General features: G+C 40.1%; 3 protein-coding genes and 1 long non-coding RNA gene across 17 annotated transcripts; 2 read left to right on the top strand and 2 right to left on the bottom strand.

Annotated features, from left to right (window-relative positions):
- Positions 1-32,947: 32,947 nt before the first annotated feature.
- Positions 32,948-37,517, bottom strand: ZFP36L2 (ZFP36 ring finger protein like 2). Its single transcript, XM_044429412.1, has 2 exons — positions 37,242-37,517; positions 32,948-36,458 (listed from the first exon to the last, which is right to left on the bottom strand). Exons 1-2 carry the CDS (start codon positions 37,290-37,292, stop codon positions 34,986-34,988), a joined length of 1,524 nt encoding a protein of 507 aa, XP_044285347.1. The 5' UTR covers positions 37,293-37,517; the 3' UTR covers positions 32,948-34,985.
- Positions 37,518-39,216: 1,699 nt separating this feature from the next.
- LOC123023058 lies at positions 39,217-62,836 on the top strand. Its single transcript, XR_006414622.1, has 3 exons — positions 39,217-39,343; positions 57,981-58,142; positions 62,581-62,836. It is a non-coding gene; the product is annotated as an uncharacterized LOC123023058 (long non-coding RNA).
- Positions 42,365-203,300, bottom strand: THADA (THADA armadillo repeat containing). 9 transcript variants are annotated; one of them, XM_044429404.1, is made up of 38 exons: positions 203,225-203,300; positions 199,831-199,930; positions 197,764-197,858; positions 196,580-196,710; positions 193,599-193,747; positions 193,178-193,210; positions 192,098-192,146; positions 190,492-190,682; positions 189,088-189,182; positions 187,504-187,724; positions 184,680-185,371; positions 183,086-183,237; positions 182,833-182,988; positions 182,532-182,654; positions 182,031-182,154; positions 180,938-181,110; positions 179,389-179,602; positions 178,626-178,761; positions 177,644-177,780; positions 174,242-174,388; positions 169,265-169,419; positions 167,082-167,191; positions 156,448-156,580; positions 149,452-149,565; positions 144,878-145,000; positions 142,032-142,123; positions 122,122-122,211; positions 117,902-118,033; positions 102,275-102,443; positions 84,387-84,502; positions 77,910-77,995; positions 66,181-66,596; positions 65,289-65,410; positions 63,799-63,871; positions 63,068-63,212; positions 61,618-61,749; positions 46,297-46,460; positions 42,365-43,550 (listed from the first exon to the last, which is right to left on the bottom strand). In XM_044429404.1, exons 2-38 carry the CDS (start codon positions 199,904-199,906, stop codon positions 43,233-43,235), a joined length of 5,784 nt encoding a protein of 1,927 aa, XP_044285339.1. In that variant the 5' UTR covers positions 199,907-199,930; positions 203,225-203,300; the 3' UTR covers positions 42,365-43,232. The 9 variants fall into 9 exon arrangements, with proteins under 9 accessions (XP_044285339.1, XP_044285338.1, XP_044285340.1 ...); XM_044429403.1 differs by having other exon boundaries at positions 199,831-199,927; positions 203,225-203,256; XM_044429405.1 differs by lacking the exon at positions 203,225-203,300 and adding an exon at positions 202,918-202,937.
- Positions 203,301-212,052: 8,752 nt separating this feature from the next.
- On the top strand, positions 212,053-286,520 carry PLEKHH2 (pleckstrin homology, MyTH4 and FERM domain containing H2). 6 transcript variants are annotated; one of them, XM_044429370.1, is made up of 30 exons: positions 212,053-212,178; positions 217,104-217,233; positions 235,199-235,261; positions 237,909-238,058; positions 238,743-238,826; positions 239,857-239,938; positions 241,829-242,011; positions 243,876-244,846; positions 247,569-247,644; positions 248,078-248,169; positions 250,036-250,180; positions 252,771-252,907; positions 256,556-256,666; positions 257,507-257,593; positions 260,514-260,672; positions 262,955-263,035; positions 263,780-263,959; positions 265,356-265,464; positions 268,152-268,264; positions 271,300-271,479; positions 274,176-274,273; positions 274,508-274,685; positions 276,224-276,379; positions 277,024-277,121; positions 278,704-278,845; positions 279,137-279,282; positions 280,776-280,905; positions 282,069-282,155; positions 283,867-284,004; positions 284,090-286,520. In XM_044429370.1, the coding sequence occupies exons 2-30, from the start codon at positions 217,111-217,113 to the stop codon at positions 284,273-284,275; spliced, it is 4,485 nt and encodes a 1,494-aa protein (XP_044285305.1). In that variant the 5' UTR covers positions 212,053-212,178; positions 217,104-217,110; the 3' UTR covers positions 284,276-286,520. The 6 variants fall into 6 exon arrangements, 5 of the variants coding, with proteins under 5 accessions (XP_044285305.1, XP_044285307.1, XP_044285304.1 ...); XM_044429372.1 differs by having other exon boundaries at positions 212,086-212,133; XM_044429369.1 differs by lacking the exon at positions 212,053-212,178 and adding an exon at positions 215,027-215,131.
- Positions 286,521-288,265: the final 1,745 nt, after the last annotated feature.

Here is a 288,265-nt window from a genome sequence, read left to right on the forward strand (position 1 = left end):
TCTTGCTGTAGCTGCCACGAGGTCCCTCCTTCCCACATCTTGCTGTAGCTGCCACAAGGTCTACCTACTTCTTGCAAATGCTTAAAGTGCATGTGGACAGAAGCAGTCTCTTCTGCCACCATTTAGATAGGGGGCAGGGGGCGGCTTTTCCCCACTCTGCCACGTTTCTGCTCCCTGCTATTTACAGGGGCTTCTTTGCTGCATGCAGCACTCTTAGCCCTCGAAAAGTGTGCCATCCTTGGATGATTTTAACCCTTCAAAGCAGCAATTTGGAAGAGGAAGAGCTAGTGAATCATAGGCTTCCCTTGTTGGGATCCCAGAACTAGGCTCTCTGGGGTGGCTTCACATGCCGGTTGCCCTAAACACATTTTGTAAATCTGTTACTGATACGACATTGACAAGATAACAGATGTTCCAGTTGGCTGGCCTGACTTGAAGCCCTGCATTGTGCAGGAGACTGGACTCAATCGTCTTCTTGGCCCCTTCCAACTCTACTATTCTATGATTCTATAAAATCTGTACACATAGCTGTTAGAGCCAGTGTGGTGTAGTGGTTAAGAGCATGGGACTGGGACTCAGACGATCTGGGTTCGAGTCCCCGCTCAGCCATGGAGCCAGCTCGGTGACTTTGGGCCAGTCCCAGACTCTCAGCCCAACCTACCTCACAGGGTTGTTGTTGTGGGGATGAGATGGAGGAGGAGAATGATGTAAGCTGCCTTGAGCCCTTTGTAGGAAAAAGGCAGGATATAAATAGATAGATAAATAAATAAATAAATAAATAATAAAACAACCTCTAAAGCCTCTCCAAGGAGATAACAGCAAGCAATGTAAGGAAGGGAAGACATTATCACATAAATGCAGGAGTGTAGTGAAACAGCCCATTAGTTTGTTGTTCTGTGCCGTCAAATCATCTCCTACTTATGGTGACCCTGTGAGTGAAAGCTTTCCAGAACATCCTATCCAGGACAGCCCTGCTCAGCTCTTGCAACCCCAGGGATGTGGCTTCCTTTATGGAGTCAAGGTCATCTTGTATTTGGACTTCCTTTTCTTAGCAGGTGTTTGACCATCCAGCCTTATTTGTCCGTGGTTGTTTTTTTACAGATGCAGTACAGAAGCCAAAGTGCAATTCCTCTCCCCACACCCGTGTTGTTGACCAGAGTTCTTTTTAACCAGCAAACAGACCCAACATTTTATGCTGCAAAGCCTCCAAGCAAACCTGCGCTGCTGTCAGAGTGGAACATAGTGTACAACCACCACGATGCAGGCCACTCCAGAGGGAGAAGCCACATGTGTATAACTCTGTTACTTTGACCTACTAAATCCCCTGTATTCACTGCGGCACTATGTCCTGCTTAAGAAATCTGGCCCTTCATGACTGAAGGTGTTATTGTAGGTGTCAACCACATGGACACGTTAATATTTATTAAAGGTATTTAAAATGCAAAATAACCCCAGGGGGTGCCCTTAGTATGCAAGTCAAGCTTCAAGTGTCTAGGTTTCATGGTCTGGGCACTGGGACGCTGAGGGACAGACAGTCCAAAAGACATCATCTTATATTATTATAGATGATGCAGAAATTGTGTGGTGTCCGCTCTAGAAACTGTTGCCCCAAGCCCTTCCTTCATGTTTACAGTCAAAAAGAGACATAGAGCTCTCTTTTGCTGATCGTTTACCCCAAGTCATAACATCTGCCATGTATGTTTACTCAGAAATAAGTTCCCTTGTGTTCAGTAGGACTCATGCTCAGGTAAGCATACCTCGGATGGCTGCCTGGCATGTACTGAAAGGTGCACGGGCCTCCAACCAGGGAATATGAAAGAATTTCAAGCAGGAAAGGAAAAAGGCAGCTTGAACCAATAGTGCTGGGTGTGTAATAAAAAGCAGAAGTCTTGAACACAAAAAAGTCAGCCTTAGAGAATATTACATCAGCTCGTCTTTCTTATTTTATTTAAAGCACATGCCATCACATACAGCTCTGCAGTTAATCACTGTTAGTGGAAAATATGACTATAGCTTCAGCAGAGGGCAAGTGCATTTAAACAAAACCTCTCCTTTTCCAGGGCAGCGGGACTTGGCTGCAGATGAGCTGGAAGTGGCAAGTTTATATGAGGATGAAACGCTTCAGTCTGCAAGAAAATCTCCTTGGCCCATATGGGGCACAGCACTTTTTCCATCTGGCTGCAACTGGGCGCTGCTTCAGTTGACAGGGTGAGGTCGGAATGGCACAGGTTTATGAAATGGGCTCCTGGGCAGCATGACGGCCTAGATGGATGATTTCGGCTGGGAAGGCCAAGCAGGGAAGGAGCAAGGTGCACTGCTGAGTTGCCAGGAGTGGCTTTCTCGGTGCTTCTGACTCTGAGCTGTCGCTGGTTCTTCAGCAGAAGGGATGGCCAGCAGGGCATCTGTACACTCGCGCTTGGGGCACCAGCTGCAGCCCTTCCGGAATCAGCCTGATTGCAACAGTCGTCAATGCCTTGGTCACATCGTGTAAAGAGTACTGCTCTGTACTCTACGTGAAGCTATCCCAGAAGAGCATCCAGAAGATTCGGTTGGGGCAAAATGTGACAATTAGCTGCTAATCAGTGGGTGGAATTGGGGCATATTGCAGCTGTCTTGTAAGACTTGCTACTTGCTTTCCAGGCACAAAGCAATGTGTTGGTTTTAACTTTGAAACCCATTCAGCTCTAGAGCCCCAGACAGCATAGGGCCTGGCCCCTTAAGGGACTGCCTGACTTGCTTTGGACTTGCCTAGCTCTTAAGATCTACCTTCTGCTACAGGAGGGGATCATGGCCTGCAGAGGACCATCTGTTGTGCATGGTGGAAGGGCTTTCTCCTGTTACCTATGGAGAAACACACTATGGAATACACCCTCCCTCTAGACTAACGACTGGTCCACATCTCTTAGGTTAAAAGATGATTTTTTTCCATTTAGCCTTTCAGGTGTGTGGTGTTAATATTTTTCCTGTTTTTAATATTTTTCCTGTTTTAATTTGAGATTTCATTGTTTGAAACCATTATAATCTGCCCTGATTGCTTTTTAGCAGGGAAGGTGGTATATAAATATTACCAATGAACCATATGAACAATAAACACTCCAAACTGTAGTGTAGTTGAGACAAATACTACTAAATGCACATTTGGCACCTTTAGTGTGTTGAGATCTGCATTAAACTGACCCAAAGAAGTGACACAAATTCTTTCCAAAAGTAATGAACAATGCAGGGAGGGAAGTCAGAGTTCAGAAACTGAAGAGGAGTTCTATCCACATCATAAAAGCTCTCTTCAGCAGCAACATCTGAGACACACAAAGCCTCAAGACATCAAGCTTTTTATTTTAAAAAATGAAAAAGAAATAGCAAAACACAACAATCTTCCATCCATTCATTGCATTCAGCACTAGACACTGCAAGCTTTGATAAGCACTAAGGGGTAATTATCTGAAATATAAAGGCTGTTGTTGTATATCTTCGCTTCTTCCCTCCAAACACAATCTGAGAAACAGCGGGAGAAAAAGACTGTGCAGAATTAGCCAAAGGTCTCTCCTCTCACACACAGATGAAACACGGTTATATTTTACATGGTGCTGGGAAGCATGGCAATCATTTGACCTACCAAACAGCGAGCACTGTTGATTCATGGCCTAATTGTCACTGAAGTTTGTGTCATGCCATGCAGAATCACTCATTTTTCAAGCTTTCCAAGGGATGGGCGGGGGGGGGGGGGGGGGTGTTTGGCTTCTCAGTAGCTCCACAGTCTGTGCAGAAAATGGGAAACTGTTCTGTTAGCTGCTTTTCATGACAATTCCTTGTAACCTTTTCTTGGAAAGGAATATATAATTGTATTCATAGGAACTGCAATAGATATCTAGCACTTTATCTACATTAGCAACAGCCCTGTTTCCACTTTAGTCTTCCAGCCCCAACAGCACCTTCCAGTTCATTACCTTCCACTTAGTTCTGGACCCATGGCCAGTGCCAAGGGGGGCGCCCCGGGGTCCCTCCTCCCCTTTGCAGTCTAACTGTTCTCCTGCCTCTCATTCTTGTCCAGACAATGGCAGTGGGGAGCAAGAGGAGGCGGAGATGCCACAGTCCACTTGCTTGCTGACTTTCGGCCTGCCGAAGCATAGCTGTGGTCACAGTGATGAGAAGAGTGTGAGGAGCGAGACGGGCTGGGGAGACTGGAGGAGGGGGCCCCCGCAGATATCTTGCTCCAGGACTTCCTACTCCTGGAACCAGCACTGCCTGGTTGGCTTATTAAAAGTGTCCATACCACTGTGCACAGATATCCATCACCTGGGCAGTGAGTTCAGTGGGAAAGTAGCAAGCTCACACACTGCTTTTTGCATGAACATAAAATGAAGCTCATATATTTAAACTAATAAACAAAAGAAAACACACTGAAGTGGAGGCGGCGGCTCTTGCTTGTGCAGGCCTCCCTCTCTCCCACAGGACTGTTGGGGGCAGGCAGCAAGTACGCTGCTTGGGACCTGCTCCCTGTGCTAAGCCTACCTGGAAACAATACCTCAAGTGAAAGAATCCAGATCTCACACACACGGCACGCCCCACAGTGAGTAACCCTAAAGTATTTATTGCACTAATCTTGTGCAATAGCTCAGAGCCTTTGCACAGTTGTGATGCACCCATGCAAGCAGATGGAGGACCTGCAGGTGTGTGATCAACTGAGCAGGAAGTGTCACAGGGAACCGGTCAGGGTGCAGGGCTGCTGTACAAACTGGGAATTTGCTCTGGAAACACTGTCTAGAAACCATGAAAATGCTCCAGATGCTCCAAGCTTGGACACAAACTTTCATTCAAACTAAAAAGAAGTTTTCCCCCTTTAGGAGACTGGAATGGGCTGCCAAGGGCTGCATTCCCTCAGAAGTCGTGGAGGCTTAAGAGTGTCACTTGGTGGGTGCAGAGCAAAGGCAGGCAGAGACTCTCCTTCGTTCTCCCTCCCTTCCCAGTAGGTTGCCAGCCCACGAAGGGATTGCCCTTGTCAGAGGTCTGAAATGATTGCTTGCAGAGGGCTTTTAAATTAGGCCCGGCCAGTGTGAGATCAGCCCAGGAGCCTGTACGCCACCCCTGCGGCATAATAATAGGACTCCTCTTGGAGGCCTTTTGCTACACGCCAGCTGAGCAGGCAGTCAAGATTGTTCTCCAAAAGGTTTGCTGAGGAAGTCTCCCAGCTATGGGAGAATTTCTTTTAGTCTTTTAACCGCAACCAGCGGGGCTGAAGATTGAAGTGCAAAAGCACAGATGCAACCATTGTAAATAGACATAAATCAGGCTATGGAAAGTTATATTTCTCACAATAGCTGTATACATTCAAAGCTATATATTTAATGTAATCATACACTCACATCATAAACACCCTAGCCAGGGTGGTCTGAAGCTAGGGAACTCAGCTCTTCCCTGTACTTTTTGGGTGGCCTTAAGCTCCGCCTGAACCAACATTTGATAGCAAGAACAGTGGTATTTTCTAGCCCAAAGCCTGCAAGCACCTTTACAGGTTCAAAAGGTAGGATAGCAATGCAGTGGTCAGCTGATCTCCACAATCCATTTGGGTGTAACTTCTGTACCCCACAGGAAAATAAATATGTTTCCCAATGACAGCTTTTAAAGCTTTTAAATTGAACCCTTAGAATGGCACCAGTGCTGCTACCAACTTTGATGACCCAGCCCTATGTTGCTTATGCAGAAATAAGCCCCACAATGTTTGATGGGGCTTATTCCCAGGAAAGGATGCGCAGGTCTCTAGTCCACATGACAAAGGTCACATTAGCTGTGGATACTTGCCCACAGTAATGCTTCCCTCTTATGGCTCACATCCTGTCCATGTAGAAAATTACTCTTTAATATTCCTTAACATTCTTTTTTTTCCATAAATAGACTAATTTTAATGAATTTCCAACTTATGTCAGGGAAGAGCAACCTCTAGACCACGGTCCAGCTCTGGCATGTACCCATTCCCCATCGAGCCCACTGATTGGTGATATCAGGGTATATAAAGGCATTTGTGCTGGCATGAAGACTGTTGTGCTGGGACTTACTACTGAGGAGACATGTACTGAACTGATCTGTGTTTTGCATGCTTGGTGTGGAAGAGGTTCCACACTGCTAAAATTCTGGCCTCGTACACTTTGCTTTCTGTGTCCAGTCCCATGGCAGCAGCCCCACAGCCAGTACTGGAATGTAGCCCCTGAGCCAAAAAAGGTGCTGTCATCCAGTCTGACACCCCTGTCTGCACCAATATCAGAATGCACATGTGCGCACGCATGCGCAATGGATTAGCTAGGGCTGGACGTCAGGGCTGGAAACCAGGCCCCATAGGCTGTAGCTGCAGCTATCGATCAGTATAGTCATTAAACTAATAAATGCTGTACAGATAATCACTGTAGTTGTCTGGTTAGGAATGAACAGGGTTGCTGTTCTAGAGGTTTCAATATGACTACAGGAAATCTGTTGACTTTATGTGAAGAAAGGGGGACATGGAATCCTGTACAAGATATGCAAACACTACAATAAAAGGACTGTTTCTAAGAGAAGGGAAGTGATTTTGCAATTGTTGTCATTCTCTGCCTTTGTTTCTGGAGTAGCTGCCTCAAGCCACATTTTCCCTACCATGCTTTCCTGGGTATACTGAGTTATACCACTGTCAGTGAAGCACTCGCTTAAACCATGTAGACTTGACACAGGAATATTATTTTTAATTACCCTGAGATTTAGTAAACAAATAACTGATTAGAAGTCAAGGAGTTAATGCAGAAACAACAGCTGCCTTTCAAAAAGGATTTACTAATATAGAAACTTGTAATCAACACAAGGTCGTCGCTAAAATTACCAGACTGCTAAATAGCTTCCTCTTGGGGACAGGCCCTTGTTAGCACAAGAGAATGCTTTAATTGTGTCAATGAAGACAGACATTTGGACAATCCAAACAGGAGGTGGGTTCTCCTAAGGGAGGGTGGATAACTGATCTCTTGTTATCCTCCACAACTACCCAGTTAGTAAGTACAAGATCTCTTTTCACATAATAGACATGATAATAGATTTTAGGCATGCTCATTCAGCACACCCAATGTGCTTCAATTTGTTCAAAAAATTCTCACACATGCTTCCCAATTCAGTTTGGCAGAGCAAAGCAGAGAAATGCCTGGGAAGCCCTTGAAATATGATTGCTGAGTCCCTGCCCGGCATAACAGGTCAGCATGCCTGGGCACCTGTCAAGGACCTCAAACTGGTGGGGAGCCACTGCCAAAGACATTGGGGAGAAGACTATCCCAAACCTACTCCTTCTCCCTGTGGAGCTGCTAGGCAACTGTTCCTGCCTGGAAATCTCCAGTTGCCTATAAAATAATGCAAGCGCCACAAAGATCATTTCCCATTGAGAGAAAAGCCTAGTGAATGATCAGGTTCCAGAAATCACCAAGGAGGAAATAGACTATAATAGCTTATTTCCACCCTCCATGCATGCTATTGGGTGCCTGTGGGATTAACATAATTATTCTTGGCATCACAGCTTGTAATATTGTGTGAACGCAACCAAAGTGGCTTGTTGCTATGCATAACAAGCCGCCCAGAGCCCATAGGCTGTTGCAGGGCTCTCCACACTAGTTTATACACTAGAAAGCTAGAAAGCAGTTTATACACTAAAGCTAGAAAGCTCCAAATGCTATAACCTTCCTTCATAGGAGAATTTCTCTTTCTCCTTGAGTATTTTAGTTTCCCCTTTGTCTACCTTTTCCAGTCTATAATATTCTTTCTGAGCTGCATAGACCGCATTTCAAGATGGTCACACCATGGATTTGGAAATAGATGTTATGATATTGATCATCAGGGCTGGGTCTTCATGAGGTGGAGTGAATCCCTTACCTCAGATGGCTATTGGGGAATAGTGGGTCACATACTCCTGCTACCGGAAGGGCTCCCCAACTCTGCCACTGTCTGCTGGGCTGACATTTCAGAGAATCTGTCTGCCTACTCCCTGCTAGGATGGCCACAGCATGAAAGCAGTCAATGCATCTCTGCCGAGCCTAAAGCCTTGATCTGAGACTCCTCAGAACAAAACATCAAGCAGGTGGGTCACATTGTTACCTCAGGATATTCCAGCTATGGGTGGTGAGCAGAACTATATCTCATTCTCAGGTACTGCTGTAACAGACTTGCAAAAGCTTTTATCCCCCATTTTGCAAGGAACCCAAGACAATTTACATGTTCCCTGCCTCTCCATTTTACCCTCACAGAAACCCTGTGAGGTAGGTTAGGCTGAGTGTTAGAGAGCACCATGGTGGAATGAGGACTAGAATCGGAATATAAATGTAATTTATAGATTGAGAGGAGGAGGAGAGTTATGTGGGCTGCACTGAGTACCTGGAAAAGAAAGGGGGGTGATATAAATATAAATAAATATCAAATACAAATCCACCCAAAGAAACAAATCCTTGTGTCTCATAAGAACATAATGAAAGCCATGCTGGGTCAGACCAAAAGTCCATCTGGTCCCAATATGTATGGTGGCAAACCAGCTGCCCACAGGATCCCTCTTTGGAAATGCATCTGCCTGTAATAAAATAATGGATTTGTAGTGCGCTTATGTAACTGGGATTGGAAGTAGGTGATGAAAATACCTGAGAGCTAACCTCCTCTCTTTTCAGCTGTGACACTGACGGTTAGCTAACAAGCGATAGTGATCCAATAGTGTAAATGACCAGGGAAGGTTTGAAATCAGTTTTATGGTTAGAGACATCGAGTGCCACTCTTTAGCAGAATAAAGGTTGTCCAGCTGTTTTGGGCATTGTAGGTCTTTTATTCTCTCTACACTTGCATGTAATTGTGCCCAAAAAGATTATTCAGGACATGTTTACCTGGGACACTGTAATTTACCATTCTCTTTCCAGGGGGTGGAATCCAGAGGAAATGCAAGGGGGCAGAGTGGCGGCTATGTTTTTCCGTGAGGGTCCTATGGGATGAACAGATGGCCATGGGCCCTTCACTCATCAGGCAAAGTCTCAGCCTGATCTTAACTGCCCTCGGCAGGTTGAACAAACGGGTGATTCTTTTCTATCCCTCCCCCTGTCCAGAATTTCATATCCTCGAAACTCACACACATCTGGAGAAATGGAATTCACCAGTAAACAAGGTCCTGGGAAGCATAGATTGCCACAGCTTTGCAAGGACACCGCTCTGAATGGGTTCTTTGACTTTCAACGTGTTTGGCAACTTAGTTCTAGGAGCACACGCTGATTTATGATAACCTGATTTTAATAGGTAGAATGTCTCTTCCATCGAGCAACCTGAGTGTCCTCTTTATGCTGATTCCAATAAAATGAGGGAGGCAAAATATATGAGTTATACTAACTTTAGGTATAAAACTGGGTTCGTAGGGAGTTCTTGAAATAATTTAAAACATAGCCCCAATTAATGTGCTTGGGAGCAAGCAAAGAGCTCTTATGTGCCTTTGTGCAGTTTATAATTCCCATCTTTGTAAAAAAAAAAAAAAAAAAGGGGGGTGGCTAACCAAAAAAAAAAGTCAGTGTGGTGCAGTACTTTAAAGCTGGGAATTTTGGGGGTTGCAGGCCAACACATCTCAAAGGGAACCAGACTGAGGAAGTTAGAGTCATGGGGTTGAATATATCCCAAGGACAACCAGGTTTGAATCCCTGGTCAGCCATGAAACTCATTGGGCAATCCTGAGGCCAGTTTTCATAAACTAACTTACAGCTGATGTGAGGATAAAGTGGAGGGGAACACAGATGCTTACCTGAACTCCTCAAACAGAGAGGAAGATAAATAGTTGGGGTGCTTATGCTAATTTACCACATGTTCTGAAGTCTCTCTGCATGTGTCTCTCTAAAGGATCCTGTCTCCTAAAGACATTCCTATTTGTAAACAAAGATGTACGGACAGGGGAGAGGTAGACATTTGATTTCAGGAAAACCTCTGACACAAAGATTAAAAGGGGAGGTAGCTGGAGGTAAAGCACCCATAGAAAACAAGCTATCCAGGGGGATCCACACAACAGAGAACACCAGGGGCCCTGCACCTTTCTTTTGCGTGGCTATGGAAAGCATGTGGTGGGAAAGATGGCCTTCCAGAAATGTGGGGCTCCAGCCCTAGCGAGCTACTCTATGATACCGCCTATGTCAAGAGTTCTGATATGTACGGGTGTTGTTAAGGCAGTTCCATCAAAATTTGTTTTGTAGATTGTCAGGTATCTTTCATTCCATCATAGAGTCATTAATTGAAATTTATTTATTTGATATATGGCTTACCTTTGTCTTTTTTAAAGAATTCAGAACAGCTTACACCATTCTCTTCCTGCATTCAACCTTATCCCCACAACAACCCTTTGAGGTAGGTTGGGCTGAGGGTCTGGTTCAATGGCTGAGTGGGGACTAGAACTCAAATGGCTTGAGTCACCGACCTGCGGTCTTAACCCCTCTGCCACTCTGGCTCTCACTGTTGCTCAAGCTCACTGGAGTTTAGGGGAGTGGGTACCAGAACAGCACTCTTCTTGCACTGATTTGCATTAAGCTGATATGCTAATGCACGTTGATGTACATTTGTGAATTGCCACAACTCCACATACCCCCAAAGTTCAAGCCATGTCCACATGTCCATGTAGCTTGGAAGAAGCTGCTCCACTGCAGAATTCAAAGGATGGATTCACAGAATTCTGATTGCATTTGGATCCATCACAGATTTCTCCAACAACCCTACTTTGACACCCCCACACACATCAAACTACTTGCATGAAGCCCAAGAGATTTCCTCCAAGGGACTGTAACCATCAAGAAGTAAAATGCTCCACACCATTGACCTAAAGAGAGAGGCTTGAAAATGTGCAGGAGATAGCAGGAGAGACCAAATCCAGTGATCTCGCTGATGCAGGATTGCCCCAACTTCCAAGAGCAGACTTTTAAGCTAAACTAAAATTAGAGGTACACATCATTCTTACACCCCCATGTAAATGCTAGTGAATGCAGCTGGACTTTTTCTGAGTACACAAGTATAGGATTACACTACAAATATACAAGATTCAGAATGTTAAATTTGTTGCTACATTGTTGTAATATTTTAATGGAAAGGTGAAATGTAGTTTTACCGCCCATAGCAAGATGACTATGAACCTGAGACATTCCCTGCTGACAGACCAAAGACTTACATGTCTAGTATCCTTTTTCCCACCGTGGCCAACAAGATACATTTTGGACCACAGAAGTTTCTAGCACTTTCCTGCCCATCTTCTCAACAATGGGCGTTCAGAGCGGCATTGCCTCAGATTCTGTGTGTAGTCTAAGCCATGATGTTTCTCTTATACTACCTTTAAGCAGTGCTGAATGGGAAATCTAGTAGTTTTAGGTCTCTTTTTTCTGTCTAAATCTGTAATTTTTTTCCCAAAACTCTCTCTCGCCTGCCTCAGAGTTTCTGAAAGACGCTACTAATATCAAGAACCTTGAAAGCACAGGGCAGGCAAACACTGTTCTGCTGTTTCTTCGATGCTTCTCTCCTAGTCTGCAAAATACCAGCTGTTTACCAGTCCTAATCCTCTTCTTGGCACTAATGTAGGTATTGGACCCGGTGGACCCTGCCAGATCATGGGGTGGCTTTGGGATGTGCAGAAACATCCACCTGGGACTTCACTTGAGACCACCAAACATGCCTTGCTGCTTCTCAGATGTGACCTGAAAACAACTTAAGTATGTGAGCCAAATGAAGGAAGAAGTTCACTTTCATCACTTTTCATGAAAAAGAAGCATTACTAACTAAATTTGCTTAAGCTTGTTTATTTATTATATTTATAGCCTGCATTTTTCCTGTAAGGAACCGAAGGCAGTGTATGTATTTTCCTCCTCTCTGTCGTATCTACAGAACCAGTCCCCCAGTGCGCTTCTTGGCCAAGTATAATGAAATTGTCTGCCATCTTCACCAGCCAAATGCAAGAGGTACAGACAATCCCGTAGAGACAACAATGCCACATCTGCCTGCCATGTAGCTGTGAAAGAGGAAGAACCTTTTGGGGAGCAGGCAAAAGAGGTGGGAGCCCCAATTAAGCACTACTGTGATTGATTGCATGAGCATTCAAACCCGGATGTCTAAACAGCAAAATCTTAAAGAGCTAAACAAATGAATTTGTCCATTTCAGTTTATGTCACATCTTTTAACCTCAATTTTTGGGTCACAAATATGGACAGCTTAGTGAATTTTGGTAGCTTGATATCCAAGCTGAGCTGAAAAGATTTCACCCATCCCTGATCTGCCCCACAAAATGCAGCCCCCTAAGGAACAACCCTGAACGTACACAGTGAAACTGCAGTCTGCATCCTTCTCACCCAACAATTCTATTCATGCGCACACTGTTCATCGTGTCTTGCAGTTCTGTGGACAGAACATTTACCTTGGATATAAGAAATGTCTGCTTTAAACAGATGTTTTCCACTTACGAAGGCCCTAAAGGGAATCATCTGTAGGTTTGAACAATCGGTGAGCTGAGCTTTATGATTGCTCATGTTTCCCGGTGGTTGTCTCCAGCTCCTGCAGTCCATTGCTTTAAGACCACTGAAGTGGTGCAGCTTAGCTGACTTCTTCAGACAAAACCAGGAAAAGTTCAAGAGACTAATAAGGTTATTATTATTCATACATTCAATATACTATTATCAGGGTGGTTTACCAAAGTTAGAATGCAGACTCAAAATGCTATCAGACAAATCCTAAACATGTTAAATACTAAACAGTGGCAATACAAACCCATGATGAAAACTTATGAAAATTTTTGCTCTGTTCAAGAGTAAAAGCCAAGGTGCAGGGGGCTATTTGCATCATACCACAAAGAGATTAAACTACAGTGGTACCTTGGCTCACAAACTTAATCTGTTCCAGGACTCTGGTCATGACCCAAATTGGTTGTGAGCCAAGTTAAATTTCCCCATAAGATTCAATGTAAATAAGGATAATTCATTCTGTAACCATTTTTTAAATCAGAAAAATGTAAAGCAAAGTGACAAAGAACAACAAAGATCGTGGCCATCCACCCGCTCAACCCGAGCACAAGCGCAGCCATCTCCCTGCCCCCCCAGCACAACTGCGATCGCACCTGTCATCCCTGCATGCATCCGTCATCGCTGCAGGCGCCCATCATCCCTGCACATGCCCGTCATCCTGGCACGCTGGAGGGGGGGAGACGGACGTGATTGTGCTGGGGGCGGGGGAGATGGCCGAGATCACGGTTGTGCTCCTGCAGGAAAGATGGGTGTGATCTTGTCCCTCTCCCGCCCCCCCCCAGCATGATCGTGGCCATCTCTCCACTCGGGGGGGGGGGGAGATGGCCGTGATTGTGGCCACCCCCCAATGCGGAGTCTGCAACCTAAGTCAAAATTGTTATGAAATTTTTGTTTGCGACCTGATGTGGTTATGAACTGCGGCGTTTGTGAGCCGAGGTACCACTGTATATGCCTGGCAAGTCTCCTTGGTGATAATCAACAAATAGGGTGCCACGAAAGAGAAGGCCCTCTCAGTCCTGATTCTGGCTGCTTTGATTGAGATGGTGGAATCACTTGCAGGAGGGCCTGTGAAGATGAGCTCAGAACATGGGCGGGTTAATGCGCAAGCTGGCCTTCCTTGCTGTGCAGGGCAGTCACAAGCACATCCATGCCACCCAGGGGAACATGTCCTCTTTGTCTGTTACTCTTTAAAAATAACAACTAGCCAGTATAAACTGTCTTGATCCCAGTTACTCACAGGAGACTTACACTGCACTGTTGCAGACTCAGGGAGTTTGCGAGATTGGTAGGTGGCTACAGAACCAGGAAGAATGATTAATTCTAAGTACTTGCAGGACCAGGATGAAGTGTCACTGAGTAAGCTAAGGAGTAGCAGGACCCAGCAAAATACAGCTAGGCAACATGGCTAAGTACCTGCAGGATAAGGAGAACTTTCTACATCAGGGACTAAATTGGCAGTTAATGGTTGTACTGTCAGAATGATCACTTAGTGAGTTTGTTGGGAAAATGGCTACATCTTTTTGTGTCTGCTGCTTTGTGTATCAGTCTCTTTGTCTTTGCTGGAAAGACTCTCCTAGTAATTCTTGGAACTTGGAAAGGCAAGTTCATTTTCCTCTTCTGAAAGATAGCAGATTCCTTTCTTCATTTTCTGCTTTCCAGCCTTTATTTCCTTTGCTCACTTGATTGTTTTTCTTTCCCTGCCCCTGGTCTGGATCCAGGAAGGCAAGGGGGCAAATGCCCCCACAGAAGGCATTTTTGCTTTCTGTTTATAACTGCTATGGGTATAAATTGCCCCCACACCTCTAGTTAGTTCCTTCCCCTTTGTGACTCAGACTTTTATCTTTTGTTTCTGCTCTCCTCTTGCCTTTCTCTCAGAGCCCTAAAGCCATTTAAAGAGCCCTTGTCCAGATTCCCTTGCATTTTGTTCAAACAGCAGCAACATTTGTAGGCCATGGAGAAGCTGCAGGCCTGTGTGACAACTCCAACTGCTTTTCACAAGGAAACACCAACACTTCTCTGTGTGCTCAGCAATGGACCAAAATCCAGCGCAGGGTTGTAAGAACAGGGAACTTGGCCCAGAGGGCTCTGCTACACACCATGCTAAATTTAATGTTCAGGTAACCTCTTTTACAGAGGACAGTCTTCTATCTGAAGGGCTGCCAGAGGACTATCTGTTGTTTGAAGGTGGCCTCTATATGAAGGGCTGTCCAGTTTCCTTAAGAACAGAACTTGGCCGCCCGGCAGACGCACAGGTCACCTGCTCAGAGCCTTCCATACTATCCTGAGATATGCTGCACTTCTGTTTCAATAGTGAGATATGCTGCACTTCTGTTTAAATAGCAGTATTTCTAAATGTGTGTGCATGCAAATAAGCATATACAAAGGTAATGCAAAACTGGCCTCTTTTGTCCTTTCCTTGGAGACAGCTCTCCAGTTTTTTGGTAACTCATAAGTGGCCATAGCCCTAGCACTGATGTGTAGCTATCAAGTAATAGTGAAGTTCAGCATGTAATTCCATTTTTTTCCTGTTTCTGTTGTTGGGCTGTCTGTCTGGCAATAGTAGACCTGCCTACTATAGTGTGGAGTCTTACCATATGTTCCTACAGACTGCAGAGAAGAAGCCAGTGATGGCTGAAGCCTGCACAAAGCAGATGTGTCAAGTTTTCCTATCACCATATAGGAAAACTTAGCTTTAGTTCTACACTGTATTTCATTTACTGCTCAGGAGCACCACATTCCACCTGAGTAGTTAAAGCACTCAAAAGACTGGCTCCAAGCTCATCAAGAAGGAAAGAATGAGAGAAAATGTCTGGATTTTACTTTTTCAGCTTTTCTTTAAAACTGGTACCAACAAACTTGTTCCTGCAATGTGAAAGTTGCTGTAGGCATTAACGAATTCAGCACCAATATCCTGTCAGAACTGTTTATGCTGTTCCCATAAAACCGCATGACGTGGAAAAACAATGATAAGCCTTTCATCACCTAAGACTTTTACAAGAAAATGTTTAAGTTTTTTAATAAAAGAAATTATAGTCCAAATCATATTTCCTCAGCCTCGTAAGTAAAGTTGTAAATCCTGGGCAGCTGATAACAATTTGGAAGAAACAGAAATATTTCATAGATAATGTTGGCATTGAAAAGGGGGCTTTATTTTTCTTAAGAAAAGCCTTTTTTTCTTTTTCAGGACACTGGAGGGCACCGTCAATGTTATCATCCATAACTCCAGAGGACATCCAGTGGTGTGGGGGCTGAGATTGCCTCCACACTCTTCCCGATTTCCAAAACACTTAGCCTGCTCATTTCAGCAGGCTGAATGTATTTCTCCCTCCCGAACAGGATTCCCAGGGAAATGGGGTATTCACTCCTCCTACCCCTGAAATACCCACCCCCAGGCCCCTCCTTGGGGTGCGGCCAGCATGAAGAGAACTGCACCAGCCGTGAGGGCCGGGGTGGGGCTCCTTCTGAGGCTGGTGTCCCAAGTTTGGAATTGAGACTCTGGCCTATCCTATGCACACAGAGATACCCCCAACAAGGTCTGGAGGCCATAAGATTGCACCCTTAAACTGTTTTTTTTTATTAGCATTTTTTTCTCTTTCTCCAAGGAGGTCAGGCCCGGTTTACTTTATCCTTCCAACAGTTGTGTAGATGTGCACAACAGCCTTTATGGCTCAGCAGGAGCATTTCCCCCCGCATTTGTATCCCATCCTTCATCCATGAAGGCATACACCTCCCTCATTTTATCACACAACAATGCAGAAAGCTAGGCTAGTCTTGAGAGAAAGATTGACCTAGCCTCACTCGCTGAGTGAGCTTTATCGCTGAGTGCGGATCCCATCCCAGGCCTCAGTTTTGATTTGAACCACTCACACCACACCGCTATTTTAAATAAAGTATTTGCAGCCCATTCTGGCTGCTTGTTTCCAAATTAGTGAGTGAAATTCTATCACACACCTGCTCTGCCTTATTCACCCACCTAGCTTTTGCTCTCCTGCATTTTATTTATTTATTTATTTTCCAATTTATATCCTGCCTTTTTCCTGCCAAGGGCTTAAGGCAGCTTACATCATTCTCCTCCTCCATCTTATCCCCACAGCAACAACCCTTTGAGGTAGGTTGGGCTGAGATCCTGTGACTGGCCCCAAGTCACCCAGTTGGCTCCATGGCTGAGCGGGGACTCGAACCCAGATCGTCTGAGTCCCAGTCCCACCCTCTTAACCACTACTCCACACTGGCTCTCTAGAACAAGAGCAAACAGTCCTTCATATGCCTAATTTTCACCCCAGAATATCCATGTCCTCTGTGTGAGTGTGTGTGTGTGTGTGTGTGTGCACACACACACATTTGCCCATCTCTCTGCTTCTATATATAAAAGAACTTCAGAAAACCCTCCTGATTCCCCATATCTCCAAGTTACTTCCATTGCAATGGTGGTTTTGCTCTATCTATGAGTAGGAATCTTTCACAAGGTCACTCGAAGAAATGTATTTTTGTTCACCAGGGTAATTTATATACAAATGAGCCACTGACGTTGGGAGAGGAGCAGCTGCCGAGCAGCAGGCAGGGTTGTTGGTATTGGAACAGGGGCAGAGAGCTGGCAGTCCCCATTCGCATCTGTTAGCTTCAGAAAGAATCACAGCTACATCAAAAGGCATGTCCTGGTTATTTTTCATGGTGTCTGCATTGATCTAACACAGTCTGAGTTCCCAGACCACTTTCAGGGAGGTGGGAGGGAAAGGAGGTGTTGGTACAGGGGAAGTGTGAAATAAGATGGCCGCTAACCTAGTTTAGCTTGGAATAAGGCCACTATCAAAACTGTTTTCCCCTCTTTCCCTTAGAAAATTCTACCCCTTGCAGTTGCACCAAAGTAAAAGTCAGGCTAGAATTCTGTTCGATAGCGCCTGTATTTCCTCGCATACTGCTGTTTCAGTAATTTATTTTTGTTTAAAACTAGCTTTGCAAGCTTGTAAGCTTTATGTCAGACTTTAAAAAATATTTCTGGATTCAACCCTCTCTCCCATAACAACTGCATACTCAAAGTGGCTAACAAAAGCAAGGCAACATAATATTATGTTAAACAATGTGTAATGTATTGTATATACCAATAAATTATGCCCCATTTCTAGCAATCAAGATAATTTTAAAAACTGTTTAACATGATAAGGGAATAATCCTTTGGCCTGCTGGAACCATTGGGGAGGTCATGGGATTACTCAAGAGTTCCAAATCAGAGATCCTATAAGCTGAGCCAGCGCTCCCCTCCCCTCCAGCCAGCACAGAAGGAATATACCAGGTGCCCCTCCCTGAGGCTTTCACTGGCCCTCGGAGGGGGAAAGGGGGCTTGCAGGCAGGCAAGTACAGAGAAGGGAAGCGTCTGAGGCTGAAGATTTTCCTGGATTCCTCTTATCACCCTGACCTCTTTCACACCTCGTTGCCATCACTTTACCTAAACCGTGAAAAACAGCTGCCCAGCTAAAATATGTGGAATGCGGTGTGGTGGAGCGAGGGCGGCACTACCACCTCTTCCTCTGGGCATCGGACTACACCCTCTGCCAACAAACAAGCAGTGGCAGTTCTGAGTACCGCAATGAGAAATAGGAGAACATTTTTTTAAATAAATCCAAAGTGGAATCAGTGAAAAGCTTTTCCAAAAAGCTGTGTTTTTAGTAGCCCCTGAAAACGGTAGGGCAGCTGGTCCTGACAGTCCTCAAGAAGCAATGCATTCAATAGGATAAATGCACGCCATCCCTGGTATTCACTCACCCTGCTTTGCTGGGCTAGGCGTTTTGGTGACCGGAACATGCAGGAAGGACCCACCAGTGTCAGTATCATCATTGCTTTGCATTTATATCCCACATTTTCTTCATGCCAAGAACCCAAGATGGTTTACATAAGTTTCCTCTACTCCATTTTAGCTTCACAACAAGAACCCTAGGAGGTATGTTTGGCTGAGAGTAGGTGACCGGTCCAAAGTCACCCAATGACCTGAGTAAGGACTAGAATCCGTATCTCCTGGATCCCCGGTCCAACACTCTAACCATCCTTCCACACTGGCTGTCACAAATGAAAGAAGAGTTAAAATCATGACAAGCCACCAAAATCTGGGATAAACTCTCATATAAAAATGTTTTAATAAATAAATAAATAAATATTCTGGTGCAGTTCAACACCTACAGCACCTCTTAGGGTGTCTGGTAAGTTGGCATCACGCCTGAACACCTGAATAGACTTCTCTCACCTTCTTGTTCTCCCAATCCAAAAATTAAGCTTTGAAAATAAGAAACTAACTAGCTCAAAATGGTTATGTGTTTGGAGATGTCAGTTTAGGTTTGCTAGGATGTGGGTCCAGCCACAAAGAAATTTTTCAATTGCTGGATACCTCTGACATCAGTATTCCAGTACTGGACAATATAAACATCTGGTCCTACTAAGGGCAGTTGTTCACTCCTGGTAACCCTCCCTTAAACCAGCTGGAAAAGAAGCCAGAGTGCTCTTGCTCAGACCTTCCTCTCACTAGCGATTGATTTCGACATATTCTCTGAAACTCAACTCTATCAAGTGAGCAACATGTAGCAAAGTTAGATTGACATTTTCATTTGATCTGGAATTCTTTCTTTGTTTAAAAACAAAACAGTGAATATCACCAAAATGAGAGAGTTGTACTAATTCCTGGTAATGCGCTCGCGCGCGCGCTCTCTCTCTCTCTCTCTCTCTCTCTCTCTCTCTCTCATTCTCTCTCTCTCTCTCTCTCACACACACACACACACACACACACACACGCGTGTGTGTGTGTGTGTGTGTGTGTGTGTGTGTGTGTGTGTGTGTGAATGATAGGGAAACCCCTTTTCCAGTCTTTCATTTTAGCAATGTGTCTCATGGCCAAGCCCATGTGTTTGTGTGTGTAATTCTTACCTTCCCATGTTTTTCCCTTCTTCCCAGCAAATAAATTACATTTAAAATTGACATTTTAGATTTTCTCCTTTTCCCTGAGCATATGGGTGGGACTATTTTGTCACAGGCATACAACTATAAAAAAGAAAAGAAGAGTCACACTATTTCCCACCGCCCACTAAAAGAATAGCAACTCGATAATGGATTACAACAGATCACCATTCAGAACATAAGAAAAGCCTTTATTTGGTTGTTTGGTTGGTTGGTTAATGTCCCACCTTTCTGCCAAAGAGTAGCACTCAAGATAGATAAGAATAGAAACTGAATTAAAACTAAATCTTAATCAAAGTAGAGCATAAACACACACAACAAAAAATAAACTATACAAGCTAATTTATTTAAAACAACAACCATACTGATTATATAAAGACATAGATCAAAGATCAGAAAGGTCTTTTTAAAAATGATTTTAAAAGTTTTCATTACAGCTTTTTAACAAACCCTTTCCAATTACCACCATGAGACACATTATTAAAATGAAAGAGGCTGGAAAAGGGGTTTCGCCATCATTAAAAAAGATATATATATGAGAGCATTACCAGGATTTAGTACAACAACACTCTCATGATATTCACCGTTTTGTTTTTAAATAGCTGGGCAAGTACTTTAGCGTTACTTATAAGATCAATAAAAAGTTAAAAATAAACAGGTGATAAAAATGGCATCCACTGCAAAGGGTAAAGTGAATGTCTGTGAAGCTGTGATAGGTTCTGCTACTTGATACGTCACTGCAGACATCAAAACATGCCTGAAGAGTACTGGTAATAACACTAATATGAACAGATCACAGTGGAATATACACACAGAAAGTGCCCAGTAACATAGAAAGTCAATTGCAATTCTATACTTCTACTTACAGAACAGAAACAATTATTAATATGTGCCTGGCAGCACCTTTAACCTCTTAGACATTAGTAAAAAATTGGGATAAGGAAGTCAGTCCATCAGCCCATCAGCTTGAATCCCATGCCATCCCAGTTTCTAGGAAACGTTATGATGATAGGTAACCCTGTTTTCCTCATATCAATTGAAGACAAATTGGAAGTATTTGGAGTGAAGCTGATCACTTGTATTTCTTTTCCTCTGCTCTTCTCCTCTGCTGTAGTTAATCAAAATCAATGCCTATTATTTGAGTGACTCAAATGGAATAAAGAAAGAGGCACTATCCCCACTCTCTCATCTATTCTGTTGCAAATGGTGCCTCCAAAGAATTCAAAAGCAGCAAGCAGAATCTGTGAGCAAATCATGCTGTTGGCTGGTTTGAAAGGCCAAAAGAAAGTGCATATGCCAACATTTGCTAAAAGCAAAGCTTCCCATTGGACAAGGGGACAGTGACTGGAAGAGGAGGTTGGCAAAACTTTCTTCTCCTAAAATGTGTGTATTTTTTGGGTTTACAGTAAATGTTCAAAAGTTGGTGAATGTAATCACTGACATGTGAAAGCTGATAATCCCAGACACATTTTTCCTATTCAAAAATAGACATGTGTATTCCAAAAGGCTGGATCCAGCAATATCAGTGAGTAATGATAATTACAAAAAGGTAACCATCACAGCATTCCTTGGTGTGATCTTTCTGACATTCACAAACTTCATCTGGGGATGTCAGAACTCATACAAGCATGTCATTATTCACCTCAATTGAGCATTTGGTAATTACCTGCCTCATTGACAGAACTTTAAAGAAGGTCCAGATGATGAGATCTTTCTTTCAGAGCCTAAGGTGATCTATAAGGTATTGGGATCTTAGTGCACGTTCAGGTATATGTAGAAGAAGGTAGTTCTGCATGAACCAGTGCCAAACCTTGGACACCTTTAAAATGGTACACTGGATTTTTTGTTATTTATTTACATAAACATATAAATATTTATTTACATAAATAACAAAAAAATCTTTTTTAAAGAATTGTGTCTGAAAAACAGACAAGCACCCAGACATGCTCACTGGATAGCAAAAAGGTCAGACCAATAGGAAAAGGCATTAATTAAGAGCATCCCATGATGGTTTCCAATAGCACCCAACTTTGCTTAAGGCTTAACAAAAGCTGGCTCAGCCTAGAAACTGAGATATCCCTAAAGACATCCTGTTGGTTATTTTGCTGCTTGCTTGCTTGCTTGCTTGCTTGCTTGCTTGCTTGCTTGCTTGCAAGAATATTTCTTTGGAAACAAGCAGAACTTTCAGAAGATTCTACTGCATGAGCTCAGGCGTAAGGAATGCCAGTATTAGCCAGCAAAAACTCTTTTCACTGAGGGGAGTTCCCTGAGGGTAGCGTGATAATGCCATATTGAATGGTATTTTAATGCAGCTGGACACACATTGAGACTTGCTTCTTGCTACAAAGTGCCACAAATTAAATTTGAAATCTGTCTCATCCTCAGCATAAGGGGAAAACACATTAAAAATAAGAGTATATTGCAAAACCAAGCTATACACTTGCTGAGTCACGCAGTAGGAATGACATTTTCTCTCCATTTTGCAGCAAAAATCCAGATTCCTTAGTAAGAATACATTATGTAACATAAACATAGGCAACCCCAGCCCTCTCCTGTCCCACACCCCCACCAGTTTTAACTTTTGTGTCATGACTTTTTATACTGCATGCCTGCGGACACAGACTGCCTTCATTTACTGGTTATATGTAAGCTGTCCTGTGAGCTTTTTTGGCTGAGGAGCAGAATAAAAATATTTGTATGATGCAGTCCTATGCATGTGAGGACAGAAACATTTCCTACAATTCCCAGCATCCCCGAGGTTTCTGGGAAGTTATATGCCTTTTTGTTATTTTAATCTACACAGGATTGTGTCTTATGGCTAATAGAGGAGGATAAAAGTCCAGTAAATAAATAAACAAATAAACAATACAATAAAATCATTTTACTCAGCTTTTTATTTGTTTATTATGTCTATATATTGCCCAACTGTTCTTGGGGCAGTTTAGAGTGACCACCCCACAACTGTAAAGTACCAACCAAACTAATAAAACTTCAAAATGAAAATATAGAGAGCCAGTGTGGTGTAGTGGTTAAGAGCATGGGACTGGGACTCAGACGATCTGGGTTCTAGTCCCCGCTCAGCCATGAAGCCAACTGGGTGACTTTAGGCCAGTCGCAGACTCTCAGCCCAACCTACCTCACAGGGTTGTTGTTGTGGGGATAAGATGGAGGAGATGTAAGCTGCCTTGAGCCCTTGGTAGGAAAAAGGCAGGATATAAATCAATCAATCAATAAATAAAATATAGCAATTAATGTATTAAAATATTAAAGAGACAGGTTGCTGGAAGAGGAAGGTCTCGGCTGGTCATCTAAATGGATTCAGGCATATCTCCTGGGAAAGGCATTCTGCAAGCAGGCAGCTGTGACAAAGAAAGTAGGTACCCTGTTGCAATGTTTTCTGTGTCATCATTCAGAAAAGAGCCTTCAATGATTATTTTAGCAATCCAGACAGGAACATCTGGGAGAAGATGCTCCCTCAGGCAGATTTTTCCAAGAGCAGTACCAAGACCTTTGAAAGATTTCCTTTGGTTTGCAAAATTTGCAGTTATGTCCAAGAAGGACCTCATGCTCAGAAGAGCAGATTTTTGAGCTGAACCGAGCTGTGTTGAAGAGCATGGATTCATACGTCCATATGAATTCTTCCAGCCTCATCAGTGCCTCCTAAGATGAAGAGAAACAAACTTTTCTTTGCAGTCCACACATGCAAGGAACAGCACAGGAATTACTTATAAGTCCACCTAACAATTGGTGCACTACAAGTCTCCCCAGCTTGAACACTGTGGTTTTCAGCTTTCCTCCAACCCAGAGATTGCTCCAGGTAATCTCTGAGCTGCTCTATAGAAAGAAACAGCTGGTTTCCTGCCTTTCATTCTGGCTCGGTCACCAGCAAGGAGAAGGAAGAGCAGGAGATGCCATGGCTACTTGCTCAATGGTTCTCTCCTTGTCAAGAAAGCAAATGGCAGCAAAGGAGAGAAAGGCAACAAGGCGCAACAGCAGCTGGTGGCGATGCTGGTGAGAAGGGTGACAATGTTCCCTGAGAGCGAAGGGCTGTCAAGGGCATCTTGCCCAAGGAATCTCCAAACTTGAACCCAGCAACAGTCTGCTCCACCAACATCGTACAACCAGGTCTTTACTGGCAGGGATCCTGGGTGCAGGGATTGTTACAATTCAATCCACTTCTACTTCTGCTCCTTAGTTCATATATAAGCCTACCCACATCTGCCTCTATTTATGGTTGGAGCCTACTGAGTTCACAAAAAGAGTTTTCATTCTTGTGGGTTCCCCATGTGTGTTGCTTTGGTCAGGGAAGCCACATAGTGGTGTTCATCATGGCTCCACACTAGCTCTGAAATTTCTTGGCACTCTGACAAAACTTAAACATTTCCAGATATGGCTGATGCAAGATGCCCTTATTTGTGGCCAAGGATAAGCATTAGTACAAGTGAGTGAGTGAGTGAGTGTGTGTGTGCGCGCACGTGTGTAAAGATTAAATGAGACATATATTAAACTATGTTGATTTTGCCACCCGAGAGCAGCCTTCCAGATGTGCTGGACTATCGCGCCCACCATACTCCCATGCTGGGAAGGGCAGGCTGGGATTCCACACATCTGGAGGGGACCATGTGGAGGAAGGCTGCCCTAGAGAACTTATTAGAACCTTTCTCAGCCTGGTTTTCTGCCATGCCAGCTGAGAATGCTGATAGTTATAGCACATCAGATGGGGGAAGGAGGACTTGGTATCTGAAAATTAGCATGTTAGCATGTTATAGTAGTAACTAATGCATGACTTTCAGCAGCAGAGCACACATTGTATTAAAAAAGAACATGGCTGCATGGATGTGAGCGTGCGCGCGCACACAATTTAGCACATTGCAAAAGAAAAAAGAAAATGAAAATAAATGCAATTATTTATAACAGAGTCAAGCTCTCTGCAATCATGACTAGGGTAGATTAATACCAGGAACTGACTGGCAGAAAGGAAAATCAGCTAAAAGCAGGAAACTGGGAGAAGGCAGTAGCTTATGATTTATACTCCAATCAAGCCCTGAATTCTTCAGCCTATAAATATTTAAAAGTATTTGGGCCTAACACCACATTTGGGATTGAGTTCAGCTGCTAACTAATCCCAAGTAGTTACACTGGTCTGTACAAGGTCAAAGCACTGTGCAAATATTTACTAATCAATGAGGTGCTACAGTGCCATGGTCTGCTAAGAGCATGGAGTAAGAACAAAGGCAGCAACTTCTGAACAGAGAAACCGGGAAAGAGGATTCTGGTTCCCCAAGGCTCTGAAAGGAGAAGGCTTGGTGTCTTTGGCCATGCTCTAGAACCCTAATGGAGGAACTCTTCCCCCAAGTGGTGGAGTATATGGGAGGAGAGAGACTCGCCTCCCCAGCTTTCCTGAGGCAATGATCACACACAACAGCTAATTTAGAAAGAAGCATTTCTGGATAGGTCCCAGTCCGCTTCACCCTCTAGGGTAGATTCCACCCCAGTGAGGAAAGGCAGGGATGGGAAAGGGTTGGGAGATCCAATCTCTTTTACAGCCAGACTGATTTAAAAAGCACTTCATGGGTCCTCCTGTCCTCAGGGCCTTTGACAGGGCTACCTGAGACCCACAGACTCCTGCTGTCCCTAAGGCCTATGGGAGGTGCATGAGATATGCACACACTCCCCTGACCCCTAGGGTCCATGTCAGAAACAGGTGAGATCCCCAGAGCTCCTCCTGTCCTTTAGGTCCATGGGAAAGGTTCACTTCACTTCTATCACAGAAGCTGGCCAGTTGCATAAAAGTTTCAAGACAAAGAAAAGACATAGGACTTGCTCTCACAGAGACTGTTGCCATGCAATCTCTGCCTTTCCCGAAAGCAAAACATTCAATACCGACATGTCAAGGAGAAGTTTATGCTAGGACTTTTCATTTGACATCTAGTTTCTATATATAGGTTGCTAGCTTTCTTAATGGAAGAGCCCTCCATCAGTTATGTGAGCCTTCGCTTAAAGCCTGAAATGGTGCAGGCCCCATCCTGCTCTACTTCCTCAACTACTCTTTGCAAGAACTAGGCTGCAGTAGCCATATTAGTTAGTTAGAAGCAGGCCATGAAACTGACACAAGTGAGGCATCACCTTCTATTGAAGAAGCATTGGTTAATCTGAAAATCGGCACTGAATAACTGCACACTACGGAATTTTTCCAGTATATCCTGCCCACCACGGATTTCATCATGCCAACTCCATGAGGTAGGCTTCCCAGCCCAAAATCACCCAGTAAGCTTCAAGGTCGAATTGGGATTGAACATGGATCTCTTAGCTTCATATAAGGGACCACAAAGCAGCAAGTTGCTAGCTGAAATCTTCCTTGAGGACACCAAAAGCAAACCAATGCCAACCCAGCTCTCCAATCTCCAATATAATAAACCTTCATGCATTGTTATGGGGTTCTTGTAAACACTACTAATATAATAGATGTTGCACAAATCCTCCAAAAATTAGTGGCCCAGATATAGAGAGATCCAGCGATTATAAATAATGCCCACCACTGTCTCTGGGCAGGTTGCACTGCTGCTCACTGGTAGCACACATCCTCGACATGAAGAAGATCCCCTATCTCATCTAGCTGTGGTTTACTGAAATATGTCAGATCTACAGCTTTATAGCTTGCTTCAGTAAACCATAGCTAAAACTAACCACAGTTTTCTCCAAGTCAGGTATCACGTTAAGCAGCAGTTTGTTAAAATGGAAACATGCACTGTGACTAAAGGCGAAACATGCAAGCCCAAGGCTGGCCTAGGTTTAATTCACAGAAAGATACACCATTCTTGGAAGAATATTTTCTTCTTTATTATTAAATGTAGCCCTATCTGCTCTCTAATTCTGCTAGATTTCACCAAATCTGCTAGATCCAGGCACTAAAACAATAAAACCTTACATTCAAATGGAGCCAAGGTCTCTTTCTGAAAAACTGCAGCCAGTCAAGGTAGACAGTTGTGAGGCTAAGTATGTTCAGCTGCTGAATTAAGGTTACTGCAGCATAGAGATGTTATCATGTTTTGTGTTTATGGGGAAAAGTTGATGGTTTATGGGGAAAAGTATTCTGCCTTCATCACCTTCAGGGTAAAGCCGGCAGAATTCTAAGTTTCAAAATCAAATCTTTAATTCACAATTTGGAGGCAATAAGATCCAAGTTGCCATTTTAGAATGCACAACTGTTTACTATGGTGACCTGAAATTATATTAGAAGCCATCCTTACCTTGGAAAGCTATAACATTTCTAACTTCGGGTTGCTTTAGGCAAACAAGGTTTCAGCAGCTTTTGGGCCTAGTTCTGCAATTCAAAAATAGTTCACCAAGATCCAACACAGCTGCTGCATTCCAGGTTTTCAGCACTTAAGAGAGAACATACTAATACAACTTCAGCACAAAGTCTGGCCAATGTGTTAGATTAGCCAAAAACACAAAGCAAGAGACTTTCCATGAAGTGAGGTTTGGCTGCAGATGCACATAGTTGTGTTGGTTGTTTTCTTTTATAAAGTTTGGGAGGAGAAGAGCAGCACATCTGATTACAGTTCTGTTTCCTTTCCATGCTTACTTTAAAAGGGAAGATGCACGTGCTTTTCCAAACCTGCATCTTTCAAATGATCTTAATTTATGCAAAGAAATACAGCACAATGCAATAGTCACTCATTTGCTTTCTAGACTGGGGAAAACTTTCAGCAACAATGTTTTTAGACCTCATTGAAAAGGCACTGGAAACTTTGCATAAGCACTTTACTGTTTTATTTCATGTGGGAACAAACCCACTGGCTGAAAAGGATGCTACACAGGCACCATAGCCCCAGTGGACAATAGCTTGTTAAACACCAGGTCTCAAGGGCTGCCTGCTTAACTCTTTCCTGCTTCTTGGTAGACATCAGCCCTTCCAAAGGGATGTTTCACACTCAATGCATTACCAACAGAAGCCTGTCAAGGTAGGCCTCCAAGAAAGCTCTTAAGGCTCTGTTTTCTTTGGCTTTCTCAGGGATGGACTGTGTGTGTGTTGGGTGGGGTGGGGTGGGGTGGGGTGGGGTGGGGGGTGTTATGATAGCAGTTATGGGATTGCTGATGGCTTTGGCTAGAATAATTTTTAGGTTGTTGCATTTCTGGTGTAGTGTGTCTGTTCTATTGTAGCCACTGCCTTGGATTAAATTCTGCTGTTTATTGTTATATTACTTTTATTTCATGGTCTGCCTTGAAAATGCTTTGTTCCCCAAAAGGCAGTCCCAGGGTATTCCAAATTATGTAAATAAGGAAGCACTGTGGCTGCATATTTTCTGCTCTGATTGGTGGTAGCAGCAACATTCCGGAATGTGAAACCAAACCATTTCCCTGCAAATATTCAAAAATCTTTTAATTGGAAATGGCAGGGACTGAAAGAGCCATCTTGAGATCTTCTGTGTTAGTGGTCTTCAAAACCCTTTCCTACAGAGAACTTTTTCTATGTTGACTTGTTTATGGAGGAACCATCTATTTCTGCCATGGAAGCTTTTGCTATGGCTGAAATTTCAAGTGTTCCTTAGGAACATGTTCAGTGCATGCGGAACATCAGTCAGGCCTGGGCCTTACCATCTCTCTGTGAACTGATAGTATACCCTAAAGTAGGGATGGGCAAAGGCAGTCCAGATGTTCTGGACTTCCAACTCCCAGAAGCCTCTACTAACATTGCCAGTGATCTGACAGTTGAAGTCTAAAACATCTGGAAAACTCTTTTCTGCCCAGTTTTCCCTAATAGGATGAGATCTCAGTCTACCTGATCTACTTCATTTTTACTGGGACCCTACAGTCTACTAACTAGAGGTGGGGGCGGGGGGGGCAACATGCGTTGCTCACAATGTGTTGGCCTGTAACCCTCATCAGTCCTAACCAGAATACCAGTGGTGAACGATTATGGGAGTTGTAGCCCAAATCTACTGGAGGGCCACAAGTTGTCCATCCCAGAATTCATAGCCAAGATCGAGATGGGGAGGGATTTGAAGTATTTATGAAACAGTGGCTCGAGGAGCTAGCACAATTACTGCTTTCACTGGCACACATGGAATAACACACATAAAGAAAAACAAGTGCACATCTAAACAGGTATTTTAACATAAAGGTGGCCAGCAGAGATACATACAGGAACTCATAAAGGTACTCATACTAGTACTCATAATTTACAAGCAAGCTGAGAAATAGGGAGTTAGCACAAGACCAGCTGGGGAAGAGAGCTGTGTTCTTGCTGTGTGACTCATACATTTTTGTGAGTCAGTATCCTTACAAATCTATTACAAATGAACCTCATCTTCATGCTGCTTAATTCTAATGTAGTGCACCCCAGCTACTCTTGAAAGGTGTACATTTAGGAGACTCTTAGTGGTAGGCCGATTATCCTTTTGGAAGTGTGTCCACCGTTAATAGTCTTGTGACAAATCTTTGATTCCAAAATCCTCTGGAGCAGAATAGGAAAATGCTGGCTCCATGCACACAGCCTGTACCCTGTCCCTGAGTTTTAGCCTTGTATCTTACTGTCCCTGAGCAGCAAAATACACAGAAGTGGCACTGAAAGGAATCAGCAATTTAAAGTTGGCTGCTGCAGATGAGACCTGTTACTCTGAAACCACATAGTGTCATGGAATGGGGCCCTGACAGAATGAGCATGCTTTCCATTTTGAGATTAGCTGTTGCCCAATGGGCCTAAGGTCTGTATACCACATATGCACATAGCAAGTTGCATAATACTGGAGAATACTTGTCCACTGAGCCCATGGCTGCCTCTTTTAATAGGAGGGCCTGACAAGCAACAAAGCTGAGAACTTCAACACAGCTGTGTATTTTATACATATAGCTGTACTTCAGCTACATTCTATTTCATATTTTACTATTGCTTTTTTCTGGACACATTTTGAACATTGCCTTCCAGCAAAGTAACTGTTTAGGTCCAAGCAGCCGTCTATAATAATTTACTGATAATTTACTAACAGAACACTTCTTCTTGTGACTGGGAGAATGTGTCATGAATAGGGTTTTGTGCATGGGTAGAAGCTTGGAAACCCTATGAACATGGTCTTGAGTTCAGTGGAAGAAAGGGAAGATACCAAATCTATCAATAACCCAGGTTTTGTTCTCCAAACTGTGTTTTCAGTTTTACTTTTCCCCCACAGGACAGAACCCCTCATAGCTCAAAGCAGTAGTCAACTCTCAGCTTTTCAAATATTAGGGTCTACAACTCCACCATCCCTATTGGTTAAGCTACCTAGGGCTGCTAAGTGTTGTATCCCTCCAAATGTTTTAGCCTACAAGTTCAGCACTTCTGGCTTAAAGGATCTTCTGCATAAGCCCAAGATAGGATTTCTGTATCACTTCATGTCCCTGGCAGGCTTCCTGGGATGCCCATGGAAGTAGCATACCCAAAATTCTCTGTAACACTTCATGCATTTGATGGAATAGATTATGGCTCTTAAGTTTATACTGAATGTTATTAGCATGCTATAATGCCAAATTTTTGACACAAGGAGGTAGCACTGAGTGGTTGCACATGCATGCTTGCACTAGGATGGCCAGCATATGCATTCACTTTTGGGAAAGCAACACATTCCTTTTTCTCTGTAGCCTTAGCCATTTAACTAATGTTCCAGAGCTACAGCAGGAGTGTGCTAATGTCAGTAAATGTTTCACAGCAGTAATCAATGTGTTTCTTCACAAACATGTATTTTTGAAAAGCAATCATCATATTTAACATTAAGTCCAGGGTTAAAATATCTTTCAGTCCCCGCAGATTTGGATAGTTGTCATACAAGGGTAGGTTTTTCTTGCTACACATGGGAGAAAATGCAGGAGTTATGTTCCCAAGCCAGGGCTACATAATCTATATAGGGGATGAAATTATTCCTAAGAGTCTGTTCCCAAGCCAGAACATCTCCACTTTCTGCACAAAAACAGGCCACTGTTGTGTGGATTACTCTGATTCACTGTGCTTCACCATAGGGAAACATGAACCTACCCATAAAACAGCCTGTTTTATCTACTTCATTTGTTATTAGAAAGAAAGCAAAATACCAATCGCCTCAAGCAAATAAAATGCAATGTAAGAATAGCTAGTAATTGGCTTTAAAGTATCTTAGCAGCATAGGTTGCAGTTTGGCCACTATTTTTTACACCACAAATATAGCTGAACTCTAGACCAAATGGGTGTAATATGAAGCAGCTGCTTTTCAGGCTTCATATCCCAATCAGGAAACTGCACTATGACTCACACTCAAGGCCTGTTGCTGAACAGAGTGCAAGAAGGGAGCATACCGGAAGAAGGCAGTATTTCTGCTAGTTAAATTCTTAAGGCAAAAAAGTTTTTTGAAAGGCCTAACTTAGTACCTATCAATCAAGAGGGTCACTAGTTCAATCTCACACTTCTAGGCCTTCACTAGCATATGGTTAAGGAAGCCATTTCTACTCATTCTCCCAATGCTGGGTGGAAGATGTTGGGAGTTGTAATCCAACACATTTGGAAAGGAACAGGCTGGGGAAAGCTGATGTTCACCGAGTTTAACTCTGACCTACCTTACAGGGTTGTTGTAAGGCAAACCAACTGATGTTAAGCTCTTTTGTATTAAGAGTTCTCATGAGTCTTAACCAGCATAGACAACGATGAGGAACCACACAAAGGCCAAAACGCCCACTCCTGCATGAAAGTGCTATACAAATACCAGGCATCTGCATTGTTGCAATTGTACTCTAGCCTACAAGATGAAAGGGAATGAATACATTCACCAAAACTCAAATGACCAGGGCTGCCAGCTTGTAACTACATTTACTTTGGGCAATCTTCTGAAAAATCTGCCATTTCAGGTAGACAGCAAAGACTGAAGGGAGTTGTCAAGCAGCCCTCAATGCATGGCTGTGTTCCAACTCATTAGGCCACGGGTCATGCAGGCCTTTAAGAGATGTTTGGGTGGGATTCGCCTCACTGTAATCGGTACACTTTACAAACATCCATACTTTGCATGTTAACTCCAGTTGCAAACCAGAGTGCCACTTTCTCCAAGTTTTACTTGACAGCAAGTCTTCTTGCTTTCCTTCCTATCAGCAAGCTCTCCTACAATAAAGTATCTATTAGAATTATCTGCTAATTTACCATCATAGCATACTGATCTGTAGAAGGCACAGTGACAAACCACTTAAGTCTGAGTCTGAAATAATGGGAGCTCTTTTTTCTGCAGATGAGATATAATCGTGTTTGAGCTCTTGATATTAATCTCAATACTGTCAGTTTTGGAACTAATACAAGATAGCAGTACTGTATTACAGCTAGTGGTTATAGAAGTCACACTTGCAGCTTTATGGCCAACGATAACACTTGCAAAACAAATGCATTTTGAAAGTTTGCTAAAACACATTAATAGAACTGATAAGCGAACGAATAGCCTTCCACATACCTAGATTAGAAGGCAGAACAAAGCAAGTTCAAAAACATTTTTCAGGTATAGCAAAAAAGTTGCACAACTACTAATGAAACCCATTTGTATTGAATCACTGAATAAAAATGGGTCTTTAGCAGGTTCAATTTAACTCTTATTTACATAGAGCTCCTTGTGTACAGAAAATCAGGGTTAAGTCCCACTTAGTCCCACTGAAATGAACATTACTTAAAAGACCAAGCCTATGCATGTTTAGACAGATGGAAGTCCTTTAATTCCCAGTCTTTCCCAAGTAGCCATACTTGCTGGGGAATGCTGGGAGCCAGACTTCTACCTAAGCATTCATGGGATTGCATCCTTGGCTACTGTTTAACTTAAATTCCATTTGCTTCAATAGGCCCTTTCCAAGTACAACCCATGTTGGATTTCACCCCAGGTGTTACCATACAACCTTACAGGATTATCTTCTATTTGCAGGCAAACTTTAGAATAGTAAAGCTTTTAAATCAGGCATGTGCTCTGCCTCAAGGCACAATCCTACACACACTTACCCAAGTCCTGCTGAAACCAAGGGCACTTACTTCCCAGCAGTGGAATACAAGATTGCAGTGTTAATCCCCTTAACACTATTAAGTTTACATTCACAGTTACAAGAAAAACATGTAGAAGGGGGTGCCTATTTTTGTTTCAGCATTCTTTCTTTACCATTTCCTCTTAGTTGGCAAGCATGATACACCCTTTGGATTCCCCAGGAAAAACAGTATGTGAATACACGTAAGTACATATTGACTTGCTGTGTATTAACAAGTTGGTCATATCTTAACAGCTGTAAAGATCTCCAAGAAACTACTTCTCTTTTCTAAATCTCTTCTCCCCCACCCACAAGGTCGATGTATGCAGGACTGTGTGTAGTTTTTGCAATAGTACCTTGGAACCTTCTGGAACACAGTTTATTGGTTTTGGCAGCCTCCCAGCTATTTCTGCAGGAATGGAGCAATTCTGCAGTTCAAAACCAGGTTAATCTGTAGCTAGACACCACACTGATAGGGGAAAACTAATAAAGAAGTACCACCTTGCAGACATGGCTTTAATAGTTTGGGATTTTTTTCCTCAAAAGTTTTATTGGGAGAACTACAAAACATTTACAGTACAAAGTTTACAGTCTCACACTCCAAATTTGTAGTGAACTGACTCTCCAAAATATATTACAACTCAAGTTGACTTATCTTCTAGTTACATTCAAAACATACTTCTGTTAAAGTAGTCCAAAGAGTACATAGTGCTGAACCTGTACCTATGTACATAAAAAGGTACTGCTCATTCATCCACCCTCCAGGAAAGTTTTGGATTAACTCCTGACTTTCTAAATAAGAAAAAGAAGTTACATGTTTTGGAACTTCCAAAGAAGATATGCTCATGTTCGCAAAAGATTCGGATCCAAAAGTGGGCCTCTTTATAAAAATGAGTGGTACAATTTCTTGTAGTTAAAAACCCAGCCCTACATTCAAATTCTCAAGCATTAAGAAAAATACTTATTTGGTTGAGGAAGATTTAAGGCAAGCATGGACCCTTATGAAGGCACTGTGAGACATAATACTGGGACCCCACCCCCCACCCTCATTATTGCTACATACTTTGAAACTATCACAGTGTGATTGGTGAAGTTAGGCAACATGAATACTTTTTGGTTAATTTTAAAAGTCTGAATTAGGTTTGCCACTTTAAATTCTGATTGCAAAGTAGGTTTAAGCTTGGACGGGTTACAACCATTGTACATTCTAAAAACCCATTGAAATTTCTCAAACTACTTCCACAGCATTGAGTCAGATTTCTATAAAAAAGCCAATGCAATCTTTCAATTTACGTAAACAAGGAAAGAAATTAATGAAATAAATATTACATACAATCTCTTAAATTAAGAATTTTACTCATTTACAATAAAATAACCAAGTGAAGTTACAAAAAGGCATATATTACTGTGAAAAGAACACACTCCACATTTTGCCGATTAATAATGGCAATCATAATTTAAACATAATAAAAGAATATATATCTATTGCTTTTCATCATACCCGATAAATACAGTATGAACAAATTACCAATGTATACTTTTCACAAGATAATAAATAAGTTAAATAGTTTCATATTGAGTTGTGCAGTGACTTGCGCAATCAACTCAGCTAAAAAATTAAAAAATCAGCAGTTATTCGCCAACAATTACGAACTAAACTCAGTTGAATGCTTCCACATAAAGCAACAAAAATTGTTCTAAGCCAAACATCCACTAAGTGGTGGCAATGGAACCAATATTAAACTTTGGAATGGAAGTTTTAGCATGTTATAATATATATAGATATATAAAAAAAACTAGAGTGTTATCAAGGCATATTCTTGGCAGGATGTTGGATTTTTCTTTTAAAAGCTTATACATTTAGTATATTTACTTTAAATTTGATTGAAAGGCAAAAACCCACACTCCTTATTTTTCTTGTACACAGCTCTGGAGGGGCCTGGAATGCAGAGTTCATGGGCCTCCAGATTGATTCTTGATTCCTGGGGGAGAAGGATTGGGTAGATTTGTTTGCTAATGCTCGCTTTACCCTGTCTCCTCCCCTCCCCACACTTGAAGATGGAATGGCTGCTGCTGGTGCTTGTTTAACCTAGTCTCAAAACCAAGGGGAGGGGAGGAAAAAACGGGGAAAAGAGGAAACCCTCTCGTTGCAAGTCTCTTAGATATGAAAGGAAATAAGATTGTTCTGTTGACGCCATCATTTGCCCCTCTGCAAACTGATTTCTTTTGTTCATCCCTTGATAAAAGAGAAAAGTTTTTTTGCTCTCTCCTCTGCATTTGCTCAGCAATCAAAGGACTCGACTCTCCAAAAGAAGCATACACTGAAAAAGATGGGAAGGGCGGGGCAGGCAAAAAGGCCAAAAAGCAGGGGAGGGGGTGATGTGCGAGCTTGGCTAGTTTTTCGGAGGCGGCTACAGTCTCTGCTCCTGGTTAAGGTGGGGAAAGAAAGCTCAGGGAAGAAACGGGGACGCTCAAAATAACGGGGTCCCCAAAGACAGCTGGGGGAAGGCAGCTCCTCCCCGCCCCGCCCCGCGGCTTTCACCTCCTGCCTTCCTAGTCGTCGGAGATCGAGAGGCGGCTGAAAATAGGCAGGCGCCGGCCGGAATCCAGGCTGGGGGACTCTGATCCGCTGAGGCTGCCGGAGCTCAGGGAACCGCTCAAGTAACTCTCCCGGTCGGAGAGCGAATCCGGAGGGCTCGGGGGCGCGTCGAAGACGGGCGACTCGGAGAGGCGGCGCAGGGGCTGGAAGCTGAAAGGCGGCGAGGCGGGCGGGCCGGGCGGCGGGCAGCAGGTCCCTCCTCCCGGGCCGCCTTGCTGCTGGTGACAGCGGTAGAAGGTGGCCGCGCTGGGGAAGCAGCCCTGCTGCGGCGGCGGGTGAATGGCGAGCGGCGCGATGAGGCTGCCCAGCTCCTGGCCCGCCGAGAAAGCGAAGGCGTTGTTGGCGCAGGACGGCGAGGCCACCAGGTCGTCGCTGTACGAGCCCGCCGAGGCGGGGGGCTGCGGCGGAGGGGTGCGCGACCCGCCGGGGCTCTCCAGCAGCAGGGCGGCCGCCGCCGCCGCCGCGGCCGCCGCCTCCAGGCCGCCCGAAGCGGCTACTGCCCCGCCGTGATGGTGGTGGTGGTGGTGGGCGGAGAAGCCGGAAAAGCTCAGGCTATGGTGAAGCTTGGGCCTGTCCCCTCCGGCTCGCGGGGGAGCGACTCCAAAGCCGCCCCCGCCGCCGCCCCCCAGCGGGTGCTCCCGGGCGGAGGGGGCGAAGGCGCGGAGGTCCCCGGTGCTGCCCGCGTGAGGAGGGTGCAGCGGGTGGTGGTGGTGGCCGCCGCTGTGGGGCTGAGGGTTGGGCTGGTGCGGCGGCGGCGGCTGAGGCGGCGGGGGGTTGGCGCTGCCGTTGGAGGGCGCTGGGCGGCGCTCGTCCGCGTTGTGGATGAAATGGCAGCGGGGCCCGTAAGGGCAGAAACCGATGGTGTGGAAAGTGCGGCACAGCTCTGTCTTGTACTTGGGGTGGCGCGTCAGGCTGCGCAGCTCGTGGAAACCGTGGGCGAACTGGCACTTCTCGCCGTACTTGCAGGCGCCGCTCTCCTCGAACGGCCGGCACAGCTCCGTCTTGTAGCGCGTCGAGTTGATGGGCGCCCCTCCGCCGCCGCCTCCGTTCGCGCCGCCGCCGCCGCCGCCCTTCCCCGCCGAAGGCACAACCACCACTTGCTGCTGCTGGAGCTGCTGCATGAGGTGTTGGCTTCGCTCGCCATTCTCGCTGAAGGAGCGGTCTCGGAACTTGTTCTCCTTGTTCAACAAGGCGGTGGTGGGGCTGCTGCTCCCTCCTCCTCCGGTGCCAGGCTCCTTGAGGTTGCCGAAAGAAGAGGGCGAGGGCGAAGAGCCACTCGGGAACTTGGCGTTGCCGTTCGCTAGAGTCTGCAGGTTGCTGGTTGAGTGTCTCCGCAGAAAGCCCGGCGCAAAGTTAGAGCTGGGAGAGGTGCCCACCGGGCTCCCCACTGCCTTCTTGTCCAGCATACTACTCAGGGATTTCTCCGTCTGCGAGGCCAGAAGGGTTAAGAAAGGAGTGAGGGGAAGCAAAGAGGAGAGGAGAAAAATTGATGCACCGTGGAAGGAAAAGCAGCTCGCAACTCCTCAGCACGCCCTGCGATTGCACGAACCACAAGGGCCTCTCCCTGCTAGCTGCATTCGCTGAGCCATGTGTCTGGTTGTCAAGACTCCCTCCTGGTCCAAGCAGCTATCTGCAATTTAAAACTTTTCGAGGGGTGGTCTGAAACCCCTCCCACTCAAGTCAGTGGGGCCTCTGCACTTAAAGAGTTCCAACTCCGTACAGCTGGAGCTTGCATTTTAGTTTAAAACACACCCACCACACAAGCACGCTGAAATAAAGGGGGGAGGGAAGGCAGCTGCTTAGGATCACTCCACATGCTGCAACCGAATTAAAATTCGTTGCAGCATACTCTTCTGTGCTGTTACCAGAAACACTTTCCGCCCCATTACAAAGCAAGAGTGCAAATTACACATCCCGCGTGAAGTTCAGTACTAGACTTCAAAAGTAGACAGCAGCAGGTTCACTGGGAAAAGTTACTCAGAGTTTTTGCTTCTCTCACAACTTGTTGCACAACACAAATCTACAACTGTGCGAGGTTACTGTTACTACAAAGTGTAGTCCCACCGAGTCCAGCCCGATTTACTCCTAAGTAAATCTGCACAGCATTTTGCAACACTAATTGTTTGGTGGGGGTGTCTTTTTGTTAACTAGTTTTGCTTCAAAACTTTTCACAACTACTCCAAATACCTAGCAGAATGCCTTTCACTTACCTTACAGAAGAAGTCTATGTCGTAGAAGGCAGATAAGAGTGTTGTAGACATTTCTAGATCCTGTAATGGTCGGAAATGCAGGAAGGACCGAAAGATCCCACTTTCCTCGGAAGCTTTGGATGAGCCACGACTGGATAGGAAAGGGCTGATTGCTTGAGATCTGAAATAGTCAATTTCCCAGCAGAGGTGGGAGAGCGGGTACCCAGCCAAAGCGGCGGCCGCAGTAATCTAGACCGCTGGAACTTCGTGGCGGGCGTACACGCCCCATATATAAACGCAGGATAGGCACGGGGAGGGACCGAGTACTGACCCGACCGGGGTCTCCCAGCAACACCACCCAGCGGTTTCCCCACCCACCTCGCCTCGTTCCGCCCCTTTCTGTCTACGGTCCCTCATTGGACGCCGCCAATTTTCTTTCGCTGGCTCGGATCACCGAGAGGCGCGGCCACTTGCAGAGTTGATCTAGAACAGAGAAGCGGGGATCTCTGGAACGGTTGTGGTAACGAAGGGAAGTATTAAGGCTGTGCGGAGCAGCGGCTCTCGCTCTCTCCCCCCCGCCTTTCCCCAGCCCCGTCCTTGCTGGTACTAGGCACACGCTAGAGGCTTGTTGATTCACATAGAGAAGGCACTGTTCCCTCTCTGCATGCGTTGTCCGTATATGCAGTCTGGGTATAAGGTTACTTTTCTCTGTAGAATATAGTCTAGGGCAGACATCCTATAGATTTTGGCATTTTGCACAATGCATTGCATAATACAATAGCCTCGTTATAAGGGCGGCCCAGTTTCCACGAGGCTTGCAGTAACGCCACGTGCTTGGGAAACTCCCATGAGGTTAACCACTGGTAAACGAGGCTTGCTCAAGAATGCAGCGCCGTTGCAGCACCTGCTAGTGCGCGGGAGCGCGCACAGACGCACGAGAGAGAAAATAATTACACGGCACCTTCCTGCACTTAGGGCTGCGATCTTGTGCACACACAAATGACACGTGAATCATGCTGGAATCTGCATCATCCGAGTAGGCTCGCAAAGTCTCGGTGTGCATAGTGCTTGGAACACTTAGGCAAATGAGGAAAGTTTAAGTCTTTAATTAGTTGTGTATATTGGTTAATTCCTGTCTAAAATGTCCTAAAGGTGTTTTTCGGCTGCACCATGCACTGTAAGGGAGGCAGGCGGTATAACGGCATACGACTGCACCCGCGACAAGATTGATGCGCACAGAGACCCCCTCCTGATCGGTCCCCCCGCTCCACACGGCTGCATTTCTTTCCATCTGTGCAGTCTGCACTATAGACGATCAAGCAACCGCTTTGCACTAAAGCCCGCCTTGCTCCTTGCTCGTCTCGGAAGTTTCCAAGTAAACACTGGCTGGCATAAGGCTTTCCTGCCAGTTTCACACCCCCGCTGAGTCGTTTGGGAAGCTCGCTATGAAACAGATGAGGCATCAAAGGGCCTGCGAGTGAAATGGGACGCCCCTGCAACCCCTCCTCTTCCTCCCTCCCTCCCTCCCTCCAAGGAACCTTGTGCCACGCAACAGGTTTGGGAAACAAAAGGCATACGAGCGGGTTGCGCTTCCCGTGCAAGTGGACGGGGTGTACCGATTTGGTGAAATCGGGGAGTGTTAACTCCCCAGCCACTGGGTTCATCTTCGCTCGAGAGAAGGGGTTTTCCCCCGTCGCCAGCCCGTGCGACCGCCCCGCGACTGAATACACAGACTTGGCAGCCGCCCTGGGTCTTGTGATACGATTGGCTCAGCCAGCTCCTCGTCCTTTGACCCGCCCCCCCCCCGCTCGGCCCGCCAAGGCGCACCGCTGTGCCTAGCAAGTGAAAGGAAGGGTCCGGCTGACGCGGCGCAGCTGCGGGCCCGCGCACAGGCACTCGCCTGCCTTGTCAGCCCCACCCCTCCTGGATCTTGGCCGCCCGCCAAAGGAGAGGGGAAAAGGCGTTCTGCTGCTAGTCATACGGCCGCTGCTCCACTCCACAAATTCGCTACACCGTCTATTAAGTTCTCCACAGATTAATGAATTCAAGCCGGTGGCTTGGAATTTGCATCCAGGGAACTCTGCGGACCGATCCGCGCGTGTGAGGGAGGGGGTGCTTGCGGAGTAAGTACTGCTGAATTTCAGGGAGACGTGCAGTGCAATCCTAATTATTCGTATCCAAGTCCCAGTGCGCTCTTTAAGGAGGAAGTTAAGGCTTTTCTTCCTCCGTGGACTACGAGCTACCATCGCAACTTCTATAATTTTGAGCTCTTCATCACCGAAGACTAACAACTTCGCCCCATTTTTTAAAATTAACCGGGCAAAGGCTTTTTACTCCCCCCTCGTATCAGTGTGCAAAGCGAAACGCTCAAAAGTTCTCCAACTTCATTCTCTTTGCACAAGCTCGGTTCTACGCCCTTTCACTAATGAATCCGACTGAGATCAATGCAGTGCAGTCCAGAGGAAGGCCGGACAGGACTGGGCAGGGTAGGGGGCTCGCTCCCGTTCAGCGCTTGGCCTGAACAGGAGCGCGCCCGAGAGGCTGGATACTTGCGTTTGCTAACCGTAGCAAAATCGCGAGATTAAGTGGGGAAGGGAGATGCCGGCCCGCTCTTACTTTCTCCCTCGGCTGCTGCTTCCTTTCAAGCTCGTGCTTTTGGAGGAGGCCTAGAGGCGAAACTCTCCCAACCTAGGGGCGCCTCGGTGGCGAAGCTGCCCCGTCTTCAAGGCACTTAGGCCAGGTTTTTCGCATCTAAGCGGCTCCAGCCACGTCCATTTGGTGCCTATCTCCCTCTTCCTTCCCTTGTGCGTGCGTGCAGGGGGAAGGGGCAACTAGGTCGCTTCTCGCAGTTTCAGGCGTGGCTCGTCTTCTCGGCCAGAAGCTCTCCCGCCGAAAGCTCCTTGCTCTTGCGGGTGGGAAGGGAGGCGCATTTCGAGCAACTCCCGCGGCTGAAATGCCCTCGCCGCCGTCTGCAAAACAAAGTGAGAGGTCGCTCTGCGGAGGCGGCCAAAGGTTGGGAGAGCTGGGCCGCGCTAACCAAGAAAGGGGGAGTTTAAACAAAAGTCCTGCCTACGCCTGTGAGGGACGGAACAAACACGCCGCCGCAGTGGTGCGAGCTCCCCAAGCGGTTGTCGGCACAGAGCAATCGCTGAACCCCCGCGCTCACCTTTTGAGCTAATCTACTTGGCACCGCTTTGAGGCTGCGGCTGCAGCTGCATTGCTAACCCAGAGGTGGACGTGACAAGCTGACACCCAGGCCAGAAATAGTTCCTGAAGGAGGCGACACCCCCTAGTGCCTGCATCCTGTAAAAGGAACTGAGGCTTCCTTCAGAGAGCTGGGGAACGGGAATCTTGGGCTTAGCCTTTATTTCCAAGCTTAAAAGACAAAAGGCGTCATCCCTCGCCGCCCCCCCACCCCCGGCAATGGACTTTACTGATGTACTGTTATCAAATGCTGAATGACGTCCCAGCATCATCACTTCGCTTTCTGTAATAAGCACAGCAAAGCTCAAAACGTTCTTTCTTCCCTGTTGAACTGCATAAAGCCATACATATCTGCCCCTTGCAGTAAGTCCCGTTGGGTTTATTGGCATTTCCATTCAGGTAAATGTATACTGGACTGCAGTTATAAGGAGGCAGTCCTAATGCAGGCTTTAGAAAAGCTGTTTTCAGTTGGATAGTTGAGCTGATTTGGAGTAGAGGCAGGGCAAGGAAAAGAATTACTTTGCCTTAAGCAGTGGTTTCACGTACACGTGGGGGGGGGCAGTCAAGCAAAGAGCAATCTGACTTCAACAGTTGGACAACCAATATTTAAAGATAACTGACTAATTAAACCCTCTACAGAGAGCTATTCAGTAGTAGACTTTTGTTCTTTTACAGCTGCTCTTAAAGGTTTAAAGGTTTCTGATTGAAAAGTTATACAGTAACTCATGGTGTGACGAAATGCATACAAGTTTATGTACAATTGTTTGCTATTCATAAACTAAAGGGATGTTATACCAGTTAAAGCTATAACACAGTGATAAGGCTGTTCCTTTGTTTCTTAAGTTATTTTGTTTACTAATTAACCATATTTCTTGAGGTCTTTAATGCTACTTAAGCTGAAAACCAATGTGCTGTTTCTCATTTGTTTACAACACCAAGTGCAGGAAAGGTTTGCCAATTATATGAAAGTTTAAAGTTCACAGAATAATATATAAATTAGCCAGGGATATTAAATGACACAAATAAAATGTTAAATGTCATTATATGATTTTTGAATTGACAATTCGCAGCAATATCCTTTGTTAATTATACTTCCATAATTCAGTTTAAGTGAACATATTACAATTATTTTCCTAAATTTTTATATTAATACATAACCAAGTAAGGCATTATCATTTGGTAAAAAACTGAAAATAGACCTATTTTCCTTCAGCATTGACCACCATTTTTACAGTGTATGTGATTAAAACAACACTTTAAAAAGGAAAAAAAATAGGAATGCAACTACTGCGTTAGACAAATTTACTGAAGTTGCATTACTCATGAAAAATTTGTGCAAACTATTTAGTTACCTTGTGCATAAGGGAACTTTGGTTGATGAAATGGTTTTGCAATAAAATGTGTAGTATGGTGCCACCTACTGGTTTATTAGAATACCAAAATAGCATTTCAGGAAGTTGTCACATAGAACCAATAATACAAAAGCAAAACACCGAAACAGCCTTGGGTGTTGGGTCACCTTTGTGATACATGAAACTGACTCACAGTCATAACACAGTATTTCACAACTGGAACTGGTATCTTGATATTCATCAGTATATGCTATATAAATAATGAGTTAGTTCCAGATTAAGTCATATATGGAGTAGAGATACAAAACTCAGTGGGACTAACTTAGGTTCTTTGACTTGTAATGAGCCTATGCTAAATATGACTGACAAACCTGAATTCAGTGCTTTATCTCTTCTTTAAGAAAGCTGTCTTTCATGCCATACTTCATGAGTAGCAGGTGAAAAAGTTCCCTAATCTCCTGTAGCATTGCTAACAAATATAAACATTTTAGAAACAGAGAGAATGAGTCAGAAGGGATCTCCCAGGCCATCTAGTCTGACCCCCTGGCTCCACTCATAACATGGTATTTTATTTTCAGTTAGGCAATATAACTTGGTGCAACACATTTAATGTAAAAATAATAGCAAAGTACATTATGTACAAAGAGGTTACAGTCAACCATACTTTATATCAAAAGAACATTTGTAAGATGTAAACCTTACTGATGAATGTTTAAAATGGGAACTTATTGTGCTGGTCAAACCCCTATAGTATTCAGCTGTTTCAGTTCTGACAAGTAATAGTAGCCTTACTTGCTGAATTATGCTGAAAGTTAGTAACATACTTAAGAGCTGAAAAAGTAAAAAGGATAGCATTCCAAAATTGAATTGCTTCAGCTATAAAGGTAATCAAGTGGTTACATGTGGCTTACAAGAAGGGAAGAATCCTTCCAAGAAACCCAGCCCATCCAGTCAACCATGATTAAAAATAGAATTAAGTTAAGAATCTCACTGGCAAGGCTAAGTGTCACCATTGCTTATTGTAGAGATCTTTTAAAACACATGACACACAATTAGGTACATTTGCTCATACACAGATCCTGGTACATAATTAAGAAAGTAGTCAAGGACTGCACCATCAAAGAACAGGAAGAACAACTGATACTGTAACATCAGCAATTAGAAGAGCAGGTTGCTGAATACCTAGTGCATTGAAAGAAACAATTAGATAGTTTTATTTCCTATATCAGCTGCAACAAAATCTTGCTTTTATAAATGAGACTGAAAATGAGTGCATTCAGAGAAGCTGTCTTCCATGGTGTACTTCATGAAGATTCAATTAATTCAAGTATGAGGTAACAATTGCTGCTATAGTTCCTTGCATGTGTATGATGTGCAAAGTAAATGGACCAGTTTTGATGTTCACAATGTAGTTAAGCAACAAGCAGCAGTGAGCAAATGATTCCTAGCTGTGTTTTCAAGTATCCTTTCCAACTCCAAGCAAGCTTAATATTTTTAAGCAAATGGATATTCTTTCATTTTGAATAGCTAACTTTGTGAATTCTATTGACTGGGAAAATTCTGGAGTTGGAGGCATTTCCTTAAGAAGCTGCTTCACAAATTTGGCTTGATCAGATGCTAAGCTTGACAACCGATGAAGATTCTTTTGATCGCATGGACAGACATGGGTCACCGGTATAAGCTGCAGGAGGTGTTTACTGAGCTGATGCACCATGGTTAGTTCCTCAGCCCAAAAATTCACTTGTCCTTTGTCAAAGAGATAGTCGCTTCCCACCTCAAGAAAAAAACAAAGCAGAGATAAATGTACTGACAGCACTGTGGGAGATTGTTCAGACGACACATTAGAAACACCCCTGCTGCAAAAACCCCTTCAGTTAGCGGCACAACTGTATGTGCAACTTCCAGTGTATTCACTATTCCTTGGTGAGTCTATTTCAGACTGTACCCTAAAAAATCAATAATTTCTGCACATACTGTTATTACACTGGATGTATCTAAGTGATAAGACATGTTTTTGTAGAAAATGGCGTGTGCATAAATTAATATGAACTTTTACCATGCTTTGTATGTGCTTCTGGTAGTAAAGAAATTACAGGTGGAAAAATTGTGTCAAACACCCCTAAGTGAAAGATGATTGAAAGTCATGATACAGACACATTTATTCTGACAAAATGCAGCAGCTTGTGAAGCATGCATAGGGGAATACCCAGGGCATAAGTCTGGAAAGACAAATAGTACTAGTGGAACTTCATCCAGTCTCCCCTGTGCAAGCACTTGCACAAATGTTTAAGTTGGACTGTCACACACACGTTTTTACCTTGTTTCTATTAGTGCAACATTGTTTGCGTGAGTGGAATGACATAGTTAGTTACTACCCATAACCATGAAAAATGGATGCTTTTTCTTTTTGTCTGAGTCTGTTCATTTGTTTAAGGAAAAAAGTGAAGAAACCCAAGGTTGGGTTCTCCTATGTCTCTGCCAGGTTTCACAAACTAAATGAAACACCACATCATGAAATATTAAAAGAAAATAGTTGTGATTGTTTGCAAAAACAAGGGTAAAAGAGAGTAAAACAGCATTCTTTATCCATCCACCATTAAATATTTTTTCCTAGAATATGGGAATTAGTTATTTTAATGAAATATAGGTATTATATATGAGCATACGAGGACCAAATAACTGAAAATTGCTTTGTAATGTTTTAGAATATAAATTTCATGAGCCATATTTATTCTAGTATGTTCATTCTTTTGTTAAAATACAAACTCTGAATAGCTTAGATAACACCTTATGCATAAATTCCCTTCTGACATTTAAGACAATTTATTGCTGATAATGGATTATGTATGTGAAATGCTTTATAAAGACAAGCTGCAACCATACTGCAATGCCTGTAAGCCCATGAGCTTGGAAGCTTGCAAATCATCCTATACAGGTTGAAGAAGCAGTTAAGAGAATTGCACCCTCTTGCCTGGTATATTTCTCAAGACAAGCTTTTTATGCCCATCTACATGGAACATTTGAAGGGGAAGAATGGAAGTTGGAGAGGCATCAGGATAGGTCATGCCCTAACTTCCCCAGTTTTCTCCCCTTGCACCAAAATGTCACCTTTTCTCCATGTCCAAGGGTTCTCTCTTGACCTTAGAGAGCAACTGCCATGTTTTCCTCTGTGCCAGCAGGGGTAGGGGGAGTTAAGACAGACCTCTGATTCCTACAACGAATTATTACATATTCACCCCAGAGTAACAGTACATGACTGATAAATGTTGTGAGATTTATTAATATGAAACTTATTAGGCCCTGTTCAGATTTAACAATCTTGGGGCAATAAACTGTGGTATGTCTTGTATGCTTTTGGTAATAAATTGTGTTCCTCCATTTTCATTCCTTGCCCTGAGGTTCTATCCAGGCTGGTTAAACTCCAAGTTTCCATGATATCTGGACCAGAAAACTATGGCTGAGCAAGTCAGGATAGAAATGCCAGTCAAAACAGAAACACCACAATCCAGGGCAGAGTCCAAAAGTAACTACCCACATGCAGCCAGCTTCACTGAATTAGTGCTTCTGGGGGCAACCTGAAATGAACAGTTGCTAGAATGGGACAGGCTGGAGCAACTTCAAAGGTTGTTGATTCAGATACTGATTCAAAAGTGAAAGAAGAGACAAGGTGGGAATTCACAGTAGAAATGTCAAGGCTGTTGCCCCCAGAGATAAATTAGGTGGGATTAAATATCATTAATCCAATTAGGATGGATAAGATGGACCAATGGAATGACGATGCACATTCCCACTTATTGGCCTATAGGGAGCAGCTTGAAGATGTGGCCACCTCTTTTTGGTTTAAAAAAAGAGATATCCACTTTGAAATCAACTTTGTATCAAGCCGCATTTTCCTACTGGCAGGTATCCTAATTTTGCCTGTGTTTTTTGCTACTTACTTCACTACTTTTCTTTCTTAGCACGGAGTCAGCCTAGCTGTCAGCTTTAACATTAAAATAAAGTCTCGAGCTAGAAAGCCTTTTGTCTTGGTCTGCTTGGAAGGAGGCAGAACAGGCTTGCTCAGAAGGGCTCCAGTGACCTGCCCTTTTCCAGAAAAAGGCACCTCCTCTCAATGAAATGCGCTTGCACAAGCAGTGCAATGGGATCAGCACAGCTGGCTGTACACGGATGAGCAATACTGGATCCTGCTCCAGATATGTAAGGGGAGGAAGGAGGGGATACAGGCATGCAGCTTGTTCTCAGGCCAATAAGCCATAATTGCCTTCTGGACATCCAAGACTGCACATTATTTGCATTCACAAATGAATGATACAGTGATTCAAGTCATACTACATCCATGTTAAAAATCTGGTGATTCATTTTTAAGTAATAGATTTTAATGTAAACATTTGCTTTAAAGCCATTCCATATTCTAAAAGAATGGCTTGCTATACTTTGTAGGAAATCCTGTAAAAAGTCCACTGAGTGCACTGGGAACAGAACAATCTAACTATAAGACAAACACTGGTTAGTTGAGTTACCAAGGTTGAAGGCTCTCTATCTTGTAAATGTTCCATTTCTAACAGCCACTCTACTATGATTGAGATCCCAGCACCAGTCTGCTTCCACAGCTGCAGTAGTTCACACAGTATGGAAAATGTTAAATCCAAAGCCATTGCTGCATTTACTACATGGAAGTCAAGCTCTGTGGAAAGAAAATAACAACATCATTGTATTTATACCCCACCTTTCTTCCTCCTGCAAAGAACTCAAGGCCCTTCAATAAGGTTCTCTCCAATTTATCCTTTCAACAACAACCCTGTGAGGTAGGTTAGGCTGAGAGGCAGTGACTGTCTCAAAGCCACCCAGTGGGCATAATGGTTGAGTGAGGACTGGAATGCAGATCACCCAAGGCCCAATACAGCACTTTAACCACCACACTACATTGGCTCTCATAAAGCTGAATCAAGAAATATATGCCTACATACATGTATTCTGCAATGAAAAAGGCCTTGTTGTAACTACTAAATTATATAAATTAAATATCTATCAATATATTTAGATTTTATATTACTCTACTTCCAAAATGATCATTTTACATTTCTTTAAGGCCTTACTGACAATAGGTTGCTAACATGTTTTGGCCTTTTTTGTGGTAGCCAAGATATCCTAATTTTCAAAGATATCCTAACTTTCAACATTTTATTTACTTGTCAGAGATAGACTTGTACCTTCCTCTCAAAGAGTCTAGCCTCTTGGAGACCAAACCTTGAGAAATGTTAGGGTTGACTGCAGTATTTCTCATGACACTGGGATGGTTCCTTCACGGGTACTCTTCAGAACATACAGATTTAAAATCAGGAAATCATAAAATTTCTGTACATTCTCTAAATTGTACATGTATTCAAACATTCCACCTTGTATATACATGTGGGGTCAGTAAAAAGAGGGTGAGGGGATGCCCTTTGTTTCATTCCATTTGTTGGGCCAGACTGGGAGTTGCGGGGGGTGGGGGGACGCACACATAATATCCAATCCAGTTAAAGGAAAAGAAAAAGTGGGGTAAGAGATGTAAAAAATAACCAAACAAAAACAAAAAACGAGCTCTTCAACAAATGAGTTGATGTATTCAAATGAGTACATTATTTCAAGGCTGATCTCTCACCCTTAAGATTCATACGGTTGTATTTGTAACAACAGTTTGCAAATTATACTTCTCAGAGTTTGTTTATTATGGGACAACGCTTTAATGATATTATCAGGGTGGTGTATAAATTACAATTTGAGACCTGCAGCTGTAAAGCCATAATTAACTATTTTAAAAAAAATTTCTAAACTGTTTTACATTGTTATAAAAGTGCAAGCACTGGGCTTTTAGATCTTAGATGTTATGAAAATCTTACTTTATTTCTTATCAAACTGTCCACAGATGTAAACATCAACTAAGGGCTTTTTTTTTTTAAAGCAAAGTGCATTGTCTGACAGAGTAATAATGTGAAGCTCAAATTTTTCTACTTGGTTTTGAAAGTATAACAATGACCATTATAGAACCTATTTTGTTAATCTGAGCTTTCATAGCTGTTTTTGGACAATGCCCTGGTCCATGATCCATGACCAATGCCCACTGTGCTCCTGTAGTCCTATATAGATGCTTGTGCAGAATTGCTGAGAGACATCTCCCACACTACATTCTATTGCGTCTTACTGTTTTTGGAACTTTTATTGGGACTGCATGCATAAACGATTGCAGAAAATCCACTGTCAACTGTTGTGACTTATAGACAGGCCCTACTGTTGGGTTGGCACTGGGCTCAGAAGGGCTCATTTCTTTTCTCAAATGGGCTCTAGCTGCTGCCTTCCCCCCTTCTTGAACTTCCTTGCTACTTCTGCTAGCAAAGGAAGCCTGTGACTGAGCCTACAACAGTACCACTTAACAAGTTTTTAAAAAAATCATACATTTTGAATAGCAGCTATCTAAAGAAGATTCTGCCCTTGGGGAAGCACATGGCCATGAGGGTACCAAGTGCACCCATGCCCTCACTGGCCACATGCCTCTCGAAAGTGATGTCTGATTGGTTCAGATCAGTGCTACTCAAAATGTTAAAGGGAAAAAAACCCCTATTGAAACCATGTTCTGCAGTGCCTGCAGGCTTGACTGATTGGAGAAAGAGGAGTAAAGAAATTACCATCACCCCCACTCCAACCAGGCCCCTCCTGTCAGGTTAAAAAAAACAGAGTGAGGGTTGGCTGGCAGGCTGGAGGCCATGCGGAGGGGTGGGAACAGTACCTCCAGCAGGAACACTAAGCTGAGAGCCCAATGGGGGCAGGTGCTAGCCCTGCTTACAGCACGACCATTTTCCACTGGCTGCTGCAGGGATCTATTGCAAAAGTGGTACTAAACTGTCATGGTTTTGCTTTGATTGAATTATGATCTTATTCTCTTTTTTATCTTTGACTTAAGGTTCACCTCAACATTAGTTATGATCTTTTGACTGCTTTTTATTTATGGTGTTTATAGCGATAACATTTCTAGTAATGGTATTTCCAAAAGTGATCTCTTGTATTAGGTATTTCTGTGTTGCTAAGTTTTTCCAAACAATTTTGGCCACAAGCAATTAAATGTTTGACTAATAATACTCATTCATCAGTTCTTTATGTGAAAACATTTGTTTTCCATTGGAGGCTTACGATTATACAGTAAGAATGCAAACCATGAAGTTATACAGGGAGAGGGGAGAGAGTGTCAGCTGCTCCCGACTGACCAGCAACCCAGGGCTGCATGTGCACATGATGATATCCCAAGAATGACACATGCAGCTCTTTCATATCCACTTCCCTCCTCCCTTCATCTGGGTGGGTAACACCAACCAGGAAAGGGCAGCTTATTGTAGTTTTACACAAGCTAGTGATTGTAACCCCCAGCAAGCATAGCCAATGCTCAGAAATGCTGGGAAAGCTAGCCAAAAACATCTGCAGGGCACCAGGCTGGCAAAGCCTGCTGTATTGGGATGTCCAAAACCAAATTTATGATTTCCTGCTCTTGAACAAACCAAGATCTCTTAACCAGAAACAAACTAAGGGTAGTTGTTGGCTTATAAATAACAGGAACCTGGGATTGCTTTAGACATCACAATAGTCTATTGCTTTCTGGCTAGTCTTTTCTGCTTATGTGAATAAGTTGCATGTGTCAGAACATCATTCATGTGCAGTAAGCGAGGTTACAGTAAATTCTAAAGCATCATCATGTGATGGCCTGTAAAGGAGAAATTATACTGGATCATTAAATGCCTTGGTGATCAGATTCTAGAATTATAGAACATAAATTCTAATGTGCAAAAATGCCTGTCAGATGCTGATCTTGTTTAATCAAGCTATTTAATTTGTTGAATAAAAGGCAACTTTTGTTTCTTCAACCAGCAATTACAAGAAAAGTTTAAGGATGGATACCACACACTTCAATTAAAAACAATGAAAGATTACTTTAAAAAAAGAAGAAGGTATTTTAAGCTTCAGGAAGAACATTTTTATCAAAGGTAGGAACTGCAGTGTTTTGAGTCATTTTTGTTAATCCATTTAATGTAGAACAGGACCTCCCACATGCGCATTTGTACACCAGAAGACTTTTGATCATGCCAGATGTAAATATTTTTCTCTTGGTAGGCTATTATGTGCCTTTAAAAATATACAACCCTTTTGTTTTTAATTTTTTCCCCTCAAGGAGAATTGTAAGAACATACCAACAGGCTATTATCAATTTACCAAGGAGCCAAATATAAACCCTAAAAAAACCAGAATATATAACTCACAATTTTAAGAACGGGATTTAGTTAATGTGAACAAAGAAATTCTACAGTTCTGTTTGCTAATGTCAGTTTATATGAAGAACTGTCAGATTATAATTAATCTCAGCACAAAGAAGAGTGGTCATGGCAGAACAGTAACTACTGAATGAAACTAGACAGAAATATTGAGCCCAGCTAAGTCAATCTTTAAAAAAAATCTATGATAGGTTTGAAAGCAACAGCATTATGTGAAAGAAATCTTTTCCCTTAATCTTGGGTTCCCTGTCAGAAGGGAGTTCCAGTTGCGCATGCATATGCACATGCGCTCTCTCTCTGTGCACAGCCCGTGTGTGCTGGGAGCAGGTGAGGCGTTTCCTCATCAACAGCCACAATATTCTAACAGGCTGTCAGCGAGCTGCACTGTGGCTCAGAATCCGTTCTGTGCACCAAATAGCTTTGCCAGTTAGGTAGTTATATGGGATGCAATTTAAAAAAAAAAAGCTGAGCACTTTGCAGTCCCATCAGTTTTAAAGCGTGGAACTGACTGGACTTGTCCCTACAGCATTCTAAGTGTTGGGCAACTGCAGGGCTGCTAAGGAGTATCTACGTGGCCACAGCATGGTTTCGATCATAGCTATAAGGATGAAAATCACTCCACTGAGGATCTGTGCTTGGATTCCAATCCACCCCTCCACAACCAGAGTGGAAAGAATTGCACTGGCTGCTTTGATGCTGTAAGAGACGTCCTGGAGAAGGGCTTTTGGGGCCGTTCTAAGGAGCAGAGAAAAGGGGAAACTACTGCACCAATCTACAATGCATCCTGGTGCCACTCCAGCCTGCTTCCCTCCCACTCCAACCTTCCATTCTTAAGATGGCTAGAATTGGCAGTCTAATTGGTGTATTGTAGAGTGACAGAAGTCACCTTTGCCTTCGTGTCCCTCCTGCCTTCCATAGGATACCCATAGTCCTTCAAGTTTGGAGGGTTACAGGCATGCCATACCATTCAATCTACAAATCAGTCCAGAATTACTTCTTGAATTTAAACCAGCTCAATGCTAGTGAAGTTAATGGGACTAAATGGCCTTATATTCAAATACTCTGTTGCTTGGGTTGTAGTTGTTGTGTCCTTCTTCAAAAAATAGCACTAGCATTTTTTTCAAAGGTACAGAGCTTTATCACAAAGGAGCAACTTGCCCAGGCCATTTGGAAAAATGTTGCTTCCTATGTATGCAGTAGTATTAAGTCTCCATGGAGCCTTAGGGGTACAGAATGGGCCCTCTCAGCCACTCCCCTCTACTTCTGCTAAACCCAGTAAGTCTTCTGCAGGCTCAGGGTTAGGGTAGGACTCTGCCTCTGCCTAGGTGGTTAGGACTACAGTACTCTATGGGTCACTTCCAGTTCCATGGCTTAAGAAGTTAAAGTCACAATATTTGTGCATGTCCCACATATGACTGCCGGTAGTATTAATGAAATGGTGTTGGCACCGAAAGTATAAATGTTAAGTCCTGACAAGTGTTGTTCCTGGCTTGCAGAATATGGTGCCAGGCAAAAAGGAAGCAAGAGACACACTCGGGGCATTTTACTGCTTGCCCCCATTTACAACTTTACATAAAAGTTAGCCAAGCTGAGAGAAACTCCACCCCTCAAAAAGGTTGCATGTTTGACTTGCTCTTGAAAATATTTATTAAATTTTGCTGGTGAGGCATTTCTGTGGATCTCATTTTGCCCATCTCACATCCTTTTTGAAGAGCTATAGTTTACTATAGTTTTCTAATCCAAATAAAGACACATTGGAGAACAACAAAGTTTAAAACAGAGAAGAAAACTGGAGAATCTGTGGGCCAAGAATTCAGTTAGCAGTTTGCTTCCTTTTTGCCTGGCACCATACAATATGAACCTTCAGAAACCAAAATATATAAATATAGCATGTTTTTATTCATGATGAAAAGTGATCTGTGAATCACAGTCACATGCACACTCATGCACACACAGTCACACTCTCTTCTGGTAGTGTACATAATTCCAGTCTAGATAGAAAAATACTAGCCAAAGCCTCTTATCCTGAAAAGTATTTATGCGAGAAGTGCATAGCTGGAAAAAATGATGAAAATAAAAAATGATCTTTCTATATATGTATAATCCTATATAGCAGGGCAACTTGTGGCCCTCCATTTTTGGCATAAAATTCCAGTCAGTGTAGGCAACAGTAAGGGATGGGAGGATTAGGTCAAAATTTTTGGAGAACCTTCATGTATGCAATCTCAGAGGTGCACCTCAGATGAAAATACCATAAATGCGCACTGCACATATGCATACTTCCAACATTCCACATAACATTCCATGCCAGTGTACTGGAACGTTCCAGTCTGGTCTGAGTGATAATTACAGAATATATAGACAGGGCAATTTGAATTTAATGCAACTTGATTCTGTTGGTTGCATTTACTGCTTCTTTAAATGACTTTTCCTGATGATGGTCCAAAACTATAAACGGAGCACACTGTGAGGTTTATGGCAATCCAACACATGGGGGAAGAGGGAGGTACCTGTCCGATCAAGTCAGGGATGCAGCCTGTGGGGTTTTCCCACCCAGCCTGCTATCCTCCCCCGCAGGCATTTCCCTACCTCCTGACAAGGAAAAGGTCTCATCTCTGATCAGCAGCATATCCAAGGTAACAGCAGAAATGTGGATGGGGGAGAACCTGGTCTTTCCAGGCCAGCCAAGTGCCTTTGTGTGGCACAATCTTCCACCATGGGAAGTACTGGAAGAACTGCTGCTCCCAGGACCAGCAGAATAGCTTTGCACAGACGCAGATGTGCCTTCTTCATGGGGAAGAAACTTGTTCTGCTTGTATATGTCTTTGGCTATTGTTACGTACTCGTAAATGTTTCACTATCTATAAACCATCCAGAGAGCAATGTGCTGAGGGAATGCTGTAGGGAAAAATAAATCAAGCAAGCAAGCAAGTCAGGGATTTGCCAGGTGTTGGAAGGGAGTGCTGCTCCTTTTGGTGCTCCCACAGCAACAACTTACACATCACTAAGCTAGAAACTTGACTCAGGTTGGGAGAAGCTCCTCTGGCCTGTGCTGTCATTTTCCATGCTGAGAGGATTGCATGCCTCTGGAGGAGAAAGACAAAACTGTTGTTGTTGATGTCATCCTGCTCTCAGAGGACCAGGTATGGAGGATTCAACTTCCTACCAATTACGGTTCTGTACCTGTTTTAGAACTGACAGCATCATTCTATGCAGGCACTCCGAATTCAAAAGGATCTGGACAGACTATGGTAGTGGGCCAAGGACAACATGATGACATTCAATGCAGATACATGCAAGGTCTTGCACTTGGGGCACTGGAATGGGTGTCATAGTACAACTTAGGGGAGAAGTGACTGGAGAGCAGCACTTGTGAAAAGGAACTCGGGGTGATGGTCAACTACAGGATAAACATGAGCCAGCAGTGTGACGTGACGGTCAAGAGGGAGAATGCCACCCTTGGATGCATCGCCAGAAGCATGGCTTCTAAATTGAGAGGGGTATTACTGCTACTCTATGTGACTCTGGTGCACCCGCAGCTGGAGTATTGTGTTCGGTTCTGGGCCGCTCATTACAAGAGGGAAATAGCAAGGTTGGAATCGGTGCAGCGAAGGGCCACTAGGATGGTGGCTGGTTTGTAGGGTAATTCATATGGGGAGAGACTGGGGGGGCAGGGTCTTTTCAGCCTTGAGAGGAGGAGACTCAGAGGGGACCTGTTAGTGACATACACATATGTGAGGGGGTGCCTCATGGAGGTGGGTCATGACTTTTTTCCCTGCAATGGAGGGCAGGACATGTTCCAATGGAGCAAACCTCAGGGAAACAAGATTTACGGTGGATGCCAGGAAGTACTTCCTGATGGTTAGGACCCCTAGGATATGGGATGGGCTTCCACGGAAGGTGGCTGAAGCCCCATTGGTGAGAGTGTTTAAGGACAGGCTGGACATGCACATGGTAGGCATGTCATGGTAGGCATGTCATGAGCTGGCTGGAGCTGGGGGTCAGACTAGATGGCTCAGGAGACCCTTTCTGACTCACTCTGTTTCTATATTTACTCAGAAGAAAGTGACTATGCACTGGAGCTTACTCCAACAGTGTGTTTAAGATTATACCCTTGAATCCTTGTTTACTCACAAAGTCCAAACAATTTTAAACAATTAGAAAACCAACAATCCATTCCTCTTTCTTGAACTACTTTTCTTACCTGACAACATACATGTTCTTAATGGCATCCGTTTTAGCTGGAGAAAAGAACTTCTCTCTCTTAATCTGCTGACATTCCTCTGAAGGGATCTCATTTTATTTTTAATTACAATTCTTAAGTATCCCTAAAAATACTTGCTTAGGTCTTCAAACCATATTTTCATTTGTCTTCACTTTCTTCTCTCAAGTATGAGCTTTTAACACTTCAATGTGTTTCTAACAGGGAAATCTTGCACTAGTACTAAGATAACTTTTTCTAGGCTGGCATCTACCTTTGTTACAAAAAATGAATGCCAACTTACACATGGCCCCACTCCTTAGCATGGTGCGGGGGGGAGGGTAAGCGTCTTAGAAAAGCAGCGGCAATGCCATCAGAACCTCTCACTAGTATGAAAATGCATTAATTGTAAAAAAGTGGGAAGGGCAGAACATCTTGGGAGACAGCAAGGAAAGTATCAGGAAGGGCATTAGTCTGTTGCAACAAAAACAGCATGCAACCTGACCCTGTGTGTTTTAGAGCATAAGGAAGCCCCACTGAGTTCAAGGTATCAGATATGCATTGTAGCCGAAGTGTAATGGTACTTCAAATACTAATACATATATTGTGCCATGAACTTTTGTGGATTATTTCCCACTTCTTCAATTAAGGACACAAATCAGTAGGCCACAAGAAGAATGACATTCTACAAAATAGTAAGTGCTCACCAATAAATAATTTAAAAAGCTCTTCATTCCAATGTATAGTGTGCATACCCAAATATCCAAAAACCTTTATCATGAGCAGTATGTGCAGCAGTGCTTAAAACAAAAGTATCAGCTTCATGGTACCAAACAAAGGGAAGTTGTAACACATTGCAAACTGCATCTCTGCTTGGCCATACTCAAAGAGAATGAAGAGAATACAGCATGCACATACGTGTATTAAGCTCACAGTGCGTTATAATGCACACTAGCATATTCATGCACTTTTGTTTTTGTACAAAGTCATTCTCATGGTCCATCAATTGGTTTTGCATCTATTTTCCACCACGTCAGATGCATGTGGCATTTATTGCCAGCTGGAGGTTACGCACTCCAATATAATGAAATGCAATAGATACAACATGTGTCACTGCTATGGAAAACTCGAATGGTCGGTCATCGTGCTTCTCTTGGCTACATTTGAGTATGAATATTAAAGTATGACAAACTGTACCTGTGCCTTTTAAGCCCACTGTTTACAATTATTTCCTTTGTCTGAATATCTGTTTGCATGCATGTGGGGATCTATTGAGGACAATGGAGCATAAAAACTACGCATCTGATGACATGGGTTTATACCTTTACAAGACTTCATGGTGCCATAAATTCTACTGTTTTTCCTACTGAATTGGTCTCAAGTCTACAGAACTCCTTCAATCACGTTATGAAACAGGAAAACTAGCTCTCAGTTGCAGAATTCACCTATAAAACTCAAGAATATCTTCATTCTATTCTAATATTCTAAGGTGTTCATTCAGAGGCTCCCAAAGAAATTCATCAACTTTATCCTCTTTCTGGCACCAGGCAAAAACATTTCTCTTTACTATGTATTTTAACAACTGATTTTAACTTTTTGATGCTAATGATTTTTATGGTTGTCCTTATAACTCGTCACATTTTTAAATAGCCACTATGACATTGTTGATGTTTTATTATGGTGTATTATATGTTTTTACTGTTTTATTGTTTTTAAGAATTGTGTTTTGATTATTATTGTACACTACCTAAAGATCTCTGTCAGCTACATACAACATACAAGTGTAAAAATAAAATTAATATAATATAAAATAATTTTAAAATGAAATTGAAAATTCAAAGGAAAAGGGAAGATTAGGTAGGGCTTTTGTTTTTGGGAAGTAGAACAGTGCACAAATCCTGTCCTTCCTATCTTGCTGGGTCTGCTGTTAAATGTTTTCATAAGCATCCCTTCCACAGAGCTGTATCAATACCTGACCAATGCATTCCTAATTTTACAGAAAGTGCATGCATGAACTCTCTGCAAAATCTCTTTGGTATCACAACCAAGTCATAGTTTCAAACAGTGGTAAAATAATAAATGAAGATAATCATATTTGCCTATCTTCATAATTAATTTTACTTACAATATGTGTTTTTTTGTCAAAGAGGTCTGTGATATAAGCATACAGCTTCTCCTGTTATGATCAAAGTGTTGCTCTAACACATTTGCCCTACTGGACTGGTCTGGTTAAAGCATACCAGTTTCTACAGTCTTTGATAACCAAAGAAGGGATGAGTTCTGATTGCCTTTTAACTTCCTCGGCCCTGGCTTACCCACCCTTTTCACCTCTCCGCATAAACCTTTCTCTAGTCTTACTGTCTATCCGAGCAGAGGTCTTTCACACTTACACACCCTTGGAAGATCTAGTAAATCACTTTTCAAAAAGATAGCAGCATCTTGGCAATGTTAGACACTGTGCCTGGAACCCATCACTGCCACCACAGAAGATGTCATCAAGTCATGAGTTACAAGTGTGATTTCCAAAACTTCCAGCTGTCTTCTAGCACTGATTTATTTACTTTAAATTTCAGAAAAAAGCAAACTGAACTTTAATATTTTAGTTCCTAGATAAACAAAGTGTTGTTAATTTTAAGTCTTTTATATTGTTTCAAATTTCTTTTACTTCCTGCTTTGGTTTTTAAACACTCATATTCTTATTTACAAGTATATCTTGTTTTATTGTGCTTCGCTGATATTGCTTTTTTTTATAAATAGAAAGCTTGTGGCAACCTTGAGTTGAGCAAGTCTATTGGTGCCATTTTCCCAACAACATTTGCTCACTCCATGTCTCTGTGTCACATTCTGGTAATCCTCACAATATTTCAAACTTTTTCATTGTTACTATATTTATTATGGTGATCTGTGACCAGTGATCTTTGATGTTACTATTGTAATTGTTTTGAGGTGCCATAAACCAAGGCCATATAAGATGGCTGCAATCTCAGGATAGAACTTTAACAGATGAAGAGTCACAAAGAAACTCCTGGATGAGCAAAGAAAGGGGTTTCTTGAGATGAAATTCCATGAAGACTGTTGAAATGACAACAGAGGATTCAGAATACTACATAAACTTAGTTGATAAAGCAGCAGCAGGGTTTGAGAGGACTGACTCCAATTTTGAAAGAAGTCCTACTGTGGGTAAAATGCTATCAAATAGCACTGCATGCTATGGAGAAATCTTCTGTGAAGGGAGAAGTCAATTAATGTCGCAAATTTCATTGTTGTCTTATTTTACAAAAAGACCTGCCCCAGCCTTCAGCATCCACCACCATGATCAGTCAGCAGCCACCAAAAGCAAGGCAAGACTTCCACCAGCAAGAAGATTACGACACTGAAGGCTCAGATGATAGCATTGTTAAGCAATAAAGTTTTAAATATTAAGACGTATACATTTTTAGACATAATGCTATTGCATACTTAATAGACTACAGTATAGCATAAATATATACTCTTACATATACTGGGAATCAAAACGATTACTGTGTCCCACTCTATTGTGATATTATTGCACTGGTGTGGAACTGAACCCGCATTATCTCTGAGGTATGCCTGCACAAATATGGATTATTACAATATTTGAGATTGGCATAGCCACTGTTGTAACAGCAGGGCAATTAATGCACTCCGTATTTCTCATCTCTCCTACCATGTTCTTCATCACAAGACCTGCAGGCTACTGGCTCACGAGACCTGAGGTAGCAGAGCTGGAGAAGAGGCAAACTGGACACTCCCCCACCCCCACTCCCTGCTAGGAAGACCTGCCACCATGCACACACCCCCACTTTTGCAGAAAGAGGAGTGTCTCTGCAGACTGAGCTCAGTACAGGTAATATACTCATTTTCCTGCAATGCCTGACCCAAAGGAAAGACTTCCCAGGGTAGGCATTTAGGATTGGCCACCTCTCCGCAGAGCCACACCAGCTGCTCTCTGGCCATCGCAGCTCTTCAGAAAGTTCCAGTGCTCTTCAGAATGGGCAGTGGCAGCAATGCAATAGAATGGTATGAGGGGATACAGAGGCAGCATGTGGGTAGTGGGGGAGGAGAAAGGCAGTCTGAGAGGATGAGGGGGGCAAGCAGGAAGGAGACAGATGTGGCTGGTGGAAGGCAGGTGAGAAAGTGGAGAGAGGGGTGCCCAAAGGGAGGGAGCAGTAGACATGAATGAGAGAGAGAGAGGAGAGAAATGCAGCAGATGGAGAGAAAACAAATGGAGCAGACAGGGCACAAAGGCCGGAGGGAGAAAGGAGACATCAACTGTAATGGCTAGGGAGGAAAGGCTGCTTTCATGCTAAATAGTTTGTCTGTGTGTGTAGGAAGGGGTTCACACCTGAAATATAGCGAAGACTACTGCTTTAACATAAAACTCCTGTAGCAACAGGCCAGACTCAGCTTCTTCATCATTCATTTGCTTTACCAGGCCTTGGATTGTTTGCTGCAAAGTAAAATGCCCTACATTATTTTGTAAGTATGACTGTTCCAGGGCAGAAAACAAAGCACATTATACAAAGCAGGAGCCAGTGTGATGTGGTGGTTCAGAGCATAGGACTGGGACTCAGGTGATCTGGGTTCTAGTTTCTGTTTGTCTGTGGAGCCAACTGGGTGGCTTTGGGCTGTCAAGGTTGTTGTTGTGAGGATAAGATTAAGAGCAGCAGGAGGAGAATTATGTAAGCTGCTTTGAGTTAATTGAAAAAAGATGGGATATAAATCTAACAAATAAACATCTCTTTCCTTCTTAACACTTCACACACATTAATTGACATAAGATTATAGGCTGCCATTTTCATCTACATTACTGAACTATTCCCAGAAACCCTTCCACCTGTAATTTCTTTACAAAAAACCTGAATGTAAAGACCATTGAAAATTCTTACCAAAAGCTGGCTTTGTCAACTTTGGAAGACTTGATTCACCTGGGGAGAATCATTCAAATGCAACCAATATGGTCAAGTGCCAACCTTCTCTCTCAGGCAAGGTAGGATAGCTACTGGGCTAGCTATTGCCCATTCACAACACCCTGAAGCATCCCACTGAAGCAACAGGAAGACTGGCTTGAAGGAGGAAATGGAAGGCCTCTCACTCTGGCTTCTTATTGAACAGAGAGGATTACCGAGGGTTTGGAGCAGAGTGAGGCAACAAATAGGGAAAACAAATTCTCTCTCAGTTTGTATTATCTTCAGGAATACATTCCTGAAAATCAATCTACTTTTGAACTAAATTTTACAGTGTCATGAATTTCTAATACAATTATATTTTAATGAAGGTGATAAGCAGTGCGACTGTCATTGCTTATTTAGCCAAAATACCATCACTTCTGTAACAAAGGGAGGTATTAGTAGAAGTGGAACCCACAGATCTTCAGAAAAATTTTTACTGAAAAGCAAACTGGATGGTGGAGGGGGGAGAAAGCAGCCCAAGGAGGACTGAGCATGCACACTGCCACCAAGCACTGACTAGGCAGGTCTGGGGGTGAGATGGAAGGCGAGAAATGAAAACTGGCAGGGACAGAAGTGGAGTGGTGCATCATGGGGAAGGGCATGGATGACTGACTGGAACAGGAACTCACTCTGCACCCATTGCAGGTCTCATTTGCTACAGTTAATGCCTTAAGTGTGCTCCCTCACATTAAAAGGAGTTTAAAAACATCCTACATAAGTTGCCTCGATGAATGCAAAAGCAATACAATTTATCATTGAGCCATAGCTTGTACTGCAAAGTCCATTAGTAACACCTTAGCTACCTGTAAGTTATTTTTTGTAGGCAAACAAAACAAGACTTAATCTTGCTTCTAATTAGGTAGTTTAGTTTGTATTTCGATTAGGGTCCTGGCACAACTGCGTTAGAAAACTGGCAGCGGCTAACCACATTTGAATTTATTACTTTGCACCAAACTGGATTCAATAGCTGTCTATATAAACAAACATATCAAAGCACTTGAAAATGAAAATATTTGTTTATATTGTATACAAAATCCTGTCTATGAAACTTGAAAAATAGTATCTCTATAACACTGAGTAGTTTTATTTTAACCATTGAGTATATGAAATTTTGTAACACCCTACACACTAACACCTAAAGAGGGAAAAAAACAAGGACCCATTAAGAGGAGACAAAAAGTTATAAACACACATTTAGTCCTATTCAGAGCCATAAAATCTATACTTATATGCCTCTCTCTATTCAAGTTACGCACGACATGCCAACATAGCCCTGCCCTAGATGCACTTCACATGACCCCAACTTGTTCCACTCTTGTGTAGGTGCTACCTCTGAGAAGACCAACGGATTATTCTTTCCCCCAATATTATCCCACATCCCACCACTGTGCCAGGTTGCTTTCTGGCACAGTGAATGGGGCCACGCATCTCATTGCTTACACAAGCAACAAGAGGCCTCAGTTCCTTTGCCCTGTTGTTAATGTGCAAAGACGAGCAAGAAAATCACTATCATCATTCTAGTTTCTCATAACTCATTAATTTTAGACAGATAAAAAGAGTGTAAAAACTCAGTCATAAAAATCTAGTGATGATATTACATTAAATAAAAATAAAAATCACACTAAAAACTGAGTTACAGAATTTTTTTCTGAAAAATGAAGACAGGCATTTGGCTTAGGCAAACATAATGTACTGTAAACACACTGGATGTATTGATACAAGCCTATTTACTACAAAAGTCAGCACGCTAAACCTCTGTTTGGGGTAACACTTAACTGCTCCTCTATGAAAATTATTTAAAAATCACCTGCACATAGAAAACAAGTTGTTAGGTAAAAGAACTATCCTACTCTTCTTCCTGATGAACTAGTTTTCTACATGCAGGGAATAAATTTGAATAAAGGTATATTTAACTACTTGACACCTGCACTTGCAGCCTGAGGGTACAGTTCAAACTCAGGTGGATCTCATCAATAAGAATTAAGCCTTCACCACCAACAGTTAAGACAGACTGATACTAGTCACTGTCTGATTTAAGTATCTATGGATAACATCACATATCAGTTTAGTGAATAGCATTGTTACATCAATCTTAATTCAATAAGGGTGTTAGAAGAAAATAACTTGTGATCAAGAAAGTATGAAAAAGCAAACCATATTTCTGATGTTGAACAGAAGGAAAAAAAACATGCTGGTTTTGTATACAGCTTTAGAAGGGGATACTTGGGAAGAAGGGAAAGAAAATAACCCGCCGTAAGACATGCCTTCCATTTGCTGCACTGGATAGAACCTGTAAACATGAACATAGTGACATTTGTTGTCGTGACATTTGTCTCAAATTTTAATAACTGATAGATGAGAATTTCTTACCTGCTTTCCTCAACATGTTTTCTTGTGATTTAGCCACTCTTATAACACCTGCAGCAGTATCTCTGACTATCTGCTCTTCACTTTGCAGTAGCTGAACAACACATTTCCAAAGGATCAGCGTATCAGACAGACCTGTGTATTTACAATAAGGGATTGCAGGGTGGGGTGTTTAAAAAAACATGCTTGCAAATAAACATAGGCTGGAATTGTAAGCAACAAGAAAAATTACAGCATATTTAGTTATTTTTAAAGCAGAGTAGAGATACTGTCAGAAGCCTTTCTGAACGTCTCATCTCTATCTTAATTTTCATCTCAGTGACTAAAATAGTTCAAACTTTGCTATATTGGGTAAATGGCTATCTCCTGTTACTGGGTTCAAATAACACAATAGCCCACATCCAAAGGTAAAGTATGGTCTGTCACTGAATCATAGGTTTTTGTGCTGTCTGAACCTAGATGCACTAACTAGCCATGCTTTATTAACCACTAACTACCCATGTAAAGAATCCATTGCTTGTTGTTGGCTTGCAAACTGTGGGCTGTTCACCATAATTTGTTATCTTGACTGGGTCCAGATAGCATGATAACCCACATCTGAGCAACAACCCACATTGCAACAAGAAGCCACACTTATCTCCTGAACATGGGTTAGCATGATGTGTGGTACCCCAAATTCACAGCACATACGTACAGACTTATCCATTGCAGGAAAAAGATCTGCATGCGCAAAGAATTACTTGCTCTGCTATATAACGCTCTGGTTCTTTCTCAACTTGACTGCAAACTCCCTTGCACAAAACTTTAAGATTCACAGTAATTTCTCTTTGTGCTTCCAAAGATTTGTATATAAACTGAGACCCACACATTCACAGTAAAAATGTAATATTAATGGTGGTTTTAATTTTAATGTACTTTTATGATGTTTTATTGTTGTTTTATTCTATATTTTTGTATTTATTACAGTTGTTCCCCACCCAACGAGCTTCAGCTATTGTTCCATACAGAAATTCAATAAAAGAACAGTAGCAGCAACACCACCAGCAGGAGAACTTCAGCTTTTAGGCAATACAGAAATTCAATCAATCAATCCAGGACAAATTCTGCTTAATTCGGTGTAGCAGCCTGTTCTTCATTTGCATACTACAATCAGTGAAAGTCAACAGTACCTAACTTTGGTTTATTTGTGCTTATAGTGCTTAGAGAGCCAGTGTGGTGTAGTGGTTAAGAGCAGGGGACTGGGACTCAGAGGATCTGGGTTCCAGTCCCCGCTCAGCCATGGAGCCAACTGGGTGACTTTGGGCCAGTCACAGACTCTCAGCCCAACCTACCTCACAGGGTTGTTTTGTGGGGATAAGATGGAGGAGGAGATTGATGTAAGCTGCCTTGAGCCCTTTGTAGGAAAACAGCAGGATATAAATCGAAAAATAAATAAATCTGTCTAGTTACTTACCCAAGAACAGCTTCTCACTGGTCAGGAAAAATGGGGTGACACTCACAAGAATCTCTGCAGCAGTCAACCTGAGATCTGTTTGCTGTTCATCTCCACAACAAGAAGCAATTCTTTCAACCCATTGTTTTATCTCTGATTTAATCTCCTGTAAGAAAAAATATTACTGACATTAGAAGCCTAAAGTGAAAAAGCATCCAACCCTCAGAATTATGCAATACACAGCTCTGATGATTATCTATCAAACTGTGTTGATGGACATCTAAAATTGATGCATAAGTGTACAGGGATGGTAAACACTTTATCGAGACTTGTTTTTCTGTGGCCCCTTGACTAAAAAGCAGAAAAAGACATTCAGCTCTACTGGATTCCATAGATCAGAAATTCTACACAGAAAAGAAAACCAAAATCCAAGTTTTGATCTAAAAAAGGGTTATCAAATATTTTGTTGGAATAAAAATTAAAACAAAAATGCATAAACCTGCAAACTTCCCCAGTGCTTCTAAAACTTAACAAGAGAATGGTCTTACTGGTCACCCTCAATGACCACTTCACCTTAAGGAGCTGAGGGCTGTAGTCATAATTCCAGGTTTTGTAAGCACAAAGCAATTAACTGTACTGGTTCATCAAAATGAAGAGAATGTTTAAAGTTCAGTCCACAGAAAGGAAGTTCTTAATTTCTCTTAGAATAACAAACACAATGCAAACAGTACTGGTAAAGCAAATTTCCTTACCACCTGCCAATTTTGTGCAAGGTAGATGACCAACTTTGAGGCAAACTTAAGGGATATACTTTGAATTTCAGTGCTGTGAAAATAAAGGTTAACAAAGTTAAATGCGAAATAAATACTATGCAGCTTTGACATCTAAGTCAACTGGTAATCTGTTTAGAAGCAAAATACCTCTTCCTCACTTGTTACACATATTATGCCCTGTATCCTGAAGCCAGGATGAAATTTACCCCAGTTCAATCTGTTATGGCTGCTCTCAATCTGAATATGCAACCAGATGAAGAACTGTTGTGCACAGGGATGCACAATGTCAGAAGTTCCATGCTAGACCAGACCAAACTTCATTTTGTCCACAATTCTAGTCGTAACAGCTGCCCATGGGAATCCCACAAGCAAGACTGCAACAGCAACTTTCTGCCCATGTTCCTCAGCCATTAGTATACATAGGCCCCCTGCCACTGGTATGGGAAGTACCTCACAGCCATCACACATACCCTTTGGTATAGGTCTTTTTACACCTAAAAAATTTGCACTTAACTTCCTATCTTTCTGAAATTTCCTGAGTCCCCTAGCTATGGTCACTTCTAAGCTGCATGCCACTTTCATAACAATTTCCCACAAAGTGTGCGTATGTGTGTCTTATTTGAAATTGCAAAGACTGATCTTGCACAAATGCTTCCATAGCGGTTTATCTGAACTTAACAAACCTGACCCTTGAAAGAAGGGGCAAATAAAATAAAAAGGTACTTGGCAGTTTATTTTTTTTTTAATCTAAATGTAAAAGTCCTTGGCACAAAAAAATACTTGGATTTATTTGCCTGAAATTTGGCAGGTCCATACTACTTTTAAGAGGCCAGCTGCATCCAGTGCTGATATAGAGCAATTTTATAGCCATTTGTTGATTACCAAGGTTAGATACGGGATGGTATGACGCTTTTAATTTCCAAACTGAGAGTCAAACCAGAGGTGGAGCAGACAGCTTGCAATTAGATCCAAGTTGACTCAGGGCCCAGTCCTAGTCTTGTGGCCTTACTGCTAGCTAAGCGTCATGATGTGTGTATTTTCCCTCCAGGATCACAGGCACTACACCTCTCAATACTGGTTGCTGGAGAACACGACAGGAGGTTACTATTGTACTCATGTCCTATTTGTGGGCTTCCCAGAGATATCTGGAGTGAACTGAATGCTGATAGGCTTCTGGTATGATTCCGCATGATTGCTGGTATTAACTTCTTGAATTCATTTAGAGAAGTTATCATTTCTAAGCCTCAATAGCTCACCTGAAACAGTGTGGCAGCTCTTCAAGTGTTTGTGAATGCATATGAAAATTACATCAGACATGCATTACAAAATATATGGCAATTTTTGAGACTTAACATAATACAAATGTAAATTTCTTATTTCCTATATCAATGATTATTCATTTTTAATGGGTAATCTGCAATCAGTAAATTTTATAGATTGGCAAAATATAAAAGAACAAGGCAATATACCTGTCAGAGTCATCTATTATATTCATAAGCCAAAGCAAGAAATCTCTTGGATTCATTTTTATCGTATCTTCTGCCTTTAGAAGCACATTCTTGAGGTCCATATAGTACAGCACATGTAACACCTATAACAGAAACAAGAACAAAAAAATATAAGAAAATAAATATTCTATCCTTGGATATAACCATTCTAGCAGAAATTGTCCTTTTATTACAGGGGATTGCCTGCTTTGTTCATAATAATGTAGGCAAGCAGTATTGAGTTCTTCCATTCATCATATTTTAGAGCAGGCATGGCATTTCTATCCCATTTACCACATTTTTCTCCTTTGTTCCACAAAGAGAAGAAGTTAAGTATGTGAGGAAGCTTTTAGCTGTTCTCTAGTCTGCTTTGAAGATAAGAAGCATTCTCTCCACCCCTTCTTTTTTTTGGCAGGGGGGTGGTGGTGGTCTGGAAACATCCAAGACACACTAGGGCAGCTCATTTAGTCCATCCTCCAGGTGGGGCAGCATCCCTGATTAGGGGACTTCCTTTCTGGCTTCTTTTCTGGGAAAGATAGAAAATCCCTGTAATATTATCAGGATGTATTTCTCTTATCTGTTGTCCTTTCTGGCCAAAGAGTAAATTTTTTAAAAGGATAAATATTCTTGAACTCATCCATCTGCTTGCATGCAGCAAAGGGTCCAAAATACAACAAGAAGAAATGGGGCAGACTACTCCAAAATTTTATTAAAATGGAAGATCTTGCATTAATGTACTTTATAAAGTGTGTCTGTAGAACAATTATATTATGTACTTGTTGTGAGCCACCCCGAGGCTTTGTTGCGATGGGGGCGGCATAAAAATGTTTTAAATAAATAAATAAATAAATTTGCTTTTAGAATGTATTGTCACCTTGCAAATCCCTTCTGGGTGCTTTTCCTGTACAGCTATCCTCAAAAGCATCTCCTCCAAACCAGACAGTAGACACAACAGAACGTTTCCTCCTTCTTCCGTCACATGTTTTGAATTTACTTGATTCAACCACAGCAGGGCTGCATCCAAGATCAAAAAACGTACTTCATAGAACTCAGAATGTAGCAGATGTGCAACTGACAAACAAGGATCCAGTATTTTCTCTTTGGCAAGTAAACTGCTGTTTGCAAACTCAGGTTCTGCAGTCATTGAACATACAGATATGAAAAGTCTGGTGATGCTTTGGAGATACTGAGTAAGTCCTGGCGCTGCAGGGGAAAGGTTGATACCCGTTGCCAGTTCAGAAGCAGATATAATTGTGCCCATTTTCTTCCAAAAGCTGACCAACTGTGTTTCTGAAATGAAATGGGATAGGTTGATGGGATGAAGAAGGAAAAGGAAAAATTACCTTTTTTTACTTCACATGAACACTTAAACCATCAATCAGCCAAATTTAAGCATAATTCACTCCCACCGATTTCAACAGGAAAATCGGACAACAGATGTCCTCATAATTTAAACACTAAAGGTATTTCAGACTTTGAGAAACTAAATCCCCAACTCCATTTTACCAATGTCTATGAGTGATCATTTTTTTCCAGAGTTACACATTTTAAATTTAAAACTTGTTCTGTACACTTCAGTAAAATGACGCTTTTTTCTATTTCATCACTGACTAAAATACTAGTACATAGATGGACAAGGCTCCCCTACCCCCAACTTTGCCGAACAAGATCACATGGTTTGTTCAGGACTAGAGGGGAAATAATACAGAAAAAACAAGAAATGGGGATTGATTACACATGTTATGTTTTACCTCTTTCCATGCATAATCTGTACTGAAGGATCAATTACAGGTGCTTCTACAGGATGAATTATTTGAATCTATCTTTTGTCTTTCAAGTGACAAACAGGCACTTAAAGACTCAGGTGAAATGATGCAATCATTGTTCCAATCAAGAATGGATCAAACACTTTACAAGGAAACAGATGCCTGCTGTACTGCATAGATACTGTACTGTATGGAAAGGAGGCTACTTAGGGGGGCATGCCGGAAATCCCCACATCTAGAGCCTTCATGCGGCTTGGCTGCATTGAACAAGCAGGAGACTGGAAATTCCAACATCCAATAGCCCAGGTGTGGATTGCTCAAAACAGATATGTAGAGGACTGCTGGAAGCTGATAGGAGATTGGAAATACCAGAATCCAGCAGCTTGCATGGGAAGTTTGGGCTCTGATTCAGACATCTACACCTGTATTGCACTTGTGTAGCACTCATGCCAATTTACCCTTTTGGCAAAAACAGTGTGGGCCTTCCTTTTTTCCCTCCCACCAGTCATCTGTTTGGTTGAAGAGGGCTGGAAAAGGAGACTAAGCAAACATAAATGTTCTCACAAATCTCTGGATTACTGTTTACACATGTTTGTATCATCTCATGCTACAGCCAAATGTTTCTGATTTTCCCTTATACTCTACGTTTTCTTTAAAAAGTATTTCCCAGAAAAATAAGGATCTCAGCTCAACTGAGTGAAAAGTATTCATGTTTTTACCTTTGACGAAAAATCTTTCCCAACTTCCATTTACATATTTATTTTTTCTGCCTAGCTTAAAACAAACTCTTTCCCTTGGCCAATGCCATAACTTTTTATTAAACCAATACACACATTAATTTCCAAAGTAAATGTCTGGCTCCGTTCTTAAGTTGATTTAAAGAGGCACTTCTATTTACAGAGAAAACTATGCTGTGAGAAGGGCCAGCTATTGAACATTTTCCCTATACCAGGTTGAAGAAAAATGGAACAGGAATAGGAAGAAAGGTAAAAAATCAGATCAACTACACTAATAATTTGGGCTTGGCCAAAAGCTATATTCCTCCCAAAGAAAGCTGTCAGTGCTTCAAACTGGTGTGGATGATTTCTATATGAAAACACAAAGAACTTGGCAGGGCTGCTTCCAGTGGGAGGTTGATTATCAGCCAGCAACTCAACAAAAATGATGCAGACATTGTAAAGGATGAATTCAACAGCTGATAATTAAACTTGGGTGACTATTGTTGCAAACAAGATGATGAAGTAGACGGAACTTTGGCTGTATCCATCAAAGTTGTTATACAGTATTCCTAAAGGATAGATTCCTACTACCCTTATTTATACACTGCTTTTCAACAAAGCTCAAAATGGAAGCAGTGGAGTGGGGTACCACAGGGTTCAGTCCTGGGCCAGCGCTCTTCAATATTTTTGTAAATGATTCAGATCAGGAAGTTCAGGGAACAATTATCAACTTTGTGGATGACACAACGAGGTGGGATAGCTAATTTCCTGGAAGACAGAAAGAAGATTCAAGGTGATCTTGATAGGTTTGGAATGCTGGACTGAAACATAGAAACAGAGTGAGTCAGAAGGGGCCTCCCAGGCCATCTAGTCTGACGCCCGGCTCCAGGAGGCTCTGCTCACGACATGCCCACCATGTGCATGTCCAGCCTATCTTTGAATACCCTCACCGAAGGGGCCTCAACCACCTCCTGTGGAAGCCCATTCCATACCCTTGGGGTCCTATCTGTCAGAAAGTGCTTCCTGTCATGTAAGTGGAACCTTGGCTCCCTGAGCTTTGCTCTGTTGGAGCGCATCCTGCCTTACTCTGCAGGGGAGAACAGGTTTCTACCCATCTCCATGTGACATCCCCTCATATACCTGAATGAAAACAATGGAATGAAATTCCATAGGGACAGATGCCAAGTTCTGCATCTAGGAAAAAGAAACCAAATGCATAGTTTCATAGTAATCTGCATAGTAATCTCCAAACTACAAAATGGAGAACACTTGGTTCAACAATACTGCAAATGAGAAGAATCTTGGAATTGCTGACAAGTTGAATATGAGTCAACAATCCAGTGTGGATGCAAAAAAGGCAAATGCTACTTTAGGTTGTGTTAACAGAAGTATCACTTCCAAATCACGTTAAGTTACCCTTTACCACTGGTTAGGCCTCATCTGGAGTATTGTGTCCAGTTCCGGACAACACTGTTTAAGAAAGATGCAGACAAGCTAGGCAGGGTTCAGACGAGGGCAACAAGGAAGATTCAGGAACTGGAAACAAAGCCCCATGAGAGATTGAAGGAACTGGGCTTGTTTAGCCTCAAGAAGAAAAGACTGCGAGGTGATATGAAGCATTCTACAAGTATTTGAAAGGCTCTCACAAAGAGGAAGTGCAGGATCTTGATCAACCAAGAAAGCAGGACATGGAATATCAGGCTCAAGTCACAGAAAGCCAGATTCTGACTAGATATCAGGAAAAAATTCCTGACTGTTGGAGCAGTACAATGGAACCAATTACTTGACGAGATTGTGGGTTCTCCCACAATAAAGCTACTCAAGATGCAACTGGACAGCCACCTGAGAGGGATGATTTAACTTGGAGTCCTCCACTAAGCAGGGGGTTGGGCCCACTGTCCCCTTCCAATTCTACTATTCTATGAACAAAAATAAACTATAAATGAAATACAGTGGTACCCTGGCTCATGAATTTAATCTGTTCTAGGACTCTGGTTGTGACCCAAATTGGTTGTGAGCCAAGTCAAATTTCCCCATAAGGTTCAATGTAAATAAGGTTAATCCGTTCTGCAACAATTTATTTTTTTATCACAAAAATTTGAAGCGGGCGTGCTGGGGCAGGGGGGAAGGCAGGCGGGATCATGGGTGCACTGGGGGGAGACAGACATGATCATGATCATCGCCCAATACGGAGTTCGCGACCCAAGGCAAAATTTTTCAGAAATTTCTGTTTGTGACCTGATTTGGTCGTGAACTGAGGCGTCTGTGAGCCAAAGTACCACTGTACATATAAGATGTACAGCGATAGACTATTTAAAAGATTGACAAAACAGTAAGATTTTGCAGGGCTTTCAAAAAGACAACAATGTTGGAGACTTCTAACCTTGCACGGATGACTTTTCTAAGTTTTGCTGAAAAAAGCCTTATCTCAGGCCACTCCCATTTATCAAACCCACAGGAAACTTTATATACTTGCATAGACAGGCCAGTTTGTCAAGTGGTCACAGAATCTCATAGTAGCATAAATGGTAAAACATCAGAAATAACACTTTTTGAAATTTTTGTACAAAGGATAATCGTAAGTGAGATGAATATTGGTGATCAAGCATTCTAACTCATGTTATAAACTGTCTACTCACTGGAATGCAGGAGCATACATTGTGGGTTTTTCAATGAACGCCTATACATTTTTCACTGCAGTACTGATTTACTATTTGTGATCATCTGATTACAGATTACTCCTTGTTTAGGACAACATTTCTCATCATTTCTGGCCATCATTTTGATGATGTACTCCTGACCTTCTAGGGGTCAAGTTGAGGAACGCTGGATTACAACCAATGAATATATTTATTAAAGGCAGTACTAAATACTAAGTTCTGTGCTGAAGATAATATTAGAAATATTTGTCATCACCTCAGCAATTATGAGGAATGAAAATTTGCAGAGTGAGAGTTCTGAAAATTTAAAGATGATCTCAAAGATTCTAAGGGGCATAGGGCAGCCACTTTGGAAAGATTAGGAAGAGGTTAGAATTGTGTGTATACAACATAACATGTAAAATGGTGGCATACCATTAATATACTATTCTGCTCTGTTCTTGATCTATATACTGCATGTTTTGGAAGCAGATCTAGTATCTTTGGATTAATTAGATATAGTAAAGTGGTCTAAGCATTTAACCAGATGTTTGCTGATAAGCATGTTAAGAATAAATTATCTAAAATATTGTCATTAATTATGGAATATCACTTCTAAAATTCAAGAGACCATTATAAATAGAAATTTGAAGAGGCTTTTGGAATGAAGAAAGTTCCTTCATTCTGAACAAGATGAGGTATCTACAAAAAAAGGTAACTTAACTTCCTAGTAAGAGTATTCCTCATTCAGGATTCTCACCAGTCAAGTGATGCCTTCCTCCAGGAATCCAATAACCTGTAATCACCTCCATCAGGACATTCCATTCTCCCCCTCCTTTTCCATTTTTCTTTACCAACTAATAGTCAACAGCTAAGAGTTTCTGAGCATGTCTACTCCTTTGTGAGACGGTTTCAAGAGTTTGATTTTGTTCTTTTTCTAAACTTTTTTATTCTTCTGTAAACCTTGGGGTTCTATCAGCATAGAGATACTTATTTCTCATGTCCCATTAGCCCAGTTTTTGTTAGAATTTGGGATTAGTGTAATACACTAATTATAGGACCCTCTTATCTATTAAGTGCTACATTTAAAAGGTAATTTCAAGTTTAAATTAAAAATATATGCCAAATCCGTGAAGCCAATTGATCAAATATGTATTTATTCAGACCAAGGTTTTGTTCCGCTACACACTTACTTTGAAACAAACCCCACTGCACTCAATAAAGGCTACTTCTGAGTAGAGCTGTACCAAAATTGCAAAGTCCATATGTGTGATGCCCATATATGTGATGCAGAGAGACCATGAAGAAGAGATTTTTCAACAGAAAATCCACTGCGGTTGCCCAAGAATGTAAGCTATCTTTTTTATCAAGAGCTGAGAACTACTATTCTTAAGTTAGATCCAAAGTACTTGCAAGATGCTTTGATATTACACTAAGATATCTGTGCCTAGTTATTTTTAGTATACAGCAAATGAAGCATTTTCTGCAAAAAATGCTTTGATCTGAGAACTTAATATAGTTTATCCGTTATCTGGTCTCTTTCAACAAAACACAGAGACATTTCTAAATTAAAAACTCTCTAGACATTTAGTATAAAGATGACCCAAAGGTAAGTGAACTATATTTTATTTGCATAGCAACAGCTGTCCAATGTTTGGCATTTTTAGTAAAGGTTAAGTGGTCCATGGTAGAATTTGCCATGGTACAATTTGCTCTCTGACAAGCATGTATGCTGTACAGTTCATACGCAGGATCCCATTATTAAAGGAGGAGACAGCATGAGAGCAGAAGGCAGGAATGCAAGCTTGACTATGCCATCACCAGGCCTAAGGGCCCTTCTCAATACCATCCAGGATGCCACAGGCGCTTGTTGCCTGCATGGCTCACAGGCCAGCTACTCTTATTCTAATGTGCTTAAATTACAGGACTAAAAAAGGTCAGTTGCACAACAATCTGCTCAAGACGGGTTGTAGCAACTGTGGCTAGTATTAGGAAAGAAATGCTCATGCTGATGTATACTGCCATCTACCTCTTCAGTTCTGTGCTGCCAAATTTTGTGCACTAACAAGTTTTAATTGGGTCACTAACTTGACAATGTGCCACTGACTTTTTGAGAAAAAAAAGCACCACGTAAAAATACACGGATATGCTATGTTCAGTATCACTGAGCTACAATCTAAGGATTGACAGAGCACTTTAACCAGCTGAATTCACTGACTACTCTTCATTGACTAGAAAAAATATTTAAAAAGAAGAGCTATTAAATTGCTATGTAAAAATGAGGATGGTTATAAAGAGTTGAAATATATACTCCAGTTGTCCTTTCTTTTAATAGCCAAGAGTGGGTGGGTGCTTTGGAAAGAACATTTGCCACATCCTCTTCCAAATCTGTTTTTCTGGAGCCAAAAGGCTAGAGGGGTTTAAACATGAGACCAGAGAACGCAAAATGCTCATTAAGGAAGAAGCAGCTAGATATTCAGTTTTCTTTAAAGCATATCCAAGCCAAGATGGCAAAGTAGATTAAAGCTGTGGTTCTTAAAAGTATGGGGTAGTGCTGCCCCCAAGGGGTGGGGCACAAGAGACACTTAAAAGGTGGGTGTGATGCTATAGGTTGGTGAGAGAGAGACTTTTTTTCTGAGCCTCAGAGGGTTAGTGCCACTGCTATGCTAACCATATGGATGGAAGCATCTGGCTATCTCTGATGTAAGAACTGAGATGTAGGAACTCTGCAATTAGTTCTCATGACACCTCTCATGACACCTTTTCCACCTCAGAAGCGACTGGAATGCAATTGGTTTGGGGCCACAGCACTGTTTTCGCATTTTGAAAAAATGCTTGCTTCTAGCACTTTTTCCTAATTGAATTTGCTATCAAATAGCTGGGAGCATACTTGATAGCTACACTACTGGAAAAATACAGGCACCCAACTTTTTTTTCCTTTAGTGAGGTTATTAGCTTCATTAATGGTTTAAGATTTTGATCAGGAAAATGGCTTGTGGGAAGGGAAGGTTTAACATCCTCCCCACAACACTTGATTCAATCCAATTTGCCTCTTGCCTGAAGCGGTTTTTAAGTCTGGAAAAACATGTCAGGAGATCCAGACAAAATTTTTCTGTACAATATCTAGCTTTGGCCTCTGATCTTACTCTCTTCTACAATGTTGGGTTAATGCCCCAGTCCATGGAATCATACACACACAGCAGTGGGCAGCCCACAAGCAAAATATTATTTTAAAGATCATAAATAGGTTTTCAAGGAAAGTCTCTTAGAGAAATGGAGTTACAAAAACAAGAAAAAACAAGAAAAACGGGTGCAAGTAAAAATCTAATAGAAAAGGTCACATGGCAGTTAATTCTTCTTGTTCAAAGGTCTTCCCATGTAAGACAGGGGGAAAGTCTACTTTCTGAAATGCAGATATGAAATGCACATATGAGATGCTGAAAGCCAGAGGAATAGTTGATTTTTTTTTGTATTTTATGCAGGACTTTATGATTGAAAGCTGCCCCGAGGCTCATGCAATGGGGCGGCATATATAATTGTTTAAATCAATCAATCAATCAATCAACTTGATGCAGAGGATGCAGGACAGTGGGAGTGGAAGAGACTTTGAAACAGATTTTAATGAAATGCTAATAACTGGAGATGAATATTTTCCCCTCAGATATCACAGCAAGTCACCACTTTAAATACATATATACTTAGCCATACTCTTTCTACAAACATAAAAGTGAACCACCTAGACAGCTTCCACTGCCAGGTGGTATAAAATTCAATTTAAAAAAAGTGTAAGGAGATGTGACCTTTTATATCAAAATTAATTGGACCATGCCCATCAAGAAACCCAAACATATGACATGACTGAAATAATTTGTTTTCAATTTGTTCAGAGGGGTATGGTCAGATTTAGTCAAATAGGCCACAAAATAAAAGTGTACATGGCACTACCAAGTTTTGATACTTTTACATTTTTGGCCACAATTCTTAAGAAATTTTAAGTATTAAAAAAAATCAACAGCACCAGTTCTGATATTTATTCCTGTAACATGATCAAAGCCACAGATATATACACTGCAGCCCTTTTAACTGCTTTTCATGAATTTTGCCAGTTAAAGTCTCTCCTTTTTGGCAGCTTGTGAGAATATTTTTTTAAAGTAATGTTTAACTTCTTTTGAAAGTAGCACTACAAATCCATTATTAAAATGATCCACAACTTAGATTGGTGTATCACTGAAACAATCAGTTAAAATTTTTAGTACCATTCTCAACAATGGTTATAGAAATGTATTTGTGCTTAAGAGAAAACCAAAACACAAATGAAAAATATTGTATTTGGCAGAAAATCCTATTAAGAATAACTTATTCTAGTTAATAAAAATGAAAAATGTATTTTCCTTGGATAAGAACACTAGACATTGTTCTTAAGGATACTGTGGCTGTGCAGTGGAGAATTTAATATAACATTTATGAATACTTATAAACAAATTATGGGAAAATAAGACAAAAATATATTATTTTTCTAGGCCATAACACATTTTATACTTTTACTGTTATGCAGAAGTCACATTTCCTTACACTTTTTCTGGAAAGAACAGGATTAACATTTTATTTTGAAGTGGTAAGTTTTGTTCCCTTGTGTCTAAGAAAAACAATGCATTTGGTAAGGTTTTAGAAAACAAGTGTTCCTAAAGACAACATGGGGACTGGAAAATATTAAGGATAAACTGACTTAGGCAAGAATGGATATAACGACAGCTGTTACTGTTTTCATTGCTGTATTTTATTGTTGTTTGAATGCATTTTCAACACTGCCCTGTGAGATGATAATGCAGGCTATATATAAATATTTGAAGTAAATAAATGAATACAACTTATGCTAACTGCTATTTAGTGTTAAGTATTAAAATCATCACTCTTACAGAGCAAACCTATGGCCTCCAGACAATGCCTAGGAGAACACTCCAAATACTTCCAACCTTGGACTTGAGGATGTCCTTCCCCCACCCTTGCAGCTGGCACAGAAAGAACCAGGCCAATCACCTCTCCCAGGCTGAAAGAGTAGCCTTGGAGAAGGTGCTTAGGGGGTATTTTGGTAGGGAAGGAGAGCAGACCACTCCTGTCAAGATGCAACATAACCTGATGGTGCCTCAGCTTCCTTCACTCCCTCTCCAAAATCCCACAGTTAAGCAGTAAATTTTGGCTGTCTAACTGCTTTGAAAGCAGAAGTGTGCCTTCAAGTTCAGGCAGCATTGGCTTCTCCGTCCCTGGATGTCCTCCTCTCCACTTTAAGAATTGCATTTTTAAAACATAAATATTCATGACGAAAATGATGGTAGAGAACAGAAGTACAAGGCAGGCAAATTTTGGAAATGTTTCTGTAGTTATAGCTTCTCTTATGGCAGACTTAAACAGTCACTGTCTAATTTCAGACACATTGTGCTGAATTCCATTTGTGTTGATCAAACTCAGTAGCACGGAACTTCTGTGTGGCACTTTGCAGAGCCTTTTCACAAAAGAACATCAAGAAACATTTTCACTTTTATTTTCAGATGAACGAACACACCCTACTTAGTTTCAAGATGCAACTTAATAAGCAATAGAATTCTTGTCTAGGCATGGAGATGGTGTAGAGATATACAGTGGTACCTTGGCTCACGAACTTAATCCGTTCCAGGACTCTGGTCAAGTTAAATTTCGCCGTAAGTTCAATGTAAATAAAGTTAATCCGTTCTGTAACTTTTTTTTTAAATCAGAAAAATGTGAAGCAAAGTGACAAAGAACAAAGATTGCAATCATCTCACCACCACCACCACCCCAAGCATGAGCGCAGCCATCTCCCCACCCCCCGCCAGCACAACCGTGATTGCGCCTGTCATCCCTGCATGTGCCCATCAGCCTGGCATGCTGTGGGGTGGGGGGAGACGGGCACAAACGTGGGTGCGCTGTGGGGGGAGAGAGGGACGTGAATGCAGGTGCACTTGGGGGGAAGATGGGCACGATCGTGTGGGGGGGAGGTAAATGGCCGAAATCACGGTTGCGCTCCTGCAGGAAAGATAGGCACAATCATGGGTGCGCTCGTAAAGGAAAGACGGGTGCGATCTCGACCATCTCCCCCCTGCCCCCAGCACGATCATGCCCATCTCCCCACTCAGGGGAGAGGAGAGATGGCTATAATCGCAGTCACCACCCAATGCAGAGTTTGTGATCTGAGTCAAAATTTAATGACATTTTTGTTCGCGAGCCGATTTGGTTGTGAACTGAGGCCTTTGTGAGCTGAGGTACCACTGTACTCCAAAGAATGGAGCAGCTAAAATATTAAAATATTGAAGACAAATAGGACAATAAAACCAGACAGTTTGGTTTCTTCTACATGGAAATTTGAACTTAATACAATAGCACTAATGCTGTGATCCAACTGCATGCTGCTTCTGGACTGAGAGTGGTCTTTGCTTCTTTCTCAGGTCTTGCTGGCAGTGTTCAGTTCACAGAAAACAAAGGACAGGGTAGTCAGGCAAAATGAGTTCCAAGCACTCCCATGCCAATCAGTTCATAATGGACAATGAAGTGGGAATGAGGCTACAGAAGTAGGAAGAGGTGGGCCTGAACAGATATTGTGGAGCGCTTGAGTGGTGCTATGAGGACTGAGCTTGGATAAAGGTCTTGAATTATCCATCATGCTGTCACCCTCAAATCTGATAGGACATACAATCTAAAATCTGATAGGACATACAATCTAAAACTAGCTGTCCAACAGATGAGGAAATGAAATTATCCTCTTCATCTTTTTAAAAGTGATCCCAGTAATATAGCATTCTTACTGCTCTTGAATACATAGTCCACCCAGGACTATTATTCCTACTATTATCTAAAATGAATATAACATTGGTAAGTTGCTCATTAGTATACAGCACTGAGGAGTGACGTTGTCAGAGCTGACAAACTGCATTATACAGCCTCTGAGGGACACGTAGGAAACGTAGAAATGATTCTAACGATTCACTTTAATATTAAAATTATGAGAACCTGTTCTCTATTAAAAGTTCTGCAAGACCCAGAAGCAGTTCTCCAAGCATGATGCTGGCCATTTCAAAGAGAGGGAGTTGTCAAGGAAAGTACAAACTCCTCTTTTCCCAACCCTGTTTTTATGTATGTTGTAACAGGCCAAGAAAGGGAGAAAGCCTAAACAATGTCTTTTTTCATTTGTCTTTCTTACTGAGCTTGCTGGGATGAGAGGAATGGGAGTCGTGGGTTTTGTTTGCCTAAGTTCCTCCTTCACAGACCTTTAAATCAGAATGTCTTCCTCCCTTCCCAGTTTCTAAGATACTCTGAAACTTTATGTAAGGTTGTCTTGCTCAATTTTTTTCTTAACTTGAAAACTTTATTAGTAAGAGGTCGGAGAAGCCTTTGCATAGTGAATCCATTTCAGCTTCTCAGCATATTGGACTCCAAGTTCTCTTACCAGAAACATTAGCTCAATCTTACCTTTTATTCTGTATTTCCCAAGGTAACTATTTAGCAGGACAAGAACATCAAGATATGTTGCTCTAGTCACCAAACAAGGATTTTGCCTTGAAATAAAATCAATGAGAAAAGTTAAATGTCTTTAAATTATTCCTTAAACCATTAAGTCAACACAGGGTTGCTTGACATCCAATACCATAAGAGTATCATGTTGTTAGCAGCATATCTTTTGCCTATTACTGAGATAAGAAAGTCCAAAATGCATTAAAGCACACAAACCAAGCTTTCTAAATTCAGTTTTTTACACATTTCTTGTAGAAAAAATAATTATATAGCCAAAAATGTGGATCCACTTACTACTTATTTATTTTATTTATTTATTTAGAGTTTTTTTGTATGCCATCCCATCACTTATAGCCTCAGGACGACTCACATAAATAAACATGGTAGAAAATACAATTAAAATCCGGAAACACCCTGGCTGCACAATTAAAACCTATAGATATTAAGCATTATTAAAATATCTTTTAAATAACAAGGTATTAGCCTGGTGCCGTAAAATAAATAATGACGGAGCCAGGCAGACCTCTCTGGGGAGCACATTATACAGATGGGGCGCCACCGCACAGAAAGCCCTACTCCGGGTACTTTGCCTCCTGATGTCTCTCATGGAGGGCTCCTGGAGGAGGGCCTCTGCTGCCGATCTCAAGGGGCAGGAGGGCAAATAAGGAAGCAGGCGTTCCTTTAGGTATCCAGGTCCCAAGCCGTTAAGGGCTTTGTAGGTAATAACCAGCACCTTGAATTGAGCCTGGACTTTGATGGGGAGCCAGTGAAGCTGGTAGAGGACTGGGGTTATATGAGAGTAACGCTCAGTCCCTGTCAGCAACCTGGGTGCTTGGTTTTGCACCATCTGAAGTATCTGGACTGTCTTCAAGGGCAGCCCCACATAGAGCGCATTATAGTAGTCCAATCAGAAAGTAACCAATGCATGGCCACTGTTGCTAGGCAGTCGTCCTCCAGGTAGGGACGCAGCTGATGGATTAGCCGAAGCTGAAGGAAAGCGCTCCTCGCCACAGTAGTCACTTGAGCTTCCAAAGACAGCTCTGGGTCGAGGAGCACTCCCAAGCTGCAGACCCTGTCCTTTAGAAGGAGTGCAACCCCATTCAGGACAAGGTCCAAGTCACCTACCCCGGAGCCCAAGCCACCCACCAACAGAACCTCCACCTCGTCTGGATTGAGCTTCAGTTTATTGGCCCTCATCCAGCCCATTACCTCGGCCAGGCACCGGTTCAGTACAGCCACTGCCTCACCTGGATTTGTTGAGAAAGAGAGGTAGAGCTGGGTATCATCAGCGTACTGATGATTCCACAGCCCACACCTCTGGATGACCTCTCCCAGCGGTTTCATGTAGATGTTGAATAGCAAGGGGGACAAAATGGATCCCTGCGGTACTCCATGGCATAGCTGCCATGGCGCAGAGGTAAAGTCCCCCAGCACCACCTTCTGGAATCGGCTGTCAAGGTAGGAGAAGAACCACTGGAAAGCAGTGCCTCCTACTCTCAGCCCCCTTAGCCTATCCAGAAGGATACCATGGTCGATGGTATCGAAAGCCGCTGAGAGGTCCAGGAGAACCAACAGGGACGCACTCCCCTTGTCTCTCTCCCCGCACAGGTCATCATACAGGGTGACCAAGGCAGATTCAGTACCATACCCAGGTCTGAAGCTGGAATGAAATGGGTCCAGATAATCAGTCTCATCCAAGAGCGTTTGGAGTTGTCCCGCCACCACCCGTTCCAACACCTTGCCCAAGAACGGGATGTTGGCCACCGGTCTATAATTGGTGGCCATCTCTGGATCCAGGGACGCCTTCTTTAGGACCAGCCTAACCACTGCCTCCTTTAGAGAGGCAGGCATCCAGCCATCCCTCAGATAGGCATTGATGACCTCCAGGATCCAGGCACCAATCCCGTGTTTGGCTTTGGACAGTAGCCACGGCCGGCAAGGGTCAAGTAAACAGGTGGTGGGACATACTTGTCCAAGCACCTTGTCCACATCATTAGGCCACAATAACTGAAACTCATCCAACAATATGTGACCAGACGGTAACATTGGCACCTCCCCTACGGAATCTGAATCACTAGTGGAGTCCAGCTCATGATGAATCTGAGCAATTTTCTCCTTGAAATGCTGGGCAAAGTCATCACAGCGGGTTATCGAGGGTGGTACAGGAACTTTCTTAGGGCCTGGATGTACCAGCCCCTGTACCACCCAAAAAAGCTCCGCTGGATGGCACTGTGAGAAGGCAATGGAAGTGGAGAAGAATTTCTTCGCCGCCCGCACCACCACAGTATAGGCTCGATAATGAGCTCTTAAATGTGTTTGGTCAGATTCATCCCGAGATTTCCTCCACCTACACTCTAGCCGTCTCCCAACCCATCTCCCAACTTATTATGCTCCAATCCTTTCCTCATGTAGCTTTCTATCAGGCATCGTTATATGACATCAGGTCATCCCCAGCTTAAGGCAATCCTATGAATAAATGGTCTGAAGGCACATAAGGCATCTACCATGTTGAAGCTAAGCAGGTTTGGAAGTGGCCAGAGCTTGGAGGGGAGACCACCTGGGAACCACATCGAGTTCCACAATGGGAGAAAGGTAAAACATAAATGGGAGTTCCTTTCTCCCATTGAGTTCCACAACGAAGGAAAGGTGGAAAGAAAATAAATAAATAAATAAATAAATGCCCTCCAGTTTGTAGTGTCCTTGACAGTTGTGCTCAGCTCTTGTAAACTCAAGGTTACAGCTTCCTTCACAGGTCTAATACATCTCATACTTGATCTTCTTCTGCTTTTTACTTTCCCTAGCATTATTGTCTTCTCCAATGAGTCTCGACTCCTCATGATATGCCCAAAGTATGATAGCTTCAGTTTCATCATTTTTGCTTCCTGGCAAAGTTCTGGCTTGAGTTGAACTAGTACCTACTGGTTTGTCATTCTGTCAGTCCAGAGTTCAGTTACCACTTTGACCATTCAGCCTTGGGTGATCCTACTAGGGAACCAATCTAATGAGTCATTCTGACCTCCTGGCAGCATTGCTCTTGGTTTCTCTGACACACTCAAATCCCTCACCACACTAAGGTTTGCATCCAAGAGGGGTTCTATCAGGTACTATGAAAGAATTGCCTGGCATTACTTAGACACAAGTGTTGAAGAAATATTCCTGTGACTTAAAGCTTAGAATGGGTGGCAGTTCTTTTTTTAATCTATTAATTTTTTTTAACTTCTACAAAGTATGTGCTAAAACTGTTCAGATGATACTTTACTAAGTAGTTAATCTGTGAACAGAAGGATCACATGCCATGACTCCATCCTACAAATGGGTAGAATCTGTCTGAAATAATGTCTTCTCCCATATGAACTGTCCCACCAAATGTTGAATTCGAGGAAGGCAAGGCTGTGACCTAACAGGGCCTTCCTGGTGGTGGAACCCATCCTGTTGAATTCTCTCCTGAAGGAGAATACCAATTCTATATCTCTGTTCCTTTTAAGGGTAATTTACCTTTTTTATTTAGTTAGTTTTATTTTGAACTGCTTTAGACTACTGTTTTTATTGTATGCTGGTTTTTATTTATGATAGTTTTTATTGCATGATTAATCTTATTTGTTATTTTTATTGTTTCAGACAGATGCAAACCAAGTGGTAAATAGTAGTGGGAAAAATATCATATCATACTGCCTGAACCTGTTAGTCCATGTTTGCGTGAATACTGGAACTCCCTGACCCAATGATTCAAAGATGGACAAACTGTGTTTAAGGAAGATCGTATGTACAAATTCAGCATGGTTTGAACATTATATTCTCTGTGTTATTAAGTGCTTTACTGTTACAGTTGCTGCCAAGTAGTACTTGAGTAGAATATAAACTGTGCATGGCAATTATTTCAGCATTAACTGTAAGAAAAAAAAGAGCAAAGACCCACAAAAATCATTCGGTAAAGTTACTCTCTGCACAGCTTCCTCTTGTACTCGTGTGTGTGTGTGTGTGTGTGTGTGTGTGAGAGAGAGAGAGAGAGAGAGAGAGAGAGACACATGGAGACCATTAAGAGACCATGTTGATTAATATATTAGATACCTTTTAACTTAGTTATTTTCTTCTAAGAAAAACTTTCAGATAAAGCTAATTTTTACATTCCATTTAAACAGTGTTAAAAGGAAAAGCCAAAGCAGAGATGTTTGGAAAACTAAGAGCTTCCAAGTATTGTTTTTAGTGAAAAGGCAGTATAAAGGTATGCATGCCTAGCTACATATTAACTTTTATACAGAATAAGCCCATTTTCAGTCTTAGTGTTAATTCGTTCTATGTATTCTTAAAGCTCCAGACATATAATATAATATAATATAATATGTTACATATTTTTCACTTCCTGGATGTGCTAGTCAGAAAAGTGAACAGTAGAGCTACAGCAAGACTATTTAGTGAATATAAATATTTGTTCACAGAAAAGATGAACAGCATTAACTAATAATTTTAGCAGAATACAACATATTTTAATAGTCATACAAATCTCATCTTGGTAGTATCTTAATGGTCTCCATTACACACACACGTGCGAGTACAAGAGGAAGCTGTACAGAAAGTGAAAAAATTAGGCCTTATTTGCATATTTCTAGTCTGCTGACAGTTACACAATTTTCATTGTGATGCAGACACAAGATGAATTTCAGAGAGGAATTGATATTAAGGACATCACTCTGCTGGATCAACAGTGTGTGTGTGTGTGTGTGTGCGCGCGCACGTGCATGTGTATCTGTACATAATTGTATCACACAACTATATTGTGATCTGTTGAACAAAAATAATGCAGTTAGTGTTTCTGTTCCTTCTGAGGAAAGAGGTTGCTTGCCTGCACTGCTGGTGAAACTTGTACCATATAGGACCTCTTTTCCTTAGGGTAGAACCTTGTTCTAGCATGCTACCAAGATTCATTCTGCCTGCATATGTCACTCATTCAGCTAAAGAGCTGGAGGAGAGAATATTCTAAATGATGATGTGGTTCAATGAAATCCAAGCTGCACTCCACCCTTACCCAAAAAGCAAGAAACAGAAGAGGAAAGAAGCTGCATAAAGAGGGCAGGGAGAACTGACTCTATTTGTATTGCCATTAACACAAGCAATGTCCCTAAACAAGCCAAACTATGTATAGAGATGGTCAGAACAGGTATAAACACAGAGAAAAATACATGTTAAATACCATTTTAGAGTGTGAGTAGAGGGGGGTGGAAAGAGACAGAACAAAATGTTATAGTATTAGGTAGCCAGGGTGCTTGCACCATTCTTATCTCAGAAAGGATGGCCCCCATCAATTCCTTTATGCAAGTAGGACCAACCACAAAAGCAAGATTCACCACTTCCTAGAGGAAGCCCCAAAAATGAGTGGAAATACTCAATTCTCGGAAAGAAAGGAAGTGGCACAGCTTCTTTTTGCAGATCCACTAATTAATTTCCTTCCCTCCTTCCTTCATTTCAGGTTGTATCCAGATGCATTAAATTTCCCTTGCATAAACAATAGGCATGCAGGGAAAGGAATCTGCAGGGCATAGGAAAATTGGTGTTGGTGTTAAGTGCTCTGTTGGATACCACTGTAGATCACCTTTGAAGTGGACTGTGTCTTGTCAGAATGCCTAATCCAATGTATTCAATCATGTTGAACGCCTTGAGGCAGAAAGCTTCAATAATTGAAAAACACTTATATGTGATACTAACACTCAATTCTATATATGTTTACTTAGTAGTCCTACAGAAATTCAATGGGGCTTACTTCCAAGTAAATGTGTGACTTATTTCAGCCCTACTTTTCTGCCAAGAACAGCAAAATGGCTATAGAGTTGTATCCTGAAACTGTCATCGTATCTGTTAGCTGTCATATTTTGGGCTTTTTTGGCTCTTCCAATACTAGAATTTCACTTCCTCTGACTTCTGAGAGAGAAATTTGCCCTTGTATTTCAACTGACAGGAAAAAACAAAGAGCTAGAGAGGCATCTTTATTTACATAAATGAGAATTAATTATTTGGCATGGCAACAGAAGTATTTGAAAAAGAGCAAAAAAATCATAACCATAACTGTCAGAATCAGGGCCTGAGTAAGCCTGCAAGTGCCTGCAGAACCAGAAACACCTTTGCAGCTACTTGCAGGGAACAGCTGAGGAGCAATTGTACCTCTTGCTTCTGGCCCTCTGAACCTGCTGCCAGACTCTACCCTACATTTGCACTCTGGTCCCAGGGCTCCAGCTTTAGTTGCCTGCTGCCTGCACCCCTTATCTCACAATAACACTTTTTCCATACTTTGAAGGAGAACACCCTACTCCGACCCCACAATATGGTTCGTTAATCAAACTAAAAGTTATTCATAACACTGGTAGGGTTATGTCATTGCCCACACAAATATTTCAACTGAACAATGCATTATCGACCTGAGATAAATTTGGTTTTTTAACTTACCTCTTAGCCAACCACAGCTTGGCTTCAATACAAGTGATGATATTGCCCAGGCCTTGCAGAAAGTCTGAATTAGCCCTGTGTTTGGAGTCGAAGTAGGAATGCAGCAAGTGAAAGACCTAAATAAAAAAGTTGCAGACTGCTGTGATAATATTTTCCAAATATCCAGTTCCTCAGCTTTTGACTGTGTTCAAAAATAACTCTATGGGGAAAAGAACCTAGCCACCTGCAGAATGACCCTCTGCGACTTGTACAGAAAGAGCTTGTTGGCTCTGGATTAAGTCTAAAGATACATCCTTAGTCAGTGGACTGTGTCTTCCACTAGTGCATACCTCATTGAACAGATTGCCTACTTTTCAACAGCATTCACTTTCCATAATATGAAATATTATAAAGACAACCTTGTAGCACATCAACAGCATGACAATTTATACCAGAAACAAAAAGGTACTATATTTACTAAGATAGTCATTCTGAATATGTCATTTGTATAGTATAAATTATCTCAAAAGAAAGTAACATTTATAAAGTTATTTGGGATTATTTGTATGAACATTGTACATCTCCAATGAAATTTTTTGGTCATTGCTGGATATATATGAACTTTCCTAAAGTCAGAAATGGCAGCTTCACTTCATTTTCACATTTTGCATAAACACTCAAGCAGGAAGCATATATGCATGGATTTTTGCACACACTCTCCACATTTAAGTAATGAATAGACCACCCTTCACAGTGTTTTAAAGGGTGTGCAGACCTAAATGTGAAAGAAAACATTAATTGTAGCACGCATACAATTCTTTTTTTCCAAGAATCAGCCTTAATAACTACACATAAAAGTTTGCATTTTATTTTATATTGTTATTTAGATCAGTTGTTATTTTTAAAATCTTTAAGGAGGAAGTGTCAAAATTGCAACATCTACCAGTAAATCTTCAAAGTCGCTTCATAGACAGCACAGTCTGCCAAAAGAGTACTAAACTACATGAAACACAATGCTTTCTGGGAAAGGAATTAGGAATTGCATCTCATATTTATCTGTGCTGAAGCACAATCCAGAAATAAAGGAAACCGGAAAGAGATATCACCCCATTATATCCTGCAAGTGAATTCTATATTGGAAGTAGCATAACTGAAGCTCAAATCAGGCATATCCTCTAACCACTGTATAGAACAGAATGCTGGCTGTAACATTAAGACCATCTCCTCTTCTCCAGATTCTCAAAGAGAATTTAGAAATACATGTTTTCATCAATCCTCACATAGAACACTAACCCTGTTTAAAGGGGGCAGTTGGGTGAGGAGATCACACAAGTTCACAAGACCTTACTCCTAAAGCGCATTCTATGCTTGTACCAGCTCAAAGTCATAAACACCTTTTTAAAAAAAAATCAATTTAACTGAAACGACAACTTGTTGATGGATGTGTAAATAAAATCCACATTTACTCAGCATACTTGGAAAAAGAACAAATGTGTTTTTGTGAATCATGCTTGACTTTTGCTTCAGCTTCACTTTTGAAAATAACAGTGTCTTCTTTCAGCTGTACCATCCAGACTGCATGAGCATCATTTACTAAAAACACTAACAAGACCATCCTGAAATTGAGATTTGTAGTTTCCTCATCAAAAGTTAGAAACCCAAAATGGTGAGTGTACATGGATAAGCTACCAGGAATAACAGCTTTAAGTAACAAATAAACCACAAAAAAACAGAAACTGGTTTCCTAGTTCAGTGAACGTTGACTAGTAAGAGGAAACATAAACCAAGATGTGTAGTTGTTCTCAAGATTTATTACTTCTATGAAATTATGACCATGGCAGAACAGTTTTTGCCATCTGAAAGAAACTGTGACTTCCTGCTAGAACCCATGTTTCTGCCTTCTGCCATGCCACACTCTGTACATCTTTTGCAGCCTGTCTTTCACAGTCATTTCTCGCAAGCCTGCTCCCAAAACCTGCATCTTCAATAAATCCATTCAGGAACCATTATAGTGTTCTCTTTATTCACCTTCTACTACCAATTAGCCTTTTATTCTTGCAACTCCAGATTAAACCTAAAGCTAATACTTGTTGCCCCTCAGATCTTTAGTTTTTATCTGAGGGAGATACGTGTTGACAGAAACAACACAATCTTATGGAATTTTAAAGATTAACTTTGTTTCTGGCATAAAAAGCCACGGACACTCTCCATTTCATTAAACACACTACTCATTGCTGCAGTTATTAACTATCCTTTGAGTTCTGGTGGTCCCTTTTAATCTTTCACATGCTAAAACAGCATAGAAAATTATGTAATGAGCTTTATCAGCTGAGTCGGAATCTATCTCGGCTCCTTGTAAGCCATTAGCTGGATCTGCTAGGATTTACCCATTGCAAAATGTGCCATTCCCCTTGCAGGAATTGCCCCACAAGTCACATCATAAAGCCAAGTAATAGAGCATCAGAAGTTCCAAAACTTAAAGCTCTCAGGTGGGGTATTAGTAACAAAATCAATGAATATTGAGTTTTCCCCACTCCTCCCACTTTTCTAAATCAGGCAGGCATTATCTCCAGCATTTCAATGAATAAATACTCATTCATTGACCTCACGAGAGGTCAATAAATAAATACGAGAGGTCGCTGAGGCCCCATTGGTGTGGGTGTTCAAAGACAGGCTGGACATGCACATGGTGGGCATGTCATGAGTGGAGCCGGCTAGTGCCGGAAGTGAGATTAGATGGCCCGGGAGGCCCCTTCTGACTCACTCTGTTTCTATAACATCTACTTTCATACCAGAGACCACAGCCTAAGTACCTCCAGCCTCCTTCTCCATTGCATCTCTGTTGTTTTCCAAGTAGTCAGAGTGCAGACTGGGAATGTGGGAGATCTGGCTTTGAGTCCCCACTCAACCATGAAGTTCACTGAGTGATTTTGGGATAGTCACTCATTCAGCCTAACCTACCTCACAGGACTGTTGTGAGGATAACATGGAGCTGTGTAAGCTGCCCTGGATTTCTCAGAAGGTGGGTAGGGATATAAATTCACTGTAATGATAATAATGTGTCCACCAAACACATGAAGCTGGATGTGTTAATACATTAGTTGTAACAGTTTTGTCCTTAAAAAAATACACATTTTAGCATATTTAGTCTTGCAATGGATCCTATTACACATATAGGATGTCTGGGTTCAAACTTATTCAGCAACAGTTTTGAAGTGGACAAAAATCTGGGTGGCAGAGGAGTTATGGATGTTGTAGGTTAGAACTAGTTGTCACTGGTACTATGTATTCCAGTTGCATGCATTTTTCAGTATACATCCTAGAGTCTACTTACAAGACTTAAGATATATTTTTCTCACTAAGGTCTAGCCAGTGAGAAGAGGGGGCTGAAACCTGAATCCATGCTTGCTCACTTGCTTTTGCTTTCTCTCCCCCTTTTTTTTCTCTCACACACTAAGTTTTAAAGAGACATCACAAACATCTCCTCGGGGGTAGAACTGGGCAGTGATTTACTAGAGACAAAGACAAAAAATGGGGTATAACTGTCTAAAAGGAACTATTACAGTTCATGCACAGATCAGTTATTAGTGCTATCATCTGTATAACAGCTTTCGCCCAAGTCCCATTCACATACAGGAGTCCTTTTTGACATGCTGTGGATGCAACAGCACACCTTAGTCAGAGAACAGCCTTTAGCAACACACAAAAGTATGAAGGAGCACTCCGGCAATGAGTGAGAAAAGAGATAATATATGTACACAGAAGTGCCTCTGTTTTCATCTGTGATATGCTGGGAGCAAGATTCCATGGAGAACTTCTGCTAAACTAAATTGTTTACACTGGCCTTGTTCAAAGCTTCATATTGCCTAATACCTATGTAAATGCAAAATACCATGCACAGAAAGAAGATTGCTTCATGAAAAATTTAACATTAGTATTCCCTTATGTTGACTCAAAGTTTATTAAGCTATGCACATTTTTAGTAAAGCTCTTGTCACAAGTATTTTTTTAAATTTTATACATTCACATTATGAACTGGAATCCTTTTCCTTGTTTAAGCCGTAATCTACTGTGCCTATTTCCAGGGGCACAGACATCTCAAAGCTACCTCATTAAATCACTTCCATGTTCAACCACCACACTGACAACCTTGGTGTCAAAGGTGTTTCCAACTTTCAGTTGCACCTTCCAGGTAGTTACACCTTACTCCCTGTAGTCCCAATCACTTGGTAATCATTATTTTTCTGTAAGAAAGATATAATGCTATTCCAGTAAACGATACTCATGTGTGCACTTGGATAAATGCTACTACAAAGATTGTAGAAAATAAACTAGATCCTCTGACCTCTGACTGCAGGAGCTGTTGCCCAAGGATTGTCATGAGAACTTAGTGAAGTCTGGGATGCAGAAGGGTCAGCTGGTGTCTGATGCCATTTGGGAAAAGGGCTGTGGTCACTTATGTCAATGACTTACACCATCGGCTGTTTGTGCTGCCACTACCATTTATTGCTTCCTCGCAGTTTCAAAAGCCCTTCTCCTTTATCCAGCTCTGCTTTTCCCTCTCGGTCTCTTCTCCCTTTTTCCCCTCACCCTGTCTTCCTACCCAAACACTATAAAGATCTTCCCTGGCCTTTCTGCAGTTTTTCTCAGCAGTTTCCTTGCACTGTCTCTTTTCAGTTTCTCTATCTGGAAAATTTGTAGCTCAGTGTTGCAGTCCTCCCTTGCATTACTTCCCCTGTCTTTTCCACCTTGATCTCTCCTCTCCCCATTCTTCTCTCTCCTGCCTGGTTCCTTCCTGTATCCCAGGTTTGTCTGCTTTCACACTATTGTGTGAAGAATAGGATGAGCCAGTTTCACATACTCACAGCATCACCTAATGAGTTTCATAACTGATGGAAGTTCAACACCTAGGTCTCCTTGGTTCTAGTCTCATGCAAAACCTACTAGGAAGTGTTTTTCCTACTAATAACTGCTTACATTTGGCACATCTGCAAGATTAATAGGTGGTCAGTAGCAGCAGCTTTGCCATGCAGGACTCTTGCTTTTACTGACAAATGACACCATGAAGAAAAAAAAAAGTAAGCTATCCTCTATGAAGGATATTCTTGTGGTCAAACAGCAGGAAATCAAGTGACTAGCATGCTATCTGTAACGTAATACACTGCCAAGATATGGTTTTACTTGTGTGCCAGTGCTAATAACATGTTAGTACATATTACAGTCCAAATGTGATAATCCAAGTTGTATTTATTAAACAAATGTTTTCTAACAGCACAACTAATTTATAGAAGTAGTATTTTTCCTTCTGTTGGAGCTCATAATAAAAGGAGCATGCAGCTTTAATATAAGCACAAGATAGCAAGGCATGCATATGTAAAATTATTAGCAATTAGGAAGTTGGCATTATTCCCTCAAATAATTTCATAGAGAAACAGCTTTTTAGCCTTCAGATAATTTAAAAACTTTCCTGGCTTATGTAATTGTCTTTCTGTGCATTAGAGAAAGTCAAGCATTCCTTCCCTGGAGCTAATTTGGAACTATAAATCTTCTGCTTGTAGGTCACTAGCCAGTTTGCAAGAGTAAAGTATATGATATAAATATTCACATTCCTAGCTGGAAGGATGAAACAATACTGTAATTGTTCAGCACAGTTATTCTTGGAGGAGAAAAAACATGCTGACATCATTCTATACTGTAGGTTTTTAGCACAGAAAATTTATTTGATTTCCTGGAAAAATACAGATATTCAACAGCTGAAACAAAACACTGTGAAAATAGTAAGCTAGCAAAAATGCAGCACTGTTGGAAGGTGGAGACAAGCAAGAATGGGAGGAGCTGTTAGTAAAAGAGCAGTAATGCAAAACAGCACTTTTAGCCAAAAAAAAAAAAAAAAAGCAGCCAGCTTGGGTCTATAGTTTATTAGGTATAAGATTCCTAATACAGCAGGACCTCCATATCCAGAGGGATAGGTTCCAAACCTCCCAGAGGATGCCTGAAACTGCAGATAGTAGTGGACACTACATTCATGGGGCTTAGGGGCACAGAACCCCTGAAAAATGGGGAAACTGCAAATATCTCTAGAGAAAAACAGCAAGTACACAGAGTGTGGTATCTCCAGAGTGTATAGTCCCCTAGAGATATTCATGGTTTTTCCACTTTCATGGGGGTCCTGCACCCCTAACCCCCATGAATGTGGAGGACTAATCATCAACCTGGGTTAAGTGAAACCGCAGTAACCAAGACAGCAGATACTGCCATTGGAGTGCTTTTCTTCTGCTTCAGCTGATTTACCAACTGCACCCATACCTGGTTGAGCAATGCCTTGCAACAGTGACCCACACCCTGGTAATTTCCCTACTGGACTATTTTAACACACTCTACAGGGGTCTGCCCTTGAAGACAGTCTGGATACTTCAGTTGGATCAGACTAGAGCTGCCAAGATGTTAATGGGGACCAGCAGGTATTCACATATAACGCTGGTCCTTTACAAACTTACACTGGCTGCCAATTGAAGTCCAGGCCCAATTTAAGGTGCTGGTGAAGACCTATAAAGCCCTAAATGCCTTGGGTCCTGGATACCTGAAGGAGCACCTCCTTCCCTATATGCCTCACTGCCCCTTGAGATCTGAGGTGGAGGTCCTTCTTTGGGAGCCCTCCTTGAAAGAGATTAGGAGGGCAGTTACCCAGAAGAGGGCCTTCTCTGTGGTGGTGCCCCGATTATGAAATAAGCTCCCCAGAGAGGTTTGCCTGGCGCCAATGCCTTTTCTTTTCAGCGCCAGGTGAAAAACTTTTATTTTCCCGTTATTTTAATGTTTTATTGGTTTTATATTATTGAATTACTGGATGCTGTGCCATTTTCATCTCTTGCTTGTTGTATACCATCCTGAAATGCATTAGATAGATACATAGATAGATAGATGAATACCAATGGCTGTGAACAAGGGGAACAGTTGGTTAAAATCCAGCAATTTATCCCTTCTCCTCTGCAGCCCTCCATGCCACCTGAAAATTTACTCCAGAGGGTTTATTAGTCCCCTGAAGCAGATTTTGATGGTGCAGAGGTACAGCTGAATACAACCCAGTGGGTGAGACTTACTGCCTTCATGCCTGGCTTGTGGATAAACTATGAAATGGGATACCACAGTAGATGCATCTTTGATCTGATCTGATCTGATCTGATGTTATTAACTGCAGCATCTGGCATCCAACATTTACTCAGGAAATACATACCACAATGAAAACCACTCATTTCCCTGTTCCTTAATTTCCTAGCTACTATAGAATTTAATTTTTCATGATCTGGATATTTGCTTATCTGAATAACTATAAGAGAAAATCTAAATAGTTAGGAAAAACACACTTGTTTGGATAGTTACAACTGAACAACATTTATGAATGATATATCTTGTGGCTTAAAAGAAATTCATATATCTTGGGCACAGGATGTCCTCTTCTTTGGTATAAGGGACTGTATCAACTAGAGAGAAGCTGTTGGGTAGCACAGGCAGGCATATTTCTCTCTGGGAAACCCACTGGTGGTATTTGACTCTTGTTTAATACCTGATATACCATCACATATAATGTTAGGGAGGACAAATTACACTATTATCTTTGGGTTGCGGAATGGAAAGAAACAACTCTCTATTCAACTATGGCAGATTGCTGTCTGGATTACATTTTGGATAGCTATGGCTCCTGCACAGTGGATGGAATTGATACCTTTTTCATCTCTCCTACCTCTATGAAAAATGACACTGGTTTGTTATTGCTGCTGCTTTGGGGAGCAATGTCTATAGAAAGGTTTACCAATTTTGTGTGTGAATAAATATTAGATAACGCAAGATTTCTTTTGTTCTCATTATTGATGGCTTTCTTCAAAAGATTATTCACTCACAATTACATAAAGATAGCATCAAACGAAAGGCAAGCCCCAGAAACTGAATGAGCTACATAATAGAAACAGTTGCTAAAACTCAGCAGATTTTCACCCTATGCATACAAACAAGACTATTTATAAATTTAACTTCCCATCAGGCTCAGCATGTCAGCTTACAATAACATGTTAATGTTAATGTTTTCCAGTAATTTTCACAGTGGCATTTAACTGCAAACCTCTCAGCCAAGGTAAACGTAAGGGCAATCTGAGGGCTAACTGCATAATCAAATGAACAACCTTAATGAGTATTGTGTTAATGCTGTGAAGTAAACATTAAGACTAGCTGTATAACATTATGGTGCTTTGCTTTGCTTTTAACATTGCACAGCAATTTTAGTGAAACCATTAGAATGTGCTTCCCCAGAAGCAGCTAAAAATCCATTCATCTTATTTCTGTTGATAAAAAATAACATTCATGTCATTTTGAAAACATTAATTTTGCATGTATGTATTTTCTTTATGAAATTCAGAAGTACTATAAAAATTGAGATTCCAAATTTTGTAGAGATGCACTAAGATTCCTAAAACGAATTGCTAGAAATTTGCAGGTAAATGGTTTCATTCACATGTCTGCATAAAGTGATTTGTGCACTTTACCTACTTTTCCTTCCATATTAACAGGATGTAGAAATTAGAAGTAATTAACTAAGGGGAGTGTCTAAGGGGCCACAGGATACTTCAGATTCCAACAAGCAAAGGCAGAGACAGCCGACTGTCCTCAGAAGTGGGAACTACAGTATGTCCCCTCCTTGCAGCTGACATGGAAAGGACCATGCTGGCTGCCTCTGCAGTTAGGAAGGTGATTTCAGAGAATGGCTTTTGAAAAAAAAATAAAATGTAAAGAGGCTTCTTGGTGGGTGGGGAGAAGACAGGATAGGCCAACCTCTTTCCCTCCATCTCCAAATGCTTTTGTCAGTTGGGCAAAACAGCCCACCTGGCAAAAATGTAGGGCAGGAGGATGGGTCAATGAAAATCATCTCGATTGTTCCTCCTGTCCTGCACAGTATGAGCATAGGCTTCTGAGTTCACAAAGTATTCGACTGGAAAAACTTCAATGCTTACAATTATTGACAGAGAATCTTACTATTCCTGATTCCTAGGATTACCAAATTATTTTCAGGTAAAACTAGTATTTCCCACAAACTATAGAGCTTTAATTGTGAAAGTTACTCCTTCCCTCCACTTTGCATATATAATTGCTTAGGAACAACAGAGGTTTATACTCAGGCTGCCCACTGAGTAGCCCTCCTCACATGTTATCTATCAATCATTTATGTCAGTGTGGTCAACCTGTCAGATGAGGTTGAATTACAACTCCTAAAATCTCTCATCAGTGGCCATGCTGACTGAGGTTGATGAACTAGTCCAACATTATCTAGATGGTCACTAATTCACCAACCCTGCATAATTTGCTGCTGATAGATTTCAAGGACCTACTTGGTATGATGTTTCCTTACTACTGGCATGTTCAGGAAATTCAAACTATGCTGTCCTAATCAGGATTCTCCGGAACTCCAACAGAACATCGCTTCCTGCCTAAGACACAGTGCTAGTCTAGGTAAAGAAAATATTCTTGGGGTTCTTGGATTTGTTTTATGAACTTGGAGGAAGTTTCTAACTATTACAACTAAACCTTGCCCTGAATAAACTGTGGAATTCTAACCTTAACCTACATAGACAATGTATACAACAACTGGTAGTGTTCAAGGTATGTATTTGTGAGCTTCCTTTGGGAATCAGTAAGGTCTTTCCAAGACTTGTCAAAAAAAAAAAAAAAAAGCTTAGAAAAATAAAGCCTGGTGTGGCTCAGCTCCAGCTGCCTCTGCCAATCTCCCCTTTCCTAGGCAAACTCACCTGCAATAGAATATTACTAGAAGTTTAAAAGTGGGCTAATAAGAACAGGAGTCCAATTTGCTGACCCATAAGGGATTTCAAAATACAATTTCTATGAAGTCAACTAAAGATCATGCCATAATAAATGGATTCATCTTAAAGATGGCCCAATGTCTCTTTGCTGCAACACACTAGAATGGCTACCTTTCTGGAAATTGTTGCAAACTCTAAGTATCCCAGCAGCAAAGGACATATTTGAGCATGCTCAGCAGCTTCCAAGGACTTTTGGATAACATATGTAAGGCATCTGCCTATTCCAGGCAACCTTCCCAGGCTTTCCCATAATCAAAAGGATGAGTCTGTAAGCACTCTCAATAATATAGATAGTTCAGCTCTCTATATTATGTTAGATAATGTTGAAGAAGTGGCATACCTCTTCAAAATTCTGCAAATCCTGTTTAAAAGAGGGTTATAACATGACAAAGTATTGTGTCCCAGCATTTAAGAGAAGAGCCTATATCTCTATAGTAAATAGAACAAAAGCCCCTAAATACGCAAACAAATAAATGCTCTCTCTCTCTCCCTCTGTATGTATGTATGCATGTGTGTGTATAAAGTGTATAAATATAGATGTATGTGTGCATGTATACACACACAGCACATTTCTCCATACATTGTGAACTAAATTGAAAGAAGTTCCCATTACATACCTTGGAGAACTGTTTGGAATGCTGTGAGAAGCGGGCTTGACCTGGGGAAAGGGGTCCATGGGGAGTTTCATTCATACAGCAAGACAAAAAATCTCTATTTCTTTAAGCCAGCTTAGCCTTTCACAGATTTTGGTTGTATATGATGGCCTGAAGACGACTTACTGTACTGAAGGGAACTGGGGCACAATAAAATCATTTAACCCCTGAGAACTATTAGGGTTTTTGCATTCTTTCTTGTTTTTGAGCCTCTGCTTTGGCTTTTGTTGGAACACTGGGGAGTGTCTTCCCCATGTGCCCTCTTCCCCAGCACAATCACACCTCTCTGAAGGGGAAAATGGGGAGCAACTTTGGCACATGCAGCTTCCAACAGCTGCATGTGGCTGACAGGTTGCCCATTGCTTTCCAGAAAAGAGAAGTTGTGAATGAATGGAAAGGCAAGCACAAGATAGAATGCTAAATACACAGTAAAGGGAGAGAGAAGCAATTCCCAGTCTAAGTGCAATGGCAGTCAAAAATGAAGTGAGGGTATGGACAAGAACCCAAAATGAATGCTCATTTACAGAAGCTTTCCTTGACTCTAGGCTCTGCCCAGGTGGAAAAGCCCACAAATGTGATGCACAGAGACCCTGTAGAAAGTAACTGTATGCCCAGCATAGCAACAGAACAATCAGCAAAGGAGCAATGGAAGGGAAGCTTCCCAGGATATAGTCAAGCCAACACATTGTTATTCATACTTCATACATGTACATATACTCAATGCACATATATCCTAAACTGGGCAGTTTTGCTATATTTGATTGTGCATTACCTGCTTGGAAGACCAACTTTTGGGACAGATTGGAATCATAATATATGTGCACAGTTATATAAAGACTGTGCATAAGAATGTAACCCTAAGGGCAAAGGATAGATACACAGCCATTATTATTTTTATTTAGGTGAACATTTTTCTCCACACTTGACAGTAATATTTCTCTTTTTCAACTTCAAAGAAAAGCTTATCTTAGTCAATAAAAACTGAGCTAAGAAGAGAAGCAGCTGCAAGGAAGTTGCAAGGAAAAATATTTAATTATAGTGGTTTTACTGCTTTGATCTCTAGGTACTATAACATTCATTCACAATATCAGCCTTTATAAATCAGCCATGAAGTAGTAAGCTTTAAATGCTGCTGCCAAGTCAAACAAGAGAAGTAATACATAATGAGCAATATTTCTATTCTAAAGGGACAAGGCAGTTAACAGAGAAATCTGCTGCACAAGTTATAGGCTGCAATACATATTATATGGAGGATATTCATAGAAGATGCAAGCTCTTGCTATAAGATGTTGAACAGTCCAATAAACCTTGTCTCCCAGTCATGCTGTTTTTCATAAAATTACTCCCAGATCCATCAAGAAATCAGTTCTACTTTCAAGGGATTTCTCTAGCTGCAAAAGTGAAGTGGCACAGGAAAACTAGTTCTATCCTGTGTGTTCAGTTATTATAGCTTCAAGGTGGATTGTGCCCATAATGATTTCATTTAATTTTTAAAAATGATTTCTTATGAAACATGTATATTGTAGTTAAATGAAGGACAAGCCTGGCAAGTGGGCCTGGCAGAGTTTTCACTGCTGGCAAAATTCAGAACCTCTGCATGCTGAATTTGACCCACTGGCCATGGGGTGCCCGTCATTGCTTTAGGAAGAAAAACAGAAGACCCTATTTTCTTTTTGAAAATTCTGCTCATCATAAAGGTACCACAGAAATGTCTGTTTTCATGAATCCATGAAATGTTTCCAAAATATTCCTAGAAGCTTTCTAAGCATTCTCTTAAAACACTCTGGCAACACATCATTCAATTTATAGTGCTGACACTGGAGATGGGGGATATACATTCATCCAACAGATGCCCATGATCTGATACACAAGTAGATTCTGAAGGTCACCAGGACTCTGTGAAAGAACATGTCCTAAAGTAGCAATATTTGCTTTACATGATTTGGAATAGTAAAGGCCTCACCAAATTCTTACAAAATTATAACTTAGACTCAAAATGAGAAGTCCATAATGAGCATGTTTTGAGAAAACAAATTATTTTATTTATTTATTTTTCAATTTATATCCTGCCTTTTTCCTACAAAGGGCTCAAGGCAGCTTATATCCTCCTCCTCCATCTTATCCCCACAACAACAACCCTGTGAGGTAGGTTGGGCTGAGAGCCTGTGACTGGCCCCAAGTCACCCAGTTGGCTCCATGGCTGAGCAGGAACTAGAACCCAGATCATCTGAGTCCCAGTCCCATGCTCTTAACTACTACACTACACTGGCTCTCAGTGTGTGTTTCTACTTATGCTTCTACTTTGATCAAAAGCTGGGATAACATATGTTCTCTTCATGAAGTACTGCACTGTAACAAGAATTGATACTTGTTTCCCTGTTTTCCTGCGTTTCTCACTGGTATTTTTACAGAGGGGGTCCCTGAGAACTGCTTCAGGGCTGTAAAATACCAAAACAAATACAAAACCTGGCCCAAGACCATAGCCATATGTATGTAGTATTGGCCAAAGTAATAATTTGATTGGCCAGTTTGATTTGATTTAGCAGCATATAATACAGGGCAGCTTGTCAACAATGGGGATTATACTTGATTATATTTCTAAACTGCTCATCCAAAACTTTTAGATATTATTCTGAAGAATCTAATACTTTACTGAGACACAGGATAGGGAGCTCTTTTCGCAGGCATTCCATCAGTTTTATAAATTACTACAGTTTTCCATTCTTATTGTTAAAAATTAATTCCCAGTTTTTCTCCAGTAATTATTAAATCATTCCAGCATGAAAAATGAAAACTATCTATTTACTGTTTTCAATTATCACCAGTGGATTAATTCATTTTTACAAGCTCAGCAAAAAAACTATAATTGAAAATGTCCTCAGAATTAAATTACAGTAATACAATACATGATACAACACACATGCTGTGAACACTTTTGATATTATTTGACAAATCAAAAATTGCATGATCATATTAAAAGCTAATCGTTAAGTGGTTTGGCCATACATTTTATCTGCTGTAATTTATATTTTAAGTGAAAGAAAAGCTTAGAAGCTCAACTATATCACAAAAGTTACTAGAAAAATAACTCTTTGATTCTGTTCCTTCCAAACTCTTATCAAAATGGTTTTCCCACTCCTACTATTTCCCATCATCTCTATTATATTAACTTTTTCCTCTAGCTTCTTCGCTTATGTCATTCCTTCCCAACAACCCACCCCCAAAACTGTATTTGAATTCTCCTCTATCCTTCTCCTACCATCTATCTTGGTTGGGGGCAGCCCGCTAGATACTAATAGTAAAGGGTATTGGGAGGTGAAAGTCAAAACATCCAGAGGTCCATAGGCTGATCATCCTAGCTCTTATATCACACTTTTACCCTTCTTTTCCCTTAATTTGTAAAGTCCTAAATAAGGGATGGAAGTTCATGCCATATACCCAATAGTCAGGAATATTGGGAATTATCTAAGACCAGGCTATTTTAAGGTCTGCCTGTACCCACAGGGATCTACACAGTTATTAAAGGCCCCACTTGAAGGCCCTACTCTCTGCCTTATCACTGGTGAAGTCAAGGGTGAAAAGGGCTAGAGATGTCAATGGCCACCTGACAATTGTGGCATTCACCTCCTCAAGAGCTACACAAAGCCAGTCTTTCAGAGCAGGGTGCACAACCTTCTGAAGTTTTCACATGATGCTAGCTTAGGGGCCAGGTGCTGTACAGATGTGCATGCTTGTGCACACACAAAGAGCCCACTGATCTGTATCAGGATATTTCGAGGGAGGGGAATGGAGAGCATGAAGCTTTTTATTGTAAACTGTTGTATCTGTTGGATAGGATTGCTATTCTTAAAGAAGAAATATAAATCTGTAAAAAGGCTGGAGTTCTAGTTCTGACCCTTAATCACAACCAACATGCATTGTCCCCATGCTAGAAGTGAACACCTTCCAGTAATACAGTACTTTTACCATCCTCTGAGTGCACTAAAGTTTCTCTTCCTCAATGTACTTGCCAGTGTGTACTATAGATCAAACATATTTACAAAAACATTATTATTTGATAATGGAAACGAGATTTGCTTCTTTCAGATGAATGCAACTTTTACCCCCCAAAATACTTTCACCTAAAATAAAATTAAGTCAAAAGGAACTGCTATCTTCCAGTAAGCGGAGCAAAAATTATTGATGGTCTGCAAGCCACTGTATACAGTACTGACAGAAGAAACATTGTGTCTCATACATCAAGTAGAAAAGGAAGAGCTGAGGTCCACTGTCTAGGGAGTTCCTCCCTTCTCCTTTGAAGCCTAAAGTTGCTAACATAAAGAAAAATTCAGGGAGGGAGGATGTGCTATGAAAAAGAGATTGTAGTGAACTCAGGGCAGAAAAGTAGGCTAGCATATGTTGGAAGACATGCGCAGATTCAAGATAATAAAAATAGACATGTCTTGCAAATGCCCTCCAATTGTCTTTCAGATTTCCATAAAAGAAGAGAAAGGCAAACCAGAAGTAAGGAGTAAAAGTGAAAGTTTCATATTCCAATTCAGCCAGTTCTTACGTTTTCTTATATACCCAGGGGTGTGCAACTGAGGTCTAGGGACCCCACCCAATTAGTCTCAAAAACAAATATTAAGGTCTCTGCAGCAGCTTTGGAACTCCAAAATAGTGTTAAAAAAGGCTTCTGTGAAAACTAATTTTGACCTTTTTGGCTCCATATCCATAGCCACTATGGATCCCTTTTTTCTAGATAGAAACACTGGGTGGCAGTGGGTACCTCGTATGATTAATGGGTCACCAATTTCTATAGGACAATGGAAGCCCAGGGACATTCTGCCTGATCCCAAGGGCCAAATTGTTACCTCTGATACACCTCTATGCACAGCTTCCCAAAGCCCTGGGAAGGGTTGAGGTGCTGCTACTCAGCAGACACTGGCTTGTCTTTTCCCAGACCACTTGCAGGTTATATGGCATGCAAGAATGGAAGAGGGGGTGACCAGTCTGCTGATCATATTCACACATGGAGGCAGTGGCCACAACAGAGGAGCAGGCACTGCAGATCCAGAAGGATCTGGATAGACTATGGAAGTGGGTGGGGGACAACAGATTGGCGTTCAATGTGGATAAGTGCAAGGTCTTGCACTTGCGGCACAGGAATGGGTGTCATAAGTACAGGTTAGGGGACAAGTGGCTGGAGAGGGATCTTGGGGTACTGGTTGACTGCAGGCTAAATATGAGTCAGCAGTGTGAAGTGTTAGTCAAGAGACAAACACCACCCTTGGCTGCTTAGCCAGAAGTATGGCTTCTACATCGAAAGAGGTATTACTGCCACTCTGTACAACTCTGGTGCACCCGCAACTGGAGTATTGTGTTCAGTTCTGGGCTCCATATTACAGGAAGGATATAGCCAGGTTAGAGTCAGTGCAGCGCAGAGCCACAAGGATGGTGTCCAGGATTGCAGGGAAAGCCGTATGAGGTTAGGTTGCGGGAACTGGGTCTTTCCAGCCTGGAGAAGAGGAGACTCTGAGGGGATCTGTTAGTGACATATAGGTATGTGAGGGGGCTTCACACGGAGGTGGGTAGAGACCTGTTCTCCCCTGCAGAGGAGGACACGACACGTTTCAATGGAGCAAAGCTCAGGGAACCAAGGTTCAATCTAGATGTCAGGAAGTACTTGCTGACAGTTAGGACCCCTTGGGTATGGAATGGGCTTCCACAGGAGGTGGTGAAGCCCCATGGTGAGGGTGTTCAAGGATAGGCTGGGCATGCACATAGTGGGGATGACATGAGCAGAGCCTGTTAGAACCAGGGCTCAGACGAGATGCTGGAACCAGGGCTCAGACACCTTCTGACTTGCTCTGTTTCTATGTTTCTAATGCAGTACATCCCTACAGCCTTGCTTGCTGCAGTGCCTGCAGATGCTGCACTGACTGAGAGTGGGGGGACCGTAGGCAGGGGAAATCCAGGGCCAGCCAAACACACCATCCTTGCTTGGGATGTGTACTAAAAGAAGGCAGGGGGACAAGCCATGTTTGGCTCAGTTTCCCTGAGAGGATGCCCAGCCAAACCTACCTTTGCTTGCAGCACCCTCTGTGCTAATTGCTCTGCCCAATCATCTCATCTTCCCCTTGCTCAGCAAATCAGCAACCATGTCCAGCAAGGAGAGAAGATGAGCTGCTTTGTGAGCTGACAGCATAAGGTGACTCATCCCTGCCACTGCTGGAAGCCTCCGATAGCTGCCTAAAAGTGCCAGTTTGGAACTTTACCATTCATGTCCAGAATACCTAACTCATTTTTTTCAGCCTGAATCACCATTAAGCAGGTAGGCATTAAATATTATTAGAGTTGCAAGAGAGATAAATGTCTTGTTCAGTTTGAGAGGTTATTTTTTCCTGAACATTGTTATTTGTCTTTGTTGGGGGGGGGGGGTTAATAAAGAATCTTAATGAAGTTATGACTGTACTATTAACATCAGCTTCCATGGGGAAGTGCCAAATCGCTAGGCATGAAACCAAGGAGGACACATGCACAATTAAGAAAAAGCAAAACCCTTGGCTAATAACTACGTGGCATGCAGAATGAGCAGTTTCCTATAAACAGTAGGTCTGAATAAAATTTCAGGCTGGTGAACTACACAGAATTCAACCTGACATAGGCAAAAGAAAGTCTGATTTTATCAGTTATTATTTATCTCCTAATTCATATGTCAATTTCCCCTGCAGAAGAGCATTTGCATTCAAAGGTATTGGGTCATTTTAAAAACTAGCTTGTAAAAAGCTTGAAGTGTGCAACAGATTAAAAGCAACATAGAAAGCTAAGAAACTGATCACAGACACTTAGGAAGCTATATCAGATCACAGACACTTAAGAAGCTACCTTATAATTAGTCAGACGCTTGGTCCATCTAGTCCAGTATGGTTGACACTTAAGTGGCAAGGTTTTCCAGGGTTTTAGGCAGGAATTTACTAGCAGTGCCTGGAGATGCCAAGGATTGAGCCTAGGACCTTCAATCTACTACCAACCACAGACCATCCTTGGCTGTTGATCGCTGATTACTGATGTATCTAGCCCTCTTGGCACTGCCCTCTTGAGAGTTTAGATCTTTGTGAGCTCTAACAAAGGAATCCCAGGAATTAAATCTGGGAACTACTGCATGCTAGTCATGAGCTCTGCACTAAGCTACAGAACTTCACCCACCCAGCTACCTACCACTATTTGGCAGGTATCTGATAATGTCTTCCTGAGAACTAAAAGCATGACTGCAATGCAGAGCAGCATTAACATGATGAACATAAATGTTCTTTAGACCACCTGTGCCCATCATCTTGGGAAAAACCAAGAACACTTGTGAAGTGTTCCTTGATGGATGCTACATGGCATTTAGTAAAATGAAAAAACTTACTTGTAGCAGTGTTCCATGAACAGCATTCTGTCGTATACAAGAATCAGTGCAATCTGGAAGCTGAGCCAACAAAGATGACACTGTTTGTGGTACCATGTTTACCATAAGAAAGGGAACAAGAGCTCGGCCTGCCAACTCACGGGAGCGGTACTCAGGTGAGTGACCACACCTGGGGAGGGGGCAGAAAGAAAAAGAATCTGTTAAGATCCCACTCATACACAGCGTGTTTTACAAACAGGTAATTCAGCCATGGAGAAATCCTTCTTCAGTCTTTATAATCATTAATGGTATAATGCTTGACTGTTTGTACTGAACCTTTCTTGATATGGGTGCCATAATGACAGCTCTACATGGATTATTACATTTTTCATCCTTACAATTCAGCATATGTTGACACTAACTAACTAACGCTCACTTTGCCCACTCTGGCCATTTCTACAATTGTGGGAAGGAGGCTGCACAGGCAAAGAATGCTTCCTCCACTAGAAGAGCAATGGCAATTAGTCCATCTTGGCTTCACTGCATGGAGCTTTCCTAACAAGAAAACTAGCTGTGCAAACTTAGGCCCTGAACCACTGAATACTTGGGCCAGAGAACATATGATGTCAGGTGGACATGGCTATGTGCAAGGATCCTAGTATCAGGGGTGTGGCTGAACCTACCTGATGTCCTATGAAGGACTGGAGGGATCATCCCTCCCTGAAATAATCCTCCTACACCCTTCGCATGAAGAATGGCTACAGGCCAGGGGTCATATAAGCAATAAGAGGGCAAAGGCAAGTAGACCTTCCCATTATGGAGTAAGGATGCAGGGCAGGAGAAGCCAGATGATTCTTGTTTGCTTAAAGATACATAGACATTGTTTGCCACTGAACAGATTCCAACTGTGTTTCTAAAAACAAGTTTCTCCAACCTTTGTGGACCTGTGAGCACATCTAACGTTTCAAAAAAGTAGGCCAGGCACCACCATAAATCATTTGCTTTGGGTCTGTAGGTTAATCCCCCCGAAAGTTGGGAACTTTCCTCCTTAACTACGTATGCCCCCCTCCCCAACCACCACTGCCCTGGCTTTCCTTGCTCTTCATCTTCACTCAAGTAAATTGGCCTATTTCTCCATTCATTTACATGGTATAAGAATCTGTCCCACTGAAAATTAGCATAGGAGGAAGCCCCCCCTCCCCCCAGGAGCCTGCTGCTTCATGGCTGCATGGCAGGGAAGGTACCTGCCCTGCCTCCCACAGCTGTATTTTGGCAAGGACGACATTTCTTCTCAGGAATCCCTGCATCCACTTGTAGAAGATGGAATGTAGGCAACCACCTGAGCCTGACTTTGCAGGTGGAGTGGAGCCTGTTGGTGCCACACTGGAACCCCTAGTCATAAATAGTGGTATCTCGACAGCTCAAGACCCTCTCCTCAATGGACAACTACTGTAAATTTGAAGGGGCAGAGACGGTCCTAGAACTGTGTAGAGCAGCACAATTCAAGTGTGCCTTGCCCTGTGTATCTCCCTGAGGAATGATTCCCCTTGGAAATACTGCAAATTGTGCTTCCTCACTGGAACAGACTGAGACTATTCCGCAAGGATTGCTCTCCTGCAAACTAGGTAGGGAGGCAGGAGTCCCTAAAGCCTCATGCTTTTCTGCAGCTACAAGTGTCCCTGGTGCAAAATTTCCCTTCTCCAGAATTTGAAAATAGTTCTACATCTGCAAACTACAGCTTTAGAACTTTGTATATTCTAGAAATTCATTCCTAAGTTGTGAGGTCTACATCCACAATGCCATATCAACAGAAAATCAAACTATACTTTGCATTGAAAACAAACTGGAAAAAGTCACAGAGCAAAAGAACCTGATAAATGTTAGATCAAGTTTATGACATAAAGCTCCTCACTGTAGCCTAACTACTTTCTTCCATTTATTATGCCATATATTAGGTTATCTAGCAAGGTCTTTAAACTATATTTCTAGAGGAAATAAAATATGCAGCTCAGTAGTAGAAAGAATTAAAATTAAACATTTAACCACAAAACAATGCAAAATAATTTGTCTGCAAATGCTCCTATGTTTGTGCCACATCATGCTTTCTTTAAACTGAATTAATACTTGTGTATAAGTGTTTCTTTTCAAATACAATTAACCCTGACATAGTTGCAGATGTTTCATTTCTAATTAGCAGTAACTGTACACTTAAGAATGCCCCTCTTTCTGTTCACAACCTTTTACAAATGATGATTTCCCAAAGGAATCTGGCTTCAATTCAGGAGAAAGAATGGAAAATGGGAACAGTGCCAATGCTCGGGACTGCCAGTTATTTTGTGAAAAGGTACTTTCCAACAACATGATTCAGAGAGCATTTTTCACATCCAACTCTAGAACAGCATTCCATTTGATATAATTGCATTAGTTTCCTTTTAGTAACATAATCAAATACAGATTACAGGTCAAGTAACTTGATTTATTGTGTTTTATTGAAGATAATTTTAAACAGAAGCATAAGCATTTAGAAACTCATAACTGTTTATTACATAATGGCAAATAACATATGAGGCAGTGTGTATAAATGCAATCTAAAGTAACTCAACTAACATAATTCTAAATAATGTATGTGATACTGCAAACACAAGGATATGTCAAACAGGACTTACCATATAATTTTTCTTTCTAATGTCGAATTTAGAAAATTTATGCTGCTGAAGAAAATATATATATGGGCCTTTATTACTTTCCCTATAGATCTTTCTCTTCACAATGAATTTGTTTAAAGATGTAATTTCTAACAGCAATGCAAGTTTTGAATCACAAAGGAAATATTTACTTATTGTAAACCCTTTTCAGAATGTTAAAAGAGCCTGCCTGTGAAGGGAGTAAGTTCCTCGCCCACATGAAATAAGATGTTTACTTTGTTTTTCCCAGACTGAAAGGACATCTCTGATATAAAGGCCACCTTCTATGCCCCTGGGTAAATCCCAAGTTGTTTTCATTTACCAGATTCCATCTTTTTTTTCTTTTAGAGAGCTCAAAGAGGCTTACATCATTTTCTTCTTCCTGCTCTCGGTCATACCTGCACAAGAACCCTGTGAAGTAGGTTGGGCTGAGTGTGTGTGACTGGCCTAATGTCACCCAGTTGGGTCCATGGCTGAGTGGGAACTAGAACTCTGAACACCTGAGACCCATACCTGCACTCTTAACCATTACACCATGCTGTCTCTTATTAAATTGTTTTAGGGTGCAATCCTATGTCTATTTAGGCACACACACAAATCCAACAACCCCTCTCATTCCCTAGCCTGCAAGGCTGGGAAATGCTCAGCCTTTTATGTCTAAATAAGCATAGGATTTTGCCCTTAATCACAATCAATTTCTATTTGAATAGTTGTTTCCTGAATCCCTGAAAAACAGCTTTGGGAGAGTGGGATTGTGGCAGAAGAAAGGAAGAGACTTAAAACTTTGCTAGCTGAAAATTGCCCATTTCTCCTTTCTCTCAAGTTCCAGATTTGTATATTAATCATGGATAAATGTAGCAGCACGGACATGAGAAGGAATAAAAACATAGTGAGGAAGCAAGCTAAAGTGGACAGTCAGTAAAGGACACAAGGAGACTAGAAAGCAAACTACCAGCTTGAACGAGCGCTTACGTCCGTATATGCCCGACCGCCCTTTGAGATCTGCGGGAGAGTCCCTTCTCCAGAACCCTCCATGAAAGAAATTAGGAGAGTAAGTACTCGGAGGAGGGCTTTCTCTGCGGTGGCACCCAACCTATGGAATTCACTCCCCAAAGAGGTCCGCCTGGCACCGTCGTTACTGGTTTTTCGGCGCCAGGTAAAGACCTTTTTATTTAAACATCATTTTAATTGTTAAAACATATGATCTGGCCAGGGCAACTTCTTCTTCCTTCTCTTTCTCCTCCTATATTTTTATTTACTTATTTTATACTGATAATTTCAATTTTATATTTGTAACTCAGTGTATTTTTTGTATTTTTGTATTTAATGGTAATTTATTATGTTCTATTGCATTTCAATGTATTTTATTGTGTTGTAAGCCACCCCGAGGTTTCGGCAAGGGGCGGCATAGACATGTTATAATAATAACAACAACAACTACTACTACTACTACTACTACTACACTATCAACAGTTTGCTTCAGTAACTTACTGATGAGTTGCTTGATTAGCTGATTGACAGCTGCTGTTCTGAACAAATTCTGCTCCATACATCAGTTGTATCATGTATGGAGGTTCATCAAAATACAACATTTCTCAGTATTTATTTGAAAGTATAAAATATGATATTCAAGCTCCACTGAAGCAAGTGGGAGGAGAAGACATCCTGTTTCTTTTTCAAGCAAAAATTTCACCCTTGGATTGCTACTGTATGTCACTCAACCATTACCTGTTGTCAGTATATTTAGTCAGCACAAATTTATTGAAGAAAAGTGGGAAGAGAAAAGCTTTGGAACACAATAGTTCAACAGTTGTAAACAAGTCATAAAACTCCAGCTGGAGTGCCGGTTCTTGCTTCCTTGTTACTGAAATCACAAAGAAGCCCTTCAACAATATTGTATCTGATTCTGGAGTTCCTGTCCATAAAAAATACTGCTTCCTCCTGGCAATTCACAATAAATATGGGAAACCATTTGACTTGTCATGAAGTCTCCCAAGATTAAAAGTGCTGGTGGCAATCAAGCTAACTATGTTTGCATATATTCTAAAATGAAACATAGTTCCCTCAAGTTAAAAAATAAACAGTGTGCCAGCAATAAGCCTGGATTTAACAAGCAGGATTACAATGAAATAACTCTGTGATCTTTCTTTTTGCTTGAATGTGATTTGTTGGGGAAGGGGGTTCTTTGCCTTTGGACAGTGTATAAGCAAAGCAAAATATACAAACTGTATCATGCAACAGCTGGAAAATCTTGGGGTAAAACCATAAATTCTATTATTCAAATAAGCATTCGCAGTGTTTGGACTCGCAGTATTTAACCTTTACATAGTCAGACTGAACTTTAAAGCGATGAAATGCCTGAGTATTATAAAAAGTAAAGCATATTCTGAAATCCTGGAGAGGGGCTTTTCTTTTGTGGGGGTACTCTCTCTCTCTCTCTCTCTCTCTCTCTCTCTCTCTCTCTCTCTCTCCTCTTTGCAGGAAGAAAAAGAATTTGCTTTTTTATACCTCTCTTTCTGGGAAGTCTAATTTAGAGGCTCAGCTGAAACGTATTCAGAAGCTGTTTCTGTGACAATCTTTTCTGTAATACTTAGAAATGGATTTATATGAAAAGTGTTCCTTTTATTCACCCTATTGTTATATTTATCATTTTTGTATTATCTTCCATTCAAAATACATTATCAGCTTCATTATAAAAATGTATATCATACAGGAAAAAATAGACAGATAATTAGATTTATTCCTTCATGACAGTCTATACCACTCACTCACCAAAGCTCGCAGGGCTGTTTACAATGATTAAAAACCATTAAAAAATATTATACATAGTATTAAAACCTATTTGCATGTAAACATATAAAGAGACAACACAGAGAAATGTATTTATCTAAACATTTTAAAACAAACTAGAAGAATCCAGCATTCAATTAAAAAAAATCTCATCATTTGCTGCCAAATGCCTGAAAGGGATGATCTTAATCTGGTGCCAAATATGTAAGGACGTTGGCGCTCGGCAGGACTGGCCAGGAAGATCAAGTCAGGAGTGGGGGAGGTCTCGACTGAGAAGTCACTCAGAGAAGGCAGCTAGAGAAGGATCTTCGATGATGAACACCATGTATGGGTAAATTGGGATGGGTAAAATAGGAGAGACACTCTATCTGGTACTGAAGTCCAGAACTGCATAAAGTCTTATAGGTCAAAACTAGCACCCCAAAGCAGGTTCAGAACCATATCAGCAGCCAACACAAGCGGGCAAGAATTGGGGTTATTTGTTCAGGCCTTCTTGTTCCTGTCCTTCTTGTTCCTCATGGGCTGCATTCTCCAAACATTCAAAGGCAGCCCCATGTAAGAGCATTACAATAATCTAACTTAAAGGTTAGTAAAACAGAGACAACAGCAGCCAGGTTATCTTTACCTAGACAGGGGTATAGCTGAGCCACCAACAGAAAGCAGTGGAAAGGATTCTATACCACTGATGCCAGCTGAGCCTTCAGGAACAAAGATGGCTCAAGGAGAAAATACAGTACTGCAGTTTCTTCATTACAACCTTGTCAAAATAGGTGTTTCTTTTACTAGTTGTGCTGGTTCTGATAGCAGTCATGCAAACACTAAAAAAAAAACCAGTGCCAACTCTGCTACATAACACTGGATATTTACTATTTTTCCTAAAACAAGTACATCTATTAGTTCTATGTGCCATTCAAAGGTTCTCAGAAAACAACCCTATCATGCTGCATGGGAAACCACTTAAGAAATGGGGTGGGGTTTGCAAAGTTACATAGTGACATGCCATTGAAAGTGGGGAGGTTGTGTGTTAAATATATGGCCAGCATCAAAACCTTGGAAATCCGAGCTGCTGCTAGAGTAGCTCAGCAGGAGAAAGGGAAAGCACAATCTGTAATCTACCTTAGTGCATGCAGTGAAGCCAGTTGTCGGACAGAACTGTTTCTTCTCAAACAAGTATACTGAATAAAACATATGTTCACTAACTGCAACAGGGAAGGGGGATAGAGCAAAACAGAACCATCTTGCTCTGCAGCAGATGGAGGCAGAGCATCCATCTCTGCAGATGGAGGCAGAAGATGGAGGCAGAAGAAAACAGGATGGACCAAGAAGAGCAAGCCAGGTCCCCTTTGCTCACCTGACTCAAACAGCTTGGCCTCAGGATACCCATTCCACTTCCTTCAGGAAATGGGGGAAAGGGGGAGGAAAATTAAATTATAGCCAGCAGGTCCCTGTCACTCCTCCAGAGAAACAAAGAAGCCTTGGTCTGGCCTGCATGTGGGACTTCCAATTTGTGGTCAGCTGTAACAGTCTAGATTCCTTTCCCTGCTTCCTTCCAACCCTGGTGGAGAGTGACAAGGGGGTAGGTGACACACGTTTCTTAGGTTTGAATGCAGAGACTCCTTTTGCTGGATGAGGCCAGTGGGCGAGAGGTTCTGCATCCTTGTATAAAGAATAATTCAGTCAAACAGAAGACAAAATATGTTTACAACAAAAGAATCCATGAAGACTATGTGGATACATAAATCTGCCTTATATGGAAACAGACTCCTAGCCAATATAGATGAAACACTCTCAATTACCTAGTTATCTAATGACAAATTAAAAAGAATTCCACAGAGGATCTGGGTAACTACAGGATGGTCAGTTTAATGTCTACTCTGAGTAAATTATTGGAAAGCATTATTAAAATATAATTATCACATGTATAGTCAAGGTCAAGTCCTGCTGAAACAAAATCAACATGGCCTCTACAAAGGTAAATCCTGCCATAATAACCTGTTAGAGTTCTTTGAGAATATCAAAGACCCTCCCTAAACACTCTTAAGAAAATCTAGCAGTCATAGCTAAGAGCATTAAGTCTGCTTATGGATCAGTAACTAGTTAAAGAACAGAATGCAAAACTCGGGAATAAATAGACTGTTACTGCAATGCATGTAAACAGTATGATGATCCAAGGAACATTACTGGACTGGTGTCAATGTGTTCCTAAAAGATCAGAAGTTAGGAGTGCACAGTGAGGGGTTGGGTTTGCTGATAACACCCAATTATTTAGGAGATTATAACAAAAAGGGATTGAAAAGATCTCAAATAGGTTTTCTCCAAACTAGGGGAATGGGCATTACAACAGCAAGTTTGGTTCAACATTATGAAGTCTAAAGGAATACAGATCCAAGTTTATGGTAGCTGACCAAAAAAGAGACCTTGAGGTTACGATGAACAGTTTGATGAAAATGTCAACTAAATAAGTAGCTATTGTGAAAAAGACCAACTTTCTGTTGAACTTAATTAGAACAGAAATCAAAAATAAAACTGCCAATATTATAATGCTCTTAAACTCAGAAACTAAATGGTGGGAAGTTTGCGATTGATAAAAGTACCTCACATGTTATGTGAAGTACTTCACATAAACTATAGTGAAATTATTAAATTATTAAGTTCACCATCCCAAGATACAGTGATGACCACCAGTTTGGATGGCTTAAAAGTGGGTTAGGCAAATTCATGGAGGATGAACTGGCTCCTAGTAAATGGCTATCAGCAGTGATGGCATTGTGTTATGCTGTGTCAGAGACAGTATGCAGCTGCGGAAAACAAATAGATGGATAGTGCTGAATTCATTTCCTGTTTGTGGGATTCTTATAGGTATCTGGTTGGGAACAGTGCAGACAGAATGCTGGACTAGATAGGCGTTAGTCTGATTCAGCATGGCTGTTACATTCTTAAGAGACCTCCTCCTTGAAGGATATTCAGCAGCAGCAGCAGCAGCAAATTACATTTGCTGTCTGGCTTTTCTATTTGCCACTGATTTTGATGCATATGGTTCTTAAACTGAAAAAATATTTTAAAATGCACAGGTTTGTCAAACTGTAGAATGGAACAAGTCTTCCTTCAGCCTGAAGCACACACAAAATTCCAGGAAGACAAATCACCCAGAAGCATGAAAAAAACTTTTTTCTACACCTGTCAAAAACTGGTAATTTGATGGTCTCTTCACAGAGGACCTCGTCACTTTACCATAGAAAGGACAAGGTAACTACATTTCACTCTCATGTTATCTGCCTGCGTGGAAAAGAAGATCACTGAGGAAGAGCAACTACTTTGCTATAATGATGTTTCACTCTGAATGTTTAGGAAGCATTGCAAGTTGTTTTATTCTGTTATTGTTTGTATCCACTTATGAGATTTTGTGACACACAGAAAAAATCTGTAATATCTCAGTGATTGTAAAACTACCCATTATAGATAAAATGGGAGATGTCAGGGATGGAACTTAACACACATGCACTGGCACTGTGCTATGATGCAGCTCCGTTTCTTGTGCTTACCATGTCCAGAATTCCATTAATTCATGATACTGTGAACAGACTTGAACTTATATTAACTGTAGAAGCTAACTACCACTACCACCCACAAGGTGGCTTAGGTGCAGCCAAGTTTATTTTTTAAAAAGACAAGCTTTATAGGCTCTATTTACCAAGCTTATCATATTGAAAAACTTTATTTTTCTCTCCACTCAAGATCAGCTTTTAAAGAATGGTATGTTTCGCTTCTAAGACTGACAGGAATTTGGCTGTTACTTGAAGTTGCCATTTAAGAAGCAAGAAGAAATGGAGGCACTCCTTACCCACTTGTGCGTAAGAATTCTAAGAAAAGTTATCTCAGTGAGATTAAAAGTTGCACCCACTCCTGCCTCTCTGCATATGTGGGTATAAAAATGTTGCACCTTTGAGAAATATTTTCCCATCATCTTTTAGAGCATCACCAAACCTGCTGGGTTTCTTTAATTAAGCCAGATGTTTACTGTATTTTACAGAGGCTATTTTTTTCCTTCAACTCACTTTGTTTAGCATGATAAATTCTTTCATAACTATTTAGCAGCCACTGTTACAAATAAAAATTGATTCTGCCAACTTGAAGTTGTTTAGGAACTACCAAAACTGGAAAAAATCTGCTAATTAGACCAAAATATACTTGATCAGGGTCAAGAAATGGAAACTCAGAACTACATGTGAAACCTATTCACTAATAAAAATCTTAGAACAATGGTAGTAATTGTTAGTGTTAGACTGGGACTCACAAGCTTCAGGTTCTGGTTCCTACTCACTGGGAGCCTTTGGGCCACTCACATAGTCTCAAGCTAACCTACCTCAAAGGTTGTTGTAGTTATGATAAAACAGAGATGAGGACAACCTAGTAAGCCTCCTTGAGTTCCTTGCAAGAGGGAGACCCAACCAAGGAGACTTATGACTAGTAGGCTGGGATATATGTGTGTGTGTTTGTGTGTGTGAAGGATACAAATGTAAGATGATGATGATGACGACGAAGAAGATGACAAAGACCAAGACAACAACATGGAGGAGGAGGATAGCGACGAAGATAATGACAACAGTTTTTCTTGGGACTGGGCAAGTTGAACAGGGGGAGAGAGACCAAAAACTGAAAAAACATAGCAGCCCCATTTAACAATGAGCCCAGCCCCTTTTGAAATAAGCTTAATCTGAAATTGGACTTTAAACTAACTCTCTGAACTCTCTGTTCCCCCACCCTCTCGCCAGTCAACCTCATCCCCAAGGGGATACAAAATCCTTTCCTTAGGGAAGGAGGATATATACTCTGTATATACAGAGGGGGCTAGCCAAGCCATTTAGAACCTGTCTCCCATGAGAAGAAACCTGCTTCACTTATCATGCGGTTGACTACAGCCTCCTTGATCTGAGCAGGGAATGACATGCGGAGTATGTAATTTACACCTGAGCAAAGGTCTCTCACTGGACGAAGACAATGCAATCATTTGCTGCGAAGGATCCTGGGCCTTGCAATCAAGATCATACTCTAAAGGGAAATGATACCTAAGAGTTTGTTACCTGCCATTGAAGTGATGCCCACGGGATCTCACCTATTCCCTTCCACTGCCTATCATCTCCTTCCCTTTCCACAGAATAAGGGATTTTGTTTCCATGCATAAGAGTCAGCAGAAATTTTGCTGTTCCAGTATTCAAAGTGAGCATAAGCCAAAACTACTGAAGTTTCCTAACTTGAACATTCAAGTACCCCAAGTGACTTTCAAGACAAACAAGACCAGTTGATCCAACTCTAATAAGACATCTGATTCTCCAGCATCTGCCCAGGACTTAATATTGAATGGAAACTATATATATATATATCTTGAATATTCACTAAAAAGCTCCCAGTCCATTCATTAAAAGCTTGTACCTCCCCATTAAGAACACCACAGCATAGAAAGCTCTGTTAAACTAGTTACCTTCCATCGAGTGGAAGGTAACTGTTCCCTTTTCTACACACATACTCTTCCTCCCTCCCCTTCTTTATATGTATTTCTCTGTTATTAGAATTGGGATCAAAAAGTTATGAGGAATGGGAGGCAGGTAAAGGGAAGAAAAAGAAATAGCATCAAAGAGAAAAAAGCAGTTAACTAATTCTTAATTGAAGGGAATGCCTTGCACTAAAAGAAAACTCGATTGATGGCAAAGCAACACAATTATTATGGACACATTTAATATCCAAACATTTACAGCTACCAATATATAATGTTAATTTCATATCAGAAATGTATTATTTATCTTCCCCTATCAAAACTTCATTCAAAAGGAGAGGATTCTATATTTAAACAAAATAAAATAGAGCCCAGGGGTAACACTATTTGAACATCTCTCAAGGTAAGATATGGATTGCTTCAACAAACAAAATAATGAATTACACCAACCAAATCCATGTGGATTACTGTCCATATCTGTATTTCTATCAATATTGGCAAAGTTATTAATTTTGAGATAAAAACAATGTTTTAGGCATAACGTCATGTTATTTGAAACTGTTCATTAAATATTGGTCCAGTCACACCCCAAGTATATTTGGATATGAAACATTTTGTTTGACTTTCAAGTAAAACCTCTCAACACCCTTTAGGAGCTGGAGTCTGTTCCAACTTGCTAACCAATACAATGTTATAGCAGTCATTTCAATCTTCCTCTTCAAGTATTTTATAGTTTCAAAAATTGAATAGTTACTTTTTTTTGCAATTATATCTTAATATTGTACTTAACCAGCAACAAGGGCCTGATGGTGAAAGGAAGAGGTGCCAGATCTAGTGTGGTGTAGTAGTTAAGGGCATGGGCCAGGACTCAGGTGATCTGGATTGTAGTCCCTGCTCAGCCATGGAGCCAACTGGGTGACTTTGGGCCAGTCACAGACTCTCAGGCACAGGCTCTCAGCTCAATCTATCTCACAGGGTTGTTGTGAGGATAAGACTGAGAGCAGCAGGAGGAGAATGATATAAGCCACTTTGAGTTCTTTAAAAGAAAAGGGTGAGATATAAATCTAATAAATGAATAACAAGGTTCCATAATTATTACGTAAATTCTTGTCAGCAAATGCCTACTTAAAATATCAGAACAGATGTGACAACTGGACAAAACTCAGAAACTGAAAATCACTCCAATAATTTCTGGTGGTTAAATGTTGACAGAAATGAATAAAAATTGAGATTACTGAGAACAAAGTAAGACATCTAACATATTCAGAGGAACCCTTAAAGTCTGGAAGAGTACAAAAACTGTTAGAGCATGGCTGGCTGGCTGGAATCCTGAACAAAAGCACTCCTCCTGTGAAGTGTTGAAAAACTGCAACACTTCTTGAAAGTCCCACTTATGTTAGATATTGGAAGTTATGCTGAGCACAAAAACAGAAATGACTTGATTGAGAGTGATATACTCAGTGAATGACAAAGACACAAGGCATTGCATATCAGGATATTACACCAGGAACAGAGTGAGAGGAAAGACAGAATACATTTAGTTTAGAAGCACAATCAATTGATATATTAATAAGGTGAATTATGTATATGCCAACTGAAGATTTAATGAAAGTGAAATATGAACAAGTTGAAAAATGGATTGTCAAACTTGCTGGAAGTATGCTGTTTTCATACCCAAGAGACTCCATACCCAAGACTCTTTGGGTTCAAGTTTCAAGGAAGCCAACCTTGATAGATGACCAATTGCTAACCACAGTTTGGACTGGTGGCCACAAAGCAGAAACCAAATTCTACTACATTAGCACGCAATATTAAACCATAGTTTATGTTAACCATTCTTTTAAGTAAGTGTTGTTTTACAAAGGAACTAACAAATGCCATCATGTCCATTTTGCCAGCCTTCAGAGCAGTACGATTTTCATGCTGATCTTGCCAGGTGCCTGTTTCAGGGTGGATAACAACACAAACTAGCAAGGGATAAGTCTGGCTTACTTGTTCTTGATGCCAGTATCTCAACAATCTACCATTTAAACAAACCAGATCTGGCAATCCAAGAACACAACCTGAGTTCAATTTGTGGATTATAGCTGATTGACAATCCATGGCTTGTTTGCAGGGATGGGTTCAGACACAATGGCAAGCAAGATTATAATTAACCACAGCAAGGCTTAGTATTATATGGGAACTGAGCCAATCTCTTCTTCTGGCCATGCTGAAGGAAGAGAACAAGGAGAGGCATTGGGCAGACTTAGCTTGAACAAGACTTAATTTGAAAGAAAAATAATAAAAAATAAACTGGCTGACAGAATAAAATACAGGAGCACATTACCAAAGCCTCATCATAAGTGTTATGGGCTAGTGAAGTATTACTCTGAAATATCTTAAATGTCAAGTTTCCATATTGTTAGCCTATCTTTAATATTTTCCATTTCATTGCCTATTACAATAATACAACAGAACTAAAAATAAGTGATTCCTATTCCCATTGATTAAAAATGGTCCCAACTAATTAATCAAAGCTTTTGTTTGTTTTCCAAACTACTGATTAAAAGTGACAGCCCTATTTTAAACCAAGACTCATCATGTATACAGCCAAAACTGAAATATGCTTTTATGGAAGTATCTGAGGGTTTTAGTAAAGCAAATAACTGATTACTCAAAATAGTTTTATGTTCAAAATCTGCCAAAATTCGAAGTGGCAGGTAGAGCTCCACAGAAATCCAGTGCTGCTGATCAGGAAACAGGGCAACCAAATGGAATCTCTGTAAATGAATTTCTTACATTCTTAGTTTCAGTTAGCAATGCCTTCAAATTACCTCTTTTCATTAAAGGTACTCCCTGGGGTGCTAAAAATCACTAGTTAAAGTAACATATTTACAGCCCTCATACACATTCAAGATTTTTTGGAACCAGTGTATTATTGTACAATTAAAATACTGAGTAAAAATGTGCTCTCAATAGCACATTGAATGGCTGATAAGAGTTTCTAATTTAACCTGGATAAGCAAGTGCACTTACCACACAGGAGACAGATTTGTTCTTGTAAGCATTTAATCTGACTCATGTGTAATTTATTTAAGCATAGTCAAACCAACTCAACTCCCAGCAAATGGAAAATTCCACTTAAGCTGAACTGAAAGTATTCAAAGCCTAATTAGAATGTTTAAAGCCCAGTGATATATTGTTTAAGACGAGAGGTAAAAAACTCAGATCAACAACTAATTGCTACTATATTCTATTTGTACAGGTCAAGCATGTCTTTGAATGTGCATTATACTCAGAAGCAAGCAAGTTCTGGCCAACAGAAAAGGCAAAGGGATCTGCCACTGTACATAATCAAGAAATCTGAATGGAACCCGTATAATAAGAAAACCCATTTTTTGTTGCTCTCCTCTGAGCACACCTCATGGTCTCACTTTCCTTTATCAGACAGAAATGTGCCAGATGTAGGGAAAAAAGATTTCCTGGTTTTTTAAAGATATTTTTATTTATTAGTTAGTTATAGCCCACCTTTTATCTTCTCACAAGGAGGCCAAGGGGCTTACATGGTCCTTCTCTCCATTTTATCCTCACACAAACCCTGTGATGTTGGTTAATTTGAGAGTCAGTCAGTCAGTCAAAGAAACCTCTGGCCGAGTACAGACCAGAACATGGAACTCTCAAGTCCCAGCTGAACATTCTAAGCACTGCACCATGCTGGATCTCTTTCTGTCCTGCTCTTGCAGTAATATCCCATGTGAGGGGCTAATCAAGACCACACCTGCTCACCTTCAAAAATGCTTGCAGCTTCAGATGCTCCTGAGCTACTCATTGGGATCAGGGAGAGAAAGAAAAGACTTTTGTACTATTGGGTCGACTTATCTTATTACACTGAAGACTCAAAGAGATGTGCTATGCACATGCATCCTATCAAAATTCAGGGCCCATCTTGATAAGGATTCAGATTCTGAGGTTGAAGGAGAGATTGTTCATCAAACAGTCCAACCTCAAGACAAGCCTCAAGATCTTGGGACCAGGCAGGGGTTCCTACAGGAAGAGATTAGTATAAGAACACCTGAGCAAGCACAGCAATTCTCCCCTGGGAAAGTTGAAGAGTTATTACCCCCAGGATGGGATGCTGAAATGGCCAGATCCTCCAATGGGGAGGCCACAGTCCTCGACTCGGTGCCAATTTTGGCATGATGTCCACTTGGCGGCACAGGAGGAGGAGCATCAAGATGCCCAGTTCAGCAGTGACCCTCCTGCAGGGCTGGCACACAGAAGGGTTCATAAGGGAAGCTATTGATAATAAGCAGTAGATAGGGTTGAACATTTCACTCTATGTATGCTCAGAGACTTTGTGTATTAGCAATAAAGATTATTAAGTAAAGAAACACTGGTGCAGTAAGAGGGTGACAAATGGATTACAACAAAATGGATAATGCTCTTAGCACTTTTCCTTAGCATATTATACACACAATGCTGTAAAACTGTATTTCATTCAACAACACAAGAGACCTCAGCTTCTCTCATTCAGATAGAACATGATGTACTGGATCACAGTTGCTCTTTAGTAGTAGAAAAAAAATGTAGTGACTAAATAAATGAAAACACACTTTGAATTAAGAATAATTCTGTAACTAAAGCAACCTGGAGCATTTCCAAGGAAAATAATGTATTTATGAAATGAATTATGCAACTCACCTTAAAATAAATGGAACAAATGGAGCCATGCTAAGGGCAGAAAACGCACCATCCATTGGTGATGGATACAGCTTACTCAAGATCAGAAGCAAAAGGAACAAGCTTGGATGGAGTTTCATTTCACTAGTTTCACTACATTAGAAAAATGAAGTTTGTTAGAAGCATACATTAAAAATAACTGCTTAAACTTGTAGCTACCTCATGACCGACCTACCTGATGCTACTAGACAGTTAAATAATTATAACAGCATTAAACATGAGAAATATTCTCCATGCAATAAAGGTATCAGCAGTTCACTATAGATCTTTAATAGTTCAACAGTTGTTTGAGTCACTGAAGAAATTAATGTTATGATCCATATCTCTTTAGGCCAGGGCCCCGCAACCTGTAGCCCCCAAGATCATTCTGTGCGGCCCTCCAATCTGCTTATTTACTGCTGTCATCCTCAAAGCATTTTCCCTCAGACCCACACGTTTCTTCCTGCTTCAAGCAGCACCATCTATTGCTTTTTTCCTGTCCCTTTCCTACAAAAGATACAATAGCAACATTCTTTCTTCTGCTTCCCATGGCTCTTTCTGTCAGCCACCTCTCGGTCTTACCCTCTATACTAGCATTTTGGCAATTCTGAGTGCTTTGCTAGGCAGCAGAGCTCAGGCACCCAACCGCTCACCCAACCCCCTCCCCAGGCATTACCATGTGGAAGGCTATATATGTGTCTAAGGAAGATAAAGCAGCTGTGTGGATGGGTACAGGAGGTGTCTGGCCTGATTTTGCAAAAAAGGGGAGGAAAAAGAGATGTATCCTATTTTTGCAAAAAGGATACAAAGTGCTTTGCATGCTGAACCCGCAACAAGAGCTGGTTGCTCTGACTTTCTGCCTTGCTTGCTTTTGCCTCTCCGCCCCCACCCGCTCCAGCAAGGAGTCTTCTCATGCATCTGTGATTGCAGGAGCTGTTGAGCAGCCCCTTGAGCAGGGTTGAGAGGAAGGAGGACTCTCTTAGCAGGGAAGCTTATGGGATTCCCCTTCCCACATCTTCTTCCACCAGCCAAGTCCCCTTCCCCCTGGCTGCCCTTTTGATTCTCATGATCAAGGTCTGGTTGGCAGGCAGTGATGATGTGCACCCTACATATAATTTGAAGCCAACTTAATGGCATAACCTCTGCTCCAAGTGGAAGGCTACCCTTTCATTCACCCATTCTCTCTACCTGCCCTTTTTTAAAAGTATTAGCACGTGTAGATCTAAACCTCAAGGCGGTGTGTTTATTAAGAAATAATTCTCATAGTATTCAATGTACTTAGGACTGCAAGCCTGCCATCTGGTAGGACAGAGTCATAATCCATTTAAAACAAATTATTCCTAGCCTGTGCATATGGCCCAATCTTCCTGAGAACTGTAGAGGCAAGAGTCTCTTCTCTTCTTTGCCATGGTCAAAATCAAAGTCCCCAACTAACAGCAGTGAAGCAGGGCGGATTTGATGAGAAAGGGAAGAGTTAGACCCCTAGAACTATACTTCTCATGTTTTCATGTATTCAAGGGTGATATTGAAACTCTAACAGCTGCTCTGCTAACAATTTTGTAAGATGACTGCAAAAGAAAGTGCTGTTTAAAAGAAACAAAAAATTACAGATGAGCACCGTGTCTTTAATGACAAATGGACTACTGAGTACTTCTTTGTTTTAAACAAGGATAAAGCAGTTTGCTTGATATGTCTTCAAACTGTCTCAATATTTATATCAAGGAGAGGTGCAAGTGAACAAGATACATTCTCTTAAAAATCAATGTTTTTGCAGCAAGATAGTTTTAGAAAGCATGTTGAGGAGAACCTGTCCATCAGGGCCAGCTATCATGTTGCTAAATGTATTGGTAGCCCATTCACTGATGGTGAATTTATTAAGTGCACAGTTAAGGCAATGGAGGGAATGTGCCCTGATAAGGTATAATGTGTTAGTTTATCTGCATCTACAATCACCAGTCATGTTGAAGATGATGTCATTTATCATCAAGACAAAAAAATGGTTTTTTTCTCTATCTTTGGTATTAGAGGAAAACAATGACAATACAGACACGGCTCAACTACTAATATTGATCAGAGGGATATATTCTAATGTCAGAATTACAGAAGAGTTGTGCGCACTGCAGAGTTTGAAAGGCACTACAATTGCAGAAAACATTCTTGAAGGTGTGTGGATCAGTAGAAAATCTTGGTCCCAGTTGGAATAAATTGAAAAGCATCACAATTATGGTGCAGGAAATATGGTGGGAAGTAGAACTGGTATAGTTGCAAGAATCAATGGAGAGATATTGAAATTAAATGATATACTTCCCATTCAATTTCACTGCATCATCTATCAGCAAGCCTTGCATAGTAAGGTTCTTCAGTGGGAAAGTGTGATGCATATCATTGTATCCAATGTTAATTACATCAGGCATCATGGCCTTACTCATTGTGAGTTTCAAAATTTTCTCTCTGAGATAGATGCAGAACATGGACACGTATTGTGCCTTGCAGAAGTCAGATGGCTTAGCAGAGGCAAAGAGATCAAACATTTTTGCAGTCGTTGTTATGAAATTGATGTCTTTCTCAAGGAGAAAGGAAAAGGTCAGGAAGCACTTGCTAACCTTGGATGGATTTTCGATTTGGCTTTCCTAAATGATAGCATCTGAACACATTGACTCTAAGATTGCAGGGAAAAGGAATGACATGTATTCCAAATTGAAAGCTTTTTTTTGTGAAGCAAGTTAGTGAAAGTAACTTTTCAAACTTCTCATGCTGCAATGAACTACAAGTTGACAAGGATGGAAATTTACAATCCAATGTTGAAAGACACATCAAAAACCTGAACCTATTGCAGGTGAAATTCCAGAATAGATTCACTGATTGCACTAAGCATTGAAAGGAAATAAGAATGTTTGAGAATCCATTTGAAGTAGCACCAGAATATGCAAGTAACTTTTTTCAGATTGATTTACAAACCAGTGATTATCTAAGAGACAGTTACAAAGAAAATAGTCTGTTAGATTTCTATTGTGGTCTAACCGATATATTAATCAACCTAAAGACACTTGCTGCAGGAATGTTCAGTCTTCGGCACCACATACATCTGCTAACAAACTTTGTCCAAGATGAAAATTGTGAAATCCAAGTGTAGGTCAAGACTTACAAACGAACATTTACATGGAATTTAAAGGGTGTCTGTCAACAAACTTGACTTGTTAAAGCCTTGGCTAATGGAACACAGCTAAAAAAATCACATTGACTAGGTAAGCATGTCTAGCTAGATAAAAGGATTGCACAGTAAGATACTGTTTCAAAATGGATTGCATTCAAGTTAACAATTTTTCACTGACCTTTGAATGTTTACATCTGATCTAAATTGGTACTGTAGGTTAATAATTTTGTTACAATTTGATTTAGGATGTGACCCTCTCTAGGCATTGGGCATTCTAATACAGCCCCCATGCCCCAGAAGGTCAGGGGTCACTGCTTTAGGCAATCCATGCATTATTTTAAAAGCACTTTAAAAGTGATAAAAGCACTTTAAAAGTGATAAAAGTGAAGAAAGGCAAGAAATAGAAGTTAACAAGTACCACAATAGCAAATATACAATATACTTATAAATTGCCCTGAGGATATTTACCAGTTGGATGGGAAATAAATTAAATAAATATCACTCTCAGATGCATAAGCTAATTATAACCTCATATTAAACTAACACTGAAGAGAAAAGACTTCAACATTCACCTGAATGCCTTCAGAAGTCCCACAGTTATGGACCATGATGCTTCTACATTCTCTCTTTTCAAACACAAAAACATAACTAGGAAGCTTTTTATCTTATCTTTTAAAAAATCCTTAATACAGAAAAGCTGAACTGTAACATGACATGCATAAAAGGTGTGGCTAGAATATAGGTAAGTATCACACTACATTGTGGTGTTTGTCTTGCAGGATTTCTTTATAATTTGCTGGTGGCTCTAGTAATGTAAGAAGTTTCAAACCCAAAACAGATATATGTTTTTGTGTACTTGCTTAGATTAATACCCAGTATGTCTAAACAGATTTTAAAATCAAAGTGCCATCTTTTTATATTTAAAGAGTATTTGAACAACAGGAAAGCAACAAACTGCTTCTTTAAAAAAACAGTTCTACCAATTTTTCTGCACTGCAACACTGAGAGCCCAAATATTTGGTGGATAACAATGAATGCTTTGTTTTACCTGTCCACTGAACTGGCTGCTAGTTCCAATTGACTGAGCAAGAATGGATAAAGGTTTGGAAACCGAGTGAAGAACTCCCTCCCTGTCATTCTGTAGAAGAGGAAAAACATTTAGCAATACTTAATAACATGATAATTTTAAGACAAGATGCTTAATGTACATGTGCAATTCTTCTATTGAGATATCACTTCTTTAAAGAAAATGCACAAAACGCCATTTCACCATGTTTTTATGTACCAGGTCTATGGATAGGTATGTGATCCTGCAGAAGGGTTCTTTCATTCATCTGAGATCTGTCCCCCCCTCAGCTGTTGTTGGACTCCAACACCAACCAGCAATGGTCAGGGATAATGCGGGTTTTAGTTCAACAATATTTGAAGGGCCACAGTTTTCCAGCCTCCTGATAGAACCCATAGATCATTTGACCACTTCTGACTGTTGTTAGAAGATAACATGATCACTCTATATGGAAATTTTCTAGAACACAGAAGGCTAGATGCCAGGGACAGGTGTTCCAGCTTAGGCTTCTCAATCTGTCCTTCAGCCATGTGATTTCCCCACCCATGACCCATTTTCTGAAGTGGTACAGTTCAGGACCATTATACCATCTTATCTGCTTGCTTATGTGAACCAGATCAAAAATCTTAGAATGCTTGCCAATCCTTAACAAGTCTATATCTTTCATAAGTGAGGTAAGGACTGTAAAACAGTTACTACACAATGAAAGGTGCTACAGGAACTATACTGTTTTTAAATCCACCCTAAAGATGGGTTCTTTGAAAATAAGCAGCTAGACAATAACTTCAAAAGGTAAACAAAAGTGAATAAAGGGTTTGTATGCACTAGTAACTTTTCAAAATAAAAATAGGTCCTGTTTCACAATATGTTTTCTGTTCCTTTCTTAACTCTTAAATTTCATGGTACCCATGATTTAATACAATAAACACCAGAAAATATCCAAGGGTAGGTAAATAAGGTTGACAATAAAACCATTAGGGAAAAAAAACTCTATTCAGAATAGACTTGCCAATAAATGTCAAATGCCTACATTAAACACATTGCATATTTCTTTTAATACATAATCAGGGAAAACAAGTAAAGTTTTAAAATACAAGAAAGTTGCCACATGGCACACACCAGCAAAGGTTCTTCCAGAACTCAGCTAACACAACATGCCTCAACCACAAACCACCAGGCAAACATTGCAAAACAGATCAAAACTTTTTTTTTTTTTAAGAAAGTACAGGAAACTTTCAGGAAGCACACAGAAAATTTGATATCTTAAGCTGTTCAATACTGGCAATGGCTTTAGAGTTCATTAAAGTTTCATATTTGTTAATATGTCAAAACATGATTAAAGTCAATTATACTGTTCCTAACTAATGGCAATTACAATACAAAACTACAATGTAAAAAGTACAAATCTGAAATACTCACAGTCCACATAAAATACTTAGATGAAATATAGTCATTTGGATATAAAAATGAAAGCAACAAAGGTATTTATCAGCAAACTAAAAGCAATAGTTATATCAGAGGGTCTTCAATAGAGTGACACATTTCTCAGAGGCTAAAACACAGTCTGATTAGTCCCACATATAAAAGGCTAATAAAGCTGATCTTATTCTTCCATGAACCTCCAGGGCTAGATTTCAGGTGGATTTCACAGGTTCTGAGCTAACCTGTAACTAACCGCAACTACCCAAAATGGGTAATAAATCCTTCTAATAAGAAAGAGGCATAATTTGTTTCAACTGAGAGTTTCTATGAGTGACAGTCTTTAGTTCAAATATGTTTAGTTGTAAACTTTAGCTATGACTTCCTGGCACAACTCTGTCCCCTTCTAACTGCTGCCTATGAGTCTGCCAGACTAAATTTAATGCAATGTGATGAGCAGGCCAGTTTAAAAATATTGGCTAGCTCCCTAAACTTGTGTCAACCAGCCACTTCATAACTCTGCTAGATTCTTTTCAGGTCTAATTGGATCTGCTTCTGTCACCAAAATGCATTCAAGTTGTTTTTGTACAGATTTCTCCCCAACGAGATCACATACTCTTGAAGTGTAAAATGAAAAATGAACTAGGATTATGAATGAGACCACAACTTGTGACAAACATTTTTTACAACAGTATCTCTGAATTTCCCTAACCGAACCTAATAAACATTTTAGCACCAATATCCCAACATTTATTGCACAACATGGATTGTCCAATTCCAAATCTTACTTCAGACCCCCCATTTCTGATGAACATCATGTTGCTAACACTAAGGCATTTTCAAGTTAGAAATTATAAAGGTAATCACATGGTCCTTCTACAGCATGCAAAATAAATGAAGATATAATACTAATTTTAACAGTGCATTTCAGACAGAGCATTTCTTTTCATTGGATTCTAATATTTCAAATATATATTGGAAGGAAAGAAATCTTTTCCCTGTAATAAATTTGGCTTTCCCATAGATCCTGTTCCCTGCCATGAGTAGTGGGACCATGGAATTCTGAATTAATGAATAACCATCTTCCTTTGACAACATCCCTGTGCATTTTGACTGAGGCAGGTGTAGAAAATACATCTAGCAATTCCATGGCTGATAAGCAATGTAACGTAAACTTACAGCGCATGCTCTTGATCACTGTGCTTTATCAGTTCTCAGCTGTGGAGAATTTTGAGAGTGGATATTATAGTTCATTAAACTGCATTTAATTTAAGCTGGGGCACAACTCTACATACATACTCCTAAAGATTCTAGGTGCAATCTCTCACATCTCCAGTTAAACAAGTACTGATAGCTGGGAATGCGATATTGCCAATCAGATGAACCAACAGAATGACCTGGTATAAGGCAGCATACTATGACCTGGTTTTCATTCTCAGAGGTCGTATGAGAAAATGTGTGAAATACCACAGTAATGTTTTTGTACTGGGATTTCTCCTGGTGGACACAGAAAAAGTTGTTGTGGACAGTATTTCCTGAAACTGGTATTCTAATTCTAGGAGATATATACAGAGCAGTTTGATATTTGTCCTATCACTCGGCACCTATCAACAAAGTGTAATTCTATCGGTTTATTTTTATACAGACAGTTAAAATTGAGAATTAGATCAAGCGCAGGTGCAAAAGCCACAGTCTGCAATTTATTTCAGGCATTTCATGTTAGTCAGTGCTGTTTCCTTCTGCACTTTCACATTAACTGGAGAAGGCACACCTCAGCAATGTGCAAAATACCTTTCCTTCACCACTGAGGGACCACAGCCAGCTGCTGGGCATCTGAGATTAGACAGAACAGCTTCTGACTAATTAGGCCACTGGTTCTAGTAACTGTGAGATTTGGTACCTCTTTCAAATAAGGGAGAAACATGAACTCAGTGAAGAAAAACACGTGAGAGATTTTGTCCAAAAGAAGAGATTCAAATCAGGTCTGCTCTAACAGTACATAAGTATTTAAAAAGTACATTCTACCACATTTAAAATTAGTATAGACAATCCCTGACCACACAATTTGTACATGTTTCAAAATTTCAAAGATGATTGTGACAAATACACAAACTTTCAGTTTGAGCACCAAACTCATACATAATCACTGGAAGTACTGATCTGTACAAATTTTATTTGTAACATTTGTATCCTAAAGAACCTCAGGATAGCATACATGTGGTTATCCCGAAAGGCTCAAAAGAACCCTGTGAGATAGGCGAGGTTAAGTTATGACAGAGAATCTTTCCCAAGGCTATTTGGGGTATGTTCTTGTAGGACTTCCTTTTTTCTAAGCATGCACAACTCCCAGCATTTCCCAGACAGCATGACTGGTTTAAGTATGCTGGGTTTTGTAAGCCTTCTGTCTGTCTAAATATGTGCTGGATTGAACTCTTAATATTTGTGAGGGCTAAGCAAGGATATGAGCCAGGTCTCAGCAGCATTTTAAAGACACTGCTATAGAAAATGTTACTTTAAGGGTCTTTTCCATGTAACAGACAAACAATCTGGACTGAAACAAACCAGAATGCCTGCAAACAGCTCACACAGCCAATTTAATTTTGGTTTCCCAAGATTATCAGATAAAGATACTACATAAAGATGACACATTGGTGCAGCAGTTACTGATGATAATCAAATGCAGAATTTTGCACAGGAGCTACTCTGAATTTAATTCCTAGAAAACCTTTTCATGTTAACGATTTTGATAAATCACAATATTACACTGCTCCAAACATTGTTTCTAAGAATTGCCAAAAGATTATTATTTCCATCTTAATTTTTATTAGGACATTTCCATTCTTTCCTATTCCTTTCAGCTTTTCCATTTTTTCCATATTGTCTTTGCCTAGCCATGAAGCTATTAGAACAGATTAATATTTCAAACCTTATTAACAATCAAATCAGTAGGCCTCAGTTATCAAACACTTTAATTATGAATAAATCAAATCCTTTAAATTCAAAAATAGTTTGAGTCTTTTCAAACATACCAAGACTATAGGCAAAAATATTAATTCATTTCCCATCCAAATATGCCTCAGCTACAACACATTTTTCCCCAATGACTCAGTAGAAATCTAGAATGTTAAACCTACAGAAAATGCACCAAATGCTATGAAGGTGTCAACATCTATTCCAACAGGGAGACCAGAAGGTTAGTGGGAGTGCAACGATGTTCTGCCTGAGTTAAATTCTTACTGTATTTGTGGTCTTCTGTTAAGCATGAGTGGAAAGAGGATGTCATGGTCCATAACATCACCCACCCTAACACAGGACAACAAATTTTGGCAAAGAGAAAAGGAGCGCAGCAGGAATTTAGCGCAGGAAGAATGGAGTTACACTCCCACTAACCTACACTTTACAGAGTCTTCAGTTTTACTGGAAATATCTACATGTTATATTCAAACAGCTGTGTTCAACTTTAAGCCAATGTTTGTGCCATCGACTAACACAAAATTCAGTATATATGCATTACACCTCAGAAGAATTGGGAGACTACCTTAACCTACTTCTCAGACAATTAAAATACTGATAAAGCACTTTACACTCTTTTCCTTTCCCCCTAATACTGCTCATTTATGTTTTCCATGCACACAGAAACATGGTTTGCATGAACTGACAACCCAGCATGAGTGATCAGTCATGGCTGATTGTTGTGTAAACCCAGTGCTATTTCTGCAAAATAGCTTATTTTTCACAAACAGGCCATTGTGATAACCAATGGCTGTTTTAGGACCATTGATTTCTTGTGTTGTCCAAATTCAGCATGGTAAGTGCTGTTTCTCAAAAACGTATTTTGGAAGGACCAACACTGGTTCTCCAGCTTTCTTTTTTTTTCAGTGCTTCACAATGTGTAATGGGGTCATTATCATTATCATTGTCTCCTTCAAGTGTGCAGTATGAACACTGTCAAGAAGAGGTTACCTACAAGCTAATATGCATACAACTGAGAAAGACTGGCAAACAGTAACAGTAAAGAAAAAGAGGGACCTGATAGCACAATTTATCAATACCAAAATGGGAGGGGGGGGTATCAAAGATGTACATGCATCAAAATGGTGGGAGAGTCCTTTTTGGCAGTGTGATCCTCTCAGTGTTGACCTGACACACTTCCCCACATGCCAATTGTCACAGCTCATTTTTAGAACAGTTACTGCTGTGTTTACCTGCAATTCCCTGAATTACAAAAACCAAAAACAAAAATGAAAACCTTTGGAAATTAGGTATGTACACACATTTAATTGTGGAGAAGTAAATGCTGGGGTTAGTCACATACTGACATTAATTGCTCCATTTCTGCAGATGTGCAAATTTCCCTTCTGTTTACTTCTCAATCATTGGCAGATTTTTGAGAGGATGCTTGGGTTTTTTGTTGTTTGAACTGTGAGGGAACCACAGTAACTGCAGCAGTAAGAAGTCTGAAAATAAGCCATCTAAAAGGTGGGGAGTTAACATCCCCATGTTCTGGAGTAGCTGGAGACTCAGCAAAGTGTTGAGAAAGTGGACAGTACTGAGAACAATCAGTTGAACACTTAAAATCAGTAAGATTATATACTGCTAGGAGAAGACACTATCAACTACTTTTGGTGCACCTGCTTTTGCCACTCCCCCTCACTGGCATTTTTCAACTGACACCTTGGCAACTGAACCCTGGCAACCATGCCCACATTAGCCTACATGCACTCTTGCTTGTGAATCTGTTCCCTACTCTACTTTGCTGCTCCGTTGCACAACTGTAACTGTCAAGGAAATTAATCAGGAACATCTCTGACAGCCATAAGCTGTAACTCGCCCAGGAAGCCATGTAATTAATGGGGTTGACTACAAAGTAAACAATTAATAAATAATAAAATATGTGTACATTATAAAAAGCTAACAACAAAAACAAAATTATAAACATAGCTGTGCAACTTTCAGCCGAAAAGCTTTTTAAAAAGATATAACCCAGATTGCACTTTTGGAGGCTCCAAAAAAATCTCCAGCAGCAAATAAAGAGGAAGTTCAAGAATGGGGAGTGGGGGACATGACAGGTTCTACTATGAAGGTGACTTGTTGGGAGTCATCTGGAGGAATGAGGAGGAAGGAGGGGGGAAATTAACAGCAGGCCAAATCATGTCAGGACATGATTTGTACTGTGATTTTCAGCATACAACCAACCCACTGTGGCTTATTACATTACATCAGGTATGTACATCAGGTACATTACAGATACATCAGGTATCATTACATATTAATATTCCCCATATATAATTGCATGGATTTAAATGCCTTCAGTGGACTTAGCACAACACTGGGACTCTTTACTGAACTGTTCTCACTACAGTATCCTGGAGAAAAGCATTAACTGCCATGACATGTTGTATCATTTGTATAGTAAGGCCATACCACAGGCCATCTGTTCATTTATTTATTTAATATTCATTATATTTAATATATAATTATATTTTATTTTTTTCAGAATATAGGAGGATTCCATGACCTTATTCCTGAAACATATTAAAAGCAATGTGAATGCTTAATTTATGAATCTATGGTTCCTTTTCTAAATGGGAAAAGTGACAACTGTATAGCATTTAAGGAGTGTTCTGCCACCAAACTATCTATGTAGATTTTCACCAGCAATTTCACAGAGACATCAAGTAACTCTTGAAATAATAGGGCATCCAATTGGTACAGTAACAAAGGGCCCAATTAATTATTATTCTTCCACTTTCCTCAATCACTTAATTTGCTTGTTCATAGGCTATGTTTTGGATGCTGAGTTAATTAGTAAACTGATAAAGACCTGCTCAAAGCTAATTGGATATATCCCCATGGATTAGGTTAGAGTTGTAGACAGATCATGTAAAACGGTTCCCCACTTTCCTCTTGAAAGTTCGTGATGACAAGGGAAATCTAACCTTAGCCAACAGTGAAACTCTCAAACTACTAATCCACTATGGGTATAAAAAATATCTATGAAAACCAGCTATCTCCTATGGGCAAAATAGATGCCCTAAATAGGCTACAAAGCAGAAAATACGTATGAAAACTTTAAGAGAAAGTTCTGCTGACTCCATTCTGTTCCTTAGGCCCGGGAGAACCAGCTGGCAGATAAAGGAGAATCTTAAAAGGTTGTGAAACTCTTCACATGTACATCCTATTCTTCTCACCTTGCTATCCCACTGCACTTAAAGCTCTATACACATGAATTCTCATTTAAACCAACCCCTTTTGTCAGGCAGTTGGTAAAACAGAATGTGAACATTTCATTTTCATGCACTCTGAAGAAAGAAAAAGTAGGTGATTCATCACTGCATTCAGTTCCTGGTTACTTCAAAACCTATATTTGCAAATGCAAATATATGCAAAAATATTTTGAATATATGCAAATATATTTTGTACTTTAAAGTACTCTAGTGTTTCAGTACCAGATAAGACAATTTTTCTTAAAGTGACTGCATCCTCAGGGTTGGTACACAATGCATTAACCAGCAGAAAGTCAACATTAAATTTATACAAGGGAATTCTTGTGGAAAAAATGTGCAAGTGATTGTTCCTTTGAAGAGAACCACTATCCAAACTAACTTTCCTCTTCCTAGTTAATTTACATATTTCTGTCTAAAATACTTTTAGGAATGAAAACACCTTGATAAATATAAAAAGATGCACAACTGAACAGCTAAGTTATCTTGAGTGCAATTATCTGTAATACCCCGGTTAAGGTATTAAGAGACAAACCTCTTTGAGGGTGGCATCCAGTCAATACCTCTTACTGACGGAATGGCAGCCATCAAGTGGGAGCGGGAGAGGTGATTCCTAGACCGACCTGCTGCCCTACATATGCCCTCAAAATCTGTGCCATACAGCTCTGGAATCCTACACAGATTTGAGGAAGCAATGGCTGCCAAGGGGGAGAACAGGAGAAAGTCTACTCATGCAACAATGAAATTCACCTCGAAATATTAGGTATTTTGAGAAGGATCCTAAAGGCAATGCAAAAAACAACAAGCAAACACTGAGAGATTGGCCACCCCACTTTTTGCTCCTGTAGCTTAGACAGCAGCCTCTTAATTCTCTCTCTCTCTCTCTCTCTCTCTCTCTCTCTCTCTTTCTCTCTCTCTCTCTCTCTCTCTCTCACACACACACACACACACACACACACATTCTGAAAAGCTTAAGAGAAACCTCTTGAGTGGAATTCGATGCAGCACAAAGGCATGTAGCTGGAAAAGTACACTATTTTTATTGATTTATTTAAAGTATTTATATGCCATCCTGTCATGAAAGCCTCAGGACGGCTCACATAGATAAAATACAATAAAATATAACATCAATAAAATTATTGAACCACACTTGCTGCAATAAAAACATATAGGTCATGATATTAAAAGTTATTAAAATATTGTTGGAATAAAAAGGTCTTAACCTGGCGCCGAAAAACATATGACGGCGGCGCCAGGAGGACCTCTCTCCCAGGTGGAGCGCATTCCATAGGCGGGGGGCCACTGCAGAGAAAGCCCTCCTCCGGATACTTTGCCTCCTAATATCTTTCACGGAGGGTTCCTGGAGGAGGTCCTCTGCTGCCAATCTCAGGGGGCAGTAGGGCAAATATGGAAGGTGTTCCTTTAGGTATCCAGGTCCCAAGCCGTTAAGGGCTTTATAGGTAATGACCAGCACCTTGAATTGAGCCCGGACTTCGATGGGAAGCCAGTGAAACTGATAGAGGACTGGGGTTATATGAGAATAACACCCAGTCCCTGTCAGCAACCTGACCACACCAGCAGCCTCCCCACAGTCCTAAATCCCAAATAATGCAATTTCTCCCCCTCTTGTTTAGAACAAAAATCTGGTGTTTATTTGATGAAATTATTACAGCCATGTAGGTAGCCGTTAACTTAGTTATTGGTACAAGTTATTTTCAATTTTAAAAATCAACAAGCTATGCATTCATTATTTTTCTCACCTTTCTACCCTATGTGAAAATGTTTGATCAATCATGCTTAATGTTTCTTTCCTATAAATCTTAAAGGAAAATTTAAAGAATATTCTACCCATTTAAGCCAGTTTTTGTGCCAGCACAAGCAATGTTGATATTGCTTTAATCTTTTTTTCAGACAGCACTGCATTTTCCTGGCTAAACACTCATTACCTGTTAAGGATGCACCAAAATGTGGTGCCAGGAGTTAAGAAAGCAGAGCTCTGTCAACACAAATATCCCAGTTTGAAATCAGAGTGCTAAAAAGTCATGTTTGGAAAAGAACTTTTTGTTGCAAAAAGTGCTTTCTTCAGGAACATTCATTATTCCCTGCAGCATCTGCAGGTCATTAGTTACTGATGTTTCAGTAAAAGCATACCTTTCATGAAGGAGAATGAACTTCTTGGGTCTAACAGACAGTTAAAATATGGTTTTATTCCAAGAATGAAGAAAAATACCTCCTGGAAAGAATTTAATGGCAAAACTTTTAGAGGAAAAACCCTACTCGGCTAACTAAATGGCTAACTAAATGTTTCTCCCTTGAATATGAAACTCTGGCCCAGTACACGTGTATATCACATCATTAACTCAGCATATTTAATGATGCTCAACCAAAGGTGTGAACTATTTTGAAAAAATACTGTTTGAGTTGACATCAGTTGATATGAAAATTCCACATTTGCTAACTAAGAAGCAAAGGCTTATTAACACCTTCAAGTCATCATTTGATGCTACAGTCAACAAGTGATTAACAGGCAGATTTGAACCTGAACACTGGGAGTGAATACTTACAGTTCATAAGGAAGGTCTGAAGAAAGACAGAAGGTTGCTGGCAGTCCACCAGTGAAACAAGAACAGCTGACAGAAAAGATCCCCCACCAAAACTATTACTACCAATTACTACCAAAACTATTCTGGAATATTACAGGATCCTCCAGAGTAGATCTGCTGTTGGAACAGACAGTAAGGGGAAGCTGAGGGAATGGAAAACCCACTGTGCAGGTAGAAGTTCACATGCATAATATGTGGAATCTCCAAAGGAAGATCCAGGAAAGAACTCTCAGGTTGAATAAATGTTTATCCTGCTCGTCAAATAAAGATGGTTACATATAATATACAATTTTTACTAAAATGTGTAAGAACAGAACAAAAACAATAAAAAGCAACAGGAAAAAACAAAAGGAAAGCAATCAATTAACAGTTGTCATACATTCTAAAATTATCTAAAAAGGACTTTACCTAATGCTGACAAAATGACCATGTATGAACAAAAATGCCAACCTGGAGAGCACATTCCAAAGACAAGTCACTATAGATGTGTAAGGAATCAGATGGGGGTGTTCATGATTTAGCTATGATTCTGATATGTCAGTCCTGCACTATGGTTCAAGTCAAGCCAACCTGAAGACTTTCATCTCTAAGACAGGCCATCCTTTTGTACATTTTTAAATGCTAATGAAATTTGATTAAAATCAGATGATTTGTACAAACTGCAAATTTATGCCAGATCAATGTGCTTTTCAGACGTCAATCTGCACAAATTGCACAATTTAAACAAATCATGCTAGACTTTGCACAAACTAACAGCAATTGCACAAATGTATACAGTTGAAGTTGTCTGTAAGCATTGAGCACTGGGGCAGCAGAGCAGACGGAGCAAATAAACAAGCTCCCTGGTCACTGTACACCCAACTATGCTGAGATATATTCCATTTCTAATTAAAGTAATATTTGTAAATGTGTGCCTTTGTATCTCAATTATGATAGGCACATTTCATACAAATCTATGCCCCCTATTGTGGCAATGCGTTTCCTCTCTTTTGGTGGTACATATGTAGTGGCCCTACCACTGTGCCAATTGCCAAGCAGTATAAAAGGGGAAGTGAAGTTGAAGCAAGGTAGCCACCTTTATGAAATGGTACAACCTAAGCAAGATCCTGAACCAAGACATTCACCTTGCCGGTCACTGCTGCTTCCTTCCCCTGCATGCTGGAATCATGAGTGCATCATGAGGGAAAAGATGCTCCTAGCTCCTAATGGGTAACCATTTTTATATTTCCTGTAATGCTACACTTTTGGAAGGAAAAATGCATCACATATAATGGTGTAAAGGGGTGAAATGACAGAAATAACTTTGGAAATATTATGCCTCTGATAAAACAGGGCATTTTGGAGGGCATTCATTCATAGGGCCACTATCAGGCACCAATGACTTGACAGCAGCAGACAATCACAACTCAAGTGATTCTCAGAAGTGGTCTCCATTGCAAAGGAGCACGTGGCAAAGGGAAAACAAGGAGAATCCCGTTCAGACGAACAACTGCTATGCCCCCTTCTGTCATCCTGGCAAGGATGAGCCCGAGGATAAGGCCCATGGAAACTGAGGGGAGCGGCTTCTCCAGCTTGGTGCCTACTTCATATTTTGGGCCACAGCTCCTGCCATCACCAGCCAACAGGAGCTGTGGGGGGGGGGGGGGCACCAGTGTGGGACAGGATTGCCTAGTATATTATAGTACACACAGTTAAGCTCTCTGCGATTCAGTGATTGCTAGGTCCACCTTTTAATGATAGGGAACATTTTTTAAGAGTTCTCTAAGTACTCTGCTTTGCAAAGGGGCAAGGCAGGATCATGAGATGATTGTTCTTCCAGTCTTTTCTTCACTATGAAACAAACAACAACCCTAAGCTGTTTTTCAGTCATTGTAACACCCCAGTGCCTGAACTCATCTGAAACTTGGCATTTATCTTGCCTGGAGACACTTCCGTTATGTGTGCTGATTGCACATGGGGCAGGAAGGAAAAACAAATCACTCACCTCCTCCACAAAGAAATGTGCAGCACAAACTGCTGCAACTATCCTTTTCCAACAACAACATTTTGCAGTTTTATTACAGATACCTCTGTGCTGCCTGTAATTTTCAGAAGAATGATCCATAAGAAGCACAGGGGAATAATTACATCATTTTTGTGTGTCAATATCTCAATATAAGGCTGCAGAAAAATCCTGGCACGATTCATCTGCAACCTGGCAGGGCAGATCTCCTCAGAACAGGCAGCTGCTCCAGAATATTTCATCCAATACCACTTAAAATTTAAAAATGTCATTCTCGGTTCTTTTAAAATAAGTAAAAATATAAGGGTGTATAGCACAAAATCCACTGCACCTTTCTTTCTCAAATTTGGCTGGCATATGCCTGAAAAATCTTTCAATTTCTAACCAACAGAATTTTTTTTTGTTTTTCCATGATAACTCTTGCGAGGCATCAAGTCTCAGATTTCCAAATCTTGATTCAGGCTCAGAACCTAAATCAAAGTAGACAGTCTCCTAATCAGTTCAAATAGAATGGGAACATTTTGTGAAATGTTAAATAGGGGTTTAGTGTATACCTCTATACTTCAGGAGCTAATATTTCCATTTTCTCTTTAGATTTATTGAAAGAAAGAAAGAAAGAAAGAAAGAAAGAAAGAAAGAAAGAAAGAAAGAAAGAAAGATCATTAAGCATTACTGAAATAAAAAAGACTGATAAACGTCACATTTATTTTCCAAAGAACAACAACGTACTTAAATGCCAGAAAGCAAGCAACATTGCTTAAGTTCATTGACTTGAGAAAACATTCTTTTATACTGCATCGTTCTAAAATAAATACTTTAGAGAAACAGAGAGCAAGCCATTATACCTTGGTTTTCATTTTCTTTCAGATAGAAACTGCTAGAACAAACATTCCTACTAGTTTACGTTGCCTGTGTTTTTATGAAGTTAATAACTGAACTGTCAATCAAGGCCTATATAAATACAGTAGTTGAATGCTTTCTGCTTTAGAAGCACTCTTATTTACAAGAGCAGCCAGCCAAGATTTTGAAATGACTGCACGGTCTGTTTGCTTTGATCTCTTTTATGCCCCAGTCTCTCAATACCTGTTAGTTTGCTATTTATGATACCTTTGTGTATTTAGGCATGAGAGGAACAGCTGTAGAAAAGCCACACTTTTCAAGAAAATCACTGTTTGAAGGGGGGAAATGCATCAAATAGTACACTGGATTTTTTTAAATCTCAAGATAAAGTAATTTTTGATGCAAAGGAACTGAAAGCAATGATATTCCAAAATTAAGTTCAAAAGTGTTATTTCAGCATACACCAGCTCTGTGGCTAAACAAATAACACTCATACTGCTTAGTATTTAAGAAATTTCCAGGACATCCTAAACTAATCTCTACTGATTTATTTCCTTTGATTACAGCCTTGAAGGATTATCACAGCTCCACTACCAAATGGAACAAGTGTTTTTAACATTATGAAAGAGCTTTCTCTAACAATGAGGCACAAAGTCTTGCAAAAATTGCATCACATCTGCTTCATAATTTCAAGAAAAGGGTCTATGTATCTCCCTTCCCCCCTCTCCCAAGCAAACCAAGTAGCTGCTGTAACCAATGGTAAGAAGTTCCCCACCATCAACAGCTTCACAAGAACAGCAGTCCTTCAAGGAAACTCACTGCCCTATAGACACTTGGGCAGCCAAGAATAATACATTTTAAAAAAAAATCAGTGAAGAATAACATTCCAGACTAAAGAAAACTAAAGAAGGAGAAGAAGAAATGACCAAAGACATGAAAAGCCAAAAAACATGCCTTTGGCATTGTTGCTGGGAGAACTAGAAAAGAAAATGATCCCCATCCAAAGATATGTGTATACATAGAATGCCTCTACTCTGAAGGGAAGGAATGAGGGCCACCTCTATAGTTAGTGCTCTAGATTACAATGCTGTAGACTAATTCTGCGCAGGCACTGATCCCAGAAGTGAGACTGTACACACACACACAAATAAGGTATAAAAATGAAAAAAAGTAGCAGGCCCATGAAGCTCAGTGGCAGAGTCTATGTTCTGCATGCAAAAGTTCTCAGGTTCAATGCACAGGATCTGCAGAGAAGATTCACAGGATCTCCAGAAAATATGGTATCTCACTCCATTCTCAACATTCTCTGATCCAATATAAGGCAGCTTCCCCTGTCCTTAACAATCTTGCAGGGAACACATAAACTCCATTAATTCACCCAAGCATGTTGCAAATTGAGTCATGCTGCTGAAGTGTAACAGTCCCCTAAAGAAGCTGGCAGTACTCAAGAATGAAACATGTACATGTAACCTCTTAATGCAGCAATAGAAATTATGTGATCTTTAGGCAGTATCCAAAATGGTGTTGGTGCTTGAAACAGACGGCTTCCCTTCACTATGCTGCCTGATATTCAGAATTTCTCTCTGTTCCTTATAATTGCACATAAAGTTATGGAAACATAAGACATGCTGTTTATTTGTTAAGATGCTATATCTCTCTTAAATAAGCAGACTTTTTCCAGTAAAGGATGTTTTAAAACACCATCTTTTAAGAATTTTTTTTAAAGCCCCATTTAGAACAAGGCCACAAAAACTCCTTGACCCAAACTCCTTGACCCAGATGAGGGATGAGGCAGGCGGGCCAATTATAAAGTGCCCCGTGTTTCTACTGTATAGCCTGCAAGCAGCGGGAGCCACCCAAACCATGGCACCAGAAACTTTGCTGCAAGGGAGGGAAGGCAGGAAGTTGAAGTTTCAACTCTTTACATGGGCAGATGATTCTCTCACATCTCAAAAGAGACTGCTACTCTGACTGCTAATGTGCTATAACTAGTTAAGTCTAAAAAAAAGAATTGCATTGCTAAGTTTCATTTTAAGTCTACAGAAAGGGAGAAGTTACTTGCTCATGAAAGCTTTACCTGTTCAGTGTTGTACAAATTAATTTGAGTCAGGTTGGTTCATATGTTTGTCATACCAGGAATGGGCAGTGTACTGGTGCACAAACACTACAAGCAAAGCACTTGAGGACAACAATTTAAACAAAATGTCCATAGAAACCGGGGATAATGAAAATGGTTGCAGCCACAGTTGCTCACCCAAGCTGCCTCCTGCCCTGACTACTATCTAGGTCACCTGGGCCCACTCCCACCATCCTTCTCTATTCATCTTCTCTGTCCAGGTAAGCTTTAAGGGAAGCTGTCCCAGCGCCTTCTGAACCTGGGTGCCACCTCCAACTGATTTTACCTTCCAGAGTACCTTTTATTAAGAAATAAAAGACTGTCAGTCCACAGTGAATTTCAGAAAACCCACCACTCAAGTCTAATTGAATTAAAATCCCAAACAGTGATATCATTAGGATATACATTAAGTTAAAATATATGAAATAAATTCAAACTGATGAAAGATTTCCATTACAGATACAGGTTGCAGACCAGCAGTGTGCAAGTATTCCTGAAATATGCATGTAGTGGCTGAAGAGAAAAACAATAAACCCACAATGAGTACTGTGCTATTGCTTGAATAGGTGAATCACTTTATAAGATGGACATGATCCTGATATATTCCTTAGCTTCTCACACAGATTCAGTCATTTTAAGTTCCACACTTTCTGCAATTAAAACAAAAGAAAACAACTTCATTTTCCAACTTTGTGTGCTTATGCCTTCCCTTAGCAGGATACGCCGTTCAATGATTAGCAATGCCAGAATTATTTTATCCACTAAATTCACTCTCTTTCATATGTACATCCTTACTCAACTCAGGGCCTCCTTTGAAAACCAGGATAGCTACATGCCTCTGTCTGCAGCCTGTACTTCATGGGTGTTTGCCAATTTGCACACAAATGCACTCAGGATGGAATGAGACTGCCATTAATACACAGGGGAGATGGATTTGGATGAAAAAAATGAAGGCACACAGAGAACTTACGGCACTGAGAACAATTAATGATTAAAGGCATGGTACTACAGAAGAGAAGGCAGAGTTCCAGAGAATCTGCCTTGCCAACTATTCAAAGTCTGAATAGTTTTCCTGATCAGTGCTACTAAGACATTAACTGAAATTCAAAGAAGTCGGCAATCAAAAAGCCAGTAAATGAAAGATCATTACTCGTTTTCCAAAGCTGTAAACAGAAGATAAGTGTGCTTCAGGAAGTTACTGGTATGCCGTGTAGTACCATAGTTCAGTAGCGCAGACCATTTTCTTCCCCATTCTCATCCCTTATTCAGTATTTTTATATATCTGTCCAAAAGCATGGATGGTAATTCATGCTTAGCATCATTCCTCAGCAGAAGTTTAAACAGTTAGTTTTACACAGTTAAAAAAAACTTCCACTACAATTGCACCTAAGTATAAACTAAAGAAAGATTCAGTATCTGTACCAGCTCTCTGTACCTGCTAGAAATACGTTTTCAAGCACGTGTCTTATTTACTTATACACCTTAGTATATAATCCCACTGTAGGATGAAGACCTTGTAACAATTCAGGAAAAGGGAAAAAATCTTCCACCAACAATGAAGATTAAATTTTCTTGGCTGTTATGGGTTCACACCCATACACTTTCAAGTTTAATACCAACTCCTGCACTAAAGGAGGAGAAACAAAAATGCAAACAAAAAGTCCAAGTACACAGCATTTTCATTTCTTGTCATAAAGTTTTTTAAAAGCACATTTTGAAAGTGATTTGGGAAACAAAAACACTGTAGTTTAGGTGTAACACATTAACAATGTTCCCCAAAGTATACTTTAATGAACATTACTGAGACAGCTAACCAGACCTCCAATGTCACTGTCAGTAGTACTTAACTTGCCCATCCTTGCATCATCACAGGCTTCACACAGGTAAATAACAGCATCTGAGATACACATTTACTGTGTATCAAAACACTTGCTAGGAAATGAGGATTTGATTTGTTTTAAATAACTGAACTTCTTTATCAGTGGAATTTATGTCACAGAAGCAAACATGAAATCATTACCAAAAATCAAGTGGGAATTATGAGATTTCTTAAAGTTTTAGATAGATTTTACCATATGCATCTGTGTGTGAACTGCAGCTTATGCAACAGAGGTCTTTACTCTTTATACTCTTATTCATCATGTTCTACAGGTGAGGGGAAAAACATGTGCTAGGCTTTCTGTTAAGATACACCCATTCCATGCAGAATTAAAAGAGGTATGAAAAGGTCAAGAGGAGTGCAGGAGTAATGAGCCAGGGGAAATGGTTAGAGAAGAGTAGAAGGATTGTTTCGTTGAGTAGGAGTGAAGGGAGTGGAAGTCATCTGGGTGTGAATATATTTTCTACCATTAGTTTTAAATTTATCTACAAAAGAGTTTGGTTAAGGGAGGGAAACATAAATGTTAAAATAGTGTAAGCTACCCTGCCCTGCACCTGCAACAAGGGTAAAGCATACATGATTTAAACATACCCATGAATTAAATGTAAACCTGTGGTTTTCAACTGGTTGGGAAGGTGCTCTTTTGTTATTCTTTAACAATGTGTATTGCTGCAATTGATTCTTCTAAGAATTAAATATTTTAAACTGTCTGACTCCTTGTTTTCTTTCAAAACATTCCATAACATCCTTCTGGATTTTCAGCTTGCATGTGGAAATGAACACTGTAGTTGAGTGATCCTCAAAGGAACGTTCTGGGACAAGTCACAACCATAAGAAAGAGGTTTCCCTGATCATTACATAGTCTGGCGAATCAGGTTTAACATTCATACTGATTGCACCAGCCCATGAGGCCTAATGTTAAGAAGCGCCCTCTGCTGCCAAATTAAGTCAGAAGGTATGGGAGGTGCACCAACACAACATCTGCGGAAACAAAAACCATTTTTATGAAAGGGCTCCTACCTTCAGGCTTCTCAATTCTAAAACATTGGCTCATTTAAAATGACCCAGAAAGTAACATAAAACGCATTTTGACTGTATTCCAAACACAGTACAACTTGGAAACAAAGGGTGCCTGAAGGTAATTAAATTACATATAGTTGCTGTAGGTACACTGTTCTGCAACAAAACCATGCATCAAGGGAGACATCTAGTGGTTTTTATTTCAAAAGTGACTGAAATGCTGAACCAGGATAGATAAATATAAAGTGTAGATTCTATGTTGTAAGTCGTCCATTCTATCTTGAAAGCCATCCCGAGATGCCAAGGCATGAGGGGACAGCATATAAAAGTTTTAAATAAATAAATAAATAAATAAATAAATAAATAAATAAATAAATAAATAAAATTTATAATCTCATTATAATTTGCAGGTAAAAGATCGGATTCCAAAGTGATCACTTAAAATGCAACAGTGCGATCTGCAGCTGCTTGGAAGTATAATACATGTTATTTATTCCTCACAAATCTTACAAACTGAAAAACAGGGTATGTCAGGACCACCAAGCACAAGATGTCCGGTAAATATCTGGGCTGCATATTTACTTTTTGCACCATTGCTTATCCCCTGAAGAGTTTGGGATTCCCAAGGTCTTAACCAACATCACTCTTGCTTTGATACCACATGCTCTTTTCTGTCTTCCTAACAGCACTTTGTACAATGAGACACCTTGGCCACAATCCATTGCAGTAGATTTGCTTTAGCCCATTTAAATCAGAGCTCTAACTGTAATTGTAAGCAAGTCTAACTTCCTGTAGGATTGCAGCCCTTAGTATGTGCCTTCCTTGGACCATGTGCTTTACTCTTGCTCCCTTCTCACTCTTTGTTCTGCTAGACCTCTCAGTCTTGCCATTAACTGCTTTGTTACCCACTTCTGGTCAGAGTACATTCAGGAATTAGACTTTTCTAGTCTCTTTTCCCTAATACAAATGAGCCACATATAAGTTCTTTCACATGCCAGATCAGCTTATTATTATTCCATGCTCTGCCACTCCTATCTCAAAAAACTTTTTCCTGTAGGGAAACTTTAGATATGTGAAAGTCAAATTATCCATGGATTCCAGTCATTTGCAAATATGTCTACAGCTAGTCACTATAAGCTCTAGATAAATTCATCTGCATAGCATATTTGTTTTTGAAAGCCAATTCTAAGTAGTTTCAGATACTACGTACATATACACATAAGTTCAAACTTTACTGTTCCACATTTTCCATGTGATGAATGCATTTTTCCTACAATTAAATATTAATAGGGTAATACATGTAGATCAGTAGCGACACACTGAATTGTGAATTAGTAACATGTAACACACTTTAGTTCCAGTTACCACCTGTTGATTGTAATTTTAAAAGAGGGAGATGCAGGAGTGGTGGGGGAAAGTTTAAAACTTTAAAAAAGATCATAAAGGTATTTAACTAGCTCCTTACAAACATCTAAATGCATTCCTTTCTGTAGGCACAAACACACATGGCCAAGTTCCTCAAGAAGTCTTTGGAAATGAAGAGGCTCTGTTTCACTCAACAGCCGACTTGGAGCTCCATTTTAAACCAAATTTAACACTTGGTGCTCACAGTAGCTTTTTTTTTTTTAACCACACAGCTTAATGTTTGGCATCAGATCTGAAACAAGCTCAGAAATGGTTTAGTAACATTATGCTTCATATACATCCATAAAAGTAAGCAAAATTGCACAGATTGTTCTTGGCTGTGGCATATTTACAGAGGCATTTCTTAGCATCAGAAGGAACATACCTGTTTTTCTTTGAGTTCTCATCCTTTCCTCTCTTTACTCCAAATATTCTTGTAATGAGGGTACTAAAAAGAAGTGTAGATGAATTCCGCACCTGATATATCAAGCAAAATAAAAATTAGTGCTAAGCAGCATTTTCTGGAATGTTTATATTCTGTATATGACATGCTTGCTAAAGAAGGAACTAAACAGGCAAACTAAAGTTTTCTTCCTACATGGAGGAAGCCAATTTGCTTAAAAATGTAACTTCAATTATATGACATAATCTCTTCAACAATTAGAGTGGTTAAGGAAACATATAAAATATAAGGGTTAGCTATGATGATTTAATGAGCAGAGAACTTAAATAAGATGGCTTCCATATATAAGAATTTGGAGTGAGGGAGATTGTATAAATAGATGCTATGCCTGCCCTTCTGCACCCCAGAGCTGGTGAAGAGACTTGGGGACAGTTGGAGAAGAGGACAGTTTGCCCTTTAATGTCTTGCTACAAGCATCCCCACTCCCGCCTTCACTACCCTCACTGCAGAGGGAAGCATCTGGCCTTGCTCTCTAGCAGCCTCCTCCTGGACTTATAGGCAGGCCTACTGGTTTGCCCCTTTGGGATGCCACAAGGATAAGGGTGCCTTTCTGCTTCTCCCTCACTACTGTCCTGAGTATGTGGGTCTGGGACTGGGACTGTGGCTGAGAGGGTGGCTATGGGGCCTACTGAGAAGACAGTGGGGGTCCCAATTAGTGTAGTGGTGGGTTAGAGAGAGAGAAGGTGTCAGGAGGAAGACAGACCAGGAAAGGGGAATGCAGACAAAGAGCTAACTGCTGTGCTGTTCTCCAGTTCTACCTCCACCTGTGGGGTTTTATGGTTGCCATGTCACCCTGATTTGGACAGGGATAGCCTGGCTTCAGGAATCTATGCTTTGGTAATCTCTAAATTCAATTACAGCAATGTAATCTAGGTGAAGCTGCCCTTGAAGATGACTCAAGAAGCCACAGATGGTGCATAATGTGGCAGCCAGGTTAATAATCAGGACTCGCAGCTCCAAACACACTTGCACTGGCTGCCTGTATGCTTCTTGTCCCAATTCAAGGTGCTGGTTTTATCTTATAAAGCCTTACATATTTTAGGATTGCTTATCCTAACCGTGATCTACTTTGGACACTCCTCTCCAACTCTGGGAACTTCCCCCAAGTGCCAACTCCAAGGGATGCATGTAAGATAGAAACTGGAGGGGGGGCTTCTCTGTGGTGCCCCCACTGTCTGATTCACAACCTCCCCTCTACTGCCTGGCTGGCATCAAATCTGTCATCTTTTCAGTGCCCAGTTAAGACACTCTTTTTTTCCCCAAGGCCTTAAAAGACTTGCTTGGCCAGCCAGGGGCCTGAGGAGTGTTTCAGCAGAGTATCTCTTTGCCATTGTCTTTTGCAGGTGTTTTAAACTTTAGTGTTTCTTGATTTTATTATTATTGCATTTTTGTCTGCACCCCACTCCCCACCACACACACATCAAACGGAGCAAGCTGCAATCTTTGTTCTAGGCCCTCAGTTCCCAGTTCCCATTTTCTCAGTACCCAGAGAGATCCTCAATGCCAAATCCAAACACTTTCAGCAGATAGAATCATGAAGATTATATAATCACTCCATTCTGATTCTGGAGACTCAAACAGGAGGCTGCAGGTTTCCCACAGGAAATGCCAGATCCTGAGATTAACATGGTACCTCTAGGATGCAAATCCAGTTATCCAAACATTCTTTTTATCATATCATGCAATTTGAGTCAACAGTATCTCATGGAAGGAACCATTTTCTGGTCCCTAGGCAGCACCTGTGAGGCCACAGGATAGCTCAGATTACACAATCCAAGGCCAGAGATAGCATTTTGACCTTGTTTCAGGTAAATGGAGAACAGTCCCCACTCCGTCACTGGCTGCCCTCTAAGCTCAAGAAAGTGATCTTAAAGATTGGAGAAAGAGAGGTATATTTTGGTGGGCAGGAAGGAAACATGACTGAAATGGCCTGGATATGAGTTATTATGATGCCTCTCCAGCCTCCTTCCCTCTGTCTCCAAAATGGTCTAACCAGACAAGCAAAGAGCTATGTCCAACTTATAATGTAAAGCATGAGGATACGGAGATGAAGACTGATTCTGCCATTGTTCCTACTCTGCATAGGATGACCACAATCCTCTGAGTTGGGAGGGGGGCAATCACTGAAAGCATGACTCAAAGGACTGTGCCCTGGGAGTAGCCATTGGAAGAAACAAAGCACAAATTCAGCACATTCATATTAGAACTTGAGAAATTGTAGTGTCTTTCAAAATACCTATTGCCTGATTTAATTAAGCATGTGTATTAAAAAACACAGTATCATCTTGAGATGTGGTATCAGGACTGAAAATTACCAAGCAGGCCAACACAAGTTAAACTTAATTACCTTTGATTAGATATCAAAATCTTAATAAAAAGTGTAGAGTAAGTGGGCTTCAATATGAATCACCCAACTAGAACCCTTTTTCCAGGTCTGAAGGAAAATACAGCTGTTATTTTTTAAGTCAAATGTTCAGCATTCATTGAATGAAAAGGAACAAAAATGAAATGAAACCAAACGAAAAGCTAGTTGATGCAAAAGAGTATCAAGAGCCAAATTTCAATGGTGCTGTAGGCTGTTTTATAGCATTTTCCCTATGCTAGCATGCTGTCCACTCAACATACATTCCATATAACTCTATAAAAAGAATTCATAAACATTCAGTCAAACATTGTAGTGTTATTGTGAAACATAATCAATGCCCTGGTTACCATCATTAACATGTGGCTTTCCAACTTAATACACTCAAAGTAAAGGATTGACTTACTGCCCAGACAGAAGATGTAAAACCTAATATTGCTGCTCGCATTCCATCTGCCACATAAGGAATGATGTTTTCTCCTAAGCGTGTATCCTTGAATAAAGCCCTCAGGATATTTAAAGCATGGACCTGGAGGTGGTGCAGAAAGACAAATACCCATATAGATTTAGTTGTTGAAAATAACCCCCAAATTATGTACTTCAACCTTGTTCACTAGAACTATAGAAAGATAGCAAACCTGGATCAATAGCTCCAAATCTATGATAAAGCAAGCTAAGTCAACAATTTTAACTGTTATACTGAACAAACGCACTATCAAAAAAAGAGGTTTTACAGCAACTTTCACACTGAAACTTTCACACTGTTCTACATGTACTTGTTGTTGCATGATATAATTGTCTGCAGTGATATCTTCCAGAATTAATAATTTTTGGGATGGAAGTTTGAGTTTCATCTCTTCTGCTAAACAGCAATTTCATAGAACACACAAGTTTTCTTTTTTATCATTTACTTAGGTTGCCAAAGATGTCTGAGCTTTTAATTATTTAGATAAATTACCCTCTGTTTAGGGTAAAAAATTTGGAAACTGTCACACAGAGGCTGTCTGCATACAACAGTGGTGTTTAGCAGCAAGTCAGGGTAATTAACTCACAACCTGCAGTGTTGCAAACCACTTTTAGTTTGGAGAAGCACCCTAAGAACATCCCATTGACAGGCTGTTGGTGTGATGTCCACACTTGGACAGTATGAGGTATTTGTGGTTTTAAAAAACGCTCCCCTACTGACACTACATCATGGAGTCAGGAGCTGGAGCCATCTGGTCTGTGCCTGAGAAACTCCTCTGCTCTGAGTCCCCTCCCAACAACTGTACATCTTGGTTATTTCCATAGACTGTCTGTCCACCAGGGGAGACTGTTCTTGAGATAGGCATCTACCCTTCTCTCATCTCAGTATCTCTGCAAGTCCCACATCCCCGCTCCCATTCTTCACCCACTTCTCCATCTGATTCTGATCCTTCTGAAGCCATACCAGTAGTGCTTAAGAATGAGTGCCCAAATCTAGTACACTCCCAACACCAAGCTAATATGTATATCAGTGAACCTTTATGCTTCACATACAATCACTGGAATGAATTTGAAATTAGGGATTGGATGAACCCTTTCTGAATCCATCCCTCCAGAATTCTTGAGCTTCCTTTCATGCTTGGGATGATCCAGCAAAGCAAGCTGAGTCAAGTGGAATTCTGTGAATGCTCATGGACTACTGGTTGCACAACCAGCAACTTTCCTGTTGGGGCAGCTACAGGACGGGAAAGAGGGGAGCTGTGAGGGCGCACCAACCACCATTCCCAGCAACCAACCTCCTTCCCTGCTTGCTGTGGCTGGCGGCAGCGTAAGTAGAAAATGAGCACAGTACGTGGGTGCGCCAACTGCCATTTTTGGAGGACAACCTTCTTCCTCACTCACTGCCGCCAGTGGGTGTGAAGAAAGGCACTACTTGCACAGTGCTGGGGTTCAAGTCCTGTTGAGGGCCCCACAAATGGTGGGCAGGCTCACCAGAAACTCAGACTCCAGGCTGTGCAAAGTAGGTGAGTCTAGGAAGTTGAAACCAAGGAAGCAAACAGGACAAGCATACTTCAGAGTATATCAGGTGTAAAATATGTGAAGTTCTGCAGACAGTTGGAAGCAGTAAAGCATTTGCTTTGCTGACTGACAGGGCAAGTAACATGAAAGTGTCATGAGAGATCATAATGGAGAAGTACCCACACATTACTGCAAAGGGATGTGCATATCATGGAGCCAGTGCAGTGCAGTGGTTAAGAGTGTGGGACTGGGACTCAGACGATCTGGGTCTAGTCCCCACTCAGCCGTGGAGCCAACTGGGTGACTTTGGGCCAGTCACAGGCTCTCAGCCCAGCCTACCTCACAGGGTGGTTGTTGTGGGGATAAGATGGAGGAGGAGAATGATGTAAGCTGCCTTGAGCCCTTTGTAGGAAAAAGGCAGGATATAAATCGAAAAAATAAAAATAAAAATAAAATAAATAAATAACTTGCTTTTTAATGAACCTAAACACCTTTTAAAAGACCTACAGATGAGCAAAAGAAGTTACAGAACATGTAAAGGTACTCAAAAGTTGTAGCTGCAATCTTCAAAAAAAGCAAGAAGGAAAAATGGAAGGAGCAACACAGAAGCTCTCTCTCAAAGCTCTTTCTCAAAATTGATAGGATGGAGTGGTGATCTTCTTTGAAAATATCCTAAAGAACAAAGATGCTTTTTGGGGAAATAGTAACAGCTGAGAATCATAATGTACCTAGAACTGTAAGGAACCATACCAAATGTCTTCTGTATTCAGCTGCAGAAATCCCTAAAGACTATAAAGACAATTTCTTCAGTAAGCACTGCATCTGAAACAAACAATACGCTTGGGACAGAAACTATTTACCTAATGATCAAGATAAAAACCAAATGATTTTGAGAATCTAAACTTATATCCACTTAGAAGTACTGAAGAAAGTAAATTGAATTTTTTTTATAAGAAAATGTGAAGAATTTTGCTCTCATCCAATTCATGCTGCTACCAATCTGCTGGTCCACGATTCAAATCTAGTGCAGCTCACGCATTTGATTGGATTACAAAACAAGCAGCACACTTAGGATTCGATATTGGAAAAGTACTTTTAAAGTTACAGGATACAGAATGTCTTTGTGGATTTGGTCAAGAAATGCCCTCTGGGATTCTGTTAAGCACATTCCTCCTGCAACGTGATGACAGGGACCTGGCTTCTGATTCCGCTTGCTTCCTGACTACTTCAAATTCTTTCATCTTCTGCAGCATGTGAAAGAACCTGGTGAGCATTTGGAAATACACTAAATCAAGAAATATGTTACGTGAAAAGACAGAGAAACTTATTTCAATCTGGCCAAACCTTCGATTTTAAGAAGTCCCTGATAACTAAGATGAAGAAGCAGAAGAAATAGCAAATGAAACTGATCACATCAGATCAAATAATGAAGTCAATTTCATCTATATTTATCAAGTATTTATTCATTCAACTGCACCCCCTTTTACTGAGTTCTTTTGGTGCAAATGAATGCTTTATGTCTGCTTGACACTGTTGAGAAGAGGACTAAAGAAACGTAGCTTTCTTTGTTTTACTAGCATTGAAAAATATTTAAAACATTTAACATTAATATGAAAACAGTATTTTCTCTGTCATGGAATGCCCTCCATAACAAAGTCTGCCTGGCACCAACACTGTCATGTGTGAGGTTAAGATGGCAAACAAAGGGCATTTACACTGGCTATTTTATCAGATCCTGTATCTTACTAAAACTGTTTATAGCTGTTTTAAATTATTTCTGCTGTTAAATATGTTGTTATTATATTTTACATGTCTTCTTTATGTGTTTATCTCTCAATCCAATCTTCACAGCAACAGCCCTGTGAGGTAGGTTAGACTGCAAGTCAATGACTGGAAATCATACCTTAAAACAATAATTCTTTCAACCCCCTTTTTCAATTGCAGTGAACTGCCCAGAGAGTCAGCAAATGAATAGTATGCAAATGAAGTATATAATTTAAATGGGTTGGGATCTTTGCTATTTTATCGATAAGAGTTTTTATATAGACATGCAGAGACAGAAAATTTAAATAAAGGATTGACTGCCAAACAACTCTGCAGATGTTGATACATATTATTTTTAATGCTTAACATAAAGGTCATTGTAGGAAAACTTTGGCTATTCACTTGGTCACAGAGGGCACTAGGGATGTTGCTCAATATTGGAAAAATATTGAAATAAGGTCAATATTTCATTGACCTTAAAAAGCATCTACTGGTTTTTTCAAATATCTATTTGTTTAGTTTTTATTTGTAGTGATGAATGGTTGCCTATTTCACCATCTCTTTAAGAGTAAAGAGAGATTTGCTATTCTTTTCTACCAATATTTTAAAAACAGTATGTAAGTTGCTTACTGTAGTGTTCCTAAAGAAATGTATTTTGAAACATTTTAAACCAAGTAATACTTCTTGTAGATGGGAGATAAAAATTACATAAACAGTTTTGACTCCTCCCAAATGTAAATGCTTATACTGAGGTATCCAAAACATATTTACTGCAAAATTTCATTTTTTGCAGGTGCATGGTATTTTATAATTCATAGTTATTGTGACTGACCAGAGTATGTCTCTGAAGTTGTTCTAAGGCTTGTCGTCCCTCACCAATAGCAGGTTAAGGAGGTAACAACTGATCTGCTAGGTCAGATAAGTGACTGTATAGTCAAGCATTCAGTCCCCAGAAAATACTTAAAAAGAGTTTCCATTAGAGTATACAAGAAGATCGCAATAACCATCCCCCAATGTTCTTTCGTAGGATTCATTACGCATAATATTTTGGACAATTAATTCTAGAGGATAATTGTGCACTATATGTAATAGTACCTTTGGCTTGAATTTTCACCTAATGAACTTCATCTAGGACCCCAGGGGGCAGTCTAAATTGTATTATGATTCTACAGCGAGAGCCTAAACAAAACATATATTTACCCATTTTGCCTTGTGATACAATATGTATGTTACCTGAGGAATTGTGCTTGCTGGTACATTTGAAGGAGAAGCTAAACATATCAGTTCTTTCATTGTCATTTTTAGCAGTCCTGTTTTACCCTTCTTTGGTTCTGAAGCAAGTAAAGCCTAGATTTTTTAAAAAGGATATAGCAGAAAAGATACAAATTAACTCTTTTTGCAAACAGTACTGGTCCAGGAGAATTCTTGGGATTCAGATAGTTACATTTGTATTACACAGACACTTACAGGGTGCATCAGGATTTGTCTTCAAGCTCTCAAGAACTGGAAGAAGTGTCTTCTAATTATTAAAATCAAAATTAAAACAATGCTTTGCTGACAACCCAAAGTTATCCAAATTAACAACTAGCCAAAGAAAAATCCAAAAGACAAAAAAACCTGACATATGTAAGTATAAGCAGCAGAAGCAAAGTCTTTCAATTAAGGAAAAACATAAAATTACTATAAAATTTAGCTGTATTTTTCAATTTCATTTTCCATTTCATTAGGTCTAAGTTTTGCAAACACCCCAAGCACACACCATGGATTATAATGTCTCCATTTTATTAAAACTGACAATGTAATGCTGAATATATGGTAGAAGAGGAGTTGTGCCCAGCTGTCATATGAAGGGACAAAAGCAGGTTGCTTACATGTAACTGATGTTCTTAGAGTGGCCATCTGTGCATTCACACATATGGGTGCTGCCTGCACAGTGCCTAGGCCGGAAGATGAGAAAGCTAACAGTTTTTGGCGGGAAAAACTCCGCTCTCCTCCCCCTCCATAGTATAAATAGAGCAGAGTGTCTGCCATTTTATTCAGTCTTGGAGACCAAACGTTTGCCCCCTTGAGGTTGAAAGTATATGACAACAAACGTCACCGGTACCATAAATATTAAAGTATGGTACCGATGGAGAAGGTTGTCCACTCACCGACATTGAGCAGGGCCAGTGGGTGGGTTGTGTGAATGCACAGATGGTCACTCAAAGAACATTGGTTACAGGTAAGCAACCTACTTTTCGTCATGGCCTCTGTGCATCACATATATGGGTGATTAGCAAGCTTACCAGACTCGGACGAGGGAGGTGTCGTCAGCGAAGAATAAATGAGAGAACTGCTCTGCCAAAAGAGCAGTCCTGTCTGGCATGGACATCCAGCCGATAATGCTTGGCGAAAGTGCATGGAGCAGCCCATGTTGCAGCTCTGCAGATATCTTGAAGCGGAACTCCTGCGGCAAAGGCAGACTAAGCCGCTACTGCTCGCGTAGAATAACCTCTTGGAAACACATGTAAGTCTACTTTTGCTAGCTGGTATGCCAGGACAATAGTTTTGACGATCCATTTAGAAAGTCTCTGAGATGTGACTGGGGACCCCTTGTCATGCTCGGAATGCTTAACAAAGAATCTATTCGAACGACAGAAGGATCTGTACAAGATCTGTAAAAAGCCAAGCATCGTCAAACATCGAGCGTGTGAAAAGATCTTTCAATCGGATTCAAGGGCGATGGAAAGAACGCAGGCAAAACAATCTCTTGGCTCATGTGGAACGGTGTAGCCACCTTAGGCAGAAACGATGAATCCATCCGAAGAACGAACTTTTCTTTATGAAAATTCAAATACGGTGGGTCTATTCGAAGAGCACAAAGTTCTCTAGCTCTTCGAGCTGATGTGACCACTATAAGGAAGGCCGTTTTCCAAAAGACTAGGCATAGGTCAACAGTCGCCAAAGGTTCAAACAGGGGCTTTGTAAGCGCCTGAAGCACTACAGAAAGACTTCATGTTGGCATAACGGTGCACAGAAGGATGTAAATTCTGTAATCCTCTAATGAAATGCCGAACCATAGGTTGAGAGAAGACCGATGAGCCTTGTACAGTGTCACGATAATGTGATATGGCGGCTGCGTAAACTTTAATGGATGATGGTTTAAGTCCCAAGTGGTGCAGTTCCAAGAGGAATTGTAAGATATTCTCAATTGAAGCCATTCCAGGAGCGAATGAATGGCATTCGGCAAAAGATGAGAATCTCTTCCCTTTCGCATAAGACCGACAGGTAGACGGTCTCAAAGCAGATTCGAGAATCGCTTGAATATCTGGATCCAAAACTGTCGGTACCGAAGCGATCCCCGTCGAATTCAAGGGAGGGGTCGTTTGTACAGTTCGTCGAGCCGGGTTTTCTGGCGCTTGAGATGTCGTTGGTTTCAAGTCAGCAGCAAGATTTAGCTGATGCGCCAGGCCATCAAAGAGGTTAGGTCTGGGTGCTGGATTGCTCCATTCTGTTAACAACTGAGGAATTGTTGGGAGCCGAAGAAACACACCTCTGGACAATCGAAGGAGAGTGGTAAACCAAGGCTGGCTCGGCCACCACGGAGTTATTAATATCCCTGTGGCGTTGTCTTGAACTATTTTCGATGCAACTCTCGATAGAAGTGGGATTGGAGGAAAAGTACAGAAAGTCATATTGGTCCAAGGGATCATGAAGGCATCCCCTGTGGATACCGATCCGATACCCGCTCTCGAACAATACAGTTTGCATACCCTGTTGTCTCGGGTAGTGAACAAGTCCATGTCTGGGTATCCCCATACATGAAAGAGGTGCTCGCAAAGTCGTCTGTCCAACTCCCACTCGTGGGTCGCTGACATCTGTCTGCTCAGCGTATCCGCTTCTATGTTGTCGGTTCCTGCCAGGTGAACTGCCAGAAGTAGTATATCCCTTGGGATACACCAATCCCAAATTTCCATTGATAGATGAGCTAGAGTCGGTGACCTTGTCCCGCCCTGCTTGTTGATGTAAAAAACAGCAGCGATCTTGTCGGATGCAAGTTGGACAACTTGGCAGTATAGGACAGTCTCGAAAGATTTGAGAGCGTTGAAAATCGCCAAGAGCTCGAGGAAGTTGATATGCTTCGTTGTTTCCTGTCAGCTCCAAGCCCCTTGGACCCGAAGTCCTGCACATGCTGCACCCCATCTGACAAGGGACGCATCGGTGTACAAGGTTACTGTTGGTTGAGGTGGTCGGAACGGAACGCCGATAGACAGGTTGTCTGGAATAGTCCACCAAGTCACGGTACATAGGATCAACAGCGGGATCCGGATTAGCTTGCTGGGTGGATCCCGCTGCAGATGGAATGACTTGTTGAAATACAGTTGAATGGCCGAAGTTGTAGTCTGGCGTATGGGACAAAGGCAACTGTAGCAGCCATGTGTCCCAAGAGTCTCAGGATGGTGACGGCTTGTACCGTTCTGTTCAGTCGAATTGGATGGATATGCTTGCAGAGAGTGTCTCGATGGTTCGGAGGAAGAAAAGCTCTTTTCCGGAATAGAATCGAGACGTGCTCTGATGAAATCGATGACCTGCGTGGGAATAAGGGATGATTTCTTGTGGTTAATGCAAAGTCCAAGATTGTCAACTAAGGAACAAGTTTCATGTACAGCTGAGAGAAGGTCTTGTTTAGTCTGTGAGACAATGAGCCAATCGTCCAAATATGGGTATATTTGTATGCCCTGAGTCCTTAAGTATGCGCACACCGGAGCCATACACTTCGTGAAGACTCTGGGGGCAGTAGCAAGGCCAAAAGGCAAAACATTGAATTCGAATATATCGGATCCGACAGTGAAACGCAGAAAGCGTCTGTGAGAAGGATGGATGGAAATAAGCATCCTTCAAGTCCAGTGAGGCAAACCAATCCTCTCTCCTCAGCAACGGAAAAATATTTTGTAAAGTGGTCATCCGAAACTTTTTAGGTATGATGTACCTATTGACATTTCGCAAGTCCAGGATAGGACGAATTATCGTCCCATTTCGGGACCATAAAATATCTGTAATAGAATCCATGCAGCCTGTCAGAGTGGGAGAGCTGTCGAATCGCTCCTTTACGAAGTAGTTGGTGAATTTCGTTACATAGTACCGAAGAGCAGGGTGTAAATCGAATCGGGCTCGACGGAGGAACAATATCGAATCCTATCCTATATCCGAGCTGGATGATGGACAACACCCACCTATCAGATGTAATGGACTCCTAAATGGGGAGTCGGCTTTGGAGCTGGTCCCCAAAAGGGAGAAGGGAAGGTGAAGGCCTCGACATGGATGGAGCCTCCCTCGGGATCGATGGTGACTGATGGTTCCACGGGTAATAAGCAAACGGGTGGTATTCACCCCAGCCAGTGAAACCACCATAGCCAGGCACTGACCAATCTGCATCCCGGCGCTCAGACGAACGACTTTGGCTTCTGGGAGGCGATGGTGAATCCGCAGTTAGCTCAGCTGCGGGCATCGGGGTTGGAGAGTGTTTCCTCAGTGAGGAATCTCTGATCTCTCCATCAGAAATGGACTCCCTAAGCGGCTCCTCAGGTTGTCGGGGAGGCACGCTCTCAGGCCAAACAGTCTGCCTGGGGGATCCCGGTGGAATCACCTGCATCGCGGATTGCAGGGCCGGTCCCAAGGGAGATGGTACTGTAGCGGCGGGCGGTACCGAAAACCCCGATGAACCCGAACCACGGTGTTCGGGGTGGTCGGGTTTTCTGCCCTTACAGGTGGGCTTGTCCGCCTTTTCCTTCCTCAGCTTCTTGTGCGCAGAGGGCTTATCTGAGCCGATATGCTTACGCTTCTCCCATTTTCTGGCTGGGGGAGAAGGTAGCTGCTGGGCCTCCAAAGAAGTGGTGCCTTCGTCTGAAGGATGCTGTGGAGGAGCAGCAGAAGTTGAAGCAGGGCGCTTTGAGGGTGCGCCAGTGGTAGAGGTGGGACGTTGGGAGGGTGCAGCCGAAGAGGAGCCAGGCCTTAAGACCAATTGGTTCGATTGCATCAAGGCCTGGTCCCATAGGAGCTTGCGGAGACGATTCTCCCTGTTCTTCCTAGCCTGCTTGGTAAAGGCCAAGCAGTGGCCACATTTATCCATTCTATACCCCTCACCAAAGCAGAGAAGGCATAGGTCGTGCGGGTCCGTGGGTGACATTTTGGAACCGCACTCAATGCATTTGCGGAATGCTGCTCGCTGCACCATCGCGAAATAGAAAGAAGACAGTGCAGTGGGTAAGATAATATTTTTGGGTTTTTTTGTTTTTTGTTTAATAGGAACGAAAGGTCTGAAGAAAAACGGGTCAAGAGAAAAACTTGGAGTATAAGAAGATAGAGACAAGGTATATGAAAAATTGTAGAAACGAACAGTGAATACGAGGATCTAAGCGCGAGACGAACAGGCATGAGGCACAGCGAACGGCGGTTGCAAAGACTGAGTAAAATGGCGGACACTCTGCTCTATTTTATACTACAGAGGGGGAGGGGAGCGGAGTTTTTCCCATCAAAAACCATTAGCTTTCTAATCTTCTGACCTAGGCATTGCACAGGCGCAGCACCCATATGTGTGATGCACAGAGGCCACGACGAAGAACATCTAGACAGTCCTGGTGGAAATGAAATATTCTTTTCTTTTTTTAAAAAAATGTCTATTCTTAATATGCACATAGAAAAGCTGGATGAAGAAAGAAATGAGTTGTTGAACACCACATTATCACCTGTTGTACCATCTTTACACAATATTCAGTTACAGATTACAACAAAATAAGCAATACAAGAAACAGTCCATGGCAGTATGGCTGCAACCCGTCTCAGAAACTTACTAAATTGAGAGCCAACACTTGAAGGAGGAAGACAAGGAAAGGTGCCCTTTGAGAACCGTGGAGTTGCATCAGCTACTTTTGCGCTGTACTTTCCAAAACATTGTACTTTAAGGCATGAGCTGTTTTGTGCCCTGTCTGAACTAAGAAAACAACTGTAACTCTAAGAAAGTCCAGAAGTAGAGGAAAGGACTCAACACTGAGCTTTACACCTCCCTATCTTGCCCCTTCCCTTATAAAATCTTTTGAATAAAAGATTTGAAACAGGTACGTCACTTAACAGACTAGCATTTCCAGAGGATTAACAGTCATACATAATTTAACATGGTAATTTAAGAATTATTTTCATTCTTTTACAAAAGAATATATTAAATATACTTTTGCATTACCATAAGCCAGCCATAGCCAGCCTCACTTGCAAGGAGCCGAGTCAGACTAGGGAAAGAGTAAAAGATACATTATATGGAAATCACACAATTTTACTGGGATTTTCAAGGTGCTTTGATTTTATTACCTTTAAAAAGCAATTTGTGACTAAATCCACATCCCTTCAAAAACAGAAACAGTAATGTGGAGGTAAATAATACATACTGAAGTACACACTGTACTGAATCAATAGTACAAGTGTTAAACAGCTATGGCAAAAATCCAAGAGACATGTCTGAGCTCCAATGAAACAAGCTCTTGCCTGTTTTTATGCTATATTAGTTTCTCAAAATAATATACATTATGATCTCAATTTCTGATTATTTATTTATGTAGAGGACTAATAAGCATATCATTCATTTTACTGAGCACTTGCAACTCAGTTTTGAAGGAGGAAGAACAGGGGGAAGGTTTAATTAGTGGTGCATAGGCATCTGACTGAATCTTACTTCTTCAAACTAAAGTAACTTCCAGATCTTTTGTTCTACTGACAAATCTTCCTAGACAGTTCTCATGTTAAGAGCTATTTTGTTTACTAAAGAAAAAGAGCAACTTGTCCAATCCATCAATAGACATAATCAAAGTTACCACATAACTATGCCGAAATGGTTTCTAGATATAAATATATCTCAAAATGCAACTTACTCTCATTTTGCTATGACTGATAACTTTGCTAAGCCCTATAACAATGCATTAAAACAAAACATTTTGCCCTTCATAGCAAGAAGCAAGGGTGACAAGTGTTGTCCCAAAGCTCAGACCATAGATTAACCTTTCAGAGATCAGGATATACAAGAGACAAATATAGGTACACTGGAAGTTAAGAAAAAAAGTGCATAGGCTTAAAAACCCAAACTCTCCTATGCATTTACCCAGTAAACAGATCTTTTGTTACATAGACTCAGTCAAAAAAACTCCAGCCATATTAAGATCACATCAGTCAGGTTAAGATTTTCCTACCGTCTATAGAAAATACCTGTATATAAAATGGAATCCCAGCACTCCGCCTGGTGGCACAAAGTTTAGATGAAGGATCACTGGATTTAATTTCTTCTAGTACACTACATAGCCACTGCTGCGGTAGCTTGTTCAGGCTTTCATTGTTACACCTATACCACAGAGAAGCATATGAAACAGATCAATTATTAGAAGTTGAAGGAAGAATTTGGTGATAGAAGGATGGAAGGTCAGAAACAATATTTACACTTCTCAAAGAAACATAAATGAAATGGGCTGCATTGGCAGCTGCATCATTGCCAAGTATTATATCCTTCATCTTCACAGATAATTTTAAGGTGGTGACTAGGTAGCATCAGCTCATCTTCATTTTCCCCCCACATGTACACTCTTCTTCTATTTTAATGGCTTAGTGGCAATATAGGGCTAGCCAAGAAAACCACTCCCTTTCCTATTCCTCTCTTTCTTGGAATAAGGAGCTCTTAGACACACAAAAGCCAGTAACTCACATCCTAATGAATCAGGACACCATCTTGTCACTCAGTGAGCTGGTTCACACAATCACCACAGCCCATCTTGGCTTATTTAAGCCTATACAGGTTGCAGTGCACACCAGCAACCATTTTGAGTATTTTATCCTGCGCAAGGAATAGCCATGGTTTGTAGGGCTGTTCAAACCTAGACAGAAGGGGGAGTTTGAGGCTAACAGAAACTTAAAATAATCCTACAACTATTTAACCCTCAAACAACTCTTATTCTCGGGTTCAGCCAACACAATGGCAACTGTCACTGGAGACTGAACATACAAAATGGTTGTCAGCATGCACCATAATCCAGTGATTGTATAAACCTGGTCATGACAACTCACAGCTCTAAGGTAGTTTCTGACCTTCCAACTTGCACCAAAACATACACATGTGGCATCATGTTTGGTTCACTTTGAAATCCCTCTTCCAGCTGCCAGCTAGAAGTATTCTTGATGGCTTGTTATCTTTTGTGAGTACACCCTATGAATTGGTGTTAAGCTAGAGAGAGATCCTACTAGCTTAACACTTAAGGTGACCATAGCATTTTTTCTTTCTCAAAGACGGGTACCTGTTGTCCCAACTTTATTGAAGCTTTCCCCCACCCCTTTACAATGCTCCAACAGCCAACTTCTCTGTCCAACTTACTCTTAAAGGTCCTGCTGTACAGACTTGCTCTTTCATCCTTGCAACCTGCAATCCTACATTGCTGTTCCCTGGCAAAATCTTAATTTTAACCTGTTCTACTCCAATTTCTTCCACTTTACCCTGATGCTGAAGATCGCCACTTTCCACAGTCTGAAGCTTCTCAGCAGACTAGGATAACTTAAAACATTCCCACTTTTTCAATTTCTGTTTTTTCTCCCTTCAGAAAGTTATGTACAGCATTTTCTGGTATATCATATGAAAACAACTGAGGCAGGCAAACAATATAGCAAACCAAATTTCCATTCCTTTCTCTGGAACAGGGAAGGGGCAAAAATCCTAGGTTACAGTGGTGGGTAAGCTGCTTCAGAGTCACTGAAGGCTGAGGAAGTTAATGCCTCCAACCAAGCAACCCCAGTGGGCAATCCTGCTTTGGTGATGCCATTAGTGGCATGAAACCAACAATGCCACAATTTATTTGCCATTAGTTCTGGGACACTGTAGGGAAGATGAAAGTTTAACCTCTCCAGAGCCCCCGAAGGAATTGCTGCTTTTGTGTAGCCATTAGCAGTGTGGGAGCACGGATGCCAATGGGAGGCAAGAACATAGGGTCAATTTAGGATGTGGCTAGGCCCACACGCTCCCAAAGGTTGCTTACTTCAGCTATAAGCTATACATGGAGTCGTTGGCTAAATAATCACTTAGGGTGTTGCTCTAAGGCTATTTTTTCAGTTCGACAAACCAAATTGAATTGTTTCACAGTTGCTAGAACTGATTATATTTTAATTTAGTGCAGTAAGTTCAGAAGCAAACAAGCCTCATAGAGAAATTATATTCTTCAGCTTTTATTTATTTATTTATTTATTTATTTATTTATTTATTAAAACATTTTTATCAAGGATTCATTTTCAAGCTTCAGAATACCAAGTCAAGTCATATTTTGGCCTATGCCTTCAGAAACGGGAGAAGGTACCATATACTTAAAACTTAGGGTTGGGTTATTTATTTTATTTATTTAGGGAACTTCTATGCCGCCCTATTCGCCGAAGCCTCAGGGCGGCTCACAGTCATAAATAAATAACATAATATAAAACAATATAATTTAACAGTATAAATTAAGTCGACCTGGCCAAAGAATAAAATAAATAAATAATATTAACAATTAAAATAACGTTTGAATAAAAAGGTCTTCTCCTGGCGCCAAAAAACAAATAACAACAGCGCCAGGCGGCCCTCTCTGCCATCATTCCATAGATTGGGCGCCACCGCAGAGAAAGCCCTCCTCTGGGTACTTACCCTCCTAATTTCCTTCATGGAGGGTTCCCGGAGAAGGGTCTCTCCCGCTGATCTCAAGGGGTGGGCAGGCATATATGGACGTAAGCGCTCCTTCAGGTAACCAGGACCCAAGCCGTTAAGGGCTTTATAGGTCATAACCAACACCTTGAATTGGACCCGGACTTCAATGGGAAGCCAGTGAAGCTGACGAAGAACTGGAGTCATGTGAACATAACGCCCAGTCCCCGTCAGCAGCCTGGCAGCTCTATTTTGAACCAACTGAAGTATCCGGACCGTTTTCAAGGGCAGCCCCACGTAGAGCGGGTTACAGTAGTCAAGTCGGGAAGTCACCAACGCGTGTGTCACTGTCGCCAGGCAGTCGTTCTCCAGGTAGGGACGCAGCTGATGGATCAGCCGAAGCTGAAAGAAAGCGCTCCTCGCCACCGCTGTCACCTGAGCTTCCAGTGAAAGCTCTGGGTCGAGGAACACTCCCAAGCTGCGGACCTTGTCCCTAAGTGGGAGTCCAACCCCATTCAGGACTAGGTTCAATTCACCTTCCCCAAAGCCCAAGCCACCCACCAACAGAACCTCCGTCTTGTCTGGATTGAGCTTCAGTTTATTGGCCCTCATCCAGCCCATTACCTTGGCCAGGCAGCGGTTCAGCACAGCCACTGCTTCAGTGGAACGAGAGGTAGAGCTGGGTATCATCAGCGTACTGATGATTCCGCAGCCCACACCTCCGGATGACCTCTCCCAGCGGTTTCATGTAGATGTTAAACAGCAAAGGGGACAAAATGGATCCCTGCGGTACTCCATGGCATAGCTGCCATGGCGCAGAGCCATAGTCACCCAGCACCACCTTCTGGAATCGGCCATTGACATAGGAGCGGAACCACTGCAAAGCAGTGCCTCCGACCCCCAATCCCGCTAGCCTATCCAGAAGGATACCATGGTCGATGGTATCGAAAACTGCTGAGCGGTCCAGAAGAACCAACAGGGATGCATTCCCCCTGTCCTTCTCCCTGCACAGGTCATTGTACAGGGTGACCAAGGCAGATTCAATATCATACCCAGGTCTGAAGCCGGACTGAAACGGGTCCAGATAATCAGTTTCATCCAAGAGTGCTTGGAGTTGTCCCGCCACCACCCGTTCCAACACCTTGCCCAGAAACGGGATGTTGGCCACTGGTCTATAGTTAGTGGCCATCTCTGGATCCAGTGACGCTTTCTTCAGGACTGGTTGGACTACAGCCTCCTTTAAAGGGGCAGGTACACAACCCTCCCTCAGAGAAGTGTTAACCACTTCCAAGATCCAGGTCCCTATCCCGTGCTTGGCATTGTTAATTAACCAAGATGGGCAAGGGTCCAATAGGCAAGTGGTGGGACGTACTCATCCAAGCACCTTGTCCACATCATCAGGCCACAGTAACTGAAATTCATCCATTAATTCTGGACCAGACAGCGACATTGGTATCTCCCCAGAAGCCTCTGAGTCACTAGTGGAGTCTAGCTCGTGACGAATCTGAACAATTTTCTCCCTGAAATGCTTGGCAAAGTCGTCACAGCGGGCCTTCGAGGGTGGAACCAGATCCTTCTTAGGGCCAGGACGGACCAGCCCTTGTACCACCCGAAAAAGCTCCGCCGGATGGCATTTTGAGGAGGCAAGGGAAACGGAGAAGAATTTCTTTTTCACCGCCCTCACCGCCACAGCATAGATCTGATAATGGGCTCTTAAGTGTGTTCGGTCAGATTCATCCTGTGATCTCCTCCACCTATGCTCTAGCCGTCTCCCGACCTGCTTCATCATCCGCAATTCAGATGTATACCAAGGGGAAGAGTGGGCTCTGCCTGGCAGAAGAGGACACTTAGGAGCAATCGTGTTAACAGCCCTAGTCATCTCCCCATTCCATAGTTTGACCAGAGCCTCAACAGGAACACCAGTCTTGTCAGCCGGAAACTCCCCCAGGGCCTTCAGGAATCCGTCCGGATCCATCCGGCTCCAGGGGCAGACCCACACAATCGGGTTCGCACCCTTACAGAGGGAGAGGTCGCATTCGAGCACAAACCTCATGAGGAAGTGATCTGACCATGAGAGGGGTGTCAGACATAAATTCCTCACCCTCAGACCACCATCTTCCTGCCCCATCGAGAAAATCAGGTCCAGAGTGTGTCCATGTTCATGGGTCGGGCCTGTGACATGTTGAGACAGCCCCATGGCCGTCATGGAGGCCATGAAGTCCTGAGCCGCCCTGGTCAGACCAGTCTCGGCATGGAGATTGAAGCCCCTTAGGATCAACATCCTGGGGGTCCTCAACACCAGGTCCAAGACGATCTCTGTCAGCTCAGGCAGGGAGACCATTGGGCAGAAGGGTGCACGGTACACCAACAGAATCCCCAGTCTGTCTCGGTCGCCCAACACCAAGTGGAGGCACTCCAGCCCCGGCCTCGAAGGGACTGGAAGTCCCATGAGGGAGATGGAGGCTCAGTAAACCAAAGCGACCCCCCCTCCCCTCCCCTCCAGGAGTGGATGGTGCTGAACCAAATACTTGGGTGGGCACATTTGAGAGAGGGCGACATCCACCCCCTCTCCCACCCAGGTCTCTGTTATGCAAGCCAGGTCAGCCCCCTCATCCACAATCAAGTCATGGATGAGGGAAGATTGTGGGCCAACCTGACATTAAACAGCAGCACCGTCAGGCCCAAGAGGCAGCTGACAAGACTACCTGGAACTCTCTGGCTCGGGGTAGAACCAGAAGGAGGGACAGGTGTCAGCCATCTGTCCCTCCTTCTTCTACGCGGACACATTAAACCCCCACCGCTGTAACGTCCATTGCCCATGACCACCCCAATGGCGGTGCCCATGCGCTCCCCAGGTAACTCAACCGTCGACATGGCCAGGGACGACTCCATAGAAACAAATTAAAATACAATAAAACTTTAAAACAGTATAAAACTCCCCATCTACCCCCCCAATATAAAATTCCACCCACCGACCTAGCCCTCCGCCAGCCCAGCCCCGCACGGCCACAAATGGCAGCGACCACCCTTTGGCTGTCGCCCTTCGGCCGCTGGCCCCAGGCCGCGTCCGGCAGGTTAAGCCGGCACCTGCCCGTGCACCCCACCCCCCAATCCGGCATTGCTCTCACTGATGCCGGCGGGGGACGGGAGCAGAGAGGGGCGTGGAAACCCGCCAGGCGGTAAGATGGCGGTGCCCTCCTCCGCAACGTCGGCGGTGGCCCTGGCATCCTCTGCCTCCGGGGTGGCCCAGCGGTGGCCACAGGAGCAGCATCAGCTGGCCTTCGGCTCGGCAGCACGCCTCAGGTCCGGCGTGGCGATGGCAGCAGCGCAGAAGGTGTTCCAGGGAGGGAGGGGAGGGAGCCCAGGGTGTCTCTGACACGTGGATATCCTGGTGTTGCCTGTAGAGTCATGGGAACACCATTCAAGGTTTCCCTTGCTAGCATTAGCAATACAACTAATTGCGTGTGTGTGTGTGTGTGTGTGTGTGTGTGTGTATTTAGACCCACAGCCAAAAAGATCAGGCACTTTTGAGCTAAATAAATGCAGTGAGTTTTTGATCATTCAGGTTGGTTGAACATAGCTAATAAGGTTAACTGGTCCTCATTTTATGTGCTTTTTGCTATATATATGAAATTTGAAGACTTGTGTGTTACAGGGTGCATCCAGTTAATGGAAATAAAAATCTCTCACATAACTTGGTTCCTTTTCAATATTGATATATAAACTAATGCAATCTATATTTAAAGGACTGAAGAAAAACTAGTACCTCACTTCTTAAAGGCATAAGCAAGAGGGATACAAGTGTACAAGTACTACAACTTTGTCTTATCAAGGTGTCAGAAATGTACTATTGCCATGAAGTTATTTTTTCCTCTGTAGTTACACAATTTGTAGTTGCCTATAAAACATCTGTGTAAATCAAATGCTCTAAAAAATAAATATTTCTGTCAAAATTACAGGAATAGCCTCAAGCAAAAGAACTGAGGAGCAAAACCTCAGTTCTACTTTGATCCCAGGTGTTGCTCATACCAGATTAGCCAGCTTGTAGGCAGAACTGTTTATCCATCTTATATAGTTTCCAAAATGTAATACAGATAACATTAGAGAAGTGGCTAAACACATTTGTGTAGTTGCAGAAGACCAGACATGTTTTTGTCTGAAGCTATAGACAAATTGTAGCTATAATTTCTATTGCAAATTACTGATTTATAAATCAAATGGAACAGAGGTGTGGGATCCAAGTCTAACCTATAGCAGGGGGAGAGAATTAAGCTCCTCTTATCCTCATCATCTGGATCAGACCCCCTGTACCTCCTCTAAAGGAAATGGGAAAAACAGGCCCAGTTCCTGGCTAGGCGTTTAAAGTAATGTCTGTTTGATTCTTAGGTAACATTCCCAGCATGAGTTTGACATCATTTCTTGAGTCTTAACTTACATTGCCATTTTCCCCTAAACACTACATAAACTGCAAATAGAATTTACAAAGAAAGCAACACCAAATGAAATATATCCAAGCTACCATACAACTGAAAGGAAAAGTTGCTGCACATATCTTTGAACAAAACATTTATTTCTCTCCTGCTGGATTTGCAGAAAGACAAAAATAAACTGAAATGAAATCTGACAAATCCATAACACCATAACATTGTGCTGCTTTGATGCTGCCAGAAGTAATACAATCTTGTCCAGTCACCCACTAACACTCACATTTTTGTGCAAGCAAAACTGGTTGTCCTGAAGTAATAAAAACATTAAGAACTATTGACTTTGAAAATGGAGGAGCCTACTCCCTTTCATTTGGCAGGAAAACAACCCTCTGGGCTGGCCCAAAAAGTATTTCCATGAGAAACAAGTTGCCCTAAAACCTAGGAGGAAAATGAAGCTGTAACAAAAGCAGCAGTCACAAACTAAAGCATGTTCCCCAAGTAAAGAGTCCTGACCCATATCAGGTAGAACAAGCAACTAATTTTATTGTACTTAATCTGCAAAACCTCTAATTAAAACACTTTAGAGTTAGCCAATGTGTAAGTTTACACTGGTTCTGATTCAGCAAATGGTTTTTGTGGTTTCTCCAATTCAGTTTTCCTTTTGCCAGTTAAAACAATCTCCTGCATAGTCATAATAGTGACTGCAAGTTTTCAATGAATACAATAAATGCCCTACACAATCTGCATCCTCCCTTTCCACTCAAACATAAACAGTGTGCTAAAAATAATCTAGCAGTTTTCTCCAACTTATATTTTGTTCTAGATTGACGTTGTGGCAATCCCCTAACATTATTAAAATAGGAGTCTATCTGTGGATATCTGGAGAAAAAACAATGCCTATTCCTATTTTTTACCTCCTTAACAAGACTTAGTTACCTTCTAATATCCACTGAAATGTTTTAATGTGTGCTCCATGTTACTTTTTCCAGCTGAAAGGCCATAAGGAAACACTGGAGAACCTCCAGCTCAAAGGCCAAGTGCAGACCCCAACACTTCTCAGTGAGGACCTCTAGACTCTGCCCAGGCCACACCCTCTCACCAATCCTCACCAGTTCTACACTATACTAACTAAAAAGCTGATGGAGAAAAATTTGCACTCCATTGGAAAGAAGGATTTCCAGATTAAAATGTCTTATTTTCCTATAGCGTGCAGAACAAAAATGAAGGTAATGTCCATAATTACAGACACTTATGACTTTAGCCACACTAGGTACATTTTGGCTGAGATGAGGCCTTCAACAGGAAAAATAGGTTCGCCATCCTACTACAGAACTATGGGCAGTACCTATTAACCCTCCTAGCAACACAATGACTTCCATCAGTGGAAAGGAACCATTCCCTCCTTTAGCCCCTCAAGTATCCTTAAAGACTGCTCTTGAGGATTAAGGGACCTACCAGAGCTGTTTGAGAAACTGAGGGCAGCAGGGGAGAGGCAGGGAGGGAAAGTTCCACAGCAGAAGGGGTAGCTGCTCATACTTTTGTACCCAGAATACTGTTCATTTTTTAATGCTGTTGCATTTCTCAATTTTCTTTCAAACACAGATCCATTTACAGGTGACATGTTTTCACAAGCATTGGTTGTAGCAGATACAGTCATTTTTGTTAATACCACAAGCTCCATAAACCTCATGGTAAAAAAAAAGGGGGGGATATTTTATGTCTCTATGTAAAGTGCCTCAGTTTTTAACATCTACAACACCTGTAGCATCATTTATCAGGTTATTTTTAAATAGCACTCAGCAAGGACCCATAAGAAATCTGTAGCATTATTCCCATAATGGCGTGGGGAGCTGAATTTCAAAGGTAAAAGCCAATTGCTTTGAAATGTGGCTATCTAAGCAGCAATGTACCAACTCTGATGAGAATAATTCTACATGGTCCTTGAAAAGTTTAGAAAATACTGGTCTACAATATACATGTAGGTTTAAAAATAGCATGTCAAGTTTCCTCTGTCAAAGTAGAAGCCATTCAAACAGTTTCTTTCCTAAAGTTGTTAGGATGGTAAGAGGAATGCCTTCTTCCATAGCTCAAACAGGGAATCTGCAGCTCTGTGTGCAACTGCCCTGTGTGGTGAGCTATGAGAACTGCAGACAGCAACAACTTCATTCTAGGGCACTGAAAGATGCGCATATTCTGGACTCACCCCCATCCAAGTTTGTCAGTGGGTCCTCCTGCACAGGAAGGGCTGTGGAAGGCTTCCTCTTTGGGCTGGGACGCTGCCCAAGTAAAAACTGTCTTCCTGGCTGTGGTGCACTCCTGTGTTCTTTGGCTCTGACTCCTGGCATGGTTCCTCAACTCTGACTCCCTGGCCAACTCCTAGCTCCCCTATGACAGCTGCATACAGCTCAGCCCTGACAACATGGACTATACCCAAATGAATTTTAGTTTATTTAGTTCTCATGTGGAGCACAAATTAAAATTAAATGGAAAAATATTATGTATCATTGTTGGTTTAAGTCTTCCTTGGTACACCTTTATAAAATTATGAAATACATACATCAGCCAATGAAAAGCAGTGAGACTTTCCAAGCAAAACTGCAGGACTTTCCTGAAAGTGGTAAACTTATTACTCATTTCCAAAAATGGTGGGGGAAGGGAAGAGGAATTATTTCTTTCCTCTACCAAATCTCAGTAGGCTAATACTGTCAGTAGCTTCTTTCAGAATTGGCTTAAACTGTTTGTCATGTTCAGTAAAATGTCGGGAGAGCACCACCACCCCTCCCTCCCAAAAAAAGAAAGAACAAAAAAAAAATATTAGTAAATCAAGGTAAAGTCAATACAATTTCGGTCTCACCATTGCAGTCTCTAAAACCAAGACATCCTCTTGGCTATATGATTACATGAGATGAGTCTAGAGGCTGTGTCTGGAAGGAAGGAGGTAGCAACGAGCACCTGCTCATGGCTGGACTTGTATCCAACTCAGAACCCAGAGATCCCTCCTTGATATAAGTATTTAACATCTTATATGAATACAGGTGTAGACAGAGCTCAACACAATTTGCAGCAAGGATGCCACCCAAAGCTTGGAGTTGAACTACATAGGATTGCCTCTTTGTTCCTTTAAATTGCCCCACCTTATCAAGATGGAGGCAAGTCTGACTTAAAAAGAGGTACAGGCACAAGAGATGCTGAAGACTGTTCTCAATCATTGCTTTTCCATATCCTCTAATGATTTATCTTCCATTTTTACACCAATACTAGAAGTGAACCAACTTGAAGAAAACTTAGGGTCAGGCAGGGAAAGGAATAGTGGGAATGTAGTTAGATCTCGTATCTGGAGGTATCTTGTAGAAAACTAGTAAAGGACCTACAGATTTTTTGTAAGTTTCATCAAGTGTATTTTTGGAAAGATGTGCAGAATATTGATTAAATAAGGTATGTTGAAAGTAGAGTAAAAGAAAAATGCCTTCTCAATGGCCATCTTCACTGCCCCTTAGAGATGCATTCTACTTTTAAATGTATTTTGGAACTTCTGCAAGACCACCAGATTTGGACTAGCTTTCAATTACTAGGAAATACTTTATAGTGAAAGAGTACATTAAGAGACCACAGAAATCTTAGTTACCGAAAGCATTAGACAGGGAGAGTTAAAATACTGGAGAGTCCTTCAGACCTCTGTGAAAGAGCAAGGTAATATTCAGATAACTGCATGGAAGGGACATATTAAACAATAAAGATGTCAAAGTTGCGTTGGTGCTATTTACCTTGAGAGTACTTCAGTGAGTTTTACAAAGCCAGCATATGCTAGTTCAAATGCCCCTCTGTGCCTGGACTTCAGAAGATGATGCCTAAAATACTGCCCAATATCTTTCACCTACGAAAGAAAAACCGAAAGCATTTGAGAATCAAATTTTGAATGCACACCAATGATAAAAAACAAATAGTGAATTGTCTAAACTGACATACAACTATCCTGCAGGGAAAGAATTAAAAGGTTGCTGTTATTCTCATCAAGCTATTTTAAGAGATGTCAAAGTGTGAGAAATTTTACAGTGGAATTATCTCAGTTACGATCCACAAGGAGTTACTTAAATTAATATTAAAGAGATCACTCATAATGTCCAAATTTTAAGAGTTACGGTATGGTGATAGTATGCTGCGACCAGGTATTTTGGTAATGGTCCAAAGCCTCAAAAGGGCCAGCACAAATGTTCATGTGAATCCTACTGGCATCTATGGGGCTCTGCTCTAGAGTTTATTCATGGAAGACAACTATATGTGCAAACATTTTCCTGAGCAAGCAAGCCACTTCTGGAGAAGTCTATACACACAATTGTCTTGTATGAATAAATTTGAGAAGTGAGTCCCATGGATTTCAAGGGGACGCAGATATATGTAATGAGGTAAGCACCTTTGTCCAAATATGCAGTAATGGATCACAACCAATTTTTCTGAAAAGTCTAGGATTTGTTTTCTTGAAGCAGTAATTGATCAGAGAGTGATAAATTAGGTTATGGGAGCAAAAATAATCAACAAATAGAGTGCTAAGTGAGAAATTTCAAAAACATTGCTACTAACCAAAAAAACAATGTTAATAGCTATGTTTTCCTACAAAGCTCGTGGCACTGGCATCAAAAGGTAAGCACAACTCTCTGAAACCAATTCCTGTTTGACTTGGAAAAGAGCGAAGAATTTAATGGTGGCAGCATATTGCTGGTCACTTCTCTGTTCTCCCAGAGCTTTGCAAGAGTACAACCACAGCTGTCCACCAGATGAAAACATCTGCTTGAGACAATATGAAAATAAAAATATTTGCATTTTTTCCATGGCTTTGCACACAGGACAGCATTTGTTGATCACCAGACACTTTAAAGTAGAGTTTCAGTCTAAAGTTGTACAACACTTCTGCAAAAGTAGATTTTTTTTTCCTGAACTCTCCCTGTCTCCACATTCTCAAAAAAGACTGAAAGGAAAAAAAAAATGCTTGCTGTGTATTTTAGTCTCTCAGGCTGGAAACTGGTTGGGTTGAAACCATATGGAAAAGGGAAAAGGTCATCAATTAAAAACAGAAATCTAATAAATCCAAAATATTTCCAAATGAAATACTTGTGGTAAGCTAATTTCTTGTAAACACTGCAATCCGTTCTCTTGAACAGTCCCAGATGGTGTGCTAGCCTTTGTGGGCTTAAAAAAATGGAGGGGGGCTTTAAAACAAGCAGCCCCAAATGAGTATAATTCTGTCATCCAGCATGTGGGGAACATGATATCCTCAATCAGTCAATCAATCAATCAATCCATGTGTTTGCTGTCCAAAATTATGGACCATAAAAGCTTTACCAAAATGGCAATTTCTTCAGATCTCACCTTGCTGTCTGCCAAATGAAAAACATGTAAGTGGAAGTGAAGCTGAAGTCAGTAAGTGAATTCTAAATGTTTAACAGCTATACATATAGCCACCCTCCATTAACTGAAAGACTGCCCATGTGTGCATGTCTTGAATACCAATTACAGTTTACATACAAAACCACTTTAAAAATGGTTCTTCTAAGAGAATATCTTGTCTGGTAACATGACAAATAGTAATTAAGATGAAACATTCACAATCTGTACTACAGCAGTACGGTTAATTCAATACTGCACTCTTCGTGTAAATAGTCATGGACTGTCCATGAACATTTTCTCTCATAAAACAAACCTTCGGAGTACTTATGAGAAGTAACCAAATAACAGAGAAGTGAACTAGTAAGACAATTCCAAATTGAAAATAAGCACAGCTACTGCTAGCATCCAACCAATGCCTTCCTTCCTGTCAATAAAACATCACAATGATTTGGAAAACAACAGAGTAGTAAAGAAAAGTGTGACTAGAGAAAAGTCCACAATAATTCTTGTGGTACTTTAAATGCTGGCACAAGATTTCAAAGAACAAAATAGTAAATAGTCCTACCTGCTCTACTGTTACCAGTGCATCAAAAGTGGATAGTGCCTGTAAAGGCATAAGTTGACACAACTTTCCCAAAAGTAATGATATCTCCTTCATACTTCGCCAGCAACACACCAAAACCATCTGAGCTGTAACATCACATGACTGCTGTTCTTCACCTTAAAAGAAAAATACAGTGTGACATTGTACAACCAAGACTTTAATGATCTAAAAACAATTATTCAATCCAAAGTTATTTTTAAAATCCTTTCACAAAATCAAATTTGAGGAAAAGTGTGAATAACAATGGAGAACTAACATCAACCTGGAAGCAATCAGATTAAATCCATTACCAGGATTCGTATGACTACATGTTTCATCATGCCGCAATTCATAGGTTGCTCAGCCTAGGAGTTGAAGGGAACAAATAAACTGACCAGCATGTTGCTTACCACATGCTCAGCATTTCCATGCCTCATTCCTGGACTGTTCCATAGCATGTAAATCTAGAATGCTCATGCTTTGCTGCTAGATTAACTCTAGGCTGTGTAAACTACAAACAACCAAGGAACTCCAGGTTTACACATTGCAACCCACCGCCATTATTTCTTGGTCTGTTAACTGAAATGAGAAATGATAAACACGCTTGTTGCTTTGCTTGTCCCCTGCAATACCTGCAGCCTAAGAACTGCAGCATGACGTGCGAACTGAAACACTCTGTATTTCACCAAGTCATAAAACACATGACTAAATGCACAAGCATCAAGTTCAGTCCTTGGCATCTCCAGTTCAAATGTTCCTAAAGAGGAGGATTGCCCTGCAGTAATGACCAGTTGGAGCAGACAATTACAGGCTAGAATGACCAAATATCTGACTCAAAGAGCTGCATATATTCAACACACAGCAGTTTTACTGGGCTTGTAAAGGCATGAACCCATTGTTATGAAAATTCAAGAACACTCAAAGACCTAGTTCACATGTAGCAACTGTACATTAGTTGTTTAAATTTTGGGCTGCTGAGGCTGCAACCAAGTTGTAATGCTGACTCTTGTACTCCTGCCGCTTAAGTTTTTAACAAACCAGGTTTTAATTTCACATCAAACAATCTGGGACATTCCTTGGTTGTTGAGTGAAGCTAACAGAAATCATAAAGCATACAAGAGGCATTGCACTCACTCCCTTGTTCTCAGTCCATTAATTCGCATTACATATGAACCAGATTTCTCTCTGGGACTGCAGGAAGTTTGAGGAGAGGTGTGGGGAGGGTCCATAATTCAGAGTTAAAACACAGACTTTACTTGCCAAAGTTTGTGGGAAGTCTCCAAGAACTCCAAGTAGGGTTTGAAAAATCGCCTCCCCCAGTGCTTGAGTACTACTGCCCATTGTTGCAACTCAGCCTCTCCCAGTCTCTACATATGTTAGACACCAACTCTCATAAATTCCAGTCAACGGTGCCAATGATCAAACTGGCTAAGAATTGGAGAAGTAGCAGTCCAACATATCTGAAGAGCACCAAGTTGGAGAAGGCTGGTACAGGCAATACTGAGCCAAATAGACGCATTATAATGCTCTGGCTCAATTTAGCATGGTTTCCTATGTTCCAAATTCCAGCCCAGATTTTTGGAATCAGAATGTGTAAACATCCTGAGAAAACGAAGACATAACATGCCAGCTCTACACTATGTCAGTACAGTGAGAATTTATGAAGTTAGGTTCTCACCCACTTTATGGCCAGAGTATTTGTTCACAGGTGGTGGCAGAAAGCTATGAGTGCCTGCTGTTGTGTACGAGAACCCTCAGCTTTTTCTTAACAGATGAACACATTGTCAAGCCTGTGACACCAGCAATTCCCTAGTTTCCCTGCAGCCAGATTCTTCTCCAAAAAGGTGAGCAGCAACATCTGAGTTTATAAAATTGATAGTCTTTGTCACCACTTGCACTTGTTGCTGGATGCAGTTTTTGAATTTCCTTTAACACCTTTTTGCTTTTTTTTCCAGGGAGAGAGTCCAAAAACTGCTATGAGAATAAAAGCCTGTTCTTATGTGTGAATCATGAACACTGGACCAGGGTGACTAAACAATGAGGGAAGCTGAGCGAGCTTTCCCTCTCACCAAATGCATCTGTAAATCCAACATCCCAGAGACCTAGCTTGCCTTGAGTAAACCATCTTGCTCCCCATGGGGAAGGGCAATAGCTCAATGGTAGAATGCATGCTTTGCATGCAGAAGGCCTTGGGCTCAATCATCAGCATCTCCAGGTTGGGCTTGAAAAATTCCTGCTTGCTGGTTCACTGCCTATCAAACATCAACAATAATGGCTTTATACTGACTCAGTATAAAGCAGCTTCCTATATTCTTATGCTTCTCTACAAATGTTGATTGTATTTGCAATGCTGTTTTGTTTTTAAATAAAAGTGGGAATCCCTGTTGTATCAGCAAAATCAGACTTCCCCTTAGAGTGGCACTTGTAGGAAATCATCGCATGCCCTTACATTAACTTTAGGTTGTGTAACCCATGAATATCTTGAAGTGTCCAGGTTAGGAAGTCACACTGGGAACCTTCAAATACTTGCTGCTGCATGTTACTTCTATGTACACTACACAACATGAGTTAATTAGTCATGGACTGATAACATGCAAAAAAGGTGTCTTAACCCCAAATACACAACTGTGTAGTATTAGCCAATGGCTTTTAGAGTTAAAAAAAAATCTGTATTTTAGCCAATATATTCATTACTATTAAAAACTACATGCATGAAGGTGAAATCATAGGATTAAAAGAAAAGGATGCACAATTATCATAAATGAATGCAGACTGTCTTTTAAAATATCTCACATCCCTTGTATTTTACTTGTTTTGAAATGCAGGTTCTAATAAAATATCATTTATATTTGTGTAAAATTCAACTACTCCACCTAGTGGTCTTTTAGCAAACCGCATTTTATTTTTTCCCCAAAAAATATACTTAGAGGAGGTAGCAATGCAGGCCATAAAAAAGTGCAGGTAAAATAGTAATTTTAGTTATTTGAAACAATCATATTATATAAAAATAGGAAATCTGGTAATGCTTTGCCAGAATGTCAGAGAGCACCCATGATAAAGTATTGAAGTAATTTTAATTCAATGTATTATTGCCATGATTGCTTAATTTATATAATTATTACATTACTTTGAATTTAACAAACTTCAAATTATTGATACTTTTATTTCATTCTTATTGTCCAATAGCTGAAGGTCCCTGAACCATTTACAGAAGCATTAGGATACAAATAATTTTAAGAGGCAGAATAATACAATTAAATAGAATATTTTGTTTATTTATTTAACTTGTGCATAGTGGAAGCTCTCAGGGCACTGTATATGAAATACATACCACAGCAAAGTAAGAAAATGCAGAAATCAAGTTTTAATTTGTAGTAACTAATTTATTACAAAAATGTATGATAATTAAGAATTCATATTGTGTGTCCAACCTAAATACATTCTGTGGAAAATATTTTCTAAAGCAATTCAAGCAATTTTAAATCTGCATTAAGCAGATTAAAACTAAATCTAACTTTTTGGATTCAAGATCTTAATTTTTCTTTGTGAAACTGCATTTCAGAAGCCCAATTAATAATTTAACACAATCAAGACCTGCAGCAGAGGTAACTTTAGAGGCAGCCACGAAAGGGAAATGGTCCAACACTCCACTGTCTTTCAATACTCAAACCACCATTCCAAAGGAAAAGGAACAGGCATTCAAGAAGGCAGACAAATTTTTCACCAAGAGTGTGGTCCAGTGCATTTATTTGGTTGCTACCCAGTCAAAATTCTATGCTGATCAGTGAGGTGCATCCAACCGTAGGCCTACTACATTCATCCCTTCTTTGTCTGCAGGTACAGGGCTGATACCCCTGAAGGAATGCCAGTTGCCAATCTCTCTTTACCGGGAAGCAAACAAAACTTACAACAGAAAAACATCTTCAGGCAATTCTGAATGACACAAGATTTTTTGGAGGCTTTCAAATCTTGCCTCCAATTAACATATTTATGGCAAATCACCCCAACTTCCTTCCAGTTAGCTTACCTATGGCAAAATAGCCCAAATCTGCTGGCTGACATTTATGAGATTTGCAGTGCAACATTTCATTAGCACCAGATAGAGGAAGGCTGGTCTAGATGACCAGATCCAGCAGTTTCATGTGGATATTAAATACTATCAAGGTGACACTCCACAAGCCATTAAAAGAAATACCCTAGAAGGGCAACAGATCTGGTAGAATTAGAACCACCATAATGTGGTGCCTTACTCCATTCCAGTCTTGCTGAAAAACCTGAAAAAAGACAGCCTTCTTTACTGCTCAATTCAATGTAGGAATAATTGAGAAGAATACATTGCAGGTGCTTTAAACCAAGGTTAATTACCATGAGACTGGATACTCTTAGGCATGGTATAGTTCAGTAGCTTTAAACTGAACTTACAAATCTTATTTTTAAAATATATTTTTAAGGCATCCAATGTTGCACTTGGGTTCACAAGAGGAAAAAACCCATTTAAAAGCCTTACTGAGTCCTCTATGTTTTTTCAGAGTTTATTATAGTGCTCTGTGTTGGATTTTAATTAAGGAAACAAATTCTGTACTGTTATGTTCAACATGGAGATCAGAGAAATTATGAGTGTGCTACTAAACCCAAAGTGTCCGGAAAGATGTTGGAACAGGAATGACAGAAAATGAAACAGAATACATTTCCTCTCTAAATGAACTGACAGGATTCCAGCAGCAGTAAGGGCCCACAAACTGACCTCTGGCTGTTAGGGCTGTGATAATAGAGTGGGAGGGAACAGATTCTCTTAGTAACTCATATGTCACCAGCTGGGACAAATGCAAAGGCCAGCCCTGCCTTTTATGGATAAAGGTTGTGGAATTTAAAAGATGTTCCCACTTGCTGACATCCTATAACGTCCATCACCACCACAATCCTCCCTCACACACAAAGCCTTCACTCCATTGAAATTACCTCTAATTTCAGTGCAAATGTTTTCAACACCATCATCAGCACAGTCTAGCCTGCAATGCTCTTTCAACATTTTTGCTTCTGAGAAATAATCATTTGTATCACATGGTTGTATCTCACGCAGAATCATCTGCAAGCGCTCTGAAGTGTCTGTGTGCAAAGAGAAGGTTGGCTTTAAAAACACTGTTTCAACAAGAGGCAATTCAGCAAGTATTGATTCAGCACTGAGTCAGCTTCATTTTCATATCATCTAGCAAGACGTCTGATTCTGTCATGCCAGTCACAAATGCTTTGGCCTTAGTTTTCAAGCCATCCAAAAGCTTGCTGCTACCCCACTCGCTTCCTATCTCTCTACTCTTGTACCCCAGTACAGTCTTGTCTATGACTGCCCCTCCTACTCTACTATCTGAGCAACCTGAAGGCTTCCTTTTTTCTTAAATGAACCTGTTCATGCCCTGTCTTATGCCTGGAACTTCCCTCTGCCCAAGCATCTTTCCTGTTCTCCCTTTCAAGCCCAAATGGTGAATCAGCTTTGCACAAGACCTTTAGTGTCCACCTCCATTTGTCAGAGGTGAATAACTTGTTGCCCTCCAGATGTTTTAGCCAGGAACTCCTAACCAGCATAGCCAATAGGGAGGGATCATGGAGGCTCAATCATCTGCAGACCCAGAAGTTGTCCTTCTGTATATGAACTAAGCCTAAATAGACAAATCAGTATTTACCCAAGTTCTTCCCTCATTGTCCCCAACTTTTTTGCCTCTTCGACTCTCTGCTGAAATTTATATTATTAATTATTTCAAGACTGGAACCTACCTTTTTGCTCTGAATGGTGCTACATAATCACTATTACTACTATTATTTGAGTACATCAACAATGTGTACACCATTTTAAAGAGCTGTCAAGCAAGTGATGAAAGAGGCTAATTTCTGCCCTGAGAAGCTTACAAAATGAATGTAGTCAGTAAGGAAGACAGCAGCAAAGAAAAAGGAAGGGTATCAGGAGGCAAGGATGAACAAATGCAATTGCAAACATATTACAGCATTAGACACTTAATATTTCTGAAATTTATGCAGCTCAATTCCTTAAGTTTGAAGCACTAGCAATTAAAACATTTTTCTAAATGAATGTTTAGTGCTCTTCAGCAAAATAGCACATGATGATTGTGGCACTTTCTTCACAGGCAGAAAAACACAGCTTATGTTTTATATGCATATAAGTATCAACCTTTTCACTGGGTATGGTTATGGAAGCTTTAGCATTATCATCATCATCATCATCATCATCATCATCATCTAACATGGTAACTTATCTACTGTGGTTTATGATTGAAGATGTAAAAGCAGGCTGAAGAACTGAAAGATCATTGAAATAAGAGGACTAAAGAGCTGTGTGTAACTTCATCTCTCATTTTGCTCCCCACAAATAATCATACCAGGGACACATTAAATAAATTAAACTGTGTTGGTGTGTCTTAGATCTCTTCTCTGCTGCTGACTTTTATTTTGTTTTCATTCTGCTTTAAAATGTTTTTATATTTACGTTTTATGGTTTTGAATTTTATAGTTTTTAGTCAACCACCCAGACAGCTTCGACTATTGGGTGATATAAAACTGCAGTAAGTAATGAAGTAAAAAAAATCTCCCTCTAACATTTCATGATATGGAAAGGAAAAAAAATACCATGAAATAGAATTGGAAGGAATTTGTCCTCCCACTGACACACCACAGTTCCTCTGGAATTAGAAATAGCATGTCTCCATTTTCCTTCACTTGTGCCTGCTTAAAGTATCCAATTAAAGTCCAGAAGCCTATATGCATTTGCCAACACTCCACAATATTTTAAGTAGGAAAGGAATTGGAAATAATGTGCTGACTATTATTACTGCATTACATTTATATCCCACCTTTCTTGGAAGGCACTCCTAATGGAAGCAATCTTGCCTTTGCCAGTAAGGGTGGCAAAGAAACATCTCACAGCCTCCATCCACTCCCCCTGAAGGGACAGGTTCATAGCTTGGGGGGTGTTCCTTGATTTGTCTTTTGTCACTTGAGGCTTTGGTGGCTTGGAGAGCACTCTACCAACTTTGGCTAAGGGACTAGCTACACTCCTATCTGCACAAGGATATCCTGGCTTCAGTAACCTACACTCTGGTAATCTCTAAACCGGAATATTGCAGTTGACTTTAGGTGGGGCTGCCCCTTGAAGACCGTTCAGAAGCTGCAGCTGGTGCGGAACGTAGCAGTCAGATTGCTAACTGGCACCCAGCATTCTGGTCTGCTTGAATTGGCTGCCTGTATGCTTCTAGTCCCAATTCAAGGTTCTAGTTTTAATCTATAAAGTCTTACATGCTTTAGGACTGCAATACTTATTGGAATGCCTCTCCCAGGAGTTATCTACCCAGACATTTTCTCAACCTCTATTGCCTTCTTCTAAGCACCAAGTCCATAGGAAGTGAAGAGGGTGGCAACAGGGGAGGGCTTTCTCAGTGGTGGCTCCCCATCTATAGAATATGCTTCCCACTGTGGCCCAGTTGGTGCCAAATCTGTCATCTTTTGGGCACTAGGGTAAAACAGTCCTCTTTTCAGAAGCTTTTAAAGACATACTCAGCCAACCAGGGGCTTGAGGTGTCTTGCAAAATCACTTTGTTATTCCTTGCTATTGACTGTTTTTACATATTATCTATTTTTACATGCTTTAAACTTTTTAGTATTTTTCTGATTTCATGATATCTTTACTGTTTTTTATCATCTGCTTTTCTGTACTGTGCAAACTGCCCAGAGAGCTTCAGCTATGGTGCAGTATAGAAACAAAATAAAAATAAACTATTTAGGGCCTATTATGCACTGGCCCTGAGGACATCTCAGACTCATCTGAGGCCCACGGTAACATATTTGCTAGGCACTTCCAGAATAAATTCTCTCGCATCTACCAAGACTTAGACTCTAATGTTATAGCAGTTGAAACAAGTGAGATACCCAAAGCAAAGTCAGGTCCAGCCTTATAGGACAGGCTTCAATAGGTTCAGTTTAATGATACTGACAAGGTGTTAGGACACGTTTGTGCCACTACACCCATATTGGATGCTTGCCTCTCTTGGTTCATAAAAGCTAGCAGAGAGGGATCAGACAGCTAGTCCAGGAAAGTGCTTCATGCCACTCATGGGAGTAGGTCCCATGTTGCCTCAAGGAAGCTGTGGTAAGGCCACTCCTGAAGAAACCCTCTCTGGGTGCAGAAGACCCACGTAAGTTTACTCTGAAGGATGAAACTGCTACAGATATCTTCTAAAACAAAAAATCAACTTCAGCAGTACTTTTAGCAATAAGAAAATAAGCCCCATAAAACTTCTTGACACTTCAGTTATCACAGAGAAAGATTCCAGATTTTTAGAAACGGTGATTTGTTACCCAAATCGGTATCCATTGGAATAAGGCCTTCTGGTGAAGAACTCTGAACTACAGGAGACACTACAGCAGAAAGCTTATAGCACATCAAAATAAGCTTTGCCACCATCTCTTTCCACTCAGGAATCAATGTCATGTTACTGTAAGAAGACAAATTGGGAAATTCAAGGTGACTATGACATTGTTTTTAAAAAAAGAGTGCAGGTCTTCAAAAACACAAACAACAAAAAATAAATTTTAACCTGCATTTATTATTTCTTAACTACTATCTCATCATATAATCCGTATTATATAATCCAGATCTGCTTTTATGTCCTTGTTAATGACATACTGTATTACCTGCTAATGAAGAAAAGATGTGCATAGGAATGGGTGCACTGCTCAAACAGCCTATCATGAAATGGGCAATGCTGAGTAATACCACTGCATGAAAAGCCTGTAATCTTACCATATGGAGAATGAGTGACAGTCACGGTAATTCACTATATTATGTAATGCAGAAATAGCCAGAGGAACAGAACAAGTTCATGAAAATACAAGCAGAGTTGCCTTGAACACCATTTTTGGTAGAAAAGTAAGGAATAATTCAAGTAAATGAACAAATATACCTCAGAGTAAGTAGTTGTTCATGTCTGCCAAAGTCATTCTGTGGCCTGAAATGGAGCCCCAAATGCCACTCCTCATATCACCTGGCCAATATTTTAAAACTTTTGCTGCACTATTTGATCACCAGTTCTTGTCTTCACCTGTCTTACTATACAATACCACCTGAATTCAGTGGCTTCAGCCTGCTGCATGGCACACTCAAAGCTACTGGTTGTAACTGGATTGTGAAAAAAAGACAGAAAGACTGGCTGGTCTCCAAAGGATTTTCTTTGTTAGTTAGCCCAAAAAAATCTTTGCAGCAGCAAAGTTAAATGTGTCTAGCATTTCAAAACTATTAATCTCATCATTGTTAACAAGAATGTTTGGTAAAGTTACTCACCTTAGAGGTAACTGATTCAAAGCTCCATTTATGCAATGTACCCTACCATACATTGGAAATGAAGCAGCAGCCTGCAGTAAAGATTTCTCAGCTTGCAGTATTTCTCCTTTCAGATTTTCCAACAAGTACTTTATAACTGTAAATTAATAGACACGGAGGAAGCAGAGTGATCATTCCTAAAGTCTTGATAGAATGTTAATCTATACAGAATCATGCCCTATGTTAAACAGAGAAGTAAAGAAGAAATCACAGCGGTGTTAACAATTTGGTGGAGAAGTCACTTGAGATAAAGCAGATGTGAAAACAGAAGATGCACAGGGAATGAAAAAGTGATTGAACATGTACACATCTGGAGGCAGCAATGACACATTCCCAATGGGGTCCATGAGCTTTGCTAGGAAATGTGTAATTTGAAGGCAAATTCACTTTTTCTTAGCAAAATATGAAAGTGGCACTTGACATTGAGGACACTGTATTCGGCCAGATAAAATTTGTGGCAAGCAGCACGTATCTTTTTTGTTATCACAGATCCATTATAAATATTTAAAGATAGCATTTCTATGAAAGCTTCATAAGCAAACAGAAGACAATAGTCTAGTAGTACATGGGTAAAAAGAGAACATTTAAAGAAATTGTTAACAGCTGCAGAAAGTCAAATGTGATGATGCCTGAAAGTAAACGAACAAATCTGACCTTCAAGATATGACACTGATACCATCTGCACTGCTAGTATATTGAAATACCATATTAATATAATACCAACCAGCCAAAGTGTGTTCCTCCACTGGATCAGCAGACATATTGTCATCTGAGTGAAATGTGTTCACAAGTAGATTTTCTTTTAGGCAGACCTTTAAAAGGCCTTTCTGGTGTATCAAAAAGTTCAGTAAATAGGAAGCTGTAACACAGTCGTAGGGCTTGGTACTTCTGCTAAGCTGCATTGCTACTTGAAACAATGCCTGAAGTTTTTCAGGATCCTGAAATATGAAGTAAAACATTCATCAACTTTAAATACAAGTTCCTTGATACTGTATTTTTACAATTAAGCAGTAAAATAAATTATCACTATTAGGTTGAAATGAAGAAAAAATCCTGGCAAATAGCTTCCTAAAACAGCTATCAGAAAACAATACAATATATACAAAAATACTGTACAGAAATGTTCAGATATGGGCAGCTGCAAAGGCACACTAAAATGATGAGCAACTGGAAAGTAAAGGACAAATTATGACTGCTGATTGATATTAGCCACTCCAGTTGTTACTCCAGAGGCAAAAAAATTGTATATGGAATGACTGACCTTACTTAGGAAAATGGTTGTTGAACAGATCCCAGCCCATAATATACCAAGTCTACCTCCACCTCCTCATTAACATCAATCTGTGCAAAATTGTCCACAACAGCAATGCTACATTAAAACCATGGTTGGACAGTGATTAACACAGAGAATTTGGAAGCATTTGAGAGTCGTCATGTCTACAGAACAAAAAACGCATTTGCTGTTCTGCAGCAAAATGTTTTGCAGCCTGACCTTCTGTTTGACATCTTTGTAATATTAAAGTATGTGCCATCACAGCAAGACTGTGAAAAGTAGGCACCTGAACTTGGGCCTTATGGGTGTGCACTGCAGGTTATTTTTTAAAAAATACATTAATGTGAATGGCTGAAGCTTGTATTAACACCAGTTATTAAGGGCAAACTCTCTGATCCAGTACGTTGCAATAGATACAGGAGACTTTGCAAGCCACAGGAGACTGGAGAGCCAAGAGACAGAGTAAAACATCACCATAGGGAAAAAGAGTGGGTAGACCCTGCCATAGTGGGACAGAGGGCTACAGCACAACAGAGGCTGTGCCTAAGGTTGCCCACAGACATGGCTTCATTCAGGTGGGCAGGCATAATGTGTCCTAATCCGACAGCTAAAAAAACTTGTCTGAAGATAATCTAATACAAAATTAAAGGCTATTTATTAAAAGCTTTTCTACCCCATCTGCCACTAGTGTCTTGGGACAGCTTACACTAAAAATGAGTAGAATAAAACAAAACATCACAGCATCCGACAACTGAAATACTAAAACCCCAGTAAAAACCAATTAAACATTAAAATGACAGGAAAATAAAAAGGTTTTCACCTGACGCCAAAAAGAATAAAGCTTTGGTGCCAGGCAAGCCTCTGGGGAGAATATTCCATAGTCAGATGCCACCCGGACCCAAGGCTAGCCAAACAACATGCAGCTAAGTTCATGCAATAGTAATTACTATTTGTGATTTTGAAAATAGAGAGGGACAGCATGGATAGGCTGCATTAGTACCTGAAACAAACGTAGGGCAGGATGAAGCTTCATCAGCACATCATATGCCAAGATCTTTACTTCTTCAAAAGTACTGGCCAAGCAATGAAGTAAAGCTTCAATGCGGGTTGACACAACTTCCTGAGATATTTGAAATAATTTTTGGCCCTGTTGCACCCCATCCCAATGGTGTTCTGTTATGGCATTGAAAGAAAACGATCTTATTCTATTTTTTACATTTACAGACATTTAGAACATGATTATACTATGACAGAAAGCAATGTTGGACTGGAACATAAGACATCTGGGTTATAGTCCCCATTCAACTACGGTAAGCCACTAACGTAAAGCTATTTGCCACATGATGAAAAAGTGTTTTCATGGAAGCAGCCATGTGCTCAGAGAAACAGCTGTCCTAAATTAGAGCTGACTATCACTTGACTTTTGGTATTAAGCCACATATTATGCAAATTACACATCTGCCCCTCCCATTGTTAAGAGCACATGAGTTTTTTCTCATTACATTCCAATTTAGCATGCATGATGCCATTAGCTGAAACTGAGACTCTGCTCATGTGCATTTCAAAGTAGAACACACTAAAATACACATATTTGCAACTTCATGTGCTTTTATGCAACCTGTAAGGGTTTCTAACTTCATGGTTAACAATTAACCATTATACCAGGATACAGGTACTAAAAATGTGACAGGTCTACAAAATTGCCTAAGCTTGCATCAAGCCTTGTTTTCTTCCTCTGTATCCATGGTTGCCTAATGGTCCAGGAAAGAGAGGTAATAGCAGGCAACTCAGATGCATCAGCTTTTACCCATTCACATCAAATATGAACATACAAGTCTACTGGAAGGAGGAAAAGTGGTATATGGCACTCAGGTTTTGCAATCTCCAAAAACTGGAGTCCTTTTCCCCTAAAATAAACTACTGTTGTTGCTTTGATCACTCTTTAATTTTTGTTAAGAGAAAGTAAGAAAAAGCATAATACACTGAACTTTATAAGGCAAATCAATGTTTGAGAAAAGCTACTATCTTTGATTAAAATATAAACTGGGAAAGTTTTAAGAAAAACTTTTCCTGTGCTTTTCAAGACACCTTACCTTCTGAAGAAGGAAATATATCAGCTATGATTCCCAAAAGAGTCAGTGCAGTAAATCTGGTTGGATGGGATGAACCAGGAAACAGGGCCTCAAAAAGTATACCACAGAAAGAGGACAAGAAATCCTAAGGACAGGAAAAGCAATCAGAATTTATCACACAAATGGATCAAATAGAAGAGTTTGTTTAGATGGAGGGAGGGATATTTTGACCCATCCAAACAGACAGCTACAATTCAAATGAATTGACTGAATCATATGACATCACATTTTCAGTAATTTGTTTCTCTTGGTGTATGAGATAGTTTCATCTCCCAGTTATGCCTTCTTGATAGCCCAAAGAGTTTGCCGAGCCCTTGCAGGGTGGACAAGCCAAACTGAGGCAGTTTAAATCATGATTTCATAAAGTGATTATAACCCCAGAACTTGCTGCTAGATTATTTAAGAACTGCCCAACAATCTATAGATTAATTCTCTATATTTTAAAGCATATAGTACACATACCTTGTACCGTTCCAGAGTTATTAGTGGATCCCATAGAACAGACTGCTTGACTAGGCCTTGCTTGGACTTTATTTGCTGTGCCTTATGAATGGTCTGAGAGCTTTCATATATCCGGCAGAACAACTTAAAAACACACACACAAAAACCACTCAATTAAAACAGAAAAATGTTATAAAACATATTTCATATTTAAAAGACAGAGGGAGCACAACATAAAGCAAATAAATCTAACATTTTAGTATGAAGGAAAGAGAACCTCAAAGGATTGGATAGAGAGATCACTTTCACATTTTGAGATTACCTTTTTCAGTAAGGAACAGATTTGCTGTCTCACTGCTGGGGACTGGCTGTTCAAGTTGTACCTAATAAAAAACTGTATCAGCTGCATTTCTTCTTCAGATATCATTTCTGTGCTGCGGTGACTTTCACAAAGCAAACCTAAAGCATCTATTCGCACCTTTAAAAACAACAGCAAGCAAGTTTTTAATCAAGTCTGCTATTTCACTGTAATAGTGTAAAACAGTACATGCGCACACTCACACAAATACTTGTACCTGATCATGCTGATGAACTAAACCTTGTTTTATATATCCAGTGGATGCAAGACCACCATGTATTATGTCCATAAACTGCAGATGCCCATGGGCTCTGGCTGTTCTCAGGCATGCCACCAAGGCTCCAAGTGCACCTCTGCTATTGCAAGATCCTATATAAAATATTTTTTACACCTTATTAGCAGTCCTGTCAAACATACCTACTAAAAATCACTTCCTTTTTAGAGTCAAACTCATTATTGTAATTCTTTCATAAACTGTTCATTTCTGTAAGATATAGAAATTACACATATCAAAAAAGCAATACCATGGCACCTAAGCATTAACCAATTTATTTTAGCTTACGTAAACCCAAGCATCCTCAAAATCCACTTCATGTGCCAGGTCAAACAGATCATTGCCTATGAAATCTCACACTAGTTAGCTTTTAAGATGCCAAAGCAGTAAACTGGATCATTTTCTTTTAAAACAAATCAAAAAAACCCAATTGAGGCCCAGTGTGGCATAGTGGTTAAAAGCATGGAACTGGGATTCAGGTGATCTGAGTTCTAGTCTCCCCTCAGCCATGGAATCAACAGGATGACTTTGAGCCAGTCACAGATGCTCAGCTCAACCTACCTCACAGGGTTGCTGTAGGGTTAAGTGTGAGAGCAGAAGAATGTTGTAAACCGCCCAGAGTGTCTTTGGGATATGGGGCGGTATAGAAGTGAAATAAATAAGTACTTAAATCAAGTGACTACATTTCTTACCTGTAAACAAAATGAAATGACTGACAACATCATACATTTAACTTTTTAAAACAGCTGTCTTCTGTTCTATGTGTTCTATTAAGAACATTCATGTGTTACATATTCCAGATTATGTTCTTCATGTCACTAAGTAAAAGCACCTTTCATCTTTTATGCTGCTAACAAGCTTATCACCTATGAGCCTTGATTGCTTAAGAACAACAGTGTTAAAATCTGAACATAACAGTCTCTGCAATATATAAACATAGAACATAAACATAGAAACAGAGTGTCAGAAGGGGTCTCCCAGGCCATCTAGTCTGGCCCCCAGCTCTAGCCAGCTCTGGTCATGACAGGCCTACCATATTGCTAAAAATGTAAGCCATCCAGAGATGACAGTAATGGACGGCATACAAATCTTTAAATAAATAAATCCTGTATATTTCATTCCTCTTCTGAATTCCCTGTAAAACTTTTTAACATAGCAGAAGCATTCAGTTGTTTAAAAAATATCTTATAATAAAAATCCTTCTGTATTAGGAGACAAAATTGGGGGGGAAGTGGGCCAAACTGTGTAAATTTAAGAACTTAAAACTTAAAAAAGAACTTATGTTTTAAAAACTGACATGCATCTACAGCAAAGGACTGTAAGAAGTTTCTTTTATTGCAAGCCTGAGGAGACATCAAAAAGAAATCAGGTATGTTTCCAACCATCAAGGTATATTCTTCTCACTTTATGCTCCAAGTAATTAAGAACCTGGTATTTCCCACACCCTGCTTTACTGGTAATAACTGCGAAAGCAAGTCAAACTGCACCATCACTGAACTTTTTAAATGCAGCCTTAGTTCAAGAAGTTTGCTCTTACCAACATTCGATTCCACAGAAGTTTGAAGGATTTTAATCATGTAGTTCAAACTTTCAGGGCTACATTTCAGCAACTTTGGTAGGTAATAATCTGTTACATAAGTAGCTTGCTCTGGATTCCCATCACACAAAATTAAAAGCAGGGGAGACACCCACGTCTCATGCCAACAGTCAATCCAGGTGTTCCCTTCCAAAATGGTTGTAAGATGCTTCTTGTGGGTCACAAACATTGTTTCCAATAAATCACTGGCATAAGGCGCAAAAGACTGATCACTCATTGCACCCAAGATCTGTGAAGGAATTGTCCTATCTATTGCTAGAATATATTCAATGCCAACACATTCCACAATACAGCCCAGTGAGGAGTATTTGCCCTTAACATGCCATTCTAAACTTAGTAAACTGTTGATTAACTCCAAGAAAAAGGGATCTAGTTTTGTAGTGGATCCTTTCACAGTAGCCTGGTGTATTCGGAGGATATTCTTAAATATCAGTTTGGTTTGGTGCTTAACTGCATCCAGGGGATGTTCCCAATGCGCATACACATAATCCAGCATTTTTCCAATTGTGTCCAAGTTTCCACCGAGACTGAACTTCAGACTTGCCGAATTTGACTGAAGAGCATCCAATGCTGCATTAGTCCATATAGATAAAATTCTTGACAGGGATGCTGCCATTACAGATTCTTTTAGCCTTCAAGAGACAAAGAGTAGCGGGATGGAAGATGATATATTTAAAATTTGACACAATTTTGATCAGATGTTTCACAGGATTACAAATCCGCTATTATGATCACACATACTATTAGCACACTATTCTTAGGCAGTTTAAAGACTAACAAATATTCTCATTTAAATACTATAATCTTACAAAAGTGGCATCTTAGAGTATGTTAATGTGGTAGCTCGCGCTGTGGAGTAAACAGTATGAGGCTGAAGAACAGATACATCTCTGTTCCTTTTCCTCTCATTCGTTTGTTCTCTTCACAAGGAAAATATGTCGCTAATATTGCCAACAAACAGCATGATCATATCCAGGTCTTTTATTCCTTTTCCAGAAGATAAATCCCAGCTGCTGCTTGTCTTGCTACCAACTAGGGTGTTTTAAACATCAGCTAGGGATCTGTTCCTATATTTGCCTATTGTGCCCAAAGCAGAACTTCTGGTGATGCCTGTCACGTAGTATAAGGTAAAGGCTATCTTTAACTCTCACCAATAGGCAACCTGAATAAGGTATCATCTATCCTACTCCATTTTGGAAAAGATGGCCTAGTCAGGTCAGCAGCAGCTGCCTTCATAGCTTCAGGGAAACTGAGTTAACTCTCTGAAAAAGCCAGTGTTGTAGTATCTGAATTTCATTAGAAACATTAAGGCTGGCAAGTTTCCTCATCAAAATACTTCCAACCAAAACTGTGCTGGCTCCAGAATCCTTAATAATGGCTTAGCTTTCATTCAGTTGCCCATTTATTGCTATCCACTCACTTTTGGATTCCACCCTGCTGTTATCAAGGCCAGAAAAGCACATGGCTAACACCTGTGACTACAGGCCACTTCATTTATTTCTGTATTTAAAATATTTATATCCTTTACGTATAATTTATATACAATGTCCTATACATAAAACATCTCAGGAAAGCTTACAAGGACCAAAACAATCAACAGAACAATTAACAATGTGCATGAAGCCAAAAGAAACATATTACCAGTAAGAACAAAGTCAAAATCAAAGTCAAAATCAAAATTAAAAACATGCAACTGTAATTAAACCTCAGGCTCAGGTTGGTTGTTACATGTATATACACAGGTATTACAGGCTGATGTGAACAAGGTGATGCAGCAACGGCAGGAGAGGCATCGTGTAGCATGTTAGTCTAGCACAGCGATACGAAGTATAATAACATTTCTAATTTTTTAACATAAATGTTAATCATCGTGGTTTACTTCTTTCTCCTCTTTTTACTAATTCAAATTATTTTTGGTAGCTTTCTTTCCCGTCAGTTCTCCACTTTCCCAGACAATGACCTGGTCCAGGTGATTAAACAACCCATAGTTTAACCATGGGCTGTCTGTGAGTTGTAAATGGCAGGTGAGCTGACTCTGAGCACTCATTCACTTCCACTTTGTTAAACAACACAGGAATGGATTGGTCACTATGACATTTAAATCCAAAATCTAGATAGTTGAGGAAGAAACAATACAGCATTTTAAGCTACTGTTAGGTTGAAACTGTTATTTCTCCTGCAGCAACTCAGAACTCTCTGGATATGGCATTTCATTTAGCAAAGTGGTGCACAGGAGCAGATGGAAGCTGACACACTTCTTCCTGCCATGCACTGAAACAATCATTGGTTTGTTTACATTTGGCTTCTTGATCATGTAAACTGCATCAACCTTGAGATCTAAGACATAACACTGACTTTGGCTACGAAATGAAGTTTTGCATTCAATTTTTGGTGAAGTTCAAACAGCAAAAGTACATACAGTGCAACCTTATATGTTCCTACTCAGAACTACACCCTATTATATTAAAGGGGACTTATTCAGATTCTTCACAGATTACTGGATATAGGATTGAAGCCAGAGTATGGCACTCTCTTTTCTTACAATGCTCAACCAAAGCCTCCTACCAAAGCATTAGAAGATCCTTCTACTTATGTAGGCTTGCACCAGTCATGTTTGTTTTAGCAAAATATAATTCAGGATGTTTTATTTCCCAAATGTATATTAGAATATTTATGTTCATTTATAATGCAACATGAGCTGCAGAGATCAATGAACCTGAATTCCATCTAAATGAATGAATAAAATTTTAAAATGTAGCTTTACCGTGTACTCAAACTTAACAAAGACGATGCAATATCCAAAAGCAGTTTCTCTGCATTCTGGCCCATGCTTTCATTCTTCCAGTCTAACATAGCAAGTGCTCCATGGCAAAGAAACAGAAGGACTGAATCAGAAATCTCAGCAGTACATAGATTCCCACAGCTGTTTGCAAACCACTCTGGTATGTCAGAACATTTCAGTGAGCCACAAAGCAAGTCACTGATCTGCAAATAGGCAGTATAATATTAGAGACATAGGAGGGAAAAAATTCCACATTCAGAAGACTACAAGAAAATACAATACAGATAAAAGCAAATAGGATTTTAACAAGGTTTATTATTTTTGTCCTGTCAATATTAAGTATGGATGTGATAGCAAGAGAACATATGCCTATGTATTATGGACGTTTCATCCAGAAAGAGTGCCCATTCTCTGTAGCTATCCTGATCAGTGCCAGACTTATAAAACATAGTATTTCTCCGAAACCTTACCTTCAGAATATATGTAAAATCACTCTAAAAAGGAAACCAGTCAAATTTATTACAACATTTTCCAGTACCACTTTCATTTTGTTTAGGATACTCACAGCTGAAAAACCCACCAAACTCTTATCTACCATCAAAACAATGACTGATATGGTAAACATTTGATTTAAGGACTGATAGAACACTGATAGCTTAATCCTGTGGATGTTTAGTAAGTAGTAAGGGGCAATCCTATTTTCAATTGAAACTACTACGTACCAAGGACAACGGCTCTTACTTTTTAGTAAACATGCATAAGTCTTCCCATTCTAAAAAAGTGCCATGGGACTGCAGCCTAAAATTCTTAAGTATGTGGGAAATTATTAATGGTAGTCTGAGTAAAGAGAACTAAGACAAGTTAAGTAAAGTTATTAAGGCTGCAGTCCTCCAAATATTTTCTTGAGAGCAAGCATTAATTTAGGCTCGCTTCTCAATAGACATGCATAAGATTGCACAATACAGTGAACTAGAAATTCCTAAAAATCAGTATTACTTCATGTCTATATCACTCCATACCCAAGGCTCTCTGGGTGGTTTACCACAATCCATAAAAACAAGAAAACAAACACAAGAATATACCATAGCTTCAGCTTTGCAGCAGTGTAGCAGAAGAAGAAGTTTTCCTTACTTTTCTCTAAACCATTAACTTAATAAAGGTAAAGGTAAAAACTTTAAATAAATAAATAAAGGTTTCCCCTTGACATTAAGTCCAGTCATGCCTGACTCTAGGGGGCGGTGCTCATCTCCGTTTCCTAGCCGAGGGAGCCAGCGTTTGTCCACAGACAGTCTCCGTGGCCATGTGGCCGGCATGACTAAACACTGAGTGCACAGAACGCTGTTACCTGCCCACCGAAGTGGTACCTTTCTATCTACTTGCATTTGCATGCTTTCAAACTGCAAGGTTGGAAGGAGCTGGGATGGAACAACAGGAACTCGTCCCATTGTGCAGATTCAAACCGGCAACCTTTCGATCAACCAGCACAGCAGTTTAAACCACTACGCCACCTGCAGTCCCTATTAACTTATTATTACAAATTTAATTTTACAAAGAAACCACACATACCAAACAAGGTAGCTTTTCAACTGGTTCAAACATGGTCTTAATAAAGAGAACAACGGCCAATCCTGCTGTAGTCTGGACAGTCTGTAAGAGGTCTTCTGTATAAATATGATATATATTGGTATTACACATGGCTCTTAAACAGCCTTTTGAGCACAGTTAGGCATTCCTAAATACTATCTTCTTATCGTACCTATCTTCACAAGCATCATTAAAAAACAACAACAGGAAAGAATATAATGCTGCCCATTTCCCACTTCCACTTTGCTTCTGGGTTGTTCAGCCTGATTTGCAAACCCAGGACTCTGGCCTGTTGATGGAAGAATCCAGAGATTTAACCCAAAATGGGTTAAAATTCTGGGGGTTTTTTCTCAGTCAAATCCAGAATGTCAGGTCTAAACAATGCAGCAAACAACCCAGGAATGCCATGTTCTTCATTGAGTCAGCTGCAAAATGGAAACAGCAAGTGGATGAGAGGCAAGCATGCTCGAGTGCAGCCTCAACAACCCATAGATCAGGGTGGTCAGATTTGCTCAATGGAAGAGTCACATACGGTAAATGTCAGGTCTTCGAGAGCAGCAAGCAGCAAGCTGCAAACTCAAAGAACTGTATGTGGCCCCCTGAGCCTCGGTTTGGCCACCCCTGCCATAAATTGTAATTGTGTGCAAACCAGGTCTGTAGCAAGAAACATACTGGGAAGTCCTAGAACATGCAAGATACAATATTTAGGGAAACCATGAAGCAAAAAACTAGGACCTGAATCTAGCACATGCATTTTTTTTAGCACTCTGAAATCATGTTCACAATATGAACCTATTTATTCAATTCGTACACTGCCTTTTGACCAAGAAAATGTCATTAAAAGGGGCTAAACAGGAGGTTTAAAATCAAGCATATATCATTTAGCTTGCTGCATGCATACCCACTATGCCGTAACAGAGGACCAACAACTGAAATATTTTCTGTCAATAACAAATGAGACTAGGAACTACAATCCACTGGGGGATGATGCTTCCTGGACCAGGGAAGAGTTTCTGTGCCAGTTCCTTCTCCCCACTCCCTCCTACACCACCTCATGCTCTTCCAGAGGGTCCTCCAACCATCCCAAACAGATTTTAATGGTGGAATAAGGGGCTGCAGTAAATCTTTGCCACTGCTCCCATGAGTAGACCTCCACTAAAAAAAAAAAACTCTCCACAATAAGCCCAGCTGATATTTTCCCACTATGCCAGTTTGCATCCCATAGTTGAACATTATTTCCCAATGTTTAATCTGGGTTACAGAGAAAGGAGAATCCCCTACTAAACCCTGCAATGCTACAGAATGTAAAAACTGAGCAGGCCATTCCCTCATACTATGGCTCCTTAAAATTATACTGATAGTTACTTAAATATTGACAGTACTTACCATTATTTAAGAATCGTGCAAAACTGTTCAATAGCCCACACATACTGTGCCAAACAGGAGAATCCAATTTCTTCCACAACTGTCCTGGGATGTTCTCCTGAATTTTTTGTACCAACATCATTGAAACTTTAACACCAACCAACAAATCATGCATCAGGCGAGTCTGAGCAATGCAATTTCCACAGAAATGCCTTTTTAAAATAAATAAATAAATAAATAAATAAATAAATAAATAAATAAATAAATAGTTATAACTAGGTTCTTGTAGGAGAATAAAGTATTGCCACAAATTAAGGATTTACACATTTACTGTAAGGCAAGCCTTTGTTCCATAGGCAGGGGCCCATCTACTTCATCAGACACAAGAATCAGTCAGTGAAAATAAAGCACACAAACGTGATGGTGATGGAAAGGCTGTGGGAGAAAATGTGCAATACAACCAATCTAGTATAGTATGAATTAAATAAAGAAGCACATTTCAGTTCAGTTATTTATTACACTGCCAAACAACAAACATTATCTCCAGAATTTTATTAGAGATAGCACTTGACTATGTGCCTGTGAAAATCCACACCAACTTCTGTTTGCGTGATACAACTTTCTTACCTCCACCTGTAGCTCCCAAAAACTAATCCAGAGAGGTTCTCAATCTTTCACAGCAGATTTCTAGGGCAAACAATGGAGAGGGAAACTCATCCCTCTCCTAATTCCACTGAGACAATTGGTAGGAGGAGGTGACTGAATACAACCCTGGTTTGACCTGTCATTTGAACCCTACTATTTCCTTTGAAAGAGACTTCCAAAATGTTTGTGCTGCCATTAGAAAGGCCCTATCTTGCATTCCCACCCACTACATGCAGGTTGAGTGATTAAAGAACAAAAGTTCAGAAAACTGATAAAAAGCAACAAGAGGATAAAAGCCCCACAAATGCTTATGTACACAGATATAATCAAAGGTTTTTATAAACTCAGACCCTATTAAGAATATTTTCTCAATAGATCATAAATGCTATATTTTTAATATAACAAGCTTTTCCAAATTAAAAAGCTTTTGTTTTCATTAAAAGAAGAATGCTAGCTGGTTTTGTAACTGCTATTAACAGTTTAACCTTTAAAAATGCCAAACTTTTATATGAAAAATAATTTGTTCTTGCCTTTATAAAAAGCCACATTTAGAAGATATCTGAACTTAAGTTTTCTTTTGCCAACTTAAGTTTTCTTTAACACTCAATGAAGTAATCATGACATCATTCTATACTTAACCAAATCTATAACAAAATGTAATTATAAACTGTAGGAGCAGATTACTGAACTAAGAGCAAAGGTACAGTAGTATCTTTACATAACAAAAAATAACATCCTCCACACATCTTAGCTTGGGGGATTGCTATATCCTAGTGTGAACTAATATGACCAACTCATAGAGGCACTCAGCCAGTCATTGGCAGATGTTGTAAAGCCCTATTGATCTTCAAGCTCAGAATGGTTAACTTAAATAACCAAGCACAAGGTTTCTTCTTCAGAAAGCACAAATGAAGTCAAGGAACATTATCTACAAGTCAAATTGCTATATCTCATCCCTCTTAGGAAATTCAGTAGTACTCACCTATTTTCTTCCTCTATTTCAAGTATAGATTTATGCAGAAATTGAAGAGCTGTAAAAGTATAGTTAAGAAAGCATATATAAACTATTATTTGTTACAATGAACTGCCTTCACATAAAAAAACAGATGCATAAAATACCAAAACTAAATACAGAAACAGTACTAAAATGAAATGTCTGAACTGTAAAAAACAAAAAAAAAGATAATAGTTTTTGTTAAAGTAGGGGTGGACAACTAATTTCAAAAGCTCTTTCTTACAATCAATTCAGACTTCAAGCTAAGCCATCTGTCTTTTACCCAGTGGGAAAGAAGAGGGAGACAGAAAGGGGGATAACTGAAAGAAAAGAGGACGTAACAGAAAAGAAAAAAGAAAATCAATGTGGAACTCGTCTACTTTTGACTTTGCCTTGCCCACCATGGACATGCAGCCCTTGGTATAATAAAGTCCCCAACCTTGCGATAAAGCTGTACTTCAGTGGAGTGGGCAGTCTCTCTCACATTTTCTACTTCTTTGAAATCTGGCAGGGAATTGGGGAATCTTCCATATCCTAACCCTGAATTCTCCCCAATTCCACAACCTAGCTGAATAGCCTACTAATGAACTAAGTGAAACTAGAGAAAGTATCAAGTATTCTACACAACCTCTACAAAAGGTCTGTTCTTGAACAAAGCTATATTTTACAGCTAGATATTTGAAGGACTTTTAGAACATGTTCAGTTTTTAAGACTCTGCCAGGGAAGAAACAGTTCCAGAAATATAATCTGGCTGCACACAGAGGACTTTTGAAATTAGATAGAGGGCCACATGTTGCCCATTACTGTGCTAATAAACCACAGCTTAGTGTTCCATGAACATAGCCACTGTGTCACTTTCTCATGTAGTCAGTGAAAACTGAAGTCCCCTTTTTAGACCTCCCAATCTAAATGTCTTGAATATTACTGAAAGTAGAAACCATCTATAGACCTACTCAAAGACAGAAAAATACTCTATTTCCCATAATTTCTATGAAGGATCAGACATACAAATATATATATTCTACTATCAGAACATGATAATCAACAAAGAAATACCAAGAATTTACCTTCCTTGAAGAGGATATTCACACATAATTTGCCTGAAAGAATGAAGTATATATTTTAGAGAAAGTATACAGCCTATATCTAAATTATTTTAAAAGGGTGAATGTATTTTAATTTTAAATGTATATGCTACCTGCTAATCCATACAGATTCCCTCTCTAAAGTTGCATACAATAGAATCAGTATTACAAATATTAAAAGCCACAATAAAACCAATTATATATGAAACCCATAACACCATTAAAATTATATTAGGCAAGCAGGACTACAAGATGTCATGAAAGGATAATGGATCTAAATCAAATCAATTTTTAAAATACTCACAAAAGAGAAGCGTCCTTGCCTGGTGCCAAAATGAAAACAAAGTTGGCACCAGGCAGATTTTTTGGGAAGCCTATTCCATAAATTCCAACATTATCATACCTATATTGGTATTTTCTATACAGCAAGCAAGATTATCCATACTCTTCCTATAACGAGACAGGTCTGCAGTTTTTAATTCCTCCTTAAGGCAGACTACAAAACTGTGTGTTGCTTCTGTCATAAGAGGTTCAGGAAAGCTATTTAAAGAGCTGTAAATGAAGAGAAACACTGCCAAATTATCTGAAATATAAATATTAAAAGCATGCAAAATAAAGAAGCATACAATTGGATTATTTGGACATCATAATAGTTCTATGGCTTTAATACATTTAGGCAAATCTTACTACAGAATAAAAACCTATGCCATGTTCTATTCAAATGAAACAAGCTTTTGGATCTTTACATTTCTTCTGACATCTGACTACAGAGGAACAGATTAGATGTTAGCAGAACTGTCATGAAAACTGTCAGTATACCTAAGCCTCAACTGAGAATTTTATTCTAAGCATCAGGGCTTCTCAATCCAAAATTCTGAATGTAGGGAAAGTGCCAATTTTAAAAGTTTGAATTATGCTTGCAGTTTTAAGTTAATTATGTCCAGGTACTCCTACACCATTTTTTCAAATTCTGAACTATACAAAAACAAGTACTTTTTCTTATCACATTAAATTTTTTTTAGTAAAGTTTATACTTTTCTTCTACAGATGGATTAGAAATGAATATAGCTGCTGTGATCTTGCAGACAATGTAGTAGACAATGAACTGAAGCAAACCAAATTTATACTGAATAGTTTGGCAAGTTACCATTCCTAAAGTTGCTGTTGTTTATCTCCAAAATGGACAAATGGCAGTATCACAGGAAAAGTCCCCCTATACCATACAAAGGGGATTTCTATAATTTCAAGCACACATATCTATGCTTATTTTAGTGTTTAAACAAGATTGCTGAAAAAAATTTGGAAGCTCTTCGATGCCAGTTCTTGTGATCAATTAGTGGAATAGACATAAATACATATAAAATTATATAGGTATTGTGCTGCAGTGTATACACTAATTTTTATCTCTATTTATAAAATAAAAGTGCATTCCTTTGCATCTACACATCATAACATTTCACTGAACTTCAGAATGGTTGGTTTAAGAATATTTCATGCACAATAAAATGGTCAATTAAAATGAATATAAACCTAGAACAGCCACAAGCTAAGAGTAAGCATGCAGCCTGGCCAGTAACTTTGCCTTTAAGAAATGCTTGATATATTTAGCAGGTGCAGGACTTTATGACATGGAGGAAGATGATATGCTAAAGGTGTAGTACAAACAGCTTAAAGAGAGCAGGAAAAGAACCCATTCAAACTTTATCAGAACAAAATATTAGCATGCCCAGCCCTAACATCAACCCTAATTGTTAGTGGATCTCTAAGGTCTCAAGCAAAGATTTTTCCTATTACTAGTTTCCTGATCCTTTTAACTAGAGATGAAACCTGAGATCTTCATGTATCCCTTTACAAATATATGAAGTTTGCAATTCCAGATATTGCTATATTAAATTTCAACATGGCAGATATTGACATGTTAAATTTTAATAGTTCGTGCTATATTTTTTGAGTATATGTATGTTCTATTTACTATTTAAATCTATTAATTCTATTTATTATTTAATGCTATTTTGTCTATTTTGGCTTTATTTAATTTTGATAACTTACTTTTGGATTTTATTACTGGTCTTTTGTAGTTGTGAACTGAGAGGTTGTTCATTGTATTGTTTTTATGTTCCGGATTTTAATACAACGTAAGCCACCTAGAGCACCTTTGAATTCAGTGGGATTTATTTCTGAACAGACATGCACAGAATTGCACTTTAGAATGTTTCAACTGACACACATTCTAATTCAATAGTCATATCTGTTTCTCCCACCCACAATCTTATGCAGTTTAGCAAAGCCATATTCAGTCTTAAAATCAGGCCTACAAGTTCTTGTTTGGCCATGGATCAAAGAAAAGCCAGAAACCAATTAATGCCCAGAAATGTTTTTGAGAAGAAATTATGAAGCAACAAAAATGATTGGAGAGTTCCACTCAGAAAAATATTAGCTCACCCAGTGGGATGTGGGGGTTGATTTTGCAAACTATACCTTTTCCCCTAAAAGCTCTGCTGCAGAGTGAGAGGTCCCTCCAAAGCAATGTGGGAGGTGGTGCAGCAAGAAAGGCAGAAATTGCTTCCTCGCTCCCTTCTGTGAGTTGGCCAGTATGACAAGATGGAATATAGCTGTTGAAAACCAACTTCACATCCAAACCAAGTTAATGAATATTTGGAAAACATGATGATACGAGCCGAGATAGCACACAGCTTAAAATAAACTCTCACATCACATCACCTGGTGTGCTTCCATTTAGGATAGTTTTATTACAGTGGCTAACTAAGAAGAATCAGGCTTATGCCAAATAATTGATAACGGCTTCCTTGAAATGTCTTCTGCCATATATTAAGCTGAATTTTTTGAAAATGTGTAGTCATCCCATTAAAAATGGTTGTTATTAATGGCTATGCAACACCTTTATAAAATGCCCAACAGCTTTACATCAATATGCCATGCCATACAAACTTCCTCTCTAGAATCCTGTAGCTCTCGAGCTTTGGACAACTCTTTTAAGAGGCTGGAAAATCACTTAAGAGTGTTCTTCATTCTCAGAAGCAATAGTGATGCAGTAATGCATGTGGAGTACAGACAGTCACCACTCTTAATATGCTTGGGGTTTGTGCCATGTGAGGGTCAAACAACTCTCATAACATATGGTCTGCTTTAGGGTTATTTACCCAATTCACATGATGCGGGAACCCCCAAGTCTGGTGCCACTAACTCAGTTATCGTTTTACACCACTGTGTTCCAGTATTTCTCATTTATTTCTTCAATCTACTCATGTCAATCTTCTTCTAAAGTCCATACTATGAAGTTCAGGCACTTTTTAACTATAACTTAACTATAGTCTTATAGTTAACTATAACTTAACTATAACTTTAACTATAGTCTTATGTTACCTTGCCAACACTTTTTTCAAAGGGTTCTTTATATCCAGAGACAAGAAGATCACTCCCAAAATATCTAAACAGCTTTTAACCATGGGTTCACATAAAGAGGTTGTATCTGTCTTCTCCAGTAAAGATACAATCTATACAAAACAAAGAAAGTTGATTTTGTTTTTAAAAAGATCTCAAATATACAGTTAGAAATTAAATATGTGCAACGATGTTTTAGGTTGATTATATAGCTAATAAAGAAACAATGCAAGCTTGACAATAACAAAAAAAATACAAATGAGACTTTTCACAAAATTTGTAAATGAGGAGGAATTCAGTTTTTCTATTAATTATTTCATCTTGCCATGCCTTCCTTCAAGATATTCCATTCCACTTTTTTTCTCAGCATGTTTTGCCCTACCCTCATCACAGATGCTTAGCATTTGAGAGCCACGAAGTATGCTCAGTCTTCACTGGGCTGTTTGGGACAGGAGGTGGGGTGCCTTAGGCTTTTCATCATGAAGATTTCTTCCAGTTAACCAAACCTTGGCTTCCCTGCAAGCATCCCAGTATGTCTTTCATGTTTCTGAGTAGTCCCATTTGGTTACAGAGCTGTGAGAAGCTACAGAGTTAATTCATATCCACCTGAATTAGCTATATGGATAAAGTTAAAAGATGAAATAATGTCTGCCTGTTGCTGCTTGCTATTCACTAATTCTATATTCATTGTTTCCCAAGAAATCCCTCAAAAATCAAGTTGTACATGAAAACAAGCCTAAAATTCTCATGCACAAAAAAATCCATCTGATTTTAAAATGTATATTCAGACCTTAAACACATGCATAGTGTTAAGTTACAATCTTTTAAACTGTCTTCATTTTGTTTTAAGCAAGTTATAACGTTAAATAAAATAGAAGTAGCAGTGTCATGAGACCATAAGAAATGAACAAATAGAGTCTGGACGTTTTGAGTTGCAAGGAAAAGATAATAATTGAGGATCATAAAAAAATGGAATTGTGCTACAGAAATCTCAGTAGCACATTAAGGATTAGTACATAGCAGGTTTTCAAGCGTACCTGCTTGCCTATTTTTACATGGCTTCAACCTTGTCTAATTTATAAACTCAGCCAGCATTAGCAGAAAAATAGGTGACATTCCATTAACTTATTTCCATGTTACTATTTTTACTAATACTAAAATCAAACCTGTTTGATGCAATGGATTTGCTGGATGCCATCAGTCAGTAGTGCACAGTGCAACAGAACAGAAGCTAGGTTTTGTCCTTCAGTTTCTGCAAAAGCTGTAAATCGAGAAAGAACATAATTCCTTTCTTGCAATATCATCACTCAAATATAAAACTAGTTCTTATACTGTATTATATTCCTCCATAATTTATACTTTAGGCAGATAGTTATACAGATAGGGTGGATTTGTTCCACTGGCTCCTACTAAGGTCTACGAAATACAGAACTTTCTTTAGCACAGAGAGCCAAGGAAAGTATAGATTGAATTCTGAGTAGTTGATATGTGTAAACCCAGTTGCCCTAATAAACCATGGTCCGCTAAGAAGAATAACCTAGAAAGCGAGCCCATGGTTTATCATTTGGTTTGTAAACTTTGGATTGTCAACCTAGAATCATGGGTTGTATATAGGTTGTTTCATCAGGCTGTACACAGTACTTAAAAAAATACCTCCTCTACATGATAGCATTACAGCATTTCAAAGACAGGATACAGAGAGCGAGATGAGTGAAGAACATGAAAACAACACAGGGATTGAGAAAATGAACCACAATTAACTCAATTGTCTGCCAAACAAACTCTGGGTAGGATAACACGGATAACATGGGTTAACCAAACCACAGGTTACTGCTATGTACAAACCAAATCAAAGTGGGATTTTAGTGCCCAACTCAGTCGCTAGGAACAGCTATTAACAATTACACTTGAAACCTGCTTTGAACAGAAGGTTGGATCTAATGGCCTTATTTGCCCCTTCCAATGTTATTATTCCATCACAAAAATAGAATTGCCAGACAGAACCAGCAGTATGGCTCATGTCTTTAACAGGACGAAATAATCTAAAGAGAGGATTTTTGTCCATCATTGTTACTGGAGTGAATGCAGTTGGTAAAATTCTAATTTCTCTATAAGTATTCAAGGCATAGAATATGTATTCTGGATTAGATGTGACAACTGTTAATTAAGAATCAAGTTTTTTTAGGGACCTTCAGAAGATCCAATATAATATTGAAAACTGAAAACCTACAATTTGTGTTCAGAGAGACTTCAGGCAGAGAAGAACTCAAAAGTTCTCTGAATATGTGGAGTTCTAATATAATTTAGCCCAATTCTATCTTAAGTTCCAACTGTGCCACATGCGTTACTACAGCATGCTAAGCAAAATGAGTGTGGCCTTTAGCTTATTTCCACTAAGATAACCTCTTTAATAACTTACTAGAAGTTAGAAGCAAAGATAGCGCACAAACTGTAGGCCAAAAAATGAGGGAAACAAGGTGCTTCCAATGCTGCCTGTATGCTATATAGTTATCCCCTTTCTTCAAGCCAATGAGTTAGACTGAATTCAGTCTTTTCTTTTTTTGCAGGAAGAGCTAGGGTCCAGGTGCAGCTTCCAGCAAGTATCTCCCTGCATACCATCTCTGACAATGATCTGGAGGGCCCCACAATGTTTCAAAGTTAATAGGATCACGGGGATTGTGGAAAGAAGAATGAATCACCAAAATTTACACTCTCTTTTTATTTGGATATCTCTTGATCTGAGCTGCTGGCTATTGTGACAGTAACAAAGGGTGAGCAGATAGCTCCATCCCCTCAAAATAAGAGCAAGGACTGTGGCCCTGTTGAGGCAGCCTGGACTGTCCAAGTGTGCCCTTAAGTTGTAACCACCACTACTTGTGCAGCACACAGAACTAGACTCGATATTTACAAGATGTAATTCTTCAATAGAAAAATGACCCACTTTCTATATAAAAACAGAAAATTTTAAAAGTGTCTCAAGGGCATCCTCAACATTTTTCATGGAAAGTAATATAAACTCAAAAGTTCTGGAAAGTTTCTCTCTAATTTGATCTTCAATGCAGAAATTCTTCTTTCAAAATGGGATGAGAAGAGCACAAAACCACACTATATGAAAAGGGCTGACTTTTCTTTTTAGTTAAAAGGTAGCATCAAGGGAAACTCATTTAAAAAGTCATTATAGCACCACTGAAATATGTCTACCGAGACAAATTAAACAACTTAATTATACTTACACTGAAGTCTTTCAAGCTGTTGGTGATCAAGAACAAAGGCATCAACTTGAATCTCTTTTTTCTTCTTTAAACCCATTTTGGTAGATTAAAGAATTACCTACTTTAAAAAAATTATATGTTGACACTCAGTACCAACATTGTTTTAAATGTACAATTTAAAAGTAACGAATGTTAAATTTCAGTTCACCTTTGTATTCCACAAAACATCTGTTTCAGTTCATTTTTTTATACATGCTACATGAAAAGTTTAGGAAAGATTTTTATCCATAATTCACCTCCATATTGTACAAACTTGATCACAAACCCCAGCACAACACAGAGTGGTAGCAGTCTTACCCCAAGGTTCCTGATGACTTGGATCCAGCACCTTGGGCAGTATCCTATGCACTCTATGTGCTAGCAAGACAAGAAACATGTTCCCTTAGAGAATGGGACAGGTTAGTGAAGCTTGCAGAATGAAGTTGTATTAACCTACTTCATTCTGGAAGTTATTTTTTCCACTAATTTCCAGGGTGGCTTTAGGGGGAATTCTCCAGAACAGATATGGGATGCACCTGGAGGACTTCAGTGGGGAGTAGAAGATGGGGAACTGCTGTTCTACAAGTTGACTTCTACATTATGTTTCATTTATGTTTTATTCACCACCCTATCCCTTTTAGTTTTGAAGTAGTAGTTTATAAGGATAGCCTTATAAACCATAACACCATAAATGAGCACTTAGTGTTCTCCAGTTATGCTCTCCAATTAAACATCAGAGGTACTCTCATAAATCTTTATGTGATCTAAATTTGTAAGGCATTGATAACAACAAAAAACATCCACCTAACAGCATCACAATTCAGAATCAGTGCTTCTAGTATGGAAGCTTTCCACATAATACCGGTAATAAAAAGGCCAAGTCACATTTCATGACGGCAAATCTTGGACTATTTAACTCGTAATTTGCCATGATATATGCTGCACATGAAATATCTCCATGTACTGTTAGAAAAAACTCCAATTAATATAATCAGTAGTTGATAGCATAATGTCCTAACCCAAACCAGCAGGTTTAGTAGTGAAACAACCCGGAAGTTAACCCAACCAAAAAAAGTTAACCTCTGATCCACCTTCACACACCAACAACCTCCAATCATGCAGATCAGAGATTATTTACAGTAGTTAGAAAAGGCTTGTATCCAGCACACATTCCCATGGATCAAATAGCATGATATATTGATGCTAGGCAGAGAGAAACTATCAAAGTGATTATATCTGAAGGACCCTCTAGCTACAGGACCCTACAAATAGAAAGGCAGGATATACATTTGAAAATATATACATGTACAGCCAGTTTCTTGTTCTCAGCAGTAGGTATTCAGAACTGCTGCCTCTGAACATAGAGGCCATATTCATCTGTCATGACGAATAGCCAATAAAAGACACCCTCTATGCATTGCTGAATTCCTCTAATAAAGCTATCTAACCTAGAGACCTTCACCACCACATCTAAATATATGCACTAAAGTCTGTGTGTTTAAAGGTCTCATCTAATCCACAGTAACTACCGTGAATCAGTGTCTGAGCAGTAATGGACTGGTTGAGGGCAAATAAATTGAGGCTCAATCCAGAGCAGATGGAGGTATTGGTGTGTGGATCTTCTGTCCAGGTGGATGATATTCAACCTATCCCAGGAGGGCTGCACTCCTCTCTACAGGTCAAGTTTCATAGTTTGGGGGTGCTCCTAGATCCAGAATTGTCTCTGGAACCCCCAGCAGACATGGTGGCACTGAACACCTTCTAATAAGCTTCCGCTAATCCATCAACTATTTCCTACCCAGACAGGCAGGACCTAGCTACAGTGACCCACACTCTAGTAACCTCTCATTTGGACCATTGTAATGTGCTCTATGTGGGACTCTCCTTGGAAATGGTTCAAAAAAGGGCAGCAACACTGCTAACAGGAGCTAGGGGGCAAGAACACATCACTCCAGTCCTCTACCATCTATATTGGCTTCCAATTGACACCTGAGCCCAATGTAAGGTGTTAATGATAACATTTAAAGCCCTAAACAGTTTGGGAACAAGATATCTGAAGGAACACCTCCTTCCATATAGTCCAATAGGTGCCTTAAGATCATCATGAGGTCCTTCTCTAAAAGCCCCTTCTAAAAGATGTAAGGAGAGTGACTGCAAGAAGAGCCATCTCAGCTATGGCACCCCATTTATGGCACCAACTCCTCAAAGAGGTGTGCCTGGTATTGACTGTTTATTATTTTTGGCACTGGGCAAAACACTTATTTTCCTGATATTTTAATAGCTAAGTTTTATACTGTCCATTATGTTTCATACGGTATTTTATTTTGGATTGCTGGTTGCCCATCACTGAGGATGCTTATTATGGATTATGCATTGAGTTTTGTTGGGGTTGCATTTTAAATGTTGCTCTTGCTTATATGAAATTTTTTCAGTGGAATTAAGGTTTTTTGTAGTTTTAGTTTATTATAAAATGTATTAAAGAGTCTTCATCAAAGGCTGATGAAAGGTATAAAATATTTTAAATAAATAATGGACACCTGTATTTGTAAAAAGGAATGTATAATCAGGGCTGAAGAGACACTTGATTTGAGAAGAACACATCAGGCAGTAAGATACAAAGAGGTGGTGGCAGCAGCTTATGCACATATATGTGCACAAAAAGTCAGTTAATCCAGGGGTCACTTGCAACAGAGACTGCCAGGGCTCCTGCATCAAGTGCTTAAGGCCTCTAGTCTAGCAGGCAACCCCCGAACACCACCTATGGCCACAAGTAATTTCCCAGCAACTGGGAGCATACAACTCCTTCAGGCATAGAAGCCCTGGATAGTCTTACTCTCCATGAATTTATCTAAGCTTCCTTTAAAGCCATTCAAGCGGGTGGCCATCACCACATGCCTTACTTCAACCCCGTGAATTCTTCCACCACTCAGCTTCATCGGGCGACACTGGATTCTCCACTTCTCTAATACCTTGTACCTCTGTCGTGCCTCCACTTACTCGCCTTTCCCCTAAACAGTGCTAGAAGTTGCAATCTTGTCACATTAGGGGATTGAGCACTCTGACACCCACCACGTGGCGCCGAGTCTTCGCGCAACGCCTTCCACGAAGCACCGGAGAGAAGCCTTTGGAGCTTAGTGGGGAAGACAAAGCCCATGTGCTTTAGGATTTCGTCAGGAAGGGACTTAGCACGCCTGTGCTCTTTTTCTTTCTTTTTTTTGGCCATCTTTTACACACAAGAGCACCCCAGTTACCGAATGCTGAGGCGGTCGGCAACACCACAGCCTGGAACACGTCTCTGCCTTCACAGGTGCACCTGAAGCAACCTCCTTTCACCCCACGATTTTACATTCCCCCCGCAGCCCCTCCCCTTGCTTACCCCCCAGATAGGCCCGGCCCGTCTTTCCTTTCCTCTCCTGCTGGCTGTTAGCGCCGCCCCTTTGCCGAGAGGGGGCGGAGCGAACCGGCAACGCGGCGGCCGCCCACCCAGTGGACCACGTCTCCCTCCTGAGGCAAAAGAGAAAAGGCCGCGCCAAGAGCAGAGCAAGCGCTCGAACAGGCTTCCTACGGACGCCTGACGGCTCGGTCGGCCAATCAGAGGAGAGGGAGAGAGAAGCTGCCGTATTACGGGCGTGGAGAACCGGATGAGGGAGGGGTTTCTGGGGAACCGTGTAGTGAGAGGAGGCTGGACGGCCTCGGTTGTTACCCACCTCTGGCTAGAGGTAAAGGGTCCTATTCCGTGCTAGTACTTGCTCAAGAGTAAGTCCTACGGCGCTCAGAGCGATTTCTAGAATGACCTACGCACGTTTACTTGAAAGTGTGAGTTGATTAATCCAAGGAAGGCTGAAGATGGTGGGTTTCTTGTCCATTGTGGTTTTACTCTGAGCTATTCACCATGGCGGTGAATCTATTTCGAGGATGGAGTTCAGTTCCACGATACGCTCCTGTAAAGCTCAGAATAAAAGCTGAAATGGGTTAGGAGCCCCACTGATACTATCACTGCTTACCTGGTGATACCATCTGGCCACATATTTTGACTTTTCTGTTACTTCCTGCATTGTTCTGTGCCAGCTCGCCTGATGAAGATTTACGGAAAGCTCGAAAATTTAATTATTTTAATGGTTCTAATATGTCCAACTGGGTTTTGAGTAATTCTGTAGCTGCAATTCCAGCCACACTTCCTGGGGAATAACTCCATTTGAACTCAGTAGTTACTTCTGAGTAACCATGCACATGTTGGAATTGTCACATATAATTTATCATTTTGAGACCACAGTGGGTTTGAAATGTTACCTTTTAAAAATAACTACTCTTTAGCAATGTAGAAAATAAAACTTTCTGAACTGAAAAGCATATTTTATGTATTGTTGATGTTACACAACAGCTCACTCACAGGCCAAAATATTTTGTTTTGCAACTTCAGAATTTAAGGGTACAACAAAATTAATAACCAAGTAAGGTTTTTTATTACCCACATCACATTCAGTTGATATCAGAAAACTGATCACCTTATCCTGATCTTATTGAATAATTACTTCATAAATGGGATTTAGGTTGCAATCCTATACTTAGTTGAGAATCAGTCCTACTAAATTCAGTAGGAATTTGGGGTAGCGTAGGATTGCACTGCTAACTACTTTATTGTTCAAACCATCCCAAGACGATTTGGCAGTGGATGGTATACAAAAGTTTTAAATAAGTAACAGCACCCTCTTAATCAATCAGACATCCACTCCTATCATGTTCAACAGATCTTACCACATCAAGTATGTGTGGAAAGCAGCCTTACAACAGCATATGCCTAAACTGCATGGTCCTATTTTGATCTGTCACATGATGTTTAATTTAGTATGTGGTGTTTCCAATCACTAGGACAAATTCAGTTTTTATTTTTACAAGTGCTTTCAAGCAAAGTTATTTCCTCAACCTCATCTTCATTATTGTGTCCAACCCATTGTGCCCCATCTTCATTACCTTGTTAGAAACCTTATTTGTATGCTGTAGTTAATGGAATGAGTTCTACTTAGAATTTAAGGATTACAGCTAATGCAAACCATTAGGAAAATGTCTAAAAGTTTTTTACAAGACTTCCATATTTGCCATATTGGAATGTGTCAATAATGAAAACAAGTTCCCTTTAGGAAGTAGGAGGAGAGTAAACATTTTCACTCAAACATTCCTTTGGCATGATTACTATAATAATCTAAAGGTAATTAAATAAATGTTTAAATAATCCAGAGACACTTGAATAAATGCACTATGTTAGAATTTAACAAAAATACAACATGTATATAACATTTTTAGAATTCTTAGAAAGTATAATACAACTCAAAGCAAAAATTGACTCTGTGTTTTTGTGAGATTATTCATTTCATTAAATGTTCGGAATATTTCTAAATATGTGCCTAATTGTGTTAAATGTATTCACTTTTGCAAGGTAGAAACAGCTGCTTCCTTTTAAGAATCAAAACCATGGTTATTCTATTAGATTTGTTTAATGTAATGCAAAGTTTCTCCACTGTGTGGTGCCAAAGCATTAAGAAAAATACATTTTTAATTACTCTGCATACATACAAACAAAACATTTTTAAATATAAAAAGAAAAAAGGTTATAATGTCATAAACGCATTGCATTTCTGCCAAAGACCCTAAAACACTACAAAACTGGCTAGGTTCAATTGCAAGTTAATCTAATTCCACAACAACTAGTCGCAACATTATACGTTTCAGTACGGATAGTAACAACTTAGTACATTATTTTCATTTGAGCTATTCAGTTGATCTATTATCATGAGCCTGGATTGGGGATCTATGGCAATAATATATCTACAGAAAAAAGTCATTCCATTGCTAATCTGTAACTGCCTGTGAGTGCCTTTTTAAAAATCTTTGTACAGGTTAGCATGTACGAACACTAATCTATTTTTTAATGTGGCAAATAGCAATAAATGCTTTATAATTTTGCATTTGAGACAGGTTTTTACCTTCATTTAGCAACAAATGCTCTATAATTTTGCATTTGAGACAGGTTTTTACCTTCATTTATCTAATCTTACCTTCTTTGTTCTGTTCTTATAGCTAGATACATTTATTTATGGAAGATGAATGAACAACTATCCTACCACAAAAAGGCTTCCCTGTTTTCCATAGGCTATAGCCAGTTAAGATACAAGTCAATCAGTATTTCTTTAAATATTTCACAGCAAGAAATTGCATTACACATTATTATTTGATTTATAGTCTGATTTTCTCTTATGACCTCAAAGCACCTTACATAATTCTCCTCCTGCTGCTCTCATTCTTACCCAGAACAACAACCCTGTGAGGTAAGTTGAACTGAGAGTCTGCAACTGGCTCCATGGCTGAGTGGGGACTAGAACCCAAGTTGCCTGAGCCCCAGTCCCATGATCTTAACCACTACACCACTGGCTCATGTTGCATACAGGTGGAATATGACTGGCACCGGCAAAAAAGTAAGTCCTGGTTTTTACAAACAGCAGATGAGGTAAACTGATGGGGAAAAAATGGGGTTGATATGCATCATTGCAGCTGCCTGGATTTTTAGACTCTTCCTCCTTGGAAGTATGCCTGTAGGGACTGTCATGGAGGGTGCCTGCATCTCAAAATTTATCCCTACACAATTTGTGTTTACACACAGTCAGCTGATTTGTGAGAGTTACATCATTATCCTCACTGTAGAGCTTGTGATTACATCCAAACCTGACTTAACAAACCACCTAAAATCCATGGTCTGTTTTAAACAAGGATAATAATATAAATATAGTTTGCATGTGCAGGGTAATTAACAATCCACTGTGGCTTATTAAGCACTCTGCACCTGTGCAGATGAGGTACTGTTTCAGTGCATGTGTAAAGATCAAACTGGAAGAAGTATTTTCAAAGGCTACTAGGGCATGATTGGACATTTCTTCACCACGTGTTGTAAATGATACCTGATGTAATTTCTGCAGCAGAATGGAATCTGTCTCATTCCATCACAACCAAAGTAGCCACTTCACAACAAACTGTAACTCAAAACAGAAATGAATTATAAACATCCAAAAAAGCCTCTATATAGATACTTAAAATGGGCTATTCTACAGGTAATTGCAAGGACTTTGTTCCTGATTTTAAAAGATTCTATATGGCAATATCAGTACATTTTACTCTTGATACAGGAATATTTCTGAAAACTTTCTTTTTGGACATTTCAAGTCAGTCCAGTGAGTGATAATGACATTTTCTACACTTCAGACAATACTATGATCTCAGAGTTATTTCCCTACCTCCTAATTCTATATGACATAAAAGCCAAGCACAGATATATGCATCTGTTTAAATTTAAGTTGCTTGGATACTGCATATGGTATGTAGGTGGAAAAAGTGATTACTATTCAGGGAATAATAGGAGGAATTGAAATAGCAATGGGTTTTCTCTGAAAACAAGAAAAAAAATTCAGTTGACCAGAGGCCAGCAGGGTTACCAGTAGTTCATACAATAATCTCTTTCTATGTATGTCAAAGGATAATAATCACTTTAAAATTAATCACTGTACAGTACAATTTATATAAAAATTAATATTGACAACAATGTATGCATCTAAATCTTTTATTCTGACAGTGAACTACATATATTTCTTAAATCGCAGTTTAAAGCAGGGGTTTCCACCATGAAACCCACCAGGTTTCTGCTTCTGATTGTCATTTTATTTCTTAAGATTTTGTTAATCAAACATTATTATAAAAAGCCAGGAGACTGGCATGCTGCAAAATGAAATGTTGCACTCCAGTGCCCTCTTTATGTAAATTCAAAATACTGGCTTTGTGTTTTAGAGCTCAGACTTCACCTTTTGCTCCTATTAGATTCTTGGGTAAATTTCTTTCTCTTTGGTCCCACTGATTTGCAAAAAGAGCATTTTGCAGTGAGGATTTTGTGACAGACCAGGCCCACCATGTCAGCCATTTTATGAATGGGAAAACTTCCACCCCCTTGGCAGCTATGTTGTGAGTGTACCCACAACATTCTCAGAATTCCAAATGTGCCCACTGTTTCAGAAAGATTAGAAACCCTGATTTAAAGTAAGCCTGCATATGTGTGTGCATGTTCATGTGGCATGCACAATGCTCTTGCTCTTGCTTCTTTCACATTTTAATCAGTTTTTCAAGGAAAATAACTGCAGTTTCATACTCCTAGCATTTATGCATCCATGCTCAGCATTGAACTCCACCATGGATGTTTACTTTTTAGTGAAAACCTGATAATATGCTAAGTATATCCCTCTCTCTGAGCACATTCAATACCCTACCAGATTTATATTCATTAATATTGTTTGGTTAAAATGTAGACGAAATATAGCACAGACTTTTTTTAGTATGATGCTCTCCAGATGTTTTGAACTGTATTGCAACATATGTGGAAGGCTCAGGTTTGAAGAAGGCTAATGTAGGCATTTTTCCATCACAATGTAAAAAAATGCAAGGCTTTTCCCTCCTCTGAATTTACAATTTAGCTGTTTGTTTTTTTAGCTGATTTTTTTATTCCATGCTATTTTGCTTTTTAGCATATTTTTGTAGGTTTGGGTTTAATTTTTTTAACTTTACTGGAAGTTGCAGCTGAAGAGAAGAATAAACATATTTAAATATATTTTGCTTAAATTGATCTACAATTTAAAGGCTTAATTGGCTAAAATGGAGATTTAGTTCCTGTTCCACCTTCCATTTTGCAGTAATAATAGTCAGATGTGACATAAATGGTGGGAGAGAAACACACAATTAAGCTTTATTTGTGAAAAAGTGCCCTAGAAGTTCTTTTGTATTCCCTAGGTCTGCAATGCAAATTTAAAACCCACATTAGCTACAAATGTACACTCAATTTCAAATGGTTATTAATGGTTATTTTTACACCCTATTGGAGCCTCTCACACTATTTATGCCACAAATAAATGCTGTCAATGAGGGGAAGAATGTGAAAGATAATTTGTTCATTGTAGCCAAGGTAGGTTTTACAATTAGATTACAAAAGGTGGCAGTACAAAAATATTTCACTTCTCATGTATCAACACCGTGATTCTTAATAACGACATTCCCATGAGACTGTCCTACAGAATATCTTTATGCATATCATACAGAAAGAGCAGAGAGAGAGATGGTGCTAGAGAGATTCACAGGGTACAACATCATGCTGGTTAATAAGCACTTTAATTGATGGGACAGGAGAAGTCATCAATCCTCCATGCAATGTGTAATTTATGGAATTCACTGCTGCAAGATCTAGTGATTACAAATTGAGATCACTTGAAAAGGAGATAACTGTGACAAACTCATGGAGGATAAATGGTTACTACTACTGAGGCAAGATAATACGCTAATGAATATAAGGTGCTAGGGGACATCAGTGGAGGCTTCTCTGAGGCCTCAGCATGGCCACAGTATAAAGAGAATGATGGATTTGATGGACTTTATGCTTGATCCAGAAGGGATCTCCTGCTGTTACTTCTCATCCTATATAAACATTCTCTTGACTGAGGGCACATTCAGAAACAGGTGGGGATAACCTGAGTATTCTATTTCCCTGAAACATTATGAAGGACAGCTTTAAAAATGTAGGGTTGAGTCAAAGCTATGCAGGAACAATGTTTGTTAATGCTATTTCTCCACCACTACAGCAGTAGTCATGGATGATCAACTTATTTTGACACCTGTGAAGAAAATCCCACATGGCTTTTCCCCTTCCTGCGATATGAATATTGTAGTAATAAACTAGGATGCGACCCAATGCATGTTGACATAGAAGTCCTATAGTTCCATACTGGCTATGAAACACTTGGAGCTGTAGGAACATTTTCTATCTCAACATGCATATGATCATGTCCTTAATTAATCAGCTCTCTTGCTCTTTCATTATAACCAAACTAGCTACCTGAAGTAGGCCATGCTATGTGAGATTTACAAGAGCTGGGTTGGGATGAGGAGGACAGGACATTTTGGAGAGCATTCATTGCTGGAAGTCAGCAATTGCTTGACAGCACACAATGATAATGTGAGATTTTACAGGATCAATTGTTGATTTCAAATTAATCAGTTCTTAATTGCAGATAATGCTTTACCAGACTTGCAACATGTGGAAATCATGAAAGCCAGCATTCTTTCTTTCCTTACCTACTTAGATTTACCCAATTGAGAAAGGAGTTCGGCTAGGCTGTATACTTTTGCCCTGCCTATTTAACTTATATGCAGAGCACACCATGAGAAAGGTGGGGCTAGATGAATCACCAGTTGGAATTAAGATTGCATATAAGAATTAAGATTGCATATCAACAACCTCAGATATGCAGATGATACCACTCTAATGGCAGAAAGTGAAGAGGAACTAAATAACCTCTTGATGCAGGTGAAGGAGGAGAGTGCAAAAGTTGGTTTGAAACTCAACATGAAGAAAACTAAGATCATGGCATCTGGTCCTCTCACTTCCTGGCAAATAGATGGGGAAGAAATGGAGGTAGTGACAGATTTTATTTTCCTGGGCTCCAAGATCACCGCAGATGGGGACTGCAGCCAAGAAATTAAAAGACGGTTGCTCCTGGGGAGGAAAGCTATGGCAAATCTAGACAATATACTAAAAAGCAGAGACATCACCCTGCCGACAAAAGTGTGTATAGTCAAGGCTATGGTTTTCCCAGTTGCAATGAATGGCTGGGAAAGCTTGGACCATTAGGAAAGCTGAGTGCTGAAGAATTGAGGCCTTTGAATTGTGGTGCTGGGGAAGACTCCTGTGAGTCCCCTGGACTGCTAAGCGATCAAACTGGTCAGTCCTAGAGGAGATCAACCCTGACTGCTCTTTAGAAAGTCAGGTACTGAAGATGAAACTCAAATACTTTGGCTACCAAATAGAAGGAAGGACTCCCTGGAGAAGTGTCTAATGCTGGGAACAATAGATGGCAAAAGAAGGGGATGGCAGAGAATCAGGTGGCTAGATGGAGTCACTGAAGCAGTCGGTGTGAGCCTAAGTGGACTCTGGGGGATGGTGGAGGACAAGAAGGCCTGGAGGAATATTGTCCATGGGGTTGCAATGGGTAGAACACGACTTCACAACTAACAACAAGAACAACAACTATCTTTATACCAATCTGTGAGCCCTTCATGTGGGTCCTGAGGTCATTTGAGGTTAGGCAGGCAGCAACTGGAGAATGCTTCTCTAGCAGTGGCACCCTTACTTAAAATACTTTGATCTATTTCCACAATTAAGCAGACTGATCATTTGCTTAGGTGACATTCTACCTCATCACTTGAAGCTGGATTTAATGGCTGCTTTATAATTGGACTGGGTTTTAGTGATGTGATATTCCTGTTCTCTGTAGTTTGGTTTCTTCAATTGCTGCATGTTTCATTCTTTTATTCTGCCTACCTCTTGGGATCTTATTTTAAATGGTGCCTAGGGGAGAAATCCTATAAATGTTCAGACAGAAAAAAGTGCTAAGACTGAGGTGTGAGGAATGCTAGGAGTTATTGGCCTTCTTTCTTCCTAACCATACCTAGAACTGCATTCTAACAATATTATTAAGGGCTCAGACCTGTTTATTCAGGATAAAGGACCGTAAATCCCAGCATTCCCCAGCAAGCTGCCTGCAGTCAGCTTTGTCTGATACACAAAGGACTGGACACTAACTCATTTTAAGGATGCAAACCTGTGCATCTTCACCTGGAAAAAAAGCCTTGCAGTTGCCAGTGCTTTTTTTCCCTCTCTAAACAGGCATAGGACCACGTCCTAAGCATTTCACTACATTCATCTGGTCCTCATGCATAGGACGTTTTGCGCTATGGCACTTCTCAATGGGACGTGGAGGGGTGGACTGTGCTGAATGATAGCCAGAGCCGTTTATATTCAGAATCGTAGGCAGGCCTAATTCTGCACAAGCTCGGGAGAATGCACGTGTTGCGCCTTTAGGTAAGGCTAGCTGCAAAAACCCTTGAAGGGAGGCCCTCGGGGGGTGTCCTCTCAGGGAACTCTGAGCGCTTCTAGCCTCCGAACGAAGGGTTTCTCTCCCGCCCTCCCAGGCTCTCAGCTCTACCCCTGCGAGCCCTTGGCCCGAAGAAACCATCCCCGTTGCAACGAGGCTGGGGAGGACGCCCGAAGTCCCGCCTAAGCGGCTGCTGAATGGCCGGCGTGGCTGCCGCTCTCAGCCCAGGCCCCTCGCCTCCTGCCCCACGGATTGCGGGGATGGTGCCGCGGAAGCCTGGCGAACCGAGGCGGAGGCGGCAGCTGACTCCGTGAGAGGACTGGAGAGCCCGGTGAGAGGAGACCAGGGCCCCGTCGGGGAGGGTCGCCCCTCTCAGGTCTGGCGTAACCTTTTTCGCGCTGCCCTCACTTTTGTGTGTGTTTTCCGTCTTAAGGGAGAGGGACGCGGGAGTTCAGACGGCGGGAGCAGCGGCACCGCCTGCTGGGAGCCGGGGAAGCTAGCGCCGTCCCTCACTCCTCGTGCCTCTTTCCTTCCCTCCTGCTTTCCCCCTTGTCTTGCTTTCCTTGGCCCAGCAGCCTGGCTGGGGACTGGGGCGGGGGCCAGGGAACAAATCCGTAGAAATGCCGAGACTTAATCAAAGATCTCTCCCGTCTGTCGAGGGGGTAAGTGGAAGGGGGGGGGGTCGACTGAAGGGGCTGTAACGTTACTTTCTCCCTACCGATGTCATTCTTCAGCTTGAGCCACAGACAGTTTTTCCACGCCAGGACCTAATCATGGAATATGCAAAGCCACAAGGACAGCACCTTTAAACATGCAGGGTGTCCTCTGCTACTTCTTTTGCTCAGGCATCTAGGTTTTCAAAGAAGGGTTTTTCAGGTCCTCTGGCTCTGTTGGTTTCTGTACACCCCCCCCCACTGCTTGTTTAGACATTATATGGACCCCTTGATGGAAAACAGGATGTGTGCGTTAAAATAGGTTGTGTGCACATCAGGTGGACAAGGGTGTGGGCTTATGTTCTTTCTACCTTGAAAGAAGCCTGCTGTAGAAATGCTGGCTCCTTCATGCAAAAGTGTGAGGGTTAGTTGTACTGAGGCAAAGGCACTCTGTGCGTGCTCATTTCATTATTCTACAGTGCCTCAGTCGGGCCCTGTTACATGGTTTAGGTTCCAAGGCTGGGTCCTGGCTCAAATTCAGGGCTTCACTTCTCCAGATCCCTTGCCTTTATCTGGCACAGTTCACTTGCAGGAGAATTGAGCACATAGAAAGCCCATAACGTTAACCCCTATCCACTCCCAGGATTCTTCTGCTCCTCAGGCTGGCCAGTCTCCCAGAATTCTAAACTCTTCTGAAACTGGGAACATACTCAATGGTCTTTTTTGCCTTGTGATAAGGGAAAATCCTTGAATTGTATGGACGCTTAAAGGAGCCCTGTACAAAGAATGAACTGACATACTTTTCACATCAGGAAAACATCTGGATTGAATCTTTAAGGCTGTGATCCTATGCATACTTATCTGGAAATAAATCCAATGAAACTGAGTAGGATTGTCTTCTGAGTAGAGGTGAACAGGATTGCACTGTTAGGGTTGTATGCATGCACTTATGCAATACTAAGCTACAATACCAGCAACTAGATGTGCTCACAGATGGAAATGTTGCTACTTTCAAATCATGGGTAGAAGATAGTAGCTGACCATGTCAGGTTGGAAACACTGACAGTCCTAGTGGCAATGTCTAGTGTATCTATAGATGGCTGTAGTATTGTATAAACAAAAAAGTTTTGTATAAGCAAAAAGCTTAACTGCTTGATCTGGAGTAACCACAACCTTGCTCTCTTGCATTGATCATTTCCGCATGTATCCAGTATATGAAAGAGAGAGCTCAAGAAAGAGAAGGAACTAATAGAAAGTGCCTTTGCCATCTAAAGTGTCTGGATGGAGTGTGTGGACATACATGATATCCTTGCACTGAGCTAGCAGCATTGTGTTATATCACAAAACAATTGGCTACTGAAGTGACAAATTATATTTTTCTATCTTATGTCCTCATCAGGCTTGCAGGTGTCAAAAGATTGAAACCTTTCTTTCCTATTTTCTCTGCTGAAAACTAAAAATACAATTAGCACTTGATTTTGAAGAAGCATGCTTGCTCTAAATCAAACTTTTACATGCCCTCATTTTAAAAGGGCATGTCTGTTACAAACTGGGGGAAAATGAACTGCTATAATGAAAAGTAACAAAGTTCTTCTATTTAATGTTTGTTTACATTTTGTTGGGAAAGTATTTTGGGCAAAACCCATGACCTCACTGAAGTCATTGGGTGTTTTTCCTGAAATTTAAATAGGAACAAAATTTCACTCTTCTATGTATAAACTTTAGGAGTTACTGATGGCTTAATTCCTGTTTCAAACTGGATATATCTTAAAAGTCCGCATCTTCCCCTTGTCATTCTGTATCTTTCTGACAGATGCCTTATCCATTAGTTATGCAGGCTAGTAGTTGACTATATAGCATTATGTGTTTGAATCTAAAATATGAAAAGGAATCCTTTTATTGAAATAAGCACAAGACAGTTAACACTATCCTAATCTATTCAGGAAAAGATCATTTGATTCTCATGTGTACATTAATATATAGTATACAAATATGCACATAGTATTGAACCAGTATTATCATACTTGTCTGAATTAGGGCTTCCTGCCATAATTATAAACTGCAGTTTGTTAAAATCTTAACACATCAGACTTGCAATCCTAAGCAAACTTAGATACCACTTTGAGTAAACATGCATATCATTGCGCTGTTTAGAGAAGTCTTTACTTTAAAAAAAAAAGTAGCAGCAGCACAGGAGGGAAAATGTGCGTAGGTTCACAATGCTGAATCAGAACACTTAGGCAAGCCAAAGGGATGAACTCATTTATTTTTCCCTTGAGGAATCGAACAAGAGACGGGAAGTCATTGACTCATAAGAAAGATCATTTACTGTGCAATTGTAAACAGCATACATTGTGCCAGCAAATATTTCCATAGTTCTTTGCTTTCTGGAAAATGCAAAACAAATAATTTGCTGGAATTCTAACTAACAAAACCCCCTCACAATAATGGAGGTCAGTGTCAAGCATCCTGTGAGTGAAATCAGAATTTATATCTCAATCCATTTTGAATTTTCTGGAACACTGAAAAATCGACCCTGCATAATTCTGACATATTTACCATTATGTCCACAGAAAAACTGTTTCCACAAACTTCAATTTTGACCTACACTTAGAAGCCCTTAAACCAAAAACACTGGTGACCCTATTTGTTATGAAGCAATTGCTGTGTTTTGGGGTAATCATCCTTAAGTTGCTTTTATTAATTTTTAACAATATAAATAAAATAGTCTAACAAATTGAAAGGAGAGAGTAAAATAGGGACGGATGTACTAAATCCTCCTTATGGGTGCCAATTGATGTGGCTGTCCTTAACCCTCAACACTTGGACCACTGTGGGCATTCATTGGAAGGCAGGAATATAGGAGTCAGGATTGTCATCGCTGTCCGTTCACTCTCCAGAACATTTAGATGGCTATTTCACCCATCTAACCATATTCTGTTTCCTTATGAGGAGGATAGGCACGGCCAGGATTCTCCAGAGGAGAGTGGTGTCTTGTTGCTCCTATCTTCCTCCTAGCTTCAAAGAGGATCTTTGTCTTTGGAGCCCAGTTTCAAGGTCAGAGAAAGGACTCTTTGGTCTCCTAGCCCCAACTTTTTTGGAGTGTTTTTCTGAGTGCTGAGCTGGGACGCTAAGCTGTCCTAACTCCACCCCACACCACCAGAAAATGTGGAGAGGCTATCGGATGGTGGCCTAATTTTTATTAGACATGGTTAGACAGAGTAGTTGTCAAAGCTATGTGAAACCCTGGGAAGTAGAGCTTAAGTTCTAAACTTTATATTAGACATGATTCACTAATGAACGTTTGATTTATTTTCATCCATGTGACCAAAAAGTGTAACACTGAATAATAGCTTTAATGCACAGTCCTTTAAATACCAATTTGGAAGAAAGACCCATTGACCTCAGTTGGACTTACCCTGGTAAATGTTTAGAATACAACCGTATGTCTCTGTTTTTGGTACCTGTCTTCGTATTTACAAATCTCTTATGATTCACTCAACCAGTTTTATTGATGCTATAAAGTACCTTATGTTGTGTCCATTTTTTAAAAAACACAAAATGTTAAGCATATAAACAATATAGTAAATAATTAAAAAATCTTTTAACCAGGAGTTTTTTGTCAAGATTTTGTCAAGATAGGATTCATGATAAATCTGGTCTTTTAAACTGAAGTTAGACTTAGGAAGATGCAATAATAATAAATATAACCGTTTATAATCTAGCTATTATCAAATTATCATTTTACAAAATAACATGTTGGATTTTGTTGGAAACATTTCATACCTTGGGAAGCAGCATAAAGTATTGTTAACTTTTGCTGCTTTGGCTAACAAAAGATCTGTAAAGATATGATTAGCAAACAAAAGTTAAATATTTAGTTTAAGAATTTTAGCTGTCATTGTGTATGACAACAGCTTACTTTTGTACATAATAATGTGGGGCTACATGTTGGAACACTTTATGCTGTGTGCGCATGATACACAGACATAAAAAATGTCTTTACTAAGGGAGTGATCCTATGGCTCCTCCTCCCTAGATAGTATCTGGGAAAGACATAGGATGCCTTGGTTTCTGAGGCTGGAGACAGAGCTCTGATCTCCGAGGTGGGAATATGCATTCTACCCACTATCCCTCTGTTCCAAGATGGTTCTGGAAGAACCACACTGGCTGCCTCTCTGAAGCTGGAAACTGAGAGATAGGGTAAAGAGGAGATATCAGTGGGAAGGGAGGAGACTGTAGAGGTCAGGGTATGATGTATCATGTGTCTTCTCTGTCTCTTCCTCTCTAAATCGCTCCAGCTGTACAGCCAGAAACAGTCATCTAGGAAAAATGCAAAGTAGGAAAGCAAAGGTCACCTTTGCTGTTCTTCACATTCTGCATTGGATAATGGTTAGCTTCCTGAGTTTTGAGGCTGACAATCATCTGGATAGAATTCCTCCCTAAATGTGTTAAAAGTGCTAAATAATGTAATCTTGAACATGCTTACTGTAGCACATGTGCCATTCAACTCAGACAAACTTCCCCTTGAATAAAATTGCTTAATAGATAGCACTGTACAATGTCCAGGAACATCCTAGATATACATATTTTTAAAAGCAGATATGATTAATGCAATATTTATTTTTTAAATCCTTTTCCTCCACAGCATAAATATGGCAGAGTTCTTAGAGCTAGAAGAGGGAATAAACTGGAAAGAAAGATGCATAGCTCTAGAATCTCAACTGATGAAGTTTCGCCTCCAAGCAAGCAAAATTAGAGAGTTGCTTGCTGAAAAGGTAAGTCTTATATAGTCTAAGATAATAATATTTCTTAATTTGTGTAGCACCTACACTCAGCTTAATTATAGGCCCAGTTTACTTAATAGACACCAATTATGTAATTGGGTTGATCTGCCCATAATGCTTTTTAGACTTGTGCTCTGTTTATTATTTTTCTAGGGTAAATTAATATTTCTTTAAATAAGTTACAGTATTGTGCATAGATAGCAGGGTTATGGCCCAGTTCCCCAATCCAGTTCAGGAGATGGATATATACAAACAGGAACCTACATACATTTCAATAACTTGCTCAGGAATTAGTTCATTTTCAGTGCACACTGGAATTTATATCACTCTCTCTCCATGCTGCATTACTTTAGGTCAGATATACATTTGAATGCACATTCACGTGCTGATTATCAAACATGCTTAAAGTTTCAATGCAATTAGAGTTGGATTTGAATGAATGTATTTAATTTGCTGTGCTGATGATGGACTCAATGAAAGGAATTTGCTCTGTGCCTGCATATTTGTACATAGTGGCAATCTTAGGTTAATGCTCTTTTTTTAGTTCAAAGGGAAGACTTTTTAGCTTCCTTGAATGCATCCTTGGGTGTTCCTTTAAAAATACAAAGGGGAGAAATATTCTAAATACATAAATATATCTCTTAAGACAAGAGAGACAGTTGGAGAGAAGAGCGAGAGCCCTAGGATGACTGATGACTCTTCAGCAGCAGTCAAATGTGCACATATGTCTGGCTATTAGAACAGAAAGGAAGTTCCAGGTAACAAACATACCCATTTCCCATCTTCATTCCCATTTTTACTTTGAAGGATGTCTTTTCACCCTGCCTACCTCCCCTTTGAGCCTCTTCAGAATATTCTGAACATGACTTTTAAAAGAGAAACAGCAAAAATATAGTCTATAACCTATAAATCATGTATTATATACCAGACTCTCCCAAAAGATGAGCACCACAGGAGTACATTTCCTGAAAGATACATGACTGCTGTACCATAACTGCTGACCAAGTTAGAAAGCAAACATCATTCTTGCAGTTTTATCTTCTTTTTTTGTGAGTTGTGCTTCTTTGTAATCTTGAGCAATAGAATTTGCAGTACTGTAACTGTGTTTCTTTTGAAGCCAGGAGAGGTTTTAAATAGGTTAGCAGTTAATGAATTATAATTTGTATAGTATTCCCTGTTGTACATATAGGTTTTTTACATAGTCATTTGGACTACAGTGGTGGTCTGTCTCCCTCCAGCAGCTGGAAATACAGAGAAGAATTGGAGTTATAGCATTGGGCACACAAGATCAGTAAAGTGCTGCAAATGTAGTTTCATCTCTCATAAGACCTGAAATATGGTTTGAATCAAGAAAGATTTGATAATAATAGGAACAGAGAAAACTCATGAACATACTTGTCAAAAGTGTTGCCCTCTTCCACTTTTCATACAGGATAAAAATGTGTAAGAAAACTATTGGGAGAATATTTGACATCCATCAAAACTCAAGCTTCCTTTTAAAATGGGGTTTTTGACAGTTACACATATACATGCAGCATAACAACTAATCATGGTACAGCATAATTTTCCCATTATGGCTTATTTTGGGTAAAGCCAGAACAAGCCATGAGTTGTCAGGGTGGCTTGTTGGGGGGAAAACAAGTCACCCTGTGAATGACACTCCACTATAGCTACTAATGCAATGGGATGCCATGATGTCCAAACACAGTCAGTAAATCTGCTTCCTTGACCTCAGTCAAGACAGACAAAATCAGATACAATATTAATTGGTTTCAAAATACTATCTGAAGACAAATGATCACTGAGAGACTTCATGATATTTCAGGACATGCACACATGAGAAATCATTGGTTAAAGTTTGTCAAAAACAGTCACAACTATTAAATACAAGGCACTATTACTTCTATATGTTGTGTTTTTAAATTATCAGTAATTGTTTAGTACATTAATTTCTATATAAATGTAGAAGTGAAGGATGGTATAGAAAAGCTTTTTAAATTAAAAGTTAATTATTTGTTGTTCATGGATATTTTAGCTTTTCCAAAATATTTCTTCGTCTAAGATGCTATATACTGCCTTTCAAAAAGATATTACTAATTTGTATTTCACAATGAAAAAACCTTCATAAAGATTGTAAGTTAACTAACGTCCTCCTTCACTATTAGGAATGGGAATGACACTGTGGTACATGACAGGCAGCTGTGGCTCAAAAAAATTAAGGGTGCTACAAGTCTACCAGTCAAAAAGCATTGCTTAGTAGTTCTGTCTTCTTTTCTATGTAAAAAGGAAAGAAAGACAAATAGTTGGAAAACACAGAAGTGTTCCAAATTGAAGACAAAGATGTTTGAACCCCCTGTTAAATTTCATGTATGAGACAAGGCAATTCAGGATAAAAGCCTTGGCTGGGAACACCCTAAATTGATATCCCAGACTGTTATAAGGAATTCTGAGAAATACTTTCACTTGTCAGATTCAGTTTTGTGTTTCTGTCCAAACTTGGCATACATGGGATGTTTAGCAACATGTCAATGCCACATTTTATGGGAAAGAATGCAAAATGTGGGAGCAGGGAACTGATGAAGGAATATAGACATTCAGTAGTGGAAACTGGATCTTTTTTTCCATTATGTTAAGTCAGAGTGTGTGAAGAAAGAGGGTTTGTTGAAGATGTAAGCAGAAATGACTGTTCCTGCAAGTGGGAGAGGTCTTAATAGGAATTCAAGGAATGGTGTAAAAAGTTGCTGTATGGTAACACACACAGGCTGTCAGTTGAGCTCAAGTGGACTTTATTACTGTTCAGATTTCTGTGTCTGCTGAACATTAAATAAATAAATGGAAACCATCTTCCTCAAGGAAATGTTGGATATTTTTGTGCAAGCTAGAATGCAGATAGCATTTAACAATGGGAAATAGATGGCTTGTCTACACTTCAAACTTGTTTCACAATTCACCTAATATACAAAATACCAAAATGACAGCATTGCCACTTATTTTCCTCTGTCAGGAGCTAGGGCATATGTGACCTTGGTGGAATGACAGGGTTAAACAGTATTTTTAGCATTAGGTAAGGCTGTGACCCAATGGAACAGGTAATATGCCAAATTCCTTATACTTCAGCTCAAGAGAAGTGGCCCATGAGAGAATACAAAAGAAGTCTAGAAGGTGCAATGTGTAAATCTTGGATGGAAGAGACAATTTAACATGTAGCAAGTGCTTGCAGTACAGTAAAGCTATAAAGTTCCAGGAAACACCTGAAACAGAAAAAAAGAACCATTTAGGCACGATTAGTGTGAGGGGCTACAGGATAGTTTGGATTCTCAGATCTGGGGTCTGAGCAAGCTGGGAATTGGAGCTTTGCCTCCAAGAGACAGAATGCCTTATAATTTGCATGGAGAAGCAGGAGAGGGAGGGCCTTCTTGCAAACTGCTCTAAAAGCTGTCTGAGCGAGATGGCCTCAAAGACTCGGTATTAGGCTGATTGTCATCCACCTCTGACTGGATGTAGAAAGTCTGATAGTGTTCAACAGTAAGTCCCATGGAGTTCAGTGGGATATATAGAGTGACCATACACACATTTACTTGAAAGTGTTGTTTGATTAATCCAAGGGAAGTTGAAGACTCCTATGTCAGTGGGGCTCTTTGTCCATCGTAGTTTGATTCTGAGTTGTCCACAGTAGTGAACCTATTTCCAGGATGGAGTTCAGCATCAGGAATATGCTCAAAGCTTGGAATTAAAGCTGAAATGGGTAAGGAACCCCACTGACATAGGAGTATTCATGCTGACTGTTCTTCAAGGAGAGGGGGAAAGGGGAGTGAGGCAGGAGGCAGGGAGGATACTGGAGAGGCTTGGATACATGCTTCTGAAACCACTCCACCCTCCATCACTTCTTCCTGAGGCACCCCATCTAGATAGGCAAAAAAGCCAGTCCAGCCTAGACTACATGCAGAGGTTGAGGATGGGGAGGCACTGATTACCTCTGCCACTCCTCCCACTCTGCATAAGAATGTCTGTAAGCCTCCAGGTTTGAGTATTGATGGGACCTGTGAATGAATTGTGCCTTGAAGTATCTTGACTAGCCACAAGAAGGTTCTGAAGACAACAGCCTCCCAACAGCCAAAAAGTTGTTTGACCTGAATCTACTGTGAACAAACAATTTCTAGTGATATGAGAGGGGAAGAAAAAATTCTCAGTTCTTTTTCCACCTTGTCTATCATTTATAATTTATACCATGTTCCTCTTCATGATTTTTTAAAAGGCCACAAAATGTTTAGCATGCCCTTTTTACAAACTGTGTTCTTTTCTGTACTATTTTCATCTCCATCTGTTTTGACATGGGGCAACTGGAATTATGCCAAATATATGTTCCATGGTGTGTTCCAAATGTGGTGACCAGACCTACAGCAGGGGTGCAAGTCATCAGGCCAGGGGGCCAAATCCAGTCTTCCAGAGACAATCAGATGGTCATTCCCCCTTCCACACCCTCACTCGTTAGTATTTTAACATTTTAATTTTTCTACCTCTTCTTTGTTAGTTGTATGGAGTTTTATATTAAGATCAGGTAGAAACAATGTGCTTCATTATATTGTTCTTCATTGTTTGTGGTTCCATTTAGGTTAAAAAAGGAAAGAAAAAAGCAAGGTCAAAACATAGAAAAGACAATTCCCTACCTCCAAGCAGCTTATAATGTATGTAGGTGCCATCATGAAACTGCATGTTCAACCTCACCCCCTGCCAGAAATTTTCATCATTTTTCTTCAGCTTTTATCTAGCATTCAAGTATTTTTTTTCCAATGGACCCAAGAATTTTGTTATGAAATATGACAGAGGAGCCACTTTTGCTTCTTTAAAATGTTATCTTCTGAGGTTTTAGTATTTGATCAAAAATGGGTTTTTTTTAAGCATATATGTAAAAACAGGAAATTGTGGTGGGCTTAATTTGACATGTCCATCTTTAAAAACAAACAAGATCTGAACTGGTGGAGTGGAAGTGTTTGGTCAGTAGGGATGGAGGAAGAGAGAGAATGGGCATGTTTATACAATATTGCTAACTATAGGAAAAGCTTATGATTGAATTTGGAGAAAAATGTTTGCTTAATAATTAGCTGGTGTGCTGGAGTAGTTGAACTTTGGCATATTGGTCTCTGCCTTTTTGGCAATCTGTTTTGCATCTTTAATACATATTGTTTATACATGTAAATAACTTTGAGCTCACTTCTGTTTTGCTGCTTCAGCTGCTATAACATCAAGGCTCTGCTTGCACAACAGCCAAACATCATCCCACCCCTGCTTCATCCTGCACATTGGGTCTCTAAAGTCTTTGAAACACATGAGATATTCTGACAAACTATTACTTGAAAATATATCTCTGATCCTTTTTTCCTTCCCCAAAAGTTCTTTGCATGGTTTAGAACGGGCTTCTGCAAATAGTTACTCACCTGGCTTCTGGTGATAAGTAAATATCCCCTCACTGGGGGCATTACAATTGAGGGAATGGGAGGGGGGTAGTTTGGCGCAAATGCTTTTAATTTTGGCACAAATTATTACTTGGAATAAAACCTGAAGCTTTAAACTTAAACTCTGGGGTTGGGGAAAAGGACAAAAAGCTATGAAGCTCTATAACATGTGGAAATACTGTCCCCATTCAGTGTCACATGCCATGACTCACTAATCTAGACCGACGGTTCCCAAACTGGGTTCCATGGAATTCTAGGGTTCTGCAATAGCCTCATAGGGGTTCAGCAAAAAATCTCAAAACTCAAATTTAAAATGGATTTTTTAATGAAACCACACAAAGCAAACTATTTGATTGTCAGTTGGTATCCAAGTAGCAAACAAGGAAATGCATCACATAATTTGGTTCTTGGGTGTCTATCACATAGTGTTGGAAATAATTGAAAGAGTTCATTTGGGATATTACCATATAATTGTTTTATACATTTGTTATATTTAAAATGTTTTCTCTTTATTTCCAAACCTACTATGTTATGCAAAACACTCAGGCAATAGGAACTGATGAAAGAAGGAAGAACATTGTGGGTTCACAATGCTTAGTGAAAATCTGGGATAGGGTTAGGGTTCTGCGGGAAAAAAAAGTCTTCAGAAATGTTCCATGACCAAAAAAGTTTGGGAACTCCTGATCTGTGCAACCCACTTACAAATGGTAAATATGGAAAATTTCTATAGGGTCCCCACATTGATCACATACTAGAATACATGATAGGTTTTCATCAATTCAGATAACAGAACAGAACTGTGGTTGAAAATTTTACCATTTGGTAAACTTGTTTTCTTTATTGGGCCACTCCTAAGTTACAGTGCTGTTCAACCATGGAAAACATTACTCCAAATAGTAACGTATCAGGGAAGCTGAGTGATACTTTGGAAGTGTTAGGTTTGTCTTTTTTATGCATTTTTGTTAAACAACAGTTATCACTTCCTACAAAGGAGGGCAGAGGATTAATACAGTCCCTTCACTGGCATTAAATAAGTAGAGGAAGATTAAAATGGACTAGGATGGGTATACTTGTTGTTTCTGGAACTAGAAGGCCTGCAACATTTTTGTTGATGCAGCTGCATGATGACAGGAGGAGAAATAGCGTATCTTGATTTTCAGAGTTGTGCAGTTGAAGTCCAGCAGTTAGAAAGCACAAATTCTTTTAAAGTAAACTTGATCTGAGAACCATTATTACAGAATAAATATGGAACCCTGTAGTAGCATGTTTGTAGAATCAATTTTGGACTGAAATGTTATTTTAAAGAATAACATTTTAAAGTATTTTAAAGAATACTGGCAAAGAGAAGAATTGAAATCTTGTGATACTCAGTAGGGTATCTGGATACTTTCTGCTGGATCAAAATAGCTTGCATTTGATATATCATGGTAATTAATATGGTTCAACCTGATGAATGGAACTGTTCCAAAGATTTTGCAATGTTTTTGCAGGGTTGATTGGTCAAAAAGAGAAAAAAGACAGCAAAGACTTATATGCAGTAAATACTAGTACAAATCTCTGAGTAACATCTGTATTGTACAACAACAACAAAGCATTAGCTCTTAGACCTATCTGCTAATATCACACTTAGCAAAATATGTATATTATACTGAACAACTCAGTTCACCACAGGAGTTCTACTGGAGAGCATTTAATTAATCCTGTTAGAATTTGAAGGAATTAAAAAAAACCATGCTTCAGGTAATGGGGAATAATGCACATTGGAAAATGGGAGAGTGTTTTTAAACTGAGCAGTATGGTGCAGAGTAGAAATTAGCACAATAAGAAAACTTGCTTCACCTGTGAATTGTTTTATTTTTTTACACTGGTCACAAGTGGTAAACAATGAGAAGACTTCCTTCTAATTGGTTAAGGTTGTGCAATAACCAGATCCCATCCTATCACGAGTACACTATTAAGGTATGAATGTGATCAAATAGGACAACCTTACGGGGTCCTGCTACTGCTACTTCTGTGGCAGAGGTACTTTATAGAGTCTTAGAGGAAAGGACTACAGGAGGCTCACGCCATCCACCCATCATTCCTGTTTGCTAGGTTCACATAGATTCAGTCCATTAGAAAGTGGACCGTAGGAGTTATGGGATAGCACCTCATAGGTCAGAGAATAGAGTATCAGGAATGCCAGGATATGTGTGTCACTGTCCCATTTGGTACGCTATCAGACTTCAGGCCAGAACATATACCTACTTGGGTCCTGAGCTAATTTAGCTCACCAGGATGGCCACTGGACAGAATATAAGAGGACTTATTTATTTATTCATTCATTTTCTAGAATGCCCAGCCAGCCGAAGCTCTCTAGGTGGTTCACAACAACATATTTAAAAATAATATAAACTATCCAATTAAAACATACTAAAACATCAAAAAGTTGACAATACAAATTTAAAACCAAGTAAAAACAGAAAAACAAAAAGAAAGTTAGACCCTGTCTAACATCAGCAGGCTCCAATAGCTGGTTAAATGCCCAGCAGTAGAAGGTGGTCTTTACTTGGTGCCTGAAAGATAACAAAGTGGGCTCCCAGCAGGCCTCAGTGGCAAGCTCATTCCATAACTGGGGGACCACCACTATAAAGGTTCTTCTCCCAGTTGCCACCAACTGAGCCTCCCTTGGAGGTGGCAATAGGAGAAAAGCCCCAGAACTTGATTGTAGTGTCCACATAGATAGAGGTTAGTTCTGTCAGATATCATGGTCCTAAGCTGTGTAGGGTTTTATAGGTCAAAACCAGCACCTTGAATTGTTCCAAATGGGCCTTGTCTGAGACCAGCGTAGACCCTGATGAACATGCAACTGGGGCTAATAGCAAAAGCTTTGAAACCATGCAGAAGACAGCCTGTACGTTACTCAAGGGTTTTTCTCTGGAGGACCTGAGGAAAAAGCTGAAATCTTTCAACTCCAGCTAAATCTGAGACCTGGCATACCTAATAATGCATCCTCTGCCAAATGCCTATGTGCACAAGATTAAGTAGAGAGCAATGGAGGAGGGAAAAAGAAGGACAAAGGGGAACTAAGGCTTTTCATTCCTACACTTTGCCTCTTCCCCTTCATGGCACTCAAGAGATGGGACAAAGGGATGAATTGAGACTCTTCTGCATTGCTCTGCTCCTTTCCTTGAGAGGTATATGGTGAAATTTCTTTGAGACCTCTGGGATTCCTGGCATATCTCAGTGCAGCAGAGGAGACATGCAAATACTATGTAAGCCTTTACTGTATTGACATTGGGAGGGTTTGCATGACACAACTGGCCACCCTACCCAAACTGACTATAATTTAGTTATTAGATTAGATTTATAACCTGCTTTCTTCTTACAGTGAACTAAAAGTGGCTTACATCATTCTCCTTTTCCTGTTTTTCATCTTATTAAATGAATTATGGCTAGGATGTGCTTCCCCGCTGCCACATACCCCCTTGACAGCCAGGTTTTGTGATAAAAAACCTTTAATAACAAAAGTCAAGCTATGACCAGCTCAAAATAGCTCTGGGGGGGAGGTTGAAGACTATACTTTGGGATGGTTGGCAAAAGCAGCTGCCAGATAGCCACTTAGCAAGAGTGGGAAGGGGGTTTTTGCAGCTCTGGCAAAAAGCTCTGTAACAGTCAGGCTTGACCCTCAATACATTATGTCATCTGGATTCAAATGAGATGACAAGTCATTGTGGATGAAACACATCAAGGTAGTTTATAGGTCAAAATTAAGAGGCCCTGACAAATCCATTGTGGATTCAGATAACATACTAACCCACTGTTGTTCATAGAGGCCTACTGCAATTGCTTCAGCTCTTCTAACTCTTCCCATTGTTTCTGTTCTTCACTCAGCTCTTATTTACTTGCAACAAGCCAGATCTGATAGTATATTCCATATTTTAATATACAGCTAAATATTTTGCTTGAATAAAATATCAAATGAAGCCTTACTAGTAAACATAAATGAGAATTCTGCATTGTTATACCACATTCCATAAAGAATTTTTCAGTGTCAGGTGATTCGTAACTCATTCTATCCAGGATTATTCACTAAGGGGTTTTGAAGCATGATAGCTAAATCCACTCTTGAGAATTCTATAAATGTATTAAGTGTTTAGATGTATTCCAGGGAAGAGGTTTTCAAATCTCATTCCCTTTAACTAAATTTAGGTGACTTTTCACACTGGGAAATTACTGCTACTGAATTTAATAGTTCTATTTGGACATGACAGTAAAGCGTTGTGTATACTTTGTGCACTAACAGTAGAGAGCCTTAGGTTTGTAAATTTCTCCCTTCCTTCTGGTGTGGCTGTGAGAAGGGCAGGTCTTGTTTTAAACCAGGAGTTGGCAACCTTTAACACTCAAAGAGCCATTTGGACCCGTTTCCCACAGAAAAGAAAACACCGGGAGCCACAAAACTCTTTTGACCTCTAAAATGAAAATAATACTGCATATATCATTTTTTACCTTTATACTATGTATAAAAAAACTATAGTGTGTTGCATTTATGAAACAGATTGGGGGCTGTGTTGTGCCATGTGGGTCGCAGATCGGGGGCTGTGCCAGCGTGGGTCGCAGATTGGCGGCTGTGCTGGTACGGGTCGCAGATCAGCAGCTGTGCCAGCACGTGTAGCAGATCGGGGGGCTGTACTGTGCCGGCGCAGGTCGCAGATCGGGGCTGTGCTGTGCCGGTGCGGGTCACAGATCGGGGCTGTGCTGTGCCGGTGCGGGTCACAGATCGAGGGCTGTGCTGTGCCGGCATGGGTCCAGATCGGGGGGGGGGGGCTATGATGCGTATTTTGAGTGACAGAGCCGCAGCAGAGGGATTCAAGAGGCATGTGCAGGTCCAGAGCTGTGGGTTGCTGACCCCTGTTTTAAACTAACCAAGGTTTTGTGTATTGTTACATTTATGTTCCACCTTTGCCTTCAAGGAACTCAAGACAGCATACATTGTCTTCCTTCTCTCCATTTTAGTTTCACAACTACACTGTGATGTGTGTTAGGGCAAGAATCTTCTTGTTATGTACAAACAGCTTGGTTTAAGTCCAAGTAACAACCAAGCCAAGGAAGGGAATTGACAAGCCCAAATCTCCAGAGGCTGGGTTAGGCCTACAGGTCAAAGGCTCCCCACCACTGAATTAAACTGAGGTTTGTTCAAACTGGCTTGTTAACAAAGCATAGTTTAACCAGAGTTCCCTAATTCAGAATAAGAATAAGAAACTATGTTATTTTAAAATAAAATGTAATAAGAAACTATAGTTATTTTAAAAGTTGAAAACAAATGCCTCCAAACTCTTCCTTGCAACTACACTGACTTACGGCAACTGTCCAGAGCGTCAGACAGTGAATTTTCCCAACCCTACTTGGAGATACTGGGGACTGAACACAAAATATGCACTTTACTATTAAGATCCAGACTGCCTACTCCTCTCGGTTCTAGTTCACATTGATTTTTAAAATGGGTGCCCACTCAGTTTTTCCTCCTACTCCTTCCTTTTCCTTGCTGTACACACATTTTTATTCTGATTGGTAAGCAGTCTGAAGAGAGTGTAGGAGACATGAGCTGTGGTGGGTGAGATCAAGTGCACTTGCCAGTGGAAGAAAGTAGGATACAGGATCTGGAAAAGCCCATGTTGGGCTGTAGAAAGGAAAAACCAAAACAAGTTTTAAAGGAAATTGTGTGTATCATTATATTTATATCCTTACATAATCTCCTCACATTTTATCTTCATAGCAACCTGGTGAGGCAGGCTAGGCTGAGATTCCATGAATTTACCTAGTAAGTTTCATGGCTGAGTGAGTACTAGAACCAGGAAAAGGAAAAAGCAAATGTACCTTTACTTAACCACTGGCCTGCTGCAGCCTGTTTCTTGTGAAAGTGAGAGAGAGAGAGAGAAATTTGGGCTTGGAGGTGAATTAGTTTCTGTCAGACAGAGAGTGGGGGAACTGGATTTGCTTCTATCCAAGGAAAACAGAGAGAGTGCCTTCTTTGAAATGGCTGGACTGTTAGAAAGAAAACTATCTTCTGTGGAGTATTGTGCTTTGTGGCTCAGACCCTATCTCTACCTTGTAATCAGTTTCTTGAGCAAACTATTTGCCCTTCAGCCATAGTTTGCGTACAGATTGGGCCCACTCTTCTGATAAAAGCGCCTTCAAAGGTTGTGGATATAGATTCTGACTCAGACCAAGGCCAGAAGGCTCAGATATAAGCCAGGCGGTCACTGAGGATCAGACAGTTTCAAATTTTGTGAGAAAGTATAGTGAGCATGCTATTGAGGGAGGCAAAACTAAGATAATTAATTCAAGGATACAATGTCAGTTTAAGAAGGCGAACCAGTTGAGAAATGTCTAACATTCCGAGTGATTGGTCTTTAAAGGATCTGCCTTGAAGCTTTTCTGTTTTGAAGAGGAAAGATTCTCAGTTTGAAATCAACTTCTTACCATCATGTTCATTTTCCTAAAGGCAGTATCCTAATTTTGCTTGTTTCTTCTGCTGTCCTCTTTTTGTGTACTAAAAACCGGCTGAGTTTTAACATAATTAAGGCTTTCAATTAGAAAACTGTTACCCTGATCTGCTTGGAAGGAGAGGAAGAAGAGTTGCCACAGCAGTTTGCCTTCTGTGCAATGTGTGTTTTCTGACTGGCCACTCCTCAGAAAAGTCATTTATAAAAGGAGATGCTTCTAGAGCATCCATATTATGGGAGTGCCCATGACATTTTCTTGAAATGTTGAAAGTGCCCATGGACTCCAGAATGCTGGGTTTTATGAGCTTTGTGACTTACTCATTGAGCAGTGCCAATAAATTTTATGGGATCCAATGAGGTCTGTTTGGTAATTTGCTGGTGTATGCAATTCTTCTGTTTAGTGAATGCCACTATACATTACATCATGTGCTGAGTGTAGCTGATTGCAATAGAGCAACAAACAAGAGGATAAATTGGGTCTCTAGAATGTTGTAGCCAGTAAAGCCTGATACAGAGGTATGAAGAAATTATAGTTTCCTAATTAAAAATGAGGTTTTTCCCTCTTACATCCATCATATGCATGCAAGAGATGAGAATTGAAAGGCTCCAGTGAAGAGACACAAATACATCAGATTTTTAAACTGAAGTACCTAAGAGTAAATTACTAGCCTACATATGACACTAACTGAACTATTCTCCTTGAGCTATTTTTGTTCTAACAATGAAGAGAGAAAAACCACATATGAATAAATATCTAATGAGTTTAGGAAAAAAAGGTGAAATACAGAAAGCAAAGGCAATTTGTTTCCCTGTAGTATGAGCACTACAAAGTCTTAATAGAAAAAATAGTTTATACTCAAAATAATTTTGCAAAGTTCAATTAAAAGTCTTTTTATTATATTTAGAAGCATTTTTATTTTAACAATCAACCACCTATAATTTGTTTTTATAGTTTAAGATGTATATTCAGTTAGATGTTAAAATGCTGCTTTCTAATGTTTCACAACTATAAGACAGTTTTCATTAAAATTAAAATAAAATGTAATTAAAACATTGATAAGTCAGTAGTACCAGTAAGTATTGCTGAGATTCTTGTCAGACTTGAGTAATTTCCCTCCCTCTCAATTATATTCCAAGTCTTTTAAATGAATCCTGTATACCAATTCATTATACCATGAAAACTCTAGAAAACAACCTTCATAGACTTTCATGCTTACCACATGGGATATTATCACAACATTTTGACATAAATCGCAAGGTTTTCATCAGGAACAAAAGTGGGACATTCCTGGAAAAGGACACAGCACCCATGAACCCACCTCCAAATTCTTCCAGCTACGACAGTGGTTTTCAACCGCCAGTCCGTGGACTGGTGCCAGTCCGCAGGAGATTTCCTGCTGGTCCGCATGAAAAAGCCCTGAGGTGGAGCTGCAGAGTGGGGGCATATAAGATCAGCAACCCGCGCTCAGCCTGCTCTTACCACTCGCTCAGCACTGCTACCATCACCAGGGGAACTGATCTGTGCAGCTCTTTCTCTCCTCCTGCTACAATCAGCTCAGTTCCCACTCTTCCCACTTGCTCAGGGCTGCTGCCATCACCAGGAAATTGATTCGCCCCAGCTCCTTCCATGATCCACTCAGTTCGCCTGGGGACAGCAGCATCCCTGAAGGAGGAGTGGGAAGAGCGGGCTGAGTGGGAGTTGCTGCCCTTATATGCAGCTCTGAGAATGCTGCCGCTGCTCCTGTTCCCTCAACATGCAAGTGGCCCCAAGCTGCCTGGTTCTGGCCTTGTGCCGCCTGACAAGGAGTTACAGTCAGCAGGAATGCCTGAAAGATGGCAACACTCCTCTTCCTGCTCACTCAGCACTGCTGCCATCACCAGGGGAACCCAGCTGATCCTAGCAGGAGGTAAGATAGAGCTCTGATCTCATTCTGGTGTCCAAACATTCTGGTGTCCAATCATTGTCACAGTTTTGGGCATCACTGGAAAAAGAATATCTGTCTCTAAGTTACAGAGCTATTAAATTGTTACTCAAATTTTCTACCACATACTTGTGTGAAAAGAGATTTTCAGCCCTGTCGCTGATAAAAACCAAGCAGAAACAGAATGGATGTCAGTGTAGTGCTTTGTCTCTCAGAAACAACACTGCAGCCATGACTATCAAGTATTCTTGAAAAGAAACAACAGCAGATTTCACATTAGGCTTATTTGAATTAAATATTGCTCTCTAAAAATTAATTTGTATTTGATTACATTTAATTTCAACATTTTATTCTTTTATTAGCATTTTTTACTGCTCAGTTTCTGGTTATTTTAGAGAATTATTGTTTTTGGTATTATATTTGAACACTAATACATAAAATATTATATTATGCATCTAATGCTTGTTATTTCTGCCTCCAAGGTCCCCGCCCCCAAAATGGCCAGTTCCCAGCTGTGAAAGTTGAAAATCACTGAGCTAGGAGACTGAGAGAGTTGCCCAGCACTTTTCTCTCTTCTCTCTCTCACTTGGAGAAAACACCATAAGACTGTTTGCATAGCATGATGACACCTGGCACCTTTGGTGTCACCCTGAATATGCACATAATCCTAGAACAGGCTGTGAGTTATGCAAGGGTTATTTAATTCCAGTTGCTAAGTTCACAATGAGTGACAACCCATTGTCAGGAGCTGAAAATTCAGGGCGGCACCTGTAGACAAAGTAACTTATCAGGGCTTAAACAATGATCAAATAGGGAGTTAATGATATGACTGGAGAAATAATAGCTATTTGGTCACCTATACAGTAAACAGTGAACAGGGAAAGCCTGGTGGATTTCAGCTTTAAAGGCTTCCTGTTCCACTGGGTGGTGGTAGTCAAGAAGAGTCTAGTAAATATCTTTCTTCAGGCCTTAAATAATCTCATTTGATTCCTTGGAGATTGCCAACAAATGGCATTAGCAAGTTTTTAAATTGAAAGAACCATCTATTTAAAATAATCCACTAGTTTGGGGCCCTCATTTTGAGCTTCTTGTACACTGTGTAATTCTCACAGGAGCCGACTTGCATGAGTATGAGAGCATTCAAGAATATTTCCAATTTACAAGATCAAAGTCTTCTGCTGCCAGAAAGCAAACTAATTTAAGCATGCTGCAAGCTCATGTAATACTACTTAACATTTTTTTCTTGAGCCTTACAAAAAACTATGATTTAATCATGGCTTTAGTTCATTAACTAGTTGAGAACTTTTTTCTGAGCACACACTCCATTCAGCCATTTAGCCTGGGGATGCTTTGGGCATTATTCTTTGGTGCAGCTAAGACCAGACATGGCATTTAGCTGAGCAACTTTTTGTTATTAACAGTTGCAGATGAGTTGGACTGGATGGCTAATATTTGTGTTGGTTTCCAAAACAGGATTTAAGATCCACACAACCATGGTTAACACTGGTCAAATATAAATGCTGAACTACAGACATGCCAAATTTCTCTAAAATAACTAATTATTTCTTCAGAAAGTGATGAATTTATTCATATAATTTCAGACAAGAGTGGACCTTTAATTCAAGATTTCATTCTGCATTTACAAGTTTTTATGCATGTATGATACCAATCTACATTTGAGAGATGTAGCTTGGAATTGCATTATTTATCATGATATATCATACATCACCTTGTTATGTACCTCTTCCAGATAGTTTGTTTCCATGTGATCTCTCTGTGCAATTTACTCTGGGTTGTTGATGGGTATATGGAGGATAGAGATCTAAATTGGTATATGGTGGTTTATTTATTTATTTATAGAATATTTATCTGCCATCCTGTCACGAAGACCTCAGGACGGCTTACATAAATAAAATAATATAAAACATAATACAAATGAATTTCAGATCCACCCTGGCTGCAGTTAAAAACATATATAAACCAATATTAAAAGTTATTAAAATATTGTTGGAATAAAAAGGTCTTAACCTGGCGCCTTGAAAACAAATAATGATGGCGCCAGGCAGACCTCTCTGGGGAGCGCATTCCATACAACCTGCATGGCTGTTTCTTAAAACATGATTGATTTGGGGAGTAAGTTCAAATACCAACCTTTCCCTAAAGGATTAAAATGACATCATCACATTTCCTGGTGAAGGAAATTACCATATTTTTCCATGTATAGGGTGATACTTTAAAATATTTACCTAAAAATGGAGGGGCGTCTTATACATGGGGGGCCAAGAGGAGAACCACGAGTGCACTGGGGAGGGAGAGACTGGTGTGGACATGCTGTGGGTGGGGGGGAGACTGGTGCAGGTGCGCTGTGGGGGAGGTGGGTGCAGGCACACTCGGGGAGCCTGCAGCCTGCTCTCGATTGCTAAATTGTTCAATGTGTTTGGGAGCACAATGTTTGAATGTTCATGGGTAAACTGGAATGTGACTTATCTTACTTCTACTTTAAATTTCAAATGTAAATAGCCAAAATTGAGTTTATTGTGTTTATACCCTGTTTTACAGCTTCTTATAGGCACCTGGTTGGCTTCTGTGTGATCATAGTGTTAGACTAGATAGTCCTTTGGTATGATTCAGTGCGGCTTTTGTGGTAGTTAATACCTTTTGGCATATCAGTTGATGGCTTGAAGCTCTAATAATGCAATTCTAGGAACGTCTATTCAGAAGACCCATTGAGTTTGTTAGAACTTACTGCCAAGAAAATTTGTTTAGAATTGCTGTCTTAAGTTTATATTGCATATCATGCTACTGGTCTGTTCTTCTATAATATACCACAACTCTTGTTTTGCCTTTTAAATTCTTTTTGATGTTATCAGTCTCATTTATAGTGGTTCATGAAATATAATTTATTAACCAAGAAATGTAGGGTTGAGCTCTTGGCTCAGATCCAATCTATGACACTAAATGGATCATTTGGAGGTACTTCATGTATGGTGGGAGATTAAAAAAAATAACAATAGGTGCAGAGACTGACCATTTTCATCAGGGCTGCCGCATGTCAGGCAGGGGAACTTAGCTGTGAGCCTGATGAAAACTGTACACTAGTTTTACACATAGGGAAAAAAAATATTTCCCTGGTAGCAAAGGGAATCATCATTGTTGTTCCCCTTAAGGCTAATAGCAACACAAAGGGAGTGCTTTATTGGACTCAGGATCAGTAGGGTTAAACATCTCATCTGTTATACTCGAGTTCTGATGGCTGTGCACGCTTACTATTTCCTCTGTTAAATTGGGGAAAATACACTGACATGGTTCCAAGTGATACATTTATTGTCATATGTGATTTAGTTCTCACCCATGAACTCACTGGGTAGAATCCAATTATAATGTATATTTATGAAAACATTTTTAACCTGCTCTGTATCAAAATATGTGAGGATGGGATACAATTAGTAAAAACAGTTTGGCATAAAATGTCACAGGAAAAACCCATAATCCAGCATGACAACAGTAATAGTAAATCAAGCCAAGTGAAAGTCACTGAGAATCAGAATCTTGGTTGAAGAGTCAACTCTTGCATTGGAACTCAGATGAATCCAGTCCAGGTACCAGTTGGGCTGCCGGTGAAAGGGCACCATAGCCAAGAAGGTCCTCTCAGACCTCCATGCAATGTACAATTCCTAAGAGTCAGAATGCAGAGGAGGGCCCCTTTGACAGATAGCAATTCTTGGACAGGTTTATCCAAGAAGGGGCACTCCTTTCATCTAGTTTCCTTTGCTAATAGAAGACTTCCATTACTGAAACAAAAGTGGAATTGCTGAAAATCTTTTCACTCTGTTCCACTGAAAGGAAGGAATTAGTTACTTATGCCCGCTGGGTGACCTTATGTGTGTCTTAGCGTCACCCACCTCCAACTACAATATGGTGATAATTATTCTGACCTACCTTATGTACATTTGATATATGGATTATTAAGATAATGTATATGAAGCTTTTTGATCCCTCAGGGAAAGCACTGCATATTTATGGTGTTAATATTTTTTACTGGTATCAAGGAAATTTGCATCTTATGCTGTTAGTTTTTTTACTTATCTCTGTACAGATGCAGCAACTTGAAAAACAAGTTATTGATGCAGATCGTCAGGCGGAAAAGGCTTTTCAGCAGGTATACTCATAATACAGAAATACATGCAATATCATTTCTGAATAGTCAAATATTTATTGATTTAATTTTATTACATTTTAAGCCACTTTTCAGGCAAATATTTTCTCTGAAACGTTCTGGCTTATAAACTAGAAGTACTAGATATGCATAGAAGAGAAATTGGAGGGAGCAGAACTTGGCAATGGCAAAATAAAGTAGCAAGTTGTAAACAGGCATTTATTTATTTATTTATTTATTTATTTGAGATATTTCTACCCTGTCCAATCACTATGTGTCTCTGGACAGCTTACAAACAAGTTTCGATAAATGCAACAGTATAAAATGTCATATAATACAGCTTTATGAGGCACAGTTTAGGGAAATAAATAGGAAAATGGGAAATTAGCTTCAGTTGTTGGGTGGTATAGAAAATAAATAAATCACTCTGTGAAGCAAGGAACTTGTATGCTGTTCCAAGATTTTTTTTTTCAATCTTTTTGCAATGGACACATGCTTGTATTTAACCGTAGAACACATCATAAACACCTAACTAACAATGGGTTCCTGTGATATGTTATACAAAATAATTGCATTCCTCATACATGAAAGTGATCTTGTGAAATAACCCAATTTGCCATGGTTTTGGCTCCCTCAAATTACTGTATTAGCAAATGCTAGAGTTCTCTAGATTTTCTCCTCTGGTGAAGCTAAATTTAGAAGAAAGAAGATGTCATTAACTGTGAGCAGTATGAACACATCTTGGTATGCCTGATTGGTAATGCCTCCATGGCCTTAGCAAGAGTACCTGTACAAATATGCTATCAATCTTTAGATAACTAAGCCTTTTATCTTTGTTGATTTTGTAAGGTATGTTCAACTCTTCCATTATTTACCACATGCTATTATATGAGCTATGTCTATACAAAAAGCAAAAAGTGAGTTTCATGGTGGATTTTTTTTCTTTTTAGTATTGGACTAATTCTGCAGCTATAAGTAACTGTATTGAGTCTTCTTTGATCTGATCCATTTAAGTTTAATTATAGATCACAGCAAAACTTGTCATACAATGCAAAACCAGTGCATCATTGTAAGACAGGGACTATTCACCAAGTTCACCCATCTCTCCTAAAACATAGGAACAACAGATGAGATTATATTCAAAAGAAATCTTAGTGAATGGGAGATGGGGGCTTTGCAAAAATGTCAACACCATCCAAAATGGCAGCAGTGTAAATTGAGCTTCACAAAAATTCAGCACAGCTGTAATTCAAGAGTTTATAACACTGCTTCTAACACTGAATGTCCAATGGAACTAACTTGCAAGGAAAGATTCTTAATGATGTAGCCTGAAAAAGAGTCTCACAAAACTTTTAACTGATATTCCCAAAGCACTGTTAACGTTTTATATAAATGCTATAAAATGTATTATTTATAAATACATACAATGCATGTTTAATATTAAACATTTTACAGAAATGCAACTTATGTGTGCATCTTACATGCATCTCCATTTGGAATTCTGCCTATGATATAGTTTTGGTTACTTCTCAAAATTGATATTATAAAGGTAGAGATGTTGCAGAAAAGAGCAACCAGAATGTTCATCAGATTGGAGTAGTTTCCCTACAAGAAAAGGTTAAAGCATTTGGCACTCTTTTAGGTTTATTGTTGTTTGTTTGTTTGTTTAAGGAAATAAATTTGGTAGTGTACTTGATAGAATTTTATACAGTTATGTGGGTTTGTAGAAAGTAGATTTTTCTTTTCTCTTTCCCGTTCTTTTTTGATAATACTAGAAGTTGGGGTTACTGAGGGAAATTGATTGGCAGTAGATTCAGGACAGACAAAAGAAATTACTTTTTCACACAGTGCATTCTTATGGAATTTGCTGGGTCAGCATGTGTTGATGGCCACTGGGTTAAATGGTTTTAAAGGAGGATTGGACAAATTCTCTCAGGGGATATTAACTAGATTTTTCAATAAATTTACTTTTATGTTTTTTCAGTTTGGCCTTCTGCTACTATTTTTATGTGTTTTATATTGCTTATTGATACTTATTGTAATCTTCACATACTTTTTATATTGTTAGATTTTCTGAGAGGCTTTACCTGTGGTATATGAATGAAGAAATAAACTAGTGCAAAAACTATGGTGGAGGAATGCTGTTTTCATTACTTTCCATCTTTACTGAAATACCATGTTTGCTACTTCTAGAAATAGGAAACTGTATTAGATTAATCCTTGGTCTAATCCATCTGACATGTCATTATTTTTAAAGTGAGAATGGTTATGCTATAGTTGCAACCTGTTTGGATTACCATGATGTACTCTAGATGGGACTGCCTTTGAAAACTGTTCAGAAACTGCAGCTCGTTTAGGATGCTGTGGCCAGATAGTTGACTCATCTAAAATATACCCTCAACATTAAAAAATTACTAGGATGTGAACACAATTAGGACCAGGCAGAGAAACTACAGAATTTTATGATGATTCAGTCAGTTCCAGATTGATTAAATTGTATCACGTATCCTGAAGTTTTGTTTCTCTATCAGCTTTTTAGGTAAGTACTTGTAGATTTGCTTGTAGATTTTAGCACTTCCATTATTTTGTAATCTGCAATGTGTAATAAATTATTCCTGTTTTATGTATAACACTGTATTGTAACTTCTAGGTGCAGATTATGGAGGAGAAACTAAAAGCTGCTAATGTCCAAACCAGTGAGTCAGAGACAAGGCTATATAAGAGATGTCAAGATCTAGAGACTCAGATGCTAGAGAAAGATGACATTATACAGAATTTGGAGCAACAACTTATGGAACAGGTTGGAAATTACAGGTTTATACTTTTTTACATATGCATATCTTGACTGTTATAGGAGATAAGGGGAGAAAAGAAAACATCAGTATTTCCCAGATTTTCTTCCAATTAAAGTCTTGTTAAAAAATAGATTCTGTAAAGATGCCTATTCATGGTTCCTTTTGAGGGAAAGAATATCTTAGGAACTAAGAGCAACGGGTGAGAAGACCCAGACCTAAGGCGCCCAGTATGACTTTGTGCCTTATAATTTTGTCACTATTTCCCATCTATTGTTGGGACAATGCTGGCAGCCATGGTAAATGCTGTACAACAGTGATTCACCACACACTTTAGACTCAGGTCCTAGGACCCTCTGCCAGCTTGGCCAGTGGTCAAGTGTGTATTGAAGTCTAAAGTTTTCTGCTTTTTACCACCCCTTCTGAGCAAAGTCAGTTAAGGCATTCGCAGGGGTTGGAAGATAGACTGATAGGTCATTTGTAAGGTTTAGAAGCTGGGGCTGGGAAATAGCCAATTGTGCTTTTTCTGTAGGGAGTATTTTCTGTAAGGGGTTGAGTGCTGGATATTATAATCTTCTTGCTAAGCTTTATGCTGCTTTAATAAGTAAGGTTATTTCATCATATAGCTGATAGCAGGTTTTTAGGGTCAGATATGCAAGTTACAAAAGGCTGGATCTGTCCTGTTGTTTCAGAAGCAAATACGAATACAAGAGGCAAAAATTATAGAGGAAAAAGCAGCTAAAATAAAGGAATGGGTGACTATCAAGCTTCATGAGGTGAGTCACACTATGAATAAAGTTCAGAGAGGAGAATTCACAGATGTTTGAAGTCAATGGATCAGTTCCCTATAAGTGTGCAATATATAGCATAGTTGGGAAAACAATTTATTTAACAAGGCACCAGAGTTATTAGTAATGTTTCCTAAGTATAAAGTACAAGGATCTTCTGTAAACAAAGTAGCAACTCAGAACTGCTTAGATGAAAATCTTAATCAAGTAATTAAGGTTTCATGAGGCCAGAGCTACTGTTTCCCATGTTTTGTTTTGTTTTGTTTTTTTGCCATTAGAGCTTCAAATGTGAGTTTTTAGCTTTCATTTGAAGTATTTGCAAGGCAGAGGATGCTTGTTAAATTCCTCCATGAAAGTAACCTGGTTTTTTAACATGTAAAATTGCCTGTAATGGACCTTAGCATTTGCCTGTGTACCACCCATCTTCTGCAAAGGTAGATGTTTAACACATAGTCATAGAGTACAAAGCTATACATATTTGGAAAGAAGAGCTTCTTACAAATCAAGCATACTCCAGCCAGCATGAGTTTGCTGTAGGGATTTTGGGAACTGTAGGACTTTTTTCTGCCTAACATGCACAGGATTGTACCCTTAGCATTTCATATGTTAGTCTTTTTTGGAACATAGAAAACCCAAAAAAGAAAAGCAGATTTTTTTGTGGCAAAGATGAGGTACTGTATTAGATGTTATAACTAGTTCTTCCTAATACAGAAGACAGTTGGGATATATTGGTAAGGAAAATTTCCCCTTTCAATAAATAAAAAATGGGATATGTTTTCTTTTAATTTTTAGGAGCAAATAGATATTATAACAGCTTACACTATTTTAAGCTTTGTTTTCATTTGTGGATTTTTTTAAATATAGACATACGTAGAAAACATTTTAAAAATAAAATTTTGAAGGAATGTGGATAGAGGTTGTAGTTCATGTCAAAGAAGATGAAAGAGAATTATGGCCTTCAAACTAATCTTTTCATTGCTCTACTAATGAGAAGGAGATTGTGTCTTTATGCTTACAGCTGGAAGTGGAGAATCAGAACCTTCGCATGATCAATCAAAATCAGATTGAAGAGATTAGGATATTGCAGAACAAATTGCAAGGTAAACTGCTGAAAAGATCTGAACACAACTTTGTGTATTGAATAATGACTTCATTTACATTAGTACAAATGCCTGTATTCTGAGTATGTGTGTTTGTGTATATACACAGACATACACTAGAGAGGTGAGGAGAGTAGTAACTAGAAGGGCCTTCTTGGTAGTCGTGTCCTGACTTCCCAGAGAGGTGCACCTTACACCATCACTGCTATCATTTTGGTGCCAGGCTGAGACATTTCTCTTTTCCAGCAGTTTTAACAGCCAATTTTAATGAATTTTGATTTTACTTTGACCCTGGCTTATGGTTTTATTTTAGTTTGTTTTTTATTTATTTCTTAATTGAATATAATTGAATGTAACAATTTTAATTTGTTTGATATGTTTTGTATTATTAATGTTATGGGGTTGTTTTTAGTATTCATGTTTTAATCATTGTAAGCTGCTCAGGGAGCTCAACTATAAGCTATTGTGAAGGCATAATAATGGAAATAATGAGTAAATAAATTTAGAATGGATTTGGTCAGATGCTGGTCTGAATGAAAAGGATGCTCAGGCATGGGAATTCCGACCTTTTCATCAGCACTGTAGTTCTTGCACCCCACAAAAAGCTTTTTTTCTGAGAGTTCAGGGACCTTCAGCAATGGCTTGGAATATGGGTTGGGGGAATGCTGGAGGAAGGAAGACTAGCCCAAACTTGGGGAAAAGCACTTCTCATTTGCACTAATATTGGATGCACCAAATATTTATCAGTCACTTCTCTAGTCAAGGGCAACTGAAGCAACGTTTTAACTGTTAAAATACATTGAGGTTGCTAACATGTCATAGCAACCTGCCTGGCTATAAGCTGTAGGGAGTTGGTTGTTGTGCAAGTAACCTACATTGATCCTTGACAGATGAATGGGCTCACTGTGGGCTGTTGGCCTCCACCCTGTTTTAACCCTTTTTCGGCATCTACAAGCAGTCCAGTCCCTAACAGCAACAGTGCTTGCCAACTAAATTTAAACAAACAATTAATTGCAATTGTACAACTGTGCACTTTCATAATTGCACTGCTGCAGGGATTTGAAGCCTCAGCTGCAGCACTTTTCAGGGGAGGAGGTCCGCTGCCAAGGGGCTGCAGGTACCATGCCTGGACTTGCACAGAAGAGTCTCCATATACATTTTTCTCCACTTTGGGTTTTCTTAGCAGCTGTCAGAAGGAAAAAGAAAACCGAAAAGATAGAGGAATCTTTAGCTGTGAAAAAGTGGTTTGAGGGAATTAAAATTCTCCTTGTAGCAAGTTAGCCTATCACCCTCTCTTCTTGTAGCTATACATAGCCAATTCTTTCAAGTGTGTCTAAAAGATAGATATAGAATATTAAAAATAACATTTATACACATTTTTGCAATCTTTTTTTCATGGCTTGCAGCAGAAAAGGGAGGAGGCTGGGACATCTGTCCCCCAGCTGTTGTTCGGTCTTTTTGGAGGTGGACAGAACTGATGCTTGCCTTGTAGCCCCATGGCAAGAGCACCGAAGGATTTTTTTGTCACTGTTGCCATTGGTTGTGATAGTTTATTTCCCCTACCCCCTATGGCATCAGTTATCCATGGGTATAACAACATCTACAATAACCCCGGGGGTTGTTGGGGTGACTTGTAGCTCATTCACAGGCCACCTGTGTCTGACTTCATACGACACAACAATCCATCATGGACTGAAAACCCATTCAATCTGTGTTCACTTAAAATACTAAAATGAATGTTGAAACAAACCTAATGAGAGAACAGTGGCAGTATAAATATAATAGTGTTTCATCCGGAAGGGTTCATCTTGGAATATTTAAAGTAAGAAATCTGTTAATATGTAACTTTAAAATTGATCACACATCAGTATTTTTATTATTACTACACAGAGCTGCAGGGGAAGAAATCTGTTCCTTCTGGACAAAAACCTGGAGAAGGACAAAGATTGAGCAGTTTGACTTTTGGATGCTTCTTAAACAGAGCAAGAAGTCCTCAACAAGTTCTCAAACCTGAAAATACAAGCAGTAGTGCATCAAAGCAAGCTGAACTTAGTGAAGGCAACAGCAGTCTAGGTATTCTGGGTATAGTGTTTTTTTTAAAAAACCCTATTGATTCAGTCCTAAATAGATTACTAGACAGTAATTTTCATTGATTTGAGTGGAATATGCTTCCACACAGGTGTTCCTATTTTGGTTGCAGTCCCCAGATGATCATAATTGGCTTATGATCCAAGAGATCTTTTTCCCAGTATGAAGTTGCCATAACTACAGTAATACAGTGGTACCTTGGCTCACGAACTTAATCCGTTCCACGACTCTGGTTGTGATCCAAATTGGTTGTGACCCAACTCAAATTTCCCCATAAGGTTCAATGTAAATAAGGTTAATCTGTTGTGTAGCTGTTTTTTTAATCAGAGAAATTTGAAACGAAGTGACAAAGAACAAAGTACTGTACAGTACAGTGGAGAACACTAACCTAGGTGGTGGGGGGAGATTATTGTTTTGAGGGAGAGTACCCCTCCATAAGGACATTGGGGAGATCTCTTTCAGGGGTTTCCCCTCTTTGTCTCTTAGCTGCAGGGTCAATTTTGGTGAAAAATCTGTCTATAGTCACTTGTTTTTTCCTGCGCTGCATAACCCTCCGGAAATGAGCGACCACGTTATTGTTCATCAGATTCAACACTCTGTTTGTTACATTTATGTTGGGTTGGTGCTTCTCAAAGAAACCCTGGCATGGGCGTGCTCCTGCAGGAAAGATGGGCTCAATCTGGGCCATCTCCCCCCGCACCAGCACGATCGTAGCCATCTCCTCACCCCCCGAGTGGGGAGATGGCCAGGATCACAGTTGCATTCGTGCAGGTAAGACGTGTGTGATCACGGGTGTGCTCCTGCAGGAAAGAAGGGCGCAGCACAGCACAGCCCAGCCGTGATCACACATGTGTTCTCACTCGGGGGGGGGGGGGATGGCTGCGATCTTGGTCGCCACCCAAAGCGGAGTTCGTGATCCAAGTCAAAATTTTCATGAAATTTTTGTTTGTGACCCAAGGCGTTCATGAGCCAAGGTACCACTGTAATTCGACCCTGCTGAAGTTAGACAGGTAGTGCTGTAACTGCATCACTATGATCAAGCTGCATAATTATGTTTGGGCAAATGGTGTTGCTCTAGCAGAAGCTTGGTTCTAAACTGAGTGCAAAATGGAACGCCAACTAAAGTTACTTGCACAAATGTGGTTGTGCAATCCATTGTGTATTAAACATGTGCAATTGCTCAAGTATAATGCACAAGTGAGATCTTGTATAATAGGATGGCATACAAAAGCTTTTAATAAATAAATAAATAAAGTGTTAGTGGTGCTCCAGTAGCCCTTTTAAAGTTTCTGGAATGATATCATTGGCTATAGCCCTTAGTTGTAGTAAATCATATTTGAAATGTCCTCCCTAAGAAGTTCTTGAAACCAAATGTTCCATCCTCTTGGCACTTGGCTTTCCCACACTGTCATCAGTGCTGTCTTTGATTATTAGTTTTATCTGTTCTGCTTTTGATGTTGTTTTACCTGTTTGCTGTTTTTCTTTTTTTCATTTACTCATATAATTTATATTGTACTCTTCCTCACAAGGATCCCAGGACTCCTTTTAGCATACAGTTTGTATAAACGTATTCTTACATAACTGTTTTGTAGCTTAGGTGGTAAGTTAGAAATAGTTTCTGTTACACATTCCTGCTGATCCTGAACATATTTACTCAGAAATAAAATGGATTGCTTTCAGTGGTACTTGGCTTATGGTAAGCTTCTTAGGCTGATGTTCCAGGACTGGATGGTAAGGTCCCAAGAGTTAGCTAAATTGATATCACTTGTACATGTGCCTTACAATTTGCAATCTGCTAACTTCATTGAAAGCACTTTGCCAAACAAGGTATTATTCTCTACATTTTTAGAAAAAGAAATCCAGGAAACTTCCACTGCCAGCCAAATGTTTGGGAATAATAGAGCTCTGAAGCCACTACAGCAAAACTCTTCCATGGCAGAACAAAGAAAAGCAATAAAATCAAAAGATCTGGATAACAGTATATCAAAGAATTCTTGCATTACAGTAAGTGACTGGAGCTCTGATGAGGATGAAGGAAACAAAGGAAGATCAAAATCCAGATGTATATCTACCATTTCAAGTCAGACATCTGAAGAAGGCATGGGCTACAGCAGAATTGGGAGTGAAATGTATTTGACAGCATCAGATGACAGCAGTTCTTTACTGGAAGAAGAGAACTTCCAAACTCAGGGAAACGTACACAAGAAACTATATTCCTGGCAACAAGGATCTGCATGGAAAAGCCAGAATCATTTAGTTGGAAGGAGCTTAGAATCTTTCAGTGAAAAGAAAGATCTTGATAGTTTTTCAGATGAACTAAATAAGAGGTTTCAGTTGCACAGGCTAGATTATTCATCTTCCTCAAGTGAGACAAATACTCCAAGTCCTATTCTAACTCCAGCTCTAGCTCCTAAGCATCCAGCACTGATGTCAGCAGCAGGTTCTCAGTCTGGCAGGCAGTGTGATTCTCCATCAAATTTGCCACCTCCAAAGCTAAGAACTCCTAGTGTCTTTACACTAAGTGCAGCACTGGCAAAAAAACATTTTAGCCAACCTCCTCTATGTTCAGACAAAATGTTTGGCAGAAACAGAAATGCTATAAGCATGATACGTCCTTTCAAGCCTCAGGAAACAGACATTGATCAGGTGGATGGAGAAAATACAGATATTTTAGAGAAGATGGAAATTAACTGTAATGATGAATTGTTTACCTATGACTCCTGTGAGACTCAATGTGAGGAAGCCCTTGACTCTGGAGATGCAAAGAAAATTGCAAACAACAAGCCTCCTACCCCTCCGTTGCACCGATTCCCCTCTTGGGTAAAAGCTCTTATATATAATAATATTCCGGTTTTTTAAGTTAACCAGAGATCATTCACAATCTCTGGTTTTTAAAATGTGTCCACTAAATGCAGTTATCTGCTTTAAATATGAACCTGTGTACTATCAGTGATGATAATGCTTTATATTTAGTGCCTGTTTTGAAAGTTCCAATTTCATATCTCTACAGTCAATAGTCAATTTTACTGTGCAAAATATGTATTCCTAGTTTGAACTTCCATGAGACTGGCCATTAATTGTTGTTGTAGCAGATTTTTAGAAAATGTTTTACAATTCTCCTTTTCTGCCCTTTTTTAGCAAGTCACGGGATAAAACCTGGACAGCAGAGAGGAAAGTTGAAGTAGAACAGGAAAAGTCTGAGTCAGAAATGAGAAAGTCAAAGATGGTTTGGGAGCATTCTTCCTTACCTAGTTGGGTCCTGGGTTCATATAAAAAAGAGAAAGTTTTGGAAACATTGAAATTATGAAATGATTTATTAAATGATTGTCCAGGAGAAGCAGAGACATGAGTGCTTTAGCTAATGCCCCTTCCCTCCCTATGTAAAAGTCTGAGGCCCCTTCCACATCATGTACAATGTGTGACATACTTTGTCTGATCTTAATTAGATGATTTAATTATGCCAAAGCTTCACACATATGGCCAGAGATATGGCCACCTTCAATTAAACCAGAATCCCCGTGGACAGGGGCTCTATGTGCATATTTGAGTTCTTATATATACAAGACTCTTGATTCAATATAGATAAAAAGCCTTAAATCACACCGAGTTACAAAAGTTTGTTTGGAAAATGGTTGCTTTTTTCTTTTTTGCACATTTCAGATGATGAATCAAAATAGCAAATTCAGTTGATTTCAATTTATGATTTCATTTAATAATAGAACTAAAATCCTGAGAAAACTATATGAATCACTTCATGAGCAATGGGGAGACATATGTATAATTAGTAGACAAAGATTATAAGCTGAAACTTTGAAGCTGAGAAAAATCAAATATTTTTAAACTTCCTCATGTTAAAAAGATATAGCATTTGTATTCAAGAAAGTCAGCTGTAAGAAGAAATGTACACATTTATGGTTAACAAAGTAACGTACCCCACTATGAACTATGAACTTCCATCTGAAAAGGAAAACATTCAGTTAAAATGGTAAGATCAAATAACCACTTCAACTCAGCAAAATCCAAGCTAGATCAGACCCATGGTCCATCTGGTCCAGCCTTCCACACAGTGACAAACAAGCTGCTTCTCCAAGATTTTTTCCAATCCCTTTGAAAGTCATCTAATTTGGTAGCCATTACTATTTCGTGTGGCAGCAGATTCCACAGGAAATGGAATAGTTTAACTATACACTGTGTTGAAGAAGTACTTTCTTTAAATTTGTCCTCAATCTTCCAATCTTCCAACCAATTTTATGGGATGAACCCAGCTTTTAGTATTAAAAGTCCCCACTTTCTCCCCACCATGTATATTTTTAAACACCCTATTATGACTCCTCTTACTCACATTTTTTCTCACCAAACAAATCAAGCCGTTGTAGCTGTTACTCATGAAAGAATTGCTTCTCTGCACTTTCCCCAATTCGGTAGAGGGATTTTTCAAGTAAAGCCACCAGAACTGTACACAATATTCTAAGTGCAGTGGCACCAAAGATTTATAAAAGGGGACTATAATCTTTGCAGTTTTATTTTCAGTTCCTTTCCTAATTATGCTGACAATGGAGTTGTAATCTCTTCTCACAGAGAAAAAGCTAAAAAGGTATCTAGGGATTCCAGCACAGTTGAGCCACAAAAGCATAATCTTTGAACATCTTGCAATATCCAGTTTGGCAATGCATTGAGATAATATGTGTTACTAAAGTTGCCATCTAATTTTGGATAATAATCAAAGTTTAGGGACCTGTACTCCCACTGTATATGCATTACCTAAAATTTTCCTATTGTCTCAGTTGCTTCCCTTCAATTTTTTTATGAATTGATTTGATGGCTTGGTTTGGAAGGTGCTATGAGTAGGAAATTGTCCCTAGCATCCCCATTGTATGGTTTTCGTGGTTTCCGTTCAGTTACCTTTGACTGTTTAGAATAATGTGAGTTGCTATGACTTACATAGTAAAAGTAACAAATAGAATAGTATTTGTTCCTTCATGTCGGTAAGTTAGCTACAAAAATGGATGCAGGTATATTTTAACTCATTTTAATCTATTTACATTTAAGTCCAAAACACATCTTCTTAAAAAGGAAGTTTCCTTTATTTCAAGTGCAATAACAAATGCATAGGAAATGGAATGTTAATTGTGTAAAGCACAAGTATGAATGCTAAAGAAATATTATAATTCAACAATGATGATTAAATTCCACTCAAATTTTATACTGTGAACAAGCTGATGTCTAATGGCAGAAATATCTCAGTATGGATCAAACCAATCTATATTACTAACACAGAAATATTGCAACATTAAAACAAATCTAGTTGAAATCCTTTATGAGGAGTGACTGCAAAAAAGGATAGCATGAACAGAAACATTAAAGTATGACAGCGATACATCCATTTTAGACCTAATTGCTTATAGTCCTTTTCTGGGCTAAGAGAAACATGTCTGTTTCCAGTTGAGCTGAGTGGACTGTAGGCACGCTGAGAACACAAGCTTAAAGTGTTGGAAAGAAAGCATAAAGACGTATATTATAAAAAATTTTGTTTACATGTCAGGAAAACAGAATTTATGCTGTTGCCAAGTCAGGGCTACACTTCTCTGAGGCCTTCAACATGGATGCCTTCAATAAAAGTAAGTTGTCAAATCTCTTACTGTGACTGAACTCATAACAAATATTTAGGAAGCAAACCCCTTTGAACATAATGAAACTTTCTCTGAGTAAGGACGAAGATAAAAAAATCTTCTGCTTGACACTGAGAAATCCAGAAGAATGTAAAGCTAGATCTTGAATGTGTTTTTAATTATACACATTATATCCACTAATATAAAATGAAACTCAGATACGATAGGGTTCTGTTACTTCTGTTTCTCAGAACTTAAGTTAGCTTTGTTCAACCATACAGAAAATGTGTTCTTGTTATATGACCATGTGTACCTCAGCTCTCATAAAATTATATTGGCCAGATTAATTCTTGGATAGAGCCTTAATCCAGTGAACAGCTTTTATAAATAAAAGTAAATATGGCAGCTAAAGAGGTTTCTGAAAAAGTATTATTTATTTCAGGTTCTGCTTCAACTTCGTATTCACCATCAGGACTCTATACATCATTAATATATAAAAATGTGACTACACCTGTCTATACCACTCTTAAAGGGGTAATTATTTTGTTTAAAGTTGTGTGCTGGAGTTTGAGGGATGCAGTTTTAGGGTCCACTTAACAAAAATGTGGCAGTCCATATATGCCATAAGAATGTACTCAGGGATTTGGTGTGGGGTGGGGTGTTTGAGGTGCTGGAAAAGCAATTGTTGCTGCTTAGAAAGTGTAATAAGTGGGTTATCTAATTGTTATCGTGTGTGTGTGTGTGTGTGTGTGTGTGTGTGTGTGTGTGTGTTAACAGAGAAAACAGTATTACTATTAGGAAAACTTGTAGAAATAAATTTGATTACTGCCAAAGCACTGTTCTCTTTTCATGTTCCAATAGCTTGCAATATCTCATCACAATTTCAGTTCTTTTCTGATATCTTTTGTAATATGAAGAAGCTTAAATTGTAAAATACATATGGTAAAATACTTAAAAGGTGGGGCTTTCCAGCAATGTGCTATTACTTTAAGTGCCAAATGCAGAGCCTGAATGTAACATTAAAATGTAATAGAGCCAGAAATATTGATGGAAAGAATGTGAATGCAGAGAGCCAATACTGGTTACCAAACTCCAGCACAGCAGAACTTTATTTCTGAATAAGAAAACAAAGTAAACAAGATGCATGAAGTATGAAGAGGAGCTGATATGTATTCTTTCTGAGTAGAACACTGTGGCTAGTTGTCCAGAGACAATGAGGAGCCAGCAGCCAAACTTTCTCATACCACAAAAATGTATAGTAGCATCTAGGGCATGCCTTTCTAACCTGAAATGGAGCCAAATCATGTCCCAAAGACTATATTTTGCAAATTGTATTTTGAAAGATCAAATCGACCAGGGCTTTTAATTGGACAGCATTTCTAATACTGAAATTATTAAACATATATGAACATAACCAGCCAAATGCAGATCAGCCCTTATTTATACAAGTATAGCCTGCAGAAAATATTTGCAGCTGCTTGAAATAACAAACGCTGTTTTCTGCATGCTGCTATTCTGGACACTTCTTCTGACTCTTATAGTAGTATAATATTTTAAAGCCACCTTTTTGGCCCTGAAGGTCACATCTGGAGTATGCTATTCAGGGGCTGCAGGGCAAACAGATGCATATACCCACATGCACAACCAATTTTTGTAACCAATTTAAACATATTCCCAACAAGCATACAAAGCATAAACTCTATACATATCTGCTTAGAAGTCAGCCCCAATGCAACCATTTTCAGGCATAAAAAGTGCAGATCAATTTTCCATGTTTTCTCAGAAGTAACCCTCAGTAAAACAGTTCCCAGACTTTGTAAAGTATAGCTAAATCCTATGCATATATAGACAGAAGTAGCCATTGGCATAATGGGGTTCATCAGCAATCAGAAATAATGAGCAATTTAGAGCTAATTTTATGGCAGCTGAGGAGGACCTTAGGATTGTTTTGTGACCTCAGAGCTGGAGCCCTAAATGCTGAGCCCCCACCCTACCCCTGTTGTAGAAGGCATAGAAAGAACCACATTGGCTGCCTGGCTACAGTCAGAAGCCTGCTTTGGAGAGGAGGAGCTTGGTGTGGGGATAGGGGGAGGTTGGGGCTTATGCAATATTCAAGCAATGCCTCTGCCTCCTTATCTCCTCCACTGGAGCACTTCATCTAGACAATTAAAGCTGACCATCTAGAAGAAAAGCAGGATACAGGGCAGAGAAGATTCTAGTGCTATTGCAGTGATCTTTTCTAGGAGCTCAGCAGAGCAGCAAGGAAAAGTGGGTGAGGGCTACGCTGCCTACAGCTGTGAGCCGTATGTGCTCCATGGGCTGCTGCTTGTGTACTGCAGTTTAAAACCATCAAACATGCAAATAGTATGTGAGTTATTAAAAATAATTTGTTTTCTTTAGAAAGCAACACAAATCAGCAACAACCCATTCTTAGATGACTCCTCTGGGTCTGAAGAAGATGACAGTTCTCAGTCTAGTTCACGGACATCTGAATCAGACTCCCGGAGCAGAAGTGGCCCAGGTAGCCCACGAGCTATGAAACGCGGTGAGGATTCATAATACAGTGGATAGAATTATTCTGAGTATTTTGGAGAATTGGGGTGCCACTGAATGTTTTCCACTGTCTAACATACTAGATGAATGTTTACATGTTTAGGCTTATACTTTAAGCTTCACAGAACAAAGTAAGTTGGAAAAAAGCACTCTAAAAAATTACAATATGTATTTCTAAGACATATAAGAGGATCTGTTTCTAGTTAACTGCACTGTCATTTCATGTTCCGCAACTTTCCATCACAGTGACAAGGATATATAGTTATGCTTCATCCATTTAGAGACCATATATTTTGAGTTTGTAGAACATTGAAAATCCACACACACAAATTAGAATTAAATCATCTAAAAGTCCATACTGTTTTCCACTAATTGCTATACAGCAAACAGTAATAGTGATCATCTCTTTATTTCAGATAGCTGAAAAGTATTTCTAAGTCAAACAGTGTATCATTTCCACAGAACTGAATTAACTATGGGTGTTACACAACAAAGAAGAAAACAATATCATTAGATCTGACTCTGGAGTATTATACAATTCTTATTGAAGAAAACATTGAAAGTAGATCCATATTGAAGCCTGTAATGAGTTGTTGAGACTGATGTGACTTCCTTCTGGAATAGCTGACAAAGGCACAATAGGCCCTTGTAGATCAAAATCAGGACATAATTTGTGAATTGTCAGTGCCAATGGTTCTTAGAATGAAGAAAAAAAAACCTCAGCTCGATTTAGAGAACCAGGAAAGAATAAAAAGAAGCAGGTGTGAGCCGAGGGAAAAATGGTAAAAGATTATTTAATTGAAAGGAACTTAAGGACAATCCACTCTACCTGTTGCTACAAGGTGTGCTTCCTATGCACTAATCGCGAATAGATCAATGCATCTGTTGTGAGCAGAGCAAACAACAGAAAATAAATGGTCTTTACAAGTAAAGAAAGCAAAACAAGGCCGCACAATCTTCAAGTGTAGCTGAGTCACGCAACAAACTGCAATTTGACTGAACTCATGACGTTCCTGCATGAGCCTCCTGCTCATGTGCACTTACCCATCAAAGAGTCTCAAACCACAGTTTCCCATGATTTATGAACTGGAACTTGGCTTAAGTGTTGCCCATAAACCTTGCTTGTTATTCATGCACACTCAGAAGAAAATAATGTTTTGGGTGGCCATATTAAGTCTGAATTGCATTATTCAAGCTGAAAGCCTAAGAACCTTGTTCTGATCATATCCAGTATGAATTGGGTTGAGAATTTCCAGTGTAAAGTAAACCTATCCAGTGAGTCATCCTAAAGAAATTTATTTTGAGCAATTCCACAGCAATTGACTGGGTTGTGTCACTGCTTATTCACATAGATAACTGAAAATAAAAATACTGTACATCTATGCAAAAGAAAAAAGTTAAAATGCCATAACTCAGAGAAATGTTCCTGGCATATGATCATTACCATATCTGTTTCTAAAGGACAGGGAAATAGTATAATTCTTATATTATTTTTCATATATTTTGGTGGATGGATCAAGTTTCCAGGTAAGTGACTTTGGCCCTGTCCTGGGTGGGGTTGCACTCCGTCTAAAGGACAGGGTCTGCAGCTTAGGAGTGCTTCTTGACCCACAACTGTCCCTGGAAGACCAGGTGATGGCGGTGGTGAGGAGTGCTTTCCTTCCTGGTCCAGCAGCTGCATCCTTACCTGGACAAGAACTGCCTAGCGACGGAGACACACACTCTGGTAACCTCCTGGTTGGACTAGTGTAACATGTTCTATGTGGGGCTGCCCTTGAAGATGGTCTGGATACTTCAAATGGTACAAAATATTGCCGCCAGGCTGCTGTTGGTCATTACTCTCATATAACTCCTCTATCAGCTCCACTGGCTTCCCATTGATGTCCGGGCCCAATTTAAGGTGCTGGTCATGACCTACAAAGCCCTGAACAGCTTGGGACCAGGATACCTAAAGGAACATCTTTTTCCCTATATGCCCTCCTGCCCCTTAAGATCTGCAGCAGAGGCCCTGCTCTGGGAACCCTCCTTGAAGGAGATCAGGAGACAGAATACCTGGAGGAGGGCTTTCTCTGCGGTGGCACCCCAGTTATGAAATGCACTCCCTAGAGTGGTCTGCCTGGCACCAACATTATATGCTTTTCAGCACCCGGTCAAGCCCTTTTAATTTTCCCAATATTTTAATGAGTAATAGATTTTAATTATTAATTTTATTTCAGTTGTGGGTTATTTAGTTTTATTATTGTTCGGGTATTTATAATAAGATGATGGTATTTATTTGTATATATATAATTGTTGTATTTATTGATTTGCTGTTAACTGTCAAGAGACTCAGTGTGATTGGGCGGCCTAAAAATATCCCAAATAAATAAATAAATAAATCTTAATTTCTGGAGCATCTTCATCATTTTTAAATAAGACTTGTTGAAATAACACTATGATATTCATATTATTCTCATTTCACATTTGTTAAATTCAAATAATTCTGGTTTTCATAATGTTTATAGTCCTACCATAATAACCAAGTTGTTTGTTTGTTAGTGTTTCAACCTTTGGTAAGTATATATTCCTTGCTTTGCATTCAGGTGTCTCTCTGTCTTCCATGACCTCAGAAGGTGACTATGCCATTCCTCCTGATGCCTATTCAACTGATACAGATTACTCAGAACCAGAACAAAAATTGCCTAAAACTTGTTCATCATCAAGTGATAATGGGAAAAATGTGAGTATGATACAATGTCATTTATTCCAGGATCTATGCTAATACAAAAGCTCTTGATTCCTTGGCTTGTATGTGTGCTAGTAGCTGCCCATGGAATTTCTTAATATTCTTTTTCTTATCTTTTTTTCTCCCCATGAAAAGTTCTTCACAGACTCTATATAAAGGCTTGTTTGTTTTTGTGGCTTGGAAAAGGCTGTTTGGCAATTTTTTGTTGTTGAAAGAGGTGTGGCAGAGGTGGAACCTAGGTAGAGCTAGCTATGTGCATTGATGTCTTATCCCTAGGTTAAATTTGCAGAGCTGTCCAGTTTCCTTTAAAAAAACTTCTGTGTATGTTGGAGAAATATGTTAATAGTTTACCAAATAGCTGGGATTTTTACAAGTTCAAAGAGGCTCAATGACCATTTAAAAGGCAAATGCAATTTGGTTTAAGTGTAGTGATAAACGTTGGGGTTTGAGGTGTTAGTGACTGGCCAGGGAAAGGATCTTGGATTGTCACAGGTAACTCAGTGGAAATGACAACCCTGTGTTGCAGCTGTGAAAAATATGGATTTTATGGTAGGGATCAGTAATGATACGGCAAGTTGTAATACCTTTAATTTATGATGTGACAGCACTTAGAATGTTGTGTACACTACTGATCACTGTACCTCAAAGACATTGTAGAGTTAGAAAAGGTGCAGAAAATGGAACCAAAATGATCAGGAGACTGTTGCAATGCTTATGCAAGGAAAAGTTATGAAGTTTGATGCTTTTATTTAAGAAAAAAAAAAGAGTAACAGGGGGCATAATAAATGTGTGTAAAATTATGTATGGCTGTGAGGAAAGAATCAACAACACCTAACATCCCAGGCCTGTTTGTCAGCTTCTCACCAGCATTAGGTACCTCACCAAAGTTTCTCTGCCTTATTACCAGACCTGTCCTCACAAGCTCCAAGTGAGCTATATTTACCAGCACCCCCCAGAGCTTAGGGTTAGGGTCAGGCACTAGCATCCCTCCCTCTCTTCCTTGTTGTTGTTGTTGTTGTTGTTGTTGTTGTTGTTAGTCATGAAGTCATGTCCGACCCATTGTGACCTCATGGGCAACATTCCTCCAGGCCTTCCTGTCCTCCACCATCCCCCGGAGTCCACCTAAGCTCACTGCCAACTGCTTCACTGACTCCATCTAGCCACCCCATTCTCTGCCATCCCCTCTTCTTTTGCCATCTATTGTTCTCAGTATTAGGCTCTTCTCCAGTGAGTCCTTCCTTCTCATTAGGTGGCCAAAGTATTTGAGTTTCATCTTCAGTTTTTGGCCTTCTAAAGACCAGTCAGAGTTGATCTCGTCTAGGACTGACTGGTTTGATCACCTTGCGGTTCCTATTGGAATTTACCTGTAGATGCTGACTTTGTTTGTTTGTTTGTTTTTAAACCGATGGTCACCTTGCTGTGGGATAAAGAGCAATTTTTGAGTTAGCATTTTTGTATAGTAGGGTGAATATGGAGCCAAGTGACAGCAGAAATCTTGAGACACTAACTCTGTTGCCCCATGGTCACAGTTACATGTGTTTAATCGGAACGGTTTCTCTTCCTCCACCACCAAAAAATGCACCTCCTGACCAGTGGAGACTTGTTTTCACAGTTTTTGAGGAGAAAGCAAGATGAGAAGATAAGGGAGCAGCCAAATAGAAAGGAGGAGATGCAGCTATTTTTGTGCTAGCAAATTATATTTTCAAGATGGTATGATAGGGACTCTGGACAGTGAGGCCTTTCCATGGATTTGACTTGCTAACTCACACAAGCTCATTGATATAACTTGCTGATAAATGTAAGATGTGGACAAGGTGCTTGGACGAGTACGTCCCACCACTTGCCTATTGGACCCTTGCCCGTCTTGGTTAATAAATAATTCCAAGCACGGGATTGGGACCTGGATCTTGGAAGTGGTTAACGCCTCTCTGAGGGAGGGTCAGGTGCCTGCCCCTTTAAAGGAGGCGGTAGTCCGACCAGTCCTGAAGAAAGCGTCACTGGATCCAGAGATGGCCACTAATTATAGACCAGTGGCCAACATCCCGTTTCTGGGCAAGGTGTTAGAGCGGGTGGTGGTGGGACAACTCCAAGCACTCTTGGATGAAACTGATTATCTGGACCCATTTCAGTCCGGCTTCAGACCCAGGTACGGTACTGAATCTGCCTTGGTCACTCTGTACGATGACTTGTGCAGGGAGAAGGACAGGGGGAGTGCGTCCCTGTTGGTTCTTCTGGACCTCTCAGCGGCTTTCGATATCATCGACCATGGTATCCTTCTGGATAGGCTAGCGGGATTGGGGGTCAGAGGCACTGCTTTGCAGTGGTTCCGCTCCTATCTCAACGGCCGGTTCCAGAAGGTGATGCTGGGGTACTATGGCTCTGCGCCATGGCAGCTATGCCATGGAGTACCACAGGGCTCCATTTTGTCCCCTTTGCTATTTAACATCTATATGAAACTGCTGGGAGAGGTCATCAGGAGGTGTGGGCTGCAGAATCATCAGTACGCTGATGATACCCAGCTCTACCTCTCGTTTTCCACTAATCCAGGTGAGGCAGTGGCTGTGCTGAACCGGTGCTTGGCCGAGGTAATGGGCTGGATGAGAGCCAATAAACTGAAGCTCAATCCAGACAAGACGAGGTCCTGTTGATTGGCGGATCGGGCTTCGGAGAGGGTGGATTTGACCTGGTCCTGAATGGGGTTGCACTCCTTCTTAGGGACAAGGTCCGCAGCTTAGGAGTACTCCTCAACCTGGAGCTTTCATTGGAAGCTCAGGTGACAGCGGTGGCGAGGAGCGCTTTCCTTCAGCTTCGGCTGATTAATCAGCTGCGCCCCTACCTGGAGTACGACTGCCTGGTGACGGTGACACACGCGCTGGTGACTTCCCAGCTTGACTTCTGTAACGTGCTTTACATGGGGCTTCCCTTGAAGACGGTCCGGATACTTCAACTGGTTCAAAATAGAGCTGCCAGGTTGCTGACGGGGACGGGGCGTTATGTTCACATGACTCCAGTCCTCCGTCAGCTTCACTGGCTTCCCATTGAAGTCCGGGCCCAATTCAAGATGTTGGTTATGACCTACAAAGCCCTTAACAGCTTGGGGCCTGGATACTTAAAGGAACGCCTGCTTCCTTATTTGCCCTCCTACCCCTTGAGATCAGCGGCAGAGGCCCTTCTCCGGGAACCCTCCGTGAAAGAAATTAGGAGGGTAGGTACTCGGAGGAGGGCTTTCTCTGCGGTGGCACCCCACCTATGGAATGAGCTCCCCAGAGAGGTCCACCTGGCGCCGTCGTTATTTGTTTTTCGGCGCCAGGGGAAGACCTTTTTATTTAAACGTCATTTTAATTGTTAACAATATTTGCTTATTTATCTGGCCAGGGCGACTTCTTTTATAACGTCTTTTATAGCTTTTATATTTTTTATTTATTTTATATTGTTAATTTTAATTTTATATTGTTATTTTTGTATTTTATTGTATTTTATTGTGTTGTAAGCTGCCCTGAGGCTTCGACAAGGGGCGGCATAGAAACGTTCAAATAAATAAATAAATAAATAAATAAATAAACAAACTGTAGTATTGCAGGTCTCCAGATCTATGGGAGATAAATCCCCTTTAACAGTGTTTAAAACTGTTTTAAATTATAGGAGCCACTGGAAAAATCTGGATATTTGTTAAAAATGGGAGGCAAAGTAAAGACTTGGAAACGGAGGTGGTTTGTACTCAAAGGTGGTGAATTACTTTACTACAAATCACCGGTAAGCAAGAGTTGTCTTTTACTGTATAGTATGGTTATGAGTTTGACTTTGTTGATTATTGTGAATTTTCTCATCACTGGGCAACTATTGCTTGGCTGGTCACCCAATGTAAGAATATTAATGTACTTTGATAACTGGAAATTACTTTGCATTTCCTTTAGAAGGCAACACCCATCAGCTATGGAAGAGCCAGGAAGTTTTTTGACAGAGGCAGGGTACACTAAGACTTTTTAGCAAGATTGGATGTATCCTTAGAATTCTTTTTTAGAAAACTGCTTGCTCTCACTAGACTCTGTTGGTGCATTTATAAATAAAGCATGTTGCAATACCAGTGTTACATGCTCTCCCTATCATGTTCTGATGGGAACTAGTAGTAGTCTCCGGGCTAAGTACCCTTCAGAGAAATGAGGTGTATACAGAACTATTATACTATACTTGTCTAAATATGTATTTTTTATTTTCTTTGTACGTTTTTCTTGTTACCTTAGAGAGAGCCAGTGTGCCATAGGTAGTCAGTATGTCAGACTAGGACTGGGAGCCCTACGTTTTGGTAATTGTACCTCAGCATCTTATGCATGAACTTTTAACATTCCGTGTGAGTGTGTGTTTACACACCTCTCTCTCATTCTCTCTCGCTCTCATACATTACTCAACTATATTGAATTAGCTGTTTCTAAATGCTGGGTCATCTAAGGTTATTCATTAGCTATAACCCACTGGATGTATGGGGTGATAAAAACTGGTGTGTCATCTCTTGGATAATCAAATCCTAAATGTGTAACTGCTAATGATTCACAGTACTGTAAGTGAATAATCCTTTGTCTCATTTTTCTGCTACAGAGTGATGTAATACGAAAACCCCAAGGCCAAATTGAATTAAGTGCATCCAGTCGCATTGTAAGAGGTGATGGGAAACAAACAGTTCAGGTACCTCCCTGCTAATTATATTTGAATGAAGATGGTTTTGTTTATCCATGCCAGAAAGAAGTGGTGGCACTTCTTTTAATTTCAGAAGAAGCACTTGATATGGATAATGTATTTTTACTCCTATTACTCAGTTAGAATAGAACTCATACATTTTCTGTGATCATGTTGATTTAAACTATTACTATGATTAATTGATTGAGGTCTGCTCACTATTTTAGTTATCAGTTCAAGATTTCAAATTTGATAGACAATAAAATGGAAGGGAAGCAAAGATCCAAAGTCTTTTCTTCAAATCATTCCTCTGTAAAGTAACTTATGGAATATTGTAACAGTGGATGGACAATGACTGTCCCTCTTCTGCAAACCTGGTCCATTACCTTCAACTATAGTGAAGAAGTCCAGTTTGTATAAAAAGGCAAATGATGATGATGATATTATTATTGTTATTAAGTTGTGTTTCTATAATGCCCAATAGCTGAAGCTCTCTGGGCGGCTTACAGCAGCAGATAAAATACAATGAAATACAATCTAAGATATAAAAGAACAATAAAAACTTCATAAAAATACAATAACATAAAAGCCAAATTTAAACCAAATTTTAGAAAGCTACAATAACTTGCACTAATTGAAATCACAAGCAGTTGATATAATACCTTCATATAACATAAAACTAATAAAATTCCTTTTTGTCGGGGGCAGTCCTAACCTGGTGCCAAAAGGTTATTAAAGTTGTTATGAGGCAGGCCTCAGTGAGGACTTTGTTTCATAACTGTGGGGGAACATCACTGAGAAAACCCTACTCCTTGTTGCCATCTACTAAGCCTCTCTCAGAGCTAGCAGTTAGAGATGGACCCCAGATCTTAATTACACTGTTTTATTTGTTAACCATAGGTTGGTTGTGTGCACATGGAAGAAAGTAAATGTGCTGATTTTCATCCACCACACTCATGGTGATCCACTTTGGGCTAAAAAATTCCAACTTTAGGTATAAACTGAGCTAGCAAGACTGACCAAGAAAGAGATCTTGGGGCTGTGGTGAACATCTTGATGAAAATGTCAATGCGGTGTGGGGCTGCTATGAAAACAGCAAACTCCAAGTTATTTATTTATTTATTTATTTATTTGGAATTTTTGTATGCATAAGCCATTATGCATATGCATAAGCCATTTGCATAAGCTTCGGGATGGCTTCCAACATCATAAATAAACAATCAGATAAGTACATATAAAATCTGGATTCATCCTGGCTAAAATTTTAAAACCAATAAATAATATTAACAATTATTAAAATATCATTTAAATAAAAAGGTCTTGGCCTGGCGCCGAAAAGCAAATGGCCGAAAACGATGGCGCCAGGTGGACCCTCTTGGAAGCACATTCCATAAGTGTGGCACCACCACAGAGAAAGCCCTCCTCCAGGTACTCACCCTCTTAATATCTTTCACGGAGGGTTCCCGGAGGAGGGCCTCTGCCGCTGATCTCAAGGTGCGGGAGGGCAAATAAGAAAGCAGGCATTCCTTTAGATATCCAGGTCCCAAGCCTTTAAGGGCTTTGTGGGTGATAACCAGCACCTTGACTTGAGCCTGGACTTCAATGGGGAGCCAGTGAAGCTGGTGGAGGACTGGGGTTATATGAGAATAACACCCAGTCCCTGTCAACAACCTGGCTGCTCTATTTTGCACCATCTGAAGTATCCGGACTGTCTTCAAGGGCAGCCCCACGTAGAGCGCGTTACAGAAGTCCAATCAGGAAGTAACCAATGCATGTGTCACTGTCGCCAGGCAATCATTCTCCAGGTAGGGACGCAGCTGATGGATCAGCCGAAACTGAAGGAAAGCGCTCCTTGCCACCGCAGTCACTTGAGCTTCCAAAGACAGCTCCAGGTCGAGGAGCACTTCCAAGCTGCGGACCCTGTCTTTTAGAGGGAGTGCAACCCCTTTCAGGACAAGGTCCAAATCACCTACCCTGGAGCCCGAACCACCCACCAACAGGACCTCTGTCTTGTCTGGATTGAGCTTCAGTTTATTGGCCCTCATCCAGCCCATTACCTCAGCCAGGCACCGGTTCAGGACAGCCACTGCCTCACCTGGATTTGTTGAAAAAGAGAGGTAGAGCTGGGTATCATTAGCGCAGCCCACACCTCCTGATGACCTCTCCCAGCGGTTTCATGTAGAAGTTAGGTGCAATTAGGAAAGAAATGGAAAACAACTTTGGCCAGGATGTCTCCAATTGTATTTTATTGTATTAATAAATTAATACAATTAATTAATTATTAAACAATTAATATTTGTAAGCCACCCCGAGGCTTAGGTGAATGGGGCGGCATATAAGTCCACTAAATAAATAAATAAATAAAACTGCCAGTATCATACTCCTCTTATATTTACCTTAAATGTGACCACATTTGGAATGCTGTGTACAATTCTGGTCACCACATCTTAAATGGGATTTGTAGAGCTGGGAAAGCTGTGGAGAAAGCAAGTATAATAATCAAGGACCTGGAGCTACTGCCCTGTGAAAAAGGGTTACAACACCTGGGGTTGTTTAGCTTAGAAAACATGACAGGGTTCTATAAAATTATGTATGGTCATTTTTCTTCCTCTCTCATAATGCTAGAGCCCAGAATCATTCCATGAAGTTGATTGGTGGGATATTCAGGATCAATAAAAATAAGTACTTCTTCACACAACACCCAGCTGAACTATGGAATTCATTTTCATAAGATGTAGTGATAGCTCTCAATTCTATACTTTACAGTAGCCAAAGTTGTTTGTTCAGTGGAAATACTGAACAGCTTTCCTATTCACTACAGGTGAAACGAGCTTAACCTTAGACTGTATTTTTACATGCATCACTATAAGTACCAGGAGGAGGATATATATTGCCACAATTCAGTGTTATGTCTTCTATCACTTTGCAGTTAACTACTGAAAAACGAACTTATTACTTGACTGCTGATTCCCCAAATATTTTAGAAGAATGGATCAAAGTACTGCAGAATGTCCTTAAAGTTCAGGCTGCAAGTTCACTTTTCATTCAACCAGATGTCAAACCAGCCATGAAAGGCTTGCTTACAAAGGTAGAAATCCATACTTTGCTACTTTGTTTTTATATATCCTGTGTTTATTTTTGTAAATTAGCTATTCTGTCTTAAGGGATAAAGTTAGAGACAATGGTGGATGTTAAAATTAGCATCAAGTTTCAGGTTTATTTTAATAGTTTACAGACCTTGAAAAAAGAGGGTTTGAGAATATGAATTCTTCAGTGAATCTGGGCCTGCCTTTTACTAGTTTGGCACTTCCATGACCATCCCTCAAACTTCCTCTTGCTAATGGAGGGATTGCTGTACACAGCAAAGGCCCTGTAGGGTTTTCTACAAGGGTGCATGGGATGTGTTTTGTCCTGTGAATTCTGGCTCAGTTCATTGGAAATTACATGTCCTGTGCACATTTTAAGCATATATAAGGGAAAAAAAACCCTTTTTGAGGAACTCACATATGTTTTAGAATTCTCTGTAGTCAAGAGTGATTCAGCATCTATTATATATTTGATGTTTCAAAAACCCTTCAATGCATTTCCTTCTCAAGGTCCACTATTAAAAACTAACTCTCATAGGATAAGTGGAGAAGTTCTTGATCAGGTGGCAGCTGGTTAAAAACAGAAAGCAAAGGGAAGAAATGCTTGATTTAAAGAAAAGAATGTAACAGTAGAAATTACTAGGACATATTTGGCAATAAAGCAGCAAGTATAATGTCAATGCCACTATGAAAATGTAAATATATCATTACAAACCTATATATTTTTCCTTGTTCATTCTCAAAACAGATATCCTATAGCTGGAGAGAGTGTAGAAAATGCAAGCTCAAATTATTAGGGAATTGGCTCACTTTCTATGTGAGACAGGGCTAAAGAAGTGGAGGGTGATGTGGACATGGTAGAAAGTATTGATAATAAAGTTTATATTCTTTCAAAAATATTGGAGCTTTGGGTGGCTCAGTGAAAATGACTGGTAGTAGGTTCAGTAGAAATAAGCATTTTTATGCAACAAATAATTGTTTATGCAACTAATTTTTATCACAAGATATGGTGGCTGCTAGCTAAAATGACAGTTGATTCAACAAACTTAAGCTGGATAGATCTATCAGTGATTATTTTGTCATGTTATTTACAGATGGAAATTTCTAACACAGACAGAGACTTGCAAAAATTGTTGCAATGTATCTCAAGGCCCTAAGACAGAATAGGAAACCCCTGGCCTTCCAGATGTTGGACCACTACCTCCATTATCCATGACCATTAGCCATACTGTTGGAGTTCTCCATCATTGTTCCAACAGGTTTCCTGTTTCAAGTTCCAGTTAAACTGGGACAGGAAACACATAGTATGGTTCAAACACTGCAGTGAAGGAAGAAATTCAGTCACTTTTTTTCTTTTTCTCAGCCCATTTGAGACCTTCCTCTATTATGCTAAATGGTGCTAGAACACCCAAACTTACAGCCAATTGAAACACACTCTATTCTTTCAAAAACAGTTTGGTTTTGTATGACTATTATTTCTGAAATATAAACTTTTTAGCCAGTTCCATATTGAGCTGTATCTCATGCTGCGAATATAATGCATCAGTAACTAAGTTAACTTTCTGAATAATAATTAAACTTGGCATATTTAAGTTCTGCCTATTTTGTAATATAAAGCACATTTTTATCAATCAATTCATTCAATCTACATTCAGGGCAAGGTGATGCCTAGCTTCCTACCAGGCTTGTGGGGTCTTCCCTCTTGTGGTTCAGCTATAAGGAGAAGTTTGGAAGCCTTTGCTTCCTTTTTAGATTAACTATAGCTTGCTGTATCATTCAACCCCAGACAAACTGAGTGTAATTTTAACTACAGTATAATGGAAAGAGCCAAATTCAAACCATGGTTTATGAAGATCACTTGTTTCAATTAATGGTAATTAATATGAACCACAGTTCAGGATTTGGATGACATCCTACATTATGTTTGTTCATGGCCACAAAGGAAGAAGAGAAGGAGGTGGAAACAAGTGGGTCAAGGGGAGGATTTGGCTTCTTTTTAGTAAGACCTAAATGTACCAACTGGTTATCCAGTTGATCTTCAACTATAAAGATATCTTAGCTGCTTGATTATCTACCTATTCTTTTCTCTCTGATTTCAGTGTAACTTACAGAAATCCAGTAAAGTGGGTTGAAGAGTATAATTTTGTTGATATTGAAGCATAATAATAAAGAATTTAGTTACCAATTTAGTTTCTTGAATTTAGTTTTCTGATTCCTAAATATAGTCTTTCCCTTTGTTTCCAACTATGTACAAACTAGTCATTCTTTAATTTTTCACTTGTAGGTGAAACATGGATATTCCAAGAGAGTATGGTGTATGCTGGTTGGGAAAACTTTGTATTATTTTCGCAGCCAAGAAGATAAGGTATGTTGTTTTGGCCTCTGGAGGAATTAGAATTGAACTGACACTCAAAACATGTAGGGAGTTGGTACAATCCATATCTCATTCCATGATCTGTTGTTTTTGAATGCTGCATTTCTGACTTTTGTTATTAAACAAAAAGGACAGAGCTAATAAAGGGATTCTAAGGGTGGAATTTGATTATAGGAGATGTGGGTTGGTGTTTTGGGATGCAGCAACGCAATGCCCCTGTCTCTTCACTTACTGATAGCATATGGTAAAATAAAATGTGAACTTGCATCATTGCATTCTAAGTTTAACTGTCCACATTCTACTGAGGTGGCTGAAACAGACCAGGGAAAGGAAAAAAGAGCATGCTGATGTCACATAATGCGTTTTGTTTTACCAATTGTGTGCTGCTATTTTGGTGGTAGCCATGCATCTCCTTTACTGTCTAGCTATGCCCTTAATTCCCATTCCTTATCTTGGTTTAAGCCACAGTTCTTAGAACAGCTGTTGCACTGTGTTCAGCAGACTTGGTTCAGAAATCATTTGAAAATTACTTAGACATATGTGCATTGCAGTCAGCCACATTATCAAAGGTAGCAAACATAACAAGCTTGTGACCACATTTATTTGAAAATTAGTTTGAGCTGAAGTCATGATCATCCAGCTTTCTTTCTAAAAATTAAAATGGTTTTTGGTCAGTTTTTCCTAATGCCAACTAACATGTATGCTTCCTCTTTAACCTTGGCTATTTACTTCTAGTTTCCTTTGGGCCAAATCAAGCTTTGGGAGGCTAAAGTTGAAGAAGTTGATCGGTCCTGTGATTCAGATGAAGATTATGAGGCCAGTGGTCGTAGCCTGTTATCAACACATTATACCATTGTTATCCATCCTAAAGAACAAGGTCCTACCTATCTTCTTATAGGATCCAAACATGAAAAGGTGGCAATGTTTTTACAACACAGCTGTAGTCAGTTCAATGCAACAAACTGAGAAGTATATATATGGAATGGGAAACTAAGTAGCACTGGACTTCTTTAGATGTGACACTAAAGTGCAGTTCAACATTTCAAGGATTAGTCATAGTGAGCCTTGAGCTTGTGTGCTGCCCCCTTCCTCCTCTGCAAGGATTCAGAAATGTTTGCTTCCATTTTAGATTAACTCCAATATAGCATTGTTGTCTGAACCTAGGCTAAGCTTAAGCATGGCTAGTTGAAACCATAGTTTATGAAGATGAATTGTTTCAATTAACCACAGTTAAGATAAACCAAGTTTATGGCTTAGATAGCACATTAAATTGCAACGGCTCTAAAGCAGAAGCTTTCAATCTCCCTGCAGCCACAGGGAAGAGGAAAGGAGTAGGAAGTTAGGTTCATTCTTGGTTTAGTATTTAAATAGAATATAATAACTGGAGAGAGGTTAAAATTATTTTAAGTGAGTTTCATCAGTTTTAAGAATTTGATTGAGTTGTTGGTTAACCTTTGGGATAGATACATATGGCAGGAATTGGGTGATAATGTTGATTACTAAGCAATGAGTTTCTAGGGCTGTGTATCTGCAATGTGAAATGTTTGGTTCCTGTTTTCTACAGGTCACTTGCCATTAGGTACTGCTTAGATCCATGCTCCACAAACTAATACAAATTTACTCCTTTTTTTTTTGATACTTTGCTCTCACATACACAAACACACCTGCCAGAGGTTAGGCTATTTCACACAGTTCGCATGATCACCATGGGTTAAACAAACTGTGATAGCTTGTTTAAGCTGCTGCATATGTTGGGTACCATTTGCCTGTTCACCTGGGCAGGTGCAGGTCATTATCTTCCAAACCTCAATGTCATGGCTTGTTGGAAGGAAAAACCACTATTAAATAACCCATGGGTTGTTGCATTATTTGAGGGTTGTTTCTCATTCTGACAGTCCATGCTACCCAGGTTCAGATGACACAACCAGCTTTACCTGGGCAGATGGTTGGCAAGTGGCTTGCAGTGAACTCTGTAATTTAAACAAGCCACTTCCCTGTGCTGAAGAGCACATCCCACTGCGGCTTGTTTACTCTACATTGATCATACAAACTAGGTCAGTATGTTTTCTGTCATTCATGTTTTGCTTTCATTATCTCTAGCAATATGCTTGGGTTTGAGTTGTCCAACAAGCAGGTCTTTTTATGTTTATTTTAAACAGGATATAAAATATATTTTTAAACTTTTAAAAAATTGAACATGTCTTTAGAAGTACATTGATCCACAAGTGTTTCAGCTAGTTTTGTTTAAGTTTATTTGTTTCTATCAATTAATAAAAAGTAAAATACACTTATACAATGTTATATATCTTAGGACACTTGGCTCTATCATCTGACAGTTGCTGCTGGAAGCCCAAATATAAGTGTTGGGACAGAGTTTGAACAGCTTGTCTGCAAATTATTAAATATTGAAGGGGAACCCAGTAAGTTTTATTGCAAAATACTAATTGATATTTATCTAAATATATACTTACCCTAAGCGTGGCATGTTTTCAGTTGTATTCAAAGAGCCTAATTAAATGCCATTCTAGGCTTGCTTTAAAATAATCACAGATACAGATTTTTCTTGTTTATTCAGAGCCACTATTAAATCCTTGTCTACTACATGAGGAAACATCAGTGTGAACTACCATACTACAGCCAATACTTGGTGGCAACATAATTTTCTCAGCATTTTTCTCAGTTTTGAGAGTCATGAAAATGATGGTGTACTGCAGCCAAGCCATTTTTAAAATCTGATTGGTTTCCTAAAGTGAATGGAGGTATCCTAGTCTGAGTAGCTCCTCCCACTCGCTCCAGGGGGCATGGCCAATTTTTCACTGGAAGGAATTCTTTTTCCCTATGTTGAAAGGTACCTCTGAGGTTGGAGCCTGCCTAGTTCTGCAAAGCAGGGTGTCAGGAGAGTTCCACCTGCAAACTCTTTTATACATGATCTGACCTTCTTTATTTTATTTTGCCTTTTGTCTGGGGAGCTTCCTGGTATCAATCTGGTCATGCAATCCCCAAGACAGAGGCAATCCCACTCTGTCTTTTGGTGTCTCAGAATTATTGACAGAGGATTGGGAAAAGTACAACTAGGGGAGCATCTCCCAGATGCCTGGTCCTTCAGGAATGAAGACTGCCCATACAGGTGATGAAAGCTCTGATGCTTTGAAGGACACTTTCAAGTCCCAGAATAGTTGAAACGTGAGTTAAGGTTTCCTATAGTGGAAGAGATTTGCCCAGTTGTTTAGTTCTCTCATCAGGGTTTATAAAGTGCAGGACTTGGTTTCCCTTTGGTAAGTGCTGTAGCTCCCTTAGCTTTGTCTTGTGATAGAAAGCTTGGTGTTCATGCTGAATTTTATTGCTGGATTTGCCAAATTTTAGTTAAAGAAATTAAACCAGCAATAGAAGTGCTGAAAATTTACTCACAGTAGAAATTGGCTAGAACTTCAGGTGGTCTAGCTGGCTGTACCGTATTCAAGGGTGTTGTTTAAGGGAACAAGCTATCAACTTCTATAGGGAAACATCTTCATGGGTCAGTTAAATATAAAAGCAAACTAGTTGAGTTGACAGGATGTCAGTCAAGGGGAATGATGCCTCCATCCTCAGGTGTTCTGTACCATATTCCTTCAGTTCAGGACTTCAAGTATGGATCGGAATATTTTCGCCCTATGAACCATTTAATTTCCAGAACTGGGAAATGATGCCTCATCGAGAGAAAGTGACTTCTTGGGCGGGGCATACTTACTTTTGGAGCACTTGGGAGGAGCAACCCAAGTTAGGATACCTTTGGTCCACTGTATAAAAAGAATCTGTCTACTTAAGTCCTGTGTTCCAATTTGTCCATTGCCTTCAATGTTCTACCACCATTCATTAACTTATTACACAGCATTCGCTGCCACAGCACATGGTTAGTTTAAGCATAAATTCAATCATTTAGTCTTAAATTGTTCATATATGTGTGCACAGGATCAGGCCCTTCTGGGCATCTCTGCAGAAACACTTCAAAACTCTCAGTGCCCAGGATAGCTCTTGCTTGTTTAGGGTGACCTCAGGAGCAGTAGGCTAGTCCTTCTCAATGAAAACTTGATAGATGTTAGACTTTGTTTTAGTTTGCACATATCCCTATTTGGCTTTATTTAAAAATGCATTTTACCATACCTGTCACAAATGTGATAGAAAATCTGTGGCCCAATTAAGTCATCAAAGCTTTAAACTCTTGACATTGTCAGTAGCATCATGATTTTACTAGATGGGAGTGCAGCAGGAGCATATTAACATTTCTCAAAAAGACAGTGATCGTTATGCCTGTGGAACTTTAGAACAGTACCCACTGAAGCCTCCTGTTCTTGAATATTCCAGATAATGAGCATGCACTTTATTTGGGCTTTTGCCACTCCAAAAATAAATAGCATTTAGGAGGCATTATTTATCATTTCCTATAATAGTAATTTTTACATTGTTACACATATTTTAATAATTACACACATAATAATGCTATAAGAAAGTACATTGGAAAACATGAAATTAATTGATTTAGCAACAACATATTTAATGATCCTGCTGGACCCTTTGTGCAAATATTGGTGTAAAATCTATATATCTCAGATTCTATGAAATATATCCTTTTCAGAGCTTCTTATCTATGCCAGTACTCACTTATCGGATAATCAAAGTGTTCTTTTCTCCTTTTGTATTTACTTGTTTCATGTTTAAAAAGGGATTTCCCTTCAGTGTCATTAAAATGGAATGTTACAGGAATAAAATTACTGCAAAAATTCTAAAAGCTGTGCTTTACCTTTTGATGGAAGAGGACCGCCTCCCAACCTCATGCCCTCCAGATATAGTAATCTATTGACCATTCAACATGAGTGTCAGGAATAATGGAGGTTGTAGCCCAAACTTTCTGGAGGGCATCAAGTTGGGGAACTCTGGAACTGAGCATTGGGACATAATAATTTTGTGGTCCATTATAGGAAGTGTTGGTTTCCTATTACCTTTTGTGCTAACTTTAAAGTACTTGTTTACAGTTTCCAGAAATCTTGAGTAGCTTCAGCAGTCACACTTTTTTTGTTTTAGTTATACTGACATTACTTCAGATAAATGATGTTCTTTTTTTTCCTTCCAGCTTCTCAAATTTGGAGACATCCTACTCTCTGCCACAGCAAAGGTGGGATTACATCTCCTCTTACAACCCTCCCATCTGAGGCTTTACAAACAGAAGCTATAAAATTATTTAAGGTAAAGCATTTTGTGTTTTTTCTTTGTTAATTCTTTCTTTGGAAATGATTCCCCCGCTTTAATAAGTTGTACTTCAGATAGTTTAGAATTAGAGCATAATTTCTCTGTTCATCTCTACTCAACAGTATATCCCATTAAGTTAAACTGGGCATATTAATGTAGACATAGAACTGTAGCCCTCATTACATAAAGTTCCATGGAGTGGCTGTTGTTGTTTGCCAATTGTTGCTTTGTTCATAGTAACTATTCCAGTGGGTTCCAATTATGGGTTGTCTGTTTCCAAATAATCCAGAGTTTCATGATTTTCAGCATGGAGAAGCAACCCAGGAAAGGAGCATTCCTGGATTATTTCATCAGGGCCAGGCAAGCAGGCAGGGATCAACATGCACCCTTGCTTCTGCTAGTCTTTTCCATGAAAATCCAAACTAGTGAAGAAATATGCATTCCAAACCTAGCTAATACATAGTTCTTCAGTAGTGAAAATAAACCTCAAGAAAGCAAGGTCTGCAGGTTGTTTTTGTTTCCTGGTAAGGAATGACAGTTTGAGAAACTAACATTTTTCCATAAACTATCCAACAGGTTGGATAGTTTATGGAAAAGATAAAAGCAGAAACTTCCCACACATCACTTTCCACAAGTCAGCTTCAGTGAACATATACATTATTTCTGGAACTAACATTATAAGCTAATTAGTTTAATTTACTATAGCCCAATCTGTCTTGAAATCTTAAAGGGTATCCAAAAAGAAATATAAAGTAACTTATTTAAACAAAAAATAGATCTAGTTCATACTTTATGCTAAGCCAGGGTGGGTTGTTCCGTGGTGGCCTACTTGGCATCCAAACCTAGAGTCAGTTTTCCAGTGAAGATTGATTTTTGCAACAAGCAACCATGAGAATCCATGATGTGCAATACAGTTGTTTAGGGTGGCAGGACATTTGATGTTGTAAGGTGGCAGGGTTACTGGGAACAGCTACAGAGCTGTCCAAGCAAAAGTGGCAAAAATAAATAAAACACCCTGACACTTGTCACAATTTCACTAGTCCCACTGCCATTAAAGTCCCATCATGGCACCCTTTGCCTTAGGATGGATTTATACTTTTTAATAGAAGTCCTGAGAAATTTTGCATTTGGGACAGCAGAGAGTCCTAAATGAGGTTCCAGTTTTTCAAATTATTTTCTGTCTTGCACCAACATGCAGGAATGAATGGCCACTGCTAGGTATTTTTATGTAATTTCCCTCTCAGTTTTACCGCTCTGCTATGACATTTGCATATTTTTGTTATTTGTCTTTAATTTGCCTATGTCTACCAGCCCACCTCATCTCTTCCTTGACATTTGCATGTTTAGTGATCCCACTTACTGTCAGAAAGAGGAAAATAAGCAAATTCATGGGTACCATTTCTTTCATGAAGTGTATTCATTTATTCCATTTCTGTACGCCCTAATAACCAAGGTTTTCTAGGTATTCACAACAATTAAAACCATAAAACACAACAGAAAATCTAAAACTACCATATAAAATAATACAAAAATGAAATGTAGCAGCAGTTCAAATGTTTAAAATGCAGTAGTGGAGTTAAAACAACACAAATTTAAAAACCAACATACCTGGGAAAATACCATATTCATCTAATGCCAGAAAGAACACAATGTAGGCACCAGAGGGGCCTGCCTGGGAACTTTCCGCTCATTCCACAACTGAATGAGTGGAAATTCTACAGAAAGTAGCTACTACAGAAAGTAGCCACCTACCTCACTTCCTTTGGTGGGGACTCCCAAGAAAGTATGGCTAAAAATGATCTAAGGGCTCAGCTAGGTATATATGAGGTGGGAGGGCAAACAACCCAGAAATTTATTTATGAAAAAATTGTGTATTTATTTTTACATGTTCAAACTTCAGTTACCTTCAAAGTACTCTCCATTTGATGCAATACACCTATCAAGATGGTTTTTCCACTGTTCAAAACAGGATCTGAACTTACTGATTTTGATGCCTTTTAGTGCTTCTGCTGTTTGTTTCATCTCTTCCACACGGGCAAAACATTTCCCTTCAAGGACTCTCTTCATCTGGAGAAACAAAAAAAAGTCACATGGAGCGAGATCGGGTGAATAGTGGGGGGGGGGGCTCAAGGGTCATGCCTTTTTTGGTCTAAAACTGCCGAATACTCAGCTGAACAAAGTTTCACCTCTGCATGCTGTTTGTGTAAATCAGCCATCACAAAATAGGCAAACATGTTGAAAGAGTCTCCAAAAAAACCTCACTGAAGCTGAACGCAGCCTCTCACAACAACCCAGCTGGGTACACTGATGCACTGGGTACCCTGATGGGTTCCTAGAACATTCACCTAGTGGGGAAATCCTGTACTACAAGGGGCCCACTCTCCAGAAGATAATTCCTGGGTTTTTTTGGGTCCCCCTCATATGTTATATATATTCACATTCACTCACAGAACTGCATGAGGTTTATGGAGGGGACTTTTATGAGAAGTAGCGAAGCTCCATGATAGAGCATATGCTTTGCATTCAGGAGATTCCAGATTCAATTGCAAGCACTTTCAGTGAAAAACTCAGGTAGCAGACAACATGACAGACCTCAAACATGCCCTAGAAGGCAACTGCCAGTCACAGTAGAAAATACTGAGATAGATGAATAATAGTCTGACCTGATATAAGGTAGCTTCCTATGTTCCAGAAATTCTGGCAGGAGGAGACCTAATTGACAGTTGATCCCAGCTGAGCTAGTGGAGGAGTCTTTGTTGTCCTACCTCTTACTCTGAAGGCGCTTTGTGAAATAATCTCTGAAGGGGACAACGGGGATCTGCCATGAGCTCCCAGCTACCAGAGTATACAAGGTCAAAGAACTGACTGCACCCTGTCAGTGTTCCTGATCTATGTAGAGGCTACTCCTCCTCTAAAGTGAATAAGATTTTGTTCTTACAAGTGTTGTTGTTAGAAGTGTATTGGTTTCTAACTTTATTGAAACTTAAAGTGCAAAATATAATTTAATTTGTTATTAATTACTATTTTTGCAGACTTGCCAGTTGTTTATAAATGCTGCAGTGGACTCTCCTGCCATTGACTATCATGTTTCTTTGGCCCAAAGTGCTTTGCAAGTCTGTCTCACACATCCAGAACTTCAGAATGAAATCTGTTGCCAGTTAGTTAAGCAGACAAGAAGACGGCAGCCACCTAATCAGATAGGACCTGTTCAGGTACTGAACACTTACGGGCACTGCATCTGTAATACCTGCATTGAGGGACTGACTGGTCAACTCTTTTAATACATTTCTAGCACCATAGTAGTACATAGAAACATAGAAACAGAGCGAGTCAGAAGGGGCCTCCTGGGCCATCTAGTCTGACTCCTGGCTTCACTCACAACATGCCCACCATGTGCATGTCTAGCCTATCTTTGAACACCCTCACCGATGGGGCCTCAACCACCTCCCATGGAAGCCTATTCCATACCCTTGGGGTCCTAACTGTCAGGAATTGCTTCCTGGCATCTAAATGGAACCTTGGTTCCCTGAGCTTTGCTCCGTTGGAGTTCATCCTGCCTTCCTCTGCAGAGGAGAACAGTTCTCTACCCACCTCAGTGTGACATCCCCTCACATACCTGTATGTCACCAACATATCCCCTCTGAGTCTTCTCTTCTCCAGGCTGAAGAGACCCAGTTCCCTCATTCTTGCTTCATACGGCATCCCCTGCAAACTGGCCACCAACCTTATGGCCCTACGCTGCACTGACTCTAATCTGGCTATATCCTTCCTGTACACACCAGAGTTGTATAGAGTGGTAGTAATACCTCTCTCGATCTAGAAGCCACACTTCTGGCTATGCAGCCAAGGGTGGCATTCCATAGTACGTACTATGGAAAATCAGAAGAGAATGTATGTACTGTGGGAAATCAGAAGAGGCATCTATCAGTGCTATCAGAAGAGTACAGTGAACAGCCATAATAAAAAGGCAGAGATATAGGGCTTAAGTCCCATTGATTTTCAAGAAGAAAAGAAAAGGAGAAGTGTTGAAGCCACAAAATGATGCTTGAAATGAAAGAATGTGCAATGTACTATCCTTACTCTGTTTCAGTTTATTACCTCCTATGTGGAAATAGGACCGGGGATCTACTGCTCTTTAGAAGGCCAGATACTGAAGATGAAACTCAAATACTTTGGCCACCTAATGAGAAGGAAGGACTCACTGGAGAAGAGCCTAATGCTGGGAACAATAGATGGCAAAAGAAGAAGGGGACAGCAGAGTATGAGGTGGCTAGATGGACTCACTGAAGCAGTCGGCGTGAGCTTAAGTGGACTCTGGGGGATGGTGGAGGACAAGAAGGCCTGGAGGAATGTTGTCCATGGGGTCGCGATGGGTCAGACACAACTTCGCAACTAACAACAACAACAATGTGGAAATATTAATGTCTGGACAATAGTTAATGAATATTAAAACAATACCTCTATATAACATTCACAATCTCAAACACAGGAAAGCCATAAGAATGATAATCCTAAATACCATCTGTTCTCTAAATGTTTTAGTGTTAATTGAAGAATGCCATATGTGAGATCCAGTGTTTGTGGGGGGGTTTTCTGTTTGTTTAGTTGCAAAGTCATGCCCAACTCATCACGACCCCATGGACAACATCCTTTCAGGCTCTCCTGTCCTCCACCATCCCCTGGAGTCCACCCAAGCCCACACCAACCACCCCAGTGACCCCATCTAGCCATCTCAACCTCTGTTGTCCCCTTCTCCTTTTGCCTTCAGTCATTCCCAGCATTAGACACTTCTCCAGTGAGTCCTTCTTTCTCATTAGGTGGTCAAAGTATTTGAGTTTCATCTTCAGTATCTGACCCTAACCCTAAAGTCAGGGTTGATTTCCTTAGCATTGTGCAAATTCCATTATAAATACACTGTGTGGAACATGACAAAGGATGCATGTAACTTTGCAAAGGCTAAAATCATATAGTTGCGGACCTCTTAATATTACCACAGTTGAAACTGAGAATGAAAAAGCTAATGTGTTCTGTGGTCAGTTCTACAATCCAATTAATGACTCTGAAAACTCCACAGCACACTTCTATTTGTGTTCAACTGATACAGCTGGAAATTTACTTTTTATTATGGTTATTAACATTACTAAATAAGTTGGTTAGCTGATATTTCACTCAAATTCCATGCGTCAGATTCACAGATATAACAAGGAACTCTGACTTTATATATAAAAAGCCAGAAACAAAACTAAAGCAGTAGATGAGCATAACAGTGCTAGGCCCTAGTACTCAATCCCAGTTTTATAAATGATGAAGCAGGTCAATTACTTTGTCATTATTTGGTGACATTTCATTTGGTTTTAATAAAATTACTGTTTTTTTCTGAGGACCAATATGACTTCTTGTAAGTTTTGTATATATTATTCAAAGTTCAGAATTTCTTCATATTAGTTAGGGATTTTCATGTGTGTGTGTGTGTGTTTTGAAAGCGAACACCAATAGGCTGCTACACTAAAGAACTTTTGGAAATTAGGAACAAGCAGGCCAACTTTCATATCTGTAGGTGACCATTATATGTAATCCATGGTTTCATTTAAAGGATATCCAAACTATGTAAATAAACTAGAATGTTTTAAAGAAAATATAACTAGTAATACAACATTGCAAAACACACTCCTGACACTAGTTTTGTAAATTTATCTCAATTTTCCCCTTGCACTTGCCTCTGAATCAAGGGCTTCCATTCTGTCCCATATCTCACCTCTTTCAGCATAAGAATGTTGCTTGCCTTCTCATCAAACTTGGATTTCTAGCTGCTCAGTACCCACTATAGTCACAGGGTTGTTTGTGCTTGAAAACTATTTGATTCTAAAAGTATGTTTAGACAATGATGCCACTTTTCTTTTCTGAACAGGCCTGGCAGCTTTTAGCACTTTGTATTGGTCTCTTCCTTCCTCAGCACCCATTCCTTTGGTTCATCAAACTTCATTTGAAAAAGAATGCAGATTCCAGGTATACCTTTTGGCAATATCAGATGTTAAAAGCTGTAAGATTGCTTTCTTTAATGAACCAATAACATTTAATTGCCTTAAGTACCCATTCTTTGTGGAAGATGGAAAGAAAAAAATCAGAATAGACTGTAATGTCTCATATATATATATATGTATGTATGTATGTTAAAATAACCTGTTAAAATCTCTACAGTCCTTCAAGTTCATGCCATGAACCCTTGTTTTGTGTTCACAGAACCGAATTTGGGAAATATGCCATTTACTGTCAGCGTTGTGTAGAAAGAACACAACAGAATGGTGACAGAGAAGCCAGACCATCGAGAATGGAAATTCTTTCCACACTTCTAAGAAATCCCTATCATCATTCCTTACCCTTTAGTATTCCAGTGCATTTCATGAATGGCATATACCAGGTAGGCTTTAAGCATAAAATGAGGTATAATAAGTTACTGTCCTGGTGAACAGACAATATCAGAGTGGTAGCCCAGGTGTCACAAATATTTAGAGGGTGTGGTTCTAATTTTTTCCATGTCAATAACAGATGTTCATATTTGATCAGATTTTTAGAACAAATAAATGCAAATAAACATTTTTTCCAAGCAAACATAAATAAATGCAAACTGCTTAAATGTATTCTATTCATTGAAATATCCAAAATTTTAATATCTTGGGAGCACTTGTTCTTATTAGAGCATGGGTCCTCAAACTAAGGCCCGGGGGCCGGATCTGGCCCACCATGCCCATTTGGATCCTCTGCGCCCGAGCCCGCGCCACTGCCCACCTAACCCTCGCGCAGGGAGGCAGCAGTTTAATCACTCGGAGAAAACGATCTCCAAGTGAGCAAGCCACTGCCTCGTGCGCCTGCCTCACCTCCCCTTGTCGTGCCTCACCACGTGCACCACCCCCACCTCAGCGTATGCGCCCGCACACACTGCCCCCGCCCCCTCACTGGCCTGTGTGTACCACCAGCACCACCCTTCTGGCCCACAGCCAGCACCGGCACCTTTCAACCGGCCCCCTGCTGAAAAAGTTTGAGGACCCCTGTATTAGAGTATATCTAAACCTACCTAAAAATAGCCACAATTTTATTTTTTTTTATTTTTTTGCCAATAGAAAGTACCTAGTTTCTTCCCACCTTTACATTGCTAAAGAGACTTTTTTGGTTTGGTTTGGTTTGGTTTGGTGCTGTGTCCTCAAGTTGTGTCCAACTTATGGCAACCCTATGCCCTCCAAAATGTCCTGTCCATCCTACTCAGCTCTTGCAAATTCCAGGCTGTGGCTTCCTTTAGGGAGTTGGTTCATCTCTTATTTAGTCTTCCTTTCTTTCCTTCTGCCTTCAACTTTCTGAGCATGGTTGTCTTCCCCAGGGAGTTTTGCCTGTAATTCCAATCATGTTTCCAGCTTAAAGCAACTAAATTAATTGGATATTTGCAAGAACAACATGTAATATACATAAACTGTTTTGAGGGGTGAAGGCAGGGGTCACATTACAGAACTAATTGCATCCAGCTCTGCCCACAGTAGCAGGTCCACCAGAAATCATCTCAGTGAGGTGGCAGATGAACTTTTACAACATAGTGATTGCTGTTCTTGGTGTGTTTGCTTCTTTTTGTAACTCTGTATGCACCTATTGATATGATGTTTTTAAGTGCTTGCATTATTTTCCTTAGATGTGATATGTACCTGTATTCAAATTATTTGACATCCTTTCAGTGGATAAATTACTCTCGTTTTTTAAAAAAGCATTATTTAAAAAAGACTGGTTTTGTCTACAGATGCTTTTCTATTAACAGAAGGAATCTTCTGCATATGAAATACACCTTCTATGAATTAAAGATGCCAATGATCCAACATTCAGTATGCACCAATGTTTTTAGCAAGCATCTTCAAAATCTAATGCTCAAATTTTGTGGGAGTTCATTTCATGTCATGTTTCATTTGCTCTATCGAGGTTGTTGGGTTTGATGCTTCCACCACAGTGGAAGAATTTCTGAACACACTCAATCAAGACACAGGAATGAGGAAACCAGCGCAGTCAGGTTTTGCTTTGTTTACGGATGATCCTTCTGGCAAAGATATAGAACACTGTCTTCAAGGAAACATCAAGGTAAACATTCTGTTAATGAGCTCACTGTCAAAATTACCTTAGCTTTTCAAAGACCTCAGATAAAACTTTAAATGTTTCACTGAAGGAAAGCAGGAAAGCAAATACTGAAAGTTTTTTTTTAATATGTAAGGCAGTTTAATAAAGCTAATTATCAAAAGCTGTGGGAAGACCAAGTAAAGGACTAATGTAAAGATTTTCAGTGACTGCTATTTCATGATCTTTGCAGTGCAAGGGAATAGTGATTTGAGAGCTTCAAATATGTCTTTGCACTGCATAAATTCTACATCAGTGGCTCCCATAGCTTACAGTGCTAGTATCAAGACTTCACATATTATGGCACAATTTGATTGCAGCAGCAGATGTATAACATATTTGTTATGCAAAATATTTTCCAGGGGTAGCCATACAGTTACAAAAAAGTGGTCCCAAATCTCATTGATTCTGGTGACAGCTGACTAGATTGCATTCTAATAGCTCAAACCTATGCTTGTTTATTAATACTTTTCACTGAGCTAAATAGGAAACATATTTGCATAGGATCACATTTCAATGATTTGTTGCTATAAAATCCAAACAAAAATTGTGCCAATGCACCTTTAAAATACTTTGGAATGTATGCGCTCACCTCACAATTTTCCTTGTAGATCTGTGACATTATTTCTAGATGGGAACAGGCCTCCAAAGAACAGCATCCTGGGAAATGTGAAGGCACAAGAACAGTAAGACTTACTTACAAAAACAGGTAGATAATGCTGAGTTTCACTCATAGCTCCAGGAATCATTACTGCTTAGGACAGATTAATTGCAGTCATAGATCAGTCCTCAGAACTGTGTGGAGTGCCACAGCTATGTCAGGCAACGTTTGAATAATATTTAGGAGAGTCAGTCTAGGTATGCACAGGTCACCTTTCTCCTACTATTGGGTAACTGCAGCAGTAATTACATTCCTGGATGAGAGAGCCAAATAGGCCTGAATCTTGGAGCTTTTCTTTTGAGAAATTAATTATTAGAAGCAAGCTAATAAGCTTAAACACACCCCATTTTGACTATGAAAATAGAATCACTCAGTATATCAGATACCCAGGAAGCTAAGGCTGATTTAAGTCAGCTTCTTTGTGACTCTTTTCAAATTTCCACTCCCATTTTTACAGGCCACCTCTTTCCTGCTGGAGGCTGCTTTTAAAAGATTCTGATTACATCATGTTCCATCCCTAGTAACATTTGAAAATAATAGAACTGAACTCAGAGAAAAGGGAAAGATCTTAAACTGCTTGCTATTGAAAATTACATCCATCTATCACACTGTCCAGTTCCTAACCGAAAATCACATCTGTAGGAATCTACAGTATACTAGATGGGTGTAATATTTAGTTGCAAACAGTGCCTTTGGCATGTACATTCCTTCCTGGGTTCCCCCAGGCTTTTATTGTGCCTGCCTCATTCATCGAATTTTACAAAAGGTCCAGACGATTCTCTTTTGGCTTTTTGTTTACCAGAGAAATACTTATTAATGAGGAAAAATCAGAAGAGCTGTACAATGCCTTCTGATTGATAGAACTAGAGCCCTCTGAAAGCACCCTATGGATGGTTCAAGCTTAAAAAGAACTTTCAGGCTTAGGCTTAGAAATTCACTTAGCTACCAGAAATTATTTCCTTCTAGCCGTCATATCTCTAAAGACAGTTAGCAATTAAGAAAGGGGAAAATGAAGCAAATAGGCTTTTATCCAAGGTACCATATTAGAGTAACTGTGAACTGCCCAGAAAGCTTCAGCTATTGCGTGATATAGAAGTGTAAGAAAGAAAGAAAGAATAAACTGTAGTGTAAAAGCCTAGTTGCAAATTGAAAGCTGTTGTTTATGCGATAAGTGACGCTAGGTGAGTATGACAGAGCTGTCTAAAGACAGTTCCTTACCCATTTCATTTCCCCTTTTTGCAAAGCTTTCAGTTAGGAACTGGAAATTCCTTATGTCGGTCTTATCTCACTTTCTCCTACCATTAGACTACCACATCTTTCACATCCCCATTACATTGTTATTGATATACTGATATTTGATGGGTTAGTGTCAATATCATATTAAACAGCCCATTGATTATGTTGCATTACAGAAATAATTAGCCTTCCAGAGCGTATATTGTTCCTTCTGCTATCTCTGCAGAGGGCATAATTTACTACCAGATTATCAGTAGGAAAATAATCACACTTTTATTATTAGCCCTTTAATAGCATTTTTAATTCCTTACTAATACAGACACAAATGTTGTAAATTATCACTTACGCATGCTAACACTGCAATTTTGACTTTATAACATGTCACCTTTTTCAGACTCTATTTTTCAGTGCAAATCCGTGGAGAGACTGAAAGAGAAAAGCTGCTGTTAATGTATCAGACAAATGATCAGATTGTAAATGGGCTTTTCCCTGTAAACAAAGATCTAGCACTAGAATTGGCAGCACTTATGGCACAGGTAATTAAGGCAGTATAAAATTAGTACCATTTATATCATATAAAGCAAGATTCATTAAACCATTATACAGTACTTCTTGCATGTGCATACTGTTGTTTAAATATTGTATCCAAAACTTCAGCTACTAAAATGGAGTAATCACAGATTCTTGACTTGGCTTTAAATATTTAGCTATATGGAATACATATAATTTAAATGAAGATGATGAATAATTGCCACATGTTAAAGTGCAGGTACGCTGAATACCGACATTATCCTATAATACCATTTCTTTCTTCACCCATCCACTAGGTGGAGATTGGGGACTTTGAAAGGCCTTTCTCAACTCCTGCAGGGCAAGTCACTTCCCAATCAAAATCTAATCAGACTTTAAAGCAAGTTGTGGAGAAGTTTTATCCAAAAAGATATAGGGATGGCTCTTCAGAAGAACAATTAAGGTATGCTGCTAAAGGCTGTACTTTTTTCAATAAAGTACAAATAGTATTACATAAAATTTGCATTTCGTATTGTAATTATTAGATTCCTTATGCAGATACTAGACAAGTTGAATGTATTGTTACTAAAATCACTAGATTACTTCTTTTTAAAAGAAAAAAGTTTTTCTTTTTTCTTTTTAGAAAAGCTTTCATACTGTTGAAAATGACTTCTTACAGTGATAGATTTGAGTTATTTTCAGCACACCAGAAGCTCCACTGGGAACAGAGATCTTTCTATTATTCTAGACTCTTTATACCTTACAATGTATGAATTCCATTTCCACAGAAGACACATATATTAGTATCAACAAAATTATTGGTTAGACCACTCATGCAAGTTACCTAAGCTCTCAACTAGCATTTCTATAGGTTAAAGTAGCAAATCATGTGTTACAGATTATGCCCATCTTTGAACATGTGACTTCACCATTCTGCCATGGCCTTATCAACATACACTTGCCTGGTCCTTCTACATGCAGTTTCTTTCTTATGGGAGGCTTTCCACAATACATAGATATAAACAATAGCAAATAGAATAGGCAAGTTGTCTATTTCCATAGTTTAAAACACATGTTTTGTTTATTTTACTATTTTAATTATTGCAAGTGAGCATGAGATTTCATGATAAAATCCTCTTCAAAATATATGGTGCTCTTATGTTATATGTCTCACCTGTAAATTGGAGTACTGCAGAGAACTGTCTATTCCATCCTCATAATCTACAATCATTTTTCCCAATCACATGGACCTGTTATCCAGTGGTTTGCAAACTGCCTCTTACCATTATTCCTTTACAAAATGATTTTTTTTTTAACCTAAACTTTATGTTAGGCACATGGCTTATTTTCTGTTTCAGGAGTCCCCAACCTGTTTACACTCATGGGTATATTTGAGATACTGCTGTGGGCACCACCACAAAATAGTTCCCATGGATGATGTGGCTAGTCACGTAATACCTGCTGTGGAGTCCTGGTTAGTCAAAAGTGAGCTACAGAACATTGGGAGGATTGTGAGGCTAGGAGGGAGAGGGGAAAGTAAGGCAAAGGGGTAGTGATGATAGAAAGAGAAAGGCTGAGTGGTAGGGAGAAACAGCAAGGTAGGGATAGAAATAGCAAAGTTAGAAGCCTGGAGGGGGGGTATATAGCAATACAAAGGAGTAGAGAAACAGTAAGGCTAGAGACTAGAAAGGATTTTACGATTTTATCAAAATAGTTTTGAAGAGAAGGAGAATGGAAAGATTCATGGGTTTCGTTGAAGGTCCTTCTGGGTGCCACTCTTGGGACCGTTGTTCTCTTGCATTTTATAAGAGGCATGAACTCCTTATCAAAGATAGATCTCAATACTTAATTAACACTTGCCACTATTTGTTTTGGATTATATTTGGCTTCTCCTCCTCTGCACCCCATCCCAAATATCTTTGTGCTGCTAAATGCTCATAAGGTCCATATCAACAGACAGCTTTGCCAGCGACTATCAACAAAGTGGATGGCTCTCCGAGGTCACAGTGCTACAGATTGTGTGCGCATTTACCTTGCTGTTGTCCGAAAATGGCCTTTCTTTGGTGCCAAATTGTTTGCAGCAAAAGTAAGAATTTTCATTACATTATCTTTTTCTTTTATTCTGAGCAGCAGCATAAATAGTATGGTAGCCACACATTAGTTCATGGAAGAGAGACCTATCGCTGCCTACTAATCCTGATGGCTGTAATGCTTCCTCGAGGAACAGTGTCTATGCTCCTCTATACTTGGCATACAAGTATCCCAAACAAACAAACAAACATCCTATGTGCACCAGTTGCATACAAGTATCCCAAATAAATAGATAAATAAATATGCCTATGTGCGCCAGTTGCTGTGGAACTTGGGCAGGAAGATGCTGTTGCACCCATATCCTGTTAGGGGGATCCATTGGGCACCTGTTCGCCACTGTGTAAACAAAAAAGACTAGAAGGACTATTCATTTGATCCAGCATGGCCATTTTATATTAATTATTACAATGACTACTCGCTTTATGGTATTGGGTGGTATCACTTAAATAGGCAAATGAAAGATCAGCAAGAATTATATAGACTGTGTCACTTCCTCACAAAAACATAAGGCTGATGTAATGAGGAAAGCAAAACATTATGTCATTAATTATTATTTTAAGGATTTCTATTCACCTTTCATTAAAAGAATTAGGGTGGTTTTACTGACCTTCAACACAGTTTACCATGAAACCAGTTTTCTCAGGCATTCAATCGTACACATATTTATACAACCACCCCTCCTACAATTCCCAACACTATCATTTAGCGCTTTAAAGCATTTGATAGTATCTTGCGAGTTTTATGTATTTCATTGAATGAAGCAAGAAAATTCATGTTCATAGCAGAACTAAGTAGATATAGTGCATTGTAGGTTATTAAATCTTACCATACCTATCAGTATGTGATGGAAACATGTGTTAATTTTTACATCACTAAACAATTAAAAAAGCAAGTTTTACAGGAATAATATGAAAACCAGACAGGTCTTTAATTGTTTTATATTGGAACATAATTAAGTAGTGGATTGGTACTGCAGCGTAATGATGCCAGTTTTGTCTCCTCAGGAAAGAGCAGACTACTTATATCATTTGCCTTCATAATTTCTTCTGCTTTTTGGATCTGATTTTCTACTTTCAGTATCAAAAGCAAAGTTAAAAATATTTAATTATGATAGTTAAAATAATAAATGCAACTAATATTGGTATGTTTCACTTATAGGCTATGACAATATCCACACTGGAGAATACTTTGATATGGCTGGCCGTTTATGAAGATGGCATAAACATTCTTGAATACAGCTCTATGGTAAAGAGGAAATAGTTTGAGCCATAAAATCTAATCAATATTCTGCCTCCATTAACCTTTAGCAAACTTGTGGCTGATTTACTGTGTACTGTACACACAGCTGCTTAATCCATTGATTCAGATTCTAACTATTGAAGGAAATGATTGAACATTTGAATAGGTACTAAAATAGAAATTGTGTTCCAATAATTTTGCAACATAAAAATGGCCAGATTCATTACATTACAAGGCCTCATCTGGTATTACGTTTATATGTGGGAACTTTAGCTGCTTATGTACAGTGGCATTTTAGCTCAAAAAGCACCTTCCAAGAGCAGGAGGTAGTCCCTCTAGAGTAACATCCTATGTGGCCTGAGAAGTTGTAGCTGGATGAAAATATCTACTATCAAGTGAATACAATCTGTCCTTGAGAATGACTAGCCAAATATCTGCTGGAATCCATTGCATTGGACTTCTTTGCAGCCCTCTTGTGACCTTACAGGAGTAGAACTTAGATTACAGATTTTGCTTAGCATGTTGTGTTAGCAGTGGTTGTTAATCAGTGTTGTACCACCTTGTTAGCCTGCCCCCTTTAATCCCAAAAACTCACAGATTGGGTTTGATGAGAACAAACTGGGAATCAGGCAAGCGGTACAAAACAGAACAATGGTAAATAAAACAGAACCACCCCCCACCACATATACACACATAGTCTACATATTCACTGACCTACATTAAGCTGTATGTTTTAGTTATTTGAAACCCTGTGGTCTTCATAGTTCACTTCTGGTTCCTGTGCCAGATCTTCCTCTGGGCTACCAAAGAAAAGACACCACATTTCCTTTCCCAGTCGAGTATATCTTTTTGGATCCACTTATATCTTGATGGAGATTCCTCAAAAGAGTCATGCATTTTACCCTGACTAATACCTTACAGAGGTCAGTTCTCAAAGGTTCTTTCTTGTTTAGCACTGGAGTAATTTATCAGACAATGTATTTCACCTTCACCTTGAGATGACCTCAGCCAGGGATTTGCATCACAATGCCAGCATCTAGCCTGTAGTAGCTAGTATATACTCCTTCTTTTAGCTGAGAACTGCAATTGATTGTAACGTGGAAATTTATTCTTCTTAGACCTTAGTAGGATGGCTTAGTATGGTCTGGCTGAGTGGACTAATTTAGGCCACTTCAGGTTGATCTTAACATAAGCAAAGGAGCTTACATCTAAGTCAAGTCTTGTGTTGGATCCAGACTTGGTCATACAGTAGTCACGCCTAGCTTCCTATTGATTTCACTGGGTCTACCTTTAACCATTGAAATCAGCAGCTCATATGTCTGAGTAAACCTTTGTTAAGACTATGACGGCATATCACCACTGCATTTGCTTCCATTTCCCCATTTCCATTTCCATTTCCAACATTACTGTATACATGTCTATGTTTTAGCTATAGTATGCAGTGAGCATACCACAAAATAATTTGATTCATATATGATAGCCATGTGATAAATTTACTTGCTTCTGAAAACATACTATTGTACTTTTAATCCTCCATATGCTACATGTGGTATCATCCAATAAAACCAGTCTTTTAAAAATGAGTAATTAGTTGATTACAAAGTATGGCAACATGTGTTGAAAGCAGTGCATGCTAAAATTAACAGAAGTCATGTATTCGCTGTTTTTGGTTTCTTTCCTGTTTACACGGAGCTTCATTTTTCTTCTGTCTTTCAAGAGATTAATAGTGACCTATTTATACAAGAATCTGATGACCTTTGGAGGTTATCAAGAAGACTTCATGCTAGTGGTTAACAAAGTGCACACACAAGAAAAGTCAACTGAAAAACTCTTGTTTACTATGGCCAGACCAAAGGTCAGTGTGTTAATTGAAACCTGTTGACTCTATTATGGTCTAATATATGTATGTAATAAATCAGCAGTGATTTTTTTTCTTCTAGATTCTTGAAATTACTCTATTGATTGCAAGCTACATTAATAATTTCCATCAACAAAAGGGAGCTGTTCACCACCTTTCTGCTCCAGCATCACTGTCTCCACAAGCAGGAAGGCAAAAACCCAAGGATATAGGGTGTCATCCATTTTTGCTGAAGAACAGACCAACCAAAGGACCTACTTTATTATGAGATCATATACCTATGAAAATGGATGCAAGCAGCATGTTTTTGTACATTGAGTTGGCTACACTGGAAAGAAAAACACTATGATTTACGGTACAATAAATTTTAGTAGTGACTTCCAAGAGCCAGTATGATATTTTTCTGAATAATTCCCAGGTACTAGGTAAACTGTACTTATGGTCAGTGAATGTAGTATATATACATTTGTTTGGATAGAATAAAAATCACTGTGAACCTGAATAACAAGTAGTTAATAGTTAGAGAAATAGCAGTCCACCCTGGGAATAAGCTACATAGTATATGTTGCTCATTGAACGACCTATGGTGTGCCTGACAAATTACAGGTTTATTGTGAGTTGTACTTTCCCCCTTGGTCCTTGACAGCTGAATCCTCCTTGTCCCCTCTCTGTGTTGTGATTGCCTGTCTTTCCCCTGTCCTTTTTCTTTTTCGATTGGTTACCTATCAAAGAATAAACGTGGAGCTTTGTCAAGGGATTTTAAAATGAATACCCTTTCTCTTGACAAATGTCAAAAGAAGTGTGCAAGAAAGGGATAGCCTCATGAGCTTCACTTTCCTAAGTGAAAGTGATGGTTGCTCCAAATTACTGCTTGGCTGATTGCTGAGCAGTTATCACTGGCAGTGGCTCAAGTAAGAGCTACAAGGGATTTGATGCACTGGCTGAATCTCTCACCCGTGGCTTCCAACAACAAATGAGATCAGTTGTTCAGGTTCAAATGATGCACCAACTCATTGTGAGTCCAACAACCCCTAGAATAAGCCATGGTCATTAATTAAAAAGCCACCCTGCCGGAAGGAGTCCAGGTTCAAACAACATGGCAAGCCACCATTTCTACTTACCCATATTGATGTGTTGTGTAATACAAGCCCAGTCAGCTATTTAGATACAATCACTTCCCTCTCAAATATGCCCTCTTGTTGCTTCCTGTGTGATCCTTTTTAGTGTTCCCTGCCTTGTTCTGGAATTAGAACGTGTAAAAAAAATCAAATTACATTGTTTCTATTTTACAAGAATCTGATGGTATATCAGGTTATAACTGTTTGTGGGGCAATATCATTGTAATCACAGCATTCTAGAAAGACCTCCCCTGTACCATTAAATGTTTGCTATGTATTACTTCATGTATTAGTATTTGCTCTTGAGATAACTGGATAGTAGAGGTCCTAGAATTATCATTGTCCTCCCCTGCCAACTACTTCTGCCCTTCTCTGAGGTCACTTTCTTGATCTTGGAGAGTAGCCAATGCAGGTCTTTCTATACAAGTTGACAGGGGCAGGATTGTAGAGCTCCCATCCTCAGGTATATAGTCAGAGCATGATCTGTCACCTTGGATCTGAATTTAGACAATTACTAGGAGCCATAGAATTGCTTCCTAAAGGATGGATCTGCACTTGAAGAAGTCATTAGTCACTTAAAAAAGCTGAATTCACAGGCCTGGATTTGTTTGTTTGCTTGCTTGCTTTTTTCATTCTGAAAAATTAAAGTATGTGATGAAACACAGCATATTTTATTTTTAAATAGCTACATTCAAGATAAATCTGGTAGTATATTTAAGGTACATTGTGATACGATTTTGTATCTGTCATCATATTTGCTGCTTGTCTTAATGCAGATTAATGGTGGTACCCTTCTACAGCTTTTAGAGTCCAGAATTACTCAGATTTCGTTTATGGTACAATTGTAACATTATATTGCATCATATATGACCTCAGTCATTCTCAAATGACTCCACAAATGAGATCTACATACATAAGCAGGCTTCTGCCTGTGTATCACTGGCTGGATTAGGAACCCCCAAACATAAATTGGATGCACATTCAAAGGCACTTCTAAAAGTGTATCTGCCTACGTATACCTAATGCACTGCTTTCTGGGATGCTCATCATTATCTACTTCCTGGTGCAAGCTAGTCTTGCATAAATATTTTTACATACAACTAAGACGACTGGGTGATTTGCATCAATGATGGTTACAGGAGAGCTCTTCATGTAGATTTATATGGATCTGTTTAATCCCAAAATGATGAATCAATGAAAACTAAATGCAGTTTGTTTAATAAACTTAATAAAACACAACTTTATTAAAATTGTATTTCAAGCAAAAATAATTATAGAATATTAATTTATATGTAGAATATTTGTATTTATTTTGTGGATATTTAGCATTCTTTTGTATAAGGTATTTTTATATGATTGTAAACCATTCTAACAAATAAAGGCATTAGCAAAATATTCTCATGTTCTGTCATGGAAAATTCAGCTGACGTGAAGACATCTTAGACTTTACAGCATCATTTAGTCAGTTCATGTTTCCTGTTTTGTAGCCAGTATACATGCACTCCCATACAAGTATCTTACAATATAACATATGCCACTGAAAGAGTAGTCACAGAAAAACATCTGACTTGAATTTAAGTCCTATAACCTTACTTAAGAGTAAGTCTCATTGAATTCTATAGGACTTACTTATGGCATAAGTACAGAGGCATAGGATTGCACTGTACAACTCTAAAGGACCCCCAGAAACAACTAGGTATTAACTGGGGACCTGAAGGCCTGGTCTGACAAGATTCCAGGGGACCTTTTACCCAATAACTTTAAAAACCCAAATGCAAATATTTCATATAATAAAGTTCACTGGGCGAATTTAGGGCAGTCACTGACCCTCAAACTAAACGACATCACAGGTTTGTTGTAAATATAAAGTGGCGAGGAGGATTAGGTAAACCGCCTAGGGTTCTTTGCAAAATGAAAAAGGGGCGTTGTTGCTAGTCGCGAAGTCGCGTCCGACCCATCGCGACTCCATCGACAACATTCCTCCAGGCCTTCCTGTCCTCCACCATCCCCCGGAGTCCACCGACTGCTCACACCGACTGCTTCAGTGACCCCATCCAGCCACCTCATCCTCCTCTGTCCCCTTCTTTTGCCGTCAATTGTTCCCAGCATTAGGGTCTTCAGCAGTGAGTCCTTACAAACGTTATAATAACTACTCGGGCGGGGGGGGAGGGTTGTTATTTGCCTCAGTCTAACCACAGGAACAGCTAATAGTGCACATTTAGTTGAGGTGGGGCGAGGACAACCCACACAGTGAGATCACTTTAACTTTTATGCTATTATAACCGCCTCTGCGGCTAAAGAACTACAAGTCCCGTGATGCTCCAGTCGCTGAATGAGGCGTTGTTTCTATGGAGACTGGGAGTAGACCGCGGCCTAAAGCTCATAGTGCCCTTTTAGAGGGACCGCTGCAGCGATGCTCGGACCCAGGTAAAGGGGGTGCGCGCGTGTGTGATGAGGATGAGGGCTTCGTCTAGGTTTGTTCTTTCCCTCGCGGTTGCATCCATGCTGGGCCTATTCAGTAGCTTCTCTTAGTCAGTGGGGAGAGGGGCGTCATCTTTCAGAACTGGGCTGAATATCCTCGCGTTCATCCGTCCGGTGCCCTCGTGTGTGACCTTTAGTAGCAGGTGATGACAGAGACCCCCAGCAAGCACGCCTTGAGGGAGAAGCCGGGCATTTCTTGTTCTGCCTCTCCAGTAAGTCCAGCCCTCTTCACCGCGGCACCAAGAGAAAAGTTCATCAAGCGGGCAGACGTGGCGGATAATGCGCGTTATCTAGCTAGGCAACGGGATAGGGGAGATTGCCTTCGTGCGACGCAGGTCAGGGAAGAGGAACGCAGGCCCCCTGCCACTTCTGGCATTTCCTTGCCTTCTCTTTGGGCAGAGGGGGTGGGGTTGGTCTACGAGGCCCAGTTCGTTATCCGTAAGAAAAGAATAAGGTGAAATGGCGAGCCGTTCCTCTCAGTCGCTCACCTGCGCAGCGTTCTCACTTTTCCAGCTAAGAATTGCATTGGTGTGAGCGGCAGAGGAGGTCTTGTTTATAATCTAAGGTGAAAGTTGTGCCCTCATATCCTGCTTGTGCGTTTCCTCTGGGCAGCTGTTTGGCTGCTGTGTGAACGCAGTGCTTAACTGCTCGGTTCCTTG

Source organism: Varanus komodoensis, unplaced genomic scaffold (genome assembly GCF_004798865.1).
Source record: "Varanus komodoensis strain SLA01 unplaced genomic scaffold, ASM479886v1 scaffold2, whole genome shotgun sequence".
Lineage (NCBI taxonomy): Eukaryota > Metazoa > Chordata > Lepidosauria > Squamata > Varanidae > Varanus > Varanus komodoensis.

Coding starts and splice junctions, on each gene's coding strand:
- ZFP36L2 (XM_044429412.1), bottom strand. CDS start 37,292: ATGTCTACAACACTCTTATCTGCCTTCTACGACATAGACTTCTTCTGT. Junction 36,459..37,241: donor ACATAGACTTCTTCTGTAAG/GTAAGTGAAAGG, acceptor CTGGCCTCGCAG/ACGGAGAAATCCCTGAGTAG.
- THADA (XM_044429404.1), bottom strand. CDS start 199,906: ATGGGTTTAAAGAAGAAAAAAGAGATTCAAGTTGATGCCTTTGTTCTT. Junction 190,683..192,097: donor GAAATAGAGGAAGAAAATAG/GTGAGTACTACT, acceptor TATTTTAAAAAG/GCATTTCTGTGGAAATTGCA. Junction 77,996..84,386: donor AAGCTGTGGTTGGCTAAGAG/GTAAGTTAAAAA, acceptor TTTTATTTCAAG/GCAAAATCCTTGTTTGGTGA.
- PLEKHH2 (XM_044429370.1), top strand. CDS start 217,111: ATGGCAGAGTTCTTAGAGCTAGAAGAGGGAATAAACTGGAAAGAAAGA. Junction 252,908..256,555: donor CAAGTGATAATGGGAAAAAT/GTGAGTATGATA, acceptor TTTAAATTATAG/GAGCCACTGGAAAAATCTGG. Junction 276,380..277,023: donor GTCTTCAAGGAAACATCAAG/GTAAACATTCTG, acceptor TTTTCCTTGTAG/ATCTGTGACATTATTTCTAG.